This window comes from Trifolium pratense, linkage group LG2 (genome assembly GCF_020283565.1).
Source record: "Trifolium pratense cultivar HEN17-A07 linkage group LG2, ARS_RC_1.1, whole genome shotgun sequence".
Lineage (NCBI taxonomy): Eukaryota > Viridiplantae > Streptophyta > Magnoliopsida > Fabales > Fabaceae > Trifolium > Trifolium pratense.
The window spans coordinates 65,566,867-65,801,412 of NC_060060.1; the positions used below are offsets into that span (position 1 = coordinate 65,566,867).

The following is a 234,546-nucleotide window of genomic DNA, read 5'->3' on the forward strand; positions in this document are numbered from 1 at the left end:
TATTTATTCTTTTTATATCGATTTTGGAAAAGAGGTTTTTGAAAAGATTGTTGATGACAGGGATATGACAAAGATTGTTACCATTATTGCATTCTCTTTGATGAAAGTAATATTCTTGAATTAGCTTCGAAAATGTTTTCACAAATTAAAGAACACATAGGTTTCAATTCAATAAGATTGGCTTTAAGAGGCATGAATTCAAAAAGATTGGCTTTAAGATTTCAATTCTTGAATTGGCTTTAAGTTTGTAATTGTTTTGTCTATTTTTTCTTTGAAATCAGAAATTATTTACTCTAGCCAATGTGGGTGACTATGAGTTTGTCTATTGAAAGAATCTAAACAATATGCAGCTACTAATTTGCATGAGTTTGTCTATTCAAATTAGTAACTGTTTCTACTAATATGAAGCCCATTTTCATTTTTAATTAGGATAATTTTCATGAGTTTGTTTTGACTATGAGTAAGTTTTATGAACATACTTATTTCTTTTAGCTTTGTTAAACTTTGGCATATTACTTATTGTGCACTTCATGGAGAAAAGGAATTATTAACCTTTTTCTATATCAACATTGTTGAAGGTTTTAGAACCAGTCTCTTTGAATGCTTTTCATTTTTGTTTTTAAATAATGCAAATATCTGATCTATTTCTTTTTTGGATTTTCAATTCAGCAGTTAACTTTTCATTATTAATCTTTTTTGTGGTTAGAGCACATTGGATAGTGCAATGGGTTGCTAGCTTTTTACCAATATTCTATAGCCTTATGTTCACTTTCAATTTCATTTGTAACAGATGGTTAAGAAATTTGTCTAATCATTTACATTACCAATTTTGAATCCCAGTTCATGCCTTGGACTCGATGAAATGTGTGGCTGCTGTAAAAAGGAAAGGAGTAGTGCCAGAAGAGGATATTTACATTAAGTTTCTTACTTCCTTTTCATTGATGAAGAACGAGGTAGTACATTAAGCTATCTTCCATAAATTAATTTATTATTGCTATCTATCTTTTATATTTGTTCATTATCCTATAAATGTATTTGTTTTTATTTTCCGATCTACTGAGTTTGAAGTGTATGAATGATCGCTAGCATGGAGTAAGTAACATGAAGGCTAACATAAAGGTTAACCAAAAACCCTTTTGTACAACATTTGTATTCTGGCAAAAGCTCGAAAAACTTTAAAACCAATTATGAAGGCTTGAACCAGAATGTGTTGGTGATTTTTACAAAAAAGATGAAGCCATGGATGTTGTTGATAGAATTATGAATTATGAAGGCTAACCTGAATGTGTTGGTGATTTTTCTCTTCTTTTTTTTGTTTGTTTTGGTATATATAGTCTGAAATAATACTTTGTGCTACTAAATACATGCAACACTTTCTTTTAAACATGTTATCAAATTTATTCTTCTTTTGGTTGGTAACTCCTTTTGATAACACATCTTTTGTTGATATAAAATTCTTCCAAATTCTATAATATTTGTTGAAGTTGGATTAGAGTTCCATTAGTTTATATGTGATGGGTGTACCATGTACAGATCTGCCAATAAAATTTTGGTGTATGCAAATTCTATAACCCTTTTAATAACTCATCATGATATGAATTGTGTTTTGCAGATAGATTTTGGGGTTTGTGGGAATTTTGTTCTATTTTCTTAGATTTACCTCTTTTGATAACCTACTTGTGTTTTGCAGATAACTATACTTTGCAATTACCATTTTTAATGTTGTTGGTTGTAGAAACTATAAATTCAATGCAGCTCTCCATTCTCAATTAACTTAGTTTAAAAATTTCAGTAAGCATCATGAGCTCCATTTTCCTTCCAAAGAAGAAACCCATGGATATTGAAAACTGAGCTCCTCCCTCCCTCAAGGTATGTTCATTTATTTCTTCGTTTTTGAAATCCCTATTTTTCATCAATCTAATTTATAATCCTGGATTTTGTAATCCTTCTTTTTATTTTGGTTTTCACATTCTTTTATTAGGAGGTAAAATTTTCATTCCTGAAATCCGAATCGTGTTCTCCCAAAAGTGTAGGTATCACTCTTGATTTTCTAGATCTCTTTTCTTTCGATTTCTTTTTGTATTTAAATGATTCTTGGGCTGTTTGCTGGTGATATATTTAAGCTCGAGTTGTTGTCTAGAATTTGATGATACTTTCTCTCACTCTTTCGTTTTCTTTCTCCTCTAGGTTTCATTTTAGGTTTCATTTAGTGATATGTGATAACCAATTTCTAATTTTTAAAACATTTTATTCAAGTATGATGTTTTCAAGTAGGAGCAGAAGAATCCGAATCTAATTAGAATAAATGTTTAAACTACATGGTTTGGTACCTATCTTTAGAAACTACATATTAATATTTTAATTTCCGTTTCCATTACTTAATTTCATTGTATTATTACTACTACTTGCACGAATTATAATTATATGACATTAAGAGCATACCACTAGCTTATTATTGCTCTAACTGTCATGATAAAAAAGGACATTTAAGTATATTAAAAAAAGGTTTTTCTAAGTATATAACATATTCAAAGCCTCTTAAAGCTAATGGTTTAAGTCTTGACTCAATATATTTGTTTCTATCTTTTAGTTAATAATCCCTACCTTTTAGGAGTTGTTAGTGAGATTTAGATGGTTTTCTCAACTACAATATGTTTGATTTGTTTGATTCTGGTGTTATGAAGCACACTACATTTAGTAGTTCTTTCCTTCTCCTCACTTTCTTACTCATCTCACTCCATTTTTTCTTGATTCCTTCGAACGTCTCTCCAGGAATCAACCATCTTGGATGACACAAGCCAAAATCTCCAAATGTTTCAAATTGCTTCTTCATCTGTTATTTCATGATTTAATTTCATCATCTAATTTATGTGAAATGTTTAATTTTCTGTCTATGTTTGCAAATTAGGTTGTCTTCTCAATCGAATCCTCCGACCTGTTTCAAGATCCATCCCGCAGGTAATTTCAGTTTCGTTCCTTTTCCAAATCCCTAATTTTCTTCGATCACATTTCAAAGACTCTATTTGTTTCCTGCTTTTTATCTTCTATTTATTCATTTTCTCTCTTGGATCAAAACCTTGAAAACCAAATAAGCTATGCTTTATCTATGTTTAAATGACTTTTGCCAAGCACCTTAACTATATTATTATTTTTTTCCTTTTATTGTGAGTGTTTTTCTGCCGGTGTTTACTGCATAGAGCCCTGCTCCTGTCAGGAATGCAATAACAAAATAGTGTCATGGTATGTCATGGCCTTTGGATTATGTTGTTGTTTGATTCTGATGTTATGAAGCACACTACATTTAGTAGTTCTTTCCTTCTCCTCCTCACCATTACATGTCTTATGTGTATGATTTGACTTTGAACTTGGATAATTGAATTGAAAACTTTACCTGACTACTACTTCTTTATTCTTGGTTATATTTTGATTCAACAATATGATTAAGGTCATTTATATCTGTTTTCTAATTCGGTGGTGTTGCTTTTGCTTATGCAAACAAGATGTTTGTAAAGTCACATTATTGGAGTGCTCATTTGCTTAAAGGAGAAAAGAGAACAAGTTTGTTTGAATGGTAAGTAACTTATTTTTCCTTGCTCTCATGTATTTTCTGTGTATGGGCTTTCACATTTTCTTTTTTACATATTATTTAAGGTATGTCTCATGTGTCTCTTCAAGCTATTTACTTTATATGTCTTCAACCTAATAGTTTCAAATATAACAAATCAAGTTGATGTGTTGGACTTCTTTTTCTCTTATTCAAAATTTTAGAAAATAGAATTTGATTTTGTTTTATTATGTGTTGGATTATATTTTGTGGTCTTTAACTTGAAAGGCAGTTTGAGTTCGTTTATATTGAGATGTCTTTTTATTTACTTGCTTTCTGTCGTTTGATTGAATATGTTCTTTTCTATTTCCATTTGATTAATAACTAATGATGAATATTTTTAAAATTTGTAGAACTCTATCAATTCCAAATGAAATCGCAAAACGGTGGTTCAAGATTCAAGTTAAATTGTGTGAAGGGAATCCAAAGATTTTGACCCCTTGCAGTAAATTTAAAGATTTGAGTAATCTTAAGGTATCAATATGATATCATTGAATATTTACTTTACATTACCATGATATTTTATTGTTCTTCAAATTTTGAATTAACATGTTTCTTCAAACATGATTGTGGTTGCAGCTTCAAAATATTTACTATAATGGAAACTAGGAGGAGCATGAGCAAACAATTTTTTTTTGCATGCATCTTTTATATTTTGTCATTGGGGATCACTATTTAAATTTGGAAGAAGAGGTTAAAAATAAGAACCTCAAGATTTTATGGATACATATTATTATTTTGATTCGTTTCCAAACTACTACTTGCAAGAATTATAATTATATGCAATTAACAGCGTACCACTAGCTTATTATTACTCCGACTGTAATGATATAGAGTATATGGGAATCAGGCCTTGAAACTTTTTTAAGCATGCGATCTACTTCTAATTTTTTTTTTTTATATATGTTTTGTAGCATAACTAAAGTAGTTAATGATTATGTAAATCTAAACATGTTTCAATGATATAAAAGTTTTCTTTAAAACAAAGTACTTGCACATTGAAATAGGTATGTAAATTACACTAAGAAATATGTCATCTTAATTGAGGAGAAGAAAGTAAAAATATATTATTTTGTCATTAGAAATATGCCTCTAAAGTAATTTTTAACTAAGAAATATTTTTAAGAAATATTTTTTATCATTTGATTGAATGAGATATTCTTGGGTGGTCATGACACGAAAAAATTTCATTTGGTCGCACACACAAAATACAACATATAATATAAATTTTTCTACATTCACTTTTTCTTGTGTGTGACCAAATAGAATTTTTTGGTCCCATGACCATACAAGAATATCTACGATTGAATATAGTTATTTGTACTGCATACTTCTTTTAAATCTTAAGAGCATGAATATCGGTGTTCTTTACAGTGTGATTTTACTGCAACACACCATGTATTGTCTGACAACATGGATAATCCATCCTTTTTCAATGTTGCTAAACTAAAAACGTCTTTCTCTGCAACAACGTTCTTAAAGTGCCACACGGCCCACACCTATGGTTTTTTTTCTTTTTGTAACAATTAAATACATGTTTTTTGGTGAGTTTTTTGGATCTAGTGGGACCCATTTGAGAGTTTTTGGTAAGTTGTATGGATATTTAAGAAATGTAGTTGAGTTGTTTAAATATTTGAGAAGTATAAATAATATAAAATATTAAGTGGGACCCATTTAAAGAACCCAAATGAGTTTGATGGATGTGGGTGCTCTAAGAGCAACTACATATGAAGTTTTGGAACATTTAGATATTCAAGAGTAAGTGAAATATTAAATAGGGTAATGTGAAAGTAATGTTAAAAAATTGAGGGGGTGAGTGACATTTTAACCTAACTCAAGGAGGTTAATGAAATTTCCTTTTTTATAATTATGCGTATTCAATAGGCTTGAAATATTTTACGCATAGTTTTTTTTTTATTAATACATTAATTTGATGAATTGGTCTTCAATGAAATTTATTTTAAGTTTTTATCTAATGTATTGTTTTGATGAATTAGTCTTCAATGAAATTTATTTTACTTTTATATTTTCCAAGAATATTAGAGCATGAATTTCATGTTACATGTAAATGGAGTAATATTTCTCACTTAATTAGACTAACTACTATTTAGTAATTCTAACTTCTATGTATTATCGATTCATTCTTATCCAATTAGATTAATTGCGACTTAAGAATTCCAATTTTAATGATAAAATGGTTCAATATCATCTAATTACATTAATTTTCACTTAGAAATTCTAACTTCATAATACAACAGAGTAATATAATTTTAGTTTTAGCATCAATAAATTCAAAATTTTATATCTCTAAAAAACGCGCGGGGGGCTCGGCAGGGCTATACGATTTTATGTAGACTTTATTAGACACATGAGAGGTTGTACGATTTTGACTTTTGAATCTTATTTTGGAGTTTTTTTATAAGGTGGTTTTTTATTTTCTAACTCCATGCGATATCTCATCTAATTATATTAATTTTCACTTAGAAATTCTAACTTCATAATACAACGGAGTAATATAATTTAAGTTTTAGCATCGATAAATTCCAAATTTTATATCTCTAAAAAACATGCAGTGGGCTTGGCAGGGCTATACGATTTTATGTAGCTTTTATTATACACACGAGAGGCTGTATGATTTTGACTTTTAAATCTTATTTTGGGTTTTTTTTTTATCAGGTGGTTTTTTATTTTCTAACTCCAGGTGATATCTCATCTAATTACATTAATTTTTCACTTATAAATTCTAACTTCATAATACAACAGAGTAATATAATTTAAGTTTTAGCATCAATAAATTCCAAATTTTATATCTCTAAAAAACATGCGGGGGGCTCGACAGGACTATACGATTTTATGTAGCTTTTATTATACACACGAGATGTTGTACTATTTTGACTTTTGAATCTTATTTTGGGGTTTTTTTTATCAGGTGATTTTTTATTATCTTACTCCAGGTGATATCTCATCTAATTACATTAATTTTCACTTAAAATTTTAACTTCATAATACAACAGAGTAATATAATTTAAGTTTTAGCATCAATAAATTCCAAATTTTATATCTCTAAAAAACATGCAGTGGGCTTGGCAGGGCTATACGATTTTATGTAGCTTTTATTATACACACGAGAGGCTGTATGATTTTGACTTTTAAATCTTATTTTGGGTTTTTTTTTTATCAGGTGGTTTTTTATTTTCTAACTCCAGGTGATATCTCATCTAATTACATTAATTTTTCACTTAGAAATTCTAACTTCATAATACAACAGAGTAATATAATTTAAGTTTTAGCATCAATAAATTCCAAATTTTATATCTCTAAAAAACATGCGGGGGGCTCGACAGGGCTATACGATTTTATGTAGTTTTTATTATACACACGAGATGTTGTACTATTTTGACTTTTGAATCTTATTTTGAGGTTTTTTTTATCAGGTGATTTTTTATTATCTTACTCCAGGTGATATCTCATCTAATTACATTAATTTTCACTTAGAAATTTTAACTTTATAATACAACAGAGTAATATAATTTAAGTTTTAGCATCAATAAATTCCAAATTTTATATCTCTAAAAAACACGCGGGGGGCTCGGCAGGGCTATACGATTTTATGTAGCTTTCATTATACACACGAGAGGCTGTACGATTTTGACTTTTCAATCTTATTTTGGGGTTTTTATTATTAGGTGGTTTCTTATTTTCTAACTCCAGGTGATATCTCATATAATTACATTAATTTTCACTTAGAAATTCTAACTTCATAATACAATAGAGTAATATAATTTAAGTTTTAGATCAATAAATTCCAAATTTTATATCTCTAAAAAACATGCGGGGGCTCGGCAGGGCTATGCGATTTTATGTAGCTTTTATTATACACAGAAGAGGTTGTTCGATTTTGACTTTTGAATCTTATTTTGGGGTTTTTTTTTATCAGGTGGTTTTTTTTTTCTAACTCTAGGTGATATCTCATCTAATTACATTAATGTTCACTTAGAAATTCTAACTTCATAATACAACAGAGTAATATAATTTTAAGTTTTAGCTTCAATAAATTCCAAATTTTATATCTCTAAAAAATACGCGGGGGGCTCGGCAGGGCTATACGATTTTATGTAGCTTTTATTATACACACGAGAGGCTGTATGATTTTGACTTTTAAATCTTATTTTGGGTTTTTTTTATCAGGTGGTTTTTTATTTTCTAAATCCAGGTGATATCTCATCTAATTACATTAATTTTTCACTTAGAAATTCTAACTTCATAATACAACAGAGTAATATAATTTAAGTTTTAGCATCAATAAATTCCAAATTTTATATCTTTAAAAAACATGCGGGGGGCTCGACAGGGCTATACGATTTTATGTAGCTTTTATTATACACACGAGATGTTGTACTATTTTGACTTTTGAATCTTATTTTGGGGTTTTTTTTTATCAGGTGATTTTTTATTATCTTACTCCAGGTGATATCTCATCTAATTACATTAATTTTCACTTAGAAATTTTAACTTCATAATACAACAGAGTAATATAATTTAAGTTTTAGCATCAATAAATTCCAAATTTTATATCTCTAAAAAACACGCGGGGGGCTCGGCAGGGCTATACGATTTTATGTAACATTTATTATACACACACGAGAGGCTGTACGATTTTGACTTTTGAATCTTATTTTGGGTTTTTTTTATCTGGTGTTTTTTTTTTCTTTTTCTACTTTACCTTTTTGTTAATAGGTTCATTGTACTTTCTACATTACTCTACAAATTTATTTTGTTTTGCACAATATGTTTAGGATAATTTCTCAATCCGTCTCCCAAAAACGCGGGAGCTTACCATAACTGTGTTTTCAGTACTTCAGTTATTCGATGACTAAACACCCAAAAATAATGTAGCTTAACATCAAGTACTATAAACATCAATATACTATAACATTGTAGCTTGACACCCAATATTCTATCATATAATCGGTATATTTATCCCATATTTTGTATCGGATGAATTTTATTCTTGAAGAAGATGTTTAGACCGAAAGGTTTTTGGAAATACACATCACTGATGGTCATGTAAAATGGGAGAAATATCTTGGTAACAATATAATTTTTTTATAACATTTGTCTAATTGTTATATTTATAAAACTTATGTCATTATTTAAGCATAATGGCTGCTGAATTAAGTGTATAACTCTTTAGATTATATCACCATACTTAATTAAGTGTATAACTCTTAGAAAATACTTAATTGGAGTGTTTTATGAGTATTTGTAGGTGTAGGTTATAACACTGAGCATATTGTTTACGGAAATTTCACAATACTTTTGAACACCATACATTTTCATATTATGAATATCATAGAATAAGTATATGTCTCCCATATTGTATACCAGATGATTATGATTCAACAAGAAGGCGTTGAACCCGATAGGTCTTGGGAGATGAACATCAGTCAACATCATGCAAATCAGAGAACCGTCTTGGTAAGAATATAGTTTGTTTTTTAATATTCTTGCTATAAGTTTAAATTGCTTATGTTACCTAAAATTGTATTTTAATCTCGCTAACATACAAGCTGGCTCAAGATGTCGTTTCACTTTAGCAGATCCACCTCAAGTCTTGAATGTTGTTGTCATGGATCAACAACAGTAATTGTATTATGTCAAATGAACTTATCATGGCTAATGTGTTGTAGTTGATTATGTTATTAAGTTAGACCTTTGATTTAAACAATGCTTTGTATTGTTGTCTAATGTTGTTTTTTGGTTTTCAGTTAAAGTTTTAAATATATAAACAATTATATTTATTGGTTCTGTTAGGGTAATTAACATAGGTCTAAATATTATATTAAAAAAGCTATGTCATTATTCAATCATATCAGCTATAGTCGCCCCGTGCATTGCACGGGTACGTATACTAGTGAAAACACATTTGACTTTCACCCAAAAAGAATAAAGCACATTTGACCACCTAAATTCTCTACCATAATTTTAAAGCTCAATAGTGTCACCACTTTGTTATGGACTAGACAAGTTTGGAAATTACAGTAATATTCTTGCAATAGGGTCAGTGGAGTCAAATCTTAATCTAATTTCATTTAGTTAACCATGTCTTTTTTGTTACTTTATTTAGTTACCGAGATGTTTGTTTGTTCTAAAATGTTTTGTCCCAAATTTTTTTGGATGAGACCAAGCTAACCTTCTCTATCATTATTTGATTAATACCCGTGAATCTACTATGGTAGCTCTCATGCATGAATTGTTTTCCTTTTAAAGAAAACCATTCTCGTTTCAATTTTTCAAATGTTCAAACTCATGTAATACATGTGAAATATGATTATTTATTCACGATAAGCAATAAAATGAAAGCAAATCTAGTTTTAATTTTCAAATGTTCAATCTTTTGTCTATAAATCTTAACTCAAATAGTAAAAATGTTGAACTTCGTTTCCTTAACTTTATGTGTGTGATTTTTCAATGACTTGTCATTCGCTTATGTACATAAACAAAGTCCAACCTTTTAGCATACAAAATACTATGAAAGTTGTATTACTCCAGTATTTGCATTAAGGTTAATTGGAATTATTAATAATTAATCTTTAAATTTGAAAAATGGTAATTAAATTTTTATGATATATATAGGCATTACTCTTTCAACATCTTAACTATAATATAATGCATGCATGTTTGGTCCACCGCAATGAATTTGTGAAAAATCCAATAAGTTACTGTGATTTCATATAAAAAAGTATACTATGGCTTTGGAAAATCATAATAACGTATAGTGATTTTGTTAAACTTACCAAAAATTTAAACATACAATAAGATTCTAATGTTACTATATAGTATAATCTTATTTATAAAAATAAAAAAATTCGGATGTCACGCATCTTAGTCTTACTACTATTTTTTTACCGTCTGTTTTCTGTTTTTCCTAATACTTAAGTAATAATGCAGTGCAGTTGTGAGTTGTGACAAAAAAAAGGTAATAATGCAGCGAAGTTGTTAAAAAACAAGAATGCAGTGTCCGTTAGCTAGAAGGGGAAGCATATGAAAATGAAACGATTCCATCACATTCACAGCACATTATAGTAAATTACAAGGAGTTTCTTTTGCAGTTATATAAATTTCTCGCACGTCTTATTTTTACTTATCCGTCATTTAAATAGTGGATATTATATCTATTACTTAAGTAGTTTAAGTAAAAACAAAATCATCAGGTTACAAACTCATGAGTTTGTAATGATGTTTGAAATCTCCCATTACAAACTACCGAAAACTGGAGCAACGAGCCTAGGCCCACATAGCTTTTAGAGGAAAAAAAATAAAAAATGAAATCGGACCAGAAGAAGTATAAGTAAATAAGTAGCCCACTAGCCATAATTATGGGAAGCACTAGAATCATCACGTTAACAACTCATTACTTTATGGCTGTAAATTTTAATCTTTGTTCATGCTTTGTCCAACATCATCATTCATGGAGGTACCGTTTAATATTAAAGAAATTGATTCATTCTGAACAAAGATCCGAAGCTAAGGAGGAAATTAAGGATAGATACCCAAATTCAAAAACACAAGCAAACATTTTTTTTATTATCTACCTCTTAAATATGGATTCTTTTTCTAAAGTGAGTTAGTACTAAGTTTCTAAACTAAAAATCAAAGAAGTGACAAGTTGGGAGCAATTCTACAAACACTACTTATATTTTTTATGAGAGGCCTTGATGAGATATTACTAAAAACACAATTTTTATAATTAAGCTAAAAATTAATCTTCAACAAAAACTCACTATATTTTGACACATGTAATTGATTGTAGCAAGTGATAAAAAGAAAATGCAAGTTTTCAATCCGGCGAAGGCTAGCATGGGAAAGGGACCTAGGTCTCCCATCGTGGGAAAGTTCCCTGAACCGTTGGATGAAGAATGATATCATGCACCATCCTTATCCTATCATTTTTTTCTCTCTCTCTCTCTTTCCATCATCTGCAGGCTCTCTGGCTCTATTTTCTTTCATCTCTTCATCTTTCCATTCAATTTCTTTTTGTTCATAGTTTAATTAAACACAAATTCCACACAACTACTACTTCTATAATTTGCTATTTCTTATGAAAACTTCAACCTTCAGCAATGAATACTAAGACCAATTTTTCCAACAAAAAAAAAAAGGTGTGCTTGGGACCGGGAAACACATTCTTCAAAAGTAGCATCAAGACTCAATCTCCAATCAATCCTAAGACAAATACAGGAAATAAATACAGGAACTGTAGCTAGTTCCAAAGCTAACAGGAAGGCCAACACCAAAAAATCAAAAGAACAAGCCAAACACAAAACATAAGTCTTTAAAGCAACACACCAAAAACTCATAAACAAGGAAAACTGTTTGGTTCTTATGTTGATTTTGTGTTGGATTCAATAGGCCTTAAATTGATTTTGTTCTTCAATTGCTTGATTGGATTTTTCTATATTCCCTTATGAGTATTTTATGATGTATAGATATAATAATGGACTCTATATATACTCTTGGTTTGAAATTTGAATAAAGTTAATAAGAGTTTAAATTGGGAGGTTTGTGTATTATTTTATTGATTTAAAGAAAATAAAGATGGTGTGATTTTGAGGTAGAAGAAAGGAAAGCATACACAAGAAGAACAAGAAAGGCAGAGACATGAGAGATGATGGGAAGAGAGAGAGAGAGACAGAAAAAAAATATAAAGTACAGATGGTGCATGATATCATTCTTCATCCAACGGTTCAGGGAACTTTCCCACGGTGGGAGACCTAGGTCCCTTTCCCATGCTAGCCTTCGCCTTTCAATCCACGTGGTTTGTGTACTAGCATTGGTGTCTACCACCAACCAGCTCAACATAACAAAGCACTAACTATAGTTCTTCCAAAATGTGATGACAAATTAAAAAGAAAATGCACCCAGCTGTTCTTTCTAGCTTCTAAATAAACATTTTTGTTAGTATAATGCGAGACAAATTCACACTTGAGCGGCGCAGAGCAGCGTTTCACCTTACCTAGCAGTTGCCTACCCTACCATCCTCCATAGTGCCAACTCACATTACCCACCCAATGATCTAAATCAACCATATTCAAATTACTAGTTGGGATAAGTACTACAACGATTTAAATTAGTTGAACTAAGAATTTAAAGAGTTGCATGTCGATCGTTTAAGTCCCGACAATAATTTGTGATTATAGGTGGAATGTCTGAAGTTCGAACTCCGACCCCCTACATATGAACTGTGATATTCCTAGCAACTGAATTAAAGTTCACGGGAACATGAATCAACTATTTTATGAAACTAAAATTGATTTTTTTTTTTTTATATCCACATAAAAACCCTTTAATTTATACACAGCTATAAAAATAGAATCTACAATAATAAAGCCAATCAGAATCAGTATGGAGAAAATTTTAAACTGTTCAACAATTATGGAAAAAAAATTAAAAAAAGATAGAAAAAAAAATATAAACATAAACATATCCCCCGTGATCGATAAAAGACACCGATCTGAAAATAAAGCTAGCCCACACCATCACTCTTATCAACAAAAAAAAAAGTACCTGGTACTGTACTATTTTTTTTTTTCCTTTACTTTTTGAGTTGAACCATCAACAATCAAAGTTCAATCAAAGATACCTTAGATTTGGACAATTGAAATATTGAATATATCTTAATTGATTAATTAACATTCAATAATCAGGCATAAGATGACTAATTTTCCCTTCTTCTAATGCAACTTTCCGATCAGTAACTTTTAACCAAATACAAACTCCAGTAAAACTCAAAACAAGACTCGCTAATCCACTTCCTAATCCAATTCCAACAATAGCCAAAATAGATAAACCTTTATTTTTTAACGGCGGTAACGGATAACCGTAAAGATCTTTATTCCCTTCAAATGAACTCGCATTAAATCTCGGTAAATTCGGACTACTCCGGTTCGATAACAAAGCCGGGATCGGACCGGAGAGACGGTTATTCGAAACATCGAAAGCCGATAACCGATTTAAAAGACCTAATTGCTGAGGAATTGGACCAGTAAGCAAATTATCATGAAAATCGATTATGTTGAGATAAGCACACAATGTGAGTTGAGGTGGAATCTCACCTTCAAGACGGTTAGATGATAAATTGAGAACAGCGAGATTCACCAGTGATTGTAAATCCGGTGGGATTGGTCCGGTGAGAAAGTTTGATGAAAGATCAAGTGCTTGTAGATTGGTACAGTTGGAGAGAAAAGGTGAAATGGTTCCATGGAGAGAGAGATTGTTGAGAGAGAGTTTGTAGATTCGGCCATTGTTGCAGATTGCTCCTTGAAGATTTGAAGTTGAATCGTTGCAGGGTTTAGCGAAGTTTTGTTCGTTCCAGTTGTGAAGTGATTTTGTTGGGTCTTGTAATGATTTGTTTAGATGTGTTAAACATGCTTCATCGTTTGGATCTGATAAACACTGTTTAATCAAAGCGATTAATGTAACACAAGAAATTAATACTAACTTAACAACTCTCTCTGCATCCATCTAATCTAATATACTAGTATTTCCAAAATAAATAAGCAAAACCCTTCCCAATTCTTGTTTTGCTTTCTTTCTTTCTCTAATGGAAAGATCTGTTGAATTTACTATTTAACCCTTTTCTTCATTTTGATGGAGGTGTGTTAGTAAAAATGGAATGGGAAAGTGGAGAAAGTGAGAGGATTAATGAAATGAAAGGAGTGAGTGGAGGGTGGGTTAGATAGAGAGATAGATATGAGGGACTCTTTGAGAATGAGAAAAAATTGGTTTGGTTTTGTTCACTCTTCTTCAATAGTGGGAATGGTTACTTGGTTTATTTTTTATATACTCTTTCTAGTGTTTAATATAATTAATATAAAAAAAAATTGATTTTTTAGAGACATTAAAAAGTAAATGTATTTGATTTATAAAATAGTCTAAATACGTTAATTTTTTAATATATATAAAAAATGAATTTCTTCTTATATTAAAGATCGGATTGACTATATTAGAGATAAATAATGAATATTTATTTATTGTTGTTGTGGGATGGATTGTTTGGGAAGGAAGGGGCACAGCATGGAAGATGTGAAGGGTTGGGGGGAAGGGGGGAAGAGAGAGTGGAATGAAAACGAGGGGGGTGCGCGTGGGGGTGTGAAAGGGGGACGGTGGAAAGGAAATGAAAAGAGGGGAAAGGTTTGACGGAGTGAGTGTAACTGAAAAGGAAAGAGGGAGAGAGTGGCGTGGGGAGTGATGACCTGCAAATGTGAGCTCTAAGATAGGGACAATACGCCAAACTTTATTATTGACTTTTTCAACAACAAACAATCACATTAACTAATGCACTAACTTATCATTTTTATTTTATTTTATGAAAAATGCTACTCCCTCCGTCCCAAAAAGAATGACCCAGTTGACCGAAACACGCATGCCAATGCATAACTTTGGCGACTAATATCTTTAATTGTATAATAGTAAAAATTATAAAAAATTGATATTTTGAAAATACTCATCGAGACGAATCTAACAACATCTTATATGTTAATATTTATTTTTATTTATTAGTAGAAAAATATGGTCAAAACAATATATATGAATAGTGCATATATTCAAAATGAGTCATTCTTTTTGGGACGGAGGGAGTAACTAGTGTTCTCGGGGAACTAGTTAAGGATATTAATTATAGTAAAATTATATTGAAATTTGTGTAGTCAATGTTTGTAAAGTATAAAAAGTGTCATTTCCAATGCAAAAATTGCTTTTTTTGTATCCTTAACTAGTGCCCCGGGGGCTAGCATGACCCTTATTTTATTTTTGGATATTTTTTGGTAAAAAAAAAGGCAAAAACTTGAGGAAATGAAATAAAAAATTACAAATTTATAAGAGTATTTTGAGCATGTGTCAAAAATATCATCAAATAGAAGTCTTTCAAATTTATAAGAGAAGCATCTAAAACATTAATATTAAAAAAAATAAAAATAAAAAATTAGCTAGTCAATCAGTTGATTATTTACTTCATTCCGCCAAGTGTGATTGAACTGTACTAGCAAATTCATATTATTTAGCTCCCATATACAATGAATTAGGGTAGGAATGTTTCTCTCAACGTTGCAAATTAATTCCTTCATGCCGCCAAGTGTGGTTGAACTCAACTAGCAAATTCATATAGCTCCCATATACAATGAATTAGGGTAGAAATATTTCTCTCAACATTGCAAATTATTTCCTTTATGCTGCCAAGTGCGATTGAACTAAACTAGCAAATTTATAGTATTATTTAGCTCCCATATACAATAAATTAGGGTAGGAATATTTCTCTCAACGTTGCGGTTTGATTTTTTTAAGCAGTTTGAAGATGAGTAATCTCCCTGCCCATAATTCAGGTTTATTTCATTAATTAACAAACAATCATGATATAAAGTAATTTTTTGTCCTAAAATATAAAGAAAAATTAGTCAATAAAAATTGATCTATTTGTTGTAAAATTTTGTCCAGGTATAATAATTTTTTTGTTGATAAATTTTTATTTATATTTTAAGATGGAATAAGTATATGGATTAACATAAGGTTTTTTTTTCTAGCGAATGAGCCATTATTAAGGTCGTATTTGGTAAAAAATAGAGAATAGCTGATAAACTCGTTTATGGCGAATAGCTTATAATTTAGGTTTTATTTGATAGTTTATAACGAATAAGTTAGCTAATTAAATTTGTAGTGTTTGGTAAAATTAGTGGTTAAACTAACTTATAAGTATGAAATAACATAAAAATATATATATATTTAATTTTTTTCAAATAAAACGGCAGAAGTAAAATTGAAAGAAAAAATAATAAATTATAAACTCCTAAATTACTTGAAAGAATAATGCTAGCAACACACTCTTTAACAAATACACTCCAACACACTCTCTTTTATTGGTTGAAATTCACATGGGTCCCATAAAAAAAAATGGACCCATATAAATTTTATGGGACCCATGTGAATTTCAACCAATAAAAGAAAGTGTGTTGGAGTGTGTTTGTTAAAGAGTGTGTTGCTAGCACTCCTCTTAGGAGTTTGGGAAATGTTTTTCTTTAAATTACAACTCCGAATTATGCATTTTCTTCACAATTAATGAAATGAATAGAAAAATGGGAATAAAGTCATCGAAGTGAAAACAAGTTTATAACGGAGAGAGAACGCACCAAATATTATCTTTGATTTTTTAAAACTAAATCACAATTAAACTTGCAAATCTAACTTGATCCTATTCTCACTTCTATTAAGATATAACCTATTTCGACAATCTTACTTGAATACAATTTGTTCTAAAAGATTTAACTACTGTGTTCTTGATTTCTAAGGAGACCAGAACATATAACCTATTTCGTGTACAATTAATACTCATTGAAACCAAAGTTGCTACTAGTAGAGAAATCACCAAATAATCACAAAAATATCTAATCTTGCATTAACATATTACTTCCTCCGGTCCTTTTTATAAGGAACAATTTGGAAAAAAAATTTGGTCCTTTTTATAAGAAACAATCATTAAATTTATTCTTACAATTCCATTTTTACCCTTATTAAATTGTATCCATTCCAAAGTTATGCATTAATTAGAGTGATATATTCCCTAAGGATAAATTAATACACCAAGGTTAGTTTTGGAATAGATTGTAAAATTTTAGAATTTTTATTAAGAAAGATAAGGTTTCTTGGTATGTGTGTTTTTTCCAAATTGTTCCTTATAATAAGGACCGGAGGGAGTACCATTTTAAGATGTTGCATTCAGTAACTAATCCTTTAGATTGCCACCTCTATAATTTTCTTTTCCAAAGTTAAAATCGTATAATTTTCATTTTGGAAAAAAATAGCTCCATAACCAATTTTAAATCTGAATTAGACTGAATTTATTGTTAATAAATCTAAATGGACAAGAAAACAATCCCTATTTTGGATTTTATTTGGATATGGTTTTGGACTGGTCAATATCCAAGCATGTGCACCCTTAATCGAAATTAACCCTAATTATTAGGATTAAAAGTCTAAACCCATATTGATAAGTAGTTTAAGGATTATAATTATTTCTTTTTTGTTCCGGTTATGAGCCACAATATTTTACAAGTTGGGCTTTAGTGGTTAAAAAGTGGTCCCATTGCAATCACACCCATATCTGCCTCTGCTAAGGGTAACAACGGGCCCAACATTAGTGCACAGTATATACAGACACAACAACAAACTGTTTACAAACTGTTTGTGTGTTAGCTACAACAGCCACGTTTCGATCTGTAAAACTAACTAAGTAACGTAAACGAAGAGAATTTCTTTTGCACCTGATTCATTTTTTTCGCGTCCTATGAATTTACCAAAATATTCATGTCCACTATTTAGATAGCGGATACCCCCAACCAAATTTCTCATTTTTATAACATCCTTTACTTAAATATGAGAAGAATAAAAATTAAGATGCGTAGGGGTGCGCGAGAAGTAGATAGGATGACAAAAGTAAATCTCGATGATGAATGGTCCAAAAAATTCATATGGTAAGAAATAAGGGCTTCAATAACAAAAAATATGAGGCCTTGTATGATCTTGGATCTTCCACCTCTCATTAGCCCAATAAGGTCCCACAATAATGCACAAGAGTTTGATGGTTTTGTACCTTGAATTTGATGGATAGTAGCATCTTTGTTTTGGTTTATATATGCGATAATGGGAGACAATAAGATATTTTTGAGTTTGTCTATATATATAGTGGTGGATGGATGTGACTTATGTTTAACTAACATGAAACAGTATATCAATCAAATCTCCATTCATTGTAATGTTCTAGTTTGGTTTGGTTTGGTTGATAAGTATGGTTTTGATTTTTCTTTATTTGTGGAAACAACAATGCTGTGTAAATGTGTTTAGAATTGGACTTTCACTATGAGGAATTCTTCATTGATGGTCATGAATGACCAATTTTTTCAATCTTTGTGATTTGTTTCTACGAAACTTAGGTCTATAAGATAAGATTGACAATAGAAATTATCTGATTTGACTAGAAAGATTAAATTTTTAATGAGTTGTCCAATATATAATATTGAGATAGTCAAACCAATTAAAGAAAGACAATAGAAAGTTTATATTTTGTTGTTGAATTCCACTTTGAGATGTAACATTTATCTATTGAAAAATCGAGTTAAATATACTTGATTTAGTTTTGTCTTTCTCCGGTAAAAAAATACTCTATTTTTAAAGTATCCTGAAGGAGATTCACTGGTTTACCCAATTGCATCCAATATACACACTTTGAATCTTTAAGTACATTCATCATCAACATCTTCTTTGTTCAAGTGTTGGAGCAACTTCCATGTTCTCCAATAAATTATCTCGTTACTAAGAATCATATATCCAATAATTCTGAACCTTACTACAAAGATAATGTGATTTCTAGGACTTTGACGGTATAATGTTCAGACAAACTCTTGTCTTTTTGGCCTGAATTAGATGTTGGCTTGTAAATTGAAATCCAGACATACATGATAATAGACCTGTTTCTCCTGCATAGCCTACTATATAAAATAAAATAGGCTTAATTAGTAAAATGGTCTCTTAAAGACATTTTTGGTTTCACATTGGTCCCTTAAAGAAAAAAAGGACCAAATAGATCCCGTAAAGAAAAAAATGTCCGAATAGGTCCCTTAAAGACATCTTACGTTAATCAGTTTGATTAACGGAGATGTCTTTAAGGGACCTATTCGGACTTTTTTTTTTCTTTAAGGGACTTATTCAGACCTTTTTTTCTTTAAGGGACCTATGTGAAACCAAAAATATCTTTAAGAGACTATTTTACTAATTAAGCCAATAAAATATCTTATGTGACACTGAAAGTGGGTTTTCAATTCCAACAAGAATGCTTTTCTTAAAGTAGAAGCCAAAATGCAACTCAATGCAGGTCATTAAGTCATAAATCAGGTCATTCTGAGGGAATCAATTTTTCTCCTTTCATAGAATAGAATTAGGTGTGGAATACCTTCTTCCTTTAGATAAAGTTCAATTAGAAAAAACGAATAAGTAATGATGACACTCTACGTGAAATACCATAATTTTAAGAAAGATTACTTAAGTAGTACACTTACATGAGTATAATCCAGGTGATAGGAATATCATACTAAATATGCAAGGACATGAGTTCGACTCCGAGTATGTCTCACATATTATAGTACCATATTAGTTAATTATGAAATTTTTACCCTGATAATAATCACAACCCTTTCATAGCAATGCTTAATGTAACGATTAAATTTAAATAAATGGATTATGACAGAAACTGTCCTCGAGAACATGCATGTGAAACAAGTTATAACAAAACCAGTTTGAAACAATCTCGACTGTTAATTTAAGATCTTACAGTTGAGATAAAAAAGTGCGCGGCGCAATTACAAAACAAAACTGACTATGCTGCATCATTCCAAGCAGCAAAAAAAGACAGTGGCATTTGAGGCAAAGAAAATGAAGACATTGATTCTGTTGAAGTCATTCCAAACAGCATTGGTAAGCTTGTTCTGTTTTCAGGACTTTGTTCTCTTGAGCTGCACAAACTTGTCACAATTGAAGAAGGATTTGATACATGTAACACTCTATTTGAATATTCCTCTACTTCTTGATTATATATTTCTTCTAAACCTATTGAGAATGATTGAATTTTGCACCTCTTCTGCATTGGATTAATGGCTTCTTCAATGTTAATTAAATCATCCATTTTTCTGTTTCTCTTAGCTTCTTCACTGTTAAGAAGATTATTGCTTGCTATAATTTTTTCCACATCATATTTTGTTATGTCAAAATTTGTAACAGCATTTGCTCCTCTGAATTTTATAGCAGCTATGTCATAGGCTTCACCTGCTTCTTCTTGTGTAGCTGAAATTTTATTTCAAAATTAATTAAAGGGTAATTAGTAGTAGGATTAGATTAACATACAGAACATGAGATCAAAATTTTAAATAATTAAAAAGATTATTTGAAGTTATGATTGTGTCTCCTTCTGAACCAACAACTTTAATAAAAGAAATATTAAAGTTGTTTATGATCAGATTCAGCCTTATGTGACTGAAAAGATCAATTCAAAGAGATCAAGATGCTCATCCAAGATTAGCTTTATAAAGTTATAAAGCAACCTCTTCCTAACTAGTAGTATTATATATAAAAAAAAATGAACATGCATGAAATATAGCAAAAGAAAAATCATTAATATGATTATTAGGTCTAATTATAGTTTTGGGCTTTGTATTCGCTGCAGTAGAAAAACTACGCAGTTTCACACGGTTACGAATTTCAGTTGTTTATTTGCGATAAGACGTCTCAGGTTATATAAAGAAAAAACAATTATAAAAAGATCTCATTCGTCAGTTCATGATCGGACAGTTCAGATGCATTACTGTGTCACGCATTAACTGCACCAAATTCAACTCCATAGTTTTGATCTCTATTTGGCTCACAAAATTAGTTCCCTTTTTCTTCAGAATCCAGTTTTCTGGCCCTCGCTCTTATTTTTGGACGCAAAAGTGAAGTTTTTCTTATATTTATGTGGCATAAAACGTTATGATGTGGAATTATTCAGATGAATTTACAATATGTAGAGTTTATGTCGCATCAATAAAGAACTTGTCATATCATTATCAACGCTTGTGAATCCAAAAATCTGAGTGAGCTGACTAGAAAACCGAATTTTAAAAATAGACTTGTTTTATGAGAATCAAAATATGCAACTAAAACTGCGATTAAACCTAAATTAATGAAAAGATTAACAAATAAAATATAAATGTGAGAGTACTCACTGAATGTTCCAAGATAGAGATCTTTATTTCCAGCAACTCTCCCTATTCGAGCTTGCCACCTTCCATGTTGATGATGTCTGCTACAAAGTTAATCATAAATAGTTTTCTTTACCAGAAAATATAAATCATAGATTAAAGGGTAAATTAAATTAGTGTAATGAATATAATGTGAGACCTTGTTACTCCTCTATACATGGAAGCTCCTCTTGAGAATCCACTGCTTTTCCTAATTTCACAAAGTTGAATTATTGTTATAAACATTAATTAACATGGTTGTTAACTGCATAATTATTTAAAAATCAAAATATTTTTACCTTCTTAAATGAGCAACATATTCTTGTCTAGTCATTTTCTTCATTTCCTCAAGCTCCTTTTGATAATTTTCTAACTGTTATGATTAGATCATGATTAATTACATTTTAGTTACTGTCAGTACTAAATTAGATCCTTGTATTGAAGAGAAATAGGAAAGAAATTAATCATTACTGGAAAATTTATACGAGTGGAGGGTCCCCAATACTTGAGTGCAGCCATATCATAAGCTCTTGCAGCTTTTTCTTCCATATCATAACCTCCTATGATAATTTTTTGTGAAGTCATATATATAGACAAATTAATTTTCCTCTTTTTATATCATCATATACTAAGAAAAACATTCTTAATGTTTGGAAAAACTTACCTAGATAAACTGAGGAATCATTGTACATTTGAGTGGAATCATCCCCGAATCAAAGACAAAATGGGAATTTGGAGAAAACACAAAAAAACAAGAGTGAGAGAGAATATTACCATAAAATGTAGAGCTTTTTAAGGAGCATAGAATCAAGCTAACATTTGTTTGACCAAAAATGCACACATGAAAAAAGGATAAAAGACAATGTTTTAAAAACCGAATCAGATCAGATTGTTCATCTTCAACGTTTGAACCGGACTTCAGTACGGTTTTTCTATTTTGGCTGTTTGATCACATGCAGTTTTGTACTAGTTTGATCGGTTTAAGTCAGTTGAACCATGATTCAGAGGTCTTGCTTGTTCATTGTCCGAGTTTAGTTTTTAAAACATATGAAAAAAGATAAAGGGTTGGGAAGATAGTAATTGCTTTAATTCTTACCTTGCTTTCCTTTCCTAGCTTGTCCTTCTTTCTTACAGCTGTTATCCCATAGATGAGCTTCATATCTACCAGTCCACCTATGTCTGATGAACCAACATTTTTTATAAATAAATAAAAAAAAACACAAAAGGAGATTAACCATTTACATGGATTATTGTACATAATAGTCTTATATTGCTTAACAACATTTTCAATATGACAAAAATGCACTAGAGGAAAACCAACCTTGTTACACCTCTATATTGAGATGTTCTTTGCCCAAAGGTTTGATTCTGATTCTTTTTCCTTTTCATTGTATCAATGGAAACAGAATCAGTAAGTGATGTTTGTTGTGAACTTGTAACACAACTAGATTGTGAGGTAGGACTCATGGTCAACCCATATTTTGACTCTTGTGCATGATTAGTAGCATGAATGTCCCTTGAGACCCATCTCTTAAGACCAGAAACTTCATCTTCAACTATATTTGGGAGCTGGAAACTATCTTTTAGCTGATTTTTCATCGACCCTTCTAATATCACATTACGATTTCCTAAGACGGTGTAATACGAGACTTGTTGCTCCTGATGCTCCCTCAGACTCTCCAACAGACTCGTACTCTCTTGTACATAACTTACATTATTTGGATTGTTTGGTTTATTATGCCATGAAGTTTGGTTGTAGAAAATACTATCCATGTTTAGTTGCAGTGCTTCTTTGGTATTACATTCATATTGAGGAAATCCCATTGCTATACATAAAAAATAGTCAAGAAGATTAATTTTGTAACAAAAAAAAAACTAGTGACAAAAATATAATAATGTAACAAAATATTGGAACTAAACTAACCTTGTGATTGTGATCTACTAAGAGCTTCTATACCATATGTTGATCCATCAAGCATATTAATAGGCAAAGGTGAATACAATCCAACATGTTCACCTTCAAGTCCATAGTAAAAGCCATAGTTATGAAGAGGTGTAGGGTGATAATAAAAGCTTGTTGGAACTGTTTCAGTAGCAGCAGCAGCAAAGGATGGAACACTTATATTCATTTGAGGAGAGACAGAGAAACCCAACATGTTACTATTTTGATTTTTTAGGTTAATGGTATCATAAATATTTTCAAAGGACTTCATCTTGAAGACTCAATATCACTACTTAACCTTGCTACTTACAAATAATCAAACCACATGTTACTATATATAATGTAACTTTTGGCACCATAAAAGATATATAATGTAACTTTTTATTTTGTTGTTTGAATTGACCAAATCTAGTCTAGCAATGGATTTTGATTTGGTGGAGTTATTGTGTGACAGAGTAATACATCTGAACTGTCTGATCCTGATTTGATAGATGAGATCTTTAGCAGTTGTTTTTTTTTTTTTAATTTAATCTAAGATGCTGATCATAAATTGACAGCTGAGATTTAAAATAGCGTAAAACCGTGTGCTTTCTCTATGACAATGAATCCAAATTCTCTAGCAATCTACATATATGAAGTGAATAAATGTGAGTCGGCAATGGATTTGTATAGGGAACAAATTAAGCAAAGCAAGTTAGTAAACAAAAAGAATGTGTTAGCAAGCAATGCTTTGCTAAGCTTAGTTCATGCTTTTCATTGGGATCTGTGTTTGAGAAAGACATTCCCTTTTGCTTTATTCTACGCTCCCTACTTGTCTTTCCTTTTTACTTTGGTTTTTTCATTTTTGTTCATGATAATTTACACTTACTTTGGCTACACATTTTGTTATACTTTTAATTAATTTAATTAATCAGTCCATAAAAATTAATGTCTATCCAATTAGTAAAGAATAACCAATGAAAGTACTCATAATTTGTAACATGATTTCAAATTTCATTCTCAATGTAAAAATATTGGTTGGAATGCAATTTTTTTTAAACGGGTCAACATAAAGGGGGTTGGTCAATATATTTATTTGAACCTTTAAAGCAATCGGCATTAAGGGGAGGACATCAGCTTGAATTTTGTCTCAAACCATGAGACAATCAATTTCAATATGTTTTGTTTATTCGTGAACCACGAAGTTGGCAAATGGAAAATTATTTGTCACAGAAAATTATGGCAAATGCCAAATGTAGGATATGAAAACCTCGAAGCAGGTATAAAATTTTGAAACAATTTGAGGCTAGGAGAGATGGAGCACGGAAGAATAAACTTTGGTTTGGGCTAGTTTAGATGAACCTAAGAACATACATGGCAACTTTAAGGTGTACATCTATTGAATAGATTAATAATTGATTGAATATTCGAACAACATATGTTATTTTAAGGGCTGATATGATAAGATATGGCTTGAAAAAAAAATGTATTTATTCGGCATCTTACAAGTCATTTTTGCATATAATTTGAATTAGACTAACCTCAAAATTTTAAGAATGAGCGGTAAAAACTCTCATATGCATGTAGGTTAATGATTAGTTATGAGCTAAGCAAGATGATATAAGAAAAGAGACTTGTATATTTGAAAAGTGAGTGAAATTTTGGCATTGCATTCATTTTTATGATATGATTTTTTATCATCAATTGGTGAAGGTTTTCCCTTTTGGTCTTCCTCGGCCCTCCAAATCAAAGTACAGATATTCAAGGAATGATTAAGGTCCCATAATAAACATACCTTGAACAGTTTATGTGGTACATACATCTACCTTTTTATTGATACGAATATACATAAGTTTGACCATACAACATTACAACATATGATTAAATTCATATTTAATTTTATTTTTTTTTATTAAATTCATATTTAATCTTCAAATATCATAATTTTGCAATTTTAGTCTCCCTATTTTTTTTTATCTAATCGCGTATGTTTTTCCACAGAGGGTTCTAGAGGGTGTTCGAGAGGAGCGACCGCACCGAGAACCAAAAATTTAGGGGCACCCTTTTTTTTATTTAGTGTGTGTATGTGCGTGCGTGCATGCGTCCGTGTGTTAAAAAATGACTTGTAAAAAAATGTGCCACCAACATTATAACTTACATAGGACACCCAAAATCTTAGGGACAAGCCTATTTTTCCACATTCTAATTCGATAGTCCTCTCTCAACATTACTTGTTAGCTTCTTCTTCATCGCCTCTGAAGTGAAATCTACAAAATTTCATGTCATGATCAGTTTGCATGGAAATTTGCATGAGCAAGTTAATGGAGACAGGAATTCTATAGCACATGATTTGGTTTGGAAGTGAAAGAAATAAAATGTGACAAAGGGGTAGGAGGAATGTTGAGAAAGAGAAAGAATTCATCTTTATAATGATGAGTAAATCCACTCACCCAATAATTGAGACCAATTATCAGTTTGCCAGAAAATTATAAGGCATTGCTAGTAAAGGAGCGCTAGTTCTTGTACTGCCTATAACCAAACTTTACTTGCTTTATTAAATTTCACAAACTTTTTTTTCCCCTTGTGGGACAATTGGGAAACGTTTCTGCAATGATGAATTTGTTTGTATATGCAAACCTAAATTGTTCTTCATTTTTTTTAAATATTTAAAAAGGTGTGTGCATATTGAGATTAAAAGGAAACCACACAAGAAATAGAGTCAAGATTCTAAATTCCAATATATAATGCAGATCAGGATTGTATATTAGGGATGGAAATAGGCTGGTAAGACCAAATTTTGAGTTTATAATTTTTAGATTATAAGTTTTTATGAAAAAAAAAAAAACATGTTTGATAAATGTTTTTAAAAAGTGCTTATGTATTTTCGGGGTGTTCAAAAATTCAGTTAATTGAACTAAACTGTAGTTCAAATTGCACTGAACCATAGTTTAAACTGAACCATTTAATTCAATTTTGAACTGAATCACTTTTAAAAAATAGTTACAGTTCAGTGTATAACTGGTTCAGAACCAGTTTGAATTGGTTTTCATTAAAAAAGAATATTTAATTTTTTTAAAAATGTTTTATCAATAAAAGTTTCAAAAAAAAAATTTTGAAAAAATTTTCCAATATTTTATTCGGAAAAAAAGTTCTCGATATTTTTTCGGGAAAAAAAGTTCTCGATTTTCCGGAAAAATGTTTTAGATCTTTTTTCCGATAAAAAATTTCTATTTTTTTTATAGAAAAAAATTCCCGATTTTTTCGGGAAAAAAGTTTCAAATAAAACCAATGCCGGAGTTTTTTCTGAAAAAAAAAAGTTCCGATTTTTTATTCGAAAAAAAGTTTCGTATATTTTCCGAAAAAAAAAGTTTCCGATCTTTTGTCAGAAAAAATGGAGATTATGGTAAAAACTGGAAACTGGTTTAAAATCCAATTCTTGTTTATAAAAAGCACTAAAACTAGTTTTTTAAAATCCAATTCATGAAGTGCACTTAACTGAACCATATAAATGGTTCGGTTTAGTATTTTAGACCACTTTAAAAAAAATTAGTTTAAAACCAGTTTTTCAAAAATAAACCGGTTTTTATAAAAAAACTAATTTTAAACCCGTTATTCGAAACTAAACTAATTTAAATATGTAAACTGATTCTAAACCGATTCTGAATCGAACGGATTTTAAAAATAAACCAATTTTTATAAAAAAAAAAATGGTTTCAATTACGGCCCGAACCATTTATGGTTAGGTTAAGTGCAGTCTATGAACCATGAACACTTTGCATTTTACTAGCTTATAACTTATTATTTTTTCTTCCAATCTTATCCCTACTATCTTGATAAAAATTAAATATTAATTAAATGTTTTTTTTTTGTCATTAAATTTTGTCAAACACCGCAAATTTAAGATAAAATGATCAAAGTAATATTAATTGAAGTAAGTATTTTATTTTTGTTTTAATTATTTTGATTTGTGAGTATGTCTCTAAATGACATGCATATGGAAGAATGCCTCAATGCAGCCCTCAGTAGAATATTTGTGACTGTAAACTAAGATCGACAATCCAAATTTTAAGCAGAATTTGACATTTACTAGAGAAAAAGTAAAAGCTAAAAATGAGATTAGTATTTCTTTAGGAGATTAAGCTGAAAACTGTGCATATAATTAGTAAGAGGCTCAGACACGCACAAACACTGTCATCAAAGAGCAATATAATTGCTTTGGTCAATATCAGGATCGAGAAATGTTGCGTTCATCATAGCCTCCTCAGTTTTTACAAATTTATAGTAAAACAAAACGAGAAAGATTCAAAATTAAAATCATCATCAATTAATCAATAAGCACAACAAACATACATAAAGGGTTTATAAAATATTTTATTTATAAACGAAAATTAATCTCTAACACGAGAAAAAGATGGGATGCAAAAATCATAGAGAATGAAACAGAGAGAGAGAGAGAGAGAGAGAGAGAGGGGTAGATCTAACAGGAATCCTAAATGTTGGCAACCCTAATTTTATATGATCTTTCGGCCGGCAATGTGGGCTACAATAGTTTTGGGCTAGACCCAAACCCAATATATAGGGAGAATTTCTTTTGGGCTCCCCTTTTATTCTCGCGTACCCCTAACCTTTCTAGTTTTACCCCCTTATATGTTGTTAAGCTAAAAGCATAAAATTTAGACAAATATAGTTCGTTAATTAATTAACCAACCTTATAAAAATTTATTTTTTTATTCTACTCACCCTTATAAAAATATTTTGGATGAAACAAAATTCACACGTTAAAATGTTAACAATTCCTTTACCCAATGAAAATATTTTTAATGAAATATTGTATGAGTGAGTGATTGAAAATGAAAAACAAGGTTTCAATTTATAGAATTATAGGGTACATGTGATTGGTCGATGATGTGTCGTAGTAGCACTAGTGGCCAATTAAAATATGGTCTTAGAGGATGACCAATTTTGTCTGACTATCGGAGTGGCTGTCACATAGCATTGACTATTCGCACATACCCTATAATTCTAGAAATTGAAACTTTTTTTTATTTTCCTTTTTCAATCAATCACTCACTCATACTCATAGTATTTAATTCAAAAAAATTTCATGGGAGTGAGAGAAGGGTTTGAGAGACAAAAAAATTAAATTTTTATAAGATTCCTTAATCAAAGTGCGAACTGCGAGAACCTAGTTCACACATTAAATAGTGAATTATGTTTATTCGGAATATTTTCTTAGGAAGTGTGAAAGACGTAAACATTTGACTCTCTTTATATTAGTATCTCTCTAGAGTGACACCTAGGGATGGCAACGGGTGCCCATGGGTGCGGGTTTGACACTTACCAAACCCACACCCGAAATCATCACCCAAACCCAAACTCAAACTCAAACCCAAACTCAAAGGCTGTTCGGGTGGCAAAACAACACCCACGCCCACACCCATTAGGTTCGAGTTTTTTCCACCCAAACCCAAACCCGCAGCACATTTGACAATAATTTGCAAATTTAAGAAATTAAATTCCAACATAGACTTTGAATTAAGGAAAATGCTAACTAGTGCCCCTGGGGCACTGGTTAAGGAGCTAAATAAGGTATGAATGTATTGGAAATTGTGTAAATTACTTTTTATAAGTATAAAAAATGCTTTTTTCAATGCAAAAATTACTCCTTTTAGTATTCTTAACTAGTGCCCCGGGGGCACTGGTTAGCATGACCCTTGAATTAAATTACAACTAAAATTAAGGTATTCCAAGGAAATTCAACACATAGACTTTCAAGAAATTACAACATAGACTTTCAAGAAATTAAATTACAACTAAAATTTAAGGTCTTCCAAGAAAATTGAGGGAGGCTAGAGGTAATTAGGTAATTATAAAATATTTCGGGTGGGTGTATGGGTTTCGGGTGTGGGTTTGACTGATACCAAACCCACACCCATATTATCGGGTGTCACCCGAACCCAAACTCAAACCCAGACAAATCGGGTTTCGCCCGTTGGCTTGAGTTTGAGTTCGGGTGGGTCTCTCGGATTTGGATTTTTTTTCCATCCCTAGTGACACCTCTTATGCTCTTGATAGAAAATTGATATTAATAAATGCACATGATATGTATAAATAATCTATACAATAGAATTGACCTCTATAACACTTGATTATACTTCATTTCATTCTATTTCATCAATAAAAAAAAGCTGGTATAACTAGTTTTTTAGATGTGCCATATAGAGCTTACAGCAGGTTGGATTGATTTCATTGCTTGTAATTGTTTCTATAAGGGACGAGCTTTTTAGTCTCTTATACTTTTGTTTTGTTTAATTAGGAGCACTTTATGCTTAATAAGAATTGTCTTTTTTTATTAATATATTATTTGGTTTCTTAAAACAAGTATTACCATAACACTCATAGATATTTTTCAGTTGATATAATAATTCTGATATATGCTAGCTACATACATACTTTACCCATTTGATTTATTGAAAACCAAGTGTCTAGCCAGGGCAAAATGTAAATTAGAAGTGAAGAAAACGCAACCAAACAAAGACAATTAAAGATGAAGACAGATTGCTCTAGAATGAATATTTTTTGCCACATTGATAAATAGACGATTTGAAATGGGTCTCCCATAATACACCTAACTCCACTGATTATGACTGACACAACTCTAATTGAAGGAAGATGTATACGGAATCGATGTTTAAATTAAAAATTGATCATTGATATGAGAAATCTATGGGTTCGATTTTAATAATTAACGAACGACATACGGGTTAGGTTTAAATTTTGTCCATTATACAATTCTATATATTGTGCTCAGTGACAAAACAAAATAAAAGTGTATATACACGTAAAAATTAAAATTAATTAAATCATTGGTGTAATCTTTTTTATGCATGCATCTAATATATATATATATATATATGACATATCACAATGTCAACTTTTATTTGTAAGTTTATAAAATATCTTGATAAATATCTACGAAACATAATTTCATTGGATGTATATAGAGACTGAAATTGTAAAATAAAATAGAATTAAATAAGTTTAATCTTATAAATATCTCGATTTGATTTGATTTGAATTTGTGTTGTTTTTGTTTCTATATTTCTAATTTAAATTTCATCTGGCAAATGATTTGTAAGGGATTTTCAAAGCTCAAAACAGAAATTAATTTTAGATTTTTAACATTTCACAATATAAAACTAAAAATCACCCATATGGGGGGGCCTAAGCTAATTTACGACGTATTGTATTGATTAGCCGGATTACGTCTTTGATTAGAGCCCGTGGCCTACCCGGTTAAAAAAATGAGCTTAAAAGTCATATGTCACTTTATAATGATAATTGGATTGGATAAAGTCACTATCCAATTAATTGCTATTAACCTAAAACCAATCACCTTCTAACTAATAATAGGAATTAAGCTAACTAGAACTTTGACCCATGCACGCATGGGTCTAATTAGGTGTAATATGTAACAATAAAAAATAAAATACAAAAATTCTAATAGCATTTTCAATAAGAGTAGTATAGGGAATTTCATGGACTAATTATTCTATATTTGTTTATGTGCTTATTTTATAGTTTATATATTTTTTAAATAATTTTTGAACCCATCGTTTTGTTTACTTAATAAAAAAAATTGCTGATAACTAAAGGTTAAAAAATTGATGATAATTAAATGTTAAAAAAAAAATTAAAGACATAATCAAGAACATAAACTTAAGTAGACATCCATAAATAAATAAAAATTGTGATTAATTCCGCCGTTCAAATTTATTGAAAACAGGGTTAACATATTAGGATTCCTAAATTTTTTCATAATTAAAGCACATGTTTTAGCGGTTGAAACGTTTTATTGTAAGTAAGAGATGCAGGTTCGATGACAAATCTGTATATTTTTAATATAAAGCTGCAATAAAAAGAAAGAGAAAATGAGGGGAAAAAAATTTGGTTTAGGGTTAGCTTATGTTAGCAAGCTTATAATATAAGAGATTATCGGTTTTTAATTGTTTAAATTGTGCAATGAAAATTGATGGTGCTTAATTGTCGTATGAAATCTTTCCTATGAAAGTTGATGGAGCTTAACACTTTGTGGACATAATTTAAATCACAATTGGTCTGCTAGTGCATATTATATCAATTGATCATCGGTTAATATTAAATCTTCAATATTAAAAACAAAATAATGAATGTGATTAGTGACATGACTATGGTTGTGTTTGGTTGTATTGCAAAAATTGATTTAGTAGAATTGAGTTTGATAATAACTTTCCAAATTACACGTGATAATAACTTTCCAAATCTCACATGATAATTATTCTCTAAATTTATGATCCGGTAGAAAAAAAATCATTGATCAGGAAAGACATAAAAATATTTCGTGATGAATAATATAGTCAACAATAATTTTGATATGATATACTTTTAAAATTGATGGTGCTTATCAATTATTGCACATAATTTTAATCATAATTGGTATACTTGCCATAATGGTTGGAAATATTGCCTTGCATTGAAGGGTTGTGGGTTCGAATCCTAGTCAAGACAAAATTGTATTATTTTTTAATAAAAATTGCAAGATAAAATGGAGGGAAAACAGGGAAAATAAATTAGGGTTTAGAGTTTGCTTGTGTATACAAGCTTATAATATTTAAGATTAGATCGATTGAAGTGGTGACATATTCTTTATATTCATTTTTTTAATAAACCTCAAATTCTCAAGGAAAAAAAGTCTGGTAATCTCTAGTTAGACCACGAAATAAGTAAAATTTGACTAAGAATTGTTCCCATCAGATATTGAACTCGGGTTCTACCAAATAATTTGTCATATGAAAAACTCATTAACCACTTGAGTCAAATGTATTGATTTTCTTTCTTATTACTTTAAGTCAGAGTATACGTGTCCTTAATTAGAATACACAATAAGGTATTTAAATATAAATATTAAATCTTCGAGGTAATTAAAATCCATTTATGGTGTTAATATCTCGCAATTTTTTTTTTCACACACACCGGTCATAAATTGAACCCATAATCAAATGGTTAAGGAAGTTAAATATCTCCCAGCCCGCTTAGGGTTGACCCTAATAGCTTCAGATTTTATAGGACCGACTACAAAGCTGTATTAAAATATGGACTCTAAAAATGTAGCTCGAGTCCAATTTTACATAGGTTGCGGGATAAACGGACTAACCCATATTTATTAATTTTAGTGTATATGCAAGTTGCGGGCTACCCTTGACACATATGGGTTAGCCCATATTTTAAATGTGTTTTTTAAGAGTGGGCAAAAAAACTCTTAAAAAATTTGGGCTAGAATTTTAAAGTTTGGCGGGCTGATACATATGGGCTAGCCCATGTAGGCAGCTCTAGCCACCTACGTTTTTTGTTGTTAAATTTGTGTTTGTATTTAATGTATTCCACCATTAGGGATGTCAATGAGTAGGGTATGGGTAGGGTATTATAGTACCATCCTCATACCCGCGGATTGAAAAAATACTCGTACCCATTCTCATACCTGCGTGGATAACAACTTTTGCCCCGTCCCAATACCCTATGGGTACCTAGGTACCCATACCCGTACCCGTTACCCGCATTTTTACTAAAAATAAATTGATCAATTATAAAATATCATATAATTTTAATATAATTATAAAAATTTCAAAGATTTTAATATTGACTAATGAAAATTATAAACAAAATTATTACTAACCTTATGTTAAAGTTCATATTTATGTTAAATATTCACATTATTTTTATATTATGTTATAAATAAACATTTGTATTAAAAATATGTAATAGTTTAGTAGAGTTGTATTATTTTAAATTGATTTACATATATTATAATATAATAATATAAATAAATATATATTATGCGGGTATGGGGTGGGTACTAAGGTACCCGTACCCGCACCCATACCCGTTCATTTTTGCGGGTAATTACCCATACCCGTGCCCGTACCCAAAATGCGGGTTTTTACCCTACCCGTTGTGGGTAATTTTTGCGGATACCCTCTGGGTATGGGTCAAATTGCCATCCCTATCCACCATTTGAATTAATGAATTAAGAATATTATTTTTTGGGAGAGGTCAAATTATATTACACTGGTGTAATATTTAAGTAATGTTACAACATCCTTTAACGTTTTAATTTATATTTTTTTTTACAAATTAAAGTTCATAGATAGATTGAAAGTTTATATCATATATATTTTCATGTAATTTTTTTAAGAAATCTAAAATTATTGATATGTTTTTGAGACCCACAAAAACTTATGATTTATGCATTTTTATTGAATACCATTAATCTTAAATTTTGATGACTCTAAAAAATATCAAATGGTTTTGAATTTCTAAAAAAATTTACATGAATGATATAAATTCAATTTAACGGTAGATTTTATAAAAGGGGGCTGCTAACTTAGACCCAGTTGGGTCTAAGTTAGCAAGGTGTACCTTTTGAGTTGGACAAAAATACCCATTTTTTTAATTTTTGAAAGAATAGAGCAATAGGGGCATTTCTGTAATTTTACCCAACAATACACGCGCCCCCCACTTCTTTTTCCCCCCAGGACACGTGGCAGCGTGTTAGTGGACAAAATCAGCGCGCGTGCATCACACGCGCCGACAGGCGCGCGTTTGGTGGAAGGATGATGCGGAGAGAGAAAGTTTTTGAAAAGGCAGGCCACGTGTCAGCATATGATTGGCTACGTTAATTTTTTTCCATTTAATACTTTAAACTCGATTATTTCGTCGTAAATTAATTTTGTATTTTTTATACCAAAATTCATAATTTTTTTTTTCTCTACAAATAGAGACTTGGTTCGTTTGATTTGGACACAGAAAAAAAAACCCAATTTTTCACTACCTTAATCTCATTTTTCACTACCTTAAATTAACTCACTGAAACCATTCTACCAGGAAAATGGTTTCAGAGTGCAAATCTCCGAAACCATTCTACAAGCTAAATGGTTTCAGAAGCAAATAACTAATAATCAACTTACTGAAACCATTCTACCAGCAAAATGGTTTCAGATTACAACTCTCTGAAACCATTGTACCAGATAAATGGTTTCAGAAGCAAACACAATTAATAAATTACTCACTGAAATCATTCTACCAGTAAAATGGTTTCAGAATGCAACTATGTGCAACCATTCTACAAGCTAAATGGTTTCAGAAGTAAATAACTAATAATCAACTTACTGAAACCATTCTACCAGCAAAATGGTTTCAGATTACAACTCTCTGAAACCATTGTACCAGATAAATGGTTTCAGAAGCAAACACAATTAATAAATTACTCATTGAAACCATTCTACCAGTAAAATGGTTTCAGAATACAACTATGTGCAACCATTCTACCAGTAAAATGGTTTCAGAAGCAAACATTAGTTTTTTATTACCGTTTTATCTCATTTAATTAACTAAAAATAGTTTCAGGTCTCCAAAAATTTCATAAAATATACCAAAAGTTCCAGAATATTATCTACTATTTTCCTAGTATAATGGTTTCAGTGAGTTGGTTGAGTGGTGCGTGTTAAATTACAACACACAAGTAACGTATTTAGTAAACAATAAATGAGATTAAGGTAGTGAAAAATTGCGTTTTTTTTTCGGTGTCCAAATCAAACGAACCAAGTCTCTATTTGTAGAAAAAAAAAATTATGAATTTTGGTATAAAAATAAAAAAATAAAAAATTAATTTACAACGAAATAGTTGAGTTCAAAGTAAAAAATGAACAAAAATCACGCCCAGCCAACCATTGTGTGACACGTGTCCTACTTTTAAAAAGCAAATTTTTCTCTCTCCAGGTTGTAATCCAGTGTGACGCAGGCGCTTGAATCTGATGGATCAGGATGATCTGGGCTGTCTGATTGATCAGACAGTCTTGATGAGATCAGATCTTGGCTGTCTGATGGAAATCAACGGTCTGTAACCATGGTCCTTCGGTACGCGCGCGACACTGGATCCGTGTCTATTAATGGTTTAAGAAGGTGGGGCGCGTGTATATGGTTGGCAAAATTGCAGAAAATTACAGAAATGCCCCTGTTGCTCTATTCTTTCAAAAATTAAAAGAATGGGTATTTTGGTCCAATTGAAAAGGTGCACCTTGCTAACTTAGACCTAACTAGGGTCTAAGTTAGAAAACCCCTTTATAAAATTTATATTTACTAAAATATTATTAAGTGGTGCAATATTACTCAAATATTACACTAGTATAATTTAATTTTATTAAGCGGTGGAATATTTTTTAGTATGATAAAAAACTTATCTTAATATAATAAAGGATCAGTGGTTTTGCAAGCCCTTTTTCCTAACCCTAAATTCTTGTCCAATCAATCTTCTACATTTGTTTCTTCTGACCAACCACATCTTGCCATGCCATTTAGGGTTTCATTTCATTTTAGGGTTCAATTTAGGGTTCAATGTTCACATCTACACCTTCTTGCACATGGCATGCTATTCCTATGCTTCATCTTACACATCTTACACATGGCTTATTATAATTCTTTGCATGACTCATGTGGACCCTCCTATAATTGCTGGTTTTGTGATTGCTGGTTTATGCAAACCATTGACACAAGTGGTTTATGGAAACAATTGTGGTTTTATGATTACTTTCCCAATTTTTTTTCATTTGTGAAATTGTTTTCTCTCTCTTCCCCCTCTCTCTCTCGTACGCTCTCCCTCTTTCTCATCATCCCACAGTTTCATCTCTCTCACTCCCCACAACCTCCACACCACAACCTCCACCACCATCTACGAATCAATCACTCGTCATGAGAGTGAGGGAGTGGCCGAGTGAGAGAAGATTTACCGGCGGGAGAGAAGTTCTGGCGAGGAGGAGGAGTTCCGGCCGGGAGAGTTCTTGTGGCCGTTTGTGGTGACACGGCGGTGCTCGGCAACGGCGGCGAGGAAGCTTCTTGCTCCTTCTTTCCTCTGGTTCGATCTTAATTTCTATGCTCTATTTATTTTTATTTTTTTTTCGTTGGTTTTTTTTGTTGGTGAGGATGGTTGAAGATTGGAGGTGATGGTGATGTGTGGTGGTTATGGTAGATGGTGATGTATCTCCAAATTCATCTTCTAGATTTCATCTTTCTCAATTTGTCAATATTCATCTCTCTGTGAGTCTGTGACTGTTATCTGAATTCTTGGAATCAAATCAATCTGAACTTGATTTATTGGCTTGTGTCTTCTGCTCTTAAAATTTGTGTTGCTTGCTCACAATTTTCACTCACATGCTTTTGCAGATTACCTTTAGCATTCTATTTGTCCTTGTAATTGCATTTGTATCAGATGGTTTGAGTACAGTGCCGGACAAAGCATCTGTCCTTTCTTCAAACACATCCTTCAGCCATGAATTTCACGAACATGGGGATCAGATAATAAAGAATTGCTTCAGAGGTGAAATAGTTTCTTCAACTTGTGTTATCTTTTTTCATAGGTTGAGAATTAGTCATTTAACTTGTGTTGTATTTGTTATTAAATTGTAGAAGTTCTCTGTTGAACAATAAGCATATACCATGTAATATAACTCACTATATATAACACTAGGGAAGTCTTTAAGTTGTCAATTGATTGTTGCAGGGAAGTTGGTTTTCGGTGGTTATTCAGTTTCAAATCAAAATCACCGGAAAAGCCAGTCGCGCCACCACCACAAAAGCTTTCTCTATGCGACAGACAGGTACAATTATTCTAAATCTATAATTTTTCTAGGTTTTAGGTTTTTGGAAAATTTTGATTTGTTTCTTTGATTGATTGATTGAATAAATATAGATAATGGATATACTCAATCCTTTGTGTTGTTATGTTGAGTTAGAAAATTTTGATTGTTGAGTTAGAAAATTTTGGTGTTGTTAACCTTAACTTACTATAGAAAATATGGTGTTGAGTTACAAAAACAATATATCATATTAACTAAGATAAGCAAACCTAATCCCTTAATTGATTCTGCTATTCCTATACTTTTGGATTATCTTAGTAGTTAGTTGAATTTTTTAGCAGTGACTAAAGTCCTTCAAAGTTTGGCATTGTATATGAGGATGAGGTATAGCAGAGGCACAAAAAAATAAGGCTTATTGGAACTTATCATACTCTTAAGTCTTAACATAATCCACTTTGTTACTCTTTGATCCAACAGAACCAATCAGAACTTTCACAACCTTTTGTTTTACTATTTGTTTGGACTAAAATTATTTGTGTTTGTTTCTTCTTGTAAGGATGCTATAAAATTCCTTGATATGCTCATCTCTATGGTTAAGGATGATAAATTGCATTCTATTATTGTTCCATTCTCAAACCTAATAAGGAATTTGGGGAAGGTTCATTCATATGAACACAAGACTTGCTCTTCAAAGTAGATTTTTCAATTTTTTTAGAAATTTGTGAAGTTTAGTACTATATGTTAATGTTAATTTTGTTTTGATTCATGGAATGTGAATTAATCTTTTTTTCCCTTAGAGTTGTGCATATGATTTTGTGTAGGATTTTTCAATTGATTTTTCAGATTAGGTTGTTTGGTTTGCCAAGCTAAGTAACAGATGTATTATATGTTATGTTAATTTTAACTATGGTGTTGTTGATTGTGTTGTGTTCTGCAGCATTTCCACTTGCCATGGGTTGCGGCTCCTCTTTTTCAGGTAATCAATTGCTTGCCATATTCTTTTTTTACCTGCAGCTGAAAAGGGGTTGGGAAAAATTGGATTTTTTTTTTGTTTTGGGGTTTTTATTTGTGATTTTGGGTTTGTAAGGTAAGATAGTTACTGATGCATAATGAATTTAGATATTTGAGGAATGAAGAAGAAGAGATATATCTTGGTGTCTCTTTGATGTGCCATGAGTCATGACATGAAATGAAATAACAACAAACAAGACAAGGATGTATGCACCCACAGGAAAGTTAGAGAAGTATGGTCCCTTTCAACCCCACATATTACTTATTACTACTAATCAACTAAACTTTGTCATTAATTAAAAAAATTAATCAACTGTTAAATTAATTAAGCCAATTTCTAATGCAGTTCAAATTATCTATTTTTCTTCTTCACTCTTTAGCTTGACAGTGGCCATTTATTGTGGATCTGTTATGTAGTTGGAAGAGAAATTGTTGAACTATGCCTCGATCGTATCCGAGAATTAGCAGACAGTTGTACTGGATTGCAAGGATTCTTGGTATTCAATGCTGTTGGTGGAGGTACTGGTTCTGGTTTGGGATCATTACTTTTGGAACGATTGTCTGTAGATTATGGCAAAAAGTCTAAACTCGGCTTTACCATCTATCCTTCTCCTCAGGTATTAAAAATGAAGACAAAATGAACTGTTTGTGAAGCATCAAACATTTGTTCCTATCTCATTAATTTGTTGCTTTACATTATTCTTTGATTTTTTGGTTTTCTTAATTCAAATTTTATGCTTTTCTTATTAACTGTTTTTAACATGCAGGTATCTACTGCAGTTGTTGAACCTTACAACAGTGTTCTTTCCACGCATTTACTTCTTGAGCACACTGATGTGGTTGTACTTTTGGACAATGAAGCAATATATGATATATGCAAAAAATCATTAGATATAGAAAGGCCAACTTACTTGAGATTTGACGGTGCAATCAACGTGGATATTACCGAGTTCCAGACAAACCTGGTTCCATATCCTCGTATTCATTTCATGCTTTCATCTTATGCTCCTGTAATATCCGCTGCAAAGGCCTACCATGAGCAGATATCAGTTTCGGAGATCACCAACTCAGTTTTCGAGCCATCAAGTATGATGGCTAAGTGTGATCCTAGACATGGAAAGTTCATGGCGTGCTGCCTTATGTATCGTGGAGATGTTGTGCCTAAAGATGTGAATGCAGCAGTTTCAAATATCAAAACAAAGAGAACAGTTCAGTTTGTTGACTGGTAATTAGACTTGGACTTCTTGGAATATCACATTCTGAGTGACAATTTAGATTATGTTCCTTGAAAGTGATTTAGTTAAACTTGCCTAGAATGGTCAAAATGCTGAAATTATTCAATTTTGCATGACAATATAATTGCTCTATTCTTATAGGGGACATAATAAATTCTTTGTTATATGATTGAGCTGTAAGCACAGAGCAAACTTTTCTTTCGCCTTTTACTAAAAATCAATATGATTTGAGTGATTTTGGTGACTAATTTCAGGTGTCCAACTGGTTTCAAGTGTGGTATAAATTACCAGCCACCAACTGTAGTACCGGGAGGTGATCTTGCCAAGGTGATGCGCGCGGTTTGTATGATAAGTAACAATACAGCTGTTGCCGAGGTTTTCTCTCACATTGATCATAAATTTGATCTCATGTATGCTAAGAGGGCATTTTTATTGTCATGCACTCATGGCTGTTAAGAATTATATTGACATGCAAAAAAGAGTTAATAAATAGTTCACATATATGATTGATTTTAAGTTAATAATTCAAATTGATATAAGGGATTTCATGAACTCCCTCTTTTCATTAATGAAAAATAAGAAGCACAAAAGGGGGATACGTTTCGAATATCATTGGCTTGAAATTTTGATCTGATTAACAGAATTAAGGTATTTCGATGCTACTACTTTTCTAGATATTGTATAAACACTCATTAACTCATATGATTGATTAGGCACAAATATGCTAATTTCTCTATCTACTTGCATTGCAGTGATACCTCACCTGGTGTAGCACGCGACGCATTCAACACCTTCTTCAGTGAGACCGGATCCGGAAAGCATGTGCCAAGAGCCATATTTGTTGATCTGGAGGGGGAACTTCCCCGAATAATAGAAGATTTTTCGATCCCGAATTTTACCGAATCATTCTATTTGATCAGGTTAGTTTTGAAACGCAAGTGTGTTTCATGGATCAAAATTCCTTTTATTGTGAATTTACATTTTTTCTCTTTATCAGCGAGGTGCAGCCGTGCAGGGAAAAGCACACCCCATGCTTGCTTAGAGCAAAACACCACATGGGACCTCATTGACGACATTGAAAAATTAAGAGAACATTTGGAGATTCCAGAATGGCAGGTCATCTTTTACCTCTGGTTGTTTACCAATTACCAGTATACGTTTTGTGATTCTTACGTAACAGTATATGATTTTATGATCCATATAATATACAGGTATTTGGGGGGTCATGGGGAAGCACACTTACCCTTGCATACAGCCAAACTCACCCAGATAAGGTGTATAGATTTGTTTTGATTTTCATTGCCCTTATATAAAAAATGTGTTTAATTTTTCCATGCTATGTTCACTTTTTTAAATATTTAATAATTTTGTTACAGGTTACTGGCATAGTCCTCAGGGGTATCTTCCTTCTAAGGAAGAAAGAGATTGATTGGTTTTATGAAGGTGGTGCTGCTGCAATATTCCCTGATGGTATTAAACTATTCTTTTATTTGTTTGTTTAGTGAATTAAGTTTGAGTAATTGTCATGCGTAATAAGCATTCCTTTTAAAATATGAAGTTGTTTTTGACTTGATATATAGAATAAGCCTGAAACTTTAGGTTATATAAGTTTCTATGCATGTGAGAACTAATAGTTTTTGCATTTTGTATCATGTAAGCCTGGGAGCCATTCAGAGATCTTATCCCAGAAAATGAGAGAGGCTGCTTCCTTGATGCTTATAAGGAGATTAAACTCTGATGATATCGAAGTTCAGGTGATTGTTTTGTCTGGTTTCTGAACTTCTCTGGTTTTTCTTTAAATGTTGTTTTGGTTTCACGGCTATTGTTTCATCTTTTGGCCTGACTCATTGTTGTTCCTCTAAACAAAAGTTATTTTTTATATTTAGATGATTCATCTTGATTGTTCCATTTCTTTTTCTTTTCTTCATTTTTTACTCCTTATTAATTTGCAGAAGTATTCCTTATCTTTGGCGACGACCGAATGCTTGCAGTGGCTCATGGTCGCGGTGTATATTGTGATGGTAAAGATTATTACACTTTTTGATTCAACCTTTTCCTTCTATATAATTTGTACCTTCTCATTTGCCTCTTCAATTCATTTCTTGCTGCAAAATTATGATTACTAGATATTTTGTGTTGATTGTGACCAGAAGCCTCGCGTCGGCTATAGCGATGGTTCATGTGGTGATGATTTTCCCAAGATAATGGTGTAGCTTACGGTGATGGTTTATGTTGTGCATACGTTGCCTTCAATGATGAGTGACTTTTTGCGCATGATTCTTCTTGGTCTCATTCTTCTTGACATACAGGGGTTTTATTGTTCCACTTTCCCAATGAAATAAACTCTTTCGGAAGACCTTCCCTTAAGCTTTCTTTGAAGTTCTCCGCCCAAGACACTGTAGATTTAAGATTACAAATTTTTGTTCATCTTCAAATCTTGATCTTGACGTTTCTGCAGGCGAAATTGCTGATCGTGAAGAGGGTTCTCAAGAAAAGCATGATGATATAGAAGATGATAATAAGGCTTAACCCTGCCTCAACCTTCATCTGGGAAGGAAAACATGATTATAGTGTTTTCCAAAGTATCTTGAAAAATTATAATTCATTTTTTTATCCTATGCTTCATGTTTGTATTGATTTTGCTTGATTTTCTCCCGTGTTGTTTACTTCCAGGGATGAAACTTAAACTCTCATTCAGTCATCCAAATTCATTATAGAAGAAGGCCATATATTTTCAAGGAGGGACATTTAAGTCAAACCAGTTCTCTAAGCTAGCATTTGAAAATAAATTATCAGTTGAAGAGAATTATATTATCCGACTAATTTGTAATTTGGAGATAGTTTGTAATTGAAAATCGATTACTTATTTGTACATTTCGTTTTGATTATGTAATTGGATATCTTATAATACTTAAATTGGGTCCAGAATATAGCTACACTTTTTTTAATATAACATGCTATATACTTAATGTGTAATGACAGCAAAACCTAAAATGAAATCTATTATTTATATATTTAGGAGTTTCTCTCTCATGGTCTTATTTCTATGTGGCACCATTTCCTTGATCCATGTCTTATGTGGCATTCTAATATTTCTCCAATTCCTATGTGGCTACCTATGAAGGCCTTTGCAATTTCTCTAATACATGATGATATCATTTTACTTAGAATCTTTGGCTAATTTGGAAATTCAATCATTTTTCAATTATTGTTTATAAATCGAATTTAATGCACCTATTAAAAATAATTTTAAAAGGAAATAATTTTACTTAGAATCTTTAGTGTTTTTCTGAATCAAAATCATGTTAACATTTTACTTTCTGATTCTTGGTTGGACAATCCATTTAAATAAATATTGTTTTTGAAGTGCTATATATAGCAAGCAATTATATAGTCACTATTTTTGTTGACCGAAAATCATAAATTTACTCTAATAATTATTTTTGTACCAATTTCGTCAAAAAAAAAATTATTTTTGTACCAAAGCAATTGTTTTTAAATTTTTTTTTATGAAAGGAAGATTGCCAAGTGCATATAATAATTAGGTATAATTGTCAGCTGGATATAATAATTTTTATGGTCTTCAAATTCAATTAAAAAAATATTAAATCTTTATGGTCTCCAAATTATTCTCTCACAAAATTTTTTCTAAATGGTCGTGTATCAAAATACTAAGGTCACATATATATATATATATATATATATATATATATATATATATATATATATATATTGTATTACGGTAAAAAAAAAATTATATATTTTCATAATTTTATAATTATATAGAGTCACATAATATAATTAATATTTTATTATTATTTAAAAAAAATTGGAATATGTGTGTTATATTCATGTGCATTAATTTATTTAATTTATTTATAATATAATGGAATATGTCTTATTTACTAATTTACTAATTACTAATTTACTAATATATTTTTAAAATTAAAAATGGAATCAATATATTTGACTTTAATGAATTTAATTTCATATTAAAGACAAAATTACTCATTTGTCCATTTTTTTTTACTATATATATAACATTTGTCTGAACTCTAAAACTCACAATTTTTCAATCTTCATTATCTCTTATTCATCTCTCTCGATAATCACTATTTTTTCTGTATATTGTCACCTTTTTAAATTTCTTTATTTTTTCTTCTTTGTTCGATATTTCTTATAATTTTAATATATTGTTTGTTTTACCTTTTAGATTATTTTCTTTTGGTCATCTTTTTATTTATTAATCCTATTTATTTTCGTGACAGGGAAATAATTGAGAGGCAAGACGAAATGCATCACATTCTCACAAAATGAATTGAATTGAGAGCTCGGAGTCTGTTTTAACAACTGTAGTTTTATTTTTTTATAAAATCTTGCTTATAGCACTTTATCAATATCAATGATGTCTTGGATACAAGTTGAAATATCAATGATGTATTTACTTGATGAATCTATTAACAAATTAATCAAATGATGTATTTTTTCAATAGTATTAAGTTCATCATTATTGTATATTTTTCTATTGCAATTTTTATTTTATACTTCTTTTTTTTTTAAAAAAAAGGAGATCTTTATTTTTGTGAATCTATCTATTATTTATATGTTTAAGAGTTTTTTCTCAAGGAAACAAATCTGCGTATCACTTTCTTATGACTTTTAATTTTTATTAATCCAATGTCGCATCCTCTCATTCATCATAATCTATGTGGCAACAATTGAGAACATCTTTTCTATATGACAATTTAGAGAGCATCTTCAATAGAATTTTTGTGCGGTACTCATATAAGGAATATTTTTTCTTTAGTGTTTTTCTGAATCAAAATTTAATGATAATTTACAAATAATCATTCAAAATGAAACAATCGAATACGTTTTAATTTTTTAACAACATTACCAATTCTCTTTACAATCATTATGAATTCTTATTATTTATTTTTTTTACCAATCCATTTTATTTTTTTAGAAAAAAAACTCATTTCATATTATTAAGCACACTTGAAAGACACAAAATAAAATAAAAAAAAAATAACAACCGTCAATATAAACTTCAAATATATATGTTTTAGAGAAATAATGTTAACATATTATTATTATTAATACATGCATACAGGTTGCTTTCACCGTAAAATAAAATAAACATTAAAAAGAAAAATCAATTCCACAAATCAATCAAATGATTTCAACTAAATCAAATCAAGTAGTAATTCAAAATCATTAATACACGATCTCTCAATTAATGTGAATTCAAAATCTCAAATCATTTGTTACCAAAAAATAAATTCATATTATTATTGTTATTATTATTATATTATTTGGGAGGGTTTGATAGAAGGATTATGTACACATGGCGTTCCCAAATGCATTTTTCTCCCATATTTTTGGCCATAAATGAATTAAATGCTTTATATGATTTTTCATTTTTTTTTTGTTGCATTATTACAAAAGGAATTGTTTTTGAAGTACTATATATAGCAAGCAATTATATAGTCATTATTTTTGTTGACCGAAAATCATAAATTTACTCTAATAATTATTTTTGTACCAATTTCGTCAAAAAAAAATTATTTTTGTACCAAAGCAATTGTTTTTAAATTTTTTTTTATGAAAGGAAGATTGCCAACTGCATATAATAATTAGGTATAATTGTCAGCTGGATATAATAATTTTTATGGTCTTCAAATTCAATTAAAAAAATATTTATGACAAACAATTCTACTGTTCATTACTTTTAAATAAATAATATTAAAATCGGCCCATTTTGCTTCTCAAATGTGAAATTTTTTCACACGGGGACATGAGATAAAATACTCCTGAAGAAAACAAATGTCTAAAGAAGAGAGATGACGATTAAGAACAAGTATATTAACCGTTAGATTAGTTTTTGCATAATGACCTTTTTTTTATGAAAATAAAAGAACAAATATATGAACATGTGAGTTTGGAACGGGGAGTGGAGTATCACTCTCCATTATGCCATTTCTCCTTAAAATCTCCAAAATTTGGATCTTTTATCATATTTAAATAAACTATTACATTAAATATAAAATTAATTTTACAAATAATTAAAAAAATCACAATATTAAAATTTTAATAATCCATATTTTTCATGTGTGAAAAAAAATGATCTATATTTTTCATAGAACATTAACCCGGGCGATAGCACGGGTAAGTTATACTAGTATTGTTATAATTTGCCATATACCGTATAAGTAATAAGAATGTGAAAGAGTTATAATTTGCCATGGTGTATAAGTGTGTGAAATTATGATCACTCCAATTTCATTTATGCAGTATTACTATGGTCAACAACATCCATGATTGATAACATCCATGATTGATATATAAATGGTGTTCCGCCGAACCCGTGCATCGCACGGGTAGCCGACTAGTTATTTTAATGTCAAAGAAGTTATTATTTTTAGCATCTACTATTTGGCCAAAGAATATACTAGTATATGACATATGATGCATTGATGCATGGCAACGTACTTCACTATTCTTATGAGATTTATTAAATATTCCAAGTCAATTAATATTATGTCATCGGAATATTCCTTTTTCCTTATTTTTCCCTAGCTGTCATTTTGATGTATTAAATAATCCTTATATACTTGAAGAGATTTAATATGGAATCTGCATCAAACCCTTGCGTCGTTGGGTAGCATGATGGATGAAAGTACTAATAATTTTTTTTTTTTTTATAAAACATTAGAGTGCATAGGCATCACATAATAATTATGACATCCCAACTATGTTGGCACCCCATAATCATAAAAGTACTAATAATAATAATAAAAAAAAAAAACCTTAGCTAGAGGAAACGAATCAATATTAGAACAGTAACCACACACACAAAAAAAATATCATAAATTCCATACTATAGAATTACTGAAAAATCATAAAAAATGTTGTGTAAACTATCTCTTGGCAAAAATTAAAACACTAATTAGATACAAAGTATTTTATATGATTAATTTTTTGAGAAGAATTTTACATAACCCTTTCAAAAAAAATGACAACCATGACCTTACCCATCAATATTTTGCAAACCTTACCCCTTTTTCCCCAAAAAAGCATCCTCCCCCACTCTACGTACACCACCTTAATATACCTACCTTAAATATAATTTACAAATACAAATTAAAATAAGTTATATATATGATATCTCCATATATTTAACGGAGACCATGTACTTTTTAATTAATTAACGGTTGTTAATCATGATTAACCTCAAGGTTTTGTTTATTCAGCCGTGACAATATTGCATGGCCATGCAGATGAGAATGGTTGAAAAACCAAATTTTGACTTATGTTTGACAATTTTTGACCCAACATGGTTCGTTCCAACCGGAGCCACTCGTTTTCGGTTCGTAGACGATTAAAGTGGTAGACTAGAAATTGCAACGTGTTGTTCAATTCCTGATTTTCGGCTCTAAACCGGTTCACTTGGTTCCGTAAATTCTCTAGATGTCTTTGTTTTCTCATACGTGACCTTCGTGCCGATTCTCGGTTTGATATCATCCTTCTCCGCTTTCGGTCCTCAATATTTCGGTTTGAGTCATTTAAGACCGGTTTTTCATTTGGTTCGCCTGAGCCGGAGCTTGAAGTTGGTTTGGGACTTGTGGGATTGAAGGGTGAGAAAATGTTAGGGAAATTCCACGGTGTTACATCTTCGTCTAACACCGTGAAATCGGAATTGGAAAGAGAAGAGAGCATGGTTATTGCAATTGCAAAAGTAAAGAGTGGTGAAAGGAAAGAAGGAGAAAGGGAAGAAACGCTGATGAAGGGACTCATATTTAAGGATGTGTTGCAGGGGTATTCTCGGTAAATGATAATATTTAGTAGGGGTATTTTGGTCCAAGAGTGTGTAGCTTTTGAGTCAGTTGGCACTATGGTGGTGGGGTTTGATTTTAGGGTCACATTCACTTTTTTTATGGTGACATCAGCGAGTGGGTCCCAGATAAAGATTGAATTTTAAGCTTCTTCATGAAGGTACAAATAGAAGATGGGGTCCACAAAGACACGTGTAAGTTCTTTGATTGGGTAAGCGTGTGAATGTCCAATGATTGGTAATGTTGATGACGTGGGAACAAGACCTTAGTTGGAGCTAATTAACAGCTGTTGAACACTGCTTAGTGAACTAATAATGTGTGCAACACTGCAAAATAATTGTTGTTCAATATTGATATTGATTCACAACGTTAATGGTGAAAGTTCCGTTAGCAATAAGTGTTGGGTTTCAACTGCGAGTAATAAAATTACATGTTAATTATGAATGAGAAGAATGTTAGATTTATAAGGAGATGATTCGTTAACCTAATGCTTTAAGGTTTTAGGTGGAGATGTGACTTTTCCATTTCTTGTAATCGTGAAATATTGATCTCATTGTTTCTCTCAAGCTCTCCCAAACACCACAACAATAAGGTTATGTGATGTTAAATAAATATTTTTTAAGCATTTTACAAATATGAAGTTTTTATCTCGCTTAGTACTATATATATATATATATTTATATACACACATACTACCTTATAGTTTTTTTTTGAGACCCTCAATTTTAATGCTCATGTGGCACATGCATGTGGGTTGCCCGATTCCTACGTACCGGTGTTTTAAAATATGAATGGGAGATTGCCCCGATCAAAATAATATTGAGTAGCTTATAGGATTGATTTAATTTGCAAAAGGTAAGTATTGAATAGAACAATATATGATAGAACAATATTGAATAAATGTTTAAGACATTAATAAATTTTGTCTTATACGATTTTTGGTGGACAACAAATTATTTTGGTATTTTAGACAATTGATGCAAAGTATAAAAAGTTTTTTGTACTTTGGTGAATAGCAAAAATTTCAATTTTTATCTAGTCCTTTGACTTTAAGTTTATATATTCAAATAATTTTTTCCATATACTCTTATGTTATCAAATTAAATGCACCTATAAGTAAAAAGATTTGAATATCACGTTCATTTGTGTGGTTATTTTTCAATCAAAAGAAATCATTTTAATAAATAAGAGGTAAACAAACCACAAATGGTATTGACCAAAAGCAAAGATGAAATTCAAACAGGACACTAGTCCACCAAATACAATTGAGCCACCCCAAGGCAAAACCGCCCCTAAACTCCTAAATTCATCTAAGAAGCAATCTCCTAAGGTTATAAATCATTCATAAAAAAATTGTGCAGAATTATGATAAAGAAGTAGCATCAAAAGTATGGGGTGGGGCTGTAGAATTGGGAACAAGAAGTGTGCTATAGTGTTGAGGGAACAAGAAGGCTTGATGGAGGATTGTATTCAACACATTTATGACAATGAAAAAAGAGATGTTGAAGATAGAATCAGAAGGGAGCATACAAAATTCCTTTTATTATGAAGATTGTTTCTTTGAACATGAGAGGGTGGGGAGGAAGTGCAAAAAGGCGTAGGTTGAACTCGTTTCTCCAAAAGGGGGCGTTTGAACACGAGAGGGTGGCGAAGGAACCTGAAGGTTTATCTGGAGGTAGTATTGTCGATTGTTTACTCAGATTGGTGTAATAATCATTTAGCTTGTTTTCAATGTATCTAAAGTGATTATTCTTGAATTGTAAGGGACGAGTACCCCTTGTACTCCTTATAATTCAATTTTTACTTATAAAAAAAAAATAATGAACCCTAATATATGACTATGGCCTCCCAATTAAAGACTTAATAAATGGTCGAGTTTCTCGATATCAAAACAATTTTCAAGAGGAAACAATCACTTTTAATGAAGTAAAATTTTCACACAACTTTTCTAACCATTTGCCCTTGACAACTCCACGAGTCCTTTGATTGCACGAAATGTGACGTTTGAATTAGAACCAACAAATTAGAGAAATGTTCTTCTTCTCACACAAAAAATGGTTTTCTTAAACTAAATCAAAATTGTCCAGGGAAATGAACTTGAAGGGTTCATCGATCCATTTATTTGACCAAAATCTAGTGTCACCGCCATAACCCACATTTTTCACATAAGACCTATCAACCAATTAATCATCTATTCTCACTCTCATCATTATGCCACACTACTACACAAATCCTTCCACAGTTTCCACCATAATATAGAGAGATAAAAATTTGATAATTTGATAAATACACATTCGTCAATGTTTCTTCCATACTTTGCACACAACACCTTTATCTATTGTAAATCCTTCATAGATAGAATCCGCCACTGTCACTAATTAGCCAAAAACACTTTGTTGAAATGAGAAATAAAAATCATTTGACTCCATAATGTTATTACCTTCATTTGTGTAATTGCTTTTTTAATCTAATGATCCATAACAAAACAAGTGAGACTAGCAATTGCCGTGAGAATAAAGTTTGAGCTATGGGAATCTTTAGGTTACTAGAATAATATCATATAGTTGGCGAAGGAAATTGGAAAAGAATATTATGAAACAAGCATAGTGCTAAAAGCCAAAAACGAAAAGCACGAAAGCGAATACTCAGTGTTGCTCCATTGCAGATGGTTAACAATTTTGTAAGTTTTAAATATAATTTTAGTGCTTGCGCGTGGTTTTATTTTCTGTAAAAAAATTTTGTTTGGTTTTAGTTCTTCCAATGAGAATGAAGTATTGACTTCAGTGTCCCCTTATTTGGACTGTTTTTCTGACCAATGAGAATGAAGTATTGACTAATTTTAAATTATATGGTACAAACCACTTATATGGTACCTACCATGTATCTTTATATCAAATAATATTTCAACTAAGTCCCTATCATATTAAAAGTTATAAAACTACCCCAATATTTAAATTGTTTTTTATTTTAATTGTGATTGAAAAAAAAAAAAAACAAAGTCAGTTACTTTTGCTTTCTACGATATAAAAAAAAAAGAAAAGAAATTGAAACCTCTCTTCATCATCACCTCATTTCATCTCTAAGTCTCAAAATCACTAAAATTGAAAATTCTCAGTTCTCAAAATCACTTGTGGATGTTACAAGCACAACCAGACAATTCTCTCCAATGTATGAACTTCAACCAATGCATGTACCACCCGTATACCCAATATATGGAATGAGTGTTGGGGAAAATTCAAATTCATGCTATGGTCTGTTACAACAAGTGATGAAATCTGCTAATCAACGTTGAGTATTTCAGATGAAATCTGCTATGGTCTGTTACATCGTGATTAAATTTTGCAGGCTTATTTCATGCAAATTATTTAGTTGAACTTTGTAGTTTATTTTTAAAAATTTGTCTCATTAGTTACAACTTGTATTGCGAGATGATATGCTTAATGAATTGGTAAAATAAAATATTCTTAGTGGATTGGTAAAATCAATTTTTTTTAATATTAATCTTTTAATAATATTAATAGTTTTTTATTTTTAATCTGAATGGTTTTTTATTTTTTGTTACAAAAGAGAAATGAATATTAATAGCTGGTCATCAATGAGAAAGTTGTTGGTGCCCCTTATTTCGTTTGAAATCTGTTGTTTCGTTTTAGGCTTTAAGTAATAATCAATAATAATGATAATAATTTAATGTAAATCAAGCCCCAAATGTTTAATATTAATTTTTTGTTGTGATTATCTGTATATTTAATAGTTGAGTGATTATCTCCTATAATCACTCAACAATTTTCACATTAATCTTTTTTTTTTTAACAAACTAGATGTATAGTTCGGTTATTATAAAATAAATAACTTCACTTTTTTATAAAATAAAATATAAAAACACTGTTTCTACCAAAAAAAAAACACTGATTTTGGTACGAAGTGATAGCATAGATGGAATTTGACAAGAACATGGAATTTGAGCTTAAATTTATGATACAGATATTGAGATGGTTTTTCAATTTGGGATTTAAGGTTTTCTTGATGTTAGAAAGAAAATGAATGTTATCACATATATTATTTAGGGATTTAAGTATGACTTTTTTTTAATTGAAATATTGATGGGTTTTTTTAGGCATGATTTTTTTTAATTGAAATAATTTTTTTTTTGTAATTTGTAAATGAATATTTACTTGATGGGGGACTCATATGCAATAAATAAAAGTTTGTTAAAAAAAAGGACTTACCATAGACTTGCGCTGATGTAAGAATTAAAATGAATTCTATTGGTTAAAAAAAAGGACTGCACCAAAACAGTCAAAAAAAGGAATGTACCATAAAATCTCCCATTTAAAAATTGATAGTTTTAGTCTCTGATATGACATATAGCTCAATATAATCATGACACGTGGCACCATATGCAATAATGTAACTTTAAAGACTAAAAATTGTTCAATTCATAAAGACTTAATCCAATAAAAAAAATATATATACATTGTTTCGTTCGTACGCCCAGGCACAAGGCCATATTTAAAGTAGGATGAAGAGGGCGATTGTTCCGGGTCCCCAAAAATTAGGGGCCCAAAATATATATTTTTAGGGGTATATTGAGTAATGATAATTTGAACAACTATTTTGTGACAATTTTCAGACAACCTTGTTTTTCTCTCTTTTTATTGGTAAAAAACAATAGAGAGATAAAAATGAAGAGAGAAGATATGTACAACACGTGAGTATGAGAAAGAAAGTTGTCACAAAATAGTTGTTCAAATATCATTTCTCATATTATAATGTTCTTGATGCGTCAAATGTTGATGTAGGCATCGATGACCACTTCATCCCTCCATTATATATCTATGATCCTACAAATTGAGGTATTCTTGATGCTAAATTCAGGATATTTTAATTGAAATGGGCTTATTAATGAATTGAAACTCACATTTTCTAAAGACAATATTCTCTAAACATGCGGATAAAAATATTATTTTTGTTGTAAATTGTTCACTTCTCAAAATAGCAGAGGGTTTTTTTAGCAAATGATGGAGTAAATGATTGGAAACATCTAAAAATGCTCATATATAGGAATTATTTTGCATGAGTATTTTAATATAATATTAAATAAAAACTTCAATGTTTTTTAGGAATTCAAATTTTTTATACTATTTAGTATTTAGACCAAAATTATAAGTTCAGCATAGGCCACTAAAATTATAGAAATGGGGCTGCATACTCCGCACATATCTAACATTTCGTTCAGCAAGAAGACCAACTCAATTTTTAATTGAGAAATGATAAAAAAAGAACACAATATTAAACACCTACACTGTATTAATTATATACGACTGAGATACCCTTTTTATTTATTTCTTTTTAATTTGTTAACCTTTTATATGACTATGTTCGGTAAAAATAAGCTATAAGCTATCTAACAGCTGAAAAGTTAGCTTATAGCTAATAGCTGATGACTGATAACTTATAGCTAAAAAACTAGTGGAATAAAATTAAAGTGTTTGACAAATTTAGCCGTTGTAAATACAAAATGACATAAAAGTACATGGTTAGTAGGTAGTTATTATATTTTTTAAAAAAATAAAGAAATAATAAATAAAAATAATAAGGGTAAAAATGTGGAAAATGTAAAAAGCTATAAGCTCATACACTACTTGAAGTAACATTTCAAAAAACGCTATAAACTAGTCAGAGAAACTCGTTACCAAACACGTCACATTTTTATCAAACAAGCTTATATTATTTAATCTTTCCTTTTCTTTTGCCGCACTCATAGTATCTAGGAATGTCAAAATAAATGAATTTAGACGGTAATAGATGAATCAAGACAAAACATTAAAAAAAAAAAAACATTAGTTAGAATCATTCTTTATATACATGCATTCACCATATCAAATCAAATGCCTCCCACATCTTTTTCCTATCCGATTGCTACACTTACGGAATATATACATTTACTTTAGTTTTGTAATTGACGGTTATAAAGCTTGAGGGGTCATTATATACAAAGGAAAATGCACGAGCATTAGCCATAAAACATGGGCATCCATTCTATAGCAAAATTTTCAAGCACTAAATAGTGCTATTATGTAAAATCATAAGACAAAAAAGAATATGCACAGTGTAAAATTTACACTATCAACCAATACTAACCGTCACACTATCCTACTTCACACCACTTTCTTGATATGACATGACATATTGATAAGGATAATCGTGTAAAATTATTTTCCACAATTAATGCATCTCCATTAAACTCAAATAACAATGTGATTGTGATATGTGACCATATAATGTGAATGTATATTGGGATGGACATGGTTAAGTAAACAATATATAAAACAAGAAGTTTCAAGAGAATTGGCCTTGTGGCATACTTTATTTTGGCGGGAGTACAATAATTGCTGAAAATTAGGGTAAAAGGACGAGCACAATAAGCAAAGACATGTGAACAGGAAGGAGATATGAAATAAAGTAAAGCAATGAGCAAGAAATTCATCAAAGAGAAAAGGAGATTAAAGGACCATTACTGTATATATTTTTAGATAAATATGTTTTTCGTCACAATAAAAAAATGACATGTTTATTTGATCCATTAGAGACAAAATAAAAATAAAAAGTATGAAAACATGAATTTTTTTTATATAAGGATGAAAAAATATTTAACCTTATATTTTTAAAATTTTATACCCAAAAATAAATTTGTAACAGGGTCACATCTTTAATTTAGCTTTTGGTTCGGTAGCCCCGCTCATGTTTCCTTTGAGGAAATGCATATTAAACATGAGGAAGTTCTATAAGATAAAAAAAAATAAGCAATTTTATTTTGTAATTGTTTCGGGGCGGACAACTGAGAGTGGTAGCCGGACCGATAGAGACAGTGTTGCGTCTTTCAAGAAGTCGCACCTTTTGACTATTTTTGCCTGTTATATTGTACTTTGGTCCAATCCAACACAGTAATTATTCAAGTTTTTGAATAAAATTATTATCATCGAAATGATAGTACAGTCAATATATCTATATGGATAAGTGATTTTGTGTATTATGAATACTCTAAGTTCAAAAGGCATTCCATGTGGGTGTGTTAATTTTTATATTGATATGATTAGTGTCAAACCGATTCGTTTTGATTGTCTTTCTATGGTAAGAGCAACCTCCCATCATTTTAGCCTTTTTCATTGAGAAAAAAAATGAGAAAAACTAGCTAAAGCAAAGAATTGTGTCATTTTCATACAGAGATTTGATGAAATGTCTAGAAAAGAGAAATAAACATAAAGTGGTATGATATGATGGACCGATGCAACATTTTACCAATTTGCTATTATGCATGAATTGGCCACTTTATTAACAGTAATGCAAGCTTTCAAATATTATAACAAGTGAATGTGTCTCAGATTTTGTGGTTTTTTTCGACATGTCTCTACATACCTCAATTGGATTATGAGGTTGATAGACCATACCTTAAGGCTGGCTGATGAGTTGGCTTTCTTTTCCATGTTTTATTGCTTCTACTTTAGAGTCAACAGTTGATAGATTCACATTCTTCTATTGAAAATTTGTTTTCAAACAGACTGTGTCTCTTCATATCCTCTTATAAAATTGGCTAACTACAATTTTAGTTTTTTTGGAAGTGTAATTCTATGTTATATTGGTCTCTTAATGTATCAAAATTACAAATATACTCCCTCCGTCCCAAAAAGAATGACCCAGTTGACCGAAACACGCATGCCAATGCATAACTTTGGCGACTAATATCTTTAATTGTATAATAGTAAAAATTATAAAAAATTGATATTTTGAAAATACTCATCGAGACGAATCTAACAACATCTTATATGTTAATATTTATTTTTATTTATTATTAGAAAAATATGGTCAAAACAATATATATGAATAGTGCATATATTCAAAATGGGTCATTCTTTTTGGGACGGAGGGAGTATCTTTAGTGTCTCTTTTGTTAGTAATTTTCAAGACTAAATAGACTAACAAAATATATATATATATATATATATATATATATATATATATATTTGATGATCAATTTGATGACCTAAAAATAGATTTGAGGAGCAAATGACTAATAAAAGAGACAATTGTGGACTTAATTACAATTTCGCTAAATTTAGAGACAAATGTGACTTCAAGATACATTTCCAAAGACCAAATTGTGGACTTAATTACAATTTGGCTAAATTTAGAGACGAATATGACTTCAAGATATATTTCCATAGACCAAAATGGTGGTTTGCCTCTTTAGCATTTTCCAAAGAAAAATTCTCTTATTCCATATTTGGAACGTATTTTCCGAACATTTTTGCTATTAAAAATAATATTTTATATTTAAAAAGCTCGAAAAATATTTTTTGAATTTTTTATGCATGGGCAAAATTAAAACTTCAGGGAATAAAAAAGGGGACGAAGAGAATTTTTCTTATAAAAAGACCCTTCTTCAGTACTTGGGTATGATCTTGCTTCTTTTGAACCTTCCTTGAGGCATTGGGCCATATCAACATCTTTCTTTGTAGGCTTATAAGTTATAACCCGTCTTGTGGGTCTTCAGCTTCTTGGGCCATAGCACTGTGACACTGTATAGGAAGTTTTCTCTCCCGACTCTCTCATTTCTTTTCTACCCCCCAAAAATCTCATTTTGCCCCTTGCGGTATGAAAATTTTTTGCCAACAAACTTCGGTTTATATAAACCGAAGTTTTTAAACATGGAAAAAAAATTCGGTTTATATAAACCGAAATAACATATACCCCCAAATAGAAGGAAAATTTATGTGAAAATTCGTGTAGAGCTACCTGTGGTAAATTTAGCATATCTCTCTGAATATAGGTCGTATGCTAATGATTTTTAATCCAGTGTAAAGAAGACAAAATTTACTACAGGATTGACACCGGAATTATTAAATTTCATTAAGTATAGTATGAGAAAATCTACCTACAAGCATTGAGAAAAGTTTCTATATAAAATGTTGTAGAGATACCTGTGGTAAATTTATCATAGCTCTCTGAATATAAGTCGTATGCTAATGATTTTTGATCAGTGTAAATAAGACAAAATTTACTACAAGATTGACACCGGAATTGTTAAATTTCATTAAGTATAGTATGAGAAAATCTACCTACAAGTTTGAGAAAAGTTTATGCTCTGTTTATGTACCAATACTCATTATTTGGTCAAACTGAACCAATTGGATAGTTAACCCTCAAAACAAAAATTATATTTGTATTCTTGACACCCTAAGCTTTCCAACGAGTGGTCGTTTACTCAAATCGGACATCGTTTAGTATTTCAAATAAATTGTGGAAGTTGAGGGTCTCATGCAGAATTTATGCAGGAAAGCTGAAACAAATTTTGGAACATAATATTTCGGTTTATATAAACCGAATTTTTTTAGCATGACAAAAAAATTTGGTTCGTATAAACCGAAGTACTCCCAAGGGCAAAAATGGAAATTCAGGGGGTAGAAAAGAAATGAGGGGGTCGGGAGAGAAACCATCCACTGTATAGTGTATACAAGTTTGAATTTACTCCTCCCTCGATCTTTCTTTTATTCCTTCGGAATTCCCCTGAAAATAAAGTTCAATCTATATTTTGAACTAAAAAATATTCACAAAAGTTCAGATTCTAGAATCCAAATTTTATTTTCATTTGTGATTTATTTTTATTTTTTCATCTAGATTTTTTTTATATTTTTATGCAATCTTTATTGTAAGTCATTATGGACTTATATCGTTTGAAGTTGTTTACGAGTGTGTTTTAATTGAATTTTTTTTATGAACTTTCATTTATTCACTCACTCATTCATTCATTCAATTTGAAATCCAAAAAAAAAAACATTCCATTGTACAAGCTTCGTCATATTTACGGATTTAGAGGAAACATTTGCATAGACCTGATTCAATATAACTTCGGATTATAGAATCCGAATAATTTTGAAAATTTTAATTTAGGAAAATAGAATTCAAATTATATATTTATGCGGTTCGGCTTCTGCGTTTCAAAATAATTGAAAGTGCATAAAAAAATTTGATATTTTATTAAAACACACTAAAAAAACACTTTAATATGTCCCATATATTAAAACAACAACTTCAAATAATACAAGTCCATAACGACATATAAAAAAGATTGACATAAAAACATAAGATCTAGATAAAAAAAATAGAAATAAAACACAAAGGAAAGTTAAAATAATTAAATTTCAACTAATTTTTAACCACTTTTTATTTCATATGCATGCATTTTATTCTCATTAGATAAATAGTACTCCAAATTATCAAGGGTGAATTGGTTGATTGACAATGTATACATACACGAGATGGATGGTGGTAGATTTTTTGATTGGTCATGGATATATGGATATTATGATGCATCTTTCATTCTTTCTGCATGATGCTCAGAGCACTAGATGTCATGATACAGGCCATGGATATTTAGATGGCATGAGACATCCTTCTATATGATGATGCAAGCACTAGATGGCATGAATGTATCATAGATATAAAACCTTTTAGTGTAGAAAAAAATCTTAGTGTTTATTGGGCTTAGATTTTATATGTCTTCCCATCTCTTTACTTATTTCTTTTTATTTAGTATACTATTAAGGTATGCCCTTGCATACTATTTTTGCTGAATTTTTTTAGTTCAATGCTTCAAAAGCTGAAAACACTTATATTGAAAACAAACTTTATTAATTTATCAAAACAAAAGCTTATTTGTGATTCATTGACCAACTATGGTCGTCTAAACCATGATTATATAGTTGGAAACATGGAATATTGAGAATAGAAATAACTGTTTCTATGACCAAATGCTCACTTTATCTACAGATAGGAATTCTTTCTTTTCTTTTATCGATCAGAAAATTTCTCCTTTTGACTGACTTTGTTTGAGAAGAAAATTAGCAGCAGTGCCAGCTAACCTAACCTGCATATATATAATCTGATTTCTCTTAATTTATTTAGTTTTTAGTCAAATATAGTTTTTTTTTTTTTTAAACAGTTTTTAGTCTAATATAGTTAACATTATTTCTTAAAAAAAAAAAGAAGCTATACTTGTCTTTAAAAATGTTTATTATTTTATAAGAATTATAGATATATTTTACACTAAAATTATATAATAAAATATTTATATAACAAGTACATTTTATTTTGCAACAAAAATATACATCAAACCGAAAACAAAAACTAATTCATGATCTTTGCTTTAATTATATTTATTAGTATATATTTATAAGTCCTAACTAATTAACTGAAAATATCAATTTTTTTTTTTTGGTAAAAGAAGGGCTAACGCGCCCACAATATTGGTATTATTAAGTTCAATAATAGTTGTATTTATATTTTAGTAGTGGAAATTTTTTTTTCTACCCCAACATTTATCCCTTTACCCCAACAATAGAATGTGAATGAACGAATACGCCCTCGTATATAAACTAAAACAGTAAAAAAAAATCATTTTCTACCCACTTTAGAAAAAGTGTTCCGGTGTGAGAAGAAGAAAAAGAGAGAGTAAGTGTCGTTTTGCATACCGGAACACTTTCATATAAGTGTTCCGGTTTGAAATTGTTACCGTATGAGTTTTCCGGTACGCATAACTAGAGCTGTAAAAAGGGCCTTAAGGGGCCGGCTCTTTAAGGGGCGGACCCACTTATTCCTGATTATTAATTTTATTTAAATTTTAAACACAGTTTTTTTAGGGTGTCGATCGTGGACAGTGCTGATTGAAGAAAAAGAGAATAAGTTCACGACACTAGAAAAATTGTTTAAAATTTAAATAAAATTAATAATCAGGAATAAGTGGGTCCGCCCCTTAAAGGGCCGACCCCTTAAGGCCCTTTTTACAGCTCTGCGCATAACATACCGGAAAACTCATAAGAAAGTGTTCCGGTATGAAAAATTTTCAGTAATATTTGTCATTCATATTACCGGAACACTTTAAATAAGTGTTCCGGTTTGTAAAATTTTCCAGATATTGTTCACTTTTTACCGGAACACACACTTTAAATAAGTGTTCCGGTTTGCAAAATTTTCCATATATTGTTCACTTTTTACCGGAACACTTATAAAAGTGTTCAGGTTTGTATAAATTGCAGAAAATGGGTCACCGGAACACTTTAAAATGTGTTACCGGAACACTTGTTTACACTTTGAATCTAAGGTGAAATTCCGCAGTAAACTTGCAGCTTCTATAACAGAGGAGTCAAAGAAAAAATATACTTTTTTACACAACTACATCGTAAATAAACACTGAATTTGACACAAACAGATGAATAAAAAAATTAAGAAAATTTAAACAAATAAACAATAACATACACATATATATAACTAAGAAAACCTATGCTTACAACCAAAACAATTAAGTGAACTAACCAAATACATATATTAATACTGCAAAATAATAATTTTAAAATATGATTTTGTCTTTTGGGACTTTACCTAAAAAGCATTAGGTTACAGTTATGAAGAAGAAACACTAAAAGAAAAGGCATATAGTTTGATTAGAGAGTAGGAGAAAATAAATTAAGAAACCTTAAGAAATGGATTACAGAGTAACCATGGTTATGAGTTAATTTTCCGAAAAAATGAAGAAAAAGATATATCAAAAAGAAAACAGAGAGGGAGTGGTGTTTAGACTTTGGATGATAAAGAAGGATACTGTCATGTGACATGTTTTGTTAGTTGGGTAAACAAGTGTTCCGGTATATTAAAATTTTCATATACCGTTCAAAGTGTTCCGGTGACACACGTTTTCTGCAAATTATTTATATAAACTGAAACATTTTTGTAAGTGTTCCGGTAAAATTTAAAAAACTGGAAAAAATGATAAAATATACTTAGGGTAAAATAAGGGTATAATGAGAATATTTTAAAAAATGTTAGGGTAAAGGGATAAATGTTGGGATAGAAAAAAAAATTTCCTTTAGTAGTTTATGTATCGCACTTTATGATCTATTGAAAAAAATTATATTTATACAAAAATCCTAGCCCGGATAAAAAAAAAATCCTATTTAAGTCAATAAGAAATTGAACAATAACGTACGTATATTTGACATCATGCTTATGTATATGTAATTAAGCAAAAACTCTTCCTTGACATTGGAAGTCATTGGCTTTCTTAAGTGTCATGGGATGTTACCTACACTAATTTCTTCCAAAAAAAAAAATTATCTACATTAATAATGATTCCATTGCATAGTCTTGTCAATCATGCATAAGAGACTTCAAAATCATCTAATATGTTTCAGATTTAAGTTTTGTTAGTGTTTTAACTTTTAATTTGAAGAGATATAATTGTAAATATTTTTGTAGATGTTATTTGAGTCGCAAGATCTTCTCTATTTTAAATTGAGACACTATCTTCTCACCTTAAATTTATGTTAACAACAAAATTATTTTTTTCTTGGTGTATGTATATCAATTTATTAAATATTAGGTTCTTAATATAAGTTTTAAAAATATTAGTTGAGCATGTGATTAGTAAAGCAAACATTTTTCTTTTAACAGCAAAATATATTATTAATAATAATAACCGGTCTTCGTACAAGACGAACGGAAACCGAGAAAAATGAAACTACAAAAACAAAGGTGTCAGATATAACCATAACACTATTCAATAAAACACAATATGTTAAATTTGGTGCGATATGTCACGAGCGAGCTTTCTATGAATTAATAAGATAAATTTCCTTTCTCTAAAGAACAATTAATATATATACAGGGACGGATCCAGAAATCAATCACACGGGGGCTGAATTTCTTTTTTTAATAATAAATAATAGAGTTAAATATATTTTTTGTCCTTATAAAATAACGAATTTTTATGTTTAGTCCTATTAAATTTTAACTGAAAATATCCTCTAAAATCTTATAATTTGGTAAAAATAGTCCCTATTTTCAAAGGAAAGGTCTGTCCCAGTATATATATATATATATATATATATATATATATATATATATATATATATATATATGATAAACAAAGGAAAGGTCAACATAAAGTTAAAAGAAGCAACGGTCTTCATAAACATTAAACAAGGATTGGCATAAGGCACATTGAAATGTTGAATTATATATACACTGTTTTTGATCAAAAGAAGTGCTGCTAATGTTTGACTGTATTGGAGTTTGATTTCTATATTACAGCTTTTAGTTAATTCGATCTTCTTAATTTGCCGAAAGATGTATCTTCTTGACATCACATACATGGATGTTAGATCCTTAACGTGTTGAAATAGATTACTTATGTTCCCTTTCCTTAATTTGTTACAATTAATTTATTAATTACTAGTATTTCGTGACATAATTTTTTAATATTTTGAAAACTCTCATGCATGCAGACAATAAAAATGAGCCAAGGAATGTATTATTTCATAATGTGTGAACTTTAATTTGTTTAATATTGGGTGCTGGTTTTAACTGCATGTGATTAACTTTAATTTGATACATTTTTAAAATTTATAATAAAAAAGGATTGAATTTGATTAGGCAAATGCTAACATGTGCCCCAATGACACATTTTAAGGTGCATTTAATTAATTAATATCTCACTTAATTTACTTCTTTTTTGGTACATTCTCACTTAATTTACTTCAAAAATAGTAATAATCAACTTTATTAATTAAAATATATTGTCACTATATTTATTACCCATTTAAAATAATTGGAAAGACAAAATATGATATGCTGCCAAATTTGATTTATGATCACGTGCCCGGTAATACGACCACAATTATATGCATCCAATTTTTTTTTGGTTTGTTAACAATCAGATTTATAGTACTCCTGGTAATACTTCATTTATGCTAACTTGTGTTTTGTTTTTTTTCTTTTCCGGTGAACAAGATCGAGTATTATAGTATTATGTTGTAATGGTAACGATTGTTAGTACTATTTTAGCTTTCGAATTGCTAATATGTTTTAGAATTTTATAATACTTACTATAATTTAATTATTTTTTCAACTTAAAAAAAAAGGTTTGACAAAAAAAAAGTTTTGTAAAATTTTTTTTTGACCAAGCACGTCATCATATTTGGCAAGGATCATATTTTTGCCTATGCATTTTTTTTAAATAGGTAATAAATATAGTGAACCATATCTTTTAATTAATAAAGTTGATTATTGCTATTTTTGAAGTAAATTAAATGAGATATTAGTTAATTAAATACACCTTAAAATGTGCCCTTAGGGCACATGTTAGCATAACCCATTTGATTAAAACAAGCAAATACAAAAAGATAAGGAGATCTCAACGGATTTGAATTGTCTACATTCAAAAATGTTACATTCACCTGCATTTAATTTATTTTTAAAGTCAAATTTGTCATTATCACTTACAATATTATCTCTTTTCATTTTCTCTCCTAACATTTTTACGCTAAATACAAGTAAATATAGGTGAATGTAGGATTTTTAAATTTAGAGAATCCAAATCTGATCTCAACTAACTACTACCTAACTATACAATCAAAGAGATTAACATGACATTCATAATATATACGAGGAGAATTAGCTTTTTTAGCCAACAACCATTTCTAATAAGTGTATTTAATTCTATCGGAGACATCACCTAACACCAGTTCCTTATTCGAAAATATTTTTTCATTCCTAGTACGCCAAAGCACCCAAACCACCGCTGTCAAACCATTATAAAACCCTTATAGATTTTGTTACCTCGTTTAAAAGAAGATAAAAAACAATCCAAGAGAATTCAAATATTACCCGGAAGAACTTCAAGATCTCCAAACCTATACACCTCAACCCAAAATGACAAGTAAGGAAAAGGGGTTAACATGAGTGTTTTAGGAACCTATTCAAAATTATATGGACATTGCACAAAAGTTTTAAAAATCTATTTTGCAAAAAGCAACAATTTGCTTCTAACAAAATAAAACATATATGTGGTACTTTTCGTGTAGAAGAAATGCTTACCAAGTTGCTATAATATTTTTCCATTTTGGTAGTACTAATTAAACATTTCATATTACTGCCTTATTCAGTTGTTCTTTAATAATAACACCTCTCTCCTCTATCACTCACACTAGAACACGTTTTCTGCAAACACAAAATAGCAAGTGAGAAATTTTGTGGTTCAAATCTTTCCCTTTCTTGTTGATTTGGCTTTTGGATTACTCCTTGTGGCTTCATTCTTATTGTTGCTTCTGCTCCAATTAGATTTTTCCCAATATTTTTATATGACCGTTTATTTTAAAAATCATAAACTTCTTTTTTGGTACAATATAAACTTCTTTAAAAAAATTGGATCTCGCTATCAAATGTTTTTACTTTTTACACACTCTTTACGAATTCAATTTAATATTATTTTAAAATAATAAATAATGCGAAACAATAAAATATTTTTAATGTGACACCTTCATTTGCATTATAAATCGAGACTGCATAGTGTGTATCACTTTGTCTAAAGAGTAGTAGTGAGCAAGGTTTTAAAATGCGGACAACATCACCTGATGCGGCCACAATATTGCGGATGCAGATAGCATCGCAACTGCATCAGATCGCAGTGTGAACTTAAATCACAGGCGATGTTGCAATGGAACCGCAACGCGGCAAAGTTTTTTCGCAACGCAACGATGTTTTGACCGCAACGGACTGCAATGGCCGCTACCGTAATACCTGCAATCGCAACCGCATCCGCAACCGCAATTGAAAATGTTGTAGTGAGTAGTAATTTATTAATTAATCACCTTATTCCAACTCTTGATGTCTTTTTCTTCTTATAAAATTAATTATCAGCCGCAATAAATAAATCTTTTCAGAACCTTTAAAGGTACACAGTTCACACTTACTAGTTCACACTACCATTTCCTTCCTTTAATTACCTCTATAAATTCCTAGCTTCATTTCCTACAAAAACTCAACATACAAAAGATTCTCTCTCTTTTCATCTCAACTATCTAAGTTTCTTCTTGTTTTCTCTAAAATAAAGCAAATATGAACAAAATTACAGCCCTGTTTTTCATGGCCCTGTTCCTCCACTGCATCATCACCAACTCTGCCCGACCTGAACCAAAACATGATCAGGTTGGTTGTATTAATTTTTATGCTATTGTTTTTTCTTTGTAAGGGTCATGATAAACAGTGTCCGCACAATGTCCTTTTTTGGTATGCTTAACAAGTACGCCTGCCTCGGGGCAATGTTTAACATTTTCCTTTTTTTTAATATCTTTTATGCTTAACAAGTGAATGTTGTTTTGTTTTCATCTACATTTGATATAGGATGTTGAGGCAGTTGAAAAAATATGTGAAGGGATAGAAGAGGAAGAATGCTTGATGAGGAGGACACTTATTGCTCACACAGACTATATTTATACTCAGAAGCATAACCCTTGAAACAATCTTCAATCGCCTTGTTTATTTAGAGTAATTTTTCAGTATATAAGGTTATGGTATCTAGTTTATTTGAACCAACCTTCTAGTGGATCTCTACTTACTTTTCTGCTTTTGTGTAACATATTTATATGTTATAAAATATTAAAATCTAAACTGTTATATTTGTATCTTTTGATAGAGAAATGTTATTTAGACACATTTTTTAGACAAAAATACAACATCTATGGATAATTATGTCATTTCCTTGATAAAAAAGTACAAGTTGGTAGAGAAGAAATAATGATGGTTGAAGAGAGAATGATATGAAATGACAAAATTGTCCCTGTAGGTTGTATTTTTGTCTCAAAAAGTGTGTATGGATAACATTTCTCCTTTTGATATATATATAGTGTGTTTACTTTATGCTATAGTTATTTTGTTTGTTTGGGTTTCATGTGACAAAAGTTGATTTTGAATATATTTATGGAAAAGTTTATTAAACAATGAATTCAAAGATAAAATTCAATTGTAAAAGCAAAAACTTCAAATATATTTGTGATATTTGTGTTCTGGACCGGACTAAAACCCATGACATTGAAAGACTCAACATATCTAAAGTCCAATACAATTTTCCTAAGGTACACCGTATCCTATGGGTCCTATAAGTTTGTTGTGCATATCCTCATACGTTCTCATGCCTACATATACGCCTATGTACTTACTCTAAAGGTAAACACATTTCACCTAATTCATACATACTCATATTGAGTTGTTACTGAATTGAGAGTTTGGAGCGCTGACATTTTTGTCGTACCCTTTTCCAAGCGTGTTTGCAGCTCTCAGCCACCATGAGAACAAGCCTTACCTCACCGGAAGAACCATATAGTAAAAGTGCATGTTTGGTATCATATCACTGTGACTTTGCCAGAATCGCCATAAGTCGTCGGGGTTTTGACAAACTCACTGTAATGCAAACATATAAATAACCTTGATTAATTACAAATAGGTGCAGATATTTACTTGAAACCATTGAGTATCATAACAGTGGTATTTATGATAACCTTTTTATAATGAAGTGACAAAAAAATTAACTCTGGCCGTGAGTATTTGACTTGTTGAGGCAACCATATCTGGATAATACTAATGGAAGCTATTACTCACCTCTGATTCAAAAATTGAATGTGATCAACAACTTTTGCGGCTACTTTCAGTTGGCAATATTGATCAAATTAGTTGATGGGTTGAACCTCGAGTTATAAAACTTGAGATGTTATTTAAGGCTCTAATTTGTCTTACAAAGAAAGAGATATAGGTGGTGGGTAAAGCGGCTATTGAAAGGACAACCCTTTAGATGTTGTTGCAGGCTATGTAGTGATATACAGTAAAACTTCAGTATTTTTTATTTTTGTTGAAAAAACAAACTTTTATTAATTAATGGATGAAACCAGAAACAAATAGGCACAAGGTGTGCCATATCAGTACAGCAATATGTGCTGCCAAATCAAAGTTGATAAAGATAGAAAGTTTCCATTGCAGTTAACAATAATTAATTTCTGTCAGGTAACTTGTAGGGCATATAAGGTGGATTCTTCGCTCTGAACCGAATTATTTCCATACACAAGAACCAAATATCAAATCTCTAACAACCTTATGTAGGAACTCAAGACCCTTACCACTTTGACCAATTGATTGTTATCTTATTCTAGCTTCTAAGGAACATTCAAAGTGAAATATAACTGGAATTGAGTGGCATGATGAGTGTTTTAGGATCCTATTCAAAATGATGGATATTGGACATGAGTTTTAAAAAATCTATTTTGCAAAAAGCAACAATTTGCTTCCAACAAAATAAAACATATATATGGTACTTTTCGTGCAGAAGAAATGTTTGCCAAGTTGCTAGGATTTTTCCATTCTGCAAACACACGATGAAAAGTCTTACTATAAATAATAATTTTTTAGCCATCATGTGAGAAATTTTGAGGTTCAAACTTTCCCTTTCTTGTTGATTTGGCTTTTGGATTTACTGCTTATTAATTCATTCATATTGTTGATTCTGCTCCAATTAGATTTTTCCACTATTTTTATATAACCGTTTATTTTGAAAATCATATACTTATTTATTTAGGTGTCTACTAATTTTTTTAAAACAAATTGAAAATATAACCACCACCGAATCAACTAACAATTGATTAATTAATATGCGCTAACATTATTGAATTTTAGGCTTAAATATGAAAACGATCCCTGCAATTACGGCTTATTTTGATTTTAGCCCCCGCAAAAAGAAAATTGATTTTAGTCTCCGCAAAATACCAAAACTTTTAGAAAGGTCCTTGAGGTGAATTTTTGGATGACATGTCAAGTAGTGGATGATTTGGCAGATGCTGACTAGGATTTTATATGACGTGGAATTAACATGTCATTTTCATTTAAAAATAAAAAATGGAAAATAACATGTCATATTTATAAAAATAAAAATAAAAAATAGAAAAATAGAAATAGAAAGTTAATATATATACTTACAAAAATAAAAAGTTAATATATTAGATTTAAAAATATATTATATTTAAATAAAAAACAAAATAGAAGAAATAAAACACGCAAAGAAGAAAAACGCATAGAAGAAAAACGCAAAGAAGAAAGGGGCAAAAATTACGGTTCCTGAATCAAAGCTGCGATTGAAGGACAAATTACACAAAGAAGAAAGAAGATGTCAAAAAAAAATGAAATTTTGAAAGATGAACAAAAACAGATGAACACAAACTCTTTCTTACCCTAACTTTCAATTTCAATTAACCCCTTATCATCAAAATAAAATTAACTCCTCTGCAGTTTGAGAAGATGAACCGAAAAATTAAATCTAATATATTAACTTTTTTTTCTTAAGTATATTAACTTTCTATTTCTATTTTTCAATTTATTTATTTATTTTTAAATCTGACATGTTATTTTCTATTTTTTATTCTTAAATTAAAATAATATGTTAATTCCACGTCATCAAAAATTCTAGTTAATATCTGTCAAATCATTAACTACTTGACATGTCATCCAAAAATTCACCTCAAGAACTTTTTAAAAAGTTTTGGTATTTTGCAGGGACTAAAATCAAACTTTTTTTTTGCATGGGCTAAAATAAAAAAAAAAAAAGATAATTACAGGAACCGTTTTTATATTTAAGCCTGAATCTTACTATGACGATATTGCTAAGCAGATACTTATCTGGATTCAAACTCATGACCTGACCTAACAGTTTATATGAGAGTTTGGATGATAATTTCCATTTTGTGTACTAACAAAAAAAAAATCTGTCAAAAAATGAAAAAAAAAAGATAGTGAATAATAATTTATTAAGAAAATTGGATTAGATTACTTTCTGAGACAATAATTATAAAAACTAAATAGTAAATATAGTAAAATTAGAAACCGTTGTAGTTAACTTAAAATGTATAAAATATCTCTAAAAAAAATGTATAAAATATAATTTTTTCAAAAAAAAAAAAATTCTTTTATTCTTAACTAGTGTCTGAGAGACATTAGCACATCTTTCCAACTTTTGTGGCTCGTTTGACCCAACTTTTTTTAGAGCTTATGCAAACAACTTATATCTCATAGGAGGAATTCATTAACCACTAGCTCAATCTCTTGGTTAAATCTTTTCATAACCTTTAAAAGGTAACTCACTACCATTTCCTTCCTTTAATTACCTCTATAAATTCCTAGCTTAAATTCCTACAACAACTCAACACACACAGATTCTCTCTCTTTTCATCTCAAATTTAAGTTTCTTCTTGCCTTCTCTAAGATAAATCAAATATGAACAAAATTGCAGCCATGTTCTTCATGGCCCTGTTCCTCCACTGCATGCTCACCCACTCTGCACGACATGAACCACCTTTTCAAAAGGAATCTTTGGTAGTAACACAACATGATCAGGTTGGTTCTATTTTTTTATATATATCTTTTACACAACTTTTTCATATCATCTAGTTGTTAATACTTAACATTTTTTATTCAATCTGCAATTTATACGTTGTAGGATGTTGAGGCAGTAGTTGATAAATTATGTGAAGAGATAGAAGAGGAGGAATGCTTGATGAGGAAGACACTTGTTGCTCATACAGACCATATTTATACTCCGAGTCCGAAGCATAAGGAATAAGGTTTTGGTCACATGTTTATTATTAGTATTTTCAATATATAAGGAATAAGGTTATGGTATAACCGATCTCAATCCTACTTGTGTAACATATTTATATGTTATATAATGTCATGTCCCCCTTTTTTTGTCAAGTAGTCTAGTGACTACAAATTATATCCGTAAAGTAAATAAGGGGGTGTTCAGGGTTCGAACCCGACCCCTGCATGTATAATGTTATGTCTCTGTCAATTGAACTAAGCTTATGGAAACGATTTTTTTTTATAATGTGTTTACTGTATAATCTTTTGTGTGTTTGGTTATCATGCGACCAAAAGTTGAAAGGACAACCTTTTTGATGTTGTGCCATATCAGTACAGCAATATGTGCTGCCATATAACAGTTTAATATATCAACACCAAAACACTTCACTACCTATAATTCAAATACAAAAATTACATGTACAAATGAAATAATTAATTCCTTAATTGACTCTCCAAGCCAAGTTGTTTCTTAAAAGCTGGATTATGATTTTGTGAACTGGTTTGAGGTTTATAACCAATTACCAAACAGATTGTAAATTACAGCTACAATTGAGATTTTCAATCGGATTATGATTTTGTTTTTTATACTAGTTTTTCTTAACATGATGATCAATCACAATTGAAGCAGAATGTGTTTAACATAAGATTTATTTATATTAATGCAAAATGAATCAGACAATAGGAGAAGTGACAAACATATATAAATCTCAACAATATATAGTTATTGACCAATAATAAGTTGAGTTAGGAGGGAATGGAAACTGTGCGCTTTAATTTTCAATCAATTCCAAGCTACAATTTTTCTCTCATCCACTAAGTTTTCCACCCTTACTTCACTGTTGTGAACTACTTTCCCATTTTTCGCCTTCCATATGACCCATGCACATGTAAACCTCGCAACTATTGCTCACTGTTCAAAAACTTTCACACCACCAAACGATTCCTCAGTAGTTATGCAGGTGATCTTTGAGTGGTCTACAAAACCTCAGTTGGTATACACTTTGTTCCAGAGTACATAAAGCATTAAGTCTACATAGAAAGAATGCTCTACCAAGTACTTGAATGATATCCAATACAGTCCAGAGTCCTATTTAAAAAATGAAAAACCAGATTACAAAAGATGAGCATAATCATTAAACGCAGGATGTTGAATGCAAGGTTTTCTACGAGCGAGTTTCGGAAGGTGGCTGTCTTATGCATGATACAGTGCAACAGAAAACAGAACAGCAGGAAGTATCATGTATATGGTCACTGTACATATTTAAACCTTTATCCTCTTCATCACCAACATCTCCTTTTGATTCAACATATGATGTCTCTACAGAACTCAGAGTTTCTCCAGTATCAAAATACGGAACTGAACCTGAACTATCATTCAGGTTTGAGCTATCAAAATACGGAACTGAACCTGAAGTATAATATGTATATGGTCACTGTACATATTTAAACCTTTATCCTCTTCATCACCAACATCTCCTTTTGATTCAACATATGATGTCTCTACAGAACTCAGAGTTTCTCCAGTATCAAAATACGGAACTGAACCTGAACTATCATTCAGGTTTGAGCTATCAAAATACGGAACTGAACCTGAAGTATAATGTATATGGTCACTGTACATATTTAAACCTTTATCCTCTAAATTACCAACATCTCCTTTTGATTCAACATATGATGTCTCTACAGAACTCGGAGTTTCTTCAGTATCAAAATAAGAAACTGAACCTGAACTATCATTCGGGTTTGAGCTAATAAAACACTTGGTGAGACGTTTTCGACTACTTTTTCTGTTCCCTTAGGAGGTTTGGGTTGCATTTTTTGTTTCAGCTATTGTAGGTTCAACCATATGATTTACATACATGGTCAATCTAATTAGTCTTTTATTATTATCATATATGAAACTAATCCCATCAATCAATATTATAATTTTAAACCTTTCACAACTTCACACATACTTGGCTACTACTAACATACAGATTATGCAAAAAAATTGTCAAGAAAGACTGTTAGATGGTTTACATGAGAAGCATCCCTCCAACGGTCCTGCATTAAAATGGTGCAACTACTATTATGCAATGCAACTCACTTTTTATTGGTGAGATTTATGAACTTGTAATTTGATATGAGCTATATTTACCAAAGTCTAAAAACACTATTACCACTCATAATAAAGAATTTAGCATTTGTAAATTACATCAGTCGTCATTCTGCATAACCAAAATTTTCTTATTTTTTGGAAACAAAGACTGAGCACCAAGTTTGGGAAAACGAAGGTGGATGACTATGCCCCCCACCCACAAGGAATAGCAATTACACATAATATGGAAAAATTGAACAAGATATTTAATGTGATAATGCAATGGATAATTAAAAGTGAGGCACAGGGTACCTAGAAAGGGATAAAAGCATCGGTGACGCGACGGATATCATCATCCATAACTATAGAGTGGAAAGAGAGAGGTGTGAGTTGTACGCGATCTTCTTCTTCTTCTTTGACAAGCTTGACACTGAATCTGAGAAAGTTAAGAACAGTATGCTTACCGTCCTGATATTGGTGGTAGCAGGAATCAGCCAAGCACAGTATATCATTCCCCAAATGAACCAATTGAGACATAGTATTATTAAAATAGATAATGTAATCAAACTTATTAGAGTAAACAACAGTGAGCCACTTGTTGGTGGAAATGTTATGAGCCATGAACATTTGATCAGATGGGTCAAAGAATAAAATAAGGTTGTCCCCCACAACTTGATCGGCCATAACATGAAAGTTACTCAAAAAGAATATATCTTTTTTAGAAAGTTTTTGTTGATGAAGCAAAGCCCATTTTTCAATGTTGTTGTTGGGATTGTAAGCATAAAAGGAATCAAAGTATGCAATGAGGCGATTGTTGTTGGGATCGGAAATGGGTTTAACTTTGAGAAAGCCAGATGGGATAGTTATTTTCTCCCACTTGCCGTCGCCGCCGATCTGATAGACCTCAGCGTCTATCCCCTCCTCCTCATCCTCCTCCTCCTCCTCCTCCTCAGGGAGATGAATATTTGTAAATCCGAATACAAAGATATTGTTGTCAAGGACAGCTGATTGTGGTAAATGCATATTAATATTCAGTTTGGAGAATTTTACCCAATCGGACCATATGGGTGGGTGGAGTTGTTGTCAAATCTAGAGTAGATGAGTATGTAGATTTTTTGTACTCGACACCGATATTGAAGACGGAGAGAGAGTACCTTCTTCATTAAGCACCGCCGTGGAATTGAAATATGTGTCGCTATGTACAAAATACGGATGTTTCGTTACAATCATCTGCTGTTTCAGATCCACAACGAAAAATAGTGATTTCACTCCATTAGTACAGGCCTTCACCAGAATACGATATTTCCCTACCCACAGCGAATCCGAATTACCACCACTCTTCTCCCACCAATTCTTCTTTTCGCCGCCTCCCTTACTCTGCCGAGTCTTCTTCTTTTTCCCGCCTCCCATTCTTCCTTTGCGCCCAAACCCTAATTGTATCTCTATCTGTTCTATTCTATTTATATATTTATAAACTCCGAGCTTTAATTTTCAACCAATTCCAAGCTACAATTTTTCTTTCATCCACTAAGTTTTTCACCCTTACTTCACTTTTGTGAAATACTTTCCCATTTCTCGGCTTCCATATGACCCATGCACATGTAAACCACGCAACTATTACTCCCTGTTCGAAAACTTCCACACCACCAGACGATTCCTCAGTAGTTATGCAGGTGTCTTTGAGTGGTCTACAAAACACACAGTCGGTATACACTTTGTTCCAGAGTACATCGAACGCTAAGTCTACATAGCAAGAGTGATCTACCAAGTACTTGATAGATATCCAATATGGTCCAAGAGTCCTATTTATAAAAATGAAACAACCAGATTACATCTCCCAATTAGGTAACTAATATATAACAACTATCTCTTTACAATTCCTATTATAATTTATAATGACAGTAAAAGTGTAGTTTTAACTGATTTGAACCTCTACTACTATGAAGCAAGCAAACTATATATCAAACATTTCATTAGTGCAAAATTACCAGTCGGATTCCACTTCTAGTTGGCTTTGATCCTCATTTTATTTTTTAGTGATCCTAACTTCTAAGTATCCTTCCTCCTGATAGACAAGAGACAAATCACTTGGGATTAAAAACATCCAAGTCCCTTAAACTTCAACCAACACAGCCCTCTTGAAACAGTTTAAAAACACTATCAAAAGGGAGGATTGCAGCCAGCAGTCCACCGTCTCATTCAGTTTTGTCACAAAACTAAGTTATACAAAGAAAAGAGAAAACTTATAACCTGGTCAATATAAAAATCAAATAAAACAACATATACAGATTGGTGTATATTTACAACAAGCTTCCAGTTCGAAAATGAGCATAATCATTAAACGCCAAACAAATAAGACTGCAGGATGTTGAATGAAATGTCTTATGCATAATACAATGCAACAGAAAACAGAACAGCAGGAAGTATCATGTATATGGTCACTCTGCATTTTAATACATCAAAGGTTTTCTAAATCATTTACAAAATTAATCCATGTGTGATATAAACATATATTATAATACAGAATTGAAGCAAGCAAAATGAAACTATTATATTCATATATACTTGGTGAATGAACCTAGTAACCACCACTTAAGCTGGCACCAAAGCCCAAGTGCAATCCATTACGTGCAAGCACAATGAGAGACATATTGCGACAATAACAGTGAATTTAGCTGCAGCGTATCTCATAATCTCAACCACCGCCTCATGAACATTATGAGCACATTTTCTCACAGAACCGCATAATGTTTGCAAAATAAACTCCATGAATGATCTAACTGTCTCAAATGTGACCCTCCCAGTCACATCAAGAACAAGGCTCCTATTACTAGGAACAGCCAATGTGGATGAAACCTTGCTAACCCAACCACCTTTATCCTCTTCATCACCAACATCTCCTTTTGATTCAACATATGATGTCTCTACAGAACTCGGAGTTTCTTCAGTATCAAAATAAGAAACTGAACCTGAACTGTCGTTCGGGTTTGAGCTATTAAACACTTGGTGAGACGTTTTCACAAAACTCTCTATGGCACCATTACAAACAGAAACCAACATTTCTCTAACTCTAGTCTCATGTTTCGGGTTAGTTAATCCCGAAAAGAATTCATCATAAGTGTTGATATGCATGGTCTTGTCAAGATAAACAGCAACCAATGTACTAACAAACAACTGAACACAATTCCCAATTAGTTCCCCACATTTATCACCACAAACAACATCAACCCATTTCGGAACACCAGAATCCGAACCAGAACAACCCGATTCTCCACTTCTTGAATTCAATTTACCACTATCATTTGAATAAAACCCAAGAACAAGATTCTTAGCAAAGCTTCCAATAACAACAGAAGCAAAACCTGAACCAGCCGGCGTAAACAATTTATCAAACACCTGGTCTGCAAACGTCGAACCTGACCCAGATTGATTTTCATCGGTCCCATTCATCGATTGATAACCGCGCAAGACTCCAACGGTCACAGCAGACGTGAAACTAACCAAAGAATCCGAAAACTGACCCGACCTCGAAATCTTCGAGATTTGATTCAAACTATTGGGAACTTGATCAGAATCAGATTGCAAAAAATCCTTAACATCTTTCGTAACAATTCCAATTGTATCTGCAGATTCAGAAACAGCTTCTGCTACAGAAACCAACGAATTGAAAATCTTAGAAAATTTCTTTCTCTTATGAGCTATGAAAGGCGCGTGATAAGCTCTGTAACAACCGTAACTGCTAAACCCAACTGCAAATACGATGAAGGCCAATTTCTTTCTTTTACGGATATAATCGAAACCATTTTCAACTAATTTTAGTTCCATTAATTAACGATCTATTATTTTGCTGAAACTGAGAAATTTGAGGTGAAAACTATTGTGGAAGAAACCATGGTGTTCGATTTTACTTGTCGTAAGGGTCACATTCGAAATACAATAGCCACTAAAATATTCAATTTTTTATTTGTGGGAGAAAATAATAGAGGATATGGGCTTGGACTTTTATGGACACTTATCTGTGAAATTTTTTTTTTTCAACCCTAACAATTGTCGATCTATCCCAATATTAATTTTGAATGGACGAATTTATCCTCATATATAAACTAAAACCTTGAAGGAAAAAAAATTTGGTTACCGGAACACTTTGGAAAAAGTGTTTTGATATGTAATTTTTTTTTTTGTTACCGGAACACTTTGGAAAAAAGTGTTCAGGTATATAAAATTTTTCTAATTTTTTTTTACCTAAACACTTTGAAAAAAAAGTGTGTAGGTATGTAAAATTTTTCCAAATTTATTTTGTTACCTACACACTTTGGAAAAAAGTGTTCAGGTATGTACAAATTTTCTAATTTTCTTTTGTTACCTGAACACTTTGAAAAAAAAGTGCGTAGGTATGTAAAATTTTTCCAAATTTATTTTGTTACCTACACACTTTGAAAAAAAGTGTTCAGGTATGTAAAAAATTTCTAATTTTTTTTTACCTACACACTTTTTTTCAAAGTGTTCATGTAACAAAAAAAAATTAGAAAAATTTTACATACCTGAACACTTTTTTTCCAAAGTGTGTAGGTAACAAAATAAATTTGAAAAATTTTTACATACCTACACACTTTTTTTCAAAGTGTTCACGGAAAAAAAAATTAGAAAAATTTTATATACCTGAACACTTTTTTCCAAAGTGTTCCGGTAACAAAAAAAAAATTACATATCAGAACACTTTTTTCCAAAGTGTTTCGGTAACCAAATTTTTTTCTTCAGGGTTTTAGTTTATATATGAGGGCAAGTTCGTCCATTCAAAATTAATGTTGGGGTAGAAAAAAAATTTCCTTATTTTGGGATAAAGCCCGTGAGGTCACTTAACAGTTAACATTGCCAAAAAAAAAAAAGTTGGATGATCAAGTAACTAAATAACTTAAGTTTTTTTTTTGTTTTCAAGTAAAGTGGTGATTAGAATATCACTCTTAAAAATACATTTTTTTGTCAAGTAAGTAAGTGACTAGAATCTCACTCTATCAAGCTCAATAATTCCATCGAAGATGGCTTCATTTAGACCAACAACAAAAACGATAATTACACTACTAAAAGTGTTTATGATTGGTTATTCTCCTTGGGGTGTGGTTATAACCACCAATCCTCACCAATCCTTCACACTCTTGGTCTTGGATATGAAAACTTCAACTTCATGAAAAGATCAAATTCTTGTTGGTTGGCTTGTCACAATTATGTGCCCACCCTTTCATTGCTCAAACACCGCAAGACGAATCCTTCTGCCTTGTGGCCTCCAAGATGAGTCATTTTTTCATTCCATTCAAGACTGCGAGTTCTCGCATAGCCTCATGTATGTGTTCGTTCTGGTGGTCTTGGGGACACGCAACTTGATTGATGTGTTTGAACAATGAGACTTAGTCCTTAAGTTGACTCTCCTTCAACATTCGGACTATAGTTTAAACCTTATGAAATTGTTTCTCTCCCGCTTCTAATGACAAGCTAGTTGATATGTTTACCAAGTGGAACAATAATAATTATTCTTATGTCATCCTCAATGAATGGAAGTTGCCTCAGTTCTCCTGTTTGATCTCGATTTGGCGAAATCATTAGAAATACATTTGGTCACTATTTCGTAAACTTTTCAGACTTCATTCAATGTTCTACCAATCTGTTTGTAGGATTCCAACTCCGATTTGTACATATTAAATGTAATGTTGTACCAACGAATACAGCGGAAGTGAGGACGAGGAAGAGGGGAAATCTACGTGGATAAATAGAGCGGCTCGTGTCCTTTCCCACTAACATCCATCCTTAGGTAAAACATTCTGCACCAATCATAATTTTTAAAAAAAATAAAAGTGAACACCCATTTTAATCCTTCACATTTTTTTGGCGTCCCAATTTAGTTACTAACAAAAATAAAATTCAAATTAGTACTTTTTTTTTTGTAGATAGATAAAATAGGGCAAAATCATTATAAACTCACACACAACAAGTGAGGGAGTCGAGGTTCGAACCCTGATCATGACGTCAAACCTAATAGTTTCGATAGTTTTAACAGTTGAGCTAAGACTTTTGGACAAATTAGTACATTTTCAAAGTAAGGATAAATTAGTCCTCTCTTATAACGAATCATGAATTAATTTGTATCCAATGTTTTAAAAACCGGACCAGAGATCGAACCGGTAAGAGCTCCGGTTCATGGTTCAACCGGTTCAATCGGTTGAACCGTTATTAAACCGTTATTGAACCAAATAATTAAAAATAAATATAATGCTGAAGAATAAATAATAATTTTAGACTTAATAATTTGATTTTTTTTTTACATAGTAAAAAAGAAAGTTAGTTCTCCAAAAAAAAAGTTAGTTTTATTTTATAATATATTGAGCCATTATTTTATCAAGTTGTATTAACCCAAAAGCCCAATTATAAGCTAAACGCTAGAATTGAAATATCCTCTCATTCCTATTAGGGTCCGTTTGATCTGCTAAAATATAAGGGACTGGACAGGACAACTCTAGTTGTATTGTGTTTGATTGTAAAACTGTTTAAGGAACTTGACAAACTGGGAGGCAATGGACAGGACAAAAACAGAAATTTTTGTCCCTCACTAAACCACAGCACAACTTTTTGTCCGCAATACAAGTTGTCTAAAATACCAAAATACCATTTTATTAACCAAATATCATATATAAGACAAAAAATTGTTCAATATCCCAAAACTTTGTTCTGTGCTGTTCTGTCATGTGTTGTGCTGTTCTGTCTTGTACTGTTCTGTTCAGTGCTTACCTTTTAACAGATCAAACAGCATCCTCCACTCCACTTTCTATCTTCTTCTCTCACATAATTTCTTTCTTTTTCTTCTTATTTTCTTGTTTCTTCTTTTTCTCTCTTACTCATTGCTGTTTCATTCCTTTCTTATGTATGACCATCAAGAAATAAAAAACTATTGTGTGACTATAACAGATCTATTCCTTAATTTCTCAAATTCATCCTTGTATTTTTTTCTTCTTCTTTTTCTTATAACAAATAACAGTGACTGTTGAGGCAAAATCCTAATTTGATGTTTTAAAGATAACAAACATCTTAATTATATTTTAAGTGAATTCTGATCTTTTTGTGATCTAACAAGTGCTCTTGAGTGATTAATATAGACAGGAACAAAAGCTCATTCATTATATATCACTACACTTAAATTGATTGAAAACTGCAAGTTTATGAGAATGATCAGAGAACATTCTCCAATCTGCACTTTTTCTCACGTGCAAAGCTATACATCAACAATAAGCACTTAATTGATATCATCTGAACAAGAGACAAATAAGCACTTTTGCAAAGGACTTTATTGAAGAAAATCTCTACAGGATATAAGTCATTTAAAGCAAGGATTAAATGATAGCAAAAGAAAGCTTCCTATTTGGTCATGTTTAAGGAATAAACATGAATATGTCTTTGACAATTTATTTCTCAAGCTCACATGCTCTATTCAGAGATTATTTGAAGACATTTATGGACCAATGAAAAGGAGACAACAAGTTTGAAATGGTACTTCTCAAAGGACTTCATAAAATATATTTCACTATGATCTTGATCTACAATGGAAAGCTACTTGTACTTTTACAAGTACACATGAATAGTAAAAGGATAAGAAGACCAGCTATAATCATATGATCATCATGAATATCTTGAGGCCCACGAAATCAAAACAAGCAATGCACATCTCTCTATTTGATCTAGGCCAAGAATCAGAAAATACTCTAGGAGAACGATCTAAGAACGTTCCAGAATCAACCAGACTTTCTGCTCTTGATCGAAAGATTCTCTCCAGCTGTATCCAGCTGTTGTAAATGATCTTCTAAGGCTTCAACAGTGCTTGTTCTTGGAGAACAAGTTCATACAGCTCAAAGATGCTCAACCTCACGCTCCTCATGACATCATCATTCTAAGAATGTTCTCAAGAAGCATCTTCTCTCTCATCAAATATTATTTGAACAATATTTGATCTGATCTTTTAAAGGACTAACGGCTAGTCTTTGGCAACACTCCGACCTGCTTGGAGACCACGAAACAAAGGACAAACAACATCTATAAATAGCACACTTGGGTGCTTTGAAGATTCAAGAGTTTCAACTACAAATATCAACATCTACACTTGTCTTTTTCGACCAAGTCATTAAACTCTTCCACTCTCACTCCAGCTCTCTAAACATCACATACTTGGATCAGTATATCATTGAGTGAACTGAGTGTATTCTTCTTGTTGGGTTTTTGTATGATTGGCTACATTTTGCAAAAACATATCTTAGCCAAGTGTTGAGACAAATGTGCTGACCCCAAGTGTTGTGACAAATGTTGGGACACTTTGGAACAACACCTGACTCTGCATCTGCGCGTGCCAGCTAAGTGTTTTTAATTTCTACTCAATCTTTTGAAGATTTGATTGAAGAATTGTTTCAAGGTTTCTTACAGAGGAAGGCGCACGTGTTTAATGTGTTTCAGGAGGCAGCCGAAACCCTAGTTATATTTTCTAAAGGAATTATATTTTTGGAAAATATATTCTTGTGTTTCAAAAATAGAACTATTATTTTCAAAAATATATATTGTGAAGATTGCTGCAGAAAATATAAAAGATTTATTTCAAATAAATCTCTGTGCTTCCAGAAGATTAGAAGATTTAGTTTTAAAATATATTTACAACAAATATATTTATGGAAGGAATATTTGATGCAAAGAAAGATTTGGTAAAAATATATATTTTGCATCTAGAAGATTTCTTGGAGCTGAAGCATTGTGAAAAGCCCACGAGGCTGTGCTATATAAAGGGTGCTGCTAACCCTATTTTATTAACCGAAACTTGAAGCTAAAATAGAATATCAAAGATGTAGTCTTTTAAGGGTTTCGTGTCTTTAAGCCACTCTCTAGGAGAGTTGGTGTAAAGTGAACCACTCGGGTTGTGAGATGGTCACTATGTCCTCACTCAGAAACCTATAGGTAATGAGTTGAGTATTGTAATTGGAGGAAGCTTTTAAGCAACTCCAAATTGTGAACTTAGTCGTTGGCTAGGTGGTGATGTTATTGAAGTGTGTCTTCATCTTTGTCAAGGAGAGTGTCTCCATTATGTTGTTATTGAAATCCTTACTGGTTGTAAGGTTGAGGGGAGTGAGACGGGGTCTCATATCTAGGAGTTCCTAGGTAGAATTGTCATTGGGTAGGGATTAAGTGAGGAGTTGTAAACGGGGGAGTTTAGCTCTGAATTAATACTGCTGATAGTGAATTTCCTCCTGGATTGGTATCCCCCAGATTAGGCTGTTAGGCTGAACTGGGTTAACAATTATGTGTGTCGTTTATGCTTTTCAGTATATGTTTTTAATGCTCTGTTTTATTGTTCTTACTGCTAAGACAAGTGTTGCGACAAGTGTCGGCACATCGTGGACAACACTTGTCTACTGTGTACCAGAATTTCAATTGGTATCAGAGCAGGCATCCTGTTCTGTATCTGGGTGAGATCCTAGGGAAGATACTTTCTGGTTATGAACAAGTAAGGAATACTGAAAAGTTGTTTGGACTTGAAGAAGTTCATATTTGTTTGAATGGTCCCTAGAAGTGGAGGATGGACTATTCATGGCACGATGTATAGCTTTGATGTTTGAGCTTCTGTATGGTTTGATTTATTTTCAAACCTATGTTAACCTGTTGCACCTGAAGTGTGGAGTTTGTGCAAAGGTCATTATGGTGTGCCTGAAGTTTGTTGAGGAGTTTTCTGGTTTGAATTCCGCTGCATACATATATGATGGGAAAACTCCTGGTGGTTTTGAGTGTGCTACACTCTGTTCTTCTCTGGTGAGGTTCAACTAACTTGTTGGAGATGCCAACGATACTTGAGGGTGATCTCAAGTCCACTCATAAAGGCACTCATATATGAGTTTGTTGAAGAGAGATCTGAACGAAGTTGTGAGCAATTTATTTTTGCTTCTAACCCTAAAAGCCAACTTCCAGTGGCTTTGATAAAGGATCTCTTGGTGTGTTCCTTGAGAAGGGGACTGATGTCGTCCCAGATGTTGCTACATCTGACCAGCAGTATGCAGAATCTTGTTGGATTTATTTTGACACTAGAAACTTATGGTTGACTTCTTGGGTGAGTTTATCCAAGTAAGTGGTAGTGCAGATGTGTGTTTTGCTTTTCCTGTGTAAGCTTGATAAAGGATCTATTATTATGGTACCTGAGAAGGGGACTGATGTGCTCCCAGATGTTGGTACATCTGACCTGCAGATTATGCAGAATCGTGTTGGATGACAGTTGGGCATGTAAGGTGCTTGGAATTATGCATAGGAGTGCTCAAGTTGTATGGTCAGAAGAAGCTTATCTGCCTATGTGAATCAGAATGTGGAGGTTCTAATCTTTCTTTAATAGTATGCTCTAGCAATGCATGACTATTGATTCCACTAGTAGTGGATGTAAAGGCAGCAAATGATAACTGACTTGATTGAGTCTAGTAGTGCTCTCAGGAAACTGAAGACTGTGATGATCCTTTGAGCAAAGAATTCATGAAGGTTTTTGACATGGGTAGATGTGTTGAATTTTCACCTGATGTGATTAATAAGTTTTTGGGCAGGAGTGAAGAACCTGAAGCTGAGGTAGAGTTTTCTGACAGTGCTATAGGCTTGAGTAACTTTATCTACACTGTTGGTACCAAGACCAAATGGGATTTTGACTCTTATATTTTTCAAACTACTAAGCATGCTAAGCCTTTGGATGTGAAGATGCCAACAACATTTCCAATGTATTTTGTAGTATTATTCTTGATCAGCATCCAAGAATTTTGATCAGCTCTGATGTTGTCTGTAAGAGGGAATCTCCTCTCACATTGCACTATAGACTAGTTGAAGGGACAAATGTCCCACATAATGTTGCAACATCTGGCAAGAAAATTCTGGCTTCATGACAAGAAAAGAGATGATTGCTGATTTGATGAACCTATGCAAGTTGACAACCTTGGTCGAAAGAAGTATGTCTTTGTAGTTGTTGATGATTCCTCCAGATTTACTTGGGTAAATTTTATTACTCATGTTAAAGGTTCTGTCAGTTCCAATGTTGTGGGTAGTGTTGGAACATCTGTCAGATGTACCTCTCAAACTGTCGATCTAGTATGAATGTTGCTGTTGTTGATGACATTGTTGTTGAAATTGTGCATATGTCATTGTTGGTTCTGACACTTTGTCATCCCTCACTAAATTTGTCGTTGAGTCCCCCAAAGGAACCTAACATAAGTCTAATGTCATATCGGATGTTGAAACATCCTGGACCAACCCGTTAGTGTTGTTGAAACCTGTTCTGCAATCCCCCAAACTGATGCTTATATGGTTCTGAGAGTCCTCAATCTAATGAGGTTGAAGATCAACTAATGGTGGTTTGGAGTATTGATGTTTTGAATGTGGTAGAAGAAACTGATCTTGATGATCTTCCACTTGACCAAAGTTGTTGCTCAAAGTGTGACTAAAAAGAGAACTAGCATGGTACGATTGTTTGGATGTGCATTCTGCTGAGAAGTATTATATGTGTTCAGATGTGTTATGATCATATGCGATAATGAGATGATCAAAGGTGATTACTACTATGGTAAATGACTATTTCAGACCTGTTTCTGAAACCTCTAGTTTGATGTTCTTATGTGATGACAATATATATATTGTTGAAGATACTTTTGGTATACGTCTCTTGAGATTGGAACTGAATAATACTCATCTGTGTTGAATAACTTGTCTGTTCTGGTACGAGATGTTGTAACATCTGTCTCAACATCGTGTTATCTCAAGTGTTCCAACATTGTGTACAACATCTGTCACCAAAATGCCAGAATGTGGTTGACTATGAGCCAAATATTGAGGATGTTGTTCTGGGCATCATGTCACTTGACAGGAAGAAAGTTGACATCTCTTCTGTCCTCTTAGAGAATGTTTCATTCATTTTGAAGAAAATGTCTAGAAATAGAAATTTGTGTTTTAAAGGAGATAATGCTACGAGAAGCTGGATTTTTGAACAATGTTCTCTCATGCTCTTGTCATGTTGTGGAAACAAGGGAAAAAAAATCTGTTTTATGAGTGTTGACTATGGAGTTTGATGTGGTGGATATGATATGGTTCCTCCATTTCTGATTTATATCCCATGGTGTTATGTTTGGTTGTAGTAGCTCTGTGCACTATGTGGTTGATGTGATGAAGATAGTATAGGCTTATGCCTTGTTACTTATGATCTTCATGCTATACTGTTGGAGTTTGGTCATGGTATTGTGGGTGAAAGTGCGCATGTTCTCTTCCCACTACTTTTGTTCTCCGTATCTTTTGTGGGCTAGGCTATGGATTTCTAGCACCTCTGTGTGCATTATGGTCTGTATTGTGTGCACTCTGAAGCGTTTGTCTGCTACTCTATGTTCTGATATGTATGATGTTTGTCAAAATTATGACTAAAAAGGGGGAGTAGTGTGTGTGTGTGACAAGTGTGTGGACAGATGTTCCCACATCTGGTGACTGTTTTTGTGCTAGTGTTCCTATGCTCGTATTGATGTTCTTATGCTTCTATGCTCGTATTGAGGGGGAGTGTGAGTTATCTATATATGCATGTGTTGAGGGGGAGTAATGCTATTCAAGAGGAGTAGTAGTGTGTGACTAGCATGATAATGTGTTCTGATAGCTTATGCTCTGATAGTGTGCTTGATGGTTGTGGGAGTGCTATGTTCTTGATGTGTGATGTCATGCCTGATGTCTAGACATCCTGATCTGATGTGTGAGAATTTATTTTTCTCCCTATGTGGTTCTTTTGTGAGAGTTTAGTTCTCTCTGTTATGTAACTTGCACTTCTGATACTGCTATGGTACCTCTTTGCCTCTATTCTTTTGTTTAATGCACACTGACTTTATTTGTCAGAATTTGTGGCTAAAAAGGGGGAGTAGTGATATCTGTGACATCTGGTATCTATCTGTGTGGACAGATGTGCTGACATCTGGTATCTGCGTGATGTGTGGACAGATGTGCTGACATCTGGTGTGTATGTTGTTGCGGTTCTTTCTGCGATGTGTTAATCTTCTAGGCCTATGTCTGAGTGGAGTAAATGTTACCTTCAGCTCTGTGTGATGTGTTGCAAGAATTCCAAAAAGCATTTAAATTTGTAGCATAGGGCATGATCATAATCATAGTCATAGAAATATGGATGATTCATCGTGCTTAGTCATAATCATAGAAATATGGATGACTTTTATGCTTAGGATCACAGTCATAGAAATATGGGTGATTTAGGTCACATTCATAGCAATATGGGTGACTTAGTTAGTTACATTCATAGAAATATGGGTAACTTGTACATGCTTATTTATGAATGCACACATGTGTGTCTACAACAACTATTAAGCGTTAATCACTCCGATTGAATGCTTCTGCTATTACAAGGATGTTGTAGTTCCTATGGTTGATTACATTGTATGCTTGTGCTCTGTCATGCATAAATTCAGGGGGAGTGGTAGTATGAATAAGTGACAAGTGTGATGCTAGATGCTGAGACATCTTGGCTTTATTCTCTGGTGGCTGGGAATTTATTTTTCCTAGTTCTATGTTTGTGGGAATTTATTTTTCCCTGTTGTTCTTATGTTGAAGAAATGCGCTTTACACTCTTAGGAGTTTATTTCTCCTACTTCTAAGCATCTACTATTGGGAGTTTATTTCTCTCTTGTGTTGTTCCATGAGGCTAGATGTTTTGTTCCGCTGTTGCATTGCCTCTGATGCTACTTGACTATCTTGGAAGTAGTTTTTATTGTGTGTTACTTTCTTTCCTAGTTGTGTGATCATGTTGACTCGAAGGAAAGGTAATGCTGTATCTCTCTATATACTGGTCTAATATTGTTTTAGCCAAAATTTGCCAAAGGGGGAGATTGTTGGGTTTTTGTATGATTGGCTACATTTTGCAAAAACATATCTTAGCCAAGTGTTGAGACAAATGTGCTGACCCCAAGTGTTGTGACAAATGTTGGGACACTTTGGAACAACACCTGACTCTGCATCTGCGCGTGCCAGCTAAGTGTTTTTAATTTCTACTCAATCTTTTGAAGATTTGATTGAAGAATTGTTTCAAGGTTTCTTACAGAGGAAGGCGCACGTGTTTAATGTGTTTCAGGAGGCAGCCGAAACCCTAGTTATATTTTCTAAAGGAATTATATTTTTGGAAAATATATTCTTGTGTTTCAAAAATAGAACTATTATTTTCAAAAATATATATTGTGAAGATTGCTGCAGAAAATATAAAAGATTTATTTCAAATAAATCTCTGTGCTTCCAGAAGATTAGAAGATTTAGTTTTAAAATATATTTACAACAAATATATTTATGGAAGGAATATTTGATGCAAAGAAAGATTTGGTAAAAATATATATTTTGCATCTAGAAGATTTCTTGGAGCTGAAGCATTGTGAAAAGCCCACGAGGCTGTGCTATATAAAGGGTGCTGCTAACCCTATTTTATTAACCGAAACTTGAAGCTAAAATAGAATATCAAAGATGTAGTCTTTTAAGGGTTTCGTGTCTTTAAGCCACTCTCTAGGAGAGTTGGTGTAAAGTGAACCACTCGGGTTGTGAGATGGTCACTATGTCCTCACTCAGAAACCTATAGGTAATGAGTTGAGTATTGTAATTGGAGGAAGCTTTTAAGCAACTCCAAATTGTGAACTTAGTCGTTGGCTAGGTGGTGATGTTATTGAAGTGTGTCTTCATCTTTGTCAAGGAGAGTGTCTCCATTATGTTGTTATTGAAATCCTTACTGGTTGTAAGGTTGAGGGGAGTGAGACGGGGTCTCATATCTAGGAGTTCCTAGGTAGAATTGTCATTGGGTAGGGATTAAGTGAGGAGTTGTAAACGGGGGAGTTTAGCTCTGAATTAATACTGCTGATAGTGAATTTCCTCCTGGATTGGTATCCCCCAGATTAGGTTGTTAGGCTGAACTGGGTTAACAATTATGTGTGTCGTTTATGCTTTTCAGTATATGTTTTTAATGCTCTGTTTTATTGTTCTTACTGCTAAGACAAGTGTTGCGACAAGTGTCGGCACATCGTGGACAACACTTGTCTACTGTGTACCAGAATTTCACTTCTATTAGCTTCTCAACTTGATTTTCTCTTCATTTGAAAGCTTGTGATCCGAACAATTCATTGTAAAAGATTGGCTCAAGTCAATACGTAACTATTGATTGAGTGACACCTTAGTTTGTAGGACTGAGGTAGATGTTAAGCTTGTAGGGCTTAAGGTTATTGATCTTGGTTTAGATCAAGGAGGTTTGTAATTTGAGATTACTAGTATCTCAAAATTATAGTGGATACTCACGGAGCGTGAGGGACTGGACGTAACCTATACTATTAGGGGGTGAACCAGTATAATTGTTGTGTGTTGATTCTCTCTTCCCTTATCTTTTAATTTCTGCAAACACTAAGCACACAATTCACTTTGAATTTGTTTTACTGCTAACCAGATCGTTCTGAGATCATTCTAACGCTTTCTGTTGAGTTATATTTTAAAAGGTAAATTTTAATAGGTTCACAATTCAATCCCCCCTTTCTTGTGAAAAACTTTGCTACTTCAGTGACATTTTCATGTTTTTGTTTGGCACTTATGTTCCAGTGAAAAGAATAACTCTACCCTAGTTTGAAAATAGAAAAGAATTTCTTTTTTGAAATTCCATCTTTTTTTATTAGAAGAGAACCGGCCGGTTTTTCCAGTTCGTCGGTTTTTCCGGTTTATACCGGTTCAGACCGGTTCAAAGCGGATTTATCCCGGTTTAATGGACTAGCGGTTCTGGCACTTGTTCCGGACCGGTGCTGTGTCCGGTTCACGGCCGAACCGGTCGAACCAATTTAAATTTTATTTTTTTATTGTAGAGTAAATTGATCTGTCAACAAATTGTGAGTGATTAAAATGAATTTAAAAAAAAAAAAAATCCTAAACCTAATTGAAGCTAAAATAAGAAACAAATCAGCTAAAAGTGAAGAAATTGATTTTTTTTGTTAAGAAAAAAAATATCATGCCAGTCAGTTTAAACGTCATCGCCAATCAGTTTAATTTTTTATTGACAATGATTCCATAATTAATTTTATACATTTTTCTTTCGTAATTTCCTACCATATCAAATATTGCATTTTAAAAACGCTAAAAATTCCTTATATTAACAACAAAAATGGACAAAGGGTGCAAAAAATACTGATACTGAGAAATTTAAGAAAAAACCAGGGCAGAGAGAAGCCTCAATTTCACATCACTGCAGAGAGGTAAGCAGTTTTTATTTTTTTTCTCTGTTTTCATCTTTTTAGTGTTTTTCCTAATTACTAGTACATGTGTTAGGCTAACTTTCCTCTCCCACACCTTATATTATTTATTCGTTTTTATTATCTTTGCTTCCTATTCCAAAAGAAATTGTCCCTATGTTTCTTTTATTTAATTAGAGTTCATGGATGTCACAGAGTGTTAATATATGTTCTAGACATGATCAACTTCCGAACACGTTATTTGGTTTCAAAGACTCTATTTTTTTTTTTTTTGGTTAACAAAAAAAAAGACTATTTTTTTTTTGTCAAAAAAAAAAAATTAAATAAATTTTGGTAACAATTCTATCGTTTTCAATTAGACATGGCAATGAACGAGGCGGATACGAATTTTGCATTTTCGGAAATAAAAAATAGAACCCTAAACTGATGTGGTTCGAGTATCCCATTTTCATGCATAAATGTTAATTAACGGTTAAATATGATGTATTATAGTCGATAGTCTAGCAGTTTTGTCATTTCTATAAAATAATATGTGTTTGTAGGTTCAAGTTTTGTCAAATACAGTACATTTTTTGTATTTTTATTATGAAGGACACGATTTCTAATGAACAATTTTATTTTTGAAGTATAAAAATCATATTAATTTTACTAAAAAGTTTTTGACTTTTGAAGGACCTCATATTTTAATTTTCCTTGCCCCTCAAAATGTGTTGTACGTGAGTATTATTATGAATTTATTATGATGTTAATGTCACACACAATACAAAGTAATGTTCTAATGTTAAGTACGTACGGGTACTTGGTAACATGATAGAAAAGAGCTCCACATGGTTTTGGAGGACCTATATAGTTATATTTTGAAGTTTTCTTTCCCCACCCCCGTGAATCATTTATCCCAAAATTCGATTTCTGCAAACTGAATTTTTTTACAAGGGTAAAATTGAAATATTGGGGTATAAAAAATTCAAGGGAGGTGGGAAGAGAAAACATCTTATATTTTAGTCTATTGGGAATTTGGGGACTAGTTTGCTTATGTTACATTTTTGGGTAATTGAAAAGTATTTAGTATCAAAAAGAAAAAATTGCCTTTGATGAAGAAGAAAAAAATGTTATGTGAAAAGAAACTTGAAGCATTTCCAGATGAGATTTCCAACCGCAAATTTACACAAAAAAACGTGGAGATAATTACCAGGAAGCTTGTGTGCCACGTAGATAACAAGAAGCACACGTGGCAGTATCTCAATGAATCCTACATGATTACTAGATTTTCTTTATAAACCCCCTAACTCCACACATTCACCTCGTTTTCCTTTTCTCCTAAACCATGTGAAACTCACACACAACTGATCAATCAGTTCAATCAGTTGAGTTAGAATTTACGAATAATTACTATTTTACAATACCTTAGTCCACAAGCGAGACGAAAACCCGAAACTTGCATTGCAGATTTCAGTATTTGGTTTTACCCGCGCTATGCTAACTACTATTCCTATATATAGAAAATCAACCATCATTCTTTGATCCAATTCTTTCTCAATTCACCTTCATCATTTTTTTCACACATTACATTTTTTTTTTTTGATAAGCTTTTCACACATTACATTAACCCTACATACAGGTAATTAAAATATTCAATTATTTTAATTTTCACCATTGCAATATTCAATTCAATTTAACCTAGTTTCATATATTTTGATTTTTCTTTATCTATCTGTATACAAACAATGAACAATTTTGTTATGAATTCATTGGAACCTTGTTTGTTTTGATGAATATGAAGAAACGGAGTGATTAATTAATTAATTAATTATTAATTACTAATTAGCAACAAAGTAATAATAATTTTGTAGCTAATTTCTCGGGTTTCTGTTACATCGCTTAGAAAACAAGATAACGGCTTCTTCATTCCTATAATTATGCGTATTGTTTCATATTTTCACGTTATTAAAGCTTTGAATATTTCAAAACTATATACAGCCTGTGATAATCATAATCATAATGATAATCATAATCATGATTGTTCTGTTTGTTCTATAGAAGCATTTTTTTTCTTCCCGCGTTATCACCAAATAGCCGCCACAAGAAACAATGGATACAGTTTTTGATTCTCGTCTTAATAGGGAAATTGAAACCCTTACTGAAAGATTACATCCTCCCAGGTAATTAACAAACACACTTTAATCGTTTTTTGTTTAGGTAATTAGTATTGAAGATTAATTAATGAATTTTCTGTTGGCAGGGTTTGTATAGACAATAATTCATGCAGAGACTGTACAGTTGTTAAGGTTCGATACAATTCTATACATTTTCTAAGTTTATTTTATTCTTTAATATCTCTGTTTTGTAGTAGTAATTTGTAGTGATCTTGTAAAGTTCATAATAAATTCTGCCTCTTTTGTCTAGAGAAATCCAAATTTCGTTTGGTGTTCTCTGAAAATGACGTGATCATGTATTAAAATCAGTCGGTAATCCTAAACTATGAAGTACAGACACAAACACAAACTCTCACATGACATGGATCAAATATGTCAACATCGATAATGACTTTAAAAAAATAAAATAAATCAGTATAAAAATAAGTGTCGGTATCTCGTCGATGTCCGACATCGTGACATACCTAATCTAAGAAGTGTTCGATTGTAAATGTGTTAAAAAGACATACAAAGTTTATAAATGGGACACAATGTATGTTTTGATTGGCGGTGTAATGGTCAAAATCATATTTTAACAGAACAATTATAATTTTGACAAAAACTATATTTTAGAGTTTTTTCAACAGTAATTTTGACTGACTCAACCCATTTAAACATGCATCATACATTTAGTTGCAAACTTGCTAGCAACCAAAATAATCAAATGGTTTAAGTTTTTAAGATTAAACTTTTGCTAAAGTGGTTTAAACTTTACGATGCATGAGCATGAGAACCAAAACATTTTGACTTCATTTTTTCTTATAACTAACTAACAAGTTAACATTTGTTTAATTATAATGATAATTTATAAGAAATTTATATTTTTTATATAATATAAGATAATTATCTGTCAAATCTTTATCTAATTGTGTTGTATGTTGCCGACATATACAGGTAGATAGTGCAAACAAATATGGGATATTATTAGAGATGGTACAGGTGTTGACAGATCTTGACCTCTGCATTTCCAAGTCATATATTTCCTCTGATGGTGGATGGTTTATGGATGGTCAGTGTTTATCTTTAATCTTTGTGGAGTGGTTTTCCTTTTTATTTTAACACTTGTTTTATGTATTTTTCTCAATCCACTTATAATCATAATTGAGCAAATTATCATTAAAAAAAGCTTACTTTTATAATGTCTTTTGAGCTATTATGACTACGACATTATCATATGATAGCATCAGCAAATTTTAATAGTTCGGTTCTGATACAATTTGTGTGGTGCTTGTCTCTTTTGTTTACACGATGCAGTGTTCCACGTCACTGATCAAGCTGGCAAGAAGCTCACTGATAATAACCTCATGCGCCAAGTTGAGAAGGTTTGTTTGTCTCTTTCTATCTATAACCTTAAAAAATCCGGGTCAAAGATCGATTAATCTGAGGGACGTCAATACCAACATCCACTAGTGGTGGCCCTTTTAAAGTCCGATATTTGCTCTGCATAGACCGGTCTAACACAATAAGTGACACAGATTTGAGAGAGCAAAACTTACTTGCATATCTTAGTCTTTAACTTTTTAAATTAAGAAATAAGTAATTCAATGAAGCACCGACACTCCTCGGATTAGCCGTGTACCGTGTCAGTGTTAGACACCAACACAACACCGACACTTATGATTACACTTGATTATATTATTTTCTCAAATTATTATCAGTGCGACGTGTCAGTATCCGTATCGCATCTGGTGTCTGTGTCCGCGCTTCATAATTCAACTATATGAAATTAAACAAAGATATTTATATATTTATGTTCACAGGAACTATGTGCCACAAGAGCAAAAGAGGACATATATGATGAAACAGAACTAGAAATCTGCGAGGAATTAAAGTCAAATTACTCAAAACAAAACGTTTCAACGGAGCACACAGCATTGGAGATGAGTGGGATGGATCGACCGGGCCTACTATCAGAAATATCAGCAGTGTTAGTGGACATGGGCTGCAGTGTTACCTCAGCAACGGCATGGACCCACAATGGAAGGGCAGCCTGTATAATTTACGTAGAAGAGGCATCCAGACCTGGTCCCATCAAGGATCCAAAACGGTTGGCTCAGGTAAAGGAACAGCTGGAGAATGTTGTGGAGGCCCGTGGGGGGAAGGGGGAGAGAAACAACGTGAGGTTAAGAAACTTCCCGGCCGGGCGAACACACACCGAAAGGCGGCTTCACCAGTTAATGTACGCCGACAGGGATTACGAGAGTTGTCATGCCTGTCACGGGGATACTAGCGGATATCACAAAAAGGGGTGTGATGGGACTCATGTTTCTATTAGTAGATGCGAGGATAGAGGGTATTGGGTGGTGAATGTGATATGTAGAGACCGTCCTAAATTGTTGTTCGATACTGTGTGTATTCTAAGGGACATGCAGTATGTAGTGTTTCACGCCGCCATTAGTTCCAAGAAATCCATTGCTAATCAGGTACTACATTATCTCCATTAATTCTCCTGTGTTCTATAAATGAAAAACATCGTCACTTTTTAATCCGGTTTTATAAAGCTAGAGTTAAGTTGTTGGTTCTAGCAGAAGAGAGTCTATGCCTTAAATAGGATTATGTTTAGTATAAGAACTATGGGAAGCACACAAAATAAAGTTAAGGTCAACCTAAATTATAAGATGGACATGTAGTTCCTTTGTTCTTAATTTGTACATTTCGATACATGTCTTGCAGGAGTACTTTATAAGGCACAAGTGGAATGGTATAGCTCTCCAAACCGAAAGCGAGAAGGAAAAATTCATCTTATGCATAATAGCTGCTATAGAGCGCAGAGTCTCACATGTAAGTCCTATAAAACCTAGCATTAAGGTTTTCCTTTTTTGTGTCATAATAATGTATTGATTGATGGTGGCTTTGTTATATGTTATGGTGCAGGGTTTAAGGGTTGATATTTGCACTCAAAATAGAATGGGTTTACTATCCCAAGTGACTCGTGTGATTCGTGAAAATGGACTATCAATACCGAGGGTTGAGATTGGACCACGGGGAGAGAATGTGGTGGGAACATTCTATGTCACAGATCCTTCAGGTCAACAAGTGAACCCAAATATAGTTGAAGTGTTGAGACAAGAGAGCCGTGGATCCGCCGATGTAGTTACTAATCACAATGTGCCTTGTGGGCTTTCTCGATCATCATCGTCGTCATCCTCTTCAGTTAATAATAGTAGTGTAGAGGATAAGGCAAGATATTCTATTGGAAGCAAGCTATGGTCTCATTTTGGGAAGATTTCATGCAACTTTGGTCCCATTAAATCCTGAAAAGCTCTCATCTACAGAACTAGTTTTCTACTTGAAGGAACTTCCCTACCAAATATCTTTGTACATAGAAATTTTTAGTTAGTTTTCATTTTTCTCCTTATTCTTTTCAATCTCCTATTCATTCCTTTGGGAAAGGGCAAAGGGCAAAGCTAGAGAGAAACTACTCTGGCCTGTTCTTGGTGGTCACTCTGTAAATATGTATCCCAAGCCAGTCCACGATAAAAAATAAAAATCACTAACAATTTTTTAAAATGAGTTTTAAATTTGTTGTGTTTTATTTAGCGTTAAAATCACTAAAGATTTGCTCCAAATAGGGGGAGGAAGCAAGCAGCACATAAAACTAGTCTTTCCCTCTTTCCTTATGAGTCATTCCTTTCAATTTCTACATGACTGATCATTCATGTTTCCTGTACAATGATTTACAATTTCACTTACTAAAGTACCACTTATTTAGCCTAATCTTCCTTGATCAGGAGATTCAGGACTATAGACAGAATTGGTGTGAACTCGGGGCAGGGATGTCAACTATAGGCTCTAATTGCATGACTTCTCTAGATGATTGAATAACTTGGAACTCAGAAAGGATAGAGTTGAAATAACGTGTATCGTAAAAAAAATATTACGTGATGAAGAGGAAAATTTCTCATCCCACCTACCCACTTTCTCACCCACCCCCTGGAAATTCCATTTTTGCTCTTGGCCAAAAAATTCGGAACGCGTTTTCCGAATTTTCTTTGCCTTTAGAAACAACTTCGGAATGTGTTTTCCGAATTTTTTCCAAATTTAAACTAAAAAAATTCGGAAAACGCATTCGGATGAGAAATTTTCGATGAAGAGATCGTTAAAAGTCCAACAAATATAATGGATCAAATACAATAAGACATTAAGAAATTTTTTTTTCTACCCCAACATTTATACCTTTACCCCTACAAACAAATCAATATTCTCATTTTACCCCTTCAAGAAAACTTAAAAAATGAGTTTTCAACATTTAGCTGGAACATTTTTCGGAACATTTTCCCCTAAGTTTTCTGGTAACAATTGTAAACCGGAACAGTTGAAAAAAGTATTCCGGAAAGATTTAGCCACGGTTAAACCGTGGCAAAAAGTAAATCTGAAAAATCTGTCCTTCCTTATCAACATCATCCGCATATCTGAAACACCAAAATACTCTTCATGACTGCTTCCCTGCTCTTGATTTTCACATCTCACGTGGAGTGAACTTTCATTTTATTTTTTTGAAGAAGCCAAAATGGAATATATTAACACAAATAGCCTCCCCAGCACAAGACGTACTGAGGTAGACTAAAAAAGTTTACAATAGAGTCAAAGAGATGCAATCACAATCAAATCATACAAGACCCAAACACAACAATGGACTAGACCACCAGCTATGATAGTTTGAAGCTAACGTAATACTTGTTGACTTCAACCACCTAAAGGAGAAAAACTTGATCTTATCCAACAAAAGATGAGGAGTGAACTTTCATTATTAGAACTATCATTCTCACATGGTGATGGATTTTCCTCAAAAGCATTAAATCCAGGCTTTGTGAGTATCCTTGCCAGAGAAATTTAGTCAACAAAACATTTCATTCATATGACATAAAAACACTTTAGGAATAAAAACATTGCAAACTTAAACTAAGACAATAAGGTGATATCTGTTGATTCCTACTTTTTGACTTTGATTAAGGGAGAATTGTTTGTTATATTTGTTGAGATTAATCTATTGCGTAAGCGACATGATCAAATTCTTTGAGTTTCTAATTTGTTGATGTTCTTCTTTAAGGGTGTCTATAATTGAAGATGGAGGAGATGGTGTTACAATATAGTTAGAAATGCAGTGGGATGATGTTGATAAGAATGGCACGAATTTTCCAGATCTACTATTTGCCACGGTTAAACCGTGGCTAAATCTTTCCGGAACACTTTTTCAACTGTTCCGGTTTACAATTGTTACCGGAAAACTTAGAGGAAAGTGTGCCGAAAAATGTTCCATTTAGCCACGGTTAAACCGTGGCAAACAGTAGATGAAATTCATTTTTTAAATTTTTTTTGAAGGGGTAAAATGGGAATATTGATTTGTTTGTAGGGGTAAAAGGATAAATGTTGGGGTAGAAAAAAAAATTTCAGACATTAATACCATTTGATTCAGAAGTCTCGGTCAAATCATATATTGCTTATTTAGGGTATGTTTATTTAGTTTTTCACTTCTAGAAACAATTAATTTTGCACTTCTAAAAACAATTTTGACTTCTTCATAAACACTTAAAATATGGGAAGAAGGGGGTATATTCATAAATTTTAGTTTTTTTTTTAACTCCTAGAAAGAAAATGAAATCCAGCATATATTTTCATAAAGATGCACAATTTTACACAATAAAATCATATTGAATACTAGTAAAATAAAACTTGATCATATTAAATTTTAGGCAAAATTTGATATTCCGACGTCGCTTATATAGGTCATTTGTATTTGAGTTAGGTTGTTTTTTTCCAATAACTTAGTGGCTAGATTCAATAGTGTTTCAAATAGGTTCTTTAAGTTGCATTATGCTCACAAAACTACATTATTATTTTTTGAATTTTCATTACAAAAATATACATATGATCATTATTGTCTAATTTGATTAAACAGCGCTAATGTTGTTCGTTAATATGGGTACGTCGCAAAAGAATAGTCAATATTTTTACTTTTTTTTTTTGACGCATAGTTATTTGTTTTATTGAAAAGCTTATGTTAGACATTATAAACACATACAAATTCATCTTTTTTCTCTTGCTACGAAAATGAGTTTTTTTTTTTCTCACATCATCATTAAACCATTTTAAGATTAGTATAATTGAGTGGAAAATTAGGGAAGACGTCCATTAGGTTCATAAATTCACATATATAGGAAAAGTTAGTGACAAGTGCTGACTTGGCAAAAAAAAAAAAAGAAGTTCATAAGGGTGAACCATAAACCTTCTTCTACTCATAGCTGACACTATGTTAGAGCTGCAATATAACTATGCAAAGGTATTGCAGTGAATGCGACTTGTTAGTTAGCTCTGTTCCTTAGGGAAGAATTGCAATGTCAATTTTTTGAAGTGACATCCTTTTGTTTCCGCCACAAGCATTAAGCGTATGTTCGGAAAAATGATGGCAAACCAATTCTCACGTTCAAATACAATTTTCACCTTGAAAACCAAAATCTCCAATTTGTGGCATTAGCGTAAGTTTCCACTAAGAAATTGACTAGCCTCACCGCATTTCCAAACACACAGTTGTGGACCAAGTTTCTCCACCAAACGCAAGTACAGTAACAAACAAAGAAATATATGACATGTACAAGACAGATCACAATGTAACGAGAAGAGAATCCATAAATATGGAGAGGGAAAGAAGTGAAACGGGTTGTGGTTAATTGGAGAAGAGAATGGAAAGGGTGCGGTGTGAGTACATGAAGAAGGAAGAGGAAAAGAGAGAGATAGGTCTCTTGGCAGACAATTTTTTTAGTTTTCTGGGTTGGTTTACAGAAAACTTTTGTTACTATGTTGAAGATAATACATTCTATAGCCTCCACGTAGTGTTTTTAACCGAAACTAAACAAATGTAACAGTGCAAACGTTTGAAAACTTCTTTATGTGAGACAATAAAATTAAAGTACCTATATGGTATAAACAACGACTGCAAATTTGCCTAAATTTTACTGAGAAAGGACGGATAAGTGTTAAGAAAATCAATCCAACAATATGAACCAAAGCTATAAATAGCCAATAAGCAAAATATAGTATATCAACAACTGCACATGCCACTTCTTATATAGAAGTTGTGTGTAATTATCTTGAATATATATATATATATATATATATATATATATATATATATATAGTAGAAACCAAAGCTATTACATCGAAATTTATGTTCTCTTGGAGACATGGCACCACATGCGTGTAGAGAGTATGACAATTACAAGATTGGGACTGACATCGCTTAATCTAAGAACATCTATATCTCATTTACACCAAAAGACCCAAACAGCAGTGACTTAGAAGTTAAAACTAAAGAGGATAGTACTAAGCATTAACCTTCAGAAATTTGGAGGTCTGATCTTTAGGCACAACAGCTATTTAAGCCGGTAATTCCGGTGATGCGGGTAAAATCTTCAGTATTCAACAGAAGTTAAACTTTAAGAAAACAGGCCGAAGATTGCACTCGCATGCTTAAAAATTCTGCTATTGATAATTCTTGCCTATATAACTTGGTTGCTATATACCTTAAATTTGAACATAGGTCGTAGTTGATATCATGATGTATATAAACAAGTACTCATCATGACAGCTACAAATAATTTTAAGCCAGGTACAGGCTGTGTGAAGTAGGGTGGGCGATTTTTTTGGGTTGGAGGAAAGAGTGGGACATTTCAATTATTGTGCTGCCTTGTATGGATTTGTTTACGTTCCTTTCATTAGCTGGACTGATATTTATCAGTTAACTGGGTACACCTTGTGCTTGTGAACTGCTTTTATCTTGAGTAAAAAAAAAATTCTCTTTTTCCTTTGCAAAAAAAAAGTAATTTCAAGCCAGACTTCATTCAGGAACGTTTGAATGCATTCATTTAATTAGAATTAAAATGATTAATAAACTTGAATAACCGAGAAATATTTCAATATATCAAATTCAAATAGAAGATTTAAGTACAGTGCAGTAATAACCATACATAGCACAAAGCCCAGCGGAGACTGGCTTTATTTACACAAAGCACGGCCTTCAGAGGTTAATCGTAGAGTACATAAAAACTGTGTGCAAATATTCACAGAGTAGGATTGAATCATATAAAAGAAACATACCTCTAGGACATTTATCGTGGCATTATCAAATTACATCAATGTCATCAACATTAAGCCAATCATTAGAATCCTTGGATACAGAATTACGAGCACTGGAAAGCTCAGAGCCTGCATGTCTGTTTTCCATAGAGTTTATTTCCTTATCAGAGTTAGGTGAATTTCTACCTAACTGAACCCAATCACGGGAGTCTTTTGTGGAGGAGTCAGAACCTGAAGTTTTCTTATTAGTTGCATGTACATCACCATCATCCTCCTCAAGATCACTGAATGAGACATCCTCATCATCACCCGTATGAGTGGTAGTTCCACTGGGACCAACCATTTCAGAACTATCCTCCTCTTTCAACCAATCATCAGCATCATCCTCATATGTTTCATCATATGAGAATCGATTTGTTGAACCAGATGCTGATTGTTCTGCAGATGGATTAATTGGGGCTTCTTTAACCACAGAATTGTCGATAGGTTGAGCTACATCACTTTTAACAGGATGTTCCTCCGTCTTTACATTAGACACAACCATAGGCGGGGCTTCTTCAACAGGAGCAGTCTGAAGAGGCACTGATTCAAGTTGAGCATTGCTTGGCACGAAAAGATGTTGTTCTTGTTCCTCCTCTTTTAAAGGAATGCTGCTTAAGTCCGGTACTTTCTTTTCCTTACTTCTTCGGTCTAATGCCTGAGTTAACATTGCTCTAGCTTCCATTATCTGCAAGCAAAAAATGATTTGCAGTTAATAAAAATAAAAACTAATAACACCAAAAGTTAGAGGTAGTTGAAAACATAATTTAAAAGACATAATAGTGTTTCTTATGAATTCCAAAACATATTAGACACCTATTCGTAGTGACACAAAACAATCCCGATGACTCACAAGGGTTCTTAACAAAAAGATTTGACCATATGAGCAGTGTAATAATCAAATAAAATACCTCTATTGTCTCCAATTCAATCATTAATTGCACATGATTAAAATTAAAACGATTAGAAACAACAAAGTAAATAACACAACATTAGTTAGTAGTTACACAAGAGGCATAAGCACTTATTCGAATTAAACTTGAACTTACTTGTGGAGTTGATAAAATAACAGCATCATCTTTGCTGATTTTAGGGTGAAGTAGTACAAAGTAAATCTTCCAAAAGCAACCATCACTCATATAACCCGGGCAAAGCTCCATTCTAAGAGCAGCTAACCTCGGAGCAAGATGTTCAACAGCCAAAGCATGTTCTTGTTGTGCATCAGTCAAATCAAAATCTACATAACAACAAAAAATTCAAGTCGAATTCATTATGCATCATTCACAAGAATCATAAACAATAAGCATAGGATATCAAAAATAGCTTAAAATTTTAAGCTAACATGAACATTTTTTCTAGATTACAAAGGTAAATACTAAAATTTAGGCATATTCGATGAGTATGAAAAAAGAATATACCATCAGAATCAGGATCATCAGGAAGTGGAAAATCCAACCAAGTTTCTGGATGCATAGCTAAATTTCTAGCAAACGAAACAACCTCCTCCGTAACTCCAATGACGCCGTCGAGATCGTACTCTTCTTCTGATCCAATCTGAAGGAAACTAGAAGCGATCTTAGTGAATTCAGAAACAGTTTTATGACCAGAAAGTTTTGAGATTCCACTTTTGAATTTTCCACTAATTTCAGCAAAATCGCTTCGGATTCCAGCAATAACGTCTTCATCGGCGAGATTAGGATCGGAATCAGGAGTTTGAGGATCGTGATTAGGATCGGGATCGGGCGGAGGTGCGAGGAATGAAGCGACTCCCCAAAATTGACGGGAGAGGGATTTTGTTAGCTCGGAGATATCTTCTTTGACGCCGCGTGCGGTGGGACTGTGAGTAGATGAAGATGGAGATTCGGATTGTGAATCGGATTGAGGGGATTGTGATTGTGATGATTTTAGGTTAGGATCGTTGTTGTTTTTGTTGTTTAGGGTTTCTTCTTCGTCTTCTTCTTCGTCGAGTTTGAGAGAGTTAGCGATTGTTCTTGCAAACCATGACGACATTGTTTTGCTGATCGATCGATCTCAATCAATCTCTCACAAAGGTCTTCACCATCACTTCCATTTGTTAAGTGTTTTGTGGTTTATTAACCAGATAAGACACCAAGCTGCGACGTCGTTTTACTCACTAACAAAAACATTAACAATTTACTAAGTTTTTTTTTACGCACTATTAAGTTTTTTTATAAAACAAAAAAATTTAAAATAAAAAATTGAAGGAATATAAAACAAAAAATAATTATATTATTGTACCAAAAAAAATACTACTATTTTTCTTTTTTCCGAATAGTCTAATGATTAGACACAAACCGTTTAAATTCAAAGAAGTAAAAAAATCTTGAATTATTAAACTTTGATCGAACACATGAATTCGTGCATATTACCAAAGTTTTCACCACTAGATCAAACTTAATGGTCTTTTGATAAAAAAATTATTAAACTTTGTTCTCTAAAATAGATAAATTGGAGGTGATTGGCGATGAACTTGGTAGGGAGGACCGCGGTTCGATCCCCGCAACTGCGATCGGGAGGGGGCCGGAAGGAACCACTTGATGCTAGACCCCGAACTAGATTCAACTAGCGGTGAAAAACAAAAAAAAAAATAGATAAATTGGAGACTAATTATCAATGAAAAATTTTGTATGAGTAAATTTGCATTGTGTTGGTTTATTTGTGGGTAAGTATATGGTATAATATGAAACTTACTTGTCTAATGTTTTAGTAGTAATTCTCATCCAGTTGATCCTATTTTGGTATAAAGTTGGAAGACGATTGGCACATATATTCCTTGAATGTGTAGGGAGTAAGGAAGCTTGGAATGTCATGGGACTCGACCACATTATCCAGCAGCGTCTGCAAAGTATCAAAGAATTAATTCTTGACATATGCTGCACTGAGAATGCAAAAACCGCAGGTATGGCTGCTGTTCTGATATGGAACTTATGGCAAAACCGCAATAATTGTGTATGGAATGACAACAAATTGAGTGCAAGACAAATTGGCATGAAAGTAGGTCAGATGTGGAATGATTGGGCCATTGTTCAAGGCTTAACGGAGGAGCAGAATTACACTGGTATGCAGCAGCATTCAGCAGCCTTGACAACACCGCAATGGCTGGGCTGCCTCCTTATCCCAGTTATTTGAAGTGTAACGTTGATGTAAGCTTTTATGATGCAGCTGGAGTATGGGGTGGGGATGGTGTGGTGTCTACGCGATCACCGAGGGAGTTTTATATGCACCGGAACCAACCTCATTCAAGGAAGATTAAGTACTATGGAGGGAGAAGCTATGGCACTCAAAGAAGCAATTGAGGAAAGCTTAAACAAAGGTCTATCTCATTTCATATTTGAAAGTGACTCACAAATAGTTTTTTATGCTATCTCGGCAAGGTGGTCCATCGAAACTTAGTTGTGTAATTTCTCATATTAAGTCATTATTATTATTAGCTCCAAACTTTGAGGTCAAGAAGAGAGGGGGAAAAATGAATGTTATGGCCCCTTCTATGGAGGAAGGAAATTGAAATCTGGCACGCAGTGAACACAATGCTGCACAAGATGCTATAGCACACGTTGCAGCAAGACAGTCGCAGAACACAGTAAATAAATAAATAAATTGCAGAATAATAAATAAGACAGGTAATTGTTAACCCAGTTCAGTGCAACGTCACCTACTCTGGGGGATACCAATCCAGGAATGAATCCACTATAATAGCTCTAGTTCAAAGCCCTCGACCAACACCCGGTACTTGACTTATCACCTAGACACTACCCGTGCAATCCTTCCTAAGAACCTCTTAGATAATGAGACCCCGTCCCAAATTCCCTCTAACAACAAGTACCATGTTGCTGTCAATAATAATAATCAAGATGAAGACACTCTCCTAGAAACTAGACCACACTCTTGCTTAAAAGCTTATGAGTGAATCACACACACTAACTCCGTGCTTCAAAGCTTAGGAGTAGTTTACAATTAACAACCAAAACACAGTCCTAAACTTGCATCAAAGTGACACAAGAAAGGCTGACAAAAGACACAAACTCTAAACCCTAAAAACTCACACTTTGTAAAGAACACGGTTTAGAATACATGAGTAGAATAGCTTGAGGCTTCACATATTTATAGTCTTCAATTGTCTTGATGTCCAAGTTAGGTCTTCAGACAAATACAGTTGTAGGAATTGTGGCCAACCCTAAATTATTTCCAGAAATATAATTCATGTTGTACCAAACAAAAAAAAAACGCCAAAAATATAATATAATTATATTTTTGTTTTAAATAACATTCCTTCAACCGACTTCAATAAAACTTGCTGAGCAAGGCTCGTTTTGCCCAGACGCACGTGCTTGAATATATAATTGGAGCAAATCTTGACTCAGATTTGAAATAAAAATTCTGCACGAAAACAGAGTATCAGTATGCTGTACTATAATGCTACAGCATCTCAGTCCAGCATCTGGCTGGTTGGCTTTTGCAAAATGTAGTCAATCAAAACACCAACAATCTCCCCCTTTGGCAAATTTTGGCTAAAACAACCTAAGGCCAGTGCATAGAGAGATACAGTTTAAACTTTCCTTCGAGTCAACATAAGCACACAACTAGGAAAGAAAGTAGAACGATGCTAAGCTATTTAAACTTTCCTTCGAGTCAACATAAGCACACAACTAGGAAAGAAAGTAAAAAGTTCACCAGATGAAAGGTAGCTAGCACGTAAGCATCAGAGGCATGCAACAGCGGAACATAACACATCTTAGCCTCAAAGTACAGATAGAGAGAAATAAACTCTCACATAGTGGATTCAAGATCGGAGAAATAAACTCCTTAATAATTAAGCAACGCCATAGAGAATAGGACAAATAAATTCCTATATGAACACTTCAGACATGCATATCATAAGTAGTAGAAAAATAAATTCTACCTACTCCCCCTCAAAACATGCATATCACATAAAACCAACAACATGCTATACTAGATGCTATAGCATTTTTCATCACATCATGCACACAGATATTACTCCCCCTTTTTAGCACATCATGCACACAGATATTACTCCCCCTTTTTAGCCATAAATTCTGACAACTAAAGTCATTACCATAGAATAGGAGCAAAGTACAGACTTCCACAGAGTTATCAGAGCATAGAGAAACATAGAGTGCAGAGAGTATCAGAGCATAAGAGAACATAAAGTGCATATTACAGACCATTATGGCAAAGAGAACCTGGAGTGTCGGAGCCCAAAGACATGGATTGTGCATGTTACAATCCAGAGAGCATCAGGGCGTAGCCCACAAAATTAAAATCCAAAAGGACATTCAAATAAAGCATAAGCAGGGCACATAGAAGGACTTGCGTCAGAGTCCTCCTCCTCTACCTTAGTATCACCACCTGCATTATCATCAAGAACATCAGGATTGACATTGGAAAACACCTTGAGGTCAACAATCATTTGCTTCCTAGGCAAAACATCAGTTGACTGATTGACAGATGATGCAGCACAGTCTGCAGCATGTGTACCCTCAAACAGTCTAAAATCAAAAGACAAATCACAACCTCTCTTACTAGGAACACCAGCCTTAGTACAAATGTCAGGATGTTGAGCTAGAATAATGTCACACATCAATGTAGGAAAGACTATAGGCATCTTCACAGTACATGACTCACCATGCAGAACAGTTTCATCAAGAATATAAGAACCAAAGGCAAAAAGGTGATCTGGTCCCTACAACATATATAAATCTAGCCAAACCTGTAGCCACAGAATTGGAATGAGTAGTTAGGGCCCAGTTGCAGTTTTCATCAATCCGGCTGCATTAATCAAATCAACAAGCTTTTGGCATTGTAAAAAATCTTCACTTAAATTCCTCTCCACAGCAAGCCTTCTTTTCATCACAAATTTCCACCTGTCAACATTTTCAACATGATGAAAGGAAATGTTGTCAATGGGTACAGGGGATACATCTTGAGGGATCCTCTTTTTCTTCACAGACTTCTTTGAGGATGATGCAGGAGATGTTGTAGCATGTTGGTCTTCCTCAAACTCTGAATCACTAGAGGAAATAGTCTTCCTCTTAAAAAGCTTCTTCTTTGGCTCAGAGGACCCAGTAACCTTACTCCACTGTCTTTTAAGACCATATATTTTCTTTTCCTTGGTAGTCTTGACAGGAACACTATAAACAGGCACGCTCTTACCAGCATTGCATCTTAACCTCCTAGTACTAGGAGCAGGAGTCCTCTCTGTAAGGGTGAGATTGTCCACATCAATAGCATTGGAATCTGCATTATTATCTTTCTTAGCAGATTCATCATGCACAGACAAAGTATTCAAACTCTCATCAGACTGAGAGATCACAGCAGTGTTACTATCAGAATACTTCCCTTTATCAGGGATAATAACATTATCTGGAGATTGAGGTACAACTATGTTCTCCAAATTTTCCTGTGCTGCAGATGTTGTAGCATCATGTGCAGCATCCTTCTCAGGAACACTCTTCTTGACATGTTCCAACATAAAGTCAATATCATCACCAATAGTAACATCTTCTTCTTTTCCATCTCCTTCCTTAGAATTTGTTAAATACAGCAGGGGAGAACACCACATAACTTCTACTAACAAATACTTTCTCTCCACAAGAAACATCCTTATCATCAACAAACACACAATTCTTACCAAATCTTCAGATGTTTCAACATTACCCATAACAGCGTGCATTACTAAATAAGTTGAAGAGAAAACTGCACGCCACACTTGTAATAATTGCTATAACTCTTCAGATAGGCAAATCCCAAGTTTGCCTCGCAATTTTTCAAATTGGACCGCATCTAGAGCCTTAGTAAAAATATCAGCCAATTGTTCTTCAGTTGAAATATGCTCAAGAGTCACAATACCTTCTTCAACTAGGTCTCTAATAAAGTGGTGCCTAATATCAATATGCTTCGTCCTGCTATGTTGGATAGGATTCTTTGAAATATTGATGGCACTAAGATTGTCACAGTACAATGCCATAGCATCTTGTACCACATTGTACTCCAGCAACATTTGTTTCATCCATAATAGCTGGGAGCAGCTACTACCAGCAGCTATGTACTCAGCTTCAGCTGTAGATAAAGATACACAGTTCTGTTTCTTGCTGAACCAAGATATAAGATTGTTGCCTAAAAAGAAACAAGCTCCTGAGGTGCTTTTTCTATCATCTGCACAACCTGCCCAATCAGCATCACAATACCCTACTAACATAGAATTCTCACCATGAGTATACAGGATTCCATAGTCACATGTACCATTCACATACTTCAAAATTCTTTTCACTTGAGCAAGATGACTCATCTTTGGCTCAGCTTGGTACCTAGCACATACTCCTACAGCAAAGGTGATATCAGGCCTACTGGCTGTAAGATACAGTAAGCTTCCTATCATGCTTCTATAAAGACTTTGATCAACATCAACTCCCTTTTCATCTTTGGTAAGCTTTAAATGGGTTGCTGCAGGTGTTCTTTTATGAGCAGCACTTTCCATACCAAACTTCTTCACTATATTTCTTGCATACTTGCTTTGGGAGATAAAAATAGTATCTTCCATCTGCTTTACCTGGAGCCCAAGAAAGTAGGTTAGTTCACCTACAAGCCTCATCTCAAACTCAGACTGCATTTGCTGCACGAAATGTTGTACCATCTCACTAGACATTCCTCCAAAGACAATGTCATCAACATAGATTTGTGCTATCAGAAATTTGCCTTGATCTTCTTTCACAAATAGAGTCTTGTCATTTCCTCCCTTCCTGTAGCCTTGACTAATAAGGAACTCAGTCAATCTTTCATACCATGCTCGAGGTGCTTGTTTTAATCCATATAGAGCTTTCTTTAATTTGTAAACATGATTTGGAAAGCTTGGATCAACAAACCCCTTTGGTTGTTCCACATACACTTCTTCATTTAAGTACCCATTGAGGAAAACACTTTTCACATCCATTTGGAATAACTTGAATTTTAGAATGCATGCCACTCCTAGAAGTAATCTAATGGATTCAAGACGAGCAACCAGAGCAAAAGTCTCAACAAAATCTATCCCTTCAATCTGTGAGTATCCTTGTGCAACCAGCCTTGCCTTGTTTCTGGTCACAGTTCCACTTTCATCAGACTTGTTCTTGTAGACCCATTTGGTACCAATTACATTTGCATTTTCTGGTCTAGGAACCAAGTCCCAAACTTCATTCCTCTTGAACTGATTTAGCTCTTCTTGCATAGCATTTATCCAGAACTCATCAGTGAGAGCTTCCTTCACATTTTTTGGCTCAAACTTAGACACAAAACAAGCATTAAAAACTAAGTCAAGTGTCCTTCTAGTGGTAATTCCTTGATTGGGATTACCAATAATCAGGTCTGTAGGGTGATTCTTTTGAGTACGAGTAGAAGGGCCTTTTTTTTGGAGTAGCAGAGATTTGTTCAGATGCAGTAACCTCTGTATCATTCTTGGATTCATTAATAGTTTCAGAATCTACATCACCTGTTATAGATGCTATAGCATCTTCTGTATCATCTTCAGCAGTTTCACTTGAGGTGTCATCTATTACCACATTTATAGACTCCATCATGGTTTTGGTTCTATTATTATATACTCTGTAGGCTCTGCTATTTGTTGAGTATCCCAAGAATATGCCCTCATCACTTTTAGGGTCCATTTTGGTTCTTGGTTCTCTATCAGACAAGATGTAGCATTTACTACCAAACCCATAGAAGTGCTTAACAGTAGGTTTCCTCTCTTTCCATAATTCGTACAGAGTAGTTGTAGTTCCAGATCTCAGGGTGACACGATTATGGATATAACAAGCAGTATTCATAGCTTCTGCCCAAAAACCATGTGAAAGCTTCTTTGCATGTAACATTACCCTTGCAGACTCTTGTATAGTTCTATTTTTCCTTTCTACTACACCATTTTGTTGTGGTGTAATGGGAGATGAGAATTCATGTATGATGCCTTCAGAGGCACAGAAGTCAGAGAACCTGGAGTTTTCAAACTCCTTACCATGATCACTCCTGATCCTTAATACAACATTGTTTTTCTCCCTTTGAAGTTGAATACATAGATCTTTGAACACATCAAAGGTTTCTGATTTCTTTCTAATAAAATTTGTCCAGGTGTATCTAGAAAAGTCATCAACAACAACATATGCGTACCTTTTTCCTCCTAAGCTTTCAGTTTGCATAGGACCCATCAAGTCCATGTGTAGAAGTTCAAGAACTCTGGTGGTGGTAAGATGCTGCAGCTTTGGATGAGGCATCTTGGTTTGTTTTCCAATTTGACAGTCTCCACATATGCTACCTTCTTCAATTTTGAGGTTTGGTAGTCCTCTGATGGCTTCTTTAGATATTGCTTTCTTCATGCTTCTTAGATTAAGATGGCCAAGCTTTTGGTGCCACAGTTTTACTTCATCTTCTTTAGTGATTAAGCATGTTGACATATTTGCTACTTCTTGGGGAACCCATAGATAGCAGTTGTCTTTTGATCTGACACCTTTCATCAAAATCTCACCTTCGTTATTTGTAACCAAACATTCAGACTTGGTGAAGTTTACTTTCATTCCTTGGTCGCATAGTTGACTAATACTTATCAAATTTGCAGTCAATCCTCTTACTAACAACACATTGTTTAGTTTAGGCAAGCTATTACTTCAGAGCTACCCTATCCCAACAATTTCTCCTTTTGCACCATCACCAAAGGTGACAAAGCTGGTTGAATAAGACTTTATACCGACAAGAAATTTACTTATTCCGGTCATGTGTCTTGAACAGCCACTATCGAAGTACCAGTCTTCCCTTGATGAAGCTCTAAGTGATGTGTGAGCAATCAGAGCAGTAATCTCTTCTTCAGGTTGAGTTGTATCACTTTTCTTCTCATTTTCACCTTTAGGTTTCCATTCTTGTTGAGTAGGGGCAGTTGTGGAAACAGGTTTGTGCTGAGGACGTCTGTTAGGGTACCCATATAGTTTGTAGCAGTAAGGCCTTATGTGCCCTTTTCTACCACAGTAATGACATCTCCAAGCATGGTGCTTTCTTCTATTTCTTGACATGGGATGCTGCTGATGATGCTGCGGCTTCTGATAAGGTATCCTTTGCTTCTGAGTTTCTCTAGGATCCATGTACATGAGGTCAGGACTGTAATTTTTGAATTTGTTGACATTCTCATAGCTAAGCCCAATATTTCTAGGCTTTCGAACATTTTTCTCTAATATTTCCTCCAGTTGACCATCAGCCTTATGAAGTTTGTCAAGATGCTCATCATCTTTATACAACATGTCAGAGAATTTTCTCAGCCGCCAAATGTCAGCATTTAATTTTTCAATGACTTCCTTAGCTTCTTCAAGATCAGAGGATAGATAATTTACCTTCTTTTGAAGTTCCTCCATCTTTGAGATATTCTCAAATTTTTCTGCTTTTAACTCATTGATGGTTACCTTCTGTTTCTCAATAACCCTGCAGATTTCAAGATCAGAGGATAGATATTTTACCTTCTTTTGAAGTTCCTCCATCTTTGAGATATTCTCACATTTTTCTGCTTTTAACTCATTGATGGTTACCTTTTGTTTCTCAATAACCCTGCAGATTTCTTCACTCTTAAGACAAAGTTCCTTGTAGGATTCAGCAAGCTCTTCATAGGTTACCTCTCCATCATCAGATTCTGTATCAGATGTAACAATACCTGTTAAGACTGAGATATGTCTAGCAGTTACAGATGTTGTATCATCTTCTGAGTCATCATCCTCAGACCAACTGACAGTTAGCCCTTTCTTTGTTCTCTTCTGATATGTTGGACACTCAGGTCTGATGTGACCATATCCTTCACATTCATGACATCGAATGTTTCTGTTTAAGTTTGATTTTTCATCACCTTTTGGTTTTCCTTGATTTTCATTGCTGCGCATAGTGCCTGGAGCATTGTTTTTGAAATTTGATCTGGGTCTCTTATCCATTCGTTTCAGAACTTTGTTGAATTGTTTTCCCAATAACACCATGGCCTCAGAAATGCTCTCATTAGATTCTTCTTCATCCTCCAGTTCTTCTTCATTATTTTTAGATGAGAAGGCAATGCTCTTATTTTTCTTTTCACTTCTTCCATTTGCAACACTTTCATAAGTTTGGAGTGATCCAACCAGTTCATCCAGCTTCATCTGAGATATGTTTTTAGCTTCTTCCATAGCTGTGACTTTCATATCAAATTTCTTTGGAAGTGATCTAAGCATTTTTCTTACTAACTTTTCTTCGGGAATTTTCTCCCCCAAAGCATCAAATTGATTATCATAGTCTAGAATAGTCATATGAAAATCTTGAATTGTTTCCTCATCCTTCATACGTAAATTTTCGAACTGAGTAGTAAGAATCTGTAATTTAGACATTTTTACCTGAGGAGTACCTTCATGAACAGTTTCAAGAATCTTCCAAGCTTCCTTTGCTGAGACACATTTTTTGATCAGTTTGAAGATGTGTTTGTCTACCCCGTTGTATAATGCATATAATGCTTTTGAGTTTCCCAAAGCAAGCTCATCCTCTTCTTTAGACCAGTCCTCCTCAGCTTTTAGTTCAAGTGTTGGCCTTCCATCCTTGTCCATGACCACAGGGGGGTCCCATCCTTTCAGAACAGCCTTCTAAGTTTTGCTATCCATAGATTTTAGGAAAGCAATCATGCGTGATTTCCAATAATCATAGTTGGAGACACCAACGAGAAGCGGTGGTCTGCTTACAAGCCCTCCTTCTTTGTCCATGTTGCCAGACATTCTCCCTGGAGCTCACCCTATAACCAGAAAGGGTGTCTGCTCTGATGCCAATTGAAATCTGGCACGCAGTGAACACAATGCTGCACAAGATGCTATAGCACACGTTGCAGCAAGACAGTCGCAGAACACAGTAAATAAATAAATAAATTGCAGAATAATAAATAAGACAGGTAATTGTTAACCCAGTTCAGTGCAACGTCACCTACTCTGGGGGATACCAATCCAGGAATGAATCCACTATAATAGCTCTAGTTCAAAGCCCTCGACCAACACCCGGTACTTGACTTATCACCTAGACACTACCCGTGCAATCCTTCCTAAGAACCTCTTAGATAATGAGACCCCGTCCCAAATTCCCTCTAACAACACGTACCATGTTGCTGTCAATAATAATAATCAAGATGAAGACACTCTCCTAGAAACTAGACCACACTCTTGCTTAAAAGCTTATGAGTGAATCACACACACTAACTCCGTGCTTCAAAGCTTAGGAGTAGTTTACAATTAACAACCAAAACACAGTCCTAAACTTGCATCAAAGTGACACAAGAAAGGCTGACAAAAGACACAAACTCTAAACCCTAAAAACTCACACTTTGTAAAGAACACGGTTTAGAATACATGAGTAGAATAGCTTGAGGCTTCACATATTTATAGTCTTCAATTGTCTTGATGTCCAAGTTAGGTCTTCAGACAAATACAGCTGTAGGAATTGTGGCCAACCCTAAATTATTTCCAGAAATATAATTCATGTTGTACCAAACAAAAAAAAACGCCAAAAATATAATATAATTATATTTTTGTTTTAAATAACATTCCTTCAACCGACTTCAATAAAACTTGTTGAGCAAGGCTCGTTTTGCCCAGACGCACGTGCTTGAATATATAATTGGAGCAAATCTTGACTCAGATTTGAAATAAAAATTCTGCACGAAAACAGAGTATCAGTATGCTGTACTATAATGCTACAGCATCTCAGTCCAGCATCTGGCTGGTTGGCTTTTGCAAAATGTAGCCAATCAAAACACCAACAGAAATCAAGTCTGCTTTGATCTCTATGGGCCCTTACAAGGCTCCTTGACCTTATGGTTTTCAACCTATACTTTTCAAGACCTTTTGGCATTTAGTATATGCTGGTGTCTGCTTTCGATAAAAAAAAGTACTATTTTTCCTAAATTAGATAAAACTTTATTTGTGTTCATACCTAAAGTATATGATCCTAGCCCCCTGAAAGATTTTAAACCTGCAAGTCCTTATAATGTTTTACTGAATGTTATCTCTGATATTGCTCTTATATCCCAAGAAATTGTCCACTAAACTCATAAGAAAAAGGTCAAAAAAAGATTACCTTATTTTAAAGTTCATTTTGAAAGACTTATGATAAAATTAATTAGTATTTGCATATACTAACTTTGCATGATTAGGGTTTTCCTTTTACTACTATATTAATCTTATTATTATATATGGTCCTGCATAACATCTTCTTTGTCTTTAAAATGAAACATTGATAAATTAGAGAGATCCTAAAACTCCTAAAATTGGCTTGCACTCGGAGATCCTATAAACTCATTTATCTTTCTGGTTTATGTATGGAGAATTTGTCCGTGAATTGTGATTATTCAAGAGAAGGTCCAGAATAATCATTGGAAACCTATCAGAATATCTAAGGATAGAATTTCTCACTTATTTTTTTACAGATGATTGTCTATTCTTAACTCAAACCAAGTAATCTTAGACTAAACTAGTCAATGATATGCTACTATAGTCTTTCTATCATGCCTTGGCTCTCAAGATTAATGTGTAAAAATATCATTCATGCCGTCCGCAAAAATATCCACGGCCAAGAATCCCCAAGATAACTAATCATCTAGTGCCATTAGCTGGTTTCTTTGGAAAAATCATCCGGTGGAATGCTAGGAAAAATACTGTTTTCGACAATATAACAAGTGGTTGACTTGACAGCTCTTCTTAACCTCAAAGACTTTTCATCTGGTCTTCTCCCTTGGACGAGTCGGTCAAGATAAATAGTATCCATTATAGCTCATTCTGTCTCGGTAGGTCAAGCGTCCGTGGTGTGTTTTTTTGCTTACACCGAGTATTTGAAACAGGAACCTGAGCAGTAGAATCTTAAGGATGACACATCATTTCTTAGAAGACGGTATAAATCATTGGTCCTTACAACAATGGCTCGAGCTTCTCAACAATCAGGGAAATCCCGCATTCGGACATTGGAAATCGTTTGATAAAAATTAGGAATATATACTAGGAATGAATAAGAACTGTTGTTTCCGTGGTTCAAAATCGTTAAAAATAATTTTCAGCCACCGAAGATATTACTGGATTGAGTCGCGGGTCGATACGCTTTCTTTAAGACGTTTCGTGGCACTGCCCAAAATTGTGCAAGGCAGACGATCAACCACGAAGTCCCCAGGATAAAACAGCCCAGTTCTACTGATACCGATAAATACTGCACTGTAGTTATCGGGCAAGAATTACACCCTCAAATATGGTACTAAAACCATTGCGCTATGGTTTTAAGTCCATTCTAATACGGTGTTATGACCGTTCTAATGTGGTACCGAGACCATTCTTATATGGTAACTAAGACCATTCAAATCGTAGGGAATATGGCGCTATAACCATTCTTATTTTGAAGGAACCGTGATACTAGGATCACTCTTAAAACATAATAATAATAAGGTTTCTGTCTTATTCATTATGAAATAATATAAAAACCTACTAACATTAACAAGCATCACTGCTTTTCGGGTATTATAATGACGAATTAAAGTTAAGAGACACTTTAACAAGCATATCAAATCATCAATTTATGTCTCAAAACCCTAACACGAGCAATCACATGTAGCTATGAAATAATCATATAGATATGAATCAAACATAACACTAATATATCACTGTCTTCATTTATTTTCATTAAGAAAATTGAATAAGGGAACATTCACTAGCTGCATGGATTATATAAAATATAATATAGCCAAATAAACATATATACAGCAGTCATATAATAATCTATATGTTCCACATTCTCATATACCACAATTTAAGATAGATAGAGGTTGGATGATAGATTATCATTACCATATAATTATGAGAAGCTTGAGTTCGTCATACTCGGCGTTAAACAAACTGAAGAATGAAAGGGGTGATTCTAACAACCAAAATCATGTCATCTCGACTGCTGCTCCCTTGATTTATCTTACCAATATATTTTCTCACTTGATTGCGGCATAACACAAGATAAGAGAGCATTTTATTGTGTTCATATTCACTAGGTTTTTTTTCTCTTTCTGAATTATATATATAAAAAAAAAACTGTAGCAAGCTAACTACTTATTTTAAGATCACACTTATCACTTAATAAATGGGTGAGGTGGTCATTAAAATAGGAACACATGTTTTTACTTTTTCTACTACCATTCCTATTATTTAGTAACTCTAAGTTTCTACAACATGAGTCTATATCCATTATTTTTATTCTCAAAATACACATTAGTATATAATACATACTAATATGTTCTAGTACCCGATGTGGGACTCAACTATTTTATTTTCAATTCACACATAATGTGTTATTTGTTCCAACAATCCCCCACTTGAATTTAAAAGAAAATTCCAAAGTAGCATATAATGCTTCTATAAGATTGTGCATAAGCAAAGGTGACGCTTGTCTTGAACCTTCACATAGCGAGTAAGAGCCCGATTTAACAAGAGTGACGCTTGTCTTGAACTCTATCTCAGATTTTTCTCAAACCCGCACACAACCTTTCCTAAGGTGTATCTTAAAAGCCCGTGCTTTAATGGCCGTGCACGTCTATCCCAGTTTCATGAACGCTCTAGGAGTTCGCCCCAAAACTCCATAGGAACCGGCCTCAATTCCACATTCATATAGGTGAGTCTATCTAAAGTACCCCTGAAGCTAGGTACTCCTCTGATCCAGAGTATAGATCTCATTAAGAGTTTCTATTACCTCATCCTTTTCGCTTCAGGATTCATGCCTCTTATAATTGCATGATCATTCCCTATTACTCACGACTTGTTGTTTACCCATTGAAACCTAATTCTTGGGATCTCCAGTCTTTTAGGTTGGGTTACCATCATAAGTAATTCGCAGTAGGCATTAGTCCCATCTTCTTAGATGTATTATGGACTTCATTTTAGCTATTCCTTTCGTCAAAGGATCTGCTAAACTTTCATCAGTGTGTACATGACCCATTCTTACAGCTCCTTTTGAGAGTAACTCTCTCACTACGCTGTGTTTACTTCTTATTTGACGTCTCTTATCGTTATAATAACGATTCTTAATTTATGCAATAGCCGCGGTACTATCGCAATGGATCAACACATCTGGCATAAATTATTCCTTAAAGGAATTTCAGCTAGCAAGTATTTTAACTACCTTGCCCCTTCACTAACAATCGTTAATGTTATCATTTCAGACTTCCATAGTGGACTGAGCCAATATGGTCAATTTCTTTTATTTCCAAGATACAGTTTCTCTACTATAATAAATATAGTTACTGGTTGTTTTGGAATCATATGATAATATATTCCAATGTACATCACTGTATTCTTCAAACACGACAGAGAATCTCTGCAAATGTAATCTGAGGTTCAAGACCCTTTTAAGGTATTTCATGAACCTCTCAATAACATATCAATGCTCATTATTAGGTTTACTGATAAACCTTCACAACAATACCACGACATATGCAATGTCGGGTCTAATACAATCAGAGACATACCGAAAGCAGTCGGCAATGCTTTCATATTCTGATTGTCTTACACTTTCAATAGTGTTCTTCCATAGTTTTTACACTTGGATCATATAATATGCAAACAAGTTTGCAGTCAGTAAATATATTTCTTTAAAACCTTCTCATCATTGTGAGATTGATTTAAGGAAATTCTCATTTATGAATTAATAATCTTAATAACTAAGATTACATCTACCTTTTCGAACTTTTTCTTATCAAAGTTGTTAGACAACAATGATTCCAATCCATTCACAATATGAATGTTTGCTCTAAACATGTAAATTATTTACATAGAGACTTATGATAATGCAAATGCTATTTACTAGTTTATAGTAAATACATTTGTCACTTTCATTCAGTTTTAATTCATTTGATATCATGAAATTGTCAACTTTTCATGACATTTCTTATGGCTTATTAAAGACCATACAAAGTACTATATGACTTATAGACTTTAATTTTCTTGCCACCCATGAGTTACAAAATATTCAGGTTGTTCTAAATAAATTTATTCTTCCAGTCACGGTAAAAACAAAGGAAAAACAGTTTTGACATCCATCTGGTGTACTATTAAATTATAAATAGCATCAAGAAAATTTAGTACCACTATGGATGTTATTCTTGTGACAGGAGAAAAATTATTGAAGAAATCTATATTTTTTCTTTTATCTAAAACCCTTGGCTACAAGGTGAGCCTTGTATTTATCAAAAGTTCCATAATGTTTTAGATTCTTTTCCAAAATTCATTTATAACTCATTGGTTTGTACTCAGGAGACAATTCGTTCAAATGTCAGGTCTTGTTAGACCCTAAAGAATCTATCTTCTCTTTTATGGCCTCTTGCCATATATAAGCCTTCAAGGAAGACAACACTTCTTGAAAACTAGTTATAGGTTCTCTTCTAATGTATAAACCATGTAACAAGGTTCACACTCTTTAGCAACTATTGCTATCTTACCTCTTCGAGGTTCATAGCATCTTGTTCGATGTTCTCATCACTGCTTCTGATCACTGAAATGTGATCAGTTGCAATACCCCCACCAGTGCCCCCACTATTTCTCAATTTAAAGAGAAATTCATTTTCATAGAAATCAATTTCATTTGATTCTACGATCACTTTAGCATTTAGGTCATAAAACCTATAATCTTTAATGCTAATTATATACTCAATGAGTACATATTCATAGGCTCTACCGGTGAGTTTAACTCTCTTGGTTTCTGGAATTTAAACATAGTCCAGATAAACCCAAGTTCTAATATAAGACAAATTAGATTGTCTTTTCTTCAAAATTTCATAAGTAGAAATTTTGTTCTTGCGCTTAGGCACTCTATTTAGACAAAACAATCAATTAATTAAATTTTTCCCCACTAATGAGATGCAATGCCAAAATTAATTAAACATGATTGTAACAACTAGCTCGGTAAATGTTCTATATTTTTTCGCTTTACCGTTCATCTCAAAAGAGTAAAGTGCAGTTGTTTCATGATAATTTCATACTCATTAAAAATGTGGGAATCATATTTTTGTGCCTCTATCAAAATCATTTATTTTCTCATTGAATTACTTTTCAATTTCAGTTCCATATAATTGGAACATCTCAAAAATTATCACTTTTATTTTTTCATAAGATGTATGAAAATATAACTTGAACAGTCATTAGTAAAAGTGATGATTTTTTCTGTTTCTAATAGAGTTTTAATTCACATTGTGTATCTGATTCTTGAATAATTTGCCAGTTGGCTTCAGACCTGTGAATTTCTTTTTAGTGTTGTTGTTCAAGACAACAAACACTTCATTTTTCTGATTTTGCTGTTTAGCTTATTCTTCAATGCGAAGACATGTTATCAGAAATTCGAGGGAATATCGTTTAGCCATTTATCCTTATAGCTTGTTCAATTTTTAAAGTAAAATTGAAATCACTTTCTTCAAAATAATAACAACTCTTTTGTTATTATTAAAGCATAATTTTTATTGCCAATTTTTAAGTGATTTACTTCAAACCGAAACGGTTTGTTCTAGTCCGCAATATCATAATCAGAGCCAGTAATTTCTTCGGTAGGCATGGCAGGAAAGAAACGTCTTAAAATTGTTGTTTCCGTGGTTCAAAATCGTTAAAAATAATTTTCAGCCACCGAAGATATTACTGGATTGAGTCGCGGGTCGATACGCTTTCTTTAAGACGTTTCGTGGCACTGCCCAAAATTGTGCAAGGCAGACGATCAACCACGAAGTCCCCAGGATAAAACAGCCCAGTTCTACTGATACCGATAAATACTGCACTGTAGTTATCGGGCAAGAATTACACCCTCAAATATGGTACTAAAACCATTGCGCTATGGTTTTAAGTCCATTCTAATACGGTGTTATGACCGTTCTAATGTGGTACCGAGACCATTCTTATATGGTAACTAAGACCATTCAAATCGTAGGGAATATGGCGCTATAACCATTCTTATTTTGAAGGAACCGTGATACTAGGATCACTCTTAAAACATAATAATAATAAGGTTTCTGTCTTATTCATTATGAAATAATATAAAAACCTACTAACATTAACAAGCATCACTGCTTTTCGGGTATTATAATGACGAATTAAAGTTAAGAGACACTTTAACAAGCATATCAAATCATCAATTTATGTCTCAAAACCCTAACACGAGCAATCACATGTAGCTATGAAATAATCATATAGATATGAATCAAACATAACACTAATATATCACTGTCTTCATTTATTTTCATTAAGAAAATTGAATAAGGGAACATTCACTAGCTGCATGGATTATATAAAATATAATATAGCCAAATAAACATATATACAGCAGTCATATAATAATCTATATGTTCCACATTCTCATATACCACAATTTAAGATAGATAGAGGTTGGATGATAGATTATCATTACCATATAATTATGAGAAGCTTGAGTTCGTCATACTCGGCGTTAAACAAACTGAAGAATGAAAGGGGTGATTCTAACAACCAAAATCATGTCATCTCGACTGCTGCTCCCTTGATTTATCTTACCAATATATTTTCTCACTTGATTGCGGCATAACACAAGATAAGAGAGCATTTTATTGTGTTCATATTCACTAGGTTTTTTTTCTCTTTCTGAATTATATATATAAAAAAAAAACTGTAGCAAGCTAACTACTTATTTTAAGATCACACTTATCACTTAATAAATGGGTGAGGTGGTCATTAAAATAGGAACACATGTTTTTACTTTTTCTACTACCATTCCTATTATTTAGTAACTCTAAGTTTCTACAACATGAGTCTATATCCATTATTTTTATTCTCAAAATACACATTAGTATATAATACATACTAATATGTTCTAGTACCCGATGTGGGACTCAACTATTTTATTTTCAATTCACACATAATGTGTTATTTGTTCCAACAAGAACAAGTTTGCATAAAGGACTAACATTCTGCATCATATATAGTTTCCAAAAAACAAATAAGCATTTTGTATCAGCACTAAATTTATTGCTGAATATCAATGTTATGATCAATCAAAATGTAATTGAAGTATAGCAATGAAACTGAGTTCTGTTAATATATGCTTTTAATTAAGCATTTATCAAATTAAATTCCAATCCAACAAGAATAACAAAGTTGTAAATGTAACTAGCAACAGTTATTAAACTGCCACAACTAAGGCAACAAAAATTAAAACATTTTGAAATTAGACCAAGCGAGAACCTTGGCTCAACCGGTCACTGTTATATTCCTAGCTTTCATGATTGTGAATTCCACCAACTATAAGAAGATGGTGATGAAGACAAATTCAATTCCAACAAACCTGATTGATTTGTCACACCACTATTTTCTTGAGATTGCACTCCTTTGTTCCAATTACTTGAAACTTGGTTTTGTTGACTAGCACTAACAATTTTTTGTTGCTGAGGCTTGAATTCGGGTGCACCGGTGAGTTGTTGAACTAGCTCTCGGAAATTCATAACGTCCACCTCATAAACTTTAATGGCGTTTAACGGCTGTGGCATGACCGGTGCTTTTTTCCACGGTTTGGATTGTGACTTCCGAACGGAATGAAGTAAGTTACTATGAGACTTAGATGTAGGATCATAAGAGGTTGAATATGCTTCCATGGTTGTTAAAGTTTGGAAAGTTGTGAAGTAGTAACTAATTATTATTATTATTATGAGACAACTTTATAATTTTTTGTGATTTGTATATTTGAAGTATTTATAGCTTGTTGTTAGCAGCCTGAGGAGTGATGAGGGAAACTATATTATAAAAAAAAAAAATGTGATGTATTGAGTTGCGTTGATAGTCAAATAAGGCAAACTATGGATTAAATTAAAGGATGGGAATAATTACATATATTTTGTCTAGACCGTCGGCTAAAGTAGTAATATTATTTGATGCTGTGTGAGCAATGACATAAGCAAACAAATTCAACTTCATCTGGTCAACATTTTGTTGTTGGGTGGCTCAACGATTTTATTATCTTAGTATTAAAAAAATTCATCAATTGGTCCAAATAATAAAAAATTTGAGTCTTTTAAATACGTGATCAGAAATTCGACTTTAGTTCGTGTGAAAAAAAATAGCTGGAGATAAGAATTCGTTGTTTCAGTCTTTCAGAAGTATTTTAAGAAAAATTATCTATTAACGACGGTTGAAACTTTATACCTACATCATACTCCAGTTTTTGAAGGCAACTTCGTCCAAATTAAATTTATGTCTCATGTTTTTTTTATATTATTATTAAAAATAATAGTGGGGATACCCATAACTGTTGGCGCAGCGGAAGCTTTACACAAAATCACTTAGGCCTGCACAAGCTGGCTTGGGCTGGCAAGAACACACGCGCGCGCTGCACAGTCTCTAGGCCTTGCCTATGAGCACGATATGCAGGATCTACTGTTCTTGTAGCAACAATGGTGTTTGAATGAAAAGAATGAAAAGCATTCAATGATTGAAAGGATTGAAGAAGATGAAGATGATTAGAGAAAAGAGAGATCAATTTTATTCATCCACATAGGGGGAAAAGAGTTGATTACACACACTAATTGAGCCAAAACACTTATATACTAGATCACCACATTGATTGGTGATTCTCTTAGGCCCTAACAAACTAATAACAAACTAACCAACTCTAACAACCTATGACAAACAAACTCTAACTGACTCTAGTTAGTTATTCTAACAAATTCACTAACTAACTTGCCACATAAGCAATCTCATCACAATATGAATTAACCACTAGAATCAACTTAGATTCAACACTCCCCCTTAATTCATGTTGTGATCCACTGTCTCAATTCCCATTTCACTTCTCAATTTTTCAAACACTTGTACTGTCACAGCCTTGGTTAACAAGTCTGCAACTTGCTCTTCACTTCTGCAATGCATTAGAGCCAAGTTACCATTGCTTACCTGCTCTCTTAAGTAATGGAACCTCAGCTCTATATGCTTGCTTCTACCATGAGCAATAGGGTTCTTTGCAAGATTGATCGCAGACACATTATCAATCTTCAAAGTAACTGTCTCACACCTGTCTTGACTGATCTCTTCAATTAGGTTTTTCAACCAAATGGCTTGACAGGTGTTGAGTGATGCTGCTATGTACTCTGCCTCACAGGAGGATAGGGCCACTACAGGTTCCTTCTTTGAATACCATGATATTGGTGATCCACCATAGAAAAACATATAACCAGCAGTTGATTTTCTATCTTCATGATCACCACACCAATTTGAATCTGTGTAGCCAACTAGCTTGCATTCTTTATCTCTGTCACTTGCAGGGAACATAATACCATAGTTTATGGTCCCTTTCACATATCTAAGTATCCTTTTCACTACTATCAAGTGTGAACCTTTAGGCCTTTCCATGAACCTGCTAGCAATCCCTACACTGTAAGCCAAGTCAGGCCTTGTATTGCACAAATACCTCAGAGAACCAATCAGCTTTCTATAGAATGTAGGATCTACATCCTCTTCTTCTGCACATTTTGTTAACTGTGACCTTGGCTCAGCAGGTGACAATGCAACATTGCATTTGTCCATCTCAAACTTTTTCAAAATCTCTGATGCATATCTAGTCTGATGCATTAAGATTCCTTGCTCATTCCTCAGAAACTCAATGCCTAGAAAATATGTCATGAGGCCTAAATCTGTCATTTCAAACTCTTCTTTCAAGTCACCCTTGAACTCACTAATATAAGATTCATTGCTTCCTGTGATAAGCAAATCATCTACATATAGACAGATTATAATAACTCCCTTTGCAGCATCTTTCTTGACATACACTCCATGTTCTGTGACACATTTCTTAAACCCTATTTCATTTAAGAACTTGTCAATCATTTTGTTCCAGGCTCTTGGAGCTTGTTTCAGTCCATAGAGTGCTTTCTTAAGCTTGTACACTTTAAGCTCTTGACCTTTTACTTCATAACCAGGTGGCTGGGCAACATACACTTCTTCTTCTATAGGACCATTCAGAAATGCTGACTTCACATCCATTTGATACATTGGCTAATCATTTAGGTTAGCAATAGCAGTTACTAACCTTATTGTTTCCATTCTAGTAACAGGTGCAAACACTTCATCATAGTCAATTCCTTCCTTTTGAAGAAATCCCTTTGTCACTAGTCTTGCTTTATATCTGGTTATTTCACCCTTTGAGTTCACTTTCAGCTTGTAAACCCACTTCACATCTATTGCTTTCTTTCTCTGTGGAAGATCCACCAGCTCCCATGTTTGATTGCTTTCAATTGAATCCAATTCTTCTTTCATAGCACATCTCCACTTTTCACTTTGTAGAGCATTATTCACATCAATTGGTTCAGATTCAGCCATGAATGCTAAATGGATCAACTCACCATCATTGTTCACTTGACCATCTGAGTTCATTTCACACTCTTGTAATCTTGCTGGTAGAACTCTAGGCCTATTTGATCTTCTTACCTCAGGCACTGGTTGATTTACTTGTTCTTCATTAACTTCTTCAATCATCACACTAGTTGACTTCTTTCTGTCATTAGTGTTCCAGTCCCATTCCTTAAGTTCATCAATTATCACATCTCTACTGATCACCACATTGTTATTGATTGGATCATAGAGTTTGTAACCTCCAGTTGAGTGATAATCAACCAATATCATCATTGTTGACTTATCATCCAGCTTCTTTCTCAATTGATCTGGTGTGTGTCTGAAAGCTAGTGAACCAAACACTCTCATGTGATTCACATTTGGCTTGTGTCCTGACCAACATTCTTCTGGTGTGATACCCTTCAATCTCTTTGTAGGGCACCTGTTCAATGTATAAGTAGCAGTAGAAACTGCTTCACCCCATAACTCCTTAGGTAAATGCTTTCCCTTCAACATACACCTCACCATATCCATTATTGTTCTATTTTTTCTTTCAGCAGTCCCATTTTGTTGTGGAGTGTATGGTGGGACTATGTCATGCACTATGCCTTCATTGTCACAGAATTTTGCAAATTCATGTGATACATACTCTCCACCCTCATCTGTTCTTAGGGTTTTGAGTCTCTTACCACTTTGTCTCTCAACTGTAGCCTTAAACTTTTTAAAGATTTCAAACACATCACTTTTCTTACTTATCAAGTAAGTCCATAGTTTTCTGCTAAAGTCATCTATGAAACTTACAAAGTACCTGTTACCTCCAATTGAGCTCACTTGCATTGGTCCACATACATCTGAATACACCACTTCAAGCACACTAGTGGTTCTACTTGCTGCATATTTGCTGAAGCTCCCTCTGTGCTGCTTTGATTGCACACATTCTTCACAAATTTCTTCAGGAACTTGCAGGCTTGGCAAACCTGTCACCATCTTTGATTTTTGCAACAAGCTGAGGTCCTTGAAATTCAAGTGCCCCATTCTATAGTGCCATCTCCACTCTTCTCAGCTTGATGCAGTCATCAAGCACTTGTGATTTAGAACATTGAGCTCAATCTTGAATGTCCTATACTGAGTAGATTACACTTCATACCTGGTATGTACAATACACCAGAAATCACTGAGCACTTACCATCCTTTCTTTTGATGGTTACATCACCAATAGCTTGTACTGCAAGGCTGCTATTGTCTGCAAACTTTACATTGTGATTCTGAGTAGCTTTTAGGCTTGTGAACCAGTCTTTCCTCCCTGTCATGTGTGTTGTACATCCAGTGTCAAGATACCATTTCTCTTGAAAGTCACTTTCATCTTTTGTAGTTACAAGAAGCATCACTGAACCCTCATCATCATCATCATTTCTAGCCATCTTTGCCTCAACATCACTTGATTCCTCTCTGAATCTACATTCATCTGCAAAGTGACCATAATTTTGGCAATTGTAGCATTGAATGTTTTTCTTATCAAACTTTCCTCTTCCACCTCTGCCACCTCTGCCACCTCTTCCACCTCTATGACCTCCATTGTAACCACCTCTTCCACCATTAGACTATTTCTTCTGATTTCCACCACCTTTGGTATCTTGATTTTCTTTTCCATTACCATTCTGATAACCATCTTTTCCCTTATTGCCTTGCCATTTTCCCTTTCCTTTCTTATTCTTATTACCCTGCTGAACTTGTAATGCTATCTCACCATTGGATTTATCAGAATTTCTCTGATTCATCCTTTGTTCATGTGCTTCTAAAGATCATTGCAGTTCCTCAACTTTTATACTGTCAAGATCTTTAGATTCTTCTATAGCAGCTACCACATAGTCAAACTTAGGAGTTAAAGATCTCAATATCTTTTCTACTCTCATTGTACCAGACACAATTTCTCCACAAGCTTTCATCTCATTAACTATTTTTGCAATTTTAGTGAAGAATTCACTTACAGTTTCTTTCTCTTCCATTTGTAGCTGTGCAAACTTGCTTCTTAGGGTTTGTAACTTCACTTTCTTCACCTTCTGATCTCCAGCATAAGCTGTAGCCAAAATATCCCAAGCTTGCTTAGCTGATTCACAATCTCCAACCTTTTCAAAGATATCAGGGCTTACACTTTGATGAATTATGAACAATGCCTTGTAGTCTTTCTTCTTCAATTCTTTGTACTGAGTTCTTTGAACCTCTGTTGCACCTTCTGAGAGTGGTTCCACACCACTAATCACTTGTTCCATCACATCTTGATAATTGAATAGCACTTTCATCTGCTTGCTCCAATTATCATAATTCTTTCCATCCAAAACTGGTAGATTCGCAAGGAATTGACCATTGTTAAAGGTTGCCATGGTTAAAGCACGAACCAGGCTCTTGATGCCAGATGTTGGCACAGCTGAAGCTTTACACAAAATCACTTAGGCCTGCACAAGCTGGCTTGGGCTGGCAAGAACACACGCGCGCGCTGCACAGTCTCTAGGCCTTGCCTATGAGCACGATATGCAGGATCTACTGTTCTTGGAGCAACAATGGTGTTTGAATGAAAAGAATGAAAAGCATTCAATGATTGAAAGGATTGAAGAAGATGAAGATGATTAGAGAAAAGAGAGATCAATTTTATTCATCCACATAGGGGGAAAAGAGTTGATTACACACACTAATTGAGCCAAAACACTTATATACTAGATCACCACATTGATTGGTGATTCTCTTAGGCCCTAACAAACTAATAACAAACTAACCAACTCTAACAACCTATGACAAACAAACTCTAACTGACTCTAGTTAGTTATTCTAACAAATTCACTAACTAACTTGCCACATAAGCAATTAGTTACACTTTCTCTTAATTGCTTGCACACCAAGCAATCTCATCACAATATGAATTAACCACTAGAATCAACTTAGATTCAACAATAACATGCCTAATGTTAATATGCCAAGGACTGCAAGGAATCTGCATGATATACACCCTCGAGATCTAATTATAAATATAAATAACTAATTATTCATTTCCAACAACATATACATAATTTTATCGGATAATTATTTTTCCTTTAGATATAAACTCGTGTACAATTTACGATGTGCATATACTATTAATGATAAGATCCAATTCTTTAAATATAGAGACAGTTTAGAGTTTAGACAGAGTAATTAAACATTAATGATAACCCACAAATTCATAAACCAGTTAGTTCAATGATCATTGGTGCTAAACTTGGGAGGAAAGATTATAATTTGATCCTCGCAACTGCAATCGGGAGATGATTGGAACTACATGATACCAGAACAGACCTCAAACCAGATTAAACGATCTAATGGACCGAATACTAGTAGTTAAAACCAATAAAAGAAGAGAAAAAAATCAAATTTCAAATTTGCTGCTTATCGGTCATAAGATCATATTGGCAAGTAAATATTTAAAGAATAAAATAGACAGATAAGTAAGAAAAATTTAGAGAATCCTTCATAAAACTTGCTCAATATTAATGGGACTTGTCACATATTATGGGCAGTAGCATGGTAGCAGGGAAAGTCATCAAACGCCTTCTTACGGCATTTGACATGCATTTTTTGTTGTATTTTTTTTATTAATCTTCCGATTTTTAGAGAAAAAAAGTTTGATAATTTTAAGTTTGGCCACGAAATAAATAAAATCTAATCATAAATTGTTCCTATTAAATATTGAACTCAAACTATTCTAAATGAGCCACGCTAGTAATAATTGTATAGTTTATTATTTTCTTATTACTATGTTGTTCAAAATATAATCAAATTGACACATAATTGATAATTCCACTCCCCCTAGAACTAGAACTAGCTAGTTTCCTGTTCTCTTTAATTTAGAAATTAAAATAAAAGTTAGTCAAGTCATGTGTAAATTAGTAGTTAGGAGGCAACGCAATATCAAATTCCGCATATGCAGTTGCCTTTGAAGAATCTGCGTGTGCACGAATGTAACTGATATATATAATATATATAATTAAGTCTAGTTAGGAAGCACCGACACTCCTCAAATTAGGCTTGTTCGTGTCGGACACGTGTCGGTGTCCGTGTACGACACCGACACTTATGATTACTCTAAATTATATCATTTTTCCAAATTTTTATCGGTGTCAACGTGTTAGTGTCAGTGTCCGTGTCGTGTCTGATGTTCATATCTGTGTCCGTGCTTCATAGGTCTATACAGTTAGTTTGATAGCAAACTAATGACTGATGATTAACCAGCCACATCAAAACTTGAGAGAAATTAATTAACAATTAAACCTAAGTTTAGAGGGAGCATATTTCACATCTTATTGTGGAGAATGATGATTTAAATTTTTTGAATGATATGATTAGGGATAACTGTAAGTTTTGTGGGAAGTTTTCCTACTTTGGTGCGGCGGATTCGTAGGCTTATGGTTTTGAATTGGCATGTCCCATTTTGTCATAATTGGAGGGAAGACAATCGATATGTTGATTGGCTTGCTAACTATAGTATATATGTACTTTTTTATGATATTTGTGAAACTTGCATAACTAAAAATGTTCGTTTAGTTTCATAATAATTTTCTCTTCTTTTTATCTTTGAACTTCGACTCTCTTTTGTAAAAAAAACGTGGACATGAATATAGCTTGATGCAAATTAGTTCCATATTTTGCAGTTAGTTTTTTTATGTCTTGGGTTGGCCACACTTTCACACATGAACGGATGCATGTAGGGGCTGACTGTGGCTATAGCCACACCAGAATTATTGTATATATATGTATAACTACAAATATCATCACAATTATGTTTTTGGCTTAGTGTTTATGTATTTACTCAAGGGTCTTGAGTTCAAGTCCTATATAGGTTCCTTTTTGGCTGTTGATTTCATTTTCTTACAAAGAAATTGCTTTGTTGCTACTTGCTAGTTAGCTACAAGAATCAAGAATAGTTGTGGTAATTTTTTTTATAAAGAAGTGATCAATATATATATATATATATATATATATATATATATATATTAGAGAAATTTAATTATACCGGGAACATTTTAACGAGTATAAAATCTAAAATTCATATCATCTAGATAATTCATGTAAAAGTTTACAGAAATTTAAAATAATTTGATATGTTATTGAAATTCACCAACATTAAATGTTTAATTTTAAATTTATCGGATAATTTAAAATTTATCATTAAAGGTTTATACACTTTTATTGATAATACTGTTAATTTTAATTGATCTCAATAACATATTAAATTTCACTCTTTTACTTTCCTCTCAACTCTACAACTACAAATATGATTTTATTTTGTTTTTTGTTATTTTTTAATGTGTTTTCTAGAGATAAAACTATTTCTTCAACTAATCTGCAAGCGTGGTTTTTTTTAACTATAAAGTTTGTGAACATAATTTTTTTAGCCACACCAATATATCAGGTCTGGATCCGTCCCTGCCTTCACAGTCTAATTTTGACTTGGTCCTTACTAGGAAGAGAGCAAGAAATATCAACTCACACCAATTGTATATATTTTTAATGTTTTTGTTTTCAGTTTTTATATGGGTCTGGTTGAAAATCAAACTAAAAGGATACTACACTCATATTGATGAAAGAAACATTATCCATACATACTAATTCAGTCGGTGGAAGTTGGCTTTTGGAGGTTGCTCTTATGGTAGAGAGGTTCTTTTGGGGATCTTTACTTCTTGCGCGTTCTTCTACTTTTCTATTTTACCATTTCGTTATTTAAGTAGGAGATGTTATAAAAATAAAAATTTGAGAAGAAAAAGAAGTTGAAGAAAGACAGAAAGAGGAGTGGTTCAAAGGCTAAGACAAGAAAAAGGGATGCTTTTATGTTGCTGCTGATGAGAGGAAAACAAGTCAAAGTACGTCGAAAACGCAAAACGTCAACTAAAAAAATAAAAATTGTAAACTAAAACGACAACTATAAAAAATGGAGGGAATACATGCTAGCCATTAGATCACATTTTCATCCATGTATACATCAGTAAGGCTTCAAAATATACATAGGAATTTTTACGTGCCACATTTTATCTGCCATTTACAGCCACATTTTATTTGGTTCTTAACAATCAATCAAAATATTTCCATTATTTCTTTTCCTTTTCTCTTCCATGCTGATAAACCCTAAAATTAAGTCATGGGTTTGAGGCCCACTGAGAGAATACCATTACTAACTTTAGCATTAGAGTGTTTGTGGCGGGAACTTCGGCCACGCTTTCAAGTACAAGGACAAATCAAGGAACCAAAAGACCTACTGAAGGAGGGTCGAACGACCGAGATCCACTGGCCGAAGAAACCATTACTGATCATAAGCCAACCAGGAACCAGCTCATGATGCTAAAATATTGGACTTCTCCAACTAGTAAACTAGTATTGGTTCTTAGATTCACTAGGATTGAGACTAGCATTTGATCGATATTTCTCTAGCAATAAATTAAAATAAAACTTATGCTTGAAATAAAAGTATCTGTTTAAAGGATAAATAAAATACTCACAATCTCTATGAAATGTACAAAGTATACCAGATTCCATTTTCCTAAGATTTTGATTGGCACCTCACATATTTAAATTCAAACTATACTAATCAAGAACATATACTATATGACCAGACAACTAATATACTAGTATAATATTAATACTGTAAATATAATAATGGTTTTATCACAAATTTAGTAGATGTAGATCCACCCCAGCATGGAGCATATATATGATTCAATCTTTTTGCGCTTAAAGCTCAACTTGTTTCTTTCTTCATACTAATAATTATTCTAATCAACAACACGAGGTGGAGGTGTAATTGGAACATATTATTAAATCTTTACACGTGAGTCAGTTGAGCAGACAACATGGTTTTAAGTTTGACTGTTGACCCTCTATTGTTAATTTGTTTCTATGTCCTTATTATGAATCAAATGTACTTCTATTCTAACTAGTATATCCTGCCATGGTCTTAAATTAGTTTAAGTTGAATTCAAAATTCCAACTGCTATTGCTATGCTTAAATAGAACAATGAATAATGCAAAACATTAGTGCACCTTTATGTTAAATGAGTTTGTTAATAACAGTCTATGAGCAACAACACTACCACTCTACTACCATTTTACCTATAGGGCTATTTTAATTTTAGACTTGGAATTTATCCTAATTAGTAGCATTATTTGCATAGACATTTAAACATGGATGTTTTGTGAATTGTAGGTATTCCTAAGGCCAAACAGCAATTCAACGTTCCTATACATACACCTTTCTTATCTATCTATCTATCTTTTTCAATCAACCACTGATTCAGTGAATGGTTAAATTGTGTCTTGTCCTTAAATACTACTACAAAAGGAAAAGCAAAACCATACACTAACTGGAACGTCTAGTCATCCATCTATAAATACTGTGTAAACTTGACCACATCTGGTAAATGGTCTACCACTACTCTTCTCCCCTAAATTTTTCACTTAGTTACCTCCCCTCATAGGTCATTTCAGTAGCAGCATAAAACACAGAAAGACACTTCAGGTTCAAGGGACGTGCCCCAGTGTATGTATGGTTCGTGTCAGTGTTCACCAAGGATCAATAATTCTATTTTCTTCAATTATTATTGGTGTCGACATGCAAGTGTTCTGTCCGGTGTTAGTGATTCAAAGGCAGCAATATCGGCAGAGCGATGCTCAAGTTAAAATTGAAAAATGAATATTAAGCAATTAATAAAATCAATACTAACACACAATTTGGAGATGTTGAAATGCATAATAATAATTAAATTAAATGAAATAGTTGTTTCCAATTCCATTGTACACATAAAAATTGAAGGTTTCACTTTCACAGGCTCTCCGGTCGGTGTCTCTACACATGTTTTTTGAGATCAAAAGCAAAATTCCCAGTATTTTTTTTTAATGGAAAATTGGAGGCCTCTAAAAAGATCCAAAGAAGAAGAAGATACAATGAAATGTAAGGGCTTGGAGCAAAGCAACTCCTCAACAATTACAATTGAAATTGCAAGCTCCATCTTTGCTATGACATGATCACTCTCCTAACAAGTATCTTTATCCAACAACAGCAGCATGACTTCTACATCCATATAAATCAACCCCAAAAGCAGTATAAAGAATTTAACTATCTTCTTGATGGGGGGCTTATTGTAACAACATGAAACATTGGATTATGATTTCTTCTTCATTCATTCATTCAAATTAATTGTTGGAATCAAAATACTAAAAAATATTTACAGGAGAGACTTGCACCTCAATCCCATTTTCACATCTTTGGGAATTATTGGAGTTTTGTAGTCTGAGAAGCTGCTAACCTTTACTACTCTTGCCGCCCCACCCCTTGTGAATATACAAAATTATTGGCACCACCACCAAGTTAATCCAGTGTCATTGGATTGTTCTTGTAAGCTTGCACTTGGAAATGAAGATGGTATCTGAATAATTCAAACTACATAGTTTCAAAAGCTCAGCAGCTTGTTGTTTCAATATTGGATTGCAACCACTTTGAATTACAAGAAGGAGCTTTGCAGCAAGCCCAGCATCGACGGCAATTGACGAACACTCCTCGGGCGCAAGCTTGCAAACAGACCATAAAATCGACAATGCATACTGAGTGCAGCTTTCTGAGATCCTCATCAAAAGTCTCACCATGATGGGTATGGTGCTAACACAATCCTTCAAAGCTACTCTGCCTTCGGGTATGGACGACAATGAATCCAAAACGCAAAGGGCTAATTCCAAACATTCATGCTCCATACCAGACAACAATTCAACTAATTGAGAAACAGCACCAATGCTAACTAACAAAATCTTAACTTCCTTATAGAAGCACACTGTTCTGAGGAGGCTTAATCCAGGACAGATTCCATTGCTGTGTCTCTTATCCTTAACAAGCCTCATCAATCCAACCAAAAGACTATGGCTGGAGATAATCTCGGAACGAAAATCCTTCTCCTCAATTAGTGATTCAATCAACCGCGTGCAATTGATTTTAGTCTCAATTGAACCCTCATTCAAGATGTCAACCATCAATGAAATCTTAGCAGGTTGCATAAGATTCTTTTTGGATTCAGAATCAAGTGTTAAACTAACAAGAATACCAATAACTTCAGAGCCAACAGCATGTGAAGTAAAAGGACCAAGTAAAGAAGACAAAACAGAAACACCACCTCCATCAATGACAGACTTACGAGCAGTGGCATGAACAGCGACAACATGATGAAGTTCCTTCAAGGCATGAACACGAGCTTGACCCTTGACCTTCTTGAGTGTCTCCACAAGCTCAGAAGCTCTTCCTTGAACATCTTCAGACCTCTTCTTCATCAACAAGTACTTCTGAGAGAACCAAGTGTATATAAGGCGATAAAGCGTTGTGTTTGGAGTGATTGAATCATCCCAAAGCTCTTGCATAGTTGTGGGACATGTGAAGTGTCCTAGGTTAAACCATTTGAGAATGTTGTTCCTCTCATAGGTTTGTCCAGTACAAAGAGTAACAGGGTCTTGCATTGGTTCAAGAGAGATTGGACAAATGAAAACAGTTGGTACTTCACATAAATCAAGCTCTTGAATCATTTTTCTCAGATCTAATTTCTCACCAACACCAGTTCCTACAACACCACCGTCAACACCACCCAAGACACCATCTTTAACAGCTGTGTCCAGATCTAGAATCTGACCATCCCCACCACCCTCAAACCCAACAACCATATCCCTTTTAGATGGCTGATACATAGGCATTTTATCAAACACAAAACAAGCAACAACAAAAAAATCCTTTTTTTAGACCTAGAAAGCTATGAATGAAAGAAAAAAAATTCCAAACCAACCCAACAGTCTGAAATGAGTTGAATGACAAGAACTCTTCAAAGGGTCATGAAATCACACATTACATTAGTGATTAAACCACCCTGTGACAAAAAAAAAGAGTGAGAGAACATGGGTTTTCACTGTAGAAAAAAGACTTTATTGGGTCAAAAAAGAAAATAATGACAATCACATATAAAATGATGATAATAATAATAATAATAATAAAAAGAAAAAAGAAAAATGGGTTGGAAGTAGAAACAGTGAGGACCAGTAGTGAAAATGAATGACAGAAGAAAAAACCTGACAAAATAGTTGAAAGGAGATGGGTGAATGGGTTTTAGAGAGAAATAATTGAGAAACAGATCAGAGAATGAACAGTTAAGGATTAATGGAAATTAAAACAGCATTCAAGAGATTTACTATTTATTTATTATTCTAAAACAAAAGAGTGAAGAAGAACCGTACCATATTCATTTTCTTTCTCATTGATTTTGATTCATGAGTTGAGTTAGAGAGAGAGAGAGAGAGAGAGAGAGAGAGAGAGAGAGAGGAGTGAGAAGAAGAGAACAACAAAACCCGTTTTCTCAAAACGCAAAAGCTACTATTTTCTGCTTTCTTGTTTTGGAGGCATTTGGTCAACAAAGCAGAAGATTAGAAATTAAATAATTGAATCTTTTCATTAATTAAATAATAATTAAATAGTTTATCAAGAAATGGATAACCGGAAAAGTATGGGCTGTAGCCGGTCAAATGTTAGACTGTGTACTGTATCTTGGCTCGCGTACCACACATGCATTCATCTAATATAACGCCGTAAACTATTTTTTTTTTTTTTTTACAATAAGTTGGGATCGAATCTAGAACTTAAACTTTTCACTACTAGACTAAATCTATTGGCTTTAATAGTAAGTAATATTAATCCTCTAGTAAGTACTACACTCCATTTAAACTACGTTAGAAATTTTATTTGCATCTTCACCGTATTTGTCGATAATCATGATTTTTAATCATTCTCTAGAAATAACTATTGAAGTTGCAAAACCATGTGAAAACACCGGCGACGAAAGAAATATCTTAACATATTTAACAGATTGTCTTTACTCTTTATTTTAAATATTGATTAAATATTAAAATTTCACATTGTGAACTTAAATTGTATTATGATTTTTTTGGCATAAAAGTATAGTGGCAACCAAGAAGAAAAAATGAGACATGTTTTGCAAAAAAAAAAAAATTAAAAATTGAGTAAATATTTTTTTTGTAATTGGACTTGTAAAAATTATATACATATTTTGTCATATCCCAATTTTTTTTATAATTGGTTTACTGTTAGTTTATGTTAGCAAGCTTATAATATAAGAGATAAGGGATGTTACCGGACAAATTATTGAAAAACACGGTTAGCATGTTAGAATTCCTAACTTTTATCACGATTGAAGCACATACTCTAGTGGTTGAAAGACTTTGTTGTAAGCAAATGCAAATTGGATTTTTATTATAGACAAATTTGTTTATTTTTTTTTAAAATATAAAGCCACAATAAAAAGATAGGAAAAATTAGAGGGAAAAAAATTAGGTTTAGGGTTAGCTTATGTTAGCAAGCTTATAATATATAAGAGATATAACTCAAATGCAAATTTATAACACATCTTATTTAAATTAATTTGGAACTGAATATTGCAAAAATCCAATGGAAAATTAATGTAAAAACCGGGAAAAAAATGAGAGGAAATAAATTAATTGAATTCTATTTAAACAAAAAAAAAATTTGTATAAAAAGAAATTGAATGTGTATTACATAAAAAAATTGGAGTTGTATAAAAAAACGGGGGGTTGATTTCTATTTAAACAAAATTAAACATTGATTTCATATTCATTACATGTAGATTACCAAATTATATCAGATTGATTCATGTAGCCTAGTGACAAATTCACCAAGTAAATCTTAAAGGTGGTGGGTTCGATTATTGTTGATGTATTTTTTAACATTTTATTTAAATTAAATTAGGGTTAAAATGAGAGGGAAAATGAGCGGAAAAATGATTAGATTTAGGGTTAGCGTATCAGAATAGAGATTTAATGATTTGCTATAGATTTCTAATTATTGGTTTTTAATTGTTTAAACCGTGCAATGAAAATTGATGGTGCTTAATTGTCGTATGAAATGTTTCCTGTGAAAATTGATGGTGCTTAACACTTTGTGAACATAATTTTAATCGCAATTTGTCTACTTGTCATAGTGGTCGAAAGTGTTGTATTGTAATGAAGGGTTGCGGGTTCGAATTATAGTCAATACAAAATTGTTATTTTTTTAATAAAAAACTGCAATATAAAAGTGGAGGGAAAACAAATTAAGTTTGAGATTTGCTTGTGTATACAAGCTTGTAATACTAGAACTTTGACCCATGCGGTGCATGGGTCTAATTAGGTGTAATATGTAACAATAAAAAATAAAATACAAAAATTCTAAGAGCATTTTCAATAAGAGTAGTATAGAGAATTTCATGGACTAATTATTCTATATTTGTTTATGTGCTTATTTTATATTTTATATATTTTTTAAATAATTTTTGAACCCCATCGTTTTGTTTACTTATTAAAAAAAAATTGCTGATAACTAAAGGTTAAAAAATTGATGATAATTAAAGGTTAAAAAAAAAATTAAAGACGTAATCAAGAACATAAACTTAAGTAGACATCCATAAATAAATAAAAATTATGATTAATTCCGCCGTTCAAATTTATTGAAAACAGGGTTAACATATTAGGATTCGTAAATTCTTTCATAATTGAAGCACATGTTTTAGCGGTTGAAAGGTTTTATTATAAGTAAGAGATGCAGGTTCGATGACAAATATGTATATTTTTAATATAAAGCTGCAATAAAAAGAAAGAGAAAATGAGGTGAAAAAAATTTGGTTTAGGGTTAGCTTATGTTAGCAAGCTTATAATATAAGAGATTATCGGTTTTTAATTGTTTAAATTGTGCAATGAAAATTGATGGTGCTTAATTGTCGTATGAAATATTTCCTATGAAAGTTGATGGAGCTTAACACTTTGTGGACATAATTTAAATCACAATTGGTCTGCTAGTGCATATTATATCAATTGATCATCGGTTAATATTAAATCTGCAATATTAAAAACAAAATAATGAATGTGATTAGTGACATGACTATGGTTGTGTTGCAAAAAAAATTGATTTAGTAGAATTGAGTTTGATAATAACTTTTCAAATTACACGTAATAATAACTTTCCAAATCTCACATCATAATTATTCTCTAAATTTATGATCCGGTAGAAAAAAAATCATTGATCAGGAAAGACATAAAAATATTTCGTGATGAATAATATAGTCAACAATAATTTTGATATGATATACTTTTAAAATTGATGGTGCTTATCAATTATTGCACATAATTTTAATCACAATTGGTATACTTGCCATAATGGTTGGAAATATTGTCTTGCATTGAATGGTTGCGGGTTCAAATCCTAGTCAAGACAAAATTGTATTATTTTTTAATAAAAATTGCAAGATAAAATGGAGGGAAAACAGGGAAAACAAATTAGGGTTTAGAGTTTGCTTGTGTATACAAGCTTATAATATAAAAGATAAGAGATAAGAGATATTCTAATGGTCATAATTTTATTTTATCTCATGTACTAATGAATGAATAAGAATTTTATATTCAAACTTCAGTTCATAGATATTATGGTGTTATTTTTTTTTTCACCATTATCTGCTCTACTAGTTCGTCTGATTTGGTTCACGAGTCAATTTTGGTATCAAGTGATTTAATTCTCCTCCCAATCGTAGTTGTGGGAGATCGAACCATGACCCCTATATTAAGTTCAGCGTCAATCATTATTGTACTAACTAACGATTGATTGATACTCTCTCTTGTCTTTTTTATAAGGAACACTTTGGAGAAAAAAAATGGTTCTTTTTATATGAATTTTTTACCAATTTTCAAATGTTTTTAATGTTTGATTTCACTTCCGCCCTTATTTATTATGAGAGAATATTAAAAATGAGTAAATTAGTTGAATTAAGAGTAATTAAGTAAGGATATACATGTAATAAGTTTAAATTTATAGGAGTATTAAATGAAAATAACTATTTACAATGTATTTTCTTGGTCTGTATGATTTTTTCAAAGTGTTTTTTTTTTTTGTTACATCAGAGTTTTCTTCTAAAAAGGATCAGAAAGAGTACTAGTGTTTCCTCTGTTAACCGAATATGTTCAGGAAAACAATTTGGAATTACTTCTATCCAGCTATAGGAGTTTAATGTGATACTATTACCATTATTTACTGCTATGATGAGCAGTAGTTTTAAATACCTGTAAACAAACTATAGATAGATGAATATTGATTGATCTCCTTATATTTCTCATCCACACAGGTAAAAACTTTTATAACGTCGTGTATGTATAGGCTGGTTTAATTTAGACAAGTGGGTGGAGACCATAAAATCTTTGAACAAATATTTTTATTTTTTGACCGATGAACAAATAATATTTTACTTTATTTTAAAACTTTTTTCTGAAAACCACTTTGGCTCATTCAATGCTGAATAGAGAATTTCCAACAAATGAAATTGGCCCATTATTTGGCCAAATAGTGAGGTTAAAAGAAATTCATCCAATGTTGGTCAAATATCATGCAAATAATTTGTCTCATATATTTGAATAAATGATGTAGTATCTTTTATTTTGTTAAAAAACAGAAAAGGAAATTACCAATTGTTAGTTGGTTTAGCGATGATTGACGCTGAATTTGGTAGGGATGACCATGGTTTGATCCCCACAACTGTGATCGGAAGGGGGCTGAAACCATTTGATGCCAGAACTGTCATCCGAACCAGAAAATGAAATTTAGGGTCCGTTTGATCTGCAAAATATAAATACTGGACAGAACGGTACAAGACAGTACAAGACAGAACAGCACAAGACAAACGTTTAAGGTATTGAACAAACTTTGTGTTGTACGATGTTTGATGGACAAAAGGTTATTTTGGTATTTTAAACAACTTGTTCTGAGGACAAAAAATTGTCCCGTGGTTCTGTGGGGAACAAAAATTTCAAGTTTTGTCCTGTCCCTTGGCCCCCAGTTTGTCCAGTACCAGGAACAGTTTTAAAATCAAACACAGTACAACAGAAGTTGTCATGTCCAGTTCCTTATTTTTTAGCAGATCAAACGCACCCTTACTAAAAAAACAAAACAGAAAAGGAAATTTCCAACAAAGGCAAAGGTTGATTTCATAGGTTAAATTTCCAACAAAGGCAAAGGTTGTGAAAACTGAAAAGTGAAAAAGGATAAAATGGTCTTTGAAAGGTGTAGTAGTAGTAGTAGTAATAAATAAAGAAATGAATAATTTAGTGCGCACGAAGCAAGAAGAAAGGCAGAGGAGTTTCACAAAAGTCCAGGGAAACCCCACGAGGATGTGTAAATGAATTGAATCAATAAAAAAGGTGCGACAAACGATGGAGTAAATAACCAAAAAATAGTACTTACTAGTGCACAATAAATAACCAAAAAATAAACAGTGCTACAGTATTTTTTTTAGTAAAATACTACTAGTACAGAATAAAGAATAAAATATAAATTAAATAATATAAGAAAAATAAATTATTTTTAAAAAAATTAAAAATAAATTATATACAGATTAATAATATGTATCACAAAATAAAATAAAAATATATATAAATTTTATTTTATTTTGTGTTTTTACCACCAATATCCGGTCTACTGAACCGCCTAAAATAACACATCTTGATTTAGTTAATCGAAAAATCATATTATTACATTCGACTTAAAATATAAGATGTATTTAATAAAAATATAAAATTAAGAAAAATAATTTTTGTATTAAATTTATTAATAATATACATTTGCTTTTTAAAATGTCTGTCTTTTAATTATTAAGAGAGAAATAAACTATGATATTTTGTTTCTGTTTACTTAATTATGAGTATATTTGTGAGAATTTAATTAATATACCTTAAATTTAAAAAATTGTCTTATAAAATAGAACAACAAAATTTTGGAAAAATAGTAGGTGTGTGTAAGTGGTCGGAACTCAAAGATTAAAGAATTTGAGTTCGAGTTTTATTTTTTTTTTTTTCCATTTTTCTATTTTCGTTTATTATTTATTGAAACATTTTAAATGGTGTTTCTCGAGTACTAGTTAAACAATTTAATATAGAAATTTTATTTTAAAATTTATTCATTCTATTCATGCAACTCATATGACTTGCTTATGTGTGAGTTGTGTGAACCGAAAAAAATCACAGATTATTTAAATTAAATCTATTATATATGATATATAATATAGTTTAAATACATCAATTATTCAGACAAAATCGGAGAAAGCACAAAGTAATTTTTTTTTTTTTTTTTTTTAAAAAAGAGAAACGACAATTCGTGGTCTCCCATAAAACCCAAACATGAAATTAAAAAACTTAAAAATTTGAAGGAAAAGAGGGCCACCAAAGGGGGTTGAGTTTATATTTTAGGAAAAAAAATGGCAGCAAAGCATTGGACTATGACAGTTTGTTGCTTTGACTGTACTCATCAAATCAATATCATCGGTTTGCTTATCTAATTAATCTATCTTTCTGTCCAGTCTTTGCTTTGACTACCCTTTGCCAAATGCAAATCAAATTCCAAAACTCTTTACTTTACCTTCCATCCAACCCAATTGGACAATGACACGTGATTCTGCCAACTCTGTCTCCATATGTCACTGTTTTTCATGGCTAAACCTTGTACATTTACACTTTAATAATCCTTCTAATCCTTTACTTTCATTTTCAGAAGGTATACTTATTAGGGCAGTGTCATCATATTACCAATTTACCACAACCAGAAAGAACAGATTTTGTACTTACAATAACTTTTTTTTTTTTATAATGGTCAGTTTACACATTGTAGTATTAATTTGTGGCACTTTTAAAAAAAAAATTGACTAGATCACCTTAGTTAAAGTTGGAATAGAAGTTAATTCAAACCAATTAAACACCAATATCAATATTGTTAATAAAATTGTTTTTCTAAAAGGCAAGATCATCTTTGACCTAAATCACCTTTGAATCCAAACACTGACAGCTAGAGAATGGGTTATTGGTGGGTGTACTCAAAATAGAAAATGGGTTGATGGGGTAAAATGGGTTTTGGGTTAACTAAATGGATAAACCGATTTAGCTCAGTTGGTAGAGACTGCATGTATATATCGTGTTCGAATTCAGACACTGACTTATTCATTTTAAGTTGAAATTTTATAGACTACTTAAAAAAAAAATACAAGAGTATATTTTCTTTCTTTTCTCTCTCTCATTAATCTCTATTCTTCTATATCTTGTTAATGTTTAGAAACACATTATAACATGTTATCAACAGAATTGTTTATAAAATATTAATTATTAAATATTACAAATTTGTTTAAATAAGATTTTGTGCATCAAGAGACTTGTATAGCAAATATACTAAAAACAATTTCCAGTGGACAAATCTAATTTATTGTGCACTAGAATGGTGGAGATGTCACTTGACATGAGTAAAGATCACACCTTGCCTCAAGAAAATGATGAATAATTTCAATTGGTCTTGATGTAGTACCATATCTTAAATTCAATTAAGAACACTAATGTTTGTTATCATGTTGTGGAAATTTTTTTTACTATATTAATAAAAACATCAGAAATTTTAGCACTACATAAAGCAAGTCGAGAACACGCTTATGTTGAGATATGTATTTTTACACATACAAGAAACTTGTGTTTTTTTTTTGTAAGAGGATGATTCTTGCAACAATTCGATATGAAAAAAATATCACAAGTACAAGCACTGCTAATTTGGGATATAGCATAATAAATAAGATAGAACAAATTTTTCTACAAGTCACTGCCAAGTAAATGTTTGAGCAAATAATATAGAAGATTAATTGACATTCTTTGTTTAAGATATATTTGTATTTATGAAGAGGATAAATTAATGTGCTATGCACTCTTTTTCTCTTCACCATGATTTTGTTTCATTGAGTTTGTTCGATAGATTTTTTAACAAGACAATTCACACATAAAGAATGTAAGTAGTGTTTTTCATTCACTCTAAAAAAATTCCTTTTAATGACGCATATCCTTCATGAACATTCAAGGAAGAGTATTATGAATAATTATAGTGGATGTTCATTATATATTCTTCTATATCTTATTAATGTTTAGAATAATTTTATTTTATAACATCTATTTTTTTAACTAAGATTTAGCTTCCTTACTAATAGGCAATCAAAAAAGAAAAAAGACACTCACTAACTATAATTAAATAGTATATTGGATAGGTTGTATAAATTTTTTTTTTTTTGAAGAAGCTAAAATGATATATATATTAACACAAACAGTAGGTTGTATAAATTATTATGTTTATGGAGAAAGTTTAATATAGGCACAACTACAAATACATAGTGTTTAGGCACACACTCACATGAATGAATAAAGAGAAAATATAAAAAAAAAATAATGAGTATTTTAAAATAAACAAAAAATGTGAATATTTATGTGTAGCAATATAGATTTATATTTGTGCATAGACTTTCTTAGTATGAATGTACTTATTTCTTAGTATTTGAAATTGATTAGGGTGTAAGATGGCGCCGATAAAAGTGTTATGTGTCAAGTCTCGATGGATCTTTATATTATTTACTAGCAGGACACCCGTGCGTCCGCACGGGAGTCGCGGCGTTGCCGCTCCTCACTTGGTAAGATGAAAGAATATAATATTTGGTAAAAAAAATAGAAAAAGAACAATGGTTAAACCATCACAAAAAAACTTTAGGTCTCCGTATTAATTTAGGAATATAAATATAGATAATGTAGAAATTATGAAGAAAAAAAATAGGCTACCTTATTAATATATTAGTAAAAACATAGGTGTTGAAAAATCACAAAAAAAACTTATGTCCATGTATTAATATATGACTATAAATATAGTCCCGTAAAAATTATTAAAAAATAGGCAATCATATTAAAATGTTAGTGAAAATATAGGATAGGTCTTGCAACAGTCATCAAAATAATTAGGTCATCGTATTAAATATTAGTATAACCAGAAAAATTGTAAAAAAAAATAGACAACTTAATTTTTATTTTATTTTTGTTTCAAACAACTTAATTAATATATAATTAAAAGTATAAGTCCCGTAGAAACCACACAAACAAAAAAGTTTCCATATTAATATATGAGTTTAAATATAGGTCTCGCAGATGTTATAAAAGAATGGGCAAACTTATTAATATGAGTAAAACACATAGGTTCTCATGTGCCAAAAAAAAAAACACATAGGTCCCCAGAAATCACACAAAAGATTAGGATCTCGTATTAATATATAATTATAAATATAGGTCTAAAAAAATAGTAAAAAATTGAAAACTTCACTTAATAACATAAAATAGTAATTTATTGGGAAGTAGATTAAAAGATTAAAAAAATAGAAAGATATAATATTTGGTAAAAAAAATAGAAAAAGAACAATGGTAAAACTATCACAAAAAAACCTTATGTCTCCGTATTAATATTTGAATATAAATGATAATGTAGAAATTATGGAAAAATAGGTTACCTTATTAATATATTAGTAAAAACATAGGCCTTGTAAAAACCACAAAAAAATTAGGTCCCTGTATTAAATATATGAGTATAAATATATCCTTTTAAAATTATTAAAAAATAGGTAACCTTGTTAATATGTTAGTGAAAATATAGGTCTCACAAAAATCATCAAAATAATTAGGTTACCGTATTAAATATGAGTATAACCCGTAAAATTGTAAAACAAAATAGGCAACTTAATTAATATATAAATAAAAGTATAAAGCTCTGTAGAAATCACCAAAAAAAAGTTTCCATATTAATATATGAGTATTTTATAGGTTCCGTATATGTTATAAAAGAACGGACAAACGTATTAATCGTATTAATATGAGTAAAAAACATAGGTCCCGCATAAACCACACAGAAGATCAGGTTATCGTATATTAATATATGAGTATAAATATAAGTTCACAAAAAATAGTTAAAAACTGTAAATTTTATTAATAAGAGTAAAAACTGTAAATACTTCCCCTTTCTTCTTTTAACTTAACTCATGTTGATTATATGTTGGTTCCCAAAATATAACAAATTAATTCATATGGCTTAGTGGTACTTTTAATAAGAAGTGTAACTAAAAGGTTAGGGGTTCAATTCCTACTAAGAAATTTTTTAGCATTTTTCTACTAACTTTTTTTAATAAAGACACAAAATAACCCTTAATTGATTATGTGTCAAAAAATGAAAAGGGGCAAATTAGGGATTTTATATGTACCTTCTTTTCTTATATAGTAGATTCATATGGCTTAGTGGTACTTCTAATAAGAAGTGTAACTAAAAGGTTAGGGGTTCAATTCCTACTAAGAAATTTTTTAGCATTTTTCTACAAACTTTTTTTAATAAAGACACAAAATAACCCTGAATTGATTATGAGTCAAAAAATGAAAAGGGGCAAATTAGGGATTTCATATGTACCTTCTTTTCTTATATAGTAGATAAAGACACAAAATAACCCTGAATTGATTATGTGTCAAAAAATGAAAACGGGCAAATTAGGGATTTCATATGTACCTTCTTTTCTTATATAGTAGATAAAAAAGAAAAAATAAATAAACACATCCCCTTTCTTCTTTTAACTTAACTCATGTTGATTATATGTTGGTTCCCAAAATATAACAAATTAATTCATATGGCTTAGTGGTACTTCTAATAAGAAGTGTAACTAAAAGGTTAAGGGTTCAATTCCTACTAAGAAATTTTTTAGCATTTTTCTACTAATTTTTTTTTAATAAAGACACAAAATAATCCTGAATTGATTATGTGTCAAAAAATGAAAAGGGGCAAATTAGGGATTTCATATGTACCTTCTTTTATTATATAGTAGATAAAAAAGAAAAAATAAATAAACACTTCCACTTTCTTCTTTTAACTTAACTCATGTTGATTATATGTTGGTTCCCAAAATATAACAAATTAATTTATATGGCTTAGTGGTACTTCTAATAAGAAGTGTAACTAAAAGGTTAAGGGTTCAATTCCTACTAAGAAATTTTTTAGCATTTTTCTACTAATTTTTTTTAATAAAGACACAAAATAACCCTGAATTGATTATGTGTCAAAAAATGAAAAGGGGCAAATTAGGGATTTCATATGTACCTTCTTTTCTTATATAGTAGATTTATTTTTATTTTTTTTGGTTAAGTAGCCTAGTAGCTAGACTCTCACACATTTAAATGTGGAGAAATGTGGAATCCGGGGTTCGAACCCCGACCACTCCAATAATGTCCCTGGTAGCTACCATTTGAGCTACACTTATGGGACTATGATATTATTATTAATTTTGAGAGGTCTCCGATCTAGAGGTGAGGAAAGCTTGGTAATGTAAGTGCAATTTCAATTTTAATATGAAAAATAAATTTCAAAGAAATAGACCAAGACCAATATTAGAGATTTCAACTTTCAGACACTGTGTGGCATGTGTGGGTCACATGATCGATAACATTAATATTTTTATAATATGCAATGTCACATGATCATCTTAGGCTTAGCCATTTATTCATAATAGTCATTATAATATTCCAACTTAGCTCATTAAAAAAAATGATACTACTCTTATTCAATAGTTTTAGCAATCTGACTTGGGAGATTACCAATACTTCACCCATTCTATGTTGCTTTTAACTTGGATAATACTAGTTTATATTTTTTAAATTTTAAGGATCGATGATCGAATATTCTTTCACCCTGCTATTTGTGCCCCAACGTACATATTCTCATGGTGTTTTTTATTTACATGTTTGGTTCAATATAATTCCAATATGATTTTGGCAGTTCTATAGCTTGCAAATGATAGGTGATAGTTAATCGGTGTTAATTTATAAATTAGTGTTGATGTTTTAAGCGTAAGATGAGTCCTACATTAGATGAAAAAATAGACGTTGAACACGTGAAATAATCTATAAATATAATGTTTAAGGTTATTTGGTTAATGTGTTGTCCAATTCACTTATGTGGTTTCTTAAGGCCTAATGTGATGATCTCCGGATACCCTCATGATCCAATAGTGGCATCAAAGTTGGTGGTTGAACCGCTGCTTGTGTTGAAAGTCTTCTTAAAAATGTGTTCAGGTAGGAATTAGTGTTAAGACGTCATCAGAGACGGATCCAGAAAATTATGAGACGGAGGGCCGAAAAATACATTATTAAATGTTAAATAAAATATCTAATAATAGGTTTTTGGTAACCTTCCGATTTTCAAGAGAATGGAGATGGTCATATGAAATTCGGCAGCAAGATAAATCTGACAAAAAATTATTCCTTCTAAAAATAGAACCTGATTTCTTTTAAATGATTTTTCATAACAAGAACTTATTAACTGAACTCATTCATTTGGTTGAAATATTATACGGGTTAAAATATTATAATAGATAAATACATTTAATATATACTATTAATTAGTGGCTCTTTAACATTTTTTTAAAAAATCAATGGCTATAACACACACACACACACACACACACACACACACATATATATATATATATATATATATATATACTCTATAACTTGGATTTGGATCATCTCCATCACCATCCTCTTCATCTCTCTCATAATCTCACTCTCTCATTATTATTTTAAATTTTTTTATTAAAGAGAGATATAGAAATTAAGAGAGAGATAGAGAGGAAGGAGAGAGATGGAGAAGAGAGTGAAAGAGATGATCCAATCACATTCATAGGAAGAGGTAATGAAAGAGAGGGAGGGGCCCAAACCCCGTCTTGTCCCTCCTCGGATCGGTGCCTGGATGTCATGTTCCGTTAATAGATCCCAACGGTGGTGCAAGTGAAAAAAAAAAAATTCTGCTTGAAGGGGAACACAAAGAATTGAATGACTCACTTGAAGGGGCGATTGTTGTAGTAAGAGTGAAGTGAGTTAAATTGCACACTGCTTAAATAAAATGGATGTTGAACAATTTATAAGTGAAATGACCCATAAATCTAATGTCTTAAGAACTACTATGTCAATATTGTTAGACATCGACATCTTTATCTGAATTTGATTTCAAAACCTAACAATTGTGTGAAATTTAGATGGTGTTTTTGCACTTCGTCTAATGAAAAAAAAATTAAAAAATAAAAAATTCATAATAATTGTATTGTTAATTTGTTATGGAAATTGATTTCGGCCAATGCTAAATTTGGTGCATGAGTGCATAGCCCAACCCATTATGTTTTTGGTACAGATCAGAGTCACTCTATATATTGAAATTCCACACCTAGAGACAGGAAAATGAAATAATTGGAGGGGTTGAATTCACAATGATGAACAAAATCCCAAACACGAACAACAGTCGTGTTTGCCATCATTAAGAATGAATACAACAGTTGGACTAGTTGCACAAACATATTGGCCATATTAAATAATTTTACAATATTTTTAAAAGAATTTTTGTAAAATGATATTTTGACCTATACTACCTGATGTCCGAATTAAAAGAAAGTTATTACCAACATGTGTTATGTGTAGCATTGAGAGGGGGTAACATTACTCTTCTTAAAAAAAAATGTGAATTTAATATTTATAGATGTCTATCCATTTGTTTTTTTCGTAAGAAAGCTAAAAAAGAAAACAAAAAAAAAAATTTATTATTCACGAAGAAAAAAGGTTTTTAGTGCGTCGTTTCTAAGATCACGAACGTCTTATGGTGAAAAACACGAGACAAGAAGTCGCCATCTAAAAAAACTTCAAGTTTAGCGAAAAAAAAAATTGACTTGTTCAAAAAAAAAATTTAGCGAAAAAATCTACACATTGATGAATATCTACTACTTTAAAAGGTGGTCAAATTTCAAATGATAAAAACTAAAATATTTGGTTGCTTACTCAAATATTAGTCTTGTTGTTACTTGTTAGTGTAAAATATTTAAGTTGTGAAGATATCTTATATAATTATATCTTTGGGGTCAAACATTCTAATTACGATGGTTTATCAATATATCATCATATTATGGTTGCGTTTTGTTATAGATTTATTTTACATTTTTAGAAAATTAGTTTGTCAAAAAAAAAATTCACTTTGAAATGAAAAGTTTTTTTTTTTTGGTTACACTTTGAAATGAAAAGTTAATCTTAATAAAATTGTCTTGACGCTTTATAATTTTTTGTAATTTTTTTGGCACACCTTATGTTGAGGAAATGATTCGATTAATTAAAATTTTATTTTTGTCTTGTTCAATTTTTTTTAATAGCTTTTCTAATTATTTATTTTAAAGAAAAAAGAACTTAGGTATAAGAGCTTCATATTTAAAAAAAAATGATATTTTAGATAGTAAACAAATAGGAAAATAGCTTCAATTTTTTAAAACAATGATAAAAAATAATCTCTAAATATTTTTTAAAAATATCATTATTTTAAAAGGTTTGTTAAAGGTGAAACACAGGCACCTTATGTCTATTGAAAGTATATCGAAAAGTATTTTATTTTTTATATTGGGCTCATGTGGAAGGCCTTGCGTGGGCTTACTATTATTAGTAAGAAAAATCGCTCTTTCGACCCCCTGAGTTGCTACCAAAAGTGAGCTCATATGTTTCACACAAGGAGAATGTCATATTTCTAGTTACTCTGCAATGTTGTTGCTCCATTATGACTTCACACAAAATCATTGTCATCTTCATCCAATTTAATATCTATGATCATTATTATTGATTTGTTCAAAAATTGTAATCTATGGTGTTTACAAAATTCATAAAGTAAAACTCTGTATCGTGGATATGAAACTGGTTACAGGTAATTATCCTCAAAAGTGATCAAGTACAAGTGAGGTTATCGTTAAGAAGTTCCACATCATATATGAGTTGGTCAAGATAAATCTATATAAGTAAGAGTTAGTCTTCACTTTACAAGCAGATTTTATAAGATTGAGTTAGACCAAATACCTGTTTTTAAGATTAGATTATAGTTTCCTCAAGATTCGTTAGACCATCTGCTATATGAGTTAGTCACCCACCAAAAGCGCTGAACATAAGGGTGTGTGTTAAGAAGTCTCACATCGACAATCATCATTTTACAAACCGATTTTGTAAAATTGAGTTAAGACAAATACCTGTTCTTAAGATTATATTATAATCTCTTCAAGATCCGTTGGAACATCCGCTATCAAGCCAACCAACCACCATTTCTATTCACGCACCAAACCTAGTGATATTGAACACATAGATAGTGTAGCATAGAATGAATATATAATAATCTCCATTTCCATTTGATTTGATGAACCGAGACGACGAGAGAAAACGCAGATTCAACGAAGCAATTGTTAACACGCTCTATCCTCCTCCTCCTCCACCTCAACAAGTAACTATTCATTCTCTCTTGCATTGCATTCTTCAATATTTCAATTCAATGCTTTATAATATACATTCTCATCTTCACTAATTTATCTCAACAGGATTTCGAACCTGCGGTAGAACACTTCCAGTCTTACTCCAACGTTATTTCAGGTTCCATTTCAAAAACCAAAATATATTCTATATAAAGTATATCACAAAATGTTGAAACTTTTTTTTTTTTTTGTAATGTCAGGCACTTTAGATGACTGTGAAAATGCCTCAACCAGCGGTGAAGAAGAAGAAGAAGAAAATGATTCTGAGACGGAGAAACTCACTAGAGCTCAACGAAAGAGAATTCGTAGGAAGAAAATGAAGGAAGAAGCTATCGTCCGCGGGAAATTGATTGGGCCATTGATGCCTCCCATCCAAACAACGCAGCGCGAGGAGGAGGATGATGATCCTCCACCTGTTCGATCAAATGCTTCTGAGGAAGGTTATTCAAATGTGAATTTATTGACTATGTTTTATGAATGTGTTGTTTATGTTGATGTCAAGGTGTATTAATTCTAGGGTGGACAAGTATTTTATACGATCTATGGTAAACCGATAATTGACAATCATTTAAAATTCTTTGTTTTTCTTTTGTTGTCAAGTAGCCTAGTGACTAGAAATTCCACCCTTAACGTAAATAAGTGGGGTGCCCATTGTTCGAACCCTGGCCCTGCATATATTATAATGCAATGTCTCTATCAACTGAGCTAAGTTCACAGGGGCAATCGTTTAAAATTCTAACAACAATAACTATTGATCCCCATCATTGTGAGTAGAAATTTGCAGTATCATTTCTCTTGTTTTTATTGAATTAACACACATCAGCTCACCGTCTTAGTCATAAGGATGTGGGATACTCGAAACTTCTATATAAATGTGGTGATGTTTATTGTCGTCAAAGTTTTGAATGATTTTCAAACATTAATCCACCATAGACCAAATGTGACACTTTTCTATCCTAACATTGCCGAATTTGAAACTCAATATATAAAGCCATGTTTTCTCCACTCTAACTCAACTTGATTTTAGGTGATGAGACAACTTGTGCTAAATCCAAGAAAATGAAGCAGCGAAGGATGACAAAAAGGGTGGCTAAGGAAAAACAAGTTGCTTCTGCATTGGAGAAATGCAATCAAAGTTCAGTTTCAAGTGATGCTGTTGATGACATGAAAGTAGCTCCTTCGTAAGCATATGTTTGTAGCTCTTGAGTCTGTGAACTGAAAATATACTACTAGTTTGTAACAACAATCACAAAAATGGGGATGTAATATAGAGTATTGTTTTTGTGCATTTGTTGTTAAGCTCTTAAGGCAGTGATCATAATTTTAAGCATAATAGGTGGGATAGCTTTACAAACTAAATCATGACTGTGTTTCACTGTTGTTTGTTAAATCCTTTCAATCCACTTTGTGCTTCTGTTTTCCTTATTTTGGAATCGGTCAAGTGTGCTCTTAATTTGATAAAATACCCCCACCTGAGGATGATTTCAATTTTACTACCTTCTCCATTCATCCTGAGTTATGGTCTATGTGACAAAGAGGACAAACCTGAGACCAATTACAGTCGAAATGTGCGTGATAAAACTAAAAAAATGTTCTATAAGACTATAACTAGATAGAAGAAAAGACCGTGGATTCTCACAAGCCCTTGGTTTGATAGCTCTTATCTCATCCCTTCTGCAAAGGTTGTGTGTATTTGAAATCATGATTTGGTCGATTTTTTTATCTTGAATTTTCTCTTTGAAGTTGTTGGAGGGTGTCCCTTCAATGTTTAAACTTATTGTGTGTACTACTGTTTGTTTCATTAATGGTTGAAGCAGTTAGTTTCCTGTCAACAAAAAACCACTAGAAATTTTCTTGTTTTAAGCTTTAAGTTTCACTTGTGAATTCAATACTACTACTACTGTTAATCTTTTTAGCCCTAAATTGTGTGGTTATCACTTATCATTATTTTATATATTCGACCTCAATTTATATATCGAATACATAGATGAAGAGAGGAATATTGAAAAGTTTTGAGGAAGTGGTACTTATGCATTTGATGGTGTTTTTCCAAAAAACATTAATGGAGGATGATTTTTTCACTATTCTTTTTTGACGGAATGAAGTGTCCAACGATGCTATTTAATTAATTCTTGATTAAACTTTCTTTTTAGGTGGCTTCTAGAGTAACGACTCATTTTCACGTGCTCCATCCCATCCCCTACTTCAACTGTTGTTGTATACGATTAGCGAGCGGTTTATCTACTTACTAGCTAATACTTATTTAGTAAGAAAAAACCAACACGTTCTCTAGTTTATTGAACTCTATCGATCCTTTTATATTGAAGAAAGAACTCTATTGATCTTGGATGCACCAAATTATAACAATGTCATAAAGTTCAACAAAGATATACAAATATACTGCTGTACATGTAAAACTTCTAGTAAGGGAGGAAAAAGGAAGCAGAGAAAGGGTAGATATACTAGGAATGACCAAACAATTTGAGGTAAGCATCACTGGTGATACTTGTAACTGTGAACATTGACATGGTTCAAATTTTGATAATGTGTGACCCACAATCCCTAATGACAATACCGGTCAGTGACAACTTTTGGAGCCATCCACATGCTTCATCTACCCATTATTTAATGGGCCATAGTAAATATTTTCCCAAATTAAGTTGGTAGGTCTTCAAACTGCAGGTCCTAAATACATACATTTATGAGTTCCACAAGAAAATGCTTCCTCAACAAACAGCACAGCATAGTTAGGACATTAATATCCTATGCAATTGTAAACGCATCACAATTTAAATATGCTTCTTTAGTTTTTAGATACAATATACTTCTTATTTTACTTTAAAAAGGTTTAATTCATATGCATCGACAATAGTTAAAAGAACAAATATTGCTTCATGAATCTAATTTTGAGTCCTACATCGAAAGTAATGAACCGATGTGAGAGCTTATATAGAATTGGACAATTCATCCCTTTAAATCATAGTTTTAAGGTGAAATTAAGTTCAATCCGTATCAAATGGTATTCGATCTTTGTGTGTCGAAACTCAATGGAAAGAATAAACACCGTAAAATATTTATGTTGTGTACTCTATAAATATAAAACTCTATAAAAATAGATTATTGTATAAAAAGTGTTAGCACTTATGACTATTTTCCTTTAAATATTCAAAAGCTAAAGATAATGTAGATGCTTAAAAATAATCACAAATATCATAGGCCATAGCAGCATTGGGGAGTGGATTATGCAAAAGTAACCACAACTATAGCAACCAGTTAGCCGGCCATACGGAAGACGCTCTTATAAGTAATGCTATCATTGTCAGAAACCAATATACTCTCAAGAAATAATAAACAACATTATATTATAGGGTAGATTAACTCTTGGTGGAAACTAATAATCTGAATATAATGGTGGTTGAGCAACAATGGACAACTCCGTAATCAAACTATAAGTTAACAATTGTCGCAAAGTTGAGCAGAATATAATGTGAAAAATGAGTGTGTACAAGTACAAACACAATTCTTTCATTTGTTCATCAGTTATTCTTCTTTGTTAACTTTGTTTTTGCTAACATCAGTAAACAATAAACACTCGTTTGTCACAAACAGCAGCGTGGTTGGTGAGCCAAGGGATACAAGAGAAGTACTATTAAGTGTATCTTCAGATTTTCGCTACCGCCGTACATTGTAGTGCCATTTCAACATAGAAAATTTAAAGCTATAGAGTTTATGTTTGATATTATGGTAGATATGTCAAAATCATGGTGTAGTTTCAATTGAACGTGCTACCATGCTCTCACTGCAGATCAAATATATGCTAAGAAGATTCAGAGTTTAAATCCTAAAAATTAATATTATAACCCACTAAGTTACAAAAAAATCATATAAACACCATATACCTTGTCACACTACCTTATGTCACTTGCATATAAACAATTCAATATTCATGGACACATTTTTAATGTAAAGCTTTCTTTGCAATGGTCCCAAATATTGGTAGGACTAATTTATTTCAAAATTAAATCTTAGTCAGAAATCATGGAAGATAAAATTAGGTCTAAATCATAATAATATAAAATACTAGTACATTATTTTTCAATAAATTAGTGAAAATATTATTTCAATATTCCTCCCTTTCTTTTTAACAAATTTCAATATTTGTCTTAATACCTAATGAAAATGGTAAAATAAAAATTAAATTAACTATATAATACAATTTTTGTTTGATGATAATTAAAGTATAGAAACAGGAAAGTTGAGAGCAAAATAACTAAATACATGTATTTTTCTTGTACAATATACTATATGCATTATACTTTCAAAACTATTCAAAGAATCTAAAAAATTGATCGTTTCTTTAATCTAGTGACAAAACTCACTAACTATCACCTGAGTTGTATATACAAGATTAATAATGCATCTTTCCATTTCTTTTAAAAAAATAGAGAAGATTGTGCAACATAATTTGAGTCCAAAATGAGAACTATTTGACACAAACAAATTCTCAGTCCCAAGTATCACAAGGCATGGACAAACCAATAGTCCAAAAACAAATCAGAGCATGTTGAAATAGTAAGATTAAAAACCAATTCTTTTGACAAAAACAGTACAAACGGGACAGGTTTATCAAAGAATAAGAGACAAACCAACCAACCCAACAACATTATACTAGTTCTAGGGATTCAAAGAGAATAAAAACATCACCAGTTTATGCAAATATCGACAAACCAAATCAATAATCTATAATTTATACCAAAACCCCACCTCTAATACGCCAAAACAGATCCCTTAAAATATCAATAAAAAACGGAGAATAAAATATATCACCACAGTTCACATTTCAATTTCACAATATCTTAGTACACATTGGTCACCAATAATTGGATTCTAATATTAAACATATTATATTACCTGAAGAGTCATAATCATCATAACCATAATCATGGCCATGGTTGAGGATAATCAAAAGGTAAAGGAGAAATACGTTTATCATCATCAAGATCTGGATGAACAAATCCAAATTTTCTCATAACTTGATTATCAGCAAAATTAAGAGCACTTCTCATTCCATTCCAACAAGCATCAGCAGTATACATTTCATTATACTTTCCACTACAAGGTTGACAACCTGTAAAATGTGTAACAAATGGTCTTCTCCAACTACCTTTACCATAACCAGCATCTTTCAAATACTCTTCTCTAACAACACCATAACTTTCACTCACTTTTTCACCATGTCTTCTTCTTAACTTACTCACACTTTTCTCAATCTCATCATATTTCTTACTTATATTATAAAATGTTTCTCTTATCTCTTCCCAATAGCCTTCAAAATAATATTCACCTTCTAGATAAATTTTGTTAGCCCATTTTTCTTTCTCGATCGCGATCAGATACGCCAGACCTGTCTGATCGTCTGACTCGGGAAAGAATTTATCTTTAAATGTAGACCTTAATATTTTCCCCCATTGTTCATAATCTGGACTTTGTGGACCCATTCCAGCCCATGCTTCCATGAAATCTAATGACCATTGACAGTTTCTTATCAGAAACACGCCGGCGTTTAAGCCGGTCCAGCTTCTTTTCTCATGGATCAAATGCTCCCATCCATGAACAACAAGGTTGTGATCTTTGTAACGTTCTAATGGAAGCTTGAACTCCATGTCGGTGAATAATGCATCTGAATCAACCCACCAGATCCATTCAGCTTCCGGGTGAGCCATCATGGCGGCTTTAACAACCGGATACTTAGCCCAATAAGCAAACATTTGAGGATGAAGAAGAGCGTTGTTGTAGAAAATATCATAACCATGTATACGACAATAATCCACTTTGTTTTTGAAGAATCTTAATAAAAGATGGTCTCCGATAGGATTCTTGCACGGCGCCGGTTGTGATCCGGTGATCATAAAAATTCTTTCTTTTGCTCCGGCGGAGAAAGAAGGATGAAGTTTTAGCCATTCTTGACGTTTCTCATCCCAGTTTTCTATTTTATCGGACATGGTGTAACCCATTTCGGGATCGTCGTAGAATGTTTTGTCTGGTGGGTCGAAGAGTAAATCAGGAGTGGAATATGAAACGGCGTCGTTTTGTTTGAGTGAGAGGTTGTTTTCGTTTGGGATTTGGTTAGTGAAGGAAGTGAAACCCCAAACGAGTAAAAGAGCTGAGAATGCTCCACCAAGGAAGAGGAAACCATCGGAGAGCCATATAGAGGAAGAAAAAGATTTGTTGTTGTTTCTGAAAGTGGGTTTAGCCATATTGTGAAAATGAGGATGAGAGAGTTGTTGTTCTGTTTTTGTAACCATATTTAGAAGATTTTCGTGTAAGCGGTGGTTTGTGACGTATGGATTGAGTGGTGTGAGTGATAAGTATGAAGAAGTTTGTTTAAACTTGGTAGATTTAAAATTGCAGAGGTTGTAATGACTGAGATTTTTGGTTGTAAGTTTGAAGAAAATGGAAAATGGTGAGTGAGTGAGTGAATTTGGGAGGGGGGATTTTGTCGGTTAATGTAAAAGAGAGGGCGCGTATCGTCTAAAGCATGCGCGACCGAATTTGTGAATTGGAAAGTAGTGAAGGCCAAAGGGTCATGACAGAAGGTGTGCTGGTGAAGACCAGAAGGTGTACTAGTCAAGACCAGTTTGGTTATGCTGATTTTTTTTCATCAACTAAATTATGTTTACGGAGACATTTTAATTGACAATATCTCTGGTAACCATAAGTTGATTACAAAAATTCAAATAAAAGATTATCATCGACTTGTACATGTAGCAACATTAAAATTTTTAGGAGAGTTTATCATCTATTTAAATCTTACATAATTCGATGAATTAATTTCCGCACTTACATGAAAAGAACATTCAGTTAACACCAAAAAAATAAAATAAATAAAATAGATATCAAATACTGTCAACTATATTTAGGTCCATTTGGATTAGCTTATTTTCGGCGTATGCAAATAGTTCATGCAATTTTTATGTATTACGGAGTATTATAAGTTTGACAAGGTAATTTATGATAAAATAGCTTATAAAAATACAATTTTCACTAATATGAACTTATAAAATAGTATAAAACCTAATTTGTATTGCATAAACTGTTTGCAATGCATACGCTAAAAAATAAGCTAATTCAAACTACCTTATTTCATTAAAAAAAAAGGCTTAATTAGTCTATTGGTCCCTTAAAGACATTTTAGATTTTACAATGGTCCCTTAAAGAAAAAAAAGGTCCGGATTGGTCCCTTAAAGAAAAAAAGTCCCGGATTGGTCCCTTAAAGACATATATTTTTGCCATATTGGTCCTTTCCGTTAAATTTTAACTCCAAATATAACAAAAAATTCCAATGGTTAAAATTTTAAAAATTAATAAGGTTTTTGGTGGACCATTTACACTTAATGACATCCACAGTACAGTCTACTAAAACTAACGTTTTTTTGTAAAAAATTGACGAAAAGGACTAATTGAGAAACATATGTGTCTTTAAGGGACCAATCCTGACCTTTTTTTTCTTGAATGAACCATTGTGAAACCTAAAATATCTTTAAGGGACCAAAAACCTAATTAAGAAAAAAAAAAAACTATATGGGTCATGCTAACTAGTGCCCCCGGGGGGCACTAGTTAAGGATATAAAAAAAGCAATTTTTGCATTGAAAATGACACTTTTTATACGTTACAAACATTGACTACACAAGTTTCAATATAATTTTACTATAATTAGTATCCTTAACTAGTGCCCCGGGGTACTAGTTAGCATTTTCCAAACTATATTTATATGATGATAATAGTAGTACTTTCTTATAAATATGGTCAAACTTACTTGTGATATCTATTTGTAATTGTGTCAAATTATCATCACTTATTGCTCCGTAATTGTTTAAGGTTAATTGGCCGTTTTCTGTTGTTAAGTACAGTACACACAGTAATTCATTTTATTTTATTTTTTTAGATTGCAGTCAAAGAATTGACTAACTATTCTTATCTGGCTCTGTTTTTTTCGGATTGTTGATAGATATGACTTATGAGAGTGACGGAACGAAGATATGGCTATGATACGATAGAGTGAAGAGGCAGGTAAGTTTGAAATTAGGTGACATGGTAATTTGATTAGCGTGCTAATCTTGATCATGTCGTGATTGCAGCCGAAATTAACTTCCAAAGTTTGCCGGTAGCATATTCCAATTTCCAAATTTGACTACTACCACGTTTTAAATTAGGATTCTTATAACAAAAATATATTCTCTCCGTCCTAAAATATAAGTAAAAGTAAGTCAAAAAAATTTGATGTATTTAGTTAAAGATTTAGTCATATACATTCACTTTTGTTGACCAACTTTTGCTTATATTTTGCAATAAAGAGAGTATTATGACAAGCTCGTACTAACCGCTATCTTTAGTATTGGTTAAGAAAATAAAAATAAAAAATTTATGTAGAAAATATTTTTTTTTTAAAAGTTCTAAGATATTAAATATACCACTTTTAAAATTATATTAACTAAATCATTTAAAAATAAATAAAAATTATATTAACTAGTATTTTAGACACTAATTAGCATTTTCCTTATAATAAATATCATTTCTCCATTTGTACCAAAAAAAGAACATTTCTAATATATAAAAAAAATTCTCTATTTAATAATCCTTCTAGTCCTAAAAATATGGGCTAAAAAAACTCTCTGTAGAACGGATTATTGAGGAGAACTCGAATTCGATTCATGATAAAAACAATTCTTGACTATATTTTTCTAACCTCGCGGCCGAACTTTATATTATCTTCCCCTAAAAATATGGGCTAAGACAAACAAAAAAAAAAGTTATGGACCAAATTCATAAAACATTTAATTAATCTAGAAAATAATTTTTTCTTATAATAAAGATCAGATAAAGTATATGCCTAAAAAAAAGACCAAAGAAAATACTCCATCTGATCCTAAATATAAGAAAATGTTTACTTTTTAGATTCATTGAAAATCTAATGTATCTGATCCATAATATGAGTCAAATACATTAGATTCTTAATGAATCTAAAAAATAAATTTTCTCTTATATTTAGCACCGAATGAAGTAATACTCTAGTAAGTAACAATTATTTTACCTTTTCTCTCCAAAAATACAATTATTATTTATTTTTGGTTAAAAAATTACAATTATTTTACCTTTTATTATTAGGAAAATTGCTAAACAGAGGGGCACCGATTAATATGAACTTATTATTATTTCATTTAATAAATTTCCTTTATTGCAACATTCACTATAATGAAAACATAGATTATTCATTCTCTCGAAATAAGTAAGTAGCTGAATAATCTAGGATTGATTTAAAGGTTGATAAGCATAGAAAATCATCATCCTTTAGCGGACTAAAGTTAGAGAATACTGAATCCTGATCAATCATGGCCATGTATTTAGAGCATAGTACGCGTATAAAGGCGTTGATTGTTGGTTCCTGATGTAATTTTCGTATCGAGTTACTTTGGTGTTGGATTTCACGTATGCTGCTAAGGTAAGGACACGTTGAAAGTGACCCTAAGACACTTGGTCCCCCAAACTCCTCTAGTCCTTATTCCTATCATCAACTTTGGGGAATAGAATTTCTCTACATGCAGGTAGGACTGGGCACAACCGACCCAATCTGATTGAAATCGTTCGGCCCAAACTGAAACAGAGCATTCGGGTCGGTTTCTGTGGAACTGCGGATTGGAATTGTGTAAACCGTGGATATTAAGGCATTGAATGGATGGTTTACGGTTGGAAGATTTCGGCCCATCGCAAACCGAAACCGAACCGTTATTAATTTATTATTATTATTATTAATTATTAATTATTATCAAGCATATAGCTACTAACAGCATAATCATTTAAAAAAAATAAGTAATTAAAAATTTAGACCAAAGATTTAGACAAGATATTTGGATAAAAAAATAGAAAATAATGGGCTAAGAATATGGCTAAGTTTAAAGGCCCTAAAATTGTGGAAAAAACGTTTGGACAAAAAATGACACAAGTAACCTGCAATTATATTGGGCCAATTTTAATTAAAAATTTGAGAAAAACAAAATTTTTAAAAAATGGTTTAAACCGTTGAACCGAACCGAAACCGAGTCAATCCGAGAAACCATAAACCGACCAAACCGAGTATTTAATTGGTTCGATATGGTTATGCATATGTCACCCATCGGTTCGACTGGTTCTAAGGTTTGAGCCCGAAACCGAACCGAACCGATGCCCAGCCCTACATGCAGGAATACACAATTTTAAATCTAGCCTTTAATTTTAAATTGGACAATTTGAAATAAAAATTGTGTTTTTTAGTTAAATCATTCTCGACTGCTAAATTAAAATCGGACGATTCAAATGTACTACTAGTACTATGGCCATGATTGAGAATGCTCTAGCTATGTACCTCATCAAGATATGGCACACTAAATTTATTCACGTGAAAAAGCTTAGCATATCCCATTCATAATTTCCTTTTTTGTTTTTTGTTTTCACAGGTAATTAAAGGATTTGTTGTGAATTCGTCTATAAAAATCACACCAATAAAAGAACTTGATGTGTGGAGCAATAGAATGACAACCAATGATTAAGCGGAATAAGCAATAATAATAATAGATAAACAAGATAAAGGAGAAGAAAGAACACGATAATTTGTTTACCCAGTTCGGTCCAATAATGACCTAGTCTGGGGGAGAGTCCAGCCCCTCCGTTCCACTATATCAAACGAGTAACTTTACAAAGAGTTCCAATTGAGTTACAAGAATTAATCCTAATTCTACCCAAATCCCGAATCTCTTCCCGTGGCCAAGAGACTCAATTTGATAAGTGTTTCCCAAGGTGTACCACAAAGATAGTTCTCCCACCCTAGAGTTATACCAAGAGAAAACTTTCTTTCCTCTCTAAAACCCTAGCCCTTGTGTGGTGGCAAACCCTAATCCTTGCCTCTACATTGTTGCTCCCTTTCTCTCTCTCTCAATTTTTCTATGAATAAAGCACTCCCTATTTATAGAAAAATAATATGCCAAAAAATTAGTAACAAATCTGTTTTAAAATAAAACAAATCCAAGTCAAAGTATCTTCCAAGAAAATATATTTTTTTCCCAAAAAATCTTCAAAACATCAAAGATGCAAAAAGATTCAACAAAGATTTTTCTGACTTCTTGTAACTGAGATTTCAAGGCATATCCAACAATTCTCCACCTTGCCTTTAAATTGATGGTGATCCCATCAACCACCGTGCTGCTCTCTCCATCTTGAATCTTCTATTCAAGATCACCGGATTGTACCTCCCTCTTCATCCTCGGAATGCCTTCCGCTCTCATGAAGATCTTGCATCCCACTACCATAGGATTTTAGGTAGCCCCACAAGATTCACCGCACCCTCTTCAGACTCCGAAGTGGTCAACTTCGTACCTCCCTGAAGAAACGCTTGCTCCCAACTATCATCGGAATTTTAGATAGCTCAACAAGCTCCACCATCCCTCTTCAGCCCCCGGATTGTGCCTTTTCCGTCCTCCTGAAGAATCGCTTGCCTCCGACTATCCATGGGATTTTGCGATAGCCCTACAAGCCTTCACCACTCTTCGACCCCGGAATGCCTTCCGTACTCTCGAAGTTTTGCTTGGCTCCAAACCAACCTTGGAATTTTAGGCGGTTCCACAAGCTGCAACATCAAACTCTCCTTGTATCCAACTACCTCCAGCAGTCTCACAAGTTACCAAGTCTGATCACCTGTTGCTTTCAATTGCCTCCCTGAAGATCCTCTCAAGGTCTTGCACTTCTTCAGCCACAATTGAAACATAATCCACAAGGTCTCCATGGTCATCCCCCTTTGGTTCAACAATACCACTCTCCTCCCTATCTCCGATTAGATAGCCAAGAGCTAATGTTGACTGTCTACCACTATTGGAAGACTCCACCTCAAACTGAGTTTCCACCAAAGTATACCCACCATGATCTCCACCTTGTAACACGCAAGACCTCTTCAACTCCTCTGAAACATACTTCAAGTTATTGTTAGTCTCCAACAATTCCAGTTCAGTTCAACACCTAGTAAACCTTGTTCACTAGTCCAACTAAACTCATGTCACTAACAGGTCCACCCGAAGTCCCACAACTCAACCACATTACGAGAATCACCACTAGTTATAGATGCATGACCAACTGTCTTTGCATCTAAGTTCAGAAACATACCTCACATCGTGTAAAGAAACTCACGATTGTCAAACTTCGTAAGACAAACTGAACCCATACCTTGAACCTTCAAGCTTTTCGTTTTCAAGATGAACAACTCCACCTTCAACTAGCTCTAGAGTCTCAAAGTATTCATTCTTTGACCACATGTGATTGGAGCATCCAATGTCGATGACTCAACACTCCAACGATTCCCAACTTCCACTAGCACCTCCGCATCCTCATAATAAAGTTGTTGTTTCAGAAGTAACCCGAGTATTATTACCACCGCCTCTCCAGGCCGACCTTCTTCGCAATCTCCATTAACTCTTTATCTTCGAGGCACCGGGTAACAACACTCCATGTTTTACCCATCATCCCGAACATTAAAATTGCTTCCATCTTCACTTTCCACAATTCCAAATTGCTTTCGAAAAGTCCCTCGATATCCGACTTAGAACCCATGGCGCTCGCTTTAAATTGTTCCAATTGCCCCACGGTGGGCGCCAATTGTTGTGAATTCGTCTATAAAAATCACACCAATAAAAGAACTTGATGTGTGGAGCAATAGAATGACAACCAATGATTAAGCGGAATAAGCAATAATAATAATAGATAAACAAGATAAAGGAGAAGAAAGAACACGATAATTTGTTTACCCAGTTCGGTCCAATAATGACCTAGTCTGGGGGAGAGACCAGCCCCTCCGTTCCACTATATCAAACGAGTAACTTTACAAAGAGTTCCAATTGAGTTACAAGAATTAATCCTAATTCTACCCAAATCCCGAATCTCTTCCCGTGGCCAAGAGACTCAATTTGATAAGTGTTTCCCAAGGTGTACCACAAAGATAGTTCTCCCACCCTAGAGTTATACCAAGAGAAAACTTTCTTTCCTCTCTAAAACCCTAGCCCTTGTGTGGTGGCAAACCCTAATCCTTGCCTCTACATTGTTGCTCCCTTTCTCTCTCTCTCAATTTTTCTATGAATAAAGCACTCCCTATTTATAGAAAAATAATATGCCAAAAAATTAGTAACAAATCTGTTTTAAAATAAAACAAATCCAAGTCAAAGTATCTTCCAAGAAAATATATTTTTTTCCCAAAAAATCTTCAAAACATCAAAGATGCAAAAAGATTCAACAAAGATTTTTCTGACTTCTTGTAACTGAGATTTCAAGGCATATCCAACAGGATTCATCATTTTTGTCATAATAAGGTGGTTCATTGTTGATGATAGAGTATTATTATCTTTTCAAACCAGAGAGGTCATAATATTACAAGGCCAAATCATAAAAAATATTCATCTTCAAATAATTCATTCATTAACATGGGATTCCATATGGGGTTCATTTTTTTGTGTGATGCATCCATAATTATATGCCTCCGGCATTTCAGTAGAGAATGATTCCTTTTACAAAGCAACAATAATTTTTATATGAGATGAAAAAAATCAATGATAAAGTAGTAAAAGGTAAAGTGGTAGATATCCAGAAAAACGTGTGGCGATATATACTCACACTAATAGTGTGACAAAAATTTAATCATTTTTGAAAGCTGAATTAATAGAGTAAACAAAGCATATGGTCCATAAGTTATTACTAATTGCTTGATCAAAGCAGATTATATCTAAACAAAGTCAAAGGCACACATGTATTGATGAGTTCTAGTCCACTATACCACCAGAGGTAATCCAAAATTTTGTATAGGAAGTGAAAGCTAAAACAACTTTTATTATATGTAATTTTTGTGTGTCTATATATGAGAGTATGAGACCTTTTGTATAATAAAAAATAAATTTTGTTAGAGACCTAAAGTTAAAGTTTTTTTATTTTTATTTTAAACAACCTAAAGTTAAAGTTTTAATAACCTAAAGTTAAATGGATTTGGATTCTCTACGTTTAATCTGCATTTATGGACAAAAATACCCTAAAATTTTGGCTAAATGTAAAAAATGTAGAAAAATTTGACTTTAGAGAATCCAAATCCCTCAAAATTGACCATTTATTTTTAGTAAGTAAATAATTTTAAACATTGATTAATAAATTAAAAGTACATATTATAAATACTATGTACATCATAAGGAAATATAAAATTGTTAAAATAACAATTTTTAATTTTTTTAATTTTATATCAATATATTTATGTTTTTTAAAATTATTTTTATCGTTTTTAGTATCAAGTCCAAAACATGGAAATGGCAATACGATTGCCTTTGAACGTAGGGGAACTCTTTTTGCTGAATTCCCAACAAAAAGATAAATGTTTCACATGCTTTTCTGAATGAAAGAAGTCACAATATTTTTGACATGTTAAGCCGACGAAATGATTCTCGTGCATAACTATTGCCTTCAATCATGCACTAAATAAAGGTTCTCTCCTCCACCTTATTCAAAAAAAATTAAAGGTCCTCCACCCCTTAAAAAAGCTCCTTATATGCGATTTAAAGGACCCCCATAGCAAAACAAAGGGACAAGATAAGCTGATAAAGGACGTTATAATTAGTGCTTAGTGTTTAGTGTTTAATGAATTCCATCTTCCTAAAATCACTCCAATAAAATTATAAAGTTGGCCCTATTGTAATCTACTAAGGTGTCCGTCTTTTTCATGTTGTTTTTGTCTGTAAGTAAAGTGATATCGCTGAGATTTATACACAATTACGAAGTCTTGAATTTCAATTTGAGTAAAAATATTCAACTTAACAAAAATAACATTATCAATTAAGCTAAAATCCATGCACTAGTCATAATTAATCTATATTACATGCTAGGACACAAAACATTCATCCTCAAAAACTGTATAAAGCATGCATTCTTCATCTTGTACTTAAAAAAATGAAAAGTATGCATTTACACTCAACAAAAGTATGCATTCCTTCATGTTCTTCAATAATGGCGTCTCTCTTCTTCTTTCTCACTAATTCTCTTCACCACCGTCATGGCCATGGCATGTATGATTTTACTTGATATCATTTGAAAAGTTTGACTTCCATTTTATCTAACTTAACAAATATATAAATGATGATTTATAATTGGTTAACCGTGTAAAAAATTTACCCTAATCCATACACAATCTTGGGTCACAAAGTTGTCGTCCAATAATTAGTCCATGGGGACCATGAACAGTAGCTTGCTGATCGGTGAATGTTAAAACATCAACTAGTAAGAAGAGAAAAGAAAGAAATGTAGATAGCAAACAATAACACAACACAATAGAGAACTTTGGTTAGTTGCAACTTGCATGTATATTTCTTTTACACTATCATTCTCTAAAGTTTAAATTAAACTGTAAACATGTGCACACTGTTGCAAGATTTAACTATCTGGAATGGTACACCCTATTATGCTAAGCTGTGTCAACTTTCTATAAGCTTTTCTTTAATGTCATAATAGATCAAATGAAATTTTATTGCTCACTTTCGCATGGAAACTGAGGATTCTAAATGTGTATACATTACATAATGCCTATGGTTACATAAACATCCTCTCCCCCTACTATAATCACAAATTGCATCAGTTTTAGAGGAGTGAATTTGCACATACTACTCATACAATAACAACACATAGTATTAACTACAAATAATCTCAGCTCATTAAATCAACAACCTCGAAGGTCACGCCACCTGAGATAAACTAACCCTGCATGATAATGAGTGTATGCGCCAGCCACAACCAATACATGAAACAATTGGTGACTGTGTCCAGCAATGTCAAATTTCCCAGGCATCCATCGTTCTGGAATCCTGGTGGCGTAAACCAGTGCCCCAAGTCCATACAAAGCACCCATCAGAATCTCATAACCAGTTGTGTAAAACACCTCAGGTTCGCCCCAGAACAGAAAAAGCTTGTGCAGAATAGGTACTGCACCAGACAAACCCATTCCCAAAAAGAGGGATGCACGGGTGGTGCGGAATTCTGGAGTTTGGAAAACTGGAAGGAGAGAAACCAGGATGGTGGCAATACCCAATAAAGTAATAGAGCCCATGTAAAGGTTGCAGAAAAATGGATAACACATAAATGAGTAATATACTGGAGGATAAAAAGAGGTAGATATCAAAGCCGCAATTCCAGCATAGTCAAGCCTGAGCATAATGTATGATACACGCTCAGAGTGGCAAGAGAGGAGATGGCAAACACTGCTAGCTAGCAAGCAAAACATGGCACCTCCTAAAAATGCATAAAAAGGCCACCTTGTAATTGGGCTAATTACCAGTGGTGCTATTATGTTCGCCAGGTCATCTTTTACATTATTCTGCGCAAAATCAACAGAGAAATAAGAAAAGTTGCATCTACTCTAAAAATCTAGTCAATCATCAACAGAAAGCGATGAAAAGAAAAAACAGACCAAAAGTACAGCAAAACATTTCTATTCAGAGATATATGAAATATTTCATTCTGAAAAAAAGGCTCCCAGCAGGAAATTATTGACCAACTGATATCTTAAGCATTTCATTCAGAATTCAAGTTTAACTCTTAATTTGTTATTTTTAAAAACTTGACTATATCATTTATTGTATTCCAGATGAGATATACACCCTCATAAACTTGTACTTCAGCACATTGGTTATCAATCAATATTCTACATACCTTTAAAGAAGAATCTACCCACAAGTAAAGATACAAAAAATAACACATGCTGATATCTCAAAAATGAATGAATGAGTGAGTTAGACTAAAACCTCACTGCCACTCCTCGAACCACAATGGGGAAAAACAGGATTAAAACAAGCAATTGGTTGTAAAGTAATTACCAGAACACAAACATCAGTATGATTGCTACTGGAAAATCTTACAGGCAAACAATTATACAGAAGTTCTTTAATATGCCAGCTTGAGATTTCATCCCTGAGTCTTTGCAAATCAGGCATGGAAGGTAGGCACGTCAAAAGTTCTGCTTGAAGTTTATGCAGGTCAGCATTCTTGAGGAAGTCAGGTAAATGCTGTAGCGAATTAAGATCTATAACATTCGGAACTTGCATGGCAGTGTATATGGTCAATGCCAGGAATAAGAAGAACCCAATCAAATGCCTGCAAGAGATAACATTTGTCATTTTATGATTGGGAGCAAGGAGCTAGGAGAAAAACAAAACAAAAAAAACATAGTTGACTATGTACGTACAAACGAGACAAAAAATGAGAAACAAAAATATGAAGTCGAAATCTTTACGGAAACAGACATGTTATTTAACTCCACTAATTGAGAGATAGTAAGGGTAAGTAAGGGTACCAATATAATGGAAAAGAGATAAAGAAAAGCAAACTGAAAATCGTAATTAACTTGGAGTTTTAGGCATTCTTGTCCAAAAAAGAATTAATTGGAAGGCTGGGAAGATCTTGATATGATATATCATCCTCAAAATGATGAAAAGCAAATAATTATGTGATCTCAATTTCTCAAATAAACATAGAAGTGCTTAAATTGCTATTGATGGTTTGTGAACTAGTGATCATGGCCACATGGGCTTTGATTATAAAACCATAAGAGCATAATCTTCCAACACTTAAAATAAGAAAGGAAACAGCATAAAAAGACCTTAAAATTTGTAGTGATCTGACATTAGGTACATCTTCCTATCTAGCACATCTGAAGGGCGGTGAAGCTAAATACAACCCACATACTGTCTGTCATATTTGTCTAAGATATACTTTTTTGTTTTTCTATTTGGAGGGAAATAAACCGGTATACATTGCTCTATTCATATAGTACTAAGCAAGACAGAACTCCCAGAGTGGAATGGCACATGGTTATCATACGACTCGATTCAAAACTGAATCTAATCTATACAAATCTCTAGGTTTATCTATTTTGGATATGAATCCCATCTTGAATACTAGTTATTTATCATGAATCCCAATTCACTAGGATGAATCATAAATCCATGATTCATTCTAATGAATCACCGCCTAAACTTAGTGTAGCCAGCCATTTTTTTCATCAACTTCGTATAGCCAACCACTATTCTTTTGTCATTTAATTTGTGACTTGAGTCTTGAATCATTTGAGGTTCATATATTGTATATCGACTTCCATATCACTTGTTTTTACATAAAAATATTACTTTTATAAGGAATGTATAGTAGGCCTAAAATAAAAGATCCTAGGTTCGAACCCAAGGAACCGTAGATATCCATTTTGGCATTCACCAGTTGAGCTAGGACTTATGGTATATCAAATATTCACGATTTAAATCTGGATTTGATCTCTGTAAGTCCTAGCTCAACTGGCAAATGCCGAAATTATTAGGCTGGATATCCATAGTGTCCCGGGATCTCTCATTTTTGTGTTAGTTTCATATGGTATTTACCATTCCATCTACAAATCTTAAAAATAATTCTCAAGCCATGCAAATGAATACTTAGAAATAATGAATATAAATCAAGAGATTGAGTTAAAAACTAAAAATTTCCATTAAAAACATCACAAACACTGAAACCCAATTTGAATTGAATTGAATTAAAGCAGAAAAAGAAGAAAGATAGAATCTTACGTCCAAACATTGAGAGTTTCATTGTGAATTGTGAAGATACTAAGCAAAACCTGCTTCATAGGCCATTCAGAACGATAATGACCAAGAATGTATTCATTATCTCTTAGAAAAGCGGGTAAAGAGTGATACTCAACAAGCTGATACTTGACCTTTTTCCATAACCTTTTCCCTTTCCCTTGTTTTCCACAACATTCTCTTTCTCCTCCACCATCATTCTCCAATAAACCTATCGAATCTTTATCTTTTGAATTGTCACCACCACCCATTTTTCTCTCTCTCAACTCCAGAATTGATCAAATCAAATAATCTAGAAGCAAAAAATAATCAAATAATAAAAATTAAAGGATGAAATTAAGGAGGAGAGTTTTAGAGATGGAAAAAAGGTACATACATACATACATGTGGTGTGAAGGGAGAAAAGGTTAATAATGGGAAATTGAAATTAACGAAGAAGACAAAGTTGAAATGGAGACGCAATTAATGTCGACGATGTAAACTAAAGAAGGAGATTCTTCGATGAGATGCGTAGATGCCACCTAGTACGGTTAGTTCTTGATATTATCATTCCATTTTTTTTTTCTTTCTTGTTCTATGTTGTCTCAAATGTGATTAGTTCTTGTAAAAAAAAAAGTGAATTGTTAGTTTATCAAATTATTTTAATAGAGTCAGATATCTTTTTCTTTTTTTCAAATACCTTGTGACTAGAAATGTTACTTTAAGAAGATAAGTGAGATGATCGAAGTTCGAACACAATTTCTGCATATATAATGTAATATTTCTGTCAGTTGAGCCAAGCTCATGAGACTAATAAGGTTTGATCGATTTTTTCATAGCTATAACTCAGAAGGCATTTGGAACAATTCATTGTTGGTCGAATCAATTACTAATTAGGCTTAAATGCAGTTTTGCCCCCATGTTTTGATTAAATCGGAATTTACCCCATGTTTTAAAATGCGGACTTTTACCCCCTGTTTTATAATTTTTTGGATTTTGCCCCCCTAAAATTCTGTTTTCGAGTCACAACTTCAAAGATTCACACAACTCAATTTGGATCAATAATTCACAAAACGGACATTGAAATGACCGTAATCGAGTTATCTTTCCACAGAATCAAACCCCACTAAATTTGGAGTTACAAAAAGAGATTAATTACCATTTTAGTGAAGGTATGTCCCCAAAATTCCGCACAAAATCTGCTTTCGAGTCACAACTTCAAAGAGATTGATGTATTTTATTTATTTGATCAAAATTTAATCCAAGAGCTTTATTACAATGACTGCATGACTGCACCACTCTTTTGTAGGGGTGTACGTGGACCGGATTGGGTTGGGTTTGGCCAAAACCAAAACCCAAACCACATATGGTACTCCGAGTTGGGTTTAGTAAAATAACCACCCGTTATAACATTGGGCCGGGTTGAGTAAATCTACTAATTTCCGAGTTGGATTGGGTTGGGTTGTGGGTTACCCAAATTATTTTTCTATTTTTTTATATTAAATATCTAAATGTTGAATCATAATATTTTTTCATAAAAAATAACCCAATCAATATATTTTCTTGAAAAATAGGGTAACTTTTTTTCACTATAAAAAATAATCATCCACTTGCCCGACCCAACCAACTTTTTTGGGTTGGATTGGGTGGGTTTGACCGGGTCGACCGGGTTTGCCCAACCCATATACACCCCTACTCTTTTGACCGCATGAGATTCAGATCCGAAAATGTTGTTAATAAACTTTAGTGTGCAGTGGTACCCCGGACATTTTGGGTCGGGTCCGGAGTCGGGTAAAAGACGTGCACAGAAAGAAAGAGTTTACAAAATTTCAGAATTACCCTCAACGTTTTGCTGATTTAGAAATCTCGCGCCACTTCTTCGTCTTTACACACTCTCTCTGTTCCGAACCCCAGTCACAGCGGCGATGTCTTCACAATCTTGGATTCTTCGTCTGATCTTCATCTGGGCTTCTGCATCCCTCGTATTCGCCAATGAACGTTCCTTCTGTATGCATTCTTTTCCCTTTCTCCTCTTTTCTCAGATTTGAGTTGCTTCTTGTTTTCATGTCAAGTTGTAAATTTCAATGTCGGTTTTCTTAAAACCCTAAATTTGTTGGATTTTGAAACTTTTTTTTTTATTTTGGAACAACTAGCTAAGTAGAATGTAATTTGTCCTATATTTAGTTTTCTCCTGTTTAAGCTTTATTGGGTTACTATGACTTATAAACCCTAGTGATTTCTAAATTATGCCAACATTCCTTTCACTGTTAATACTAAGGTATTGTACAAATTGTTGTCTTGTACAATATTTTGTAGACAAAAAGTTATTATGTGATTTAGTGAAGACAAAAGTTTCAGTTTTTGTTGAGTCCCTTGCCACTATAGTATGAGATTGTGGTTTGTATACATTGTTGGAATGTTGGATGCACCTGTTGAAGTATATAGCTAAATATGGTGTTGGTTGTTGTGTGTTGAATGTTAACTACTTGTTGTACTTAATTATTTTGTAGATATTGTTCAAAATACTACACTGCAGCTATCCCGTGGTTTGCCTGTGGGAAACTCTCCTGGTTCTAAGCCTGGTGCTATTGTGGTTGTTGAACGAGTTCATATACATGGACTGCCAAGGTTTAGAAACTTGAGAAAATTTGCCCACTCTGTGAAAGTGAAGTTGTTGCCTGCAAATTCAAATGTTCGTCTGCCGAACATTGAGATTTGCTTCCATAGGTGAGTATTTTCAGTAGTGCGTGCATTGTCTACTGTGTGTAGTGTGTGGTCTATCTTCTGTCATGCATCTAATCATGGGGTTAGTAAATATTTCTTTTATTGGTGAGGTTGGAATTGGATTTGGTTATTATATTGATGAGTGAACATGATGATAACAATCATTAATTTAAGGGGGGGGTATTCTCTGTTATTTATCTATTACAAAAGAGCAATATGCTTGGTTTAGATTATTTCCTCCTATTTTCTGATATTTAGCCTTGTGACTCAACCAAGAATTAATTCTCTAACTGCCATTTTAACTGTACAGTAACTTCCCACCCAATCCCCTAAGGCTTCTTTTATTCTTTGTAGTATTCACCCTTGCCCCCCCCTATCTTGAATTTTGTCCCCAGCACTATTGCTTCACTAGTTCTCTTCATAACTAGTCGTTGTCTATCAAAGAATTTGAAAACGGATAACTAAATCAATTAAGGGATTTCTCTGTATCTTTTTCAGGAATGCATCTCTTGCTATGGGGATGTGCTCACAAGGCCAGTGGGAGAAAGTTGTCACGGGATCTTGGGTTCGATCAATGTCTCCTTTTGACCATAAGCTCTTAGACATAAGGACTTTAGGCTCAACACTGGAGAATTTTGAGCTGTCTGTTGAAGAAGGTAAGTTATTGATTACAAGTTGCATTAAGGGCCATTGACAACCCTCTAAGAACAATTATGTCTAGAACTAATACGAGCTTTTTCCCTTGTTTGCAGAATTTTTTGCATATCGCATTGTATTGTTGATATTGGGTATTACTTTGCTGAGCTCAGCATCTTTTTTAAGCCAATCGTTAGCATTTTATTATAGCAGTGCAATGGCAATCGGAATAATTCTTGTGATATTGATCATTCTTTATCAGGTAACTTACTTATGTTCCTCATTTTTTTTTAAATTTGGATTGTTTAGAATTCAATCTCGCATTCTGTTTTTGATGAATTTTTTTGTGGAGCAATTTACCAAACTTTCAACTTCAACTCCTCTTGAAAAAATTATTTTTGTGCCTTGTATGTAAATTTTCTTGTGTGATAATTTTTTATTTATCTTGGGTGATTTCAGCGGTCAAGGCAACACTGACATTGTTGATTGCTGAGACTGTTGCCTGTCTATTCATATTTTATAATTTTAATTAATCTCGTAATTTGGGAGGAATATTTTTTTGAATATCAAGTAGATAAAGATTAGAATGATTATCTATGTTTCTACCTATCTAAATTTTAAAATGTGGTCGCTAGATGTTGAGGTTAAGATTCGAGTTCTCTGTCTGATTAATACTTTGATGGCGCACTTTCAAACCTTTGTGAGAAGCCTTAGATTCATTCAATTTCAAAATTCAAACAACTTCAGATATTTAATTTAAACTGTAAATTTCTTGTTGACCTTAATGTGGAATTTACATCGTCTAATTGACAGGGAATGAAACTTCTTCCAACTGGTCGGAGGAGTTCCCTTGCTATAGTTTTATATTCATCTGCTGTAAGTGTAAACCTCGGTACACTTCTCTCCAATTGTATATACTATTTTATAATTAATGTGGATCATATAATTTGAACCATTATTTTAATCAGCTTGGTTTGGGGACTTTTCTCCTCCGTTACATTCCTGGTTTGGTTCGTTCAATCCTTACGGAGCTAGGAATTGATGAAGACATGTATAATCCTGTATGTAAGTCATCTCCATGCTTTCTGCTAATTTGATTAATCTGCACTACTTTTTTGTAAATTTTTTTAACTTTATTTATTTGTATTCTAAATTATGGTTATGTTGGTTGGGCACTTGGGCTCACCTCTTTTGTCTTCAAATTTATTTCCTACTCAAAAAATTCACGAGAAGCCGGAAACCTAGTTGTGCTATAAAACTCCGGCTATGATAAGGTACATGGAAGGGTGAAAAGATTTGTGTTGGTGTAATTGGAGGCCTATGGTAAGATGGGTGCATGCAAGGGGGTTAAGTATAAAGGGAGTGATAACGAAGCTGTATTTGCCTAAAAATAGAAAATACGGGGGATTTTGTTAGGCATTTAGAAACATTCAGACTTGAGGTGAGAAAGTTGGTCTCAAACTCACCTATTGTTTGTACACTCTGGTTATATTTATCAGAAGGATTCTTGAATAATAACTAAGGGTTCCAATCCCTATTTTTTTGTTCATTCACTTTGATCCTTTTACATCTTTTACCTGTTGTTACTATCATGGTGAGAATGGAAGAAAATAAGAGAAAGTGAAAGAAAATCTGTTGAGAGAATTTGAGAGAATGTGAAATTTATTTTCTGATGCAAAGAGGTGAAATCATAGACATGATGAATTAGTATTTATAGGTACTCCTCCTATAGTATATGATAGTTGCAACTGCAGTTGTAACCGTCAGCAATATAATCTTTTACTGGATAACTAAGTGTAAAGTGATTATCTGATTAAAACTGACCGTGATCCATTAAAACAAACCGTTGTAAAGGGATGATAACTGGAAAGAGTGAGCAGTAATGATCTCTTGGTGAAGAAAATGGACGGAGACAGCAGGTCAAGAGTGGTTGGGTACTGCAACTGCAAGGACTTCAACGCTCAAGTAAGAAGTTGTTCAGTAGAGTTATGGTTACCCCTTTATATAGAAGGTCGGTCAAATGCTTTTGGCGGGAAAGTTGGTTAGTGCGGTAACCACCTTGTTCATTTTATTGCGTCACCATCACTTTACAACGGTTCAGTGGCGCCTTTTGTGGAAAACAGCACAAGGCAGGGGACCGGGGCCCAATCAACAGAACCTGTGTAAGCTGAAATACTCTAGAGCAGAAAAAGTAAATGCACAGATATGAACACGGCAAATAAAATCCATTATGAGTCTATCATGCATTGCAAAAGACTAATTCATCGATTTAAACCTATGTGTGACCTCCTGGTCACCGAGTAGCAACTCTAGCTGTTGTGAGAAAACTTTCGTTTACCAGAATTTATGGCATGAACAGAGGTCCTTGGAAATGAAACTGATAGTTATGACATATTTTATAAAAGGAAACGTGGGAAAAATGATACAACTAATCATTCCCTTATAGGAATGTTTCCTTATTCAGCGAGGGAAGAGAAAATAGATGTGGATCAAATTGATTAAATAGCAGAATGTTCTCTGCCATTGTTTTTATGCATGATTTGAGTGGTGAATTTTACCCTAGGAGAGCTAAGGCCTCTCGAAGTGCCTCCTTTATCATTTACAGTTTATTTCCTTTCATTTTAGTCTTCTGTTTGTACTGTGAGCTAGATCCCACATGAACTCTAGCTATTTCCAGTAATAAGAATATCTATTCACTACTATATTCTACTGTTTTATTTTATTGATCAATGTTCAGTAGTAATCGAGATCGAGTCCTATCAATTGGTATCCAGAGCCTTGGTTTGCGCTGCACACCAGAGAAAACGATGGATGCGAGATTTGATTCAATGGAACAAAAATTGGGAAACATCGAAACAAAGTTGCAACAAATTCGTCAGATGTTGTTGGAACAACAATCAAGACCGCCAGTCACGGTGGAGCAGTTTCGCGAGCTCATTCAAGAGGAACGGGCTCGTCGTAACCGTCTTCGTGGGCGACCACGGGGAAGAGTGCACCACTATCACGAAGAGGAGGAATGGAGCGATAATAGTGCGTGGTCGTGGGACTCACCTCAACCACCGCAAACTGATGGTGGTAACCATAATTTCTACGACGGCAGAGAAGAAACTCACCTGAACAAATCTGAGTTTCAGCCGGAAACAATAGTGATGAAGGTGTCTGAAACTACAGTTAAGGTTGAGACCGAGAAAATGAGGGTGCTAAGTACGATGGCAGATAACGATTGTGTACATAGATCAGCGGTGCAGCCTCCGCCAACATGGCAAAATACCACTAGACCTGTGACGACACCACCGCAGCGAGTTCTGCCGCTCAAACCGCTGAAATCGCCAAACGCAGAGTTGAGCCACCATCTCAGTCAAATGCCACGAGTTCCGTCAAAGCCTCTAGACACCGGCCGATCGGTGACAGTACTATCACAGCGATCTTCGCCGGACTCCGATTTGCATGAACGAATCGCTGCAAACACAGATATTCAAGAAAGAAAAGAGCAGGTGATTATTATCAAACCACCGCCGAAACCGCCAGACTTATATCGACTTGTGTTGGTTCCACCATGGCGAGAACCACCGGACATGGGAGTAGAGATTTCTTTAATGGAGAACGTGGAAGGTTTTCTCTTGTTGAAGAAAGAGAGAAGGGTAGTTTTGATATCTTACATGGTGGGTCTAGCTCTTAACTCGGTTGATTTGGCTTGGATTAGAAAAGAAGATCAAAGGGCAAATGGGTCAATTGGCAAGGTTGGTATCTCTTTTAACATAATGGGTCAGACCCAAATTAAATTTTGTTTGATTTTGAAGGAATTAGCAATGTGGGCAGGAATAGAGTTATTGAGCTTAGTTCAATTTAATGATAACAATTGGATTATGAAAAAGGAGGGGGTGGGTACAGTTGATTATATGAATCTGAAGGGGATAGAAACAGGTCAGTGCTTCGTTTTAGGTGAGTTGGGTCAAACTCTTGATCTCATGGACCTAGTCCAATGTTATCATATCACTAGTGTTCAGGAGAAAAGGTTTTGTAATGGTATGGCTTTGTGTTGGACAATTTTGACTCATCTTTTACCACCAAATGATGATTATTCGGTGCTACAAGGTGGGGGAAAATTACATGGGAATGCTCACTACGCTGAGAGAATGTATGAATACATGGTTATGCTAACTATCCAAGTAGACGATGATCTGGTAAGAGGGTACACAAAGGAGGTTGAAGTTATGCTCCATGAACAATTTCTCTTTGATAACCTGCTTGAATTCATTCGAAGTCTTAAAGAATTTGTGGATCCTAGGAATACTACCAAAATTTTGAAGTTCATCATTCTTGTTTTGAATGGAAGGAATATGAAAGAAGAAACAATATCAGTACACTTATTCATTCATACAATGAATTGTTACATGGAAGATATAAGTGGTTTTCTTATGTTGTTGGAAAAGCCTATAGCATATGCCCTTGATCCTTTAGATACTTCAATGGAGGTTTTTATTTTCTTAGCTGGACCTATGATTGATTATGTCCGAGCTTCAGTGATTTTGAAAGAGAGCAACTGCAGGTCACCTAGAGACAGAGTGAGTGAAGTTGTCCAACAGATTCGATTGTTTGAAGCTGACTCGACAAGTTTTCAACAGTGGGACCCTGGGAAGGAACCAATTTTGGGAAGTGAATATGGAATAGATCAGTGGCCTTTCTGCATTGCATATGCACTTGTTCTTTGTTATATTTTAAGGCTCTCAAAGCATGAAAACTATAAGTTCTCAAAGATAATTGGAGGGTTAGGGGACATGTTGATCACTACCTTTGAATTCCAAGAAGGGGTCAACTTTTGCAATCAGAGTTGTCTCCAGAAATTTCTGGAAATAATAATATTCAGTTTGTCAGATTTTATATTTGGCCTAACTCATCCTCACAAAACCGGCTTGTAAGGTGAGGGTTGCCTAAGCTATATAAACGCTACACAGGCCATATCTCTTAGCAATGTGGGACTAAATCCACCCCTTCACACCCAACACAATGAAGGTGTTGGAGGCTGCAATGAAGGCAACTCATCTGCCGCAATTAGGCAGATGGGGGCGGACCGCAATGAAGGCGGAATATCCAACACACCCCCTCACGCTCAGGCCCAATGGGCCTGAAGTGTGGACGATGCGGGAAGCCCAACAATAGATCTAGGATAAGCTCTGATACCATGTCAGAATGTTATATTTGGCCTAACTCAACCTTACAAAACCGGCTTGTAAGGTGAGGGTTGCCTAAGCTATATAAACGCTACACAGGCCATATCTCTTAGCAATGTGGGACTAAATCCACCCCTTCACACCCAACACAATGAAGGTGTTGGAGGCTGCAATGAAGGCAACTCATCTGCCGCAATTAGGCAGATGGGGGCGGACCGCAATGAAGGCGGAATATCCAACACAGTTCAATATTGAAATTTTCAAAGAACACTACCCATGTCATGGTTTCAAAGGAGGTACCAAGGTCACTAGCTTCAATCATAATTTGGAAGGATAAGTTTGTGCTTAAATTCCTTGATTTCTTGCAAGCTGTTCATGCCATGTTCATGAAATCCACTACAAGTGACAAATTTCTGACAACATTCTTTATGTTTACTTGGAATCTCAGTGTTTGCTACCTAGAGGGGTTGTTTCATTTAGCCATTGTGAAAATGGTGGTATTAAATTCATCAGTGAGGATAATACCATGGGATCCAGGAAAATTCAATGTTTTTATGGCTAAAGTTGCTTGTGAATGCTATTGGAGAAATTCTCTTTCAATCTATTGTTTGCTTAATTGGGTCTATGGAAGAAGGAATCATTTCCAACCTTTACCAACTGGTTTGAATGAAGAGTCGCAGCTGGAACAAGAACCTGAAGAAGCATTAGATACTCGAAGGAATGACCAAGGAGAAGTGGAAGTTTTGGTCAAATGGGAAGGATTGCCTGAATTTGAAAACTCTTGGGAGATAGCTGACAAGATGAGAAAAGAGTTTCCCAGATTCCTCCTTGAGGTCAAGGAGAATTTTGAAGGGGGAGGTATTGATAGTTATGACATATTTTATAAAAGGAAACGTGGGAAAAATGATACAACTAATCATTCCCTTATAGGAATGTTTCCTTATTCAGCGAGGGAAGAGAAAATAGATGTGGATCAAATTGATTAAATAGCAGAATGTTCTCTGCCATTGTTTTTATGCATGATTTGAGTGGTGAATTTTACCCTAGGAGAGCTAAGGCCTCTCGAAGTGCCTCCTTTATCATTTACAGTTTATTTCCTTTCATTTTAGTCTTCTGTTTGTACTGTGAGCTAGATCCCACATGAACTCTAGCTATTTCCAGTAATAAGAATATCTATTCACTACTATATTCTACTGTTTTATTTTATTGATCAATGTTCAGTAGTAATCGAGATCGAGTCCTATCAGAAACATGCAGAGCTACAGTGTCTGCATTTATGTCCGTTAATCTAATAAATACTAGTAATAGCTATCAAATAATAAAAGGTTTACTGATTAAGTTATCCCATTATGACATGGAATTGGTGTGTTAGACTGCTGCTGTAGTGCAAAGTAGACAATTGTTTCCCTGTTTGATTCCCCAGGGAAGAGGCTTGCTGTAAGGCAGCAGGGTCTTGAAGGAAGTAATAGCAGAGAAGACAGATATCTAGGAATGCTAACATCCCTCTTGAGAACTTCTATCACCTATGTTGGCTATTAGGGTACCAGATGAAAATGAACATATAATCTATCAGGAAGATTCAGTAGATGACCCAAATCCAAATGACAGAATGGAAATACTAAGAAATATTTAGTATAAAAGAGTCTCAAACTGCCCAAAATGAAAGATGTCCCCTTTCTCACCTCTCCTATTTGTATATTTGGCACACCTAGTCCCCTATCATAATCCTATCTTCTACTAACTCACCCTTCTTGAGTAATTTTTTTAAATGCTAGGCTCCTCTCTCCCTGCTGACTCATCATCTGTGCTTGTCATTTGCACTCAAATTTGTTTTAGTTTTAAAATTTTAGTATAAGGGAGAATAACAAAGGTTTTAAAAGAGAAAAGATAGAAAGGAAAAAGGAAGGAAAACAACGTCTTTTCTCTTTTTATTAACTTATTGGAAAAACCATTCTCTCTTCTTAGTCTCACATTGGAAAAACCATGCTCTCAGTCCTCTTTCTCTTGTATAAATATTTGATTTTCAACTCCGATGTAAGGCAAAAAAGATTAAATACGCAAACTTAACACTAACTATAGAGCCTAAGTGAGTTTAGTAAAATTGCTTCTGTAAGAAAGAACCACGAGTTGTGCATGTGAGACCTGGTGCGCCAAGCTCTTCGTGTTTTTATTTTCATAGCAGTTTTTCATTTTTTATTTCGGTGATGACACTATGTATAGTGGATACAATGATTACAAGAAGGGTAATATATTTTGTTTACAAGAGAAGTTGAGATTGAATGGACTCCAAATTTGGAATATTCAGCTATCAAACAACTTTAACTTTAGAGTTGATCCCATTGTACATAGTGAACATTCTTCTTTCTTGCAGTCACCCTTTAAATTGAATTTGTTTCACAGTTTCTACAGTATGCACTGCTTATCATTTTTGCCTTTTCCCATTTACATTGTCTTTAAATGCTTAACTCGTGAAATGTCAATTGCAGTTGGCAATATTTTTGCTCACATTTGTTGCAATAGCCGGGGCCTGGTTAGGATTCTGGGTGGTCAAAAAACTTGTGCTGACTGAAGAGGGATCGGTGGACATAAGCACTGCTCAATTTGTTGCATGGGCCATAAGGATTTTGGCTGCTATTATGATTCTTCAGGTTTTTCTTTTATAACGATTCTGTTTTTTCTTCTTTTATGTTTATCTAAATCTTCATACTTCCTTGTTTCTTGCTCCATTTTTGTGGCTCTTTTACCTGCATAGAGTAAAACAATATTAGCACATGATTACAAGTTTGATAAAAATATGTTGTTTCCAGAGTTCTATGGATCCTCTGCTGGGAACATCAGCATTATTATGTGGATTACTCGTTCCCTCCTTGAAAAGGTTGCTTAGATTGAGATTCCTCCGACGCTTGCGCAGGTTAGTTAACTGTCTTATACCTGGAGCTTCCTTCATAACTTTCGTCTTTCGATATTCAATAATGAATATATGCCTTTTAATTTCAACATTAAAGATAATACACATGCATTCCTGAACCACACCGTGATAATATATTTATAGCAACATGGTTTTCTTTTATTTTTTAGTTGAGATGCCACTTTTCTATCTACAGTGAACTTTTTATTTAAGAGGAGCTAAATTAAAAAAGATTGTAATTTTTTTAACTTCGGTGGAATGCTGTAAATTACAATAATTTAATGTGTTAGATTTACATTTACCTAGTCTTGATTGTTTTGACCAATAAGTTATTAAACTATCCACCACTCTGAGATCATGAGGGAATTTTGCAGGCATTTATTCAAATCACCCAAGAAAAACAGGAGGAGATCCCAGGTTTATAGTTCATCACCTTTTGACGATGAAGATGATGAGGATATCGACAATATAGAGGACTCTACACTTTATCGGCCACAATGGAAAAGCTCCCCCATGACCCCTTGCAAATCTTCTGAACGAGGTTTGCTCCATCTTTCAAATTCCATACAAATTATGTTACTTTTTCAGTTTTCAACATAAGTGGTGCATAACATGCTAAATTTGTTCGTCATCAGGCTCCAATAGGTCACTACCTAAAAGGCTGACAGAGGATTTATATCCATCCATCATACACACTACTCCTGAAAGAAGAAAATATTCACCAGCAGAATGGAATGCGTTCACAAAGAAGTCCACTGAAAAAGCGTTGGAGGAGCTTGTTGCATCTCCTGATTTCGGTAAATGGCTATCCAGCAATGCAGATAGGATTAGTGTAACGCCCAACTCCGAAACTGAGCGGCGGCGCAGGTGGTTGTGGTCTTGAGCCACTTGGCATTGTTTCACAAAATGATGATAGCTTCATCAAAGTAGCTTAGAGAAACAAAGAGGGTTTCATGTCTGTCTAACAGTTGGTTCTCTTAACACAGAAAACAAAACCAGAAGGGAAATGTTGTAGATTAGATGAGCTTTAATGGTGTAAATTTTCGTGATTAGTAGTGTTTTTCACGGTTTAGAATCTGTAGATATTCATTCTCTATGCTAGTAGTTTTTAACTTTTCTGTAGTTTTGGTTATTTGAGTTTCATATTTGCTGTTCACTGTTGGTAATTTGTATGGATTACATTCATCTCTGCTATCTAACATAACTATATAAACCCATTAAACCGATTGCATCAGCTTGGGACTGTCAAGTTTTAGAGTTCATTGGCCTTATGGTTTTTAATTTTTATAGTAGTGTAATAATAATACTATTCATTATACAACATTGTTGATTGTCATGCAAGACCTTTTTATGGAGTCGTATAATGGTTTAGACTATTAGCTCTTCAATCTTGAATCTGTTTTTTGAATACTTCTTTTTATTGTTTCCCGGATGGGTCTGTTTGGATAAACAGTCTATTTACAACTTATAGCATAAACACTTATATGATAAGCACTTATGTATAAGCTTGCATAAATTATTTTTATAGCAAAAAATTGAATGGAATGAGAAAAACTTACCTTATGTAAGAGATTCCTCCACGAATATTGGTCGGGCTAAATAACAGTAACAACTTTTTACTAATATGTTAATCTAAAAAAAACCTTACAGTTACAATTTTTTGTTTACAACGAAGATGAGGATAGAACCCAAGACTTCAAGCATACTATCCAAACATCTCATTGCTAAACCAAACATAGTAGCGTTTTATAATTTTATCACAATATAAGTCCATACCAGAAATTGTAGAAATTATGCAACTCCATGGGGATACATCACTAATAATAGAGAATAAATGCGTGTCTCAATCAAGTTTTAATCTCTACGATGGAAGAGCATTAATGCTATATCCCCTTCAAGCTAATAGTAATTTGGTTGTTGCTCACTTAGATATTTGAATCTTCAAACATACTAGCAAGAATTAGCATCTTGTAAGTTGTTAAAACAGGATCAAATGTGAAAGATATGTATGTTTCTTTTCTTTTTGTGGCAAATAATAGTAGTTTGTTGTAGTTTCTTTAAGAATAAATAGTAGTTGGTTGGTATGTCTAATCTTGGACAAAAAACACTTGTCAATTTTATTTCTTTTTTCTGTAGTATATATATATACCATCTGTGAGTAAACTGCATATATTAATTAATATTCATATAACAAAAAATAATTTTACATCTCTCACACTCGTACCAAACTAAGTATTTCCAATTCATCCATTGGCGTCGTTTGTTCATGTAAATTAGAGAAATGTTATTTGAACATCTAATTTTGGATAACTTTTTGACAATTTTTTCTCTCGTACTCCCATTAAATTTTTATTCTCTCTTTTCCTTGTTCTCTCTATTGTTTTTATCTAATAAGAATAAGGGAAATAAAAGATGTTACAAAGTTGTCAACAAATTGATGTTAAAATAACAGTCATGTAAATATATGTTTCGCTTTCAATTTCTCATTTTGTATTCCAAAGCTACATTTACAATATATGAGCTACTATTTATTTGATGGTTCATATATCTTATCTATATAGTGTTGGCGCAGCAGAAGCAAGGATTTCCTTGGTTCAGAGGATGCAAAGTTCAGAGGTTGTGTTGCATCTGACTCTGAAGTGCTTCAGAGGATGGATTGCAGGCACAGGCACGCAGGTAAGCTCATAGGCGCGCATGCTTGAGCTTGAGCACACTAGCAGTTTTGCAAAAACTGCAATATGCAAGATGAACAAGTTTCTTGATGAAATGATTAAAAACTGAACTTGAAAACTTAGGGAAAATAGAGAATTTTATTCTTCCTTAATGGGCCACAAAAGATTGATTACAAAAGAATGCACTAGTTGCACTTATATAGGGTGGCTTGTGTAACAAGCAAGCTCATCCCTTAGGCCTAAACAAATTCCCTAACTACCTAGTTAGTTACTAACAAATTTTTAACTAACAAGTTGGTTGTAACTAACTCTAACAACATCTAAACAAACTAATTTTCAAGATGAATTAACCACTTTCTTAACGTATAGAACAAATATATAAAAGATTCAACAAATTATAAATTCGATTTTTTTTTTTTGTTATATTAAGATTAGAGAGACACGTTTATTACTTATAATAACTTATAAGTATTCTATACACCTTATACGGTATTACCGGAGCGTGTAGGTGTAGTCTACCTTCTTTGATACTATATTGCCACATGATTGTTCACTAAAAGATTCACTTACTTACAATTGAGGTCAGTAGGACAACGTGCTCTCACATCCCAAGTGGCCCTCTCTAACTTTGGGAAAGTAGACTACACTACACGGTTCATATTGATATTTGATATGTTTTTGTTTGATTCTCAAACCGATAATAATGCTTACAAATATCTTTACCCAACTTTCATGCGGTTTTGGGATCACAACTTTGTACATAACTCTACTCGATTAGAACAAGCCCACCAAGCCCTTGGTGTTAATTATCTCCCAAATACTGTCAATATTAGAACCTTAACAATATGTAAATCATGGCTAATGCTACACAAGTGGTCTACCGTGGACAAATGATCTACCGAATATGAATTTTACGAAATTTACTGTTGGATTGAAAGTTTATATTGTATAGATCATCCATAAATTTTTTAAATTTTTTTGAAAATAATTTGATATGTTAACCCATCAAGATTTACTTATTTAATAAACTGTTAATCTTGATGTGTCTCAATAACACATCAAATGATTTTTAATTTTTCTAAATTTTTCTACGGATGATCTATATGATATAAACTTTCAATCTAACGGTGAATTTTGTAAAATTCGTATTCGTTATAATGTTATTCATGACTGGTCCACCATGGACCACTTAATGAAGTGGTCCAATATTAGAATTTACCTGTAAATCATAAATAAACGTCAAAATTTTGATTTGTCAAAAAAAGAAGAAATATTATCTGAATTTTGAAAGGCTACCGAGGATTATCCATTTATGAGTTATTTTATTTATAATTTATTCAATATTCATTTTTTTAAGTAACGTGAGATTTAACTCACCGCATCTCCAACTCAATTCAATTAATCTTTTCATTATATATATAAAAAAGAGAAATACTTGTCATGTTTTATTGTTTTATTTATTTTACAGGAAGTATAATTAATTTGAGCTGTTTTATACAGTAGTGTCTCGTGAATTATTTTTTAATCATAACGTTTCGTGATAGGACCAAACTGCAAGCATGGCATTTTATGGGATTAATTAATTTAATCTAATTATTTACGGAAAGCCTCACTTTATGAATAGGATAGTTTAGAATAAAATAATGTACTAAAAAAAGAATAGAATAAAATGAAAGACCAACAATAAGTTGATTCTATAATTGTTTTTTTGACTAAGTTGATTCTATAATTCTATTCAACAGCTATTGGATTTTTTTTACATTTATTTATAAATTAATTTTTTTTTTGACGAACAAAGACTTATATCATTTCATTATTCAAAAAAGAAGCAATACAAATAGGTAATGTCTCAAAATAACAACGACGAGGCCAAGAAATGGCCGCCCTAGCAAGAGTGTGGGCAACCATGTTCGCTTGCCGTTTGATAAACTTAACCTTGAAGTTTGGATTACACAACATAACTTTATTAATATGGGAAATAAGTAAGCTAAATTCAGAACTACCACTATGCAAACGATGAACTGCATCCACCACGCTTTTTGAATCCGTTTCAAAAATGACCTTCGATATACCTCTTTGACTCAACATTTCCAAGGCTTTAATTAGTGCTATGGATTCACCTTCCATAATGGAGCAATTTCCTTCCATCCATGTAGTCTCCGCCATCACAAATCTCCCCCTATCATCACGTAGAACCCATCCAGTACTGGTTTTGTTAATCGCTTGATGAAATCCGGCGTCAACGTTGCATTTGTACCATCCAGGATCTGGTGTCTGCCATCTGGTTGTGTGCTGCTGCTGCTCATGGCGTGAATGACCTTGCTGTACCTGCTGAACTGAGTTCCATTCCTCCCATAGAACACGTGCTTTGATTCCTAAGCTTCGTCCCGGTTCATTCGTGTCATTCCACACCATGTTGTTTCTGTTATTCCATAGTACCCAGGCTAGCATAGCAAACATTCCCGCCGTCTCCTTATCTTCTGTTGAGCAGATTGTGTGAATTAGTTGATTGGCAATGTTGTTATGTTGCAGCCGCGCCTCTAGATTCTGCAGTATACCAGCTGCTTGCCAAGCTTGTTTGCTTATCTCACACCCAAAAAATACATGCCAATCATCCTCATTTTCCTGATTGCAAACCGGACACAATAAAGGGCACGAAACCTGTCGCTCTTGTAGTCGCAGCCGGGTTGGCAAACAACCTTTGCTAACACGCCATAAGAGATGCTTGGCTTTTGGAGGAGCCTGAATTGACCAAAGATCACGCCAAGCTGCTTGTTGGGGCGCATCATGCACTTTGCCTGCAATTTTCATCATCAGCTTGTATCCACTCTTGACATTGTAATTACCATTTGTGCTATCAATCCATAATAACTTGTCCTCCTCAACCATATCAAATAAAGGAATCCCAAGTATACGGTTAGCAATATGAATAGAAAATAAAGACTCAATTTTATCCTTATCCCACATTGTAACATTGGACATCATAAGATCATTAACATTATAATTATGCACACCTTGGTCTTGCGGTGAAGGTAACCATGCGCCGTTTTCTCCTCTCAACCAAGGTAGTAGTTTAATCATTTAAAGTTAATTATTAAAATAGTGATCCAAATGAGTACCGGTAGTTACTCTCTCCGTCTCAAATTATAAGGGAAAAATACTCATTTTTTTTGTCCCAAATTTCAATAGTTTTTGTCATTATTCTTATAAAATTAAATGTAAATTGCATTTAATTTTCTCTATCTCCCATTTTTCAATAAACAACAACCAATAAAAATTGGTTTTACATCTTCCTATGCAACTTATTCCAAGAAAAATTCACAAAAACATATTTTAAATTATTATGTTTTACTTTTTCTTACTAAGTGTGATTTTTTTATTTTTCTTTATAATTTGGGACGGAGAGAGTTTCTTCAAAAAAAATTTGGGACGGAGAGAGTATTTTGTAACATCTATGACTTTATTTCTCTACTCCCTCCGGCGTCAAATTTTATTGTTTCACACTTATTAAGAAAATTGTTATATTTACTATATTATTATTTACTGCGCATTAAATTTACATTGGACTATGTAATTATTTTAAAAAGTAAAATAATTAATGAGAGATATTTTTAAAACAATAACACTAAATAGGGTTGATTTGACTTTTGTTTGTAAATAAGTTCCAAACAAAACCGACCGTCCAATGTTACCGTTTCGCCGCGTAATTGACATTGTTGTCACTCACTCACTCACTACTCCAAATGCATTCATTCCTCTTAGCTTAAGCTAAAACAGAATCTCTCTCTCTCTCTCTCTCTCTCTCTCTCTCTCTCTCTCATATGGCTTCTACTTGGAAGCCACCAATGACTTTACCAAACCAAAGAGAAAATCAAACTCTGTTTTCACGTGACCCAACTTGGTGCCAACATCTCATCAATTTTGGTTCAACACTCAGAATTCAAAAGCTCAATTCTTGTTGTCGTTTTGCGGCTGCTGCTGTTGTAAAAAAGAGCAAGTTTATTGTAAGAGGGTGTGGTTGTGAACAAAGTAGTAGTGAGGAGGAATATGAATATTATGGAGCCACTGAGGAAGACAAAGATTTTGTTAAGGTTCTTCGTGAATCAAATCCTTATTTTCTTGTTCACAGAGACAGAGTTTTTGTTGTTCTTATTTCTGCTGAGATTATTGCTACTCCTAATTACTTCCATGCCATTCTTAAGGTACTAATTTTTAACACAATCATTTCTTGTTTAGTTGTTGGATTTGTTCATTTGCTTTTTTAAATAAAAAATTTGTATGAGGAAGAAGAACCTTCATAGCTTTTCCCTTCTATCATGTTTTCTCATTGTACCTTGGCTACAACTTAGCTAGCATTAGAGCATTCACAATTTTGGGCACCCTAAAAAAACTTAACCCACTAAAACTCTATTGGTAAATCCAAATTTTGAGTTTATAACTTCTCATTTTTTTCTTCTAATTTTACCCATAGCATCTTACTTAAAAATATATATTTTTTATATCGTTCGATACTTATTAGATATGTAAACAGACCCAATTACTGCCAATAATGCCATTAGCAATCAAGTCATGACATAAATGATGTATAATTAATTTAGAGATACAAATGGCTTATGATCAACCGACATATAATGTCTAAGACATTAAACTTAATTGCTTAATGAACTCCTGCTAAGATGAATCGTTTGAAAGAACATGAGTTTAATTTTTAATGAGAACAATTTTTAATCCGATTTTACTTATCTCATAGCCGAACTCTGTATTACCCACCCTTTCCCAGGGAATTAGAGAGTTAGTAAAGAAAAAATAAAATACACTTTGAGGGCCCGTTTGGTGCGCAGGATAGCATAGTGACAGGATATGATATAAAACAGGATAAGGATAGGATAGGATAACAGCAAGATAACAGTTATACTCAGTTATCATATCCTATGTTTGGTGCACACAGGATAACAAACATGATAACTATTATATTTTGTTTTTAATACATACTTGCTCATAATAATATGATAAGATATATAACATATTTAATTGACAAAATTACTCTTGTAAAACAATTGTTATTTTTTTAAAATTATTTTGTAATACTTTGAATTTTATAAATAAAAATATAAATAAGTAATCAAATAACTTTATATAATTTAAAATAAAAATCACGAGAAAATAATCAAGTTTAATTTTTTATATGAATCATGATCAAATAAATAACTCAATTACATGTTAGATAAGACAAATAAATATATGATATATCTCATACGTAAATAATAAAACTACTATTACAAAAGAATTATATTTAATTTTTTATAAAATTTAAATTAATATCCCTATTTGTCAATTTTTTAATAATCATTTTACTTTAAAATATTGTAATTTTAGTAAAATTTTGATTTTTTAGAATATATAAATTACAAAATTACCCATGTGAGAAAATCACATATATATTTAAAAATTAATTATTTTATTATTTATATTTTATTAATTTTATTTTATGTATTTTAAAATATATTTTATAAAATAAATCAGTAATTATTTTTTTCTTCTTATCCTATCCAGCTGGTAACCCAGCTCAAATTCAGGATAAGAATTATAACTAGAGAGACATGATAGGATAAGCTTCAGGATTAACTTATCATATCCTGTTGTATCACCAAACACTGGATTGCGACAGGATATGATACAGTTATCCTATCCTGTCTCTTATCCTGTGCACCAAACGGGCCCTGATGGTACATAATCACTCAATCAAGGATACATGATGAAATTTTAGGAATAGTTGATCATTTATGGTGTAAAACTAGGGAAAAAAATCAAAGTAAAAACAAATAATCTTTATTTAATGTTCGGCGACAATGTACTGACAAAATAATGTTCCTACCAAAAATTGAATTCAGATTCTTTTGAACAATATTAACTACTTGAGTTCAATGCTTTGGTTATATATATATATATATATATATATATATATATATAATTTTTATACTTAATTTTTTTTTTGACCGTTCTTTATACTTAAATTAAAAATACAAATATGGAAGGAATATAGATAGAGAAAATGTTAGAAATGGCACCCAAGCGGCCAAGCCCATGAAGGAACCAACAAAGTTTCAAGGCGGCGCGGCGAGGCGGTGCGGCGGCAGCTACTAAATGGCTCGTCTCTTCACTTCCCTTCCAAACCCTACCTACTTCTCCACTTCTTCTTCTTCTTCTCACCAATACTCTTCACACTTCCACTCACAACTCAAATTCCAATTCAAACCTTCTTCCCCAAAATCAATGCATAACATAATGAATAAACCAGTTACGAAACTCAAAGCATTGAACGAAGGTGTACACTCTGGAACCATTGAAGAAGGAGATGAACAATTCATTCGTTCCTTTCGTGAAGCTTGGCCTTACCTTTGGGCTTATCGTGGAAGCACTTTTGTTGTCATCATTTCTGGTGAAATTGTCGCTAGTCACTTCGATCAAATTCTCAAGGCACGCACGCACGCCATAATTCTCTTAATCTTATTTTTTTTTAGGTTTTAATATGTTTTTGGTTTTATAAAGATATCAACTTTTGCTTTAATTATTCTAATTAATCATTTTTTAATCTGTTGCTTTAATTAATTAGTTTGAATTAGTATTATTAGTATAAGTAATGTTTCTGGGTGCAGGATATAGCTTTTCTTCATCACCTTGGAATTCGGTTTGTTCTTGTTCCTGGTACACATGTGCAAATTGACAAGCTTTTGAAAGATAGAGGTTAGTTAGATTAAGGGCTTGTCTGAATAAGCTTATTTTAACTTATCTACTGATATAAACACTCGTGATACTGTTTGAATATGGTTTTAAATACGATTGCGGTCATTGCAGTTGCTACAATGCGGATGTTGCGGTGTGAAGTCATTTTGAAATTTCACAAACTATATAGAATGACACCACTATGCCACTACACTATTTAGCCACACTTGCAGAGTCTTAGTTTATTCCATAAACACTGATTCGAATATGCTTAAAATACACGGTTGAGAGATTGTTAAAAGTAACATTTTTCATTAAATTTGTCGCAAATTAGAATTTGAGTTTCATAAATTTTATTTTTTGGCTAGAAAAATTGAGCAAACATGGCCAAAATCGTCTGTTGCGGTGCGATGCAGTTGCGGAGCTTACCGCATCAGCAATACTGCGGCCACAATTGCGGATGCGAACCACAATTTAAGACCTTTGATAGAGCTTATGGAAACAACTTTATGACATGTTTGGTTATGATGAATCTACCAATATAAACACTCGTGATACTATTTGATATAGCTTATGGAAACAGCTTTATGACATGTCCGTAAGCTGTTTTCAACTTAGTTCTGTAAGGTCTCCAAATAGTCTGTGTAAACAGCTTATATATAGAATAATACTTGTGTTTATTTTATCTTCTTATATAATAAGTGCTTATGGTAGCCAATAAGCGTATAATTAAGGTGTTTATTGAATAGAGGGCCAAGTGGGTTGTTTAACTATGATGAAAAATGAGTGTTTTTCAAGCTAAGCACCGTTACTTGCAAAACCCCACCACTGACCCTTTTATTGTGTTTATAGGGAGTGAGCCTAAGTATGTTGGGAGATATAGAATAACTGACAGAGAATCTCTAGAAGCTGCAATGGAAGCGGCAGGAGGAATAAGAATAATGATGGAAGCTAAACTTTCACCTGGACCTTCCATATGCAATATTCGTAGACATGGTGATAATAGCCGGTGGCATGATGTTGGTGTCAGTGTTGCGAGTGGTAACTATCTTGCAGCCAAGGTTTGAATTTTGTGATTCATTCATTGTGCTTAAACAATGGTTTTGTGAAGATGCATATATTTTTTTCTTATCGCATCTTGTTGTTTTGGTTTTTGACAGAGAAGAGGGGTGGTCGGCGGAATTGATTATGGGTCAACTGGGGAAGTTAAAAAAGTAGACGTAACTCGCATGCGTGAGAGACTTGATGCTGGTTGTATAGTTATTTTAACCAACTTGGGCTACTCCAGCTCTGGAGAAGTATTGAATTGCAAGTATGATTTGTTAACTTCTAATCTTTACTTCTAGTCTTTGCATCATACTTCCCCCAGTCTTTTTTATAAGAGACACTTCACCTTTTTAGATTCATTGAATAGTTAATGTATCTGACCTATATTATAGACCAGATACATTAATTTTTCAATGAATCTAAAAAGGTGAAATGTCTCTTATAAAAATGACCGGAGTATGGAATATGAATGAGGCTGTTGTAGCATTTTTGTAGTTTCTTATTAATCATATCTTATGTAGTTTTTGTAGTATCTTTTTAACTTTTAAGAACTACACTTATGAATAGATCGGATGAAAAGATGGACTCTTGAGAATATGATACAAGTAAAAGCCCAAAAGAACTACACTTATGCCTGAATGAATCCTCGAAATTGATATTTTTATTTGTATTTTCTCCAGCACTTATGAAGTTGCCACAGCTTGTGCCTTGGCTTTTGGGGCAGACAAGTTAATATGCATTATAGATGGTCCAATACTGGATGAGAATGGACGCCTAATTCGCTTCTTGCCTCTTGAAGAAGCAGACATGTTAATTCGTAAACGAGCTGAGCAAAGTGAAACGGCTGCTAACTATGTGAAAGCTGTTGACGAAGAAGGTTTTAATCCTGTTGAGCATAACAATATTAACGGAACAGTCAAATCTCCACCTAATGGTAACCGCATTACAGAATGGCATAATGCAACTTTCCACAATGGTGTTGGTTTTGAGAACGGAGATGGCTTAGGGAATTGCGAGCAAGGCTTTGCTATTGGAGGTCAAGAACGGCTAAGTCGAATGAATGGTTACCTGTCAGAATTGGCTGCTGCAGCCTTTGTTTGCAGAGTGAGTCAATGATTCATCTTTTATTTTTCACGTCAAGTAATCTAGTTGTGATTATTTAAGTCATGTTGGTATATAAGCATTTGTAAGCACGGAAACATTTTTATAATCATGATCAGGCCAATAATATACGTGCGCGTGTGTGTGTTGTACATCTATATCAGTTACTACAATATATCTAGAGATTTGACTCATTTCAAATAATGACACTATACAGTGGTTAGTTCAAATTAAAATCTTTTTTTCTTTTTTGAGAAGTTGCCGGTGAAAACAATGTCTATGCTTGAAATTTCAGTTGATGCATGTTTCTCCAGTATATTGCTAATAATACCATCTACCAGGGTGGAGTTCAAAGAGTACATTTGTTGGATGGCACTATTAGCGGAGTTTTATTGTTGGAATTGTTTAAAAGAGATGGGATGGGAACAATGGTTGCTAGGTAAGCAATCTTTGCGTCTGTCTCTGGACTAAGTTTTTATGGTTGTAAGTTATTTTGTGCACGGGTTAGTAACTATTTGGCAAGAGAATAGGTGGTAAGCTATGGTGCTTGGAAATAAATTGTATCCTTGACTTTTTTTGTCAAGATTTTCAATGAAGGGCAAATCGTTCGGGAGAACCCGGCTTTGTATCCTGGCTGGAACAATCATTGACCAGATTTTACTTACCTCTTGGCTGAACTCCAGATTACTAGGAGCCCTTTCCCCCGAGAACCGCAGGGATAAGACAAACAAAATAGTTTAGTTGGCTCCTCAGTTGGTTTCTTGCTGATGTCATCATACAGTTGACATTAGTGATATTCAGATTTGTTTGTAACTCGATATGGTTAGCTGATGATTGCATAGTCATTTATTGAGATTCTGATCTGTTAGGCTTTAAATACGAGTTGGATTGAACTCCATTTGTGCTTAATCCCCTATTTTTCCTTTCATGAGGCCATTAGTTACAAAAAAAGTGATTGAAGGATTAGTTGAGATGATGGTTCATATTAGTCTTAAAGAGTACATGCGTACTATACACAAATGCAGCTTGTTACCGTTCCAAGTAGACATGCTGTACCACTACGGAAATTCAATTTATACCAATATCCACGACGTTCATGGGGTTTCCTACATGCCTAGCAGTATATTGTCAGTAGCAGATTGTTCATGGTGTTGTCTTTGATTAACCTTTATTTACATTCTTTTGTAAGAAGATCTCGTCACTCAGCCTTCATTTCATTTTCTTATCCTTCAAATTTCAATTGTATTTTGCAGTGACCTTTATGAAGGCACTCGAGAGGCAGAGGAAAAAGATCTTTCTGGAATAAAACAAATTATTGAGCCTTTGGAGGCATATGGCATACTGGTTAAGCGGACTGATGAAGAGGTTTGCTTAACTATGTATTTACTTTCGTATCTGCTTACATACCCGTGGTGATTCGCCACAACATTTCTCATTTTTTTTTTATCATTATCTGTTTATAGCTGCTACAAACTTTGAAGAATTTCGTTGTTGTGGAAAGAGAAGGTCAAATAATTGCCTGTGGTGCCCTTATTCCTTACTTTGAGGAGAAGTCTGGAGAGGTTGCTGCTATTGCAGTATCTCCTGAGTGTCGTGGCCAAGGACAGGGAGACAAATTGCTTGGTATGTTTATTGATTCGGTGCTTGAAAGTTCTTGAAAACACTATTTTTGTATTTTTTTAGTGTTAGAAAGTTTCACCATGTTTATGTTTCAAGAAGATACCGTGCATGCTTCAGCTTTGGATGTTATTGTGCAACTGTATAATTTTAATCGTCAAACGCCATTGCTTGCATTCCCCCCTTGGCACAACTGAAATTATCTATGATGAATACCGCACATGTTCTCCCCCCTTGGCATATGTTTTTAATATAATGATGAAATTTGTGCAGATTATATGGAGAAGAAAGCAGCATCTCTTGGATTGAATAAGCTTTTCCTACTTACAACACGTACAGCAGATTGGTAAGTCTTCTAATCCATGTTATTTAAGCTTAAGACTTATCCGTAATCAATGTAATTTTTCTCTTTTAGCGGCCTGTTACTTGCATATTTGGTATGTCTGTGTGTTTTTCATCTACTATTTCTAGATTTGTGGTAAGTTGTCCTCAAATGTATAAACAATTTTCTTCGAAAAAAATGCACATTTAAGTGCGGTGGATTGCATTGTTGATAAATATGCTCATACACATGAAGTTTTTAAGCCAAATTAGTAGTATTAATAAGCGGTATATCTAGTCTATAGGAGAAGTTTGCTTTTTAATTGCTGCTCTATAATCTTGATAATTGCATTTCTAAACAAAAGGATTCTCAACTTTTGACAGGTTTGTGAGGCGTGGATTTTCGGAATGTTCAATTGATAATATTCCTGAAAAGAAAAAGAAAACAATCAACCTGTCCCGCAATTCTAAGTATTATATGAAGAAGCTTCTACCAAATAAGAGTGGAATTACTGTTGGTGGAAACAATTTTAAGTATTAACCTTTGATTCTTAAGTTTTAGTATAGTTTCAAACTACTCTTTAGTATAAAACATTGATTATAGAACCGTAAGTCTGTAACTATATCAATTCAAACTCCTTAGGATTTTTATTTAATCCAATTCAAAAAAATATATTCTATTCTATTTCCATTTTAAGAAGTATTGTAAATCTATTGTCAGTATTTTTAATTTATACTTTTTTAGTATTTATTCCCTTCTGTTGCCAACAATTAATATTGATATTCCTATGTCAATTTTTGAGTCTCCTTCCAAATTTATTTGACAAGAAAAATGTATTTGTAGTTTTGCTTACTCCTTCCGAGCAATGATTTCTTTTTGCAGTGAAGATTATAACATTAACTGCAAAAAGATCTACTGGATTTTAAGGATGAAGTGATCTACTGCAAAAAGATTATAACATTAGCTTGCTTTTTGCTTATTGGTTTACTATCTCGTCTTATATTGAGTGTCACTTTAAGCTATTTTACATATTAAGAAAAGATGTAAATAGAATAGCGACAATTTTACAAATCGTGATTAATTAATTATTGTTGTTAAATACATATAGTATTGTTGTGATTAATTATTGTTGTTAAATACATATATTATAATAGTATAATGAACTTGAAAGTGATGATGCAATGTATAGTATTAGTAATTTTGAGGTGGAGGGAGTGCAACTATAGAGCTTGAAATTGTAAAAAATGAGTCAACTCAACTTATTCAGGATGAATTATTATAGCCTATGTTTGGATATACTTATACGGTGAGATTATTGAGATAACATTTCTGGCATTATGGATAAAAGATGTCTATAATTTTCTCTATTTTTAAGTTACTATTTACAAATATTTTTTATTTAAAAAATAATGAAATTCAAACAAAAATAATTATTTAATTAATGTGAAACAATTACAAAACTTTTATCGGACCTTAATTTAGTGTCCGAGGCACTCTTCAAATCAGAGAAAAAAGATGCTATAACACTTTTTCATCTTTCTTTCTAATTCTAAGATTCACGAATCAATTACTTTAATCAAAATATTGGATTCAAGTAGTTACTAAATTTCAATTCAGATTTTTTATCATTTTTTTAATTAAGATTAAATCAATAGAGAAAGAGAATATACAAGTATGATTTTTTACTAAAATAATCATCATAAGGTAAATTGTGTTTAGCCTTCAACCTAACTAAGACATATTCCTAAAAACTAGATGATTAAGATAAGATTAAAGAAAGAAAAAACTTGAGTCTTTTCTTTGGGTATTGGGTATTCATCCAAAAACAAAATTAAATAAAAAAAAAGCCCAATATATTTCTGAAAAAATATATAAAATAGGAAACTAAAAATCAATTTCACAAAACAATTATAGAAAAATCTAGGGCATTTTTTTTTTTGTTCAAGAACTAGGGCATCATTTAATAATTTCTAAATAATAATAATAATAATAATAATAATAATAATAATAACAAGATAAAATTGCAACCTTTCATAAAACAAAAACCAAAAATCCTTAAAAAAAAAACAAGAAACGAAACATCACATCTCTTTGTCGTACATCTCGTTATTTTCCGTTTCTTTATCGTATCAATTCGATTTATTCGTACCCTTTTGATTCTCCGATCCATCATCAATTTCTTCTTTAATTTTCATCCCTTTTTTCTTCCAATTCAATTCTATTTTATGCCATCTGTATTCCCAGGTCAGTCTTCATCAATTTTTTATTTTCTATATTTCCTTAAAAAAACTCTAAATTTCTGTAAAATTTCAACCCATGACAATAACAACTGTTGCAATGCAATAATTCCATATTATAGTTAATTTCATGAATTGGGTTTGATTCATTCTCTAAAATCTAGATTAAAGAATCAATTTTTTATTTTTATATTTACAAAAGGGAAATCAAGAATCAATTTTTATGTATATGTAATGTAACTACTGATTTGGTTTTTGTAACAAGGCCTGATCTAATTGCAATGCAATTGAAACAATAAATTATACTTTTTTAGTCAAACATTCTTGGATGTGGTAATATCTAATATGCAATTGAAGTTACTTGGGGAATTTAGGTCCATGTTTGGTAATCAAGATGAGATTTTTATTTTCTCTTGCTGTTTTAGTTTATTGTAGCATGAAATGTGTTTTAGTACTTCATCATAATCATAACTTTGTTAATATATTGTTATTTTCATTATGATGTTTGTAGGTCAATAATAGTCAGTTTTTTTTTTATTCTCTGTGGATGGGCGCGTTACATTTCGAAGCTTTTGTGTAGAATAGAAGGAAAATCTATATTGTTATAAGAAGGTTGTGGAGTTCTTTTAATGGGTGCACCTAAGCAGAAATGGACTGCAGAAGAAGAGGCAGCTCTGAAAGCCGGAGTAGTCAAATACGGGGCTGGAAAATGGCGTACCATACTTACAGATCCGGATTTCAGTACCATTTTGCGTATGCGTTCAAATGTAGATCTCAAGGTAAGTCTTTTCAAGATTGAAAAGTGTTATAAATTAAGATTTATGGTTATGTGAGGTTTGAGATGTTATTGCTACTGTGTCGTAAGGATTAAGAAATATATGTAGAGTTTTTTGCTTTGAAAAAATTGTCAAATTTATTATATACCAAGTTGTGTACTATATAAATATGTATGCTTTAAGCTGTGAACAGGATAAATGGAGGAACATAAATGTGACAGCAATATGGGGATCCAGGCAGAAGGCAAAGCTTGCACTTAAAAAGAACCTACCTCCCCCGAAAACGGAAAATAACAACCATACAACCTCGACTGCAATAGTTCAATATAATCCAGAAGTTGCAGCTCCTAAGCCGCTGGCAGTTTCTGGTGGAATATCGACCTCCAAAGAACAAATATCAAGGTTAGAACACTAAGTGCTAAATATATCTTACTTCTTACGGAACATAGATGCTACTTCCTTTGATAGTAATCAGCTCTAAGGTTGCTTAAAGCAGTATGCCGGTGTATGAAACTTTTAAACAGTAAATAACTTAAAAATAAGTTGCTAGCAATTTTTGCTATAATATGTGTACCATGAAGTCTGTTGTTTTCTGATTCTTCATTAGCTATTTAATTTCATGACAAATGTTTTCTAAGCATGCCAAAGATACAATCAAATTATTCACATACACGCACAAACACACACATATAAGCTCCAATTACAACTACAAAATATTTGATATATAGTTATCCTCTGTTGTTGACACTTTTGATGCTAACATCCTCTAAAGTTTGTGGTGAATTTGCAATGTTAATTATGTGGCAATATTTTTCACTAATGGCGGCAGAATTCTTTTTAATAATGGCAGATTGGACAACCTTATATTGGAGTCTATAGTTAAGTTGAAGGAGCCAAAGGGTTCTGACATGGCCGCCATTGCTGCTTATATAAAGGTATTTCTACTTTGATAGCCTGACTAATGGTATTAAGAATCTAATCATCTGACAAATACAACAATCAAAACTTTTTCTTCGCTCGATCAGTTACATGCACCAAAATACACTGCAATATCCTATTATAAAGTCTAATGGCAAACCATTTAAATCCAAATCCTTCATAACAATTCGACCTTTTATTCAGTCCCCCTCTAGATGATCCAAATGTTGGTACAGGCAAACTTCAATACTAGAAAATATACCTAATTTCTGCTTTTGTAGACCTCTTCTTTTTCAAGTTAATTCTCATGTACATCTAGAATTAGGTGGTAAATTAATTTGATTTATTTATCATCCATAACTTTTCTTTATACACACACACACACACACACTTGTATTAAATATTTGTGGCAAAATGTATGGATGGATCAGCCTGCTTTGTGATCAAGTTTACAGCAATAGAAGTATTTAATCTGTTTGGAAATGTTTCTCTCTCAATCTGATGATTTATATGTTGTTTATTAACTATCAGCAATTTCAACCAGCTCTGATATGTAATACAAGTGCAAAATATCTGAGCATTTTTTCTCATTCGATGGTTCTTTTTATCAAACCTAAATAGGTTCCCTGAGTCTCTCACATGAGAAGAGCAAGCTCTAAACTTTTTTCCTTCCCGTGGCTTAGAATAATTCAACCGATCATAATATGTTATATATTGTTTGTCATGCTAAATATATACTAGCAATTGACATTTTCCTTTTGTGCTTCTCTGTATCATTTGAGTTGATAGTAATTCTGATTTTTTTTTACCTCAATAGGATCAATACCGGTCTCCACCAAACCTCATGAAATTACTGTCAACAAAACTGAAGCATATGGTGGCAGGTGGCAAATTAGTGAAGGTAAATATACTCTTCGTTACTGAAACCTGGCTTCTTGGAACTTAGTTGCCAAAAAAACAGTATCTTTTTCCTGTAAATATGTGTAGCGAAGGGAGTATTGTCCATCTGGATATTTTTTTTGGATATTGCATGATATAGATATTTTGCTAACATGGTTTGATTTCACTGAAAGTTATTAGCAGAAAATGGTTGGCACAGAGAAATTAATTGGTTGTATGTACAGATGTAAATACAAAAAATCTGTTATGGCAGTCGAACTACGTTTATATGGACATTTTCTGTTGTGGGAGAGAAATTCTATTAGTTGACAAAATTTTCCTTTTAATAAACCTATACTAGCGGGCCAGGCACGCGCGTTCCGCGCCTGCCTGTGTCTAACTTATATATATAAAAAAAAATATGTCTTATGTTATTGTGAGTTTGTTAATAAAAAAAATTTGTTGCTACTAAAAAAATCAAGGGTATTGTTGGTATTATTGTTAAGTGTTATTTCAAATTATAGTGAAGGGCAAAATGGACAAAAAAAAAAGGCAGCCCAAACTCCCCTATCCCCTTTATATATTGTTATAGATTACTGTAAGATAAATACTGGACATGTAATTATTAAATATGATATTTGGTCAATTGATCGAGTCTGACGTACCTTATGGCAGGCAAATCATAAGTACAGGATTGCAACAAATTCAACAAAAACATCTGAGAAAAGAAAAAGCTCTTCCTTGTTACTCCTGGAAGGGAGGCCAAAAGATTCTCCAAAAGCAGAGAAAACTGATGTCAATGTTCTTTCACAATCCCAAATTGATGTCGAGCTCTTAAAAATGAGGGGTGTGACAGCTCAAGAGGTGGCAGCAGCAGCTGCAAAAGCAGTTGCAGAAGCAGAAGCTGCCATTGCTGTGGCTGAGGCAGCAGCGAGGGAAGCAGAGACTATGGAAGCAGAAGCAGAGGCCGCACGAGTGTTTGCAAAAGCAGCAATGAAGGCACTGAAATGTAGAAGACTTAATATTTGGTAAGCTTCCTTACCAAGAATCATTATTTAATGCCTATAAATAACTGTGATGTTTATAACTTCCTTTTAACCCATTTTGAATGCTTACTCCTAGTGGTTATTTTCCTAATTTTTATAAAGCTAATTTCTCAAGGGTGCTTTTGTGTCAAGTCATCTAATACAATTTACATAAATATATGGTATGGGTAAGGGAGCATGTATTCCATGTTTGTCACAGTGTTTAAACGACTATTTCAGAGTATGGAAAAATTCCTAGAACAAAATAACTTTCGTAAAATCAAATTTAGATAATTTAGAAACCAATGCTCCTATCCAACAGGTAAGGCTTGTTTATAGGAGAAAACTGTACCGGAACGAAGTGAACCACAAAGACAGTTTTAGAAAACCTAACCGAACTGCAATCGCTTCACTTGAACCAACCCAAACCGGTTCAGTAGTTTGGTGCACTATGGTTTCAATGGCGAACCAAACTGGTTTTTTACCAATTAAATTTTTTGCATCTTGTTCAAAATCCGAACACTAAATGCGCAAATCTGATGTTATTAGCCTTCAATTCACTACATTTTACATCCATTGTTTGGATACACATCTAGAGGCTTATGAAAAAAAGATTCACCGCTAGAATGAATGCTGATTCTATATAAGAAGTTTACCAGAGCTTGATCTAAACTCGATCCATTTTCTACTCACTATTACATTGCAACACTGAAACTAAATATCAAGCAACACCTGTGCCCTTAAGTGAGTAGTGCCTACTAACCATCACACAGTGAATGCAATATTACAGGAGCTTATGAATTCAGAAAGGCAAAAACTTAAATGTTGTTGAAAAAGAATTCTATGTAAACTTGAATTTCCTTAAATCAACTCAAACAACATAACCATGTAATGATAAAAATACAGGATATGAACCAACATAACTTGGTTCAATTTGTTTTCAATTTGTTAGTTAAGAAAGCAACTCTTTCATTGTGGGATCATGGAATAACAAGGGGTTCATACTTCATAGTTTGTTTCAGTTCATCTCTAACTGTAGATATTTGAAGTTCGGTTTAGTAAACTGACAGAATCTCGGTTAAATGTCTCTACAGTCTCCACTCTCTTATATAACAGTTTTTATTCACAAGAGACCGCAAAATCCTTCGCTGCATTTTCTGCCAGCGGTCTCTTGTGAAAGGACTAGTGCATAATTCTAATTCTTCCATTGAATTGGTTTCTGTTAGTTCGTTCAGCTAACCGTTTTATATTTGCAACTTTGTGCAGATGGTGATTGCTTCTTCAATGTTGACATGATGAGCAAAGCATTATATTTGGCTTTAGATCATAATTCTGCTGCTAGGCTGCCTGCATGTATTTAATTACTGTGTATAATTTAGGCTTGTAAATTTTGAATGTGCCGGATTGATCCATGAGCATTTTTGTTAGGAATAGCTTATTATTTTTTGTAAACTTATTTTTCATTAAAGACAATGAGGCAAGGGAACACAATAATAATGTGTTTGGTACTTTGGTTATGCGGTAAAAAATTTAATTTTGAATGAATTGATTATAGGTAAAAGTGAATTGAATGTATTTTTTTATTTATTTTATGTTTGAGTACATTTAGGTAAAAGTGAGTTGATGCTAAAATTAATTCTAGCGGCAAAAACTTCAAATTAGAATTGCTTTTGGAGGTAAAAGTAATTCTATTTGAGAATTGTTATGAACTATTTCTAAAGAATAGCAAGAATATAGAAGGAAAAGAGAAAGAGAGAAGAGAAAGGAATAGACCATTGTTATTATTCTATTCACAAGTGTGTATTACATTGTAACAAAGGGGTCCTATTTATAGGACACAATTAGGGGACAAAAAAACCTACACAATAATGGACATTCATTACATATTATTCATAACACTCCTCCTTGAATGTCCATGAAGGATATTCTTTCTCTAAAAAAAATCCTAGTGAAGGAAAAAGAGTACATCATCATTTGTGTGTGAACTGCCTCATTAAAAACCTTACCAGGAAAACCCAGTGGGACAAAACCACGGTGAAGGGAAAAAGAGTGCAGAACATATTTATATCTCCCCCCTCATAAAGACAATTATTATACATGAGAAGAAAAATCAAATAATCTTCTGTACTAGCTGCTCCAAAGTTTTACTAAAAGTTGACTCTGTAGAAAAATCTGTCATATCTTCTTTATTATACTCTTCTCTAAATTAGCACTGCGTCTGATATTATCTTCATGTTGAGTTGTTGCAGGAACCATCATTTTGTAATAAAACAACGAATTTCTTGTATGTGTTGAATTACAATCCTCAACAAAAATATCTTCTCAGCTTGCTTGATGTAGTGCTAAAATCTTCACATGATTGGATGATATTGTTGTTTCTTTAAAGTATAAATAATTCTATGTTTTGCTTTACTTCAATATTTGGGTTGGATGAATAGGCAAAAATAAAATACTACGAAATTATAGCAAATATATTAGTGAGCTTAATTGAATTAAGATATGGTACTTCAGGACCAATTCAAATTGTTCATCATTTTCTTGAGGCATGACACATCAAATGACATTGCAACCATTTTTAGTATACAACAAATTAGATTTGTCAATGTCAAACTGTTTTAACACTTTTGCTATATAATCTTATTTAAATTATAAATTTAAATGAGAATATCTCATAAGCTCTTCGGGAGTCTAGATGATATTTTATCATTAATATAAGCCTCGGATATAAATAATTCATTGTCAAATATAACTAAATCCTTCAGGGATCATCATTATCAAGTGAGCCAGTAAAATACGTTAAAACACATATTTCACATGAATTGAGTATTTCAGATGCTACTCAACTTAATTAATTTTTGAATTCACTTCAGGTGAATATGCTTCTTGAAAATCAATGATTGACATTTATCAATATACTTGAATAACAATTCAAATTCTAAACATTTTGTTTTTATTATTTTTCTCTTGAAAACTTATTCATATCGATTTATCTCCATCTGCAGATGAAATGGACTACTGGTCCAAAAACATTTCGCTTTGCAAAGCTAGTTTAATTTTGTATCAATTGCGTCTATCTTATTTAGTCAATCATTTCATTGTCTATAATCCTTAATAGACTTTGATTTATGATCCTCATTGTCATTTATCACATATATAGCGCTTTATTATGTGCAAAAATATTGTCAACGTTGACTTCATCTCGGTTCCATCGTATTCCATTCATGACATAGTTTGTCGAGATCTCTATATTTTCGTAAATTACAGGTACCTGATAAGTTCTTCTGGAACTGGAAAATTAATTATGTCAAATACTATTTTCATATCCTCACTCGGGTCATCTTTGTTTTTAGCTCCTTTTCAATATTAGGAGGATTTTTATCTTTGGAACCGATTTGCTTACCATGCTTCACGCGTGGTTAGGAATCATTTGCAATATTAGATTGTCCAACAGGGACATTCATTTTTATTGGAGCATTAGCAGCTGTTGATTGATTTCATAAACTTTGCAAATGAGTTATCTTTTGAACTTCTGGTTCATATTGATTTCTAAGAGGATCAAAATAACAATTATTAATTTATTTCAAAACATTTCAATTGAACTTCTAGTTCATATTTTGAGCTGCTTATTATCTCCCCCTAATATTGGGAAAACTAATTCACCAATTGATAATCAGCCCATAAAGCTGTAAAAAAATCTCCAATTATTGGCTCACTTTGGAGATTCATATAAAAATTATTTTCCCAATATTCTTTTACTACCCATTTAAATGCATTATATTGGAGCAATTGAGACGTACCCAACACATCCAAAAATGTTTATATGGGAAAATAGGTTTATAAACTAAAATTCAAATAAATTAGGGGAGAGCTTATGTATATAATAATTTGTTGGCATGATGCTATTCAATATCTCAACATACATGTTTGAGTGTTCCCAACTATAACTTAGAATGAATCTTCAGGTCCATTATTTTTTGTTTGTATGAACATATTTCACAAGATGTTTGGTATAAATTTCAATTAACATATGATATTTATCAAATATTTTCTAGAATAATATATATAAAACGATCTCTTAAAAATAATCTCACAAACTTCTGGTTGTGAGTTTATAACAAACATACATGTGACCATTTAGTTGATGCATCAATTAAAATTTTAGGAATCTAATCGGTCCACATGATCGGTGTATTGATTTACAAATATCACCTTATATATATTCTAAAAAATAAAATATGCTCATTTACTTAATTTATCAACTTCCTTCGGGAACTAGTAACACATAAAAATTATTAAATTGAAGAAACTTCAGGCCCTTCAATTCATATAAAATTATTTTATATTTCACATCATAATAGATTCGGGATGACCCATCCAATCTTGCCAATTACAAACTTAATATATTTTAAATTGTAAACTTCTGATTTACTTAAACATGTGCTTAATTAAGTAACCAAAAAAAAAAGTTGCACTAATATCATAAGTACACCACAAACTAGAGATAAAAGTTGATAATATGTCTCGTAATATAGAGATAAAATATCTCCGTCGTTTCTTGTTTCAATATGATATTCATTTATGTGAATATCCTTCGGTAACAAATTTCTTTAAGACTTAAAATATAAAATACATTAGCAAAGTGCAACTTTGTTTCTCGATATAACAATGCATTGACTCTTCTGGAGTCTTCAATAATTTTCGTACTACCAAATATAAAATTTAATTTTTCATGAATAGTAGTATCGATGAATATTTTCAAGCTAAACAAATATGTTTCTACAAAAAAATCTTTTCGGTGGAACACAATAAAAAAAATAGTAATAATTTATTTGTATGAGAATTAAAAGAGTAAAAATAAAGTATAATTTTTTTTTTTATGTGGATTTCAGTAGAATTAGAAATTAAAATATAGTAACAATTAAAAGATTTTAAAATTAAAATCAATCAATTGATTTAAATATGTAACCGGAATAATTAAAATCAGTTTATATTTACAAACTGTAACCGAATTATAATTATAAGTAATTAAGAAAATAATTGTATTCAAAGCTTAAGAAAACATAATCACCATAAAATAAATTCAAAGTTTAATGTATAAAAAGTTAAATGTAACTTTTTTCTTAGGCATATATTTCACAGGGAATAATAATCGTCTACCTCATAGTAAAATATAAAATAGATAGATAGAGATCTTACTAAGTTGTACATCGAGAAATAAAGTCGAATTATCATGTAAAAACTTTCACATTTCAATTGATAATTATTGAAATTGTACCAATCTAAAATATGATTAATCAAATATTTTTTGAAATTTTTTTCATAAGTTTGCTACTTCAGGAGCATATTCAAGAGACATACATAATTGTTCTTTTAATTTTGGTCCAATTTATACTAAGATCAAATAGATCATATGGACTTTAATCATGTTGTAAACAAAAATTAGTTCTTCAGGAACTCAACAACAAATCTCTATTCAGAATGGCTAGAGAAAAACACAATTTTACAATCTTTCATAATATTGGTTAAGAAAATCCATATTCTTTGAGCAATCCATCAAAGATGCGCCAAATTAAAGCTTTAGCTTTTCAAGAACTATATCACAAGTGATCTTCATATAATGATCATAATAATCTTCATAATTTCTTCAAGAAAATTTTATTCTTTGAGCAATCATTCAAAGATGCTTCAATATCAAGGTTTTCCCTTTTTATTCTTTAATTAGTTCTTCGGGAACTAGCTAATATCACATATATTTTCATTAGTTTTGCTAATTTGTCTACTTTTCCTTTTTTTTCTTTCAATTCTAGCGAGAAGCCGAGCTTTTAAAATTAACACGGCCATGACAATTACCTCAACGATGGCCACAATTTTTGTCCATGGTAATCGTGTGTTGCTACATTCACTTCTGGGAATGGAGTAACATCAATGGGTTGGACTTCATTCACTTCTGGGAATGATTTTTCATTCATTTATTATTGATATATACTATCATCAAATAATAAAATTAAGCAAATACTTAGATAAGCATAATAAACATAGTCAAATAAAAAAAATTAATTCCAATTATTTTTTATTAATACTAATGTAATGTAACATACTGAAAATTTATAATGCAAATTAAATAGTAACTTAATAATAATTATAATGTAACCTATGTTATGAATAAGATTAATTAGTAACTTATTGAAAAAATAAAAATAAATTGGCATATAACGTATTGATAAGAAAATTGGTATATGATATACATTTTTTATGTTTTGTACAATATAGAAATAAATAAATAAATCCATTGAAAATTGTAAATTGCCAAAATTTTATAAAAATTGGTAAAACTATCCTTTAAGGATGCATTTGTATATTGAATTCTTCTGGAATTCTTAAGAAATAATTTGATTTTTCTTTTAAGTTCTTCAGGAACTATATAATATTGTTATAATGTAAGAATAATCTTTTATGCAATCCTCATAAGAATAATCCATATTCTTCGTTATATTATAATATATCTAATTGTACAATTCTTCAAAGATGTATCCGTAATGAATTCTTCAGGAATTCGTGGGTAATACAAATTGATTTTAAAATTGTTTAAGAACATGTATAACGGATCAAATATATATTCAATAAGTTATTTATCCAATCCTTCAGGGATTGATGTTCATTTTACTTATATCTATGAATCTTCAGGATTCATATTTTAAAATTTCATCATACTATGAATCTTCAGGATTCATATTTTAAAATTTATCACACCATGAATCTTCAGGATTCATATTTTAAAATTTCATCATAATATGAATCTTCAGGATTCATATTTTAAAATTTTATCACACTATGAATCTTCAGGATTCATATTTCAAAAATTTCACCACGATACTTCTGGATCGAAGGTTTGTGAATCAATATAAAAAAACAAGAAGACAAAAAATTTTCTAAAAGAATAGAATAAAAAAAAATCATACATAAAATAAAATTGTCACTTCCCTTTGTTGCTATACCTTTCTTGAAAGGGGAGAGACTATCGTGCTGATAACGTGTTATGAACTATTTCTAAAGAATAGCAAGAATATAGAAGGAGAAGAGAAAGGAATAGACCATTGTTATTATTCTATTCACAAGTGTGTATTACATTGTAACAAAGGGGTCCTATTTATAGGACACAATTAGGGGACAAAAAAACCTACACAATAATGGACATTCATTACGTATTATTCATAACAAGAATAATTAAATATATTAGAATCAATTCTACTCTACATAAACATACGCTTAGTGCAGTAAAAAAAATATAATAATAACACTTAGCATGTATTCCATAATTTACAACAAAAATTTGATTTTTATTTATTTTTTTTTATGAAACAAAAATTGTTTATTTCGTTGTTTAAGTGACAGACGTTGTAAAAATAAGAATTTGAGAAGAAAAAAAACACCGCTAACATTAAATTTTCAAATTTTTACTCGTCTGCTGTTTAATTGGCGGGAACTGAATCTACTTAAGCAGCGGACATTATAAAAATGAGATATATGAGAGACAAAAATGTCGATAACATGGAATTTTTAAGATATTTACTTGCTATTTAAATGACGGAAGATATATTTTGATAATTTTAGGATATATATATATATATATATATATCCTAAAATTGTGGCGGCGTTAGACCTTTGGAATAGTGGTTTACGGTGGGGAAGGTACCTGCAAAATAAGTTAGCACTCTAACGTCCAATTGAGTATGTGATGAAGGAGGAGTAAAGTAAAAAGTAATTGAATTGTATACCTTGGTGCCAAAATTTTGTCCTTATATAGAGAAGACAGTAATAACCGTCAATGACAGCTAGCATCGAGCAAGGGGAGCCGTTAAGATGAATCTAATGGCCATAATAATGTCCCGTTAAATTTGGGTCGAGACTCTAACCCAAAAAAAAGAAATTGGTTTAAATGAGTACTGAGTTTAGGTGACTCTCAACATTACCGTCGTAAAAGTTTTTTTTTATTAACCCTTCAGTTTCTAGGAAAAGGGGGCCTAATAATCCAAAGTTCGATCACGAGGTAAATAAAATTTATCCAAAAATCGATCTCAATTTTTCCCGAACAATTCATTCCTTGATAAAGTTTATTAGCCACTTGAGACCAATATCTTGATTTGCCGTCCTAAAATTTTTAGAGAACAAGAATGTCTTATACTCATTAATTTGATTACCAGCTCAAACTTTTCAAATTTTTCAATAAAAACCTCAAACTTTGTCACTTTCTATCTTTAAAGATCAGTTTTTTTTTTTTTTCATAATGAAGGGGCAAAGCCCCAAAAAAATTATTACAAGATTATAATACAAGGAGTAGAAACTCTCATAACATCATGTAAATACAAGCGTTCTAAACTCGCCGGAGGCATATTAAAATAAGATAAACCTTGTGTAGTGCATCCCAATTAAGTTATAGCATCGGCTACCTTGTTTGCTTAACGGTAAACATGAGAGATGCGAACATTCCAATCCATATTCATCAGCTGTGGAATTCTATTCAAGAGAATACGTCCACTAGCACTTCCAACTTCCTCACCCTTTATACCTCAAACCACCACCGGGGAATCAACTTGTAATTCAATATTATTAAAGCTTTGCCATCGAGCTAAGCACAGTCCTTCGTACACACCAACAGCTCCGCCACATGAGCACTAGCACTCCCAATATTTTTTGCAAAACCTCCTTTCCAAGCTCCATTAGAATCTCAAAAGGCACCTCCACAACCAGCCACACCACCAACACCCAGCAAAGCACCATCCATGTTGAGGCAGATGCAATCTCGTTGGGGGAGCTCTCCACCGAATGTCAATGCGTCTTCTAAAACTCGTCAAGACAGAGAACTTACTGTATTTACAAATAGGAAGTGTTTGAAACGTAGCTAAGTCACTGTGCGCCTTGAGGATGCAAAAACCCTTTTTATAATGAAAATATTTAATGAGGTAGATTTTTCAATAAGGTTTTGTCTAAGGACTAACATACCGTATATAATATGTCTTGCATCATGCATGAAAAAACTGTATAATTGGCCAATTGTGGTGGTGTAAGGTATGATTCCCTAAATGACAGTCAAGCTAAATTGAATGCATGTTCAGTTGACTTGTGGAATTAACACAAGGTCACACATTGCTGATCATTTAAAAAGAAACAGATATCAATTTACAATGACAAAACCATCAATTCCTCTCGCAAAAGCAATTTTGTGAACTTTTAATGATAGCTACACCAATAATACACAATAAAATTTACTCAAAAGTAAACCTTGACATGTTATCCCATTTAATTCCCAATCGTACAAGACTAATCATTGCAAAGCACCTTAGGAAAGGGAAGAAAAAATCAATCTGAGAGTTCGACATTCAAATGCCACTAGTAAATCCAGAAATGAGTCGCCGGGAAATTACATCAGAGTTCAAAGCACAAAGTAGTTTCTCAACTCTTTGATTTGGAATGCTTCACAAGCCAGTCGATAACAGAGTCAATGTTGGTGGAGTTTTTGCATGAGATCATGAAGCAACAAACTTCTCTATCAGTAATTGATTTCAGATCCCTGCACACCAGAGAGAACTCAGTACCAAACAAAGATAAAAGAATACAAAGGACGAACTAATAATCAAATACTAATTTAATTCTGTAACTCTCTAGGACTAGTTTAATCTGTTATTGCTCTTAACAACCAAGGGAAGCATATCTTACATTTGGTCGGTTAACGCTTGTTTAGACAGAGCCCCTCCTTTGTCAATTTTGTTCCCCAGCACCAATAAAGGGATACCACTCAATGATGGCTTGCTCAGCAAATCATGAAGTTCACTTCTTGATATGCTAAGGTTATCTGGATCAGCAGCATCAACAACATAACTGCAGGAAAGATCATGTTAAGAAACTTGCTAAGTTTCATAAAATCACCTAAATGATTACCAGCTCAAGACAAAAGGCTTTAAGCTTCAATCCATAAACAATGCACTAGATCTAAGTAACAGAGAATACTCGGAAGCAACCTAATTTTCAACAGAAAAAAGTAAAATTTACTTTGAACTAAAACCATCGAGCCTTTTCAGAATTGATTGGGAACAAAGGTTTAACCGCTCAAACTTTGGACCACATTACATGTTGCAGGATAATCAAGTTTGCGCACAAAGTTTCAAGAAGCTATAATATACTCACTTTCTTGCCTGAGAGGTTGAGACAATGTTAGAAGAAGGCATTAATGAATCAATTTGTACAGGCAAATTTCTCTAGGTTTTTTCAGTTTGCACACCAGGAAAGACAAGTAGTTCAGCATAACTAAGGTTGGGTTCATGCAAGAAAAAATAATAACTCAACAATTAGTTATAATTAAGCTAGGTATAATCTGTTGGTTATGGAAACTACTACAAAAAACAAATTAAACAGCTAGAAACATCAATAAGCAAAAACAAAATTAAGACTTTAGACACACGTCAGTTAATTGTTAAACAGTATATCAAACACGTAGATAACATTGTACACATAATAAGATGATTATCAACACAACAGATATAAACTTATCAGTTAAATATGCATCTATAACTGTATCAGTGATTCAGTGTATGCATCTATAACAGTATCAGTGATTAAGTGTATGCATGTACCGATGCTCCTCTGGGAAACACACACACACAAATCTTTAAAGCCAGAAGAAAATAAGAAGTTTGTGACATACACAATAGCAGAAACCGCACGACAGTAACGCTCCCACATGCTACGGAACCTAGGTTGCCCTCCAAGATCCCATAACTTGATTGTAACGTTGCCTTTTGTTACTTTCCTCATATTGAATCCCACCTGGAATTAGATAACAATAGATTGATCAGAAATATTGCCCTTGAGATATAGAAAACATTATAAATCAAACTGTCACAAGTCACAACCCAAGAGAATAATAAAAATTAGGATACAAAAAATAGTATATTAAGAAACTTCCTATGTATTATTGATTAAGATCTGAAGGTGAAAAGGTCAAGATATACTATTAAGTGAAAATTTCCTTATTCTATGGAAGAACTATTTTCCTGCATCCTTTTTAACTATTAAGGGATCCCTTTCTGTCATCCCTAACTCCTACTTACATATATCATACCATCTTGCAACTATGACTGTTTTACCTTAATTAAATCGATCCTTCTAACAACTAAAATAACTTCTGTTCCTAAAATGCCCCCAGCTATACCAAATAGTTAACCTCCTACCAACAACCTCTTCCTTCTCTCATGCACCGTAAAAACCCTCCCTCCTGACTGCTGCCTGCCACTAACATTAGCTACCTGTAGGAGATCAACCTCCTCAAAGTTGAAATAGGGATATTGCTCCTGCATAAACGACCAATCCTCCATTTAGTCTCCTTTTCTGATCTACCGTGCCTCTTCACTGGAATCTGGTCTATCATAATCAGACCACCATCTCTGCTAACAAATCTGGCAGCAAACATGATGCAGAGTGCAGCAGCACGTCCTCTTGATGTCAATGAATAAGATCGCTTCCACTTCCTGGTAACCCACAACCTTTTTCAGCTAAAATACATGAAACAGGGTGAATTTGATGCTGCTAAAGTAGCTGTGGATTGAAAGCAACAGATCCAATTTGTTTGATAACCTGATAAGTCCCATAACATTGTGCTGCCAATTTGGGTCGGACCTACATTTGTATACCACTGACCTTTTTGGATGCTGGCAGGACTTGTACGCTGCTGGTGATATTCCCTCACCAAAATATGTTGAAGTGGTTCTGCAATCTGCAGGTGTGAACTTGGTCAGGGAAGGTGGAAGTCTTCCATAAACCACCTTGAATGGTGTACAACACTACAACCCGCTGCCCATTAATTTGCCAACCAACTTTGCTAATTTTGAGGTTTAATTTTTGCTACAGGAAGTATCTTAGTCTCCTCATCCTCTGGTTAGTAAACTTAGTATAGTCTGGAATTTCTTGCAAAAAATATGGATGGCAATGATGGATGGCTAATACTAGTGCATCAATAATTCCTCATATATTGATTTGGATTGTATTGCTTGAGCTAAAGCTTCGCTGAAAGATGCAATCGGTTATAGGTCACCTCCCTTAAGTTATGATAGAAATACTCCTATTGCTCTTACTGAGGCGGTACACTCACTAGATATGCCCCCCATTCCTCTTTGGACGCATCAATCTTAGTGGAAAGTTAAATTGAAGAGATAGTTGGAGATGCAGATAAGATAAGTGACATTGATCAAGAGGATGATGAATGAGACAATAGTGTAGTTAGATTATGTTTATTTGAGGAGTTGAACATTTGAAATTTGTATAGCTAGTGATTTTGATTTATGACCTGAATCGTGAATTATTTTGAAATTCATATATGATATATTGGCTGAATTTTTCTGTTGTTACTTATTTTTACTTAACATATCATACTTATTGACTACGTGTCTTCCAATTCATAATAAAATTTGATTCCACTTCATCGTTGCCGCTCAGAGACCCCTGGCCATCCCCATTCTCCTCCATCTACCATCATTGTCCTCAAGCGACAATTGATCCATCTTTAGAGTTGTTGCTGGTTTCATCATCGTATTCGAAAACCAGCCCAACTTTTTCCATCTAACATGCCATAAGCTGCTTGATGCTAATATTCTATCGTTGGTCACAATACTCCATTGAAAGTCTGCCAAGTGTTAATAGGATGTGCCGTTGTTAGCCACCTTTGTGACACTGACTACTTCCATTGGTGGTTCAAGGGGGCTTCGATGAGCGCCTCAATGCTATCCAGTGTCGCAAGATCAGGAAAATCGAACCACTTGTTATGAAGCCGAATAATAAAAATTAGGATGAACGTAAATTGCAAGTTAAGAAGTTCATTTGTATTATTGATTGAGGAGACATGGTCAAGACAACCTAGTGACCTACTAAGGGTGATTTTCCTTGTTATACGGAAGGACCGTTTTAATATTATGTTCTCTAGTAGCCCTTTATTATCTTGTCACTAAGACAACTGTACCTTAATGAAGCCTTCTAATCCCCTTAAGTCCTAACTAGTAACTACCACAATAACAACATTAACACCCACAGCTATATTAACTATCTGAATTCTGAACTCCTTCCCACTACCTCTTCATTCACGTAAACACCTTCAAATCCTTCCCTCCTTACTGCTACCCCATTTGTTAACAGCCTAACAAACTAACACAAACAAGTAGAAGCAATAACTAAAAGCATTTGGTGAGCATAACTTACTGTAGGGATCATGTCCTCGCTGTATCCACCGGTCTAGAAGCAATATAAAAAAAATCAGTTAGTGAAGCAGACCCCAAGTATAAATTAAACAAAAATAAGAGAAATTAAACATGATTATTGTACTTACAGCAACAACATTTACAAGGGAAGTCTTCCCAGCATTCTGAAGTCCTATAAGAGATAACTCCATCTCCTGCTTGAAGAAAAGGCTGCAATCAAATCAAATTGAAAACATAGTAAGCTCATTCCTTTTGAAGAAAGCGGTCCACTTAGCATAGGACATGCATATAGACAATTAGACATACACATTAATATAGAATTCAACTTCCAAGTACAATCTAAAACTAAAAATTCAGTGTTATGAAAGGGGAAAGCAGGTTTAATGCAATCAAATTCAAAGGCCCTTTAGTAAAGAATAATAATGTTGTTTAGCACCGTCCAAGGGTTAACTTGTAAGAGTTTATTAACAGCTTATTTGGGCTTAACTTGTGACATTAGCACTTGTGTAAGAGCTTCGGAGAGCCTATGACATGTCCATGAGATGTTCCCAGCTTATTTCAATATGTTTGCAAATTTGCAATGATAACTCATCAAAACAATTTACGGTTTGACCACACAACACACCCTCTTTGACTACAGAAACGTTTTATATATAAAAACTTGTATAATAAACATGTATTCAAATAAGTATTGTATAATAAACACTTATCCGATGGGCACTTAATTAAGCCAATTACACACAAACACACCCCAAAACCATTCAAACAGGAACCAGATATTCTAATTAGGTAAATTCTATAACCTATCCATCTCAATTACATCCAATTTTATTCTATTCAGCAGCTAACCTCACTTATCCAAAAATTTAAAAACAATAACTTCAAAATTAAAATTAAATCACTTAAATGAAATCAAACAATCAACAAATCATATCAAAGGTGAAAACAATTTACAAATCATGAAATATTACCAACATTGAACCATTTCAAAAATATTACAAACAAATTCAAGAAATTCCGCACCGAATTACTCAACCTAATTCTTTAAAAAATAAATAATTCAATTTCGAACCTAATTCAGAAAACAATGGCGATGAATGAAAAAAGTTTACCTACGAAGCCAATTCAGAAAAGCTTCCCATAATCCCATATCGAACTAAATTCTGATCAGAAAATAATCGATTAAAAAAAATGAAAATCAGATCTACGATTTCTCTCTTCGAACGAAACGAGAGAGAAAGATCTTTGTTCTAGAGGCTTCTTTGCATTCAATTTTTTCTTGACACAAACAAAACAAACCTCTATTCCCTCCTTTTGCACTGTTTTACCGCACTCGTATACATCAAATCAAATACGAAATATACTCCAATAATATTTTTATTTTTTATTTTTTATTGGGTTTTGGAGTTTACTTAGATCGAACGGTTGTTGTTATTGCATTTCATCATATCCGTTAATTGTGGTGGGACCCGCAAACACACGAGACCATACTTGCGTTACATTATCTTTTTTTAGAGACCTGTAGTGCTTTGCCACGAATGGTGATAACTGGACCAGACAAAATATGTGGGGCTTTTTTCACGCGATGTTATTACGCGTGAGAGATACGAACGGGTGGAGATTGAGTAGTGTGATCATGGGTTTATGGATGAAGAGCGTGTAGGGTACGGTGTAAGTGAACACGTCACCGACAATAAAATTTTCGGTGTCTAAAGTTATCAATTATCATCATAGCCAATATCCAATCAAAGGCAGGTTGGAAACGGGAGAAGTTATTATACATAAGTGTAATCCTTATGCATGGTACATAAGTCAATAACATCCATTAGATTGAGCATCCACATGTAATAATCCTAGCCAATCTCAACTCACACACTCACACCTAATCTCACACCCCCCAAATTTCTCACGTACCCCCCAAATTACTCGCGCACCCCCAAATTTCTCGTGCACCCCCCAAATTTCTCATGCACCCCCAATTTCTCGCGCACCCCCAAATTTCTAGCGCACCCCCCAAAATTTTTCACGCACCCCCCAGATGACTTGTGCGCCCAATTTTTTTTTAACCCCCCATATTTCAAGCCTAAACCATTTTGCTGTGGGAATGGTTTCAAAAATATACACTCCAAAACCATTAAGTGCATAAGATGGTTTTGAAGTACAACCTATAATTAGAATCATAATTGTTTTTTTTTGGTACAATTATAATCATTATTTAAAACCAGTTAAATGGTTTCAGATAGTTATACACTAAAACCATTTGTATTGTAAAATGGTTTTATGTGTGTTTTTATGGTTTCAAAAATTCTGGAAACCATTATGCTGGTTAAATGGTTTCAGATAGTTATACACTGAAACCATTTGTATTGTAAAATGGTTTTATGTGTGTTTTTATGGTTTTAAAAATTCTGGAAACCATTATGTTGGTTAAATGGTTTCAGATAGTTATACACTGAAACCATTTGTATTGTAAAATGGTTTTATGTGTGTTTATATGGTTTTAAAAATTCTGGAAACCATTATGTTGGTTAAATGGTTTCAAATCACAATTATTATTTGTATTCTAATTATAGGGTTGTACTCTAAAACCATCTTATACACTTAATGGTTTTGGAGTGCATATCTCTGAAACCATTCCCACAACAAAATGGTTTAGGCTAGAAATGTGGAGGGGACCAAAAAAATAAAATTGGGGGGCAAAAGTCATATTGGGGGTGTGCGAGAAATTTTGGGGGTGCATGAGAAATTTGGGGGTGCATGAGAAATTTGGGGGTGCACAAGTAATTTGGGGGGTGCATGAGAAATTTGGGGGTGTGCTAGTAATTTGGGGGGTGCACAAGTAATTTGGGGGGTGCACTAAGTAACTTATGCATGGTGCATAAGGATAGCTTATGTATAATAACCAATCCCGTTGGAAACATGCCAGGTGTGAGCTGGATAATGGTTGAACGGAAAAAATATATAATTATATTAGGGAAAATATATTATTTTTTGACACAATATTTTTTATAGTAAGGTAATAATGTATAATCTTTTTGGTTATATATAAAAATAACCAAAAATAATACTAATATATTATAGGACTAAATGCATCAAGAGTTTTTTAAGTTTCATGTTTGTAACAATTAAATCTTTAAGTTCTTTTAGATAATAAATAGATTTTTAAGTTTTTAATTTGTAGTGTGTAGCACCGTTAACCTTCTAGTTAATCTCCTCTAACATAGGAGTATGTGCTTTTTTTTATCAAGATATCCACCACGGTGAAAGTCAATGTTAAATAGTGCAACAAAGTAACTGGAAGTGTAATGATGCAACAAATTTTGGTAACAAAGGATAACCAAAAGAATATCAGTACAACAATTTAGAATTTTAAAGGACATATTTGTTACATAACTTAAAGACCTAATTGTTACAAATGCAAAACGTATTTGACCTATATTATATTAGTCTAATAATTATGATAGCAATGTAAAAAAACTTGATCAATGTCCACAAATTTTAATTCAACTGATAAAAATGTCGAATTGTTAGGTCGAACATCATGATCGGATTTTGAACCCTTGACTCCTTCTCTTATATGTGTAGTTTATAATGACTTTGTCATTTTCTCTATCTACTAAAAAGACTTGATCAATAAGTGTTTCCTTTAAAAATTAAAGTTGAATTTTTTCGAATTATTAATAACCACTTGACTTGAGATAAGCTTTGAATATAAGAATAAGAATGAACAAAACAAATTTAAAGTAATCAGTAAATGCTAACATTTTTTTTTTGTTGGTAGAAAGTGTGGTTATTTTTTCTCCTGAATTTTACTTTTTTGCCTTAAATAAAAACTTTGTTGAAAAAAAAATTCGGTTCATGTTAACCGAGTTTTTCCTGAATTTGAACTAAAAAAACTTCGGTTTATGCAAATCGAAGTTTTTATCAAAGACAAAATTGAATTTTTTGAGTATAAAATACGTGGGGGCCTAAAAGAAAACATATGAATGGATTTGCTTTGGTTGAGCCCAACAGGAGTTGTGTCTATGAGCCTCACTCTCAATTGTAAACCAAATCCGTGTAGGTCTGGGTAATGTTTTGAACTTTTCTCTCCTGACCCCCCTCCCATTTCTTTTATATCCCCAAAAATCCTATTTTGCCCCTTGCGGTTTGAAAAATTTTTGCCAAAAAACTTCGGTTTATATTCACCGAAACCGAACATCAGCTTGTTCGGTACCTGCGAACCGAAATGTCCTAGATTTCGGTACGTTGTTACCGAAAATTTCATTGGGTTGCTGGAATTAGGCCATTTCGGCAGAAGTTTACCGAAATAATTGTTTCGGTACCTGCGAACCGAAATGTCCCAGATTTCGGTAAGTGGTTACCGAAATTTTCATTGGCTCACTGGATCTAAATAAACTTCGGTGTATATTAACCGAAGTTTATCAGCATGTCAAATTCCTTCGGTTCGTATAAATCGCAGTACCCAAGGGCAAAAATGAAAATTCAGGGGGTAGAAAATAAATGAGGGGGTCGGAAGAGAAAAGTTTAAATGTTTTTGGTGAGAGCTACCTTTGCCACCATGTTGGTTACTCGTGCGTCCTATTTTATCCGTAACTTAAGTAGCAGATGTGTAAAAATAGGGCGTTTTGGAAAGAAAAAAAAAGTCGTCCGCTACTTAAGTCATGGACAATGTTTGAGTAATCAGTAGGACAACAAAAATAACTCCTATTTTTGGTTTAGTATAACTGTCCTTTTGTTAAAAAAAAATAAAGAATCGACTTATAAATTTGGTTAATAGATTAAAAAAACTTAGTTTTAAATAAATAAAATGAATGGAAGTTTTCTCAAAAGGTAACTATCAGAAATATTATTGGAGTGACCGAAGTTCGAACATCAAATTTCTCAAATTTCACGTTTCTTCACATTTAAATTAGACTACTTACCAAAAAAATAAAAGATACAATGAAGGGAAGGACTTGTAATATTTGGAGGACCACATTGTGCATGCTAGACGCCGCCATAATTGAAAAACTGAAAAACTAAAGTCCATTAAAGAGTAAGATATATCCAAGAAGTACCGAACATATGATTTACATTTTTTCTTTACACCAATTAGTTAGAGATTGGATTTCCTGCAGTTTTAAAATCCTGCAGTTTGGTGCATTTAGTGTTATTATGAGAGTGATCCTGCACCGAGTGGTGAAATTCTTAAGTTTTAAAGTGCATCGAAGTACGGATGATTGTTAAAAACAATTTATAATCAATTAACTTCATGATATTTGTAATAGATTACTCATATATTCATGAGACTTCTTAACATACACTCTCGCGTCCAGCACGGTTGAATTTTACATGATAACAGAAACTTGATAACAGGTGACTCAGTAGATGATGTGATACGTCTTAACACACACTGTCGCGCCTATCACTGTTGTGCTTGGTGCACGAATATAAATTGTGGGTGGGCCGAAAGTGAAAACCTGGTAGCAGGTGGCTCAGTGGATCGTGGAGGAGACTCTGTTACAATATTAGAAATAAGTATTGGATCTAACTCATCCTTACAAAATTAGTTTGTAAGGTGATGATTGCACTCACTTATAAATACATATTTAGGTCATCTCGTAACCGATGTGAAACTTTTTAATTGCATAGTTTTAAATGAATAGAACTGAATAGAAGCACAAAGTAAAAAAAAAAACTAATCCTTACATTTTATGTGCATTGTGCACCCATAGAAAACTCTAGTCAGTCATACACGTCAAGCAAAAAAGGATGAAGAAAGGGAGAGAAAATTAGCAAAGTTTAGAAAAGCATATACAAAGCCAATTTTTCTGTTTCATTCCACGTTATGTATATTTTCACAAGTAAACAAAACATGACGAGAGAAACTAGCATTAACAAAGGACCTCATAAAAAAAAGCAATAGTAAAAGGGTGACAAAAGAAAAAAGTGAGAAGCTAGCATATAATATAATCTTATGAAGAAAGACATTGATATATAAAAATAAAAGCATAAAAAAATGAAATAAAATGGTCAATTACTAGGATTAGACGAAGCAACAATTTCGGCTTATGATTCGTTACTTCCATCTCTTAACATAAACATTTGTCCTTCCTTGATATTAACAAAAAACAACATTAATTCCCACAAAACCATGCTACAAGCTATTCTTACCTTCTTCACTCAGTTACACGTATATTCCCCTCTTCCTCAAAAAGTTGTCGCCATTTTTAGACAACATATCAAATGTTGTCTTTTTTTCTTTGCTCAATTACTCCACAAAGCAGCAATATACTCTAACAAACATGCTCAACTCAACTAATCATCGCTTGTTGTTTCTTTTGTTTCTCTTGTTCTTGATTTCAGCTGAGTCCTCTGTTCATGGTAGAAGCTTCAAGAGACCTGATCCTTTACTACATTTTAAAGACTATAATGGCGATTTCGATGTTCGAAACAAACATTACTTAGCTGTGAGTTACTCCTTCTGTCACATAATAACTGTTACACTCGCTTGTTTCACATAGATTAAGAAAAAAAAAATTATAAATCATTTATAAATAGGCTCGCTTGTTCATATTTTCTACTACATGATCTTTTAGTCTATGAAATTATAGTAGTACTACTCGTTTATTGTCCAGATACATGTTTTATTCAATGAACATAAAAAGTTGTTTTTTTCCTTCTTATATTCAAAACCGGAGGGAGTATATATATTATATAATTAGTTACAATTGTGAAAGAGTGGTACATTTTATAAATGTTCAATAGATTAATAGATAAAGTGCAATACAATGTGTTCATGGAATGGATTTGATCAATTAAAAGCAATTTTGTGAGGGAATATAGGCTTGAGAATTTGAGATTGATTTTGAATATTGGTTTCTGATCCTTTTCAGTCTGCGGCATTTACAGGAGTTCATGGATATGCATTTGCTGGAGTTTGGTTGATATGTGGATTGGTTTTGGGAATTTCTATGATTGTGAAGTGTCTAAGTGGTGGTTCTCTTTCATTACCATGCTTGGATCATTACTATCTCCATATTTTCTTCATGCTTTTCGTGCTCACATCGCTTGCCATGTAAGTCTCCATTTTCCTACACTATATGGCATGACAGGCATGCGTCAGACACCGGACACATCTTCAATCAGAAGTGTCATTAGTGCTACATAAATTCTATGACTATAATAGAAAATAGAATAAGCTAAATTTCATAAACTATCTTGTATTATCATGAACTGTTTTTTGAAATTGAAGCAATTGTGTGTATATAACAGAGTTGCCTCAAGTTTTGTACTTGCCACAAGTCAGAAGACCCTAAGGAGGACAGAAAAATTGAAAGAAACTGTGGTGGGAATAGGAGAAGAAGCTCTTGAAGCCATAGGCAGAGTAATGAGAACAACTAAACAAATGCAATATCTTCTTCTTCCTTATAATCCACAAATATCCGAGAGCTTGAATTCGACTACCAAAGATCTCAGAACAAACTCGCGTGTGATTCGTCGTTTTATTGACAGAAGTGAACAATCATTCAACAAGGCCACTCATACGTCGTATGGATTAAACTTAATTTCCCTTTAAATAAACTAATTGTGTTTCTTACTTTCTAATTAAATTTATTGATTTTATGATCTTAATGTGTCACAGGCATACTGCACATATTGTTGTTCTAACAGTAAACTTAGTTACACTGGTTGCAGGACTAGGTAAGCATTATTATATTTGGCTAATTAATTTCCTTAAACAATTATTAGTGAAAAATGAAAATCATTGATTTGGTTTAACTAATGGTTTGGTCACTTTTTTGTTTTGACTCAGTTCTAATGCTACTGTATTGGCGTCCCGGATTTATAATGTAAGTGAGACTGCAACCAATTTTAACTTTTATGCATTGTCGGTGTAAAATTTTTTACATTGTAAGTCTATGACAATCATGTTAGAGAAATAGTTTGTATTGGGATTGAATTGAGATAGAAGAGTTTAGAGTAAAAGAGAAGTAATTGGCATTAATTAAAAAAGGTTATGTACAATGCTTTTATACTAGCTTCACTAGCAAGTAACTATAGTTCTAACTAACTAACTATAGTAGAGTAGTTATTAACAAACTCTTAACTAACTTTACAAAACAAGCTAACAAACTAACAAACTAACATTTGAATTACTAACTCAATACACCTCCTTAATTCAAATGTTCCAAACTCTTTACACCAAGCTTGTTCCTTAGTCCAATGAACCTGTCATGCTTCAATCCCTTTGTTAAGATATCAGCCTGTTGTTCATCAGTAGGGCAATGAGATAGCACAATCTTTCCCTTGTTGACTTGATCTCTGATGAAGTGAAATCTTGTTTCAATATGCTTGCTTCTTCCATGAGAGATGGGATTTCTGGCCAAGTTGATAGCTGACTTGTTATCTACTAGTAGCTGCATTGGTTCAGTCAGCTCAATTTTGATGTCTTTTAGCAGAGATTCAAGCCAAATGCCTTGACAAGCAGCAAAGGCACATGCTATGTATTCAGCCTCACAGGATGAGAGAGCAATGACTGGCTGTTTCTTAGAGCACCATGAGATTGGAGCATCTAAGAATTTGAAAATGTAACCTGTTGTGCTTCTTCTATCAACATGATCACCACACCAGTCAGAGTCTGAGAATCCTTCCAATCTATTCACTGCATTGCTGAGAGTATTTGGAAGTAATATGCCATAGTCCATTGTTCCTTTGACATATCTCATGATTTTCTTTACTGCTATCATGTGAGATTTCTTTGGAGAGTTTACAAATCTACTCACAGCTCCAACTGCAAAAGCTAGATCTGGTCTGCTATTGCATAAGTATCTGAGTGATCCAACCATCTGCTTATAGAGAGTTTCATTCACAGTTTCACCATTATCATCCAAATCCAATTTTGAATTTACTTCTATTGGTGTCACTGCAGGATTGCATTCAAGCATGTTGAATTTTAGCAGTAGTTCTTTCATATACTTCTTCTGATGCATCAAGATACCTTTACTAGTTGCTTCAAATTGCAATCCTAGGAAGTAGTTCAGTTTTCCCATGTCTGTCATTTCAAACTCAGAGTGCATTAGTTCTTTGAATGTAGCTATGTCACTAGCATCATTACCAGTAACAAGGAGATCATCAACATAAAGACAGATGATTAAGATTTTTGCTGTGCTTGAGTTATGCTTCACATATACTCCATGTTCAACTACACTTTTCTTGAAACCAGATTGTATTAAGAATCCATCAATCCTTTTATTCCATGCTCTTGGAGCCTATTTTAATCCATATAGAGCCTTATTCAGTTTATACACCATTCCTTCCTTTCCTTCTTTTATAAAACCTGGTGGTTGAGATACATATACCTCCTCATCAAGGGGTCCATTGAGGAATGCTGATTTTACATCCATTTGAGACAATGACCAATTCTTCACACTTGCAATTGCTACTACTAGTCTAATTGTCTCAATTCTAGCAACTGGTGCATAAACTTCATGATAGTCCAAGCCAGCTTTCTGCAAAAATCCTTTTGCTACTAACCTGGCCTTATGCTTTGCAACTGAACCATTAGAGTCTAGTTTGACTTTAAACACCCATTTCACTGCTATTTGTTGCTTATTTGTTGGTAAGTCAGTCAAGCACCATGTGTTGTTTCTTTCAATTGCTTTAATTTCATCAATCATGGCTTGCTTCCAGACATTACTTACTATTGCTTCTTCAAAGCTAACTGGTTCAGTATCTACAAATAATGCAAAATGTACTAAATCTCCTTCTGTATCAATCACATCATCTCTGTAGGTTTCAAAACCTTGCAGTCTTGTTGATGGAACTCTGGTTCTCTTTGAACCATCTGCAATACTATTTGAGCTTGTGCTTGCTTCAGTGTTTGCAGTGATGTTCTCTACATCATATTCTTCTTGACTAGTGATGAGTGGAATGGTGTTGGCACTTTTGTCAACACATTTGCCCTTCCAGTCCCAGTTTTCAAGTTCACACACTTTCACATCCCTTCCAAGTTCAACTTTCTCTCTAATTGGATCATATAGTTTATATGCTCCACTGGGATGGTAGCCAACAAGTATCATTTGTCTGCTCTTGTCTTGCAGCTTTGTTCTTTTCTGGTCAGGAATGTGGCTGTAGCATATTGAGCCAAAAACTCTTAAATGACTCACTTTTGGTTTCTTTCCACTCCATTTTTCTTCAGGCACAATGTTGTTTAGCTTCTTTGTTGGACATTTATTCAAAATGTACACAGCAGTGTTGACTGCTTCACCCCAAAGATTGCTTGGCAGAGATTTTTCTTTCAACATACTTCTAACCATATTCATCACTGTTCTGTTTCTTCTTTCAGCTAGACCATTATGTTGAGGGGTATATGGTGCAGTCACTTCATGCTCAATTCCTTGATCAGCAAGAAATTGTTTGAATTCATTTGATGTGTACTCTCCTCCACCATCAGTCCTTAGGATCTTAATGGATTTTTCACTCTCTTTTTCAACTTTCTTCTTAAATCTTTTGAATACATCAAATGACTCATTCTTTGCTTTGATTAAGTAAATCCACATCATTCTACTGAATTCATCAATAAAAGAAATGAAATACTTGTTACCTCCAAGTGATGGTACTTCAAATGGTCCACATACATCAGAATATATCACTTCTAACTGTTGCCTTGCTCTTGAAGCAACTTCTGATTTGAATGAGTTCCTGGTTTGCTTACCCATCATACACACTTTGCACACATTATCAGGGACTTTGATAATTGGTAAGCCAGTAACCATGTGATTTGTGCCTAATTCCCTCAAGCTCTTGAAGTTCAAGTGACCATATCTAGCATGCCATATCCAGTTTTTGTCATCTACTTCTACTGCACTTAGGCACATGACTTTTGCAGTTGTCATGTTGATTTGAAAAGTTCTGTTCTTTGACAGAGGTGTTTTCAATATCAGATTTTTCTTTGCATCAAACAAGGCTAATGAATTGTTCTTCATTGTTACTGCAAAGCCTTTCTGGATTAACTGGCCTAGGCTTAAGAGATTGCTTTTCATACCTGGCACATAGAGCACATCTTCCATGATTACATGCTTTCCATCATCTCTGTTGATCACTAATTTCCCTATTCCTTCTGCTTGCAATGTTCTATCATCTGCAAACCTCACTTTGCTCTTTCTTGAGGCATCAATTTCAATTAGCCAATCTTTGTGACTGGTCATGTGATTTGAGCAACCAGTGTCAAGAAACCAGTAATCAGTGTTTGGTGTGGTGTCACTAATCTCATTCAATGTAGCCATCATGAGCTTTATATCATCTTCTTCATCTGAAGATGATTTTTCCTCCTCTTCTACTGCATTGGCTGCATCATTGTATTTCTTCTTGCCCTTTCCTTTGTTACCTTTAGCAAACCAGCACTCATCTGCATAATGACCATGCTTTCCACAGTTATAGCATTCAACATCTTTCTTGCTATATTTCTTTGAATTTTTTGAATTGCCAGAACCTCCTCCTCCTTTGTGTGAGGATTCAGTTTTGTCACTTCCTTTGGAATTTTCAAAGCCTTCTTTCTTTTTATTCTTCTGCCAATTGTTCTTACCAGCACCATGCTTCTTTTTTGAATTTGCAAATAAGGCTTGATCTGTACCTTTCTCTTCATTTCTTGTACTGAGTCTCAATTCTCTTGCTTGTAGAGTGCTCATTAATTCTGCTGGAGTCATTGTTGCTAGATCTTTGGTTTCTTCTACTGTACAGACTATGTAATCAAACCTTGAGGGCAAAGATCTGAGGATCTTTTCACAGAATTGTTGATCAGTAATTACTTCTCCATTAAGGGACATTGAGTTTGTGATATTTCTTACTCTGTTGAAGAAATCTTCAATCTTTTCTGTTTCTTCCATCTCCACATGTTCATACTGCTTTCTCAATGCTTGAAGTTTCACTTTCTTCACTTTTGCATCACCTGTATGGCATCTTTCCAATGTATCCCAGGCTTGCTTTGCAGTTGTGCAGGTTGAAATCTTGTCAAAGTTCACCTCATCAACACTTTGATGAATCAGATAGATTGCTTTGCAATCTTTCTTCTTGTTGGCTGCATATGCTGTTCTCTGAGCTGCAGTCCCTTCATCACCAACCACTGCATAACCTTGTTGAATGATTTCAAGCACTTCTTGAAATCCAAAGATTGCTTGCATCTGAATATTCCACCGATCCCAATTGTCTCCTTTCAATTTTGGTAATTGCGATGGAACATTGTTAGGATTCATCATGATTCAATTTTGATTTTTGCAGCAAGATTGAATCTTTAGGGCTCTAGATACCAATTTGTTAGAGAAATAGTTTGTATTGGGATTGAATTGAGATAGAAGAGTTTAGAGTAAAAGAGAAGTAATTGGCATTAATTAAAAAAGGTTATGTACAATGCTTTTATACTAGCTTCACTAGCAAGTAACTATAGTTCTAACTAACTAACTATAGTAGAGTAGTTATTAACAAACTCTTAACTAACTTTACAAAACAAGCTAACAAACTAACAAACTAACATTTGAATTACTAACTCAATAAATCAATTATGTGTCTGATTTTAGTAGTTATGATAAAACTCTTTACACTGACAATGTATATGAATTGTCGGTCATGATTGATTGACAGTGTAAAAACTCTTTACACTGACAATGTATATGAATTAAATCATGATTAAATTTAAGTGATAAGAGTTTGTGATTCTGTTTTACATTTTTGCTATGATTTATATTTTGCATTGGTTTAATTTCAGCATAATTCTATGCCTTTGGATCTTGACAAGCCTATGCTGGTTCTTAACCGGTTTTGATTATTTCCTTCACACGTAAGTAAACAAACTCTTCAATTCTTGAGTTATATTAGTAATTGGGATTAGAGCATTAAACTCTCTTTTCACTGTGAATGTAGTTTTGCAAATGATGCATGTTCTGCCTTTGAGGATTTTGAGAAAAATCCACAAAACAGTAGCTTGGGTTCGATGTTACCATGCGTTAACGACTCATTCTCAGATAAATTGATAGCTCAAATTGGCAGTACCATCCACGGTTTCATAATTGAGGTACCAAATTTTATGTTTGCTTTCTAATTGAGTTCAATTTTCATATAAACTATGTTCTGATATAGTGGTTTGTTTCTTTCTGTCACAGTTGAATTCTAATGTATCAGTGATGTATGAGCTCCTAGGAATAGATGAAGAAAATGAAGATTTAATAGGAGTCATGAAAATTTGTAACCCTTTCTCAGGAGCACCAAATTACACCTACATTCCTCAGAATTGCCCTCATGATACCATTCGGATCGGCGATTTACCAAAAGTGAGTCTGCACTAACATAGAAATATCATGTCACATTATATATTACATACAAACATTAATTATGTTGTGTCGGCAATAGGCACCCCAAAATATCTCTACGGCTTAGGCCTTTTGAATCTGTTATGTCAGTTATTCAATGAATTTGAAAAGTTGTATTTTACCTATAATTAAGACTGAAGTAGTGTATATATTACAAAATTTACAGTTGAATTGAAAATATCAATCTTATATTAAAATGCGTTTGGTTATAGATTCTTGCAAGGTTTACATGTAGCAAAGAAGATACATTAGAGAAATGCAGAAAAAGTGGAAGATTTGTTCCAAGAGGGTCATACAACATGGCTCATGCATATAGTAGATCAATCCAAGATATGCTTGATATATATCCAGATTTACAAAGACTATCAAAATGCACTATTGTGAAGAACAAAGCTTCTGAAATTGTGTTGCATCAATGCAAACCAATAAGAAATTCAACAAAATTGTTGTGGGCATCTATGATGTCTCTTTCAATTATTATGGTAATCTTGGTATTTATGTGGGTGGTAGAGACTCTTCTATGTTGGGGAAAACCTCTTTCTGCATGGTTTAGGATTCACACATCTAGATAGAAAAATTTATTTGTAAAGAAATTTTTAAGATACAAATTTAAATTAAAGGTAGTATAATAGTGTAATTACTATTAGATGAGGGTGTGATACTTTTTTGTTTGTTAGTTTTTCCATTAGAGAAAATAACAATTAATGCAACTCGTAAGACAATTGGTTGGAGAATAATGTAAAAATTTCAAATAATTTCTTTTTGAGGTGTGAATATATACACATTACATGTTTGTGTTTTTTTTTTATTTTTATTTTTATCATTGGAACTAATTAAGACAAATAGATAAAGAAACAAATTAACAAACTAAAGTATTTGCTAAACCCCTAATTAGCTTTAAAATATGGTAAACAATTAAAACATAAGAATGCATTTTTTAGACATCTTCTTCAACCTTTAATGCGGTTTGAAAATCAGATTCACATATGATATTTTAGAAGTTAAGTAAGATCCAGCCAGCTAACTTCAAAAAATGTTTAATGACTTGAAATTATACGCGTTTCGTCAACATATGAGCCACAAAAATAATTTGTCTCCAAATAAAACTAATCTGAAAATTTCTAAAAGAACATAAGATAGGAAATCACCTAACCATACTTTTTTAATACTACTCCTATTAAACTATACTATGCTATGCTAGAACCCACAAAAAAATCAACAAAAATTGTAGAAGGTTTATTTAATAATTAGTTTGTGACTTTCTTGCAACAAACAAAAAAGGTAAACCAAATTTTGAGATAGTTTTATTAATCTTTTTGAAGACATAATAATGCAATGTAGTCTTTCCTTATTTCACTCACATACATATATATAATTCTCATACTTGAGGACTCACTTGGTGATTAGTATTATATTACCGGAGAGTCCGGTGGTGGTGGGGGTGGTGGTGGAACTTCAATACATGCACCACAGTATGTGCGTCTAACACATTTGGGCCTAACAACAACACCAATAATACATCTGCAACAATAAATGCAGTCTAAATCAATTTCACAAGATATAGGACAATTTGGCTGACAAATTGTTCGAGAAAATACAAAATTATCACGGATTCCTCCTGCTTCAAATTCTACGCGCATACCTGCACATACAAACAACGCAAAATACATAAGAACGGTTTTTCTTATGCAATAGGTTAAATTAAGATTTGACGGATTATTTGGTTGAAGTAAGAAAATCACAATGTCATAGATAAAAAAAAAGTTCTCGAAATGATTTCAAACCTGTTACAATGATAAAAAATAACATCAAGAATGCCAAGTTTATGAGTGCGTAGTTCCTTTTGGTGCCCATCTTGTTCATAAAATGTATATCTAGAAACATATGCTTATATAGGAAACTGGTGAGATCACATTGCTCATCAAGCAAGTCTTCCATGGTTATAAAACTATGGGCACAAATTTTAGACACTTTCAAATAAAAACAAAATGTAGAATTAATTTTTGGATCATGCTAATTATAGTGTCCCGGATATTAGTTAAGGATACAAAAAATATAATGTTTGCATTGAAAACAACACTTTTTATAGTATTGAGTTCTTTTTTTTTTTTTTTTTTTGATAAGCATAGTATTGAGTTTCCTTAACTATAGTGATCCAAAAATACACTAATTAGCATTTTTCATTTTCTAATTATCTTTTAAAAATAAAATATAAAATAAATATCTTGTAAATGCGCCTAAGATAGTTTGATAGTTTGATAGTTTGATATTTTATCTTATCTTATCTTTTAAAAATAAAATATAAAATAAATTTCATTGTTCCAAACGCATTGCTTAGTGGTGAATCACTTTCCAATTTCAACCCATATTTCATTTCTTAAAGAGTTATGCTATTTATATGCATTTTCTATGCACTTTGTTATGTTTTAATCTCAGGTGTTTACTGTTTAGCAACAAGCAAGCTGTAGCATTTACATTGTTTTTTTATATGAAAATTAATCTTTTTTATGATATCCTATGTGACGTATGCGCAAAATAATTACACAATTATTATATGAAAATTAATCTTTGAATTTAAATCTAGTGAAATTACATTGTTTTTTTTTCATCTTTAGACTGTGTGTGACAAACATGACTTTAAAACTCACATCCAAATTGAAGATATCCTAAGTTCAAACCCAAATAATAACTCCCATAAATAAGTCTAACAATCTGAACAAGTTGAGTTTTACCGGCATTGCATTATTTTCTATTGATATATAAAATATAAATATGATGTCTATTAATTTATTTTGGAACAGAAAAGATCAAAATATATTGATAATGGATAACAATACAAGGAATACAAAATTCCATTTTATAGGGAAAATACTAAAACCACAAACAAAAAAATAACTCAATACCAAACCCACTAACTATCCTATTTAATGATAAGATATATGGATTTACATGCAATTCATAAAAAAGGAAAAGGTGCGCCCACTTTTTTCATCAAAAACCATTGTCACGATATGTGCTTGTTGGTGAGCTAGCATAGTGGCTAGAAATTTCACTTTTAAGATAGATAAATGAGATGTCCGGGGTTCGAACCTCAATCCCTACATATAATATGTGATGTTCCTTACCAACCGAGCTTTTAAACTCACGAGATGTGCTTGTTGATCGAGTCCACATAGGGATTTACAATTAGGTTATGAGTCATTTTCCAAATTAAATTTTAATGTTGGAAATTTTTTTTAACTCATATCTTACCAATATTTATATATTATTATATGTTTACAAGTTTCTCTTTCATGATTCTCCTAGGTGGCAATCTCACCTTAATATAAGAGTGTCACCTATTACATAAATTAATGAGAGATTGTCACCTAGAAAAAATATCACGAAATAAAAATTTGTAAACATATAATATACTATATTATTATATATAGATATGTGACATAATGAGAATTGGTTTTCGTTTATTAAAAATAAATTGGGTCTTACTATTTTAGAATATTTGTACTATTATTTGTTTGATTGTTTATTAATTTTCTAATAATAATGTATTGAATTGTTTCCTTTTATATACAGTAAATTTTTTGGAAATTGTTTTATGACAAAATTTATAGGAAAGAACTCTTAAGCATTTGCCACATAGGAAATATAAAAATACAAGAGTGCTATCTATTGAGAGAATTTTTTTTTTCTACCCCAACAATTGTCAATCTTCCCCAACATTAATTTTGAATGGACGAATTTGTCCTCATATATAAACTAAAACCCTGAAGAAAAAAATTTGGTTACCGGAACACTTTGGAAAAAAGTGTTCTGATATGTAAATTTTTTTTTGTTACCGGAACACTTTGAAAAAAAGTGTTCAGGTATATAAAATTTTTCTATTTTTTTTTTACCTGAACACTTTGAAAACAAGTGTGTAGGTATGTAAAACTTTTCCAAATTTATTTTGTTACCTACACACTTTGGAAAAAAGTGTTCAGGTATGTAAAATTTTTCTAATTTTTTTTTGTTACCTGAACACTTTGAAAACAAGTGTGTAGGTATGTAAAACTTTTTCAAAGTGTTCAGGTAACAAAAAAAAATTAGAAAAATTTTACGTACCTGAACACTTTTTTCTAAAGTGTGTAGGTAACAAAATAAATTTGGAAAAATTTTACATACATACACACTTTTTTTCAAAGTGTTCAGGTAACAAAAAAAATTAGAAAAATTTTACATAACTGAACATTTTTTTCCAAAGTGTGTAGGTAACAAAATTTTATATACCTGAACACTTTTTTCCAAAGTGTTCCGGTAACCAAAAAAAAATTTACATATCGGAATACTTTTTTCCAAAGTGTTCCGGTAACCAAATTTTTTTCTTCAGGGTTTTAGTTTATATATGAGGATAAATTTGTCCATTCAAAATTAATGTTGGGGTAGATTGACAATTGTTGGGGTAGAAAAAAAAAATTTCCTATTGAGATTTACACCTAAGAGTAATGCCAAGTCTAATAAGAACAATTGATTCATCTATGTATCATGCATAAGTCTTGAATTATATTATAACGAATACGAATTTTACAAAATTGACATTGGATTGAAAGATTATATTATATAGATCATTCATAAATTTTTTAGAAAAATTAAAAATTATTTGATATATTATTAAGATTCATCAAAATTAACAGTTTATGAGTTTTAAATGCAGTTAATAAAAATCCTAAATCTTTGAATTCATTTCTATTCTCAATTTGGGGGGTTATTTTGGCGCGCAAAGCATTGCAATTTGGGGTTTTAGTCCTAAAAAACCCTAAATCTTGAAATTCATTTCTATTTTCAATTTTCCGGTTTGACAACATAGATTTTGCAAATGATCTTGATAGAAGATGATTCCACAACAAGAATCTGAGTTTGATATCGGTTATCTCAAACCATATTACGGTTAGTTAGTTACATCCAATTCCAATTCTCATTTTCTTTCTTGGTTTGTGTGCGTGTGAGATTTCTATTTGATTGGTATTGGGTTTTAACTTGTTCTTTTTTCCCAGGAATGCTGTTTCCTTATGCTGATATGTTTCAATGGATGTCTTACGGCCACGTAGTACCATTTATCAAACTCTTGCTTATGTATGTCTTACGGCAATTTTCCTTCACTTTCAAAGGTGATTTTTATCTGCGTTTCCAATCATTCAACACTGCCCTCCTCGAGCTCGAAAACTCCATCAAAGATAAATGCCCTTTAAAGATTGACATTGGACCTGTCTACACCGTCGATGTAAATATTCACTGTTATCATGCCTCACTTTTGTTATAATTCCTGCTGCATTTACTGATGATGAATAAGAAAGTTATGTGAATTATCATATTAGCAGTGGAGCCTGGACCCTAGCCTTAGCCTAAGTAAGGGGTTCAAACTTTTGAGTTCTTGGTCCTTTTGGGCTAGTGGTGCAACAATAAAAATTCAGGAGGGTTCAAATTGCAAAACATGTAGTATATTAGTATTTTTTAAGTTGCAAATTTCAAAACATGTAGTTCAAATTGCAAATTCAGGAGAAGTTTATCCCCTCCATATTCTTTTTTATCTTCAGGCTCAGATGCTTAACTAAAATTAAGATGGTTAAAATAGATTGGGAAGGATGTAGAGTAATATCCAACTTGCTGTAAAATCACCAATTCTAACTTTATCAGATTGAACCTATCTGGCCAAATATTGAAATCGTGTTATTTGACGTTTGAAAAATCTAATCTTCACACTGTGTCACGTCACTGATTGTTGTGTTGATTTCTGCTTTGGAACTACTGTTTCAGATGACTTTGGTTTTAAGCACATACTCTGGGTCTATAGTCGACGTAGAGGTGTTCATTGTTGGGTGTGTGATGGGAAGGCAAGAAGGTGAGACACTAGACCATCAAAAGTTCTAATATTTGCTTCACCTGCATGTAGTACACGTTGACATTGATTCGATTATACTATCTTTACTATTGCAGGTTGACTAACGAGCAAAGAGCTTCTATTGCTGACTATTTTCGTGTTTACAAGGTATTATCCTTAGTAACAAGTGGTGGGTTTGTCAATGGTTGATGCAGTTAATGCAGTCACAACAATATCAAGTTAGAGATAGATACTAATTCACTGCACACAATGGCAATCTGAATCTGTTTGTCAATACTTGTATTAATGTTTGTTGATTTCATGTTTTGTCCAGGGCAATGAAAATAGTCATAACAAGGTTTCCTTGATGGGTGCTGCGCTTCATCCTTTCTTGGCGTAAGTCTTGAGATGAATGACTAACCAACTTTCTGATGCTTATTTCATATCCTAATCAGTGTTATATTTTTCCAGGACATCATACACCAACGTTCTCAAGGACTATTTTGAGAAAATATTGCTTACTAATCAAAACTTACTTGCTACTGAGGAGAGATATGAAAACATCCTAAGCATGATTCATGATGAATGTACATTTTATTATTTGCGTTCTCCCGGTATGATCCTTGTTATTTAATTTTACTGCTATTATCTTATGCTATGAATATTTTACCTTTGCAGCTATTGCTTCTGAACTTAGGGGAAGATGGCAAGATAATAATAGGAGGTCCTCTAGTGCAAAAGAAGATATTAATGTTGTGCGATGGGAACAGTGCAAGCAACTGCTGCAATCTGGAAAACATAAGGTATAAATATTCCTTTTGGGAAAATTTAGAATATGAAGGTAACAATGGCATCTTCTCTCTGCAATATTTGTACAAATAGTTGAAAACAATTGAATGAGCATAGAACTGAAGAGCAATAGATTAGGTCTTACTTCTTAGTTTATCTCTTAGGGCCAGTTTCTAATCTTACAATATCTTAGATTATATCTCAAGATTAATTTCTATATTACTTAGTATTTAGTATGATCGGTATATTGATTTCTTATTTATTTAAGATTAGCAGTCTCGTATCTCTATAAATAGGGGTAGTGTTTAGTTTTTTGTATCAAGTTTATTATCAATTATACTGCACCATAATCATATTCTTATTCTTCTCCTTTTATCTAAATCCTCGTAACTACAGTAATCTGGAAATTCTTGACCTGACCTACAAACTAGTCACCTGCTTATGTTGTATAGGACGGTTGCATATTATGTGATTCATTGCAGAAAATCATACAAGATTTGCTTAAACAAGCATCATACGAGTTGCTATTTATTGTTAATGACTTAATCCTTTTTATAGGCACAAGGGTTGCGTAGATGTGTTGAAGAGATTGTGTTCTTCTTTACTTACCCCAGGCTAGATATGGAGGTCTGTCTATCAACTGGCCCCATTTTTCTGCTATACTTATATCATCTTTCTCGCTATTTTCATTTATTTACATACATAGTTCCCCCACAATATTTCTCCATATATCAAAGACAAGTTAACACCTTCATCTAATTTTCAGTTTTGCAGCCAAAGTTTTTCGTTTAATCAAGACTATTTATGTTTCAGGTTTCAAAACATATGAATCATTTGCTTAAAGCAAGCACCATTCTGTGTACATCCAAAAACAGGTTAGTATCAAGTATGACTGCACAACTTTATATTGATGCAAGCTGTTGGTTTTCTTAGTGAGACTTTACCAATGGCGGCATATACCATTATCTTTCGCTTATTGGTATATTGAAATAATAAGTCGTTTGAAATTGTCAGATAGGTTCACTAGTTAATTTTATTGTCTAGCATAATTACCTGGTATAATTCTTATTTGTTCTAGGTCGTGTACGTGTCCCTATCGACCCAAATCGGTGTGACGAGTTTGATCCTACTACAGTACCCACCCTTTTCCAGGTAAGCTTATCATGCGATAATAATTTTTTAACTTGCATTGGGTGAGAGAAGGAAGCTTCCCTCGTGCTCAAATTGCATAGTTTTAAATAAGGATGTTTTCATTTATTACTTGAAGTAGAAGGCACTTGTCTAAAAACACTTTCCCCCTTTTCCTATATATTATCATGTTTAATATGAAAAGATCACTTTTGTGCATACCTATAAATTCCCATTTGGTCTGGCTGTATCCCAATATCTTCTATTAGGATACTGTTTTCTGATATAATTTCTATTCATTTTATGTTTATGTGAATCCTGATATTGTGATTTGTAACATTGCAGCTTCTAGAAGAGCTTAATAATGAAGGCTTGAGAGCTGATGTTAATGGTGGTATCGGTATGTTAATTTAATACTTGAACAATCCCGTTTGATTTCTACAAGCATTTGCAATTTTTATTTGATAATGCCATGGATGGAAGGTTACTACTGCTTTAACAATTGTGACAGAGTGAAGTTGAAAGACATACTAGGGAGATTGCATTTTCGAGAACGCTAAAAATAGTTATTTGACACTTTCCAAATTTCTACTGATATTCCTTCTGTTTTCACTTATTAAAGATGCATACTTAAAAATTTGTAGAATGCATTCTATAATGCTTATTTTTTAAGTGGACATAAAAAAAAGAAACAAAGGAAGCAAGTTTAGTTGCCATTCCCGCATGTCTTCTAATGCTAATTGCAACTTGTTAAAAGTGATTTGATACATTGTTTGGTAACAGAATGGAGTGGAACTTCGCTTGGAGTTGGAAGTGCTGTCACACTTTTCAGATCATCATTCTTAGAACCTTTGCTAAAAACCTGCAAGGTATGAATCATTTTTAAATTGTTTGTATATTAACTTTTGATCGTTTAGAAAGAACTTAACGTGAGAATGCTAACAATTATGATTATTTTGTTTCTCATATATACTTGCACATGTTCTCCCCCCTTAATAATTATACTCTTATGGAGTATATAAATAATATTCACTATACCAAAAAAAAAAAAAAATAATAATAATATTCAGCATTATCTATCCATCATAACTAATGTCGATAATGAATACCGCAGGAGGAGATAGAAAGATCCTATAGTTTAAAGTTGCAGCAGTCAAAGAACTCCATAGGTTGGTAGTGCAATGCATTCTTGATTGGTTTTGTAGATCTTGAGATCATCTAAAAGATTAAATGTTTGTAGTATTATTTACTTGTAAAGAGGCCCTTTGCCTCCCTTTTGTTGACCTATTTTTGCTTATATTTTGGGACGGAAGAGTAAGTTCTAAGGATATGTGAGCAAAAAGCACAAAGACCATGCAAAGATAGTCTTTCCTGCCTTAAAGACGACAAATTTAGATCATGTACATATGTATATTGCTGTTAAAACGAGTTAGTTCATATGTATCTCATTTTCTTTCTTCAATATATTATATTTTTGCTTCATCTTTTTTTTTTTTTTTAAATTATTAATAACTAACAATACAATTAGTTATTAGATATATTTATTATTCGCATATAAAATAAAGCATGTAGGAAAAAAATGACATTGACACAAAGATTTCATTTTGATTTTTGTTTTTATATTAGTTTAAAAATAATAAAACAAGTATGAGTCGGCCCGTCTATCCCACAACTCATAGAGTCGGGCTCGAGTTTCATTTTTAGATTTCATATTTTAACAGATTTTTTTTTATCATGATACAATAAAACTCAAAATCTGTTAGAGTCAACACTAAACATAGTGAATAGTCCATTTTAATAGCTCTACTAACTAAACCCGCTTAAACTCTTGAAATAAGATCAATGTTTAAAAAAGTCACACTAACAGAAATAAAGAGAGGATGAGTGGCATATATTCTTTGGATGTAGTGAGACTCGACATGTGTAGTATGAAGATGGCTTACGACAGATTATAGAGTCGAGATTGCGAGATTTCAACAATGTGCATTCTTTGCTTTTTGATATTTGCAGTAGAGAATCTGTATCTGATGCTGGAACTGTTGCAATGGTTGTGTAGTGTATTTGGCATAACAGAAATAATTGGGTTTGGAATGGTGTGAAAGACTCGGCGAAGGATGTGGCGTTGAGAGCTGTGCATATGATTGGGGAATGGCGCGCGGTTAACATGCTGCATCATCACAACAGGTCCTCTGTTTCTTCACAGTTCTGCAATTCAGTAGCGGCAGGTTCCAGTTCGCAGTCGAACTCGCGTGGTTCTGATATGCTGCAGTGGCAGTGGCCTAGCAGCGGGTGGTGGAAGTGCAACGTCGACGCGAGCTTATCACAAAACTCAAGTTATACGGGCTGGGGTTGGTGTGTGCGAAGCTCCGATGGCAGTTTTGTTGCTGCAGGTACAAATAAATGCTTGCATAGATTGACGGCTGCGGAGGGTGAAGCTATGACAATTTTGGAGGATATTCGTGAAGCCTTCTCTAGAGGGTGGTCCAATGTTGTATTTGAAAGTGATTCCAAAGTTGTGGTAGACGCCATACACTCCAATACTCAAGGAATATCGGAATTGAGCTCTATTATTACGTCCATTAAGTTGTTATTACAATGTAATTTGAACTTTGAGGTTTTTTTTTTGAACAAGCCAAAATGGTATATTAACTAAACCAGTCTCCCCAGCACAAGACGTACCGAAGTAGACTACAACAGTTTACAATATGAAACAAACAATCAAAACATATACAAATGTCATACAAGGCCCAGACAAAGTAGATGACTAGACCACCAGCTATGGTAGTTCAAAGCTAACGTAACACTCGTCGGCTTCAACCACCTAAATGAAAATAGCTTGATCTTGTCCAACAAAACCTGGGGTATATCTGCTGAGCCTCGAAACAATCGGTGATTCCTCTCCGTCCATACAACCCAAACGCAAATAAGCCAAATGAGCTGTAGAAAAAATCGACGCGCTCGAGATCCACCTGCTGAAGATGTGAACTGAATAAAGTGATCACGCAAACAAACGAAATCTACCAAAGGAATGCCAATCCACGAACGCACTAAATCCCATAGAGAAACAACAAAATCGCAGGATAGGAATAAGTGATGTGCTGATTCAGCCGCACCACATCCAAAAACACACATGTGAGCTGTAGGAGATAACACCCGTCGAGTAACCAGATTCACCCTCGTGGGCAACCTGTCACGCAATAACCGCCACGCAAGGATGGAAACCTTCAAAGGAACATGAGGGTGCCAAATGAGACTGTCTGCAGCATCCATAGTAACCAGAGCATGAGATATCAGGAGCTTGTAAGCCCCCCTAACCGTATAACCTGAGTCAGGATCAGGATACCACTGCCACCTGTCCAAAGAAAAGGCCTGCAAGGAAATGTTAGAAAGTAAAGACTGACACTCCCCCAACATCTCCTCCTCCCACGCCCTCAACTGCCTCCGCCGCTCCCACGCCCCTCCCTCCGCACCCCACCCTAAAGCAAACATCTCTGCCACCGTACACGATTTGTTCGCTGTCAAATCAAACAAGCGCCCAAACCGCACACACAAAGGAGTACCATCCACCCAGGGATCAGTCCAGAAAAAAGTCTCTGACCCATCCCCCACCCTCCTCACAACATGCTCCTCGAACCACCCACCCCCTGACTCGCCACCTCCCTCCCTAATACGCACTATCTCCCTCCACCACAAGGACCCCCTCTGACCTCCATCCCGAAGTCTGCCTCCCTCAACCCCATACCTCGCTGCCAACACTCTAAACCACAGCCCGCCGCTGTCCACCAACATCCTCCAACACCACTTGCCCAAAAGGGCCTGGTTAAACTCCCGCAACCGCCGTACCCCCAAACCTCCACTCTCCTTAGGTAAGCTAACAGATTTCCAATTAACCCAAGAAATTTTCCTAGAGTCCTCACACCCCCCCCCCCCCAAAAAAAATTTAATAAAAAGAGATTCAATAGAGGAAATAATACCTGAGGGAGCTTTGAAGAAAGAAAGAGCATAGACAGGTAGAGAGGTCAAGACAGATCGCAACAAAACCAGACGACCACCAAAAGACAAGAATCGACTCTTCCACCCAGACAATCTATTCTTTATTCGATTCAACACCGGATCCCAAAAACTCAAACGCCTCGGATCACCCCCAATCTGAAGACCCAAATAAAGGAAATGGATCTTTCCCACCTTACAGCACAGAACAGACGCAGCTTCGCTCAACCAGGAATCAGAAATATTAACTCCAACCAACATGCTTTTATTAAAATTAACTTTCAGACCTGACATAGTCTCAAACAACACAAGACCAGCTCGTAAAGCCCGAACATTTGCCCAGCTTTTAACTCCTAGCAGGAGAGTGTCATCCGCAAACTGAAGGTGCGATACCGAAATCGAACCATGCTCGCTAATGCTATACCCTGTAAACAAATTTTGCGCTACCATAGCCTCCATTATCACGTTGAGACCCTCAGCAGCCAGAAGGAAGAGAAAAGGAGACAGCGGGTCGCCTTGCCTAAGACCACGCTTAAGAGAGAATTCATCAGTCGGACTACCATTAACTAAAACAGACGCCGTGGCCGTACAAACACACTTTCTAATCCACTTTCTCCACAAGGCAGGAAAAGACATTCTCCCCATAACATCATCCAGATAGCCCCAGTCCACCGAATCATAAGCTTTCTCAAAATCAACCTTGAACAGCATAAGTTCCTTTTTAGACCTCCGCGCCTCATCCACCACCTCATTAGCAACAAGAATACCATCAAGTATTTGCCTATCCTTTACAAATGCAGTCTGAGCCTCAGAAATCACACTCCCAATCACAAGACGCAACCTATTCGCTAAAACCTTTGC

At 32.9% G+C, this 234,546-nt stretch overlaps 18 protein-coding genes, 2 long non-coding RNA genes, 1 other non-coding gene and 1 pseudogene across 51 annotated transcripts in view; 11 read left to right on the forward strand and 11 right to left on the reverse strand.

Moving 5' to 3' along the window:
- Positions 1 to 4,401, forward strand: part of LOC123909519 — a 6,008-nt gene extending 1,607 nt beyond the window's left edge. For 2 of the 10 annotated variants that reach the window (XR_006809950.1, XR_006809947.1), the window contains 7 exons: positions 841 to 953; positions 1,793 to 1,869; positions 1,982 to 2,033; positions 2,909 to 2,958; positions 3,501 to 3,571; positions 3,958 to 4,078; positions 4,184 to 4,401. This is a non-coding gene — a long non-coding RNA (uncharacterized LOC123909519). Of the gene's footprint in view, positions 1 to 790; positions 1,870 to 1,981; positions 2,034 to 2,908; positions 3,241 to 3,500; positions 3,572 to 3,957; positions 4,079 to 4,183 lie in introns of all 10 variants that reach the window. The other 8 variants (XR_006809951.1, XR_006809946.1, XR_006809944.1 and 5 more) reach the window with 7 other exon arrangements.
- An 8,611-nt stretch (positions 4,402 to 13,012) lies between these two features.
- Positions 13,013 to 14,765, reverse strand: LOC123908738 (receptor-like protein 44). Its single transcript, XM_045959457.1, has one exon. The coding sequence runs from the start codon at positions 14,126 to 14,128 to the stop codon at positions 13,301 to 13,303; it is 828 nt and encodes a 275-aa protein (XP_045815413.1). The 5' UTR covers positions 14,129 to 14,765; the 3' UTR covers positions 13,013 to 13,300.
- Positions 14,766 to 19,861: 5,096 nt separating this feature from the next.
- LOC123908737 (AP2-like ethylene-responsive transcription factor ANT) lies at positions 19,862 to 23,824 on the reverse strand. Of its 2 annotated transcripts, none has more exons than XM_045959456.1 (9): positions 23,345 to 23,824; positions 22,742 to 23,246; positions 22,517 to 22,599; positions 22,085 to 22,093; positions 21,892 to 21,980; positions 21,720 to 21,793; positions 21,581 to 21,631; positions 21,406 to 21,482; positions 19,862 to 20,488 (listed from the first exon to the last, which is right to left on the reverse strand). In XM_045959456.1, exons 1-9 carry the CDS (start codon positions 23,631 to 23,633, stop codon positions 20,025 to 20,027), a joined length of 1,641 nt encoding a protein of 546 aa, XP_045815412.1. In that variant the 5' UTR covers positions 23,634 to 23,824; the 3' UTR covers positions 19,862 to 20,024. The 2 variants fall into 2 exon arrangements, with proteins under 2 accessions (XP_045815412.1, XP_045815411.1); XM_045959455.1 differs by having other exon boundaries at positions 21,406 to 21,485.
- A 3,683-nt stretch (positions 23,825 to 27,507) lies between these two features.
- On the reverse strand, positions 27,508 to 27,600 carry LOC123912058. The gene has a single exon (XR_006810920.1). It is a non-coding gene; the product is annotated as a small nucleolar RNA snoR126 (small nucleolar RNA).
- Positions 27,601 to 35,721: 8,121 nt separating this feature from the next.
- LOC123903995 (tubulin alpha-5 chain-like) lies at positions 35,722 to 42,202 on the forward strand. 10 transcript variants are annotated; one of them, XM_045953691.1, is made up of 7 exons: positions 35,722 to 36,287; positions 36,596 to 36,749; positions 36,933 to 37,029; positions 37,946 to 37,984; positions 38,437 to 38,636; positions 38,787 to 39,244; positions 39,509 to 39,770. In XM_045953691.1, exons 3-7 carry the CDS (start codon positions 37,017 to 37,019, stop codon positions 39,708 to 39,710), a joined length of 912 nt encoding a protein of 303 aa, XP_045809647.1. In that variant the 5' UTR covers positions 35,722 to 36,287; positions 36,596 to 36,749; positions 36,933 to 37,016; the 3' UTR covers positions 39,711 to 39,770. The 10 variants fall into 10 exon arrangements, 8 of the variants coding, with proteins under 8 accessions (XP_045809647.1, XP_045809651.1, XP_045809644.1 ...); XR_006808234.1 differs by lacking the exons at positions 35,722 to 36,287; positions 36,933 to 37,029; positions 38,787 to 39,244; positions 39,509 to 39,770 and adding exons at positions 36,294 to 36,469; positions 40,913 to 41,008; positions 41,207 to 41,836; positions 41,928 to 42,202; XR_006808233.1 differs by lacking the exons at positions 35,722 to 36,287; positions 36,933 to 37,029; positions 38,787 to 39,244; positions 39,509 to 39,770 and adding exons at positions 36,294 to 36,469; positions 40,913 to 41,008; positions 41,207 to 41,448; positions 41,519 to 42,202.
- Positions 42,203 to 63,881: 21,679 nt separating this feature from the next.
- Positions 63,882 to 64,844, forward strand: LOC123909000. The gene is made up of 2 exons (XR_006809798.1): positions 63,882 to 64,126; positions 64,322 to 64,844. It is a non-coding gene; the product is annotated as an uncharacterized LOC123909000 (long non-coding RNA).
- Positions 64,845 to 68,137: 3,293 nt separating this feature from the next.
- On the forward strand, positions 68,138 to 68,868 carry LOC123909489 (phytosulfokines 3-like). The gene is made up of 2 exons (XM_045960328.1): positions 68,138 to 68,350; positions 68,454 to 68,868. The coding sequence occupies exons 1-2, from the start codon at positions 68,231 to 68,233 to the stop codon at positions 68,574 to 68,576; spliced, it is 243 nt and encodes an 80-aa protein (XP_045816284.1). The 5' UTR covers positions 68,138 to 68,230; the 3' UTR covers positions 68,577 to 68,868.
- Positions 68,869 to 69,555: 687 nt separating this feature from the next.
- Positions 69,556 to 72,465, reverse strand: LOC123908971. Its single transcript, XM_045959728.1, has 2 exons — positions 70,986 to 72,465; positions 69,556 to 69,683 (listed from the first exon to the last, which is right to left on the reverse strand). The coding sequence occupies exon 1, from the start codon at positions 71,694 to 71,696 to the stop codon at positions 70,986 to 70,988; it is 711 nt and encodes a 236-aa protein (XP_045815684.1). The 5' UTR covers positions 71,697 to 72,465; the 3' UTR covers positions 69,556 to 69,683.
- LOC123908970 (protein PHLOEM PROTEIN 2-LIKE A10-like) lies at positions 69,682 to 74,635 on the reverse strand. 2 transcript variants are annotated; one of them, XM_045959727.1, is made up of 2 exons: positions 73,643 to 74,629; positions 69,682 to 70,321 (listed from the first exon to the last, which is right to left on the reverse strand). In XM_045959727.1, the coding sequence occupies exons 1-2, from the start codon at positions 74,496 to 74,498 to the stop codon at positions 69,972 to 69,974; spliced, it is 1,206 nt and encodes a 401-aa protein (XP_045815683.1). In that variant the 5' UTR covers positions 74,499 to 74,629; the 3' UTR covers positions 69,682 to 69,971. The 2 variants fall into 2 exon arrangements, with proteins under 2 accessions (XP_045815683.1, XP_045815682.1); XM_045959726.1 differs by lacking the exon at positions 69,682 to 70,321 and having other exon boundaries at positions 73,042 to 74,635.
- Positions 74,636 to 88,277: 13,642 nt separating this feature from the next.
- On the forward strand, positions 88,278 to 92,658 carry LOC123911143 (ACT domain-containing protein ACR1-like). Its single transcript, XM_045962501.1, has 9 exons — positions 88,278 to 88,518; positions 88,553 to 88,574; positions 88,994 to 89,115; positions 89,196 to 89,241; positions 90,043 to 90,157; positions 90,403 to 90,470; positions 90,909 to 91,571; positions 91,822 to 91,929; positions 92,023 to 92,658. Exons 3-9 carry the CDS (start codon positions 89,045 to 89,047, stop codon positions 92,404 to 92,406), a joined length of 1,455 nt encoding a protein of 484 aa, XP_045818457.1. The 5' UTR covers positions 88,278 to 88,518; positions 88,553 to 88,574; positions 88,994 to 89,044; the 3' UTR covers positions 92,407 to 92,658.
- Positions 92,659 to 97,043: 4,385 nt separating this feature from the next.
- Positions 97,044 to 99,411, reverse strand: LOC123908123. The gene is made up of 3 exons (XM_045958662.1): positions 98,679 to 99,411; positions 98,310 to 98,497; positions 97,044 to 97,948 (listed from the first exon to the last, which is right to left on the reverse strand). The coding sequence occupies exons 1-3, from the start codon at positions 99,268 to 99,270 to the stop codon at positions 97,268 to 97,270; spliced, it is 1,461 nt and encodes a 486-aa protein (XP_045814618.1). The 5' UTR covers positions 99,271 to 99,411; the 3' UTR covers positions 97,044 to 97,267.
- A 19,664-nt stretch (positions 99,412 to 119,075) lies between these two features.
- On the reverse strand, positions 119,076 to 120,149 carry LOC123905243 (uncharacterized mitochondrial protein AtMg00810-like). The gene has a single exon (XM_045954864.1). It carries the CDS (start codon positions 120,147 to 120,149, stop codon positions 119,076 to 119,078), a length of 1,074 nt encoding a protein of 357 aa, XP_045810820.1.
- An 8,252-nt stretch (positions 120,150 to 128,401) lies between these two features.
- LOC123906305 (U-box domain-containing protein 30) lies at positions 128,402 to 131,109 on the reverse strand. Of its 2 annotated transcripts, none has more exons than XM_045956194.1 (2): positions 130,935 to 131,109; positions 128,402 to 130,570 (listed from the first exon to the last, which is right to left on the reverse strand). In XM_045956194.1, exon 2 carries the CDS (start codon positions 130,398 to 130,400, stop codon positions 129,051 to 129,053), a length of 1,350 nt encoding a protein of 449 aa, XP_045812150.1. In that variant the 5' UTR covers positions 130,401 to 130,570; positions 130,935 to 131,109; the 3' UTR covers positions 128,402 to 129,050. The 2 variants fall into 2 exon arrangements, with proteins under 2 accessions (XP_045812150.1, XP_045812151.1); XM_045956195.1 differs by having other exon boundaries at positions 130,770 to 131,109.
- Positions 131,110 to 145,737: 14,628 nt separating this feature from the next.
- LOC123906306 lies at positions 145,738 to 147,787 on the forward strand. 2 transcript variants are annotated; one of them, XM_045956197.1, is made up of 4 exons: positions 145,738 to 145,908; positions 146,003 to 146,054; positions 146,146 to 146,376; positions 146,964 to 147,787. In XM_045956197.1, exons 1-4 carry the CDS (start codon positions 145,825 to 145,827, stop codon positions 147,119 to 147,121), a joined length of 525 nt encoding a protein of 174 aa, XP_045812153.1. In that variant the 5' UTR covers positions 145,738 to 145,824; the 3' UTR covers positions 147,122 to 147,787. The 2 variants fall into 2 exon arrangements, with proteins under 2 accessions (XP_045812153.1, XP_045812152.1); XM_045956196.1 differs by having other exon boundaries at positions 146,137 to 146,376; positions 146,964 to 147,781.
- A 2,970-nt stretch (positions 147,788 to 150,757) lies between these two features.
- LOC123906307 (galactomannan galactosyltransferase 1-like) lies at positions 150,758 to 152,641 on the reverse strand. The gene has a single exon (XM_045956198.1). It carries the CDS (start codon positions 152,239 to 152,241, stop codon positions 150,877 to 150,879), a length of 1,365 nt encoding a protein of 454 aa, XP_045812154.1. The 5' UTR covers positions 152,242 to 152,641; the 3' UTR covers positions 150,758 to 150,876.
- An 8,830-nt stretch (positions 152,642 to 161,471) lies between these two features.
- Positions 161,472 to 182,507, reverse strand: LOC123906311 (heptahelical transmembrane protein 4). 7 transcript variants are annotated; one of them, XM_045956205.1, is made up of 4 exons: positions 182,488 to 182,507; positions 164,588 to 164,857; positions 162,851 to 163,127; positions 161,472 to 162,351 (listed from the first exon to the last, which is right to left on the reverse strand). In XM_045956205.1, exons 2-4 carry the CDS (start codon positions 164,851 to 164,853, stop codon positions 161,698 to 161,700), a joined length of 1,197 nt encoding a protein of 398 aa, XP_045812161.1. In that variant the 5' UTR covers positions 164,854 to 164,857; positions 182,488 to 182,507; the 3' UTR covers positions 161,472 to 161,697. The 7 variants fall into 7 exon arrangements, with proteins under 7 accessions (XP_045812161.1, XP_045812158.1, XP_045812163.1 ...); XM_045956202.1 differs by lacking the exon at positions 182,488 to 182,507 and adding an exon at positions 164,979 to 165,214 and having other exon boundaries at positions 164,588 to 164,894; XM_045956207.1 differs by lacking the exon at positions 182,488 to 182,507 and adding an exon at positions 164,987 to 165,200 and having other exon boundaries at positions 162,893 to 163,127; positions 164,588 to 164,894.
- On the forward strand, positions 166,420 to 177,361 carry LOC123906310. The gene is made up of 10 exons (XM_045956201.1): positions 166,420 to 166,588; positions 167,092 to 167,308; positions 167,804 to 167,961; positions 168,058 to 168,203; positions 168,755 to 168,817; positions 168,910 to 169,002; positions 175,599 to 175,760; positions 175,920 to 176,023; positions 176,395 to 176,561; positions 176,656 to 177,361. Exons 1-10 carry the CDS (start codon positions 166,507 to 166,509, stop codon positions 176,901 to 176,903), a joined length of 1,440 nt encoding a protein of 479 aa, XP_045812157.1. The 5' UTR covers positions 166,420 to 166,506; the 3' UTR covers positions 176,904 to 177,361.
- On the forward strand, positions 182,495 to 190,248 carry LOC123906309 (probable amino-acid acetyltransferase NAGS2, chloroplastic). Of its 2 annotated transcripts, none has more exons than XM_045956199.1 (10): positions 182,495 to 182,894; positions 185,349 to 185,436; positions 186,268 to 186,476; positions 186,576 to 186,727; positions 187,143 to 187,566; positions 187,905 to 188,002; positions 188,817 to 188,928; positions 189,027 to 189,186; positions 189,454 to 189,526; positions 189,886 to 190,248. In XM_045956199.1, the coding sequence occupies exons 1-10, from the start codon at positions 182,514 to 182,516 to the stop codon at positions 190,040 to 190,042; spliced, it is 1,854 nt and encodes a 617-aa protein (XP_045812155.1). In that variant the 5' UTR covers positions 182,495 to 182,513; the 3' UTR covers positions 190,043 to 190,248. The 2 variants fall into 2 exon arrangements, with proteins under 2 accessions (XP_045812155.1, XP_045812156.1); XM_045956200.1 differs by lacking the exon at positions 182,495 to 182,894 and adding an exon at positions 184,678 to 185,169.
- A 1,160-nt stretch (positions 190,249 to 191,408) lies between these two features.
- LOC123906313 (telomere repeat-binding factor 2-like) lies at positions 191,409 to 196,882 on the forward strand. The gene is made up of 7 exons (XM_045956209.1): positions 191,409 to 191,746; positions 192,251 to 192,518; positions 192,709 to 192,917; positions 193,366 to 193,450; positions 194,251 to 194,334; positions 194,988 to 195,340; positions 196,604 to 196,882. Coding segments are annotated over exons 2-7 (882 nt in total). The 5' UTR covers positions 191,409 to 191,746; positions 192,251 to 192,368; the 3' UTR covers positions 196,605 to 196,882.
- A 7,568-nt stretch (positions 196,883 to 204,450) lies between these two features.
- LOC123906314 (ADP-ribosylation factor-like protein 8a) lies at positions 204,451 to 209,928 on the reverse strand. Its single transcript, XM_045956210.1, has 6 exons — positions 209,691 to 209,928; positions 208,707 to 208,788; positions 208,580 to 208,612; positions 206,037 to 206,158; positions 205,052 to 205,213; positions 204,451 to 204,905 (listed from the first exon to the last, which is right to left on the reverse strand). Exons 1-6 carry the CDS (start codon positions 209,726 to 209,728, stop codon positions 204,788 to 204,790), a joined length of 555 nt encoding a protein of 184 aa, XP_045812166.1. The 5' UTR covers positions 209,729 to 209,928; the 3' UTR covers positions 204,451 to 204,787.
- A 4,803-nt stretch (positions 209,929 to 214,731) lies between these two features.
- On the forward strand, positions 214,732 to 222,698 carry LOC123906315. Of its 2 annotated transcripts, none has more exons than XM_045956212.1 (9): positions 214,732 to 215,030; positions 215,457 to 215,638; positions 215,836 to 216,111; positions 216,206 to 216,264; positions 216,377 to 216,413; positions 221,324 to 221,395; positions 221,479 to 221,629; positions 221,718 to 221,885; positions 222,137 to 222,698. In XM_045956212.1, exons 1-9 carry the CDS (start codon positions 214,866 to 214,868, stop codon positions 222,494 to 222,496), a joined length of 1,470 nt encoding a protein of 489 aa, XP_045812168.1. In that variant the 5' UTR covers positions 214,732 to 214,865; the 3' UTR covers positions 222,497 to 222,698. The 2 variants fall into 2 exon arrangements, with proteins under 2 accessions (XP_045812168.1, XP_045812169.1); XM_045956213.1 differs by having other exon boundaries at positions 214,905 to 215,030; positions 215,473 to 215,638.
- Positions 222,699 to 226,792: 4,094 nt separating this feature from the next.
- Positions 226,793 to 231,084, forward strand: LOC123905244 (annotated as a pseudogene).
- Positions 231,085 to 234,546: the final 3,462 nt, after the last annotated feature.

What these genes read in the sequence shown, in the direction of transcription:
- LOC123908738 (XM_045959457.1), bottom strand. Translation starts at nt 14,128, where the DNA reads ATGGATGCAGAGAGAGTTGTTAAGTTAGTATTAATTTCTTGTGTTACA.
- LOC123908737 (XM_045959455.1), bottom strand. Translation starts at nt 23,633, where the DNA reads ATGAAGTCCTTTGAAAATATTTATGATACCATTAACCTAAAAAATCAA. An exon ending in CCACTCGTATAAATTTTCCA is followed by an intron (nt 21,794 to 21,891) that starts GTAATGATTAAT and finishes TAATCATAACAG; the next exon opens with TTAGAAAATTATCAAAAGGA. An exon ending in ATGTATAGAGGAGTAACAAG is followed by an intron (nt 21,486 to 21,580) that starts GTCTCACATTAT and finishes TTAACTTTGTAG; the next exon opens with CAGACATCATCAACATGGAA.
- LOC123903995 (XM_045953687.1), top strand. Translation starts at nt 36,395, where the DNA reads ATGGTAGATGGTGATGTATCTCCAAATTCATCTTCTAGATTTCATCTT. An exon ending in TTGCGGCTCCTCTTTTTCAG is followed by an intron (nt 37,985 to 38,436) that starts GTAATCAATTGC and finishes TCTGTTATGTAG; the next exon opens with TTGGAAGAGAAATTGTTGAA. An exon ending in ACAGTTCAGTTTGTTGACTG is followed by an intron (nt 39,245 to 39,508) that starts GTAATTAGACTT and finishes GACTAATTTCAG; the next exon opens with GTGTCCAACTGGTTTCAAGT.
- LOC123909489 (XM_045960328.1), top strand. Translation starts at nt 68,231, where the DNA reads ATGAACAAAATTGCAGCCATGTTCTTCATGGCCCTGTTCCTCCACTGC. An exon ending in TAGTAACACAACATGATCAG is followed by an intron (nt 68,351 to 68,453) that starts GTTGGTTCTATT and finishes TATACGTTGTAG; the next exon opens with GATGTTGAGGCAGTAGTTGA.
- LOC123908971 (XM_045959728.1), bottom strand. Translation starts at nt 71,696, where the DNA reads ATGCATTTACCACAATCAGCTGTCCTTGACAACAATATCTTTGTATTC.
- LOC123908970 (XM_045959726.1), bottom strand. Translation starts at nt 74,498, where the DNA reads ATGGAACTAAAATTAGTTGAAAATGGTTTCGATTATATCCGTAAAAGA.
- LOC123911143 (XM_045962501.1), top strand. Translation starts at nt 89,045, where the DNA reads ATGGATACAGTTTTTGATTCTCGTCTTAATAGGGAAATTGAAACCCTT. An exon ending in TCATGCGCCAAGTTGAGAAG is followed by an intron (nt 90,471 to 90,908) that starts GTTTGTTTGTCT and finishes TTATGTTCACAG; the next exon opens with GAACTATGTGCCACAAGAGC. An exon ending in AGAAATCCATTGCTAATCAG is followed by an intron (nt 91,572 to 91,821) that starts GTACTACATTAT and finishes CATGTCTTGCAG; the next exon opens with GAGTACTTTATAAGGCACAA.
- LOC123908123 (XM_045958662.1), bottom strand. Translation starts at nt 99,270, where the DNA reads ATGTCGTCATGGTTTGCAAGAACAATCGCTAACTCTCTCAAACTCGAC. An exon ending in TGATGATCCTGATTCTGATG is followed by an intron (nt 98,498 to 98,678) that starts GTATATTCTTTT and finishes GTTGTTATGTAG; the next exon opens with ATTTTGATTTGACTGATGCA. An exon ending in TTATTTTATCAACTCCACAA is followed by an intron (nt 97,949 to 98,309) that starts GTAAGTTCAAGT and finishes TTTTGCTTGCAG; the next exon opens with ATAATGGAAGCTAGAGCAAT.
- LOC123905243 (XM_045954864.1), bottom strand. Translation starts at nt 120,149, where the DNA reads ATGATTGACAAGTTCTTAAATGAAATAGGGTTTAAGAAATGTGTCACA.
- LOC123906305 (XM_045956194.1), bottom strand. Translation starts at nt 130,400, where the DNA reads ATGCCTATGTATCAGCCATCTAAAAGGGATATGGTTGTTGGGTTTGAG.
- LOC123906306 (XM_045956196.1), top strand. Translation starts at nt 145,825, where the DNA reads ATGAACCGAGACGACGAGAGAAAACGCAGATTCAACGAAGCAATTGTT. An exon ending in CTCCTCCTCCACCTCAACAA is followed by an intron (nt 145,909 to 146,002) that starts GTAACTATTCAT and finishes TTATCTCAACAG; the next exon opens with GATTTCGAACCTGCGGTAGA. An exon ending in TTACTCCAACGTTATTTCAG is followed by an intron (nt 146,055 to 146,136) that starts GTTCCATTTCAA and finishes TTGTAATGTCAG; the next exon opens with GCACTTTAGATGACTGTGAA.
- LOC123906307 (XM_045956198.1), bottom strand. Translation starts at nt 152,241, where the DNA reads ATGGTTACAAAAACAGAACAACAACTCTCTCATCCTCATTTTCACAAT.
- LOC123906311 (XM_045956205.1), bottom strand. Translation starts at nt 164,853, where the DNA reads ATGGGTGGTGGTGACAATTCAAAAGATAAAGATTCGATAGGTTTATTG. An exon ending in GAAACTCTCAATGTTTGGAC is followed by an intron (nt 163,128 to 164,587) that starts GTAAGATTCTAT and finishes TATCTCTTGCAG; the next exon opens with GCATTTGATTGGGTTCTTCT. An exon ending in ATACTGATGTTTGTGTTCTG is followed by an intron (nt 162,352 to 162,850) that starts GTAATTACTTTA and finishes GATTTTGCGCAG; the next exon opens with AATAATGTAAAAGATGACCT.
- LOC123906310 (XM_045956201.1), top strand. Translation starts at nt 166,507, where the DNA reads ATGTCTTCACAATCTTGGATTCTTCGTCTGATCTTCATCTGGGCTTCT. An exon ending in ATGAAGACATGTATAATCCT is followed by an intron (nt 169,003 to 175,598) that starts GTATGTAAGTCA and finishes TGTCAATTGCAG; the next exon opens with TTGGCAATATTTTTGCTCAC. An exon ending in TTCCTCCGACGCTTGCGCAG is followed by an intron (nt 176,024 to 176,394) that starts GTTAGTTAACTG and finishes GGAATTTTGCAG; the next exon opens with GCATTTATTCAAATCACCCA.
- LOC123906309 (XM_045956199.1), top strand. Translation starts at nt 182,514, where the DNA reads ATGGCTTCTACTTGGAAGCCACCAATGACTTTACCAAACCAAAGAGAA. An exon ending in GGAGAAGTATTGAATTGCAA is followed by an intron (nt 186,728 to 187,142) that starts GTATGATTTGTT and finishes TATTTTCTCCAG; the next exon opens with CACTTATGAAGTTGCCACAG. An exon ending in CTGCAGCCTTTGTTTGCAGA is followed by an intron (nt 187,567 to 187,904) that starts GTGAGTCAATGA and finishes ACCATCTACCAG; the next exon opens with GGTGGAGTTCAAAGAGTACA.
- LOC123906313 (XM_045956209.1), top strand. Translation starts at nt 192,369, where the DNA reads ATGGGTGCACCTAAGCAGAAATGGACTGCAGAAGAAGAGGCAGCTCTG. An exon ending in GTTCAAATGTAGATCTCAAG is followed by an intron (nt 192,519 to 192,708) that starts GTAAGTCTTTTC and finishes AGCTGTGAACAG; the next exon opens with GATAAATGGAGGAACATAAA. An exon ending in CAGGTGGCAAATTAGTGAAG is followed by an intron (nt 194,335 to 194,987) that starts GTAAATATACTC and finishes ACCTTATGGCAG; the next exon opens with GCAAATCATAAGTACAGGAT.
- LOC123906314 (XM_045956210.1), bottom strand. Translation starts at nt 209,728, where the DNA reads ATGGGATTATGGGAAGCTTTTCTGAATTGGCTTCGTAG. An exon ending in GCGAGGACATGATCCCTACA is followed by an intron (nt 206,159 to 208,579) that starts GTAAGTTATGCT and finishes ATCTAATTCCAG; the next exon opens with GTGGGATTCAATATGAGGAA. An exon ending in CGTGCGGTTTCTGCTATTGT is followed by an intron (nt 205,214 to 206,036) that starts GTATGTCACAAA and finishes TCTTTCCTGCAG; the next exon opens with TTATGTTGTTGATGCTGCTG.
- LOC123906315 (XM_045956212.1), top strand. Translation starts at nt 214,866, where the DNA reads ATGCTCAACTCAACTAATCATCGCTTGTTGTTTCTTTTGTTTCTCTTG. An exon ending in TGGCGTCCCGGATTTATAAT is followed by an intron (nt 216,414 to 221,323) that starts GTAAGTGAGACT and finishes GTTTAATTTCAG; the next exon opens with CATAATTCTATGCCTTTGGA. An exon ending in GGATCGGCGATTTACCAAAA is followed by an intron (nt 221,886 to 222,136) that starts GTGAGTCTGCAC and finishes GTTTGGTTATAG; the next exon opens with ATTCTTGCAAGGTTTACATG.